This window comes from Ranitomeya variabilis, chromosome 5 (assembly GCF_051348905.1).
Source record: "Ranitomeya variabilis isolate aRanVar5 chromosome 5, aRanVar5.hap1, whole genome shotgun sequence".
Taxonomy (NCBI): Eukaryota; Metazoa; Chordata; class Amphibia; order Anura; family Dendrobatidae; genus Ranitomeya; species Ranitomeya variabilis.
In genome coordinates, this window is record NC_135236.1 from 682,134,561 (window position 1) to 682,422,918 (window position 288,358).

At 47.3% G+C, this 288,358-nt stretch overlaps 4 protein-coding genes and 2 long non-coding RNA genes across 14 annotated transcripts; 3 read left to right on the forward strand and 3 right to left on the reverse strand.

Annotated features, from left to right (window-relative positions):
• Positions 1-28,478: 28,478 nt before the first annotated feature.
• On the reverse strand, positions 28,479-58,967 carry ETV6 (ETS variant transcription factor 6). Of its 4 annotated transcripts, none has more exons than XM_077267162.1 (8): positions 58,529-58,967; positions 44,692-44,827; positions 33,153-33,317; positions 32,762-32,896; positions 32,086-32,661; positions 31,763-31,905; positions 31,583-31,683; positions 28,479-29,312 (listed from the first exon to the last, which is right to left on the reverse strand). In XM_077267162.1, exons 1-8 carry the CDS (start codon positions 58,553-58,555, stop codon positions 29,204-29,206), a joined length of 1,392 nt encoding a protein of 463 aa, XP_077123277.1. In that variant the 5' UTR covers positions 58,556-58,967; the 3' UTR covers positions 28,479-29,203. The 4 variants fall into 4 exon arrangements, with proteins under 4 accessions (XP_077123277.1, XP_077123276.1, XP_077123275.1 ...); XM_077267161.1 differs by lacking the exon at positions 58,529-58,967 and adding an exon at positions 51,249-51,414; XM_077267160.1 differs by lacking the exon at positions 58,529-58,967 and adding an exon at positions 49,090-49,217.
• LOC143777120 (uncharacterized) lies at positions 51,541-58,114 on the forward strand. The gene is made up of 3 exons (XR_013215972.1): positions 51,541-51,721; positions 52,384-52,492; positions 57,497-58,114. It is a non-coding gene; the product is annotated as an uncharacterized LOC143777120 (long non-coding RNA).
• Positions 58,968-66,429: 7,462 nt separating the features above from the next.
• On the reverse strand, positions 66,430-177,685 carry LOC143777112 (zinc finger CCCH-type antiviral protein 1-like). Of its 4 annotated transcripts, none has more exons than XM_077267145.1 (14): positions 177,322-177,680; positions 85,424-85,559; positions 82,607-82,958; positions 81,100-81,402; positions 80,183-81,013; positions 79,678-79,740; positions 77,822-77,945; positions 77,134-77,296; positions 76,808-76,928; positions 76,535-76,631; positions 76,317-76,428; positions 76,106-76,236; positions 73,756-73,907; positions 66,430-68,750 (listed from the first exon to the last, which is right to left on the reverse strand). In XM_077267145.1, exons 1-14 carry the CDS (start codon positions 177,594-177,596, stop codon positions 68,461-68,463), a joined length of 3,150 nt encoding a protein of 1,049 aa, XP_077123260.1. In that variant the 5' UTR covers positions 177,597-177,680; the 3' UTR covers positions 66,430-68,460. The 4 variants fall into 4 exon arrangements, with proteins under 4 accessions (XP_077123260.1, XP_077123259.1, XP_077123261.1 ...); XM_077267144.1 differs by lacking the exon at positions 177,322-177,680 and adding an exon at positions 89,839-90,254; XM_077267146.1 differs by lacking the exons at positions 66,430-68,750; positions 73,756-73,907; positions 76,106-76,236; ... (8 more) ...; positions 82,607-82,958; positions 85,424-85,559 and adding exons at positions 148,915-154,379; positions 155,182-155,333; positions 155,520-155,650; ... (8 more) ...; positions 160,692-161,076; positions 167,495-167,630 and having other exon boundaries at positions 177,322-177,685.
• On the forward strand, positions 167,999-173,341 carry LOC143777119 (uncharacterized). Its single transcript, XR_013215971.1, has 2 exons — positions 167,999-168,260; positions 168,293-173,341. It is a non-coding gene; the product is annotated as an uncharacterized LOC143777119 (long non-coding RNA).
• Positions 177,686-223,635: 45,950 nt separating the features above from the next.
• On the forward strand, positions 223,636-231,912 carry LOC143777114 (protein mono-ADP-ribosyltransferase PARP12-like). The gene is made up of 13 exons (XM_077267152.1): positions 223,636-224,357; positions 224,406-224,766; positions 224,840-224,975; positions 225,616-225,907; positions 226,051-226,137; positions 226,209-226,329; positions 226,401-226,563; positions 227,953-228,076; positions 229,174-229,270; positions 229,543-229,624; positions 230,588-230,718; positions 230,791-230,942; positions 231,030-231,912. Exons 2-13 carry the CDS (start codon positions 224,483-224,485, stop codon positions 231,332-231,334), a joined length of 1,974 nt encoding a protein of 657 aa, XP_077123267.1. The 5' UTR covers positions 223,636-224,357; positions 224,406-224,482; the 3' UTR covers positions 231,335-231,912.
• Positions 231,913-265,523: 33,611 nt separating this feature from the next.
• On the reverse strand, positions 265,524-276,682 carry LOC143777116 (uncharacterized). Of its 3 annotated transcripts, none has more exons than XM_077267157.1 (3): positions 276,397-276,682; positions 271,116-271,214; positions 265,524-267,495 (listed from the first exon to the last, which is right to left on the reverse strand). In XM_077267157.1, the coding sequence occupies exons 2-3, from the start codon at positions 271,123-271,125 to the stop codon at positions 265,991-265,993; spliced, it is 1,515 nt and encodes a 504-aa protein (XP_077123272.1). In that variant the 5' UTR covers positions 271,126-271,214; positions 276,397-276,682; the 3' UTR covers positions 265,524-265,990. The 3 variants fall into 3 exon arrangements, with proteins under 3 accessions (XP_077123272.1, XP_077123274.1, XP_077123273.1); XM_077267159.1 differs by having other exon boundaries at positions 271,083-271,214; XM_077267158.1 differs by lacking the exon at positions 276,397-276,682 and having other exon boundaries at positions 271,116-271,441.
• Between the last annotated feature and the right edge of the window lie 11,676 nt (positions 276,683-288,358).

Sequence of the window (288,358 nt, forward strand, 5' to 3'; positions counted from 1 at the left end):
ACAGCCGTCCGAGCAGTGCCCCCGATGGCGTAGGGGATTTCTTCTCCCTCCAGCTCCTCATCTCGGTTAGTTCTTGGGGGGTTCTTCCGCAGACGAGATAACGCGTCAGCATGAACATTCTCCGCTCCTCGCTTGTAGAGGATACGGTATCTGTACTTGGCCATCCGGGCTACCCAGCGCTGTTCCAGGGCACCCAATTTCGCATTTTCCAGATGTGCCAATGGGTTGTTATCCGTGCGTATCAGCACCTCGGAACCGGCCAGGTACTCAGCGAACCGCTCCGTCATAGCCCACACCACGGCCAGCAGCTCCACCTTGAAAGAACTATAATTGTCCGGGTTCAACTCAGAGTCATGAAGAGACCGACTCGCATAGGCGATCACTCTCTCCCGCCCATCCTGAACCTGAGACAACACAGCCCCCAATCCCTGAGAGCTGCCGTCGGTGTGTAGGATGAACGGTTGCGAAAAGTCCGCATATGCCAACACCGGCGGCTCCATGAGAGCTGTCTTCAAGTCCCGGAACGCTGCTTCTTGTGGCTCCTGCCATTGTATCTTCTTTCCCCGTTCCTTGGGGGAGCTTCCTTTCAGCAGGACTTGTAGATTGTGAGAACGGCGAGCAAAGTCCTTCACGAAGCGCCGGTAGTACCCAGCGAGGCCCAAGAACGCCCGTACATCCTTGGCGGTCTCCGGTGTGGGCCACTCCTGGATTGCGGCAATCTTCTCCTGCGATGGCCGGACTCCTTCGGCGGACACCACATGCCCCAGGTACTCGATCTGTTCCCGGAACAAGTGACACTTCTGGGGCTTCACCTTAAGCCCGTATTTCAGCAACCGGTCTAGTACCTGCTCCAGTCGGCACAGATGTTCCTCGAATGTTGGAGCATAGATGATGATGTCATCCAGATAAATGAGAGTGGCCTCAAAGTTCAAATCCCCCAGACACCGCTCCATTAATCGTTGGAAGGTGCCTGGAGCGTTGGCCAGCCCAAACGGCATTCGATTGAACTCGAATAGTCCCATGGGAAGGATAAACGCTGTCTTAGGATGATCTGCTTCTGTCATCGGGACCTGCCAGTATCCGCTGGCTAGGTCTAAGGTGGAAAAATATTTGGCCCGACCCAGCACGGAGAGAGACTCCTCGATACGGGGAAGTGGATAAGAGTCTCGGACGGTGCATGCATTTAGCTTACGATAGTCCACACAGAACCGGAGCGTGCCGTCCTTTTTCCGCACCAGCACGATCGGGGCAGCCCACGGGCTCTGACTCTCGCGGATCACTCCCTTTTGTAGCATCTGGCCTAACAACGTCTTTACTTCCTGGTACATCTGCGGGGGAATCTGTCTGTACCGCTCCCTGATGGGCACTGTATCTCCGGTCGGAATTCCATGTTCGATGGCCGTGGTACAGCCAAAATCATCTTCATGTTGTGCGAACACTTTAGCATAATGTCCAAGGAGTCGCTGCACTTGTGAGATCTGTGATGGATCCAGGCCCGACAATTCCGTCCGCATGTGCTCCAGAATAGTTTGACCCTTTCGAAACGCTATTGGCTCAGGATCCTGCGTAGACCAGACACTGACCATCCAGGGATCAGGGGAATCCACCGTTAACTGCAAAGTATCTGGAGGGGGCATCACTTCTAAAGGTCGTAACACTTTGGCCATCTCACTTCGGACCCGTAGCACGACATCGTGTTCGTCCACATTCACACATCGCACTGGTACGGCCCCATTTTTAACAGTAGCCAGGGATCGGGCCACCAGCAGTCCTGTGGGCAAAGGGGATGTAAAGGTGGGCTCAATCTGTACTTGTACTCCTTCTAGAGGGATGCGAGCTCGTATGGGCAGGGATATAACAGTCTGTCCTGGGGGGAACGTCACCTTTGCTGTCGGGGAAGTAATTACTCTCCCTAGTATGTCTCCCTCCTGACAGGTCTCTTGTACTCGGACTTCCCTCACTAACTGTCTGAACACGGAGCCCTGAGGTGTACTGGTCCCCCACTGATTGAGTGTCTCTTGCGTAGTCTCCCCTAACAGAAAACTGCCAAAATCTTTCAATACGTTCATCCCCAAGGTCACAGTATGTTGTGGGCCGGGATCTACCCGTGTTAACACAACCCCCCGGCGGCCCAGGTCCTTCCCACATAAAGATATTTGCATCCAGGTGACCCCTTCCACTGGGATGGGCAGCTGATTGGCGGCCTGTAACCGAATTACGGGACCCCATTGGGGTCTGACTGTCAAAGGAAAGTGTTTTCTAAAATAAGCCTCGGGCATAGTCGTGACTTGGGACCCGGTGTCCACCAGACAACGGACAGCCCGCCCTTCAAACTCTGCCCAAACCAGGGGGCAGCTGGCAACCAAATTTCCGGGACTTTCACCACCCATCCGCGGGGACTCTGGCTCCGAGCGTTGTCCCCTTAGCTCGGAGCCCTCTAGTTTAACGCCTGACGGGACGAGGCCCTCCCTCTCCGGGGGCACTCCCGTGCGAAATGTCCTGCCTCCCCGCAACCATAGCAAGCACCGGGGACCGGATAATATCCTGGACGAGCGCCACGAGCTGGACTCCCAGACCCTTGCCCCCGGGGTAGCTCCCTTGGGCTTCGCGCATTCTTTTTAACTTCAGCCAGTTCGTCCCTGATTTGTTTGAGCTCCTGCCGCATCTCCTGAACCCACGACGGCTCACCCCCTCCTGGTGCAGCGGTCTGGATAACCCGAGTCTCTCCTGTCAGGACCGTCACCCCCCTCTCTTGCTCCCGGGTGCGGGCCTCATTGCCTATGTCGGAGAAAGTCAGGCGCGGGTCGACCCGCACTCGTTCACGTAGAGCCTGTTTGGTCAACTCATCTCGCAGTCCCGTCACCAGTTGGTCGCGCAGGGTCACGTCAACATGTCCCATCCCCATACCATCTTTCCGCACGATTGCAATGTTTAGCTCTTGCAGAGCATTCATGTACTGAGTGACAGTCTCGCCTTCTTTTTGTCGCCGTCCAAACAACCGGGCCCGCAGCTCTCCCACGTCGGTGGGATCCCCGTGCGTCCCCTCTAACACATTTAACACCCCGGTAAAAGTATTCCGCTCTGTGGGGGGTCTCAACATCACTGAATCTCGGGCCTCTCCGTCTAAGGCCATAATGGCCACCTCTGCTTCCAGGGCCGGGGTCATAGGATGCATTCTCAGCAGCCCCCGCATCCTTTCAGTCCAACTCCACAACAACATGTTGCTCCCATTAAACTTGGGCAGGTTATTCAACATGGCCCCCAATGAGAGAGACGCTCTCGGGCCAGCCCCATCCTCCGTATCTTCTGGCTCCCTCTTTGGATCCTGCATCCTGCCGACTACGCCAAATGTAGAGACCGCAGATAAAGAAGGATGCAGGGACAAAGAGGAGTCAGAAAGCAAATAACGTTTTTTTAACTTTCCTTTAACTTCCAACCCAACAAAGAAATAACAACAGTTTTCCACGCAGGGAACTTAGGTACACGATCACAATTTCACAGTAAATCCTATCTACTATATAGGCGCCCTGAACTAAACCCGCGAAACACGACAGCGCCTCACTAGTGACCCACTAACAAGAACAAGTCAACCAAGTTCACTTATCAGCGTTGTTTCAACGATGCAGTCCTGATGGTGAGGCTCCGTCAGCGGCGTAGTCCTGATGGTGAAGCTCCGTCAGCGACGTAGTCCCGGTGGTGAGGCTCCGTCAGCGATGTAGTCCTGATGGTGAAGCTCCGTCAGCGACGTAGTCCTGATGGCGGGGGAAGGAGGTGTCCTCCGTTGACGGGCCCAGGTGTAGATTCGAGTCCAGAATGTCTTTTGCGGTGCTGCGTTACCTCCCACAGGCGGACGTTGATCCGGGGTAACAGTTTCCACGTCCAGAGAGGGGTCTTTTTGAGAAGAATTAGCAGAATAATCGGTATCAGTCACAGCTAAGAAAAACCCAGGAGGGCCCGGAGCACTCTGTGGCAAGATGCTCCCGGGGAGCACGGTAATATTGTCCCTGAGCTGATCAGCGCTACCCCTCTGCCTGGGGGGTCGCTGACGACGAGTGCGCCTCTTTTTGGGGGCTCTGGTAATTGCCCGCAGTGTCTGTTGCACGTTCTCCCCCTGCTTCCAGCAAGTCTCACTGCGGCCTGCACACACACAACAACTGCGCTGCAGTTTCCTCTCCTCAGAGATTTCCCGCGCTTCTCTGTCCCTGCTTTCGCGCGTTTTGCTTTTTATCCTCTCCTCTCCCTGCGTCACTCTGCCTCCTGTCACATGAGCCTGGCTTACCATGCGCCCCTCAAATCCGTCCCCCGGAACCCCGACTCCCGGCAACAATGGTTCCACCCGTCTGCACAGCTCACCAGGTCCCTGTCCCCTACACGTACATACAGCGAAATCGAGAGATCGGCTCTGCATTTTGTTCTCTGCTCAGTCCAGACCACCACAACCACTTCTCCCATCCATATAACACAGACACAAGCCACATAGTGCTGTACCCAGTGCCCCACACAGTAACAGAGCCCCCCGAGGCTGTACACAGAAGCGGTGCCCACTGGTGGTGCCCCCCATAGCATGAGCGCCCCTCCATATAGTAATAGTTCCCCTCTGACCCTCCGCAGGGTGATAGCGCACCCCCTGGGCCACTACACGGTGACAACTGCCCCTCTGACCCTCCACAGGGTGATAGTGCACCCCCTGGGCCACTACACGGTGACAGCTGCCCCTCTGACCCTCCACAGGGTGATAGCGCACCCCCTGGGCCACGACATGGTGACAGCTGCCCCTCTGACCCTCCGCAGGGTGATAGTGCACCCCCTGGGCCACTACACGGTGACAACTGCCCCTCTGACCCTCCACAGGGTGATAGCGCACCCCCTGGGCCACAACGCGGTGACAGCTGCCCCTCTGACCCTCCGCAGGGTGATAGTGCACCCCCTGGGCCACTACACGGTGACAGCTGCCCCTCTGACCCTCCGCAGGGTGATAGTGCACCCCCTGGGCCACGACATGGTGACAGCTGCCCCTCTGACCCTCCACAGGGTGATAGTGCACCCCCTGGGCCACGACATGGTGACAGCTGCCCCTCTGACCCTCCACAGGGTGATAGCGCACCCCCTGGGCCACGACATAGAGACAGCTGCCCCTCTGACCCTCCACAGGGTGATAGTGCACCCCCTGGGATGCCGCTCTGTGCCAACACAAAGCTATATTGCCTCCCCTCCCCCGTGTGACACGTCGCCGGGTAATAAACATTTTTTCCTAACCTCAAAGAAATCCTCAGAAAATATCAGTCATGGAGGCGACCAAAGCCGAAGGTACAATCCCAGAGATCTGCCCAAAGAAAAAATAAACATCCGGGGTGCATGACTATGAGGTTCTGCAGCAGCTGAGGTCAGGGTTGTACATAGAAATCATGGGACCCCATAGCAGAAAGCCCCCCCCCCGCCACCACACACACACACACACACACACACACACACACACACACACACACACACACACACACACACACACACACACACACACACACACACACACACACATAACAGTAATATTCTGTAGGGTCACAGAAGAGCTGATCCCACAACTTTGCAGCCTATACTGAGTGATTTTACTTCTGCTGAAGCCCCTTAGGGTATGTGTCCACGTTCAGGATTGCATCAGGATTTGGTCAGGATTTTTCATCAGTATTTGTAAGCCAAAACCAGGAGTGGAACAATCAGAGGAAAAGTATAATAGAAACATATGCACCACTTCTGCATTTATCACCCACTGCTGGTTTTGGCTACCAATACTGATGTAAAATACTGACCAAATCCTGATGCAATCCTGAGCGTGGACACATACCCTTAGTGTTCACACACATTAAGAATCCCCTCTCATGGCCCCCATACAGCATGAGGCCCACACACAGCCCCCATACAGCATGAGGCCCACACACAGCTCTCCATACAGTATGAGGCCCACACACAGCTCTCCATACAGTATGAGGCCCACACACAGCCCTCCATACAGTATGAGGCCCACACACAGCCCCCATACAGCATGAGGCCCACACACAGCTCTCCACACAGCATGAGGCCCACACACAGCCCTCCATACAGTATGAGGCCCACACACAGCTCTCCATACAGTATGAGGCCCACACACAGCCCTCCATACAGTATGAGGCCCACACACAGCCCTCCATACAGCATGAGGCCCACACACAGCCCTCCATACAGTATGAGGCCCACACACAGCTCTCCACACAGTATGAGGCCCACACACAGCCCTCCATACAGCATGAGGCCCACACACAGCCCTCCATACAGCATGAGGCCCACACACAGCTCTCCACACAGTATGAGGCCCACACACAGCCCTCCACACAGTATGAGGCCCACACACAGCTCTCCACACAGTATGAGGCCCACACACAGCCCTCCATACAGTATGAGGCCCACACACAGCTCTCCATACAGTATGAGGCCTACACACAGCCCTCCATACAGTATGAGGCCTACACACAGCCCTCCATACAGTATGAGGCCCAGACACAGCCCTCCATACAGAATGAGGCCTACACACAGCCCTCCATACAGTATGAGGCCCAGACACAGCCCTCCATACAGTATGAGGCCCAGACACAGCCCTCCATACAGAATGAGGCCTACACACAGCCCTCCATACAGTATGAGGCCCAGACACAGCCCTCCATACAGAATGAGGCCTACACACAGCCCTCCATACAGTATGAGGCCCACACACAGCCCTCCATATAGTATGAGGCCCACACACAGCTCTCCATACAGTATGAGGCCTACACACAGCCCTCCATACAGTATGAGGCCCAGACACAGCCCTCCATACAGTATGAGGCCCAGACACAGCCCTCCATACAGTATGAGGCCTACACACAGCCCTCCATACAGTATGAGGCCCAGACACAGCCCTCCATACAGTATGAGGCCCAGACACAGCCCTCCATACAGTATGAGGCTCACACACAGCTGTTGTGAATCTGCTTTTGGGCTCCTTCTGGTGGTGGCTAGTGGTACTGGTGACTCGGGTCTGTTTTCTTTCTCAGTTCACCTGTTTTCATCAGTAGTGGGGAGTTCCTATTTATTCCTGCTCTTCAGTCATTGCCTTGCCGGCCATCAATGTAACCAGAGCCTTTCTGTTGCATGTTCCTGCTCCTAGACTACTGATCAGCTAAGTTGGACTCTTAGTCCTAAGTTTGTTTGCATTTTTGTTCCAGTTTACAGTTAAGTCTTTCTCTGTAGCTGGAAGCTCTTGTGGGCTGAAATTACCACTCCGGTGTCATGAGTTGACACATGAGTCTTAAAGTAATTTCAGGATGGTATTTTAAAAGGGTTTTCAGCTGACCGTGCAGTTCCCTTTTGTATCTTTCTACTATCTAGTAAGCGGACCTCGCTTTGCTGAACCTACCTTCATACTGCGTATGTCTTTTCCTCTGAACTCACCGTCAATATATGTGGGGGGCTTCTGTCTCCTTTTCGGGGGAATTTCCCTAGAGGTAAGCCAGGTCTGTTTTTTCCTCTACTAGGGTTAGTTAGTCCTCCAGCTGGCGAGAGACGTCTAGGGATAAAACGTAGGCACGCCCCCCGGCCACTATTAGTTGTGTGGTAGGTTTAGCTCACGGTCAGCTCGAGATTCCATCACCCAAGAGCTCGTCCGTTATTTATGTGTCCTGACGTTCCCCTGCCATTGGGAACCATGACAGTATGGCCGGCCACGTGTTAAAACTGTTGGCAGTTTTTTTTTTTCCCTTGGTGCTTGCTCTATAGTTGAATCAGTTGCATTTCAGCTCTAATTGCAGTCTTTGTCTCCCTCTCCTTCTAACCCTTGAATGGCTCTGATCTCACCTGCTTAAAATGGATCCTCAGAGTTTGGCTATAGGTTTGAATAATCTTGCCACAAAAGTTCAAGATTTACAGGATTTTGTTATACATGCTCCTATATCTGAACCTAGAATTCCTATACCAGAATTTTTCTCCGGGAATAGATCTCGTTTTTTGAATTTCAAATATAATTGTAAATTATTTCTTTCTCTGAGACCTCGCTCCGCTGGAGATCCCGCACAGCAGGTTAAGATTGTAATTTCCTTGTTGCGAGGTGACCCTCAAGATTGGGCTTTTGCATTGGCACCAGGGGATCCTGCGTTGCTCAATGTGGATGCGTTTTTTCTGGCTTTGGGGTTGCTTTATGAGGAACCTAATTTAGAGATTCAGGCTGAAAAGGCCTTGATGGCCCTGTCTCAAGGGCAAGATGAAGCTGAAATATACTGCCAAAAATTTCGTAAATGGTCTGTGCTTACTCAGTGGAATGAGTGCGCTTTGGCGGCGAATTTCAGAGAGGGTCTCTCTGATGCCATTAAAGATGTTATGGTGGGGTTCCCTGCGCCTACAGGTCTGAATGAGTCCATGACAATGGCTATTCAGATTGATCGGCGTTTGCGGGAGCGTAAACCTGTGCACCATTTGGCGGTGTCTTCTGAGAAGGCGCCAGAGAATATGCAATGTGATAGAATTCTGTCCAGAAGCGAACGGCAGAATTTTAGGCGAAAAAATGGGTTGTGCTTCTATTGTGGTGATTCAACTCATGTTATATCAGCATGCTCTAAACGTACTAAGAAGGTTGATAAGTCTGTTTCAATTGGCACTTTACAGTCTAAGTTTATTCTGTCTGTGACCTTGATTTGTTCATTATCGTCAATTACCGCGGACGCCTATGTCGACTCTGGCGCCGCTTTGAGTCTTATGGATTGGTCCTTTGCCAGGCGCTGTGGGTTTAATCTAGAGCCTCTGGAAGTCCCTATACCTCTGAAGGGTATTGATTCTACGCCATTGGCTAGTAATAAACCACAATACTGGACACAAGTGACTATGCGTATGAATCCAGACCATCAGGAGATGATTCGCTTCCTTGTGTTGTACAATCTACATGACGTTTTGGTGCTCGGATTACCATGGTTACAATCTCATAACCCAGTCCTTGACTGGAAAGCAATGTCTGTGTTAAGCTGGGGATGTCAGGGGGCTCATGGGGACGTACCTTTGGTTTCCATTTCATCATCTATTCCCTCTGAGATTCCGGCATTTTTGTCTGATTATCATGATGTTTTTGAGGAGCCTAAGCTTGGTTCACTACCTCCTCACAGGGATTGTGATTGCGCCATAGATCTGATTCCTGGCAGTAAATTTCCAAAGGGTCGTTTGTTTAATTTATCCGTACCTGAACATGTTGCTATGCGAGAATATATTAAGGAGTCCCTGGAAAAGGGACATATTCGTCCTTCTTCATCTCCCTTAGGAGCCGGTTTTTTCTTTGTGTCTAAAAAAGATGGCTCTTTGAGGCCGTGTATTGATTATCGACTCTTGAATAAAATTACAGTCAAATATCAGTATCCTTTGCCACTGCTGACTGATTTGTTTGCTCGAATAAAGGGGGCTAAGTGGTTCTCTAAGATTTATACGCCCCACGAAGATCATTTGGTGCGAATTAAGCAGGGGGATGAGTGGAAAACCGCATTTAATACGCCTGAGGGCCATTTTGAGTATTTGGTAATGCCTTTTGGTCTTTCAAATGCCCCTTCAGTCTTTCAGTCCTTTATGCATGATATTTTCCGTGAATATTTGGATAAATTTATGATTGTGTATCTGGATGATATTTTGATTTTTTCAGATGACTGGGACTCTCATGTCCAACAAGTCAGGAGGGTTTTTCAGGTTTTGCGGGCTAATTCCTTGTGTGTGAAGGGTTCTAAGTGTATTTTTGGGGTTCAAAAGATTTCTTTTTTGGGGTACATTTTTTCCCCTTCTTCCATTGAGATGGATCCTGTCAAGGTTCGGGCTATTTGTGATTGGACGCAACCTACTTCTCTTAAGAGCCTTCAGAAATTCTTGGGCTTTGCTAGTTTTTATCGTCGATTTATAACTGGTTTTTCGGATTTTGCTAAACCTTTGACTGATTTGACTAAAAGGGTGCTGATGTTGCTGATTGGTCCCCTGCTGCTGTGGAGGCCTTTCGGGAGCTTAAGCGCCGCTTTTCTTCTGCCCCTGTGTTGCGCCAGCCTGATGTTGCTCTTCCTTTTCAGGTTGAGGTCGACGCTTCCGAGATCGGAGCTGGGGCGGTTTTGTCGCAGAAAAGTTCCGACTGCTCCGTGATGAGACCTTGTGCGTTCTTTTCTCGAAAATTTTCGCCCGCCGAGCGAAACTATGATATTGGTAATCGGGAGCTTTTGGCTATGAAGTGGGCTTTTGAGGAGTGGCGTCATTGGCTTGAGGGGGCTAGACATCAGGTGGTGGTATTGACCGATCACAAGAATCTGATTTATCTTGAGTCTGCCAAGCGCCTGAATCCTAGACAGGCGCGCTGGTCGTTGTTTTTCTCTCGGTTTAATTTTGTGGTCTCATACCTACCAGGTTCTAAAAATGTGAAGGCGGATGCCCTTTCTAGGAGTTTTGAGCCTGATTCCCCTGGTGATTCTGAACCTACAGGTATCCTTAAGGATGGGGTGATATTATCTGCTGTTTCCCCAGACCTGCGACGGGCTTTGCAGGAGTTTCAGGCGGATAGACCTGATCGTTGCCCGCCTGGTAGACTGTTTGTTCCTGATGATTGGACCAGTAGAGTCATCTCGGAGGTTCATTCTTCTGCGTTGGCAGGTCATCCTGGAATCTTTGGCACTAGGGATTTGGTGGCTAGGTCCTTCTGGTGGCCTTCCCTGTCTCGAGACGTACGAGTTTTTGTGCAGTCTTGTGATGTTTGTGCTCGGGCCAAGCCTTGTTGTTCTCGGGCTAGCGGATTGTTGTTATCTTTGCCTATTCCGAAGAGACCTTGGACTCACATCTCTATGGATTTTATTTTTGATCTCCCTGCTTCTCAGAAAATGTCTGTCATCTGGGTGGTGTGTGACCGTTTTTCAAAGATGGTTCATTTGGTACCTTTGCCTAAGTTGCCTTCCTCATCCGAATTGGTCCCTCTGTTTTTTCAAAATGTGGTTCGCTTGCATGGTATTCCGGAAAATATCGTTTCTGACAGGGGGACCCAGTTCGTGTCTAGATTTTGGCGGGCATTCTGTGCTAGGATGGGCATTGATTTGTCTTTTTCGTCTGCGTTCCATCCTCAGACTAATGGCCAGACGGAGCGAACTAATCAGACCTTGGAGACTTATTTGAGGTGTTTTGTGTCTGCGGATCAGGATGACTGGGTTGCCTTTTTGCCGTTGGCAGAGTTTGCCCTCAATAATCGGGCTAGTTCTGCCACTTTGGTTTCTCCTTTCTTTTGCAATTCGGGGTTTCACCCTCGTTTTTCTTCCGGTCAGGTGGAGTCTTCGGATTGTCCTGGAGTGGATACTATGGTGGATAGGTTGCATCGGATTTGGGGACAGGTGGTGGACAATTTGAAGTTGTCCCAGGAGAAGACTCAGCATTTTGCCAACCGCCGTCGTCGTGTTGGTCCTCGTCTTCGTGTTGGGGACTTGGTGTGGTTGTCTTCCCGTTTTGTCCCTATGAGGGTTTCTTCTCCTAAGTTTAAGCCTCGGTTCATCGGTCCTTATAGGATTTTGGAGATTCTTAACCCTGTATCCTTTCGTTTAGACCTTCCGGCATCTTTCGCTATCCATAATGTCTTCCATCGGTCGTTGTTGCGGAGGTATGAGGTGCCGGTTGTTCCTTCTACCGAGCCTCCTGCTCCTGTGCTGGTTGAGGGTGAATTGGAGTATGTTGTGGAGAAAATCTTGGACTCCCGTATTTCCAGACGGAGACTACAATATCTGGTTAAGTGGAAGGGTTATGGTCAAGAAGATAATTCTTGGGTAACTGCTTCTGATGTTCACGCCTCTGATTTGGTTCGTGCCTTTCATAGGGCTCATCCGGATCGCCCTGGTGGTTCTTGTGAGGGTTCGGTGCCCCCTCCTTGAGGGGGGGGTACTGTTGTGAATCTGCTTTTGGGCTCCTTCTGGTGGTGGCTAGTGGTACTGGTGACTCGGGTGTGTTTTCTTTCTCAGTTCACCTGTTTTCATCAGTAGTGGGGAGTTCCTATTTATTCCTGCTCTTCAGTCATTGCCTTGCCGGCCATCAATGTAACCAGAGCCTTTCTTTTGCATGTTCCTGCTCCTAGACTACTGATCAGCTAAGTTGGACTCTTAGTCCTAAGTTTGTTTGCATTTTTTGTTCCAGTTTACAGTTATATCATTCTCTGTAGCTGGAAGCTCTTGTGGGCTGAAATTACCACTCCGGTGTCATGAGTTGACACATGAGTCTTAAAGTAATTTCAGGATGGTATTTTAAAAGGGTTTTCAGCTGACCGTGCAGTTCCCTTTTGTATCTTTCTACTATCTAGTAAGCGGACCTCGCTTTGCTGAACCTACCTTCATACTGCGTATGTCTTTTCCTCTGAACTCACCGTCAATATATGTGGGGGGCTTCTGTCTCCTTTTCGGGGGAATTTCCCTAGAGGTAAGCCAGGTCTGTTTTTTCCTCTACTAGGGTTAGTTAGTCCTCCGGCTGGCGAGAGACGTCTAGGGATAAAACGTAGGCACGCCCCCCGGCCACTATTAGTTGTGTGGTAGGTTTAGCTCACGGTCAGCTCGAGATTCCATCACCCAAGAGCTCGTCCGTTATTTATGTGTCCTGACTTTCCCCTGCCATTGGGAACCATGACACACAGCTCTCCATACAGTATGAGGCCCACACACAGCCCTCCATACAGTATGAGGCCCACACACAGCCCCCATACAGTATGAGGCCCACACACAGCTCTCCATACAGTATGAGGCCCACACACAGCTCTCCACACAGCATGAGGCCCACACACAGCCCTCCATACAGTATGAGGCCCACACACAGCCCTCCATACAGTATGAGGCCCACACACAGCCCTCCATACAGTATGAGGCCCACACACAGCTCTCAATACAGTATGAGGCCCACACACAGCTCTCCACACAGCATGAGGCCCACACACAGCCCTCCATACAGTATGAGGCCCACACACAGCCCTCCATACAGTATGAGGCCCACACACAGCCCTCCATACAGTATGAGGCCCACACGCAGCTCTCCACACAGCATGAGGCCCACACGCAGCTCTCCACACAGTATGAGGCCCACACACAGCCCTCCATACAGTATGAGGCCCACACACAGCTCTCCACACAGTATGAGGCCCACACACAGCCCTCCACACAGTATGAGGCCCACACACGGCTCTCCACACAGCATGAGGCCCACACACAGCTCTCCACACAGCATGAGGCCCACACACAGCCCTCCATACAGTATGAGGCCCAGACACAGCCCTCCATACAGAATGAGGCCTACACACAGCCCTCCATACAGTATGAGGCCCAGACACAGCCCTCCATACAGTATGAGGCCTACACACAGCCCTCCATACAGTATGAGGCCCAGGCACAGCCCTCCATACAGAATGAGGCCTACACACAGCCCTCCATACAGTATGAGGCCCAGACACAGCCCTCCATACAGAATGAGGCCTACACACAGCCCTCCACACAGTATGAGGCCCACACACAGCTCTCCATACAGTATGAGGCCCACACACAGCTCTCCATACAGTATGAGGCCTACACACAGCCCTCCATACAGTATGAGGCCCAGACACAGCCCTCCATACAGAATGAGGCCTACACACAGCCCTCCATACAGTATGAGGCCCAGACACAGCCCTCCATACAGTATGAGGCCTACACACAGCCCTCCATACAGTATGAGGCCCAGACACAGCCCTCCATACAGAATGAGGCCTACACACAGCCCTCCATACAGTATGAGGCCCAGACATAGCCCTCCATACAGTATGAGGCCTACACACAGCCCTCCATACAGTATGAGGCCCACACACAGCTCTCCACACAGTATGAGGCCCACACACAGCTCTCCATACAGAATGAGGCCTACACACAGCCCTCCATACAGTATGAGGCCTACACACAGCTCTCCATACAGTATGAGGCCCACACACAGCCCTCCATACAGTATGAGGCCTACACACAGCCCTCCATACAGTATGAGGCCCACACACAGCTCTCCATACAGTATGAGGCCCACACACAGCCCTCCATACAGTATGAGGCCCACACACAGCTCTCCATACAGTATGAGGCCTACACACAGCCCTCCATACAGTATGAGGCCCACACACAGCTCTCCATACAGTATGAGGCCCACACACAGCCCTCCATACAGTATGAGGCCCAGACACAGCCCTCCATACAGTATGAGGCCCACACACAGCTCTCCATACAGAATGAGGCCTACACACAGCCCTCCATACAGTATGAGGCCCAGACACAGCTCTCCATACAGAATGAGGCCCACACACAGCCCTCCATACAGAATGAGGCCCACACACAGCTCTCCATACAGTATGAGGCCCACACACAGCCCTCCATACAGTATGAGGCCCACACACAGCTCTCCATACAGTATGAGGCCCACACACAGCTCTCCATACAGTATGAGGCCCACAACCAGCTCTCCATACAGTATGAGGCCCACACACAGCTCTCCATACAGAATGAGGCCCAGACACAGCTCTCCATACAGAATGAGGCCCAGACACAGCCCTCCATACAGTATGAGGCCCACACACAGCCCTCCATACAGTATGAGGCCCACACACAGCTCTCCATACAGTATGAGGCCCACACACAGCTCTCCATACAGTATGAGGCCCACAACCAGCTCTCCATACAGTATGAGGCCCACACACAGCTCTCCATACAGAATGAGGCCCAGACACAGCTCTCCATACAGAATGAGGCCCAGACACAGCCCTCCATACAGTATGAGGCCCACACACAGCCCTCCATACAGTATGAGGCCTACACACAGCCCTCCATACAGTATGAGGCCCACACACAGCCCTCCATACAGTATGAGGCCCACACACAGCCCTCCATACAGTATGAGGCCCACACACAGCCCTCCATACAGTATGAGGCCCACACACAGCTCTCCATACAGTATGAGGCCCACACACAGCCCTCCATACAGTATGAGGCCCACACACAGCCCTCCATACAGTATGAGGCCTACACACAGCCCTCCATACAGTATGAGGCCCACACACAGCCCTCCATACAGTATGAGGCCGAGACACAGCCCTCCATACAGTATGAGGCCGAGACACAGCCCTCCATACAGTATGAGGCCGAGACACAGCCCTCCATACAGTATGAGGCCGAGACACAGCCCTCCATACAGTATGAGGCCCACACACAGCTCTCCATACAGTATGAGGCCCACACACAGCCCTCCATACAGTATGAGGCCTACACACAGCCCTCCATACAGTATGAGGCCCACACACAGCCCTCCATACAGTATGAGGCCCACACACAGCTCTCCATACAGTATGAGGCCGAGACACAGCCCTCCATACAGTATGAGGCCCACACACAGCCCTCCACACAGTATGAGGCCCACACACAGCCCTCCATACAGTATGAGGCCCACACACAGCACTCCATACAGTATGAGGCCCACACACAGCTCTCCATACAGTATGAGGCCGAGACACAGCCCTCCATACAGTATGAGGCCCACACACAGCCCTCCACACAGTATGAGGCCCACACACAGCCCTCCATACAGTATGAGGCCCACACACAGCTCTCCATACAGTATGAGGCCCACACACAGCTCTCCATACAGTATGAGGCCCACACACAGCTCTCCATACAGTATGAGGCCTACACACAGCCCTCCATACAGTATGAGGCCTACACACAGCCCTCCATACAGTATGAGGCCCACACACAGCTCTCCATACAGCAGCTGTGTTTGATGAGGTTCTGCAGCATATGAGGTTATTAGGTTCTGCAGCAGCTGAGTTGTATAATGAGGTTCTGTAGCAGCTGAAGTGTTTGATGAGGTTCTGCAGCAGCTGACGTGTATGATGAGGATTTGCAGCAGCTGTGGTATATGATGAGGTTCTGCAGCAGCTGAGGTATATTATGACGTTCTGCAGCAGCTGAGGAGTATAATGAGATTCTGCAGCAGCTGAGGTGTATGATGAGGTTCTGCAGCAGCTGAGGTGTATGATGAGGCTCTGCAGCAGCTGAGGTATATGATGAGGCTCTGCAGCAGCTGAGGTATATGATGAGGTTCTGCAGCAGCTGAGATGTATATTATGAGGTTGTGCAGCAGCTGAGGTGTAATATGAAGTTCTGCAGCAGGTGAGGTGTATGATGAGGTTCTGCAGCAGCTGAGATGTATATTATGAGGTTCTGCAGCAGCTGAGGTGTAATATGAAGTTCTGCAGCAGGTGAGGTGTATAATGAGGTTCTGCAGCAGCTGAGGTGTATGATGAGATTCTGCAGCAGCTGAGGTGTATTGCGAGGTTCTGCAGCAGCTGAGGTGTATGAGGAGGTTCTGCAGTAGCCATGGTGTATGATGAGGTTCTGCAGCAGTTGAGGTGTATTATGGTGTTCTGCAGAAACTGAGGTGCATTGCGAGGTTCTGCAGCAGCTGAGGTGCATACTATTTTTCAGGATTTTAGAAAGATCAATGATTTGTTCTGGTCATCTGGTGCCACCTTGTGGTTATATGTATGAAGTACATGCTGGATTCAGTGAATGGATTTCTTATTTCTCGACTCGCTGCTTTATAAGTATACACTACCTGTACAAAAGTATGTGCCCCCTCCACATCCACTTCCAGGGGCTTTTCTGATCGATAACATATTGATCAGTAGGGGTTCGACCACTTGGACTCCCAGCGATCCAGCAGAGCTCTGTCTGCATGGAGTGCTATCCTCACCTGTGAATGGAGCGGAGGTGCACATGCCCAACCGCTTCACCACTCAAGGTCTCCATGGACCCCCAGTCGGACAGTTCCTAAGGATGAGATGGATCTGCTCATCCGACCAGAAATTTCAGAACCAAGCCGTAGATTTATATCCTACAGAAAAAAACCGGAGTATAAATAAACCCAAATAAGGCATAATAAGCTAAAAAGCATAACAACTTTTATTGATTATATTCATATCACAGGAATTATAAAACAGAAAACGTCACATACAAAGTACACGTATAGTTCATGTGCGGCAGACACCCACTGCAAATAACACCTAGGGCACAAGAAAGGCAGGAGCCTGAAAGCAGTACGGGACTTGCTAATCGATCCTTTGATCCTGAATTGAACATTAAAGTGCATAGTGCAGAGGGAACGTACATGTACCCAGTACCGCCATATCAGTCATTGCTTATACGGTCAGAGGTAGATGAAAAAAATCATAAGGCTCTGCCATTCTTACCCAGAATTATTGGTGCCAGTGTGTGTCCGGTAGGCCCCGACGCGCGTTTCGCGTGGGCTTCCTCGGGGGGTCCTATTTGTGTGTTTATCTGGGGTTGTATATAAAGGCATATTTGCAGCTGCGGTGGCCATAACGCCTCCTAATTGGCGCATGCGCACCGCCGTAACTAGAATGAGTATCAGTATCAGTATCGGGTACTTAACAAGTACACCTAAGTGTAGCATAATTTCAGTTTTGTCAGATGTACTCTCCGCACTACTTTTTTTCATTTTTTTCACTTTTTCTTTTGCCTTTTTTCTTTTTCCTTTTTTCTTTTTTATGGCAATTGGCATATACTCTCCATCTTGTAGCATTGATGGAGTCTGAGTGTGGTATTTAGAATATCACTGTTATGTATTTGGTATATGCCCCTCACTATGTTTTATGTGAGTGTTTCTCACCCCTATTGCTCTTACAACATTCTATATAAAAAAAATAGGTGTTATCGAATGCGTATTTTTACGCTAAAGTGGGGCGTGCTGACCATTATATTTATTTTTATTTATTTATTTATTATTTATATTTTATTTATTTATTTATTTATATATTTTTTTATTTATTTTTATTTATTTATTTATATATTTTTTTATTTATGTATTTATTTATAGTTTTTCATTTTTATTTGTATTTTTATTTTTATTCGTATAGTATTATATTAGTATTTTCATTTATTGTCTAGTGTCTTACCAGTATAATGAGTGTACACTATTATATTTTACTAACGCTTCTATAATGCACTTTTTCACTTTATAGGCACTTAGTGATAATTGGCACATATCCTCTGCCTTGTGCTTCACAGGGAATAAGGGCATGCAGCGAGTATATCTTAATATTATGGTCACTTACTTAATATCCTCACTGGATTACATTGTATATGATCGCTGACCGTTCCTGCTGCCCAGAGTCTTTCCCTCAGTAAAAATGGCCGCTATCGCACGCGCGCATGCGCACCACAGTGGGGTTCACTGACCATCATCCCTGGCGTCCAATAGCGGCGGAGCAGGATATGACGTCTAGAGGGTTTTTCCTCTGCCTGCTCTGCACGCTGGTAAAGCCGGATATGATGTGTGCGGCGTCCCTAGTTACGGCGGTGCGCATGCGCCAATTAGGAGGCGTTATGGCCACCGCAGCTGCAAATATGCCTTTATATACAACCCCAGATAAACACACAAATAGGACCCCCCGAGGAAGCCCACGCGAAACGCGCGTCGGGGCCTACCGGACACACACTGGCACCAATAATTCTGGGTAAGAATGGCAGAGCCTTATGATTTTTTTCATCTACCTCTGACCGTATAAGCAATGACTGATATGGCGGTACTGGGTACATGTACGTTCCCTCTGCACTATGCACTTTAATGTTCAATTCAGGATCAAAGGATCGATTAGCAAGTCCCGTACTGCTTTCAGGCTCCTGCCTTTCTTGTGCCCTAGGTGTTATTTGCAGTGGGTGTCTGCCGCACAGGAACTATACGTGTACTTTGTATGTGACGTTTTCTGTTTTATAATTCCTGTGATATGAATATAATCAATAAAAGTTGTTATGCTTTTTAGCTTATTATGCCTTATTTGGGTTTATTTATACTCCGGTTTTTTTCTGTAGGATATATATATTATTGGAGTCTGACCCTGTAATCCTTTGTCCATTATAGGGTGTGTCCCTATTAGTAGTTTGCATTGACATGCATCAGTGGTATCTGTATCTACCAAGCCGTAGATTTGCAGTCCCGCTTTCTAGCACGCGGCTATAGCCGCAGGAGTGTTAAGCGTGGCTTAGACAGGGCTAGAAAAACTCGGCGTAGTGACCTACTATATACAACTAAGAGAAAAAAGACAAATACCAGTGATGATACTGTTAGATTCATTGGTACATATAATCACGAATGGCAAACCCTGAAGAAACACTGGTCTATATTGAAGACAGAGCCCACCCTGGGGGCTAGCTTGGGAGATTCTCCCGCTATGACCGCCAGGAGGGCACCCAATTTAGGTAACCTCCTGGTTAGGAGTCATTATGTCCCACCAATTGAGAATATTTCTGGCACTCGGGGTCCCCTCCTTGGGTGTTTTCAGTGTGGCCAGTGCCTGAATGTCGAACGCACCTCTACTTTTGATACATCAGATGGCCACAAACAATTTCAGATCAGACAGCACATCACGTGTGGCACAAGTAATGTTGTATATTACGCCACATGTTCCTGTCCCCGTATATATATATAGGCCTAACATCTAGGGAGCTCAGAATTAGGGTGCATGAGCACGTTCGAGACATTTGCGCGGCTAGGACGGTGGTCGATCCCTCTGAGCTGAAGACTACCCCGCGTCACTTTAGGACTTTTCACAATTGTGACGCGGGGTCTCTTCGGGTCAGGGGGATCGAGAGTCTTCACCTTGGGGTGAGGGATGGAAATTACAAAAAATTCTTAGCCCAACGTGAGGCGAACTGGATAGTTTGCCTCAATACTATGGTGCCTAATGGGTTTAATGAGGCACTAAGCTTTTCGTCTTTTTTAGAATATAGTGACCGTATTCTGGGGCTCATTTGTTCTCCCCCCTTTTTCACATCATTTTGCACCTCCTGGATCATACAATCGGATCCGTTTATTGCTCTTTATGTTTTTAACTCCTTCTTTTTCACTATTTCTTTAGTTTTTATGGATTTATGCATGGATCAACATATCCCAGACACATCCTCACGTGCCTCCACTTGGACCCCAAAGTCTCCAACATATGCGCCTGATACAAAGGCACTTCTATATCCATTAAGATATATACACCATCCGATGAAAAGAGGAGCTTCCATGACTACAAACAGAATAATAACGATGGACGTTTTGTTTTTTATTATAAGCGTTTATATGTACATACTTTGTATCGGTGGTTAAATGCTGTGTGGGTTAATCTTACCCAGCTGTGCGCATGCGCGCTCCTTCCCCGGCCTCGGCGTCTCTAGGCTTTCTGCAGCTGCACAGTGAATCAATATTCCTGCGCATGCGCAGTTATGCCTGACGCCGATGGCCGGTGCAGGACCTGCGGCTCACAGTGCGCACACGCTGCTTACCCTGGAGTGATTGGCCGGTTCACAACATGTGACCGGCCCCACAATCACCACCAATGGGATATAAAAGGTCCTTGCAGGGGTATAGAGCTATCCCCTTGATAAAGCTGGTATACTGAAAAGCGAAACGTACATTGGGGCGCTCTTGGATGCGACCTAGTGCCACCGTCCCCATCTATCTTTTGGTGAGTGTTGTTCCTGCTGCATATTTGCACATTCTGACCACTTGGTCTGGACATAGGTATTTTGTATTCGGAACACACTTTTCTCTTTACCTCTCACTATGTATTATATACTATTGGGGCATAGGTGGCGCTATTGATCTGGCACATCATCCGGTTTTAGTATTACTTTTTTGGAATATATTTATATTACTTTATATGTTTTTGTAATAAAGCTTACTACTTTTTAACCCTAAATACTCCTGTTTCCTCCGATCTTTCATGTTTATATGGAGTGGGGTAACCTTGTTCCCTATGGCGTAACTGTACGCAACATTTGAAACATAATGTGGTTGTCTGGTACTTTGTTTATGCATTGCGAGGTTCTGCAGCAGCTGAGGTGCATATTATTTTTCAGGATTTTAGAAAGATCAATGATTTGTTCTGGTCATCTGGTGCCACCTTGTGGTTATATGTATGAAGTACATGCTGGATTCAGTGAATGGATTTCTTATTTCTCGACTCGCTGCTTATAAGTATACACTACCTGTACAAAAGTATGTGCCCCCTCCACATCCACTTCCAGGGGCTTTTCTGATCGATAACATATTGATCAGTAGGGGTTCGACCACTTGGACTCCCAGCGATCCAGCAGAGCTCTGTCTGCATGGAGTGCTATCCTCACCTGTGAATGGAGCGGAGGTGCACATGCCCAACCGCTTCACCACTCAAGGTCTCCATGGACCCCCGTTCTGTGGATAAGTGGGGACCAGTTGGACCCAAAATATCAGTAAATTATCCTTGATCCTATTGATGTGGGATAATGATGCTTAGTACAAATCCTTTAACATTACATGGTTGTCACTCTCACCTGCGGTTGTCATCCGGCCATCAAGGTCCTCCTTGCCACATTCCCTGACGGCCACTATTGCCTCCTGCCCAGGACAAGTATTACTGTCTCTATATATAGAATATAGGAGCACAAGAATATAATTACTATAATACTGCCCCCTATATACAAGAATATAACTACTATAATACTGTCCCCTATGTACAAGAATATAACTACTATAATACTGCTCCTATGTACAAGAATATAACTACTATAATACTGCTCCTATGTACAAGAATATAACTACTATAATACTGCCCCTATGTACAAGAATATAACTACTATAATACTGCCCCCTATGTACAAGAATATAACTACTATAATACTGCTCCTATATACAAGAATATAACTACTATAATACTGCTCCTATGTACAAGAATATAACTACTATAATACTGCTCCTATGTACAAGAATATAACTACTATAATACTGCTCCTATGTACAAGAATATAACTACTATAATACTGCTCCTATGTACAAGAATATAACTACTATAATACTGCTCCTATGTACAAGAATATAACTACTATAATACTGCGCCTCTGTACAAGAATATAACTACTATAATACTGCCCCTATGTACAAGAATATAACTACTATAATACTGCCCCTATGTACAAGAATATAAGTACTATAATACTGCCCCTATGTACAAGAATATAACTACTATAATACTGCCCCTATGTACAAGAATATAACTACTATAATACTGCCCCTATGTACAAGAATATAACTACTATAATACTGCTCCTATGTACAAGAATATAACTACTATAATACTACCCCTATGTACAAGAATATAACTACTATAATACTGCTCCTATGTACAAGAATATAACTACTATAATACTGCGCTATGTACAAGAATATAACTACTATAATACTGCCCCTATGTACAATAATATAACTACTATAATACTGACCCTATGTACAAGAATATAACTACTATAATACTGACCCTATGTACAAGAATATAACTACTATAATACTGCCCCCTATATACAAGAATATAACTACTATAATACTGCCCCCTATATACAAGAATATAACTACTATAATACTGACCCTATGTACAATAATATAACTACTATAATACTGACCCTATGTACAAGAATATAACTACTATAATACTGACCCTATGTACAAGAATATAACTACTATAATACTGCTCCTATGTACAAGAATATAACTACTATAATACTGCTCCTATGTAGAAGAATATAACTACTATAATACTGCTCCTATGTACAAGAATATAACTACTATAATACTGCTCCTATGTAGAAGAATATAACTACTATAATACTGCTCCTATGTACAAGAGTATAACTACTATAATACTGCCCCTGTGTACAAGAATATAACTACTATAATACTGCTCCTATGTACAAGAATATAACTACTATAATACTGCTCCTATGTACAAGAATATAACTACTATAATACTGCTCCTATGTACAAGAATATAACTACTATAATACTGCTCCTATGTACAAGAATATAACTACTATAATACTGCCCCCCATGTACAAGAATATAACTACTATAATACTGCTCCTATGTACAAGAATATAACTACTATAATACTGCCCCTATGTACAAGAATATAACTACTATAATACTGCCCCTATGTACAAGAATATAACTACTATAATACTGCTCCTATGTACAATAATATAACTACTATAATACTGCCCCTATGTACAAGAATATAACTACTATAATACTGCTCCTATGTACAAGAATGTAACTACTATAATACTGCCCCTATGTACAAGAATATAACTACTATAATACTGCTCCTATGTACAAGAATATAACTACTATAATACTGCCCCCTATGTACAAGAATATAACTGCTATAATACTGCTCCTATGTACAAGAGTATAACTACTATAATACTGCTCCTATGTACAAGAGTATAACTACTATAATACTGCCCCTGTGTACAAGAATATAACTACTATAATACTACTCCTATGTACAAGAATATAACTACTATAATACTGCCCCCTATGTACAAGAATATAACTGCTATAATACTGCTCCTATCTACAAGAGTATAACTACTATAATACTGCTCCTATGTACAAGAGTATAACTACTATAATACTGCCCCTGTGTACAAGAATATAACTACTATAATACTACTCCTATGTACAAGAATATAACTACTATAATACTGCCCCCTATGTACAAGAATATAACTGCTATAATACTGCTCCTATCTACAAGAGTATAACTACTATAATACTGCCCCTATGTACAAGAGTATAACTACTATAATACTGCTCCTATGTACAAGAGTATAACTACTATAATACTGCTCCTATGTACAAGAATATAACTACTATAATACTGCTCCTATGTACAAGAGTATAACTACTATAATACTGCTCCTATGTACAAGAGTATAACTACTATAATACTGCCCCTGTGTACAAGAATATAACTACTATAATACTGCTCCTATGTACAAGAATATAACTGCTATAATACTGCTCCTATGTACAAGAATATAACTGCTATAATACTGCTCCTATGTACAAGAGTATAACTACTATAATACTGCTCCTATGTACAAGAGTATAACTACTATAATACTGCCCCTGTGTACAAGAATATAACTACTATAATACTACTCCTATGTACAAGAATATAACTACTATAATACTGCCCCCTATGTACAAGAATATAACTACTATAATACTGCCCCCTATGTACAAGAATATAACTGCTATAATACTGCTCCTATGTACAAGAGTATAACTACTATAATACTGCTCCTATGTACAAGAATATAACTACTATAATACTGCTCCTATGTACAAGAATATAACTACTATAATACTGCTCCTATGTACAAGAATATAACTACTATAATACTGCCCCTATGTACAAGAATATAACTACTATAATACTGCTCCTATGTACAAGAATATAACTACTATAATACTGCTCCTATATACAGGAATATAACTACTATAATACTGCCCCTATGTACAAGAGTATAACTACTATAATACTGCAGCTATGTACAGGAATATAACTACTATAATACTGCGCCTATGTACAAGAGTATAACTACTATAATACTGCGCCTATGTACAAGAGTATAACTACTATAATACTGCTCCTATGTACAAGAATATAACTACTATAATACTGCTCCTATGTACAAGAATATAACTACTATAATACTGCCCCTATGTACAAGAATATAACTACTATAATACTGCTCCTATGTACAAGAATATAACTACTATAATACTGCTCCTATATACAGGAATATAACTACTATAATACTGCCCCTATGTACAAGAGTATAACTACTATAATACTGCAGCTATGTACAGGAATATAACTACTATAATACTGCGCCTATGTACAAGAGTATAACTACTATAATACTGCCCCTATGTACAAGAATATAACTACTATAATACTGCTCCTATGTACAAGAATATAACTACTATAATACTGCTCCTATATACAGGAATATAACTACTATAATACTGCCCCTATGTACAAGAGTATAACTACTATAATACTGCAGCTATGTACAGGAATATAACTACTATAATACTGCGCCTATGTACAAGAGTATAACTACTATAATACTGTATATGTGATATGTGTATCGCCGAATTCAGAATCGCCCGATCTATCAATAAAAAAAAAGGATTAACCTGATCGCTAAACGGCGTAGCGAGAAAATTAAAAACGCCAGAATTAAATTTTTTTGATCGCCACAACATTGCATTAAAATGCAATAACGGATGATCAAAAGATCGTATCTGCACCAATATGGTATCAATAAAAACGTCAGCTCGGCACGCAAAAAATAAGCCCTCACCCGACCCGAGATCACAAAAAATGGAGATGCTATGGGTATCGCAAAATGGCAATTTGTAATCTGTCCCCCTTCTTGAAAGATAAGTCTGTTTCTGTCCGAGACTCATAATCATAGAGGGCTACAAAGGTGGTGATGCCCCCTGATCCAATTCTTTGGGGTGCAGTAATGGAGTCTGAAAAGTTGACCCCTGACAGCAGAGACAGAGCTGTACGTGCTTGCTCAGAGCAGTGTCTTGTGGTGAACTCCTTTCACATCACTGAGCTGTTGTTGCGCTCGTGGTGCCACCAGAAAGCTCCTGAGACTTCACAGCCAATGAACTCAATTCAACTCACGTCAGCGCGAGCGCGGTGGGAATAGTTGTAACGGCGCTTGCGCTGACATGAGTTGAACGGAGTTCATTGGCGTGTGAACTTTCTCATGCTCGTGGTGACGTTCGTCAGTTGAAAGGAGTTCACCGTGAAGCGCCGAGCAAGCACGCATACCTCAGTGCCCTGCAGGATGGTAGGCTGTATAGTTGCATCATGCAACAATGCAGCCTGCCATCTAGATGTAGCAGAGCTAGACCCATCATGGGACACATGGATTATTGTCTTCACGTCGGGGATAGGTGAGGAATATTGTTGATTATTATTTTCATTCTGTTACAGGAGACATTGGCTTCAGTGGACTGAGTGATGGCGGAAGTAAGGTTTAATTTAGATTCATTAAAAGGAGTCTGTGTCATTCTATAAATTAAAGGACTTTATTATAGGGGTGTGGTTTTATATATGACCATGGGGTTACTAATGGGGACGTCTTATAGACCTCTCTCCATTACTTACCTCTGGGCTTGATGTCACCTGACAATACAAAGGTGACATCATCCCCCCAAACTATCACCCCACTTGCCACCACAACAGGGCAAGTGGTAAGAGCAAAGCCAAGTGCCAGATTTGTGCCTAGTCTGGGGCGGCTGAGAGCTGATGGTTTTTAGTCTAGGAGGGGTCCTATATCCTTGCCCCCTTCCTAGGCTATTAATATCAGCCTGCAGCCGTCTGCCTAGCCTTTGCTGGTTATTAATTATAGGAGGACCCTACATCTTTTTTTTTAGGGGGGTCCCCATTTTAATAGCCAGTATACAGCTATCAGCTGATATTAATAGCCTGGGAAGCTCCATTGATATTACCCCCTTCCCAGGCTATAAACATCTGCCTCCAGCTGTCCGCTTTCCCTCTGCTGGTTAATACAATTTTGGGGGATCGCATGCCAGAGTTAACAGAAATTAATTTATTCAGTAATAAAATACATGTACCGTAAGATACACAAGCAATGTACTAATTATACATGTGACTAATATCCTGCCCATGATTCCTCACAACTACACAAATCACACTGAGATGTAACCACCATTGTGACCTACATATTAATAATTGCCATACTGCTGCCTCACTCAGTAACAGTGCCCCCATATAGTAAACTATTATTACTATTATATGGTGGCACAATTGGGGACATGATTACTATATGGAGGCACAATGAGTGCATTTTTTACTCCATAAAAAAATAATGCCCCCATCTTGCACAATTTAGTAATGGTGCCCCTATTATGCTTCCATATAGTAATATTGCCCATTATGTGCTTCTATATATTAAGTGCCCACATACAATAAGCGTGCACCCTCTGTACCTCCATACAGTAATATGGCGCCCCGTGGCTCTATATAGTACTAGGGTCTCCCTGTGCCTCACTATAGTATTAGTGCATTCATATGGTAATCTTCTCCTCAATTGTGGCTGTACAGAGTAATAGTGAAGTGTCACATTGCGGGATATTACTTCTCAGTGATGTCACCGCTGATCTCTGGTGATGGATAGGAGACATTCTCAGTGAGGTCACCGCTGATCTCTGGTGATGGATAGGAGACATTCTCAGTGAGGTCACCGCTGATCTCTGGTGATGGATAGGAGGCATTCTCAGTGATGTCACCGCTGATCTCTGGTGATGGATAGGAGACATTCTCAGTGAGGTCACCGCTGATCTCTGGTGATGGATAGGAGACATTCTCAGTGAGGTCACCGCTGATCTCTGGTGATGGATAGGAGGCATTCTCAGTGAGGTCACCGCTGATCTCTGGTGATGGATAGGAGGCATTCTCAGTGATGTCACCGCTGATCTCTGGTGATGGATAGGAGGCATTCTCAGTGATGTCACCTCTGATCTCTGGTGATGGATAGGAGACATTCTCAGTGATGTCACCTCTGATCTCTGGTGATGGATAGGAGGCATTCTCAGTGATGTCACCGCTGATCTCTGGTGATGGATAGGAGGCATTCTCAGTGATGTCACCGCTGATCTCTGGTGATGGATAGGAGGCATTCTCAGTGATGTCACCTCTGATCTCTGGTGATGGATAGGAGGCATTCTCAGTGATGTCACCGCTGATCTCTGGTGATGGATAGGAGGCATTCTCAGTGAGGTCACCGCTGATCTCTGGTGATGGATAGGAGGTATTCTCAGTGATGTCACCGCTGATCTCTGGTGATGGATAGGAGGCATTCTCAGTGATGTCACCGCTGATCTCTGGTGATGGATAGGAGGCATTCTCAGTGATGTCACCGCTGATCTCTGGTGATGGATAGGAGACATTCTCAGTGAGGTCACCGCTGATCTCTGGTGATGGATAGGAGGCATTCTCAGTGATGTCACCGCTGATCTCTGGTGATTGATAGGAGACATTCTCAGTGATGTCACCGCTGATCTCTGGTGATGGATAGGAGGCATTCTCAGTGATGTCACCGCTGATCTCTGGTGATGGATAGGAGGCATTCTCAGTGATGTCACCTCTGATCTCTGGTGATGGATAGGAGACATTCTCAGTGATGTCACCTCTGATCTCTGGTGATGGATAGGAGACATTCTCAGTGATGTCACCGCTGATCTCTGGTGATGGATAGGAGGCATTCTCAGTGATGTCACCTCTGATCTCTGGTGATGGATAGGAGACATTCTCAGTGATGTCACCGCTGATCTCTAGTGATGGATAGGAGGCATTCTCAGTGATGTCACCGCTGATCTCTGGTGATGGATAGGAGACATTCTCAGTGATGTCACCGCTGATCTCTGGTGATGGATAGGAGACATTCTCAGTGATGTCACCGCTGATCCCCGGTGATGGATAGGTGATGTCACAAACCACACTCACACAATGGTGGATTTTGCACTTTTGATTTAGTGGCCCCAGGAATCAGGTCTCATATTTTTCTATAAACCACAAATCAACTGCTTAAAAAAAAAAAAAAAAAAAATCAAAGAAAATTAAAAAATATAGAAAACAACAAAAATAAAAAAAAATAAACCCCTTCATTGCCAATCATCCACCCGCACTTCTGATGCTTTAACAAACGCCATTGGAGACCAAACTGCTGACAGGAAGTGACCGAGTGTAAACAGGAAGTAATGCTGCGTGTGCGGACGTGGAGGGATGATGTCATCATCCAGTGACATCATCAGTACAGAGAGTGACGTAAAACCCGAGCGTAGATAAAATGTCATTAGTGCAATTTACAAATTTTACAAAAGATTGAAGAAAGTTTTGTCCCAGAGCCGCGAGGACGGTGAGAGTCCCCGTCACAGTGCACCGTCCGCGGCGTCTTTCTCCAGTGCAAATACTTCTAAAAAGACGAGTCCTGCATTAATAAACAACATAAAAAATCATTCACTAGTCTTGGCGAAGGCGCCGCACACAATGCCACCGCACAGTACCGGTACACGGCCGTATTACGCCAAATCGCTCCCATCGTTAAAAATGAACGTCCATGATAAGAGGTGCGGGCAAAGTGCCGGGTCCAGCGCCTGCCGCAAGAAGACACGACTCCAGTCCATGCGATACCCGAGCCAAACACATCGCAACCCGCAGAAACCGCGAGAGCTCAGCTCAGCAATCGTCCTCCTGAAACATCTGCTCATCCAGCTCCTGAGACTCCAGATGTTCCAGGCGGTCCGTCCTACTGCCGCTCATTATCTCCTCCGGCGTCTTCATGAACCTAAGAATGAGGAGAAGATTATACACAGATGATGTAGAAGGATACAACGCAGCATTATAGCACTATTATAGTACATAGGGGCAGTATTATAGCAGTATTATAGTACATAGGGGGCAGTATTATAGTAGTATTGTAGTATATAGGGGGCAGTATTATAGTAGTATTATAGTACATAGGGGCAGTATTATAGTAGTATTGTAGTACATAGGGGGCAGTATTATAGTAGTATTGTAGTACATAGGGGGCAGTATTATAGCAGTATTATAGTACAGAGGAGCAGTATTATAGTAGTTATATTCTCATACACGGGAGCAGTATTATAGTAGTTATATTCTTGTACATAGGGGCAGTATTATAGTAGTTATATTCTTGTACATAGGAGCAGTATTATAGTAGTTATATTCTTGTACATAGGAGCAGTATTATAGTAGTTATATTCCTGTACATAGTGGTAGTATTATAGTAGTTATATTCTTGTACATAGGGGCAGTATTATAGTAGTTATATTCTTATACATAGGAGCAGTATTATAGTAGTTATATTCTTGTACATAGGAGCAGTATTATAGTAGTTATATTCTTGTACATAGGAGCAGTATTATAGTAGTTATATTCCTGTACATAGTGGTAGTATTATAGTAGTTATATTCTTGTACATAGGGGCAGTATTATAGTAGTTATATTCTTATACATAGGGGCAGTATTATAGTAGTTATATTCTTGTACATAGGAGCAGTATTATAGTAGTTATATTCTTGTACATAGGAGCAGTATTATAGTAGTTATATTCTTATACATAGGGTGCAGTATTATAGTAGTTATATTCTTGTATATAGGAGCAGTATTATAGCAGTTATATTCTTGTACATAGGGGCAGTATTATAGTAGTTATATTCTTGTACATAGGGGCAGTATTATAGTAGTTATATTCTTGTATATAGGAGCAGTATTATAGTAGTTATATTCTTGTACATAGGAGCAGTATTATAGTAGTTATATTCTTGTACATAGGAGCAGTATTATAGTAGTTATATTCTTGTACATAGGAGCAGTATTATAGTAGTTATATTCTTGTACATAGGGGCAGTATTATAGTAGTTATATTCTTGTACATAGGAGCAGTATTATAGTAGTTATATTCTTGTACATAGGGGCAGTATTATAGTAGTTATATTCTTGTGTATAGGGGCAGTATTATAGTAGTTATATTCTTGTGTATAGGGGCAGTATTATAGTAGTTATATTCTTGTACATAGGGGCAGTATTATAGTAGTTATATTCTTGTACATAGGGGCAGTATTAGTTATATTCTTATACATAGGGGCAGTATTATAGTAGTTATATTCTTGTATATAGGAGCAGTATTATAGTAGTTATATTCTTGTACATAGGGGCAGCATTATAGTAGTTATATTCTTATACATAGGGGCAGTATTATAGTAGTTATATTCTTGTACATAGGGGCAGTATTATAGTAGTTATATTCTTGTACATAGGGGGCAGTATTATAGTAGTTATATTCTTGTACATAGGGGGCAGTATTATAGTAGTTATATTCTTGTACATATGGGCAGTATTATAGTAGTTATATTCTTGTACATAGGAGCAGTATTATAGTAGTTATATTCTTGTACATAGGAGCAGTATTATAGTAGTTATATTCTTGTACATAGGAGCAGTATTATAGTAGTTATATTCTTGTACATAGGGGCAGTATTATAGTAGTTATATTCTTGTACATAGGAGCAGTATTATAGTAGTTATATTCTTGTATATAGGGGCAGTATTATAGTAGTTATATTCTTGTTCATAGGGGGCAGTATTATAGTAGTTATATTCTTGTACATAGGGGCAGTATTATAGTAGTTATATTCTTATACATAGGAGCAGTATTATATTAGTTATATTCTTATACATAGGGGCAGTATTATAGTAGTTATATTCTTGTACATAGGAGCAGTATTATAGTAGTTATATTCTTGTATATAGGAGAAGTATTATAGTAGTTATATTCTTGTACATAGGAGCAGTATTATAGTAGTTATAATCTTGTACATAGGGGCAGTATTATAGTAGTTATATTCTTGTACATAGGGGCAGTATTATAGTGGTTTTATTCTTATATATGGGGTATATATCACAGTAATCCACTACAATTAATAACCGCCATATGTGTCTCGCTGATTGCAGACCGTATATTACCCTGATGTCTGACGCCCCTGTACCTGTACTTGGGCCTTTGTACCTCTGCACGGTCACCCTCATCGTTACCTGAAGAGTAGTCTTTGTCCGGGTTCCTTGCGGATGATGTTGAGCTTGTAGTAATGGCGGAGCGCACGTGACATCTTCTCGTAGGTCATGTTCGTTCTGTTCTGTATATGGAGGTGATAGAAGAATTAGTGCGTGGAGGGGGATGTGAGAATTCGGCAGGAGAAGATATGAGAGACTCACTTTGTGGTTGCCCCAGAGTCGCGCCAAGCCATTGGGGTCCATGATTCGGAAGACCATCGACTCCTTATCTTCCCAGCGGATGAAGTTCTCGTATCGGATGTCGGACAGGAGCTGATACACGTAATCCCAGAGCAGCCGGCAGTCTGGAGGGCGAGAAATACCGAATCAGATGTGCCCCTTATAGTGGGGTCATCTATACCCAGCGTGCACCCCACACATGGCCGAGCGGCCACGTAACCCCTTTATGCCAGTCACTATGGATGATGACAGGACAGTTTATCACTGTAGCCCCGTAAGTGTGTATATAGATGCCGCCATCTCACCCGCTATCCTCCCCATGGGCATGGTTTGCTCCTCGGGGGGCGAGATGGACACCATGACGTGGTTCATGTACGCCATCTCCTCGCGGTGAGATAAGTTCATGGGTTTGGTCTCGCGCTGCTGCCCGTCGTCGGCTCCCAACCTCGGCTGCTTGAATTCCACGGGATGCCGCGTGTTGAGCAGCAGCGGGTGCATGATGGGGCTGGGCATGAGCTGGATGACTCGCGGGTTCTCCTGCCGCGGGTTCTCCTGCCGCGGGTTCTCCTGCCGCGGGCTGCTGGCTTTGGGCAGGGTATCGTTGGGGCAGTGGTTGGTTTCGGCTGGAGACACAGACAGCGGGTAGGCGTCCTGATTGTGGTGGTTGCTTTCACTTTGCAGTCGGTGGAGGCGATCGGCGGGGGACGGGCGGCGGAGGCTGCTGTCGAGTGGCGAGCGCAGCGGGCGAGGCTCAGGATCCGGAGACGGGTGATGGTTGGAAGTGAGGGGTGAGAAGGATCGGTGGCGCAGCTCTATTGTGGGGGTGTTCTGCGGGTGGATGTCAGAGGGCGTTCTGGGGGGAGGTCGGTGATGAATTTGATCTGAAGTAAAAAGAAGAAAAAAAGTCAAAAATCAATAAAAAATGACTCTACTCATCCTGAGCCTCCTGGTTCATGAACGGAAAGCTAGAACTGCACTTACCGTCATGGTGGTTCTGGGGGAGAATGATATCGGGGTGACTGTGGAGAGAATTTCCAGTGTGAAACACAGACGGGGGCAGCGGCCGGGGTTTCCTCTGTCGCAGGATGTGCTGCAGAACCTCGTACAAGACGTCACCTGAGGAACAGAAATGCGTTGGAGCAGTTCTGCCCGACACCTCTAGAGGGCGCCACTGCCCAAAAGGAAACCTACAGTAAATACAGGGCCCTGCATCGTGCTCGCTTCTGGAAAAGCTGGGTGACCACGAATACTGCCATCATTACAGCTCACATATGCCAGCTTTCCTGCTTTCCAGAGTCTAAGAGAGCTGGGGATGTCCACGCTGGCAGGGTGTGCTCCCCCTTTTTAACCTTTAGGATAAACGTCCACTCACCTGAGTGGGGGCAGCGGTAGCGGAAGTCCTCCTTGGTGAGGAGCAGGAGGGCTTTACCGTTCATCTCGAATGTATTACTCTCTATGGGATGCAGAGAGAATTCGCCTTCAGCCCAGCGCAGCCACTGAGACACGTCCTCCCGGGACCAGTAAGATGGCGGTAGACCTGGAGAAGAGAGAGCAGCGCTATTACAGCGTCCCAGATACTGCACATTGGTTCATCATAGTCACATGACCACTAGATGGCGGCAAGGGGACCCATGGCCAGTAGAGGGCACCGAGGGGACACATGACCACTAGAGAACCAAGGGGACACATGACCACTAGAGAACCAAGGGGACACATGACCACTAGAGAGCACCGAGGGGACACATGACCACTAGAGAGAACCAAGGGAACACATGACTACTAGAGAGAACCAAGGGGACACATGACCACTAGAGGGCACCGAGGAGACACATGACCACTAGAGAGCACCGAGGGGACACATGACCACTAGAGAGAACCAAGGGATCACATGACCACTAGAGGGAACCAAGGGAACACATGACCACTAGAGGGCACCAAGGGGACACATGACCACTAGAGAGAACCAAGGGCACACATGACCACTAGAGGGCACACATGACCACTAGAGGGCACACATGACCACTAGAGGGCACACATGACCACTAGAGGGCACACATGACCACTAGAGGGCACACATGACCACTAGAGGGCACACATGACCACTAGAGGGCACACATGACCACTAGAGGGCACACATGACCACTAGAGGGCACACATGACCACTAGAGGGCACACATGACCACTAGAGGGCACACATGACCACTAGAGGGCACCGAGGGGACACATGACCACTAGAGGGCGGCAAGGGGACACATGACCACTAGAGGGCACCGAAGGGACACATGACCGCAGAGGGCACCGAGGGGACACATGACTACTAGAGGGCACTGAGGGGACACGACCACTAGAGGGCATCGAGGGGACACATGACTACTACAGGCCACAGAAGGGACATATGACCACTAGAGGGCACCGAGGGGACACAACCAATGGAGGGCACTGAGGGGACACATGACTACTAGAGGGCACAGAAGGGACATATGACCACTAGAGAGAACCATGGCCACAAGATGGCAGTGAAGGGGACAAATTATCACAAGATGGCACAGAGGGAACACATGAACATTAAAAGGCACCGAGAGGACACATGAGTCATGACCACTACAGGGCACAGAGGGGGCGCATGACCACTAGATGACTGGGCAAGATCCAAAAAAATATGGTAGCAATTGTAAAAAGAAAAAAAATAAAGTAAAAATTTGAAAGAAGTACAAAAATTGGAAAGATCTGTATTCTTAAATAGAACTGGTGCATTTAAATATTTTAATCCCCCCGTCCCCATCATCCACCCTGATGTTCGCCCTCTTGTATTTGGGAAGGAAATTTCTGCGGTCAAAACATACAAGTCCCGACGGTCATTATCAGACCCAGGGCAGAGCGGATGTCACTGTGGAAATCACAACCAACTCCAAACTTCAGGTGGACGGACGGCAGTAGATGACAGCAGCAGTGAGCGGCGGAGGAACAACAACGGAATCTCAGATTAAAGTTTTAGGCCAAAAATGTAAAGAAAAAAAAATAATCAGGTTTCTGTGCACTGACGGCAATCAGGGATCTGGAAAATGGTAAAAACATTAAGCAAAAGTCTGAATTTATGAAGACCGGCTCTGAACACTGGGAATAAAGCCGTCAGGTCTCCTGCACCAGAAATGAAGTCAGATATGTTACAATAACCCTGACACTTTCACCACCTTCTGCCCACTTTGAATGAAGCAGCTGACGACTTTGGAACTTTTTTCCTACAGCAAAATCAGCCTCACCATCCTAGTTCCAGTTAGACTTAAAAATTAGCAGCACTTTTCCTAATTGAAATAAAGCCTAATTATCGTAGGAGGCTGGACGCCGGCCCGTCACGATAAAATGAAGAAAATTAAAAACCACAACTGTAACAACTGATAACTTTTCTACATAACAACCTGCATGGTCCCTCTCCTCCATAACAAGCTGGATGGTCCCTCTCCTCCATAACAAGCTGGATGGTTCCTCTCCTCCATAGAACGCTGCATGGTCCCTCTCCACCATAACAAGCTGCATGGTCCCTCTCCTCCATAACAAGCTGCATGGTCCCTCTCCTCCATAACAAGCTGCATGGTCCCTCTCCTCCATAACAAGCTGCATGGTCCCTCTCCTCCATAACAAGCTGCATGGTCCCTCTCCTCCATAATAAGCTGCATGGTCCCTCTCCTCCATAATAAGCTGCATGGTCCCTCTCCTCCATAACAAGCTGCATGGTCCCTCTCCTCCATAATAAGCTGCATGGTCCCTCTCCTCCATAACAAGCTGCATGGTCCCTCTCCTCCATAATAAGCTGCATGGTCCCTCTCCTCCATAACAAGCTGCATGGTCCCTCTCCTCCATAACAAGCTGCATGGTCCCTCTCCTCCATAATAAGCTGCATGGTCCCTCTCCTCCATAACAAGCTGCATGGTCCCTCTCCTCCATAACAAGCTGCATGGTCCCTCTCCTCCATAACAAGCTGCATGGTCCCTCTCCTTCATAACAAGCTGGATGGTCCCTCTCCTTCATAACAAGCTGCATGGTCCCTCTCCATCATAACAAGCTGCATGGTCCCTCTCCTGGATAACAAGCTGCATGGTCCCTCTCCTGGATAACAAGCTGCATGGTCCCTTTCCTCCATAACAAGCTGCATGGTCCCTTTCCTCCATAACAAGCTGCATGGTCCCTCTCCTGGATAACAAGCTGCATGGTCCCTCTCCTGGATAACAAGCTGGATGGTCCCTTTCCTCTATAACAAGCTGGATGGTCCCTTTCCTCCATAACAAGCTGGATGATCCCTTTCCTCCATAACAAGCTGCATGGTCCCTCTCCTCCATAACAAGCTGGATGGTCCCTTTCCTCCATAACAAGCTGCATGGTCCCTCTCCTCAATAACAAGCTGCATGGTCCCTCTCCTGGATAACAAGCTGGATGGTCCCTTTCCTCCATAACAAGCTGGATGGTCCCTCTCCTCCATAACAAGTTGCATGGTCCCTCTTCTCCTGAGTCCGGAGGATACGGTTTCTGAGGTTTCCATGAAGAATTTTCCATTTTGCCCCCATCCAGAGGCTGCGGCCCAGGGAAGACGGCAGCGTTTCCGGATTGTGTGGATATAGGACTTCTTTAGCTTTCACTTGCATTTGTATTTGTACAGAGACTGATCACAGACTGATTTCTGGATTATTCTTTAGCTCGTGCAGAGATTCCTGCCTGTACATAGCGCAGTGTGTTATGATCTGGTGGCCTAGGAGCAGCATGAGACGTACTCTGGAGAAGGTGGTACCTGTACTGACCGCAGACCCTGAACTTAACACCGCAACTAGAAGTAGCCGTGGAATGTACCTATCACTCCCTAGACATCTCGACACAGCCGGAGGACTAATTACCCCTAGAGATAGAAAAGGGAAAACTATCTTGTCTCAGAGAAAATTCCCAAAGGATAGACAGCCCCCCACAAATATTGACTGTGAGAGGAGAGGGAAAAAACATACACAGACTGAAATCAGAATTTAGCAAAGGAGGCCACTTCTAGCTAAACAGAAAGGATAGGACAGAGTACTATGCGGTCAGTATTAAAACACTAGAAAATATCCACCACAGAGAATACAAAAACTCCACATCTAACTAAAGGCATGGAGGGTATATCTGCATCTCCAGAGATACCAGCTTGGCTAAACAAATCCTTATACAGACCAAGCTGGACAAGACAAAAAACATGGAAAAGAACTGAACAATAAGGCCCACAGCATGTGGACTGCAAAAATAAAGGCCAGAACTTATCTTTGTTGAAATGAACTGCAAAGCAGGAGAGACCAGGCAGGGATGTGAATCCTCCAGGAACAATGGACAACTGGCACTGACTAAAGGGTCAAGCAAGACTAAATAGCCCAGTCAGAATTGCAAAAAGTGGACACACCTGATGAATGCTGCGATCCAGAGACAGCAGCGCTACCACTTATAACCACCGGAGGGAGCCCAAGAGCAGAATTCACAACAGCAGTGCCACCTGAGGGCATGGAAATCACGAGCATCCAATACTGACTGTGGCCGCGTTCCCTTGTTCCTTATACACATGGAATTTCCCAGAATGTCTGATGATATTATGTACTATAACTGGTGAATAATCAAAGTCTTTGCAATTTTATATTGAGGAACATTTTTCTGACATTTTTACACCATTTTTAGCCGCGGTTTGGTGACCTCTGACCACCTTTGCTGCTTATACACAGTCATGTGACTTAGATGATAATTGATCCTCCGAATGTTTTTAATTAATACTTAACTGTCGATCCTTTTGTTGACCCCGTCCTGACAATTCTGCGCCACTGACATTTATTTCTAAATGAAATCATTTTTTTTTCAAATAAAGTGAAGAAATGTCCAATGTTCACCTTCTGATCTGTGTGATAGACTATGTAGGAGATTTCCAAGTAATTCCAGTTTTGTTTTCTTTACGACTTTCTCAGTGGTCGAACTTTTTAGGAACCGGGGGTTGTTCGTGGTAACAAACCCTCAGAACGACTGCCACAAAATTGTGTAGACTGGATGCAGCTGTAACAGACCCTCAGCTGTGACAAGTATTCACTCAGACTCAGCCTCGGACATGACTGAAGGGGTTAAGCTGCCGCAGGGTTCACAGGGGTCCCTGGAGGTGAAGCTCATTCGTCATCCGCCATTAGGAAACACGGGTCCCATCCAAGAAGTTGGATGCAGGAAACCTCATCGTCCCACGCAGTAAATTCCTTCCACTTCACGTTCCCAAATAGGAAATTTCCCTCCTGGAGCAAGAAGAAGCCGCAGGAAGAGGGGAGAGGAGCGGCACCCACAATAATAGGAGGGGGTGGCGGTAGAAACGAGTGAGAATACACACTGTATACAGTATCAGCTCACCTACAGACCACATTAATACCGCCACATAGTGCACAGGGGTCCAACAGTGCCGAAAATAATAGTGGGAAAAGTAATTCCATAAAAATACACCTGCAATAACTACCCAAGTAATAGTGACATGCACTGCTCTAAATAATACAATCCCATACAGTCACCAAATAACATTATCGAAAGTAGCCAAACGCTGCCGCAGCGCACCCAAACAAGGCTCAGTTCACACTATCATCTCTGTTCTCCAGAACCTGACAGGTGATAAACCCAAACTACACCGCCATCACTGCCGCGGACCATGGCGCACGTCGGAGACTCCAGAAGTGATGGTCACACACCTAATGCCACAGCAGCGGCTCCTCATCTGACAACCTGCCTGTATGAAGAGTGAGCGGTTGTCAGCCCCGCTACCTACTCCTGACACCCAGTCCGTATGACCTGAGACTTATGGAGGCAGTAGTCGGTGTTTCCTAACTTCTCGCCAGCTCTGTGTACGGTTCTCTCTGCTGCACAATAAAGAGTTAAATAAACTCGGCTACTTCCTAGTAAGAACACCATGTAATTGTGCAACGTCTCTGACCGGAGAATTCCCCTTATTCTGTGAGAGGTTCCCGATACAACGCTGGATTATTTCTGCATGACTGTACAGAGTAGTGTGTGACGGTATGTGGGGGCAACATGGCGGGTCCGGCCGACACCTGGGCAACAGCGGGAATCCTGGAGCCCATCATCAATATGTGGTGACCGCCCGTCACCTCCACCATCAATATCTGGTGACCGCCCGTCACCTCCATCATCAATATCTGGTGACCGCCCGTCACCTCCATCATCAATATCTGGTGACCGCCCGTCACCTCCATCATCAATATCTGGTGACCGCCCGTCACCTCCATCATCAGTATCTGGTGACCGCCCGTCACCTCCATCATCAGTATCTGGTGACCGCCTGTCACCTCCATCATCAGTATCTGGTGACCACCCGCAGCCTCCAACACTTCTTCTAGTCACTTGTACATACAGTTGTGCTCAAAAGTTTACATACCCCGGGAGAATTTTTGCTTTCTTGGCCTTTTGTCAGAGAATATGAATGATAACACCAAAACTTTTCCTCCACTCATGGTTAGTAGTTGGGTGAAGCCATTTATTGTCATCTACTGTGTTTTCTCTTTTTAAATCCTAATGACAACCCAAAACATCCAAATGACCCTGATCTAAAGTTCACATACCCCATTTCTTAATACCGTGTATTGCCCCCTCTAACATCAATGACAGCCTGAAGTCTTTTGTGGTAGTTGTGGATGAGGGTCTTTATTTCCTCAGATGGTAAAGCTGCCCACTCTTCTTGGCATAAAGCCTCCAGTTCCTGTAAACTCCTGGGCTGTCTAGCATGAACTGCACGCTTGAGATCTCCCCAGAGTGGCTCAATGATACTGAGGTCAGGAGACTGAGATGGCCACTCCACAACCTTCACTTTGTTCTGCTGTAGCCAATGACAGGTCAATTTGGCCTTGTGTTTTGGATCATTGTCATGTTGGAACATCCAAGTACGTTCCATGTGCAGCTTCTGGGCTGATGAGTGCAAATTTGCCTCCAGTATGGCTGATAACGTGCTGCATTCATCTTTCCTTCAACTTTAACCAAGTTACTTGTACCTTTGTAGCTCACGCATCCCCAAAGTATCAGCGATCCACCTCCGTGCTTTACAGTAGGAATGGCGTTCCTTTCATCATAGGTCTTGTTAACCTCTCTCCAAATGTAACGTTTATGGTTGTGCCGAAAAAGTTCAATTCTGGTCTCATCACTCCATATTACCTTGTTCCAGAAGTTTTGAGGCTTGTCTCTGTGCTGTTTTGCGTATTGTAGGTGAGATACTTTGTGGCATTTGTGCAGTAATGGCTTTCTTCTGGCGACTCGACCATGCAGCCCATTTTTCTTCAAGTGCCTCCTCATTGTGCATCTTGGAACAGCAACACCACTAGTTTTCAGAGAGTCCTGCATTTCTGCTGATGTTATTTGTGGGTTTTTCTTTCCATCCCGAACAATTTTCCTGGCAGTTGTGGATGACATTCTTGTCGGTCTACCTGACCGTGGTTTTGTTGTTACAGAGCCCCTGATTTTCCATTTGTTAATCACAGTGTGAACGCTGCTAACTGGCATTATCAACTCCTTGGATATCTTTTTGTATCCCTTTCCTGTTTTATACAGTTCAACTACCTTTTCCTGTAGATCCGTTGACAATTCTTTTGCTTTCCCCATGACTCACAATCCAGAAAAGTCAGTGGCTGGATGAAAGATGCAAGAGTCTGTCTGGACCCCAGAAACTCACTCAGCTTTTATGCACACACTGATTACAAGCAAACAGGTCACAGGTGAGGATGTTACCTTTAGTATCCATTCAAACCCATTTGTGTCAAATTCTGTGCATGTTATCAGGCCAAAATCACCAGGGGATGAGAACTTTATAGCACAACTGTATGTTATGGAGGAACTTGGGATGAGGTTGTTCCAAGGATCTCAGAGAACTGACCCCAGATCTGTACAAGCCTCATACACAGAAGATGAGAGAGAAGTTCTCCAAGAGGTTTGATATATTCTTTCATAAATTGTGTACAAGTAAAGAAAAGAAGTGATGAAGGAGACAGGTGGTGAACAGAATCTGATGATGGAGATTACCATTGTATCTCCAGAGATTCCCCATAATGGATTCCATCCTAGCAGTATTATAGTAGTTATATTCTTGTACATTGGGGCAGTATTATAGTAGTTATATTCTTGTACATAGGGGCAGTATTATAGTAGTTATATTCTTGTACATAGGAGCAGTATTATAGTAGTTATATTCTTGTACATTGGGGCAGTATTATAGTAGTTATATTCTTGTACATAGGGGCAGTATTATAGTAGTTATATTCTTGTACATAGGGGCAGTATTATAGTAGTTATATTCTTGTACATAGGGGCAGTATTATAGTAGTTATATTCTTGTACATAGGAGCAGTATTATAGTAGTTATATTCTTGTACATAGGAGCAGTATTATAGTAGTTATATTCTTGTACATAGGGGCAGTATTATAGTAGTTATATTCTTGTACATAGGGGCAGTATTATAGTAGTTATATTCTTGTACATAGGAGCAGTATTATAGTAGTTATATTCTTGTATATAGGAGCAGTATTATAGTAGTTATATTCTTGTACATAGGAGCAGTATTATAGTAGTTATATTCTTATACATAGGAGCAGTATTATAGTAGTTATATTCTTGTATATAGGAGCAGTATTATAGTAGTTACATTCTTGTACATAGGAGCAGTATTATAGTAGTTATATTCTTGTACATAGGGGTAGTATTATAGTAGTTATATTCTTGTATATAGGGGCAGTATTATAGTAGTTATAGTCTTGTACATAGGAGCAGTATTATAGTAGTTATAGTCTTGTACATAGGGGCAGTATTATAGTAGTTATATTCTTGTACATAGGGTCATTATTATAGTAGTTATATTCTTGTACATAGGAACAGTATTATAGTACTTATATTCTGTACATAGGGGCAGTATTATAGTAGTTATATTCTTGTACATAGGGGCAGTATTATAGTAGTTATATTCTTGTACATAGGGGCAGTATTATAGTAGTTATATTCTTGTACATAGGGGCAGTATTATAGTAGTTATATTCTTGTATATAGGGGCAGTATTATAGTAGTTATATTCTTGTATATAGGGGCAGTATTATAGTAGTTATATTCCTGTACATAGGAGCAGTATTATAGTAGTTATATTCTTGTACATAGGGGCAGTATTAGAGTAGTTATATTCTTGTACATAGGAGCAGTATTATAGTAGTTATATTCTTGTACATAGGGGCAGTATTATAGTAGTTATATTCTTGTACATAGAAGCAGTATTATAGTAGTTATATTCTTGTACATAGGAGCAGTATTATAGTAGTTATATTCTTGTACATAGGGGTAGTATTATAGTAGTTATATTCTTGTACATAGGGGTAGTATTATAGTAGTTATATTCTTGTACATAGGGGCAGTATTATAGTAGTTATAGTCTTGTACATAGGAGCAGTATTATAGTAGTTATAGTCTTGTACATAGGGGCAGTATTATAGTAGTTATATTCTTGTACATAGGAGCAGTATTATAGTACTTATATTCTGTACATAGGGGACAGTATTATAGTAGTTATATTCTTGTACATAGGGGACAGTATTATAGTAGTTATATTCTTGTACATAGGGGCAGTATTATAGTAGTTATATTCCTGTACATAGGGGCAGTATTATAGTAGTTATATTCTTGTACATATGAGCAGTATTATAGTAGTTATATTACTGTACATAGGGGCAGTATTATAGTAGTTATATTCTTGTACATAGGAGCAGTATTATAGTACTTATATTCTGTACATAGGGGCAGTATTATAGTAGTTATATTCTGTACATAGGGGCAGTATTATAGTAGTTATATTCTTGTACATAGGGGCAGTATTATAGTACTTATATTCTTGTACATAGGAGCAGTATTATAGTACTTATATTCTGTACATAGGGGCAGTATTATAGTAGTTATATTCTGTACATAGGGGGCAGTATTATAGTAGTTATATTCTTGTACATACGGGGCAGTATTATAGTAGTTATATTCTTGTACATAGGAGCAGTATTATAGTACTTATATTCTGTACATAGGGGACAGTATTATAGTAGTTATATTCTTGTACATAGGGGCAGTATTATAGTAGTTATATTCTTGTACATAGGGGCAGTATTATAGTAGTTATATTCCTGTACATAGGGGCAGTATTATAGTAGTTATATTCTTGTACATATGAGCAGTATTATAGTAGTTATATTACTGTACATAGGGGCAGTATTATAGTAGTTATATTCTTGTACATAGGAGCAGTATTATAGTACTTATATTCTGTACATAGGGGCAGTATTATAGTAGTTATATTCTGTACATAGGGGCAGTATTATAGTAGTTATATTCTTGTACATAGGGGCAGTATTATAGTACTTATATTCTTGTACATAGGAGCAGTATTATAGTACTTATATTCTGTACATAGGGGCAGTATTATAGTAGTTATATTCTGTACATAGGGGGCAGTATTATAGTAGTTATATTCTTGTACATACGGGGCAGTATTATAGTAGTTATATTCTTGTACATAGGAGCAGTATTATAGTACCTATATTCTGTACATAGGGGCAGTATTATAGTACTTATATTCTGTACATAGGGGCAGTATTATAGTAGTTATATTCTTGTACATAGGGGCAGTATTATAGTACTTATATTCTTGTACATAGGAGCAGTATTATAGTACTTATATTCTGTACATAGGGGCAGTATTATAGTAGTTATATTCTGTACATAGGGGGCAGTATTATAGTAGTTATATTCTTGTACATACGGGGCAGTATTATAGTAGTTATATTCTTGTACATAGGGGCAGTATTATAGTAGTTATATTCTTGTACATACGGGACAGTATTATAGTAGTTATATTCCTGTACATAGGGGCAGTATTATAGTAGATATATTCTTGTACATAGGGGCAGTATTATAGTAGTTATATTCTTGTACATACGGGACAGTATTATAGTAGTTATATTCCTGTACATAGGGGCAGTATTATAGTAGATATATTCTTGTACATAGGGGCAGTATTATAGTAGTTATATTCTTGTACATACGGGACAGTATTATAGTAGTTATATTCCTGTACATAGGGGCAGTATTATAGTAGATATATTCTTGTACATAGGGGCAGTATTATAGTAGTTATATTCTTGTACATAGGGGCAGTATTATAGTACTTATATTCTTGTACATAGGAGCAGTATTATAGTACTTATATTCTGTACATAGGGGCAGTATTATAGTAGTTATATTCTGTACATAGGGGGCAGTATTATAGTAGTTATATTCTTGTACATACGGGGCAGTATTATAGTAGTTATATTCTTGTACATAGGGGCAGTATTATAGTAGTTATATTCTTGTACATACGGGACAGTATTATAGTAGTTATATTCCTGTACATAGGGGCAGTATTATAGTAGTTATATTCTTGTACATAGGGGCAGTATTATAGTAGTTATATTCTTGTATATAGGAGCAGTATTATAGTAGTTATATTCTTGTACATAGGAGCAGTATTATAGTAGTTATATTATTGTACATAGGGGCAGTATTATAGTAGTTATATTCTTGTACATAGGAGCAGTATTATAGTAGTTATATTCTTGTACATAGGAGCAGTATTATAGTAGTTATATTCTTGTACATGGGGGCAGTATTATAGTAGTTATATTCTTATACATAGGGGCAGTATTATAGTAGTTATATTCTTGTACATACGGGACAGTATTATAGTAGTTATATTCCTGTACACAGTGGCGGTATTATAGCAGGTACGTCTTCTCTACATTTGACAGAGAGACATTTGCTGACTGCAGTTGTCACTTCCCCTCCTCCGCTCTTTTACATATATAACATAGGTACTTACGTAGGTGCGCCGGCAGTCTGACAGGATCTTCTTCCATCCTGTAGGTACGTGGCCCGGAGACATGGAGAGATGAGGGGGATGGTGTGACACAGTTTTGCCCTGGGCTTTCTGGAGGGGAGTATGAAATGTGTTCTTGCTGTAATAATAATGAAGAGAACAGATGTAAATCTTCGCTGCTGTCGAGTTGCTGTTGACAACGGCAGATATTTTGGATAATACATGTATATAAGTAATGTTATCTATAACAACCAATCAGAACCCAGGTTTCATCCTATAATTGAAGAGACAAACATGAGAGCAGCAATTTTATTGGCTGTCATGGGCAACTCAGCAGAAAAAGGAGCTTCCTACAGCAACCTATCAGCTCACAAGTTTCGTTTTAAAAACAGAAAAGCTGTAATGAAAGCTTGAATCTGAATGGTTGCTATGGGCCCAGTACAACCAATCAGATCACGGTTTACATCTTTCGCCCCGGCACTGGAAAATGAAAATTAGAATCCAATTGGTTGGTTTGGATGGTCAGTCATTAGTGGCTGCCAACATCTGGTAACACAATGACACAAGGCTGCAGCTGCGGTCGGACCGTTGCTATGGGTAACAGCGTTATATTTCCGCAAAATTACTGTACGTGCTGTTTGGTATTCAGAATCCCCCCGGCCCCTCATACCTCACACTGTGAAGAGCAGGAGCCTCACATGTAAATACTGGGGGCGACGGCCATCGGGAGGACGAGGCATCGAATAGGAGGTTATAATAATAGGAACATATCCCAGTATTCAAATAGAAGCGGCAGCGATCCAGAAACATGGAAATAACCCCGGAGCCGGGACAACCGAGACTGGTATCTAATCCAGACATGTGTGATACTGACAACCGAGCCGGGTATCTAATCCTCTCCTGTGTGATACTGACAACCGAGCCGGGTATCTAATCCTCTCCTGTGTGATACTGACAACCGAGCCGGGTATCTAATCCTCTCCTGTGTGATACTGACAACCGACCTGGGTATCTAATCCTATCCTGTGTGATACTGTCTGCTGAGCCGTGTATCTAATCCAGACATGTGTGATACTGACAACCGAGCCGGGTATCTAATCCTCTCCTGTGTGATACTGACTGCTGAGCCATGTACCTAATCCTCTCCTGTGTGATACTGTCTGCTGAGCCGTGTATCTAATCCTCTCCTGTGTGATACTGACTGCTGAGCTGTGTATCTAATCCTGTCCTGTGTGATACTGACTGCTGAGCTGTGTATCTAATCCTGTCCTGTGTGATACTGACTGCTGAGCCGTGTATCTAATCCAGACATGTGTGATACTGACTGCTGAGCTGTGTATCTAATCCTATCCTGTGTGATACTGACTGCTGAGCCGTGTATCTAATCCAGACATGTGTGATACTGACTGCTGAGCCGTGTATCTAATCCTATCCTGTGTGATACTGACTGCTGAGCCGTGTATCTAATCCCATCCTGTGTGATACTGTCTGCTGAGCCGTGTATCTAATCCAGACATGTGTGATACTGACTGCTGAGCTGTGTATCTAATCCTATCCTGTGTGATACTGACTGCTGAGCCGTGTATCTAATCCAGACATGTGTGATACTGACTGCTGAGCCTTGTATCTAATCCTCTCCTGTGTGATACTGACTGCTGAGCCGTGTATCTAATCCTCTCCTGTGTGATACTGTCTGCTGAGCCGTGTATCTAATCCAGACATGTGTGATACTGTCTGCTGAGCCGTGTATCTAATCCTGTCCTGTGTGATACTGACTGCTGAGCCGTGTATCTAATCCAGACATGTGTGATACTGCTGAGCCGTGTATCTAATCCTTTCCTGTGTGATACTGACTGCTGAGCCGTGTATCTAATCCTCTCCTGTGTGATACTGACTGCTGAGCCGTGTATCTAATCCAGACATGTGTGATACTGACTGCTGAGCTGTGTATCTAATCCTATCCTGTGTGATACTGACTGCTGAGCCGTGTATCTAATCCAGACATGTGTGATACTGACTGCTGAGCTGTGTATCTAATCCTCCTGTGTGATACTGTCTGCTGAGCCGTGTATCTAATCCTCTCCTGTGTGATACTGTCTGCTGAGCCGTGTATCTAATCCTATCCTGTGTGATACTGACTGCTGAGCCGTGTATCTAATCCTCTCCTGTGTGATACTGACAACCGAGCCGGATATCTAATCCTCTCCTGTGTGATACTGCTGAGCCGTGTATCTAATCCTTTCCTGTGTGATACTGACTGCTGAGCCGTGTATCTAATCCTCTCCTGTGTGATACTGACTGCTGAGCTGTGTATCTAATCCTATTTTGTGTGATACTGACTGCTGAGCCGTGTATCTAATGCTCTCCTGTGTGATACTGACTGCTGAGCTGTGTATCTAATCCTCTCCTGTGTGATACTGTCTGCTGAGCTGTGTATCTAATCCTCTACTGTGTGATACTGACTGCTGAGCCGTGTATCTAATCCTCTCCTGTGTGATACTGACTGCTGAGCCGTGTATCTAATCCTCTCCTGTGTGATACTGACAACCGAGCCGGATATCTAATCCTCTCCTGTGTGATACTGCTGAGCCGTGTATCTAATCCTTTCCTGTGTGATACTGACTGCTGAGCCGTGTATCTAATCCTCTCCTGTGTGATACTGACTGCTGAGCTGTGTATCTAATCCTCTCCTGTGTGATACTGACTGCTGAGCTGTGTATCTAATCCTATTTTGTGTGATACTGACTGCTGAGCCGTGTATCTAATCCTCTACTGTGTGATACTGACTGCTGAGCCGTGTATCTAATCCTATCCTGTGTGATACTGTCTGCTGAGCCGTGTATCTAATCCTGTCCTGTGTGATACTGACTGCTGAGCTGTGTATCTAATCCTGTCCTGTGTGATACTGACTGCTGAGCCGTGTATCTAATCCAGACATGTGTGATACTGACTGCTGAGCTGTGTATCTAATCCTATCCTGTGTGATACTGACTGCTGAGCCGTGTATCTAATCCAGACATGTGTGATACTGACTGCTGAGCCGTGTATCTAATCCTATCCTGTGTGATACTGACTGCTGAGCCGTGTATCTAATCCTCTCCTGTGTGATACTGTCTGCTGAGCCGTGTATCTAATCCAGACATGTGTGATACTGTCTGCTGAGCCGTGTATCTAATCCTGTCCTGTGTGATACTGACTGCTGAGCCGTGTATCTAATCCAGACATGTGTGATACTGACTGCTGAGCTGTGTATCTAATCCTATCCTGTGTGATACTGACTGCTGAGCTGTGTATCTAATCCTCTCCTGTGTGATACTGTCTGCTGAGCCGTGTATCTAATCCTCTCCTGTGTGATACTGTCTGCTGAGCTGTGTATCTAATCCTCTCCTGTGTGATACTGACTGCTGAGCTGTGTATCTAATCCTATTTTGTGTGATACTGACTGCTGAGCCGTGTATCTAATCCTCTCCTGTGTGATACTGTCTGCTGAGCTGTGTATCTAATCCTCTACTGTGTGATACTGACTGCTGAGCCGTGTATCTAATCCTCTCCTGTGTGATACTGACTGCTGAGCCGTGTATCTAATCCTCTCCTGTGTGATACTGACTGCTGAGCCGTGTATCTAATCCTCTCCTGTGTGATACTGACAACCGAGCCGGATATCTAATCCTCTCCTGTGTGATACTGCTGAGCCGTGTATCTAATCCTCTCCTGTGTGATACTGACTGCTGAGCCGTGTATCTAATGCTCTCCTGTGTGATACTGACTGCTGAGCTGTGTATCTAATCCTATCCTGTGTGATACTGACTGCTGAGCCGTGTATCTAATCCTCTCCTGTGTGATACTGACAACCGAGCCGGATATCTAATCCTCTCCTGTGTGATACTGCTGAGCCGTGTATCTAATCCTTTCCTGTGTGATACTGACTGCTGAGCCGTGTATCTAATGCTCTCCTGTGTGATACTGACTGCTGAGCCGTGTATCTAATGCTCTCCTGTGTGATACTGACTGCTGAGCCGTGTATCTAATCCTCTACTGTGTGATACTGACTGCTGAGCCGTGTATCTAATCCTCTCCTGTGTGATACTGACTGCTGAGCCGTGTATCTAATCCTATCCTGTGTGATACTGACTGCTGAGCTGTGTATCTAATCCTCTACTGTGTGATACTGACTGCTGAGCCGTGTATCTAATCCTCTCCTGTGTGATACTGACTGCTGAGCCGTGTATCTAATCCTCTCCTGTTTGATACTGACTGCTGAGCAGCTCCATTATATACATTGATGTCTGTTATTATACAGGACACAGACAAAAATCTGAAAGGAAAAAAAGAAAACGAGTGGGAAAACGTGACACTGCCCATTGGCTGCACAACACCCTGGCAGCACCTGCTGTCACCCACCTGGCACAGGAGTGCAGGGGCCCCTGGGTGGGACATGTGGATACAGCACAGTCTTGACCTTAGATTCCCAGGAATTCTCTAAACTGCAGCTCCGTACACCCCCTCTCCCCTCAAAAAGAAAACAAAGAAGCAACAAAAAAAAACTTTGCTCATAACCATCTCCTCCTCCTGAATTTTGTGCGGAGTTCAGTTGGGGCTGTTTACCCAACGTGCCCTGCCTGGCTCCAATCTGCCTACGCTGCTACCGCTGCCCAGATCCGCTCTCCCTGCCCCGGTCCCCAATCTCTTCTCCCTGCCCCGCTCCCCCTTACTGCTCTCTGCCCCGCTCCCCCACTTTCCCTGCCCTATTCTGCTCCCTCTCGCTGTCACTTCCACCGTCTTTTGCCATTTCAATTTATTTCTCGGATTCGCAGTCATTTTATTTCAAGCCCTGACATTTCCATATTCTAGAATCTGCCCAGCTTTCTCTATATAGCCCGCTCTCCTCTGCCCTGCTCCCCCTGCCCCACTTCCCCATTCTGCTCCTTCTGCCCCACTCTCCCTGCTCCATTCTGCTCCCCCTGCCCCATTCCCCCCATTCTGCTTTCCCTGCCCTGCTCCCCCTGCCCTGCTCCCACTGCTTTGCTTCCCCTGCCCCATTCCCCTATTCTGCCCCATTCCCCCCATTCTGCTCCCCCTGCCCCATTCCCCCCCATTCTGCTCCCCCTGCTCTGCTCCCCCTGCCCCATTCCCCCCATTCTGCTCCCCCTGCCCTGCTCTGCTCCCCCTGCTTTGCTCCCCCTGCCCCATTCCCCCATTCTGCTCCCCCTGCCCCCTCAATTCTGCTCCCCCTGACCCATTCCCCCCCATTCTGCTCCTCCTGCCCTATTCTGCTTCCACAATTCTGCTCCCCCTGCCCCATTCTGTTCCCCCTATTCTGCTCCCCCTGCCCCATTCCCCCCATTCTGCTCCCCCTGCCCCCCCATTCTGATCCCCCTGTCCTGCTCCCCGTGCCCCATTCCCCCCATTCTGCTCCCCCTGCCCCATTCCCCCCATTCTGCTGTCACTTCCACCTTCTTTTGCCCTCTCGATCTATTTTATTTCAAGCCCTGACATTTCCATATTCTAGAATCTGCCCAGCTTTCTCTATATAGCCCACTCTCCTCTGCCCTGCCCCACTTCCCCATTCTGCTCCTTCTGCCCCACTCTCCCTGCTCCATTCTGCTCCCCCTGCCCTGCTCTGCTCCCCCTGCCCTGCTCCCACTGCTTTGCTTCCCCTGCCCCATTCCCCCATTCTGCTCCCCCTGCCCCATCCCCCCCCCCATTCTGCTCCCCCTGCCCCATTCCCCCCATTCTGCTCCCCCTGCCCTGCTCTGCTCCCCCTGCTTTGCTCCCCCTCCCCCATTCTGCTCCCCCTGCCCCCTCAATTCTGCTCCCCCTGCCCCCCCCCCTATTCTGCTCCCCCTGACCCATTCCCCCCATTCTGCTCCTCCTGCTCTGCTCCCCCTGCCCTATTCTGCTTCCACAATTCTGCTCCCCCTATTCTGCTCCCCCTGCCCCATTCTGTTCCCCCTGCCCCATTCACCCCATTCTGCTCCCCCTATTCTGTTCCCCCTGCCTCCCCCATTCTGCTCCCCCTATTCTGCTCCCCCTGCCCCCCCCCCATTCTGATCCCCCTATTCTGCTCCCCCTGCCCCCCCCATTCTGATCCCCCTGCCCTGCTCCCCCTGACCCATTCCCCCCCATTCTGCTCCTCCTGCTCTGCTCCCCCTGCCCTATTCTGCTCCCCCTGCCCCATTCTGTTCTCCCTATTCTGCTCCCCCTGCCCCATTCCCCCCATTCTGCTCCCCCTATTCTGCTCCCCCTGAACTGCCCTGCTCCCCCTGCCCCATTCCCCCCATTCTGCTGTCACTTCCACCTTGTTTTGCGCTCTCGACCTATTTTATTTCTAGCCCTGGCGTTTCCATATTGCCCAGCCCTCTCTATACTGCCCGGTCTGGTGCCCCCTCGGCTATCAGCTGACATGTTTAACCCTTTCAGGGCCAGTTCGGCGATGGAGGAAGTGTCGGTGGAAGTTGTGCTGTGCACCTCACTCACATCCATACCCCCCTCCCTGCAACAAGCACTTTCCACCCCACACTCCGCAGGGTGCAGGCCCTCCTAGAATCAGCCGCTCTTACCCATTTTCTCCACTCTCCTCCGAGTCTCCTCATGTCCCTTTTTCTGGGTTTTTTCCTCCTCCGGTTCCTTCCTGTCACCGGCCGCCTCTCTCCTCCTTGTGACCCTCCCACCTCTGTCTCACCCTGTCTCTGGAGAATTTCCCTTCCCGGTTTCTCTTTCTGTGTCCTTCTTCCTCATGACTCCTTCCCCCGGTCACTAGACGCGTTTTGGGTTCCCCTTCTCTACGTCGTCGTCGTCGTCACACAGCGGTTCCTCCGAAAGGCGCAGACTGCAGCATACGACCTCCTGGCGGTGGAGGGGTTAAGAGTTTTCCATACATTTGGGAGAGTCTGCGATCCTCTCCTAGACTTTGGATCCGGCCCAATGGAGAAAGGAAGTCAACAAACCGACCAAACTGGTCAGACCGTCCACGGATCAACGTGGAAGAGTGCCGGCACCTCCGCGCCCGCAGGATCTCCCCCATCACACTCAGGTGCAAGGGAGTCCTGAAGAATAAGGCGACATTCACACCCCAGCGTGCAATGTCAGCGAGCGGGAGGGTGGTTATCGGGCCCTTGGAGGTTCATGAACTGGTTGGGTCCTCAAAGGGGTATCGGCCCACCTCCCCAACCCAACAGAGCTGTGACCTACAAGTACAGTGGCTACCCACTTCCCATCTGATGGGAGGAAACGTGGCACCGAACCGTATGGAAAGTAATCGCCAAAAAACAAAACTGCACGTTAAATTTTCACCTTTTATAGGGGGGTCCCTAATGGACGACGGCCTTTATTGAGCAAGTAACAAATTATCCAGCTGCATTTGTTGGTCCGCCATCCACGATACCAACCGCTATAAGCAGCCGGTCATTTCTTTCGGTTACTCGGGGCTCTCGGTCAAATCTTCACGGATGGCAGATTGCAGATACCTGAAGCTAAAATTAGTCAGATAGTTCACAAATCTGAGAATTGAAAAAAAAAATTATATATTTTAGCGCAATGGTCGCTCCTCGCGGAGACGCTCTTACACTGAGCGCACAGACAGTCGACAGGAACAGATCTCTGGCATCAACCATGTAAACCTGCTACAGGCAACATGGGGAAATTCCCAAACAAACAGGATTTTTTTCTTCTTTTTTTTTTTTCTTTAAAAAACAGACCAATAAATATCACGAATGGAGATCCTCCCATGGCCGAAAACGAGGTGAAGTAGGTTCAGGAAATTCCCCCAGAGAAGAAAATCTCCGAAGGCAAAACTGCAAGAGTGGTAATGGAGCTTACAGGCCAATGGGTGGGATCAATCAGCAAGAGTATCATACTACTATAATACTGCCCCTATATACAAGAATATAACTACTATAATACTGCCCCTATGTACAAGAATATAACTACTATAATACTGCCCCTATGTACAAGAATATAACTACTATAATACTGCCCCTATGTACAAGAATATAACTACTATAATACTGCCCCTATGTACAAGAATATAACTACTATAATACTGCTCCTATGTACAAGAATATAACTACTATAATACTGCCCCTATGTACAAGAATATAACTACTATAATACTGCCCCTATGTACAAGAATATAACTACTATAATACTGCCCCTATGTACAAGAATATAACTACTATAATACTGCTCCTATGTACAAGAATATAACTACTATAATACTGCTCCTATGTACAAGAATATAACTACTATAATACTGCCTCTATGTACAAGAATATAATTACTATAATACTGCCTCTATGTACAAGAATATAATTACTATAATACTGCCCCTATGTACAAGAATATAACTACTATAATACTGCTCCTATGTACAAGAATATATCTACTATAATACTGCTCCTATGTACAAGAATATAACTACTATAATACTGCCCCCTATGTACAAGAATATAATTACTATAATACTGCCCCTATGTACAAGAATATAACTACTATAATACTGCCCCCTATGTACAAGAATATAACTACTATAATACTGCTCCTATGTACAAGAATATAACTACTATAATACTGCCCCGTATGTACAAGAATATAACTACTATAATACTGCCCCTATGTACAAGAATATAATTACTATAATACTGCCCCTATGTACAAGAATATAACTACTATAATACTGCCCCCTATGTACAAGAATATAATTACTATAATACTGCTCCTATGTACAAGAATATAACTACTATAATACTGCCCCTATGTACAAGAATATAACTACTATAATACTGCTCCCATGTACAAGAATATAACTACTATAATACTGCCCCTATGTACAAGAATATAACTACTATAATACTGCCCCTATGTACAAGAATATAACTACTATAATACTGCTCCCATGTACAAGAATATAACTACTATAATACTGCCCCTATGTACAAGAATATAACTACTATAATACTGCCCCCTATGTACAAGAATATAACTACTATAATACTGCTTCTATGTACAAGAATATAACTACTATAATACTGCCCCTATGTACAAGAATATAACTACTATAATACTGCCGCTATGTACAAGAATATAACTACTATAATACTGCTCCTATATACAAGAATATAACTGCTATAATACTGCCCTATGTACAAGAATATAACTACTATAATACTGCCCCTATATACAAGAATATAACTACTATAATACTGCCCTATGTACAAGAATATAACTACTATAATACTGCCCCTATGTACAAGAATATAACTACTATAATACTGCTCCTATGTATTAGACTGTGTGTTTTGGACACTGGATCTCTGTGCAGCTGCTGACTGAGGCAGACATGTTTTCTTACATGTCTTTGGAGGAGGAGCTTTATTAATATCAGATAATTGGGGAGCCATCTGATAGCCGCCAGTCGTCATGTGACCCTAATGGCGCGGTGCACTACAATCTCCCTAGGACACATAAGATACGTTCCCAGTATCAGGATCAGGGCAGACTCGCTCTGTAATGTGGGGTTAAAGTGTAGGATCGGCAGCTCGTATCTCTGGCAGCAACGTCAGCACACGGCTTTATAACAAGTCCTGTGTAACGATTAACACGGGAGAACGAACTAGACTAGAGGCAAGAATACGGGTGTAATATGTGTGGAGGACCCGGGTGTAGTGCGCGTGGAGGATCCAGGTGTAATACGCGTGGAGGACTTGGGTGTAATATGCGTGGAGGACCTGGGTGTAGTGCATGCGGAGGACCCGGGGTGTAATATGTATGGAGGATCCGGGTGTAGTGCCCGCCGAGGACCCAGGTGTAATATGCGTGGAGGACCCAGGTGTAATATGCGTGGAGGACCTGGGTGTAGTGCGCGTGGAAGACCCAGGGTGTTATATGCGTGGTGGACCCGGGTGTAATATGTGTGGAGGACCCAGGTGTAATACGCGTGGAGGACCCGGGTGTAATACCTGTGGAGGACCTGAGTGTTATATGCGTGGAGGACCCGGGTGTAGTGTATACGGAGGACCCGGGTGTAATATATGTGGAGGACCCGGGTGTAATATATGTGGAGGACCCGGGTGTAATATGTGTGGAGGACCCGGGTGTAATATATGTGGAGGACCCGGGTGTAATATGTGTGGAGGACCCGGGTGTAATATATGTGGAGGACCCGGGTGTAATATATGTGGAGGACCCAGGTGTAATATGTGTGGAGGACCCGGGTGTAATACATATGGTCGGTGACATACAATCCAGCTAATAATACAGCCATATTTTACAGTATAAACAAAATTACAGTCTCTGCAGAATCTGCAGTAAACCCAATATTGCCGCCATTGTGGCGCCTCCAGGACTGGTTGATGGTTTCCAGGAAGCCTAATGTCGCCTACTATGTGGTGTGACACGACCGGGCACCGAGGAAAGGCAGAGTCCCGGCATGGCGGCCAACGCTGGGCATTCTGGCAGAGGCCACTGAGCCACGGAGGGGATCAGGTCCTGCAGGACTTTGAGCAGAATGCTCCGCAGCTACAAGCCACAAGCCGCAGAGCCACAAGCCGCAGAGCCACAAGCCACAAGCCGCAGAGCCACAAGCCGCAGAGCCACAAGCCGCAGAGCATGGCGCCTTCCATGACAGTTAGGCTGCCGTCACACTATCAGTATTTGGTCAGGATTTTACATCATATTTGTAACCAGGAGTGGGTGATAAATACAGAAGTGGTGCAGATGTTTCTATTATACTTTTCCTCTAATTGTTCCCCTCCTGGTTTTGGCTACAAATACTGATGTAAAATACTGACCAAATACTGCTAGTGTGACGGCTGCCTGACAGCGGGGATATGTCAGCGCGGCTCTGCATACAGCGCCGCTCCGGCTGTGATGCCACCGATTCTATACACAGTTATTGCTTTAACGCTTTTTACCTGCAAGCTACAGACAAGTTGCTGTCGATGGATCTTCTATGTCATGCGCCATAAGAAATGAGAGACAATTACAAGACTCTCCCTGCACGCTGACGGTTTCCAGTCCTGCAAACTTCACTATGAGACTACATTGTTTGCAATATGGCGCAGTTCAGATTATAGTCACCTCCACCATCGCACCGCAGAGCAGCAGTGTGGCTCAGTGGTTAGTATTGTACAGTAGCTCAGCGGTTAGCACTGCACGGTGGATCAGTGGTTAGTATTGCACGGTGGATCAGCAGCTAGCACTGCACGGTGGATTAGAGGTTACTATTGCATGGTGGATCAGCAGTTAGTATTGCACGGTGGATCAGAAGTTAGCACTGCAAGACGGCTCAGCAGTTAGTATTGTACAGTAGCTCAGCGGTTAGCACTGCACGGTGGATCAGCGGTTACTATTGCATGGTGGATCAGTGGTTAGTATTGCACAGTGGATCAGAAATTAGCACTGCACAACGGCTCAGCAGTTAGTATTGTACAGTAGCTCAGCGGTTAGCACTGCATGGTAGATAACTGGTTAGCACTGCATGGTGAATCAGCGGTTAGCACTGCACGACGGCTCAGCGGTTAGTATTGTACAGTAGCTCAGCGGTTAGCACTGCATGGTAGATAACTGGTTAGCACTGCATGGTGAATCAGTGGTTAGCACTGCACGACGGCTCAGCGGTTGGTATTACACCGTGGATCAGTGGTTATTACTGAATGGTAGCTCAGTGGTTAGCACTGCATGGTGGATCAGCGGTTAGTATTGCATGGTGGATCAGCGGTTAGCACTGCACAACAGCTCAGCGGTTAGTATTGTACATTAGCTCATTGGTTAGCACTGCACTTTGGATCAGCGGTTAGTATTGCAAGGTGGATCAGTGGTTAGCACTGCACAGTGGATCAGAAGTTAGCACTGCACAGTGGATCAGAAGTTAGTATTGTATGGTAGCTCAGCAGTTAGCACTGCACAGTAGATAACTGGTTAGCACTGCATCGTGAATCAGCGGTTACGACTGCACAGCGGTTAGTATTGCATGGTGGATCAGTGGTTAGTACTGTACGGTAGCTCAGTGGTTAGCACTGCATAGTGGATCAGCAGTTAGTATTGCACAGTGGATGAGCGATTAGCACTGCACGGTGGATCAGCTGTTAGTATTGCACGGTGGATCAGTGGTTAGCACTGCATGGTGGATCAGCAGTTAGCACTGGACGACGGCTCAGCGGTTAGTATTGTACGGTAGCTCAGTGGTTAGCACTGCACGGCAGATAACTGGTTAGTACTACACGGTGGATCGGCGGTTAGCACTGGTCCATGTAGCGCTGGGGTCGTGGGTTTGAATCCCACCAAGGACAACGATTGCACAGTTTGTATGTTCTCCCCGGGTTTCCTCCAAAGATGTAATGATAGGGAATGTAAATTGTGATCCCCAATGTGTGACGCGATGTCAGTAATGCAGCTGGTCAGATGTGACCTCAGTCAGATGTTTCATCTTTTAAGTGTAAGAAATATACCAGAATGGAAACCCATGGTATATCCTCCTTCATGCTGTCATATCCTGATTAGTGATGAGCGAGTATACTCGTTGCTCGGGTGATCTCCGAGTATTTGTTAGTGCTCAGAGATTTAGTTTTCATCATAGCAGCTGAATGATTTACAGCTACTAGCCAGCCTGAGTACATGTGGGGGTTGCCTGGTTGCTAGGGAATCCTCACATGTAATCAAACTGTCTAACAGTCACAAATCATCCAACTGCTGCAAGGAAAACTAAATCTCTGAGCAGTCATAAATACTCGGAGGTCACCCGAGCGTGTTCGAGAAAACCCGAGCAACGAGTATACTCGCTTACTACTAATCCATCTACTTTCATCCACAGGTACGTCTGAACGATCTCTTAATCCAGAATACCCACTGCACCCCAGAAACCCATGTACTCCTCTTTCACTGCTTTAACTGAGCGGCTGCCTCACCACCACCCAAGCTGCCGCCTCACCACCACCAGAGCTGCCGCCTCACCACCACCAGAGCTGCCGCCTCACCACCATCGGAGCTGCCGCCTCACCACCACCCGAGCTGCCGCCTCACCACCACCCGAGCTGCCGCCTCACCAACCACCCGAGCTGCCGCCTCACCAACCACCCGAGTTGCCGCCTCACCAACCACCCGAGCTGCCGCCTCACCACCACCACCAGAGCTGCCGCCTCACCACCACCAGAGCTGCCGCCTCACCACCACCAGAGCTGCAGCCTCACCACCACCGGAGCTGCCGCCTCACCACCACCGGAGCTGCCGCCTCACCACCACCGGAGCTGCCGCCTCACCACCATCGGAGCTGCCGCCTCACCAACCACCCGAGCTGCTGTACCCCCGACCTTCTGTCTCTTCCCCATTATCCTGTAGAATGTAAGTCCACAAGGACACGGTCCTCTCCCCCCCCGTACCAGTCTGTCACTGTAAATTTGTTTACTGTAAACGATATGTATAACCCTGTACGTAACCCCTTCTCATGTACAGCACCATGGAATTAATGGTTCTATATAAATAAATAATAAGAATACTACAATGCCGCGGAATATGATGGCGCTATATAAGCAACACATAATAAAGAGCAAGGGGAGACGAAATATGGCGAAACAACAGCCACTTACACTAATAACATCTACAGCTCTGTCCTGAGAGAGTTTAGGAGAGACAGGTGATACCAGCCACTGAGGAGGCAGGTTACAGCAGCAGACACCTGTCACATCACACCAAAGGGGAGGCACAAAATATAGGATTAACCCTGAGTATGCCACTTCTGGGTCACCTGACCCCTCACTGCACATCGCGTCCCATATCACAGAGAGGACGGCAGTGAGTGTCCCCCAGAGTGAGCAGACCCCCAACCTGACACCCAGGGGGCTCTTACCTTAATACAGAACTGTGCAGAAGACATGGCCAGGACCGAGCAGCCCCTGGGACTCCCAGAAGTTAGCACATTGCTGCAGGAGTTGGGGGTCAGGCACCCAGTAGGCAGGAGTTGGGGGGCAGGCACCCAGCAGGCAGGAGTTGGGGGTCAGGCACCCAGCAGGCAGGAGTTGGGGGTCAGGCACCCAGCAGGCAGGAGTTGGGGGGCAGGCACCCAGCAGGCAGGAGTTGGGGGGCAGGCACCCAGCAGGCAGGAGTTGGGGGGCAGGCACCCAGCAGGCAGGAGTTGGGGGGCAGGATCCTGGGGAGGTTTCTGCTTCTGTTTCTGGATTTTCTCGCTTTTTTCTGTTTTCCTTCCTGGAAGAGAGAAGTGAAGGCAGAAGTGAGAGCCCCCTCCTTCCTCCCTCATTGATCTCAGTGCAAGTCCTGAAACTGACGTGTATTCCCAGCAAGCAGCTCTGCCTCTTAAAGGGCCAGGAGCACCAGGAAACACAGACAGGGAAGTGCCAGACACAGGCTGAGCAAAGGGGAGGGGGAGGGGAAGCAAAGGAGTGAGGGGGAGGGGAACCTGGAGAAATGTGGGCCAGTCTGAGCCAAGGAGGGAAGGAAGATGGAAGCACATGGGAAGTGAATGTCCAGAGGGGGAGGGGGATATAATACCATTAAGGAAGTAGGATGCATGAGCAGTGATGGGGGGCAGCCAGCACCAGGGGCTGCATGGTGGGCTCCTCTGCTCCTGACGTGTTACATTGTAACAAGCAGCACAGATCTAGATACAAGGTCCTGGAGGAAGTGTCGTTAACCCCTTAGGGGAAGGAACAATACAGCGGAGGGGGGCGCTGCTGTCACTGCAGAAGGACAGGAGGGTCCAAGGAGGAGGACAATAGAGGCCACATCAGGGTGCCCTATAGAAGACCTACCTGGAAATATTACAGAAAGGAACATGGGGAAAGAGGAAGAAGGAAGAGAGTGGGGGAAGGGAGGATCAGAGAATGGATGAGGGAATCAGGGAATAGATGGGGGGTCAGAATAGATGGGGGATCAGAGAATAGATGGGGGATCAGGGAATAGATGGGGGATCAGGGAATAGATGGGGGATCAGAATAGATGGAGGGATCAGAATAGATGGAGGGACCAGAGAATAGATGGGGGATCAGAGATTAGATGGGGGATCAGAGATTAGATGGGGGATCAGGGAATAGATGGGGACCAGAGAATAGATGGGGGATCAGAGAATAGATGGGGGGATCAGAATAGATGGGGGGATCAGAATAGATAGGGGGATCAGACAATAGATAGGGGGAACAGAGAATAGATGGGGGGATCAGAGAATAGATGGAGGGATCAGAGAATAGATGGGGGATCAGAGAATAGATGGGGGATCAGAGAATAGATGGAGGGATCAGAGAATAGATGGGGATCAGAGATTAGATGGGGGATCAGGGAATAGATGGGGGATCAGAGAATAGATGGGGATCAGAGATTAGATGGGGGATCAGGGAATAGATGGGGGATCAGAGAATAGATGGGGGATCAGAGAATAGATGGGGGATCAGAGAATAGATGGGGGATCAGAGAATAGATGGGGATCAGAGAATAGATGGGGATCAGAGATTAGATGGGGGATCAGGGAATAGATGGGGGATCAGACAATAGATGGGGACCAGAGAATAGATGGGGGATCAGAGAATAGATGGGGGGATAAGAATAGATGGGGGGATCAGAGAATAGATGAGGGATCATAGAATAGATGGGGGGATTAGAGAATAGATGGGGATCAGAGAATAGATGGGGGATCAGAGAATAGATGGGGGATCAGAGAATAGATGGGGGATCAGAGAATAGATGGAGGGATCAGAGAATAGATGGGGATCAGAGAATAGATGGGGGGATCAGAGAATAGATGGGGGATCAGAGAATAGATGGGATCAGAGAATAGATGGGATCAGAGAATAGATGGGGGATCAGAGAATAGATGGGGGATCAGAGAATAGATGGGGGATCAGAGAATAGATGGAGGGATCAGAGAATAGATGGGGATCAGAGAATAGATGGGGGGATCAGAGAATAGATGGGGGATCAGAGAATAGATGGGATCAGAGAATAGATGGGATCAGACAATAGATAGGGGGATCAGAGAATAGATGGGGGATCAGAGAATAGATGGGGGGATCAGAGAATAGATGGGGGATCAGAGAATAGATGGGATCAGAGAATAGATGGGATCAGACAATAGATAGGGGGATCAGAGAATAGATGGGGGGATCAGAGAATAGATGGGAGATCAGAGAATAGATGGGGAATAAGAGAATAGATGGATCAGAGAATAGATGGGGGATCAGAGAATAGATGAGAATCAGAGAATAGATGGGGGATCAGAGAATAGATGGGATCAGAGAATAGATGGGGGATCAGAGAATAGATGGGGATCAGAGAATAGATGGGGGATCAGAGAATAGATGGGGGATCAGAGAATAGATGGGGGAATCAGAGAATAGATAGGGGAATCAGAGAATAGATGGGGATCAGAGAATAGATGAGAATCAGAATAGATGGGGGATCAGAGAAATGGTTCGGGATCAGAGAATAGATGGGGGATCCGAGAATAGATGGGGGATCAGAGAATAGATGGGGATCCGAGAATAGATGGGGGAATCAGAGAATAGATGGGGGATCAGAGAATAGATGTGGAGATCAGAGAATAGATGGGGGATCAGAGAATAGATGGGGATCAGAGAATAGATGGGGATCAGAGACTAGAAGGGGGATCAGAGAATAGATGGGGGATCAGAGAATAGATGGGGGGTCAGAGAATAGATGGGGGATCCGAGAATAGATGGGGGGATCAGAGAATAGATGGGGGATTAGAGAATAGATGGGGATCCGAGAATAGATGGGGGATCAGAGAATAGATGGGGGATCTGAGAATAGATAGGGGGATCAGAGAATAGATGGGTGGGATCAGAGAATAGATGGGGGATCAGAGAATAGATGGTGAGATCAGAGATTAGAAGGGGGATCAGAGAATAGATGGGGATCAGAGAATAGATGGTGAGATCAGAGAATAGATGGGGGATCAGAGAATAGATGGGGGATCAGAGAATACATGGGGGATCAGAGAATAGATGGAGGGATCAGAGAATAGATGGGGGATCAGACAATAGATGGGTGGGATCAGAGAATAGATGGAGGGATCAGAGAATAGATGGGAGATCAGAGAATAGATGGGGATCAGAGAATAGATGGTGAGATCAGAGAATAGATGGGGATCAGAGAATAGATGGGGGATCAGAGAATAGATGGGGGATCAGAGAATAGATGGGGGGTCAGAGAATAGATGGGGGATCTGAGAATAGATAGGGGGATCAGAGAATAGATGGGTGGGATCAGAGAATAGATGGGGGATCAGAGAATAGATGGTGAGATCAGAGATTAGAAGGGGGATCAGAGAATAGATGGGGGATCAGAGAATAGATGGGGGATCAGAGAATAGATGGGGGGTCAGAGAATAGATGGGGGGATCAGAGAATAGATGGGGGGATCAGAGAATAGATGGGGGGATTAGAGAATAGATGGGAGATCAGAGAATAGATGGGGGATCAGAGAATAGATGGAGGGATCAGAGAATAGATGGGGGATCAGACAATAGATGGGTGGGATCAGAGAATAGATGGAGGGATCAGACAATATATGGGTGGGATCAGAGAATAGATGGAGGGATCAGAGAATAGATGGGGATCAGAGAATAGATGGTGAGATCAGAGAATAGATGGGGGATCAGAGAATAGATGGGGGATCAGAGAATAGATGGGGATCAGAGAATAGATGGGGGGTCAGAGAATAGATGGGGGATCTGAGAATAGATAGGGGGATCAGAGAATAGATGGGTGGGATCAGAGAATAGATGGGGGATCAGAGAATAGATGGTGAGATCAGAGATTAGAAGGGGGATCAGAGAATAGATGGGGGATCAGAGAATAGATGGGGGGTCAGAGAATAAATGGGGGATCCGAGAATAGATGGGGGGATCAGAGAATAGATGGGGGATCAGAGAATAGATGGGGATCAGAGAATAGATGGGTGGGATCAGAGAATAGATGGGTGGGATCAGAGAATAGATGGGGGATCAGAGAATAGATGGTGAGATCAGAGATTAGAAGGGGGATCCGAGAATAGATGGGGGATCAGAGAATAGATGGGTATTATTATTATTATTTATCATTTTAGCACCATTTATTCCATGGCGCTTTACTTGTGAGGAAGGGTTTACATAACAAAAAACAAGTACAATAATCTTAAACAATACAAGTACAAGTCACAACTGGTACAGGAGGAGAGAGGACCCTGCCCACGAGGGCTAACAATCTACAAGGGATGGGTGAGGATACAGTAGGTGAGGATAGAGCTGGTCATGCAGCGGTTTGGTCGATCGGTGGTTACTGCAGGTTGTAGGCTTGTCGGAAGAGGTCGGTCTTCAGGTTCTTTTTGAAGGTTTCAATGGTAGGTGAGAGTCTGATATGTTGCGGTAGAGAGTTCCAGAGTAGGGGTGATACGCGAGAGAAATCTTGTATACGATTGTGGGAAGAGGAGATAAGAGGGGAGTAGAGAAGGAGATCTTGTGAGGATCAGAGGTTGCGTGCAGGTAAGTACCGGGAAATGAGGTCACAGATGTATGGAGGAGACAGGTTGTGGATGGCTTTGTATGTCTTTCAGGACTCTGAACATTTTTATTTTCTTTTATGCATTACTGCCCTTTTCCAAGATGGCGTCTTTGGTCTCATGTGCACTGTGTCTTCCTGCTATAAAACTCCACCCCAGCCTTCAGTCTGTGCTAGAGTATTCTGCCTTGCATCCAGCTCCTGACCTCTGATTACTCCCTGGCTATACACCTGCTCCTGTGAACCTGTGTGGTTATCCTGCTACTCTGCTCTGAGTTCCTGCTGCATACACAAGTTTCCAGTAATCCTCCTTAATCTGCTGCTCGTGTTTACTTCATCTGCATTTCCTGGACATGTAAGCTGTTGCTGCTCTGCAAGAACCTGAGACTATTAACCAGGCCTTCCTGGTTGAGCTAAAGATATGATTTGAACTGCCTTATAAGCTTATCTATCTGTGTTTGGACTAAGACAAGAATTTATTCATGTCAAGTTTCCTCAAGAATAACTGTGCTTCATAGACTTTCTGCTTGATTGCATATTCCTCTGAAGTTCCCTATAGACTGTTAAGCTGCGTTTATTATTTGCACCAAGTGTTGTGGACTTGAATTTCTCTCTGCACCTGTTTGAATCACCGTGTGATAATATAGACTTTACCACTTGTAAAACTGTGTCCTGTAGTTGTCTTGTTCCACGCAAAGAGTGCGTTATGAGTTATGCGTTATTAAGACTGAGTTATTCCCTATAATTATTACAATGTCATGGTAGGGTTTTGTACTGGAGTCTTTGGTTAATGGGGAGCCAGTGCAGGGATTGACAGAGGGGAGAGGCCGGGGAATAGCGGGGGGACAGGTGGATTAGTCGGGCAGCAGAGTTTAGAATAGATTGGAGGGGTGCGAGAGTGTTAGAGGGGAGGTCACAGAGCAGGAGGTTGCAGTAGTTAAGGCAGGAGATGATGAGGGTATGCACTAGGGTTTTTGCAGATTCTTGGTTGAGGAATGTGCTGATTCAGGAAATATGTTTGAGTTGAAGTCGGCAGGAAGTAGAAAGAGCTTGGATATGTGGTTTGAAGGAGAGGTCAGTGTCAAGGATTACCCCGAGGCAGCGAGCTTGTGGTACTGGGGAGAGTGGGCAGCCGTTTACTGTAATGGATAGGTCCGTTGGGGGGGTCACGTGAGATGGGGGAAGGACGATGAATTCTGTTTTGTCCATGTTAATTTTTAGAAATCTGGTGGAGAAGGATGAAATAGCGGACAGACATTGAGGGATTCTGGTTAGTAGGGAAGTGATATCTGGTCCAGAGATGTAGATCTGTGTGTCATCAGCATAGAGGTGATACTGGAAGCCATGAGATTCTATGAGTTGTCCCAGGACAAAGGTGTAGATGGAGAAGAGCAGGGGCCCTAGGACTGAACCTTGCGGGACTCCGACAGATAGGAGGCGAGGTGAGGAGGTGGTGTGACAGAGTAGTGTCGCTTGATTTTGGCAGTCAGTAGGTCATTGGTGACTTTAGTTAGGGCAGGTATCAGAGAATAGATGGGGGGATTAGAGAATAGATAAGTGGGGGATCAGATAATATATGATCAAAGAATAGATGGGGCAGGATCAGAGAATGTATGGGGGATCAAATAATATATGAGGATCAGAGAATAGATGGGGGTTTGCAATCATTTATAATTGTGATGACACTGGCACAGGAGGAGGAAGATAGTGAGACATCATTGGAAGGAGGGAAGAGAGGAAACAATGGTGTCATACTGGACGACGGAACAGATGGAGAGGAAAACGGGAAGGAAGAAAGGATGGAGGAGAACAGGAAGGGATGGAAAGAAACAATTTGTTATACAGCGGGAAGAAAGAAGGGATGGGGAGAAGAGAAAGGGATGGGAAGAAACAAAGGTGTTATACAGAGAGGAGAAAGATGGGAGGGAAGAAATGACAAATGAGTGGGGGATGAGAAATGGGAGGAAACAAAGGTGTCATAATGGTGGGAAGAAGAGATGGGAAGGAAGAAGGAATGGAGAGAAAAGTGTTACACTGAGGGGAGAAAGATGGGAAGGAAGAAGAGAGGAGAAGAAAGGAGGTCTGGGGTGGCGGAGATTGGAAGGAAGGATGGGAGAAAACAAAGGTGTAATTAAGGAGTGGGAATAGAGATGGGAAAAAGAAGGGATGGGAAGAAGAGAAAGGGACTTGAAGAAACAAAGGTGTTATACTGGGGGGAAGATGGGAAGGAAAAGGAAGGTGACATCCAGTATGGAGGAATAGGTATGAAGAGGAATGGGGAGAAGGTAAGGTGACTCTTTGGGGGTAGGAATAGTTGGAAAGGAAGGTGAGGGAGGGGGAGATAGGAAGGAAGGAGAGAAGAGATAGTAATAAAGAAAAATCTTGGGAGGAAGATGGAGTTGTGAGGAGAGGGGATGAGAAGATAAGAGGTGACATCCTGGGAAATGGTGAGAGGAAAGGAAGGTAATAAGAAGGGAACAAAATCTAAGGGAAAGGAAGCAATGGGAATCGGAGGAAAAGAAAGGTGACATTCACACACGGGAATCTGTTGGGAAGGAAGGAGACGTCCTGGAGGAGGAAGGAAAAGAGAAGCGAGTGGGGAATGAAGGCTGAAGGGAACATGGCTTCCAGGACAGGGAGACTGAAAGCAAGCTGATATAGGAGGAGGTAAGGCCCCCCAGGGAGGAGGATCTGAGAATGAAGGGAGAAAAAAGGCAGGTGGCATCCTGGGGTAGGAAACAATGGCGGAATAGAAGCGATGGCGGAAAGGCCGGGACATCTGGAGGCTGAGAGCTATAAAGTGGTAATGGAAGTAAAGGAAGCCGACATCCACAGGACGAGGGAAAGAGGGTGATATTCTGGGGGAAAACGGAAAGCAGGAACTCAGGGGGTGAGAAAGTGGAGCTAGAAGCGTAGGCGCTATGTAAGAGTATCGGGGTGAGATGTAATGTCTGTACTGTCACCCGCAGATGTCAATGCACGGGCACGGCTCAATATATTATATATATACTGCAAATCAACCGGGGTGTCCCCAGTGATCAAACCCCAGAATCCCCTGATAGGTGCGTGCATGTATACAGGCTGATTAGGGGGGTATGGTGCTGTATATAGGGGTGAGGTCTCATGTGTGATCAGTGATGGGGCTGACAACCTCTCACACATGTACACAGCAGGTTGTCAGTAGTGTTGTATATAGTGGTGGGGGTCTCCTGTCTGACCACAATGACGACACTGTACAAGTAGCCCCCAGTAATCAGGGTGGACCCCCTTTATTTATCAGCTTATACAGAAATACAATGACTCAGCAATAATCTCTTTATAGAAGATCGTGGGCATAAAAGGGTTAACCTCAGCTGCAGGGTCTGTAAGAGCCATTAGCAGGTTCTCCATGGTGGTCACTCCCAGTCATGGGGGTACATGGTGAGGAGGGTCAGAGGTCGTCTCCCCTGTGGAGAATCCCTTTAAGATTTCTCTAGTTTCTCATTTGTTTAGAACCTTCAGTGAATTTTATTATTATTATTATTATTATTATTTATTATTATAGCTCCATTTATTCCATGGCGCTTTACATGTGAGGAGGGGTATACATAATAAAAACAAGTACAATAATCTTAGACAATACAAGTCACGACTGCTCCAGGAGGAGAGAGGACCCTGCCCGCGAGGGATCACAATCTACAAGAATTTTCATAATAATCCTCTGATTTATTGAACATATTCAGCGGTTTGCCCCCCGTCCTGTCTGGGATCGGGGGGCTATAATCACACGAGCCGGACCGGAGTCCAGACATACGAGAGCCGGACTGGAAATCCTCCAGAATACTGGAAGCACCAGAGCTGTGCAGGGTGAGCAGGGGCCGCCCGGTGCCCACAGGGCCCGACTACCCACTGACCACGACTACCCCCAGCTCATCCCAAAGAATGATGTCACCACGCCTGCATGATGACCTCACTAATCCTCACCCAGGGGCTCAGACGCCCCCAGGACGCCCTCGGGTGAACCCCGGGACTAAAGTATTCCCCTCACCCAGGAATCAGTTCAGGGTAAGGACATGATGCTCCTCCAAAGCCAGATCTCCACTAGGAAACCTTTATGTTAGAGGCGGCACACTCATACATCACTTTATGACTTATTCTCTAGTCACACATAGAGCTGCAGTCATCTTTCTGCAGATACCTAATTCCCACATTAATGTGTTTTCTTTGCTGCCCTCTTGTGGTCAGTGCTTGCGTAGCACGTTCTGATGTGATACATTTTGGGAGATGTGATGTTTTCACCAGGCACAAAAAACTATAATTCTCCCAAGATGCAAAGAAGCAAAGAAGCAAGTTTCCTACCTTATTGGTCAGGATCAAAATGTACCAACTTTTTATCATGATTCTACATGTTGTGTATTCATGTCCCATATGGAAACAATTGAATTGTTCTGATTTTTGTTACAATGGCAGATATTCTGGGGGACATTCCCTCCTTATATTGTAGTTGGTGTCTCCTTGTATTCAGATTGTCTCCTCCTTGTATGGGGTTGGATCCTCAGCGATCAGCGTTGTCCCCTCCTGGGGTTGGGCTTTGCTCCTGGTTGTGCGAGTATTGAGGGTCGCTCCTCCTTATATTAGGGTTGGTTCCTTCTTGTTTTTGGGTTGGCACTTCATTGTATTAAGGGTTGCTTCTCTTGTACAGTGGGGAAAAAAAGTATTTAGTCAGCGACCAATTGTGCAAGTTCTCCCACATAAAAGATGAGAGAGGCTTGTAATTGACATCATAGGTAGACCAAATGAGCGGAGGACAGAGGAGCCTCTTAAAGAAGAAGTTACAGGTCTGTGAGATCCAGAAATCTTCCATGTTTTTAGGTGACCAAATACTTATTTTCCACCATAATTTGCTAAATAAATCTTCCCAAATCAGACAAGGTGATTTTCTGGATTTGTTTTCTCATTGTGACTCTCATAGTTGTGGTCGACCTGTGATGTCAATTACAGGCCTCTCTCATCTTTATAAGTGGGAGAACTTGCACAATTGGTCGCTGACTACATACTTTTTTTCCCCACTGTAAGTCAGTTAATTTTTTTCTTAATAAGGGTTACCCCTCCTGCTCTTTATATTGCGGTCAATCCTTTTTGTTTTGAGGGGTTCATTTCTCTTTATATTGAGGTGGCTCCTTCTTGTTTTGAAAGTCACTCCTTATACTGAGGTTCATTTCTCTTTATATTGGGTTATTAAAGAAGATATTGGGGTCAACCTTCCTTGAATCAGGGTTCCCTCTCCGTTTGGTGCTCAGCCGACGATGCAGGATTTTTTCTGCTCTTCTTCATATTCCAGGAGATATTCCGGGTAGATCTGTTGCTTCTCAAACACCACAAAGATGGAGGGATCAGTGGTGTTGTCCACACAGGAGTCATAGTACTGCGAGCTGCTGCCAGGTCTCAATGGTGGCAGCTTCATTTGGGGGTTTCCCGTTACGTAGTCTCCCACCAGCACCCGAGCTACGAACATCGCCCGCGTCCCACTAGGCGTCGGTGTGGAGTAGTTATGGGAGTACGAGGCGTCTCGGGCAAAGTAGCTTCCTATGGAGAGAATGACGACAGGTTACAAGAAACTCCTGAGTGATGACGTCAGTAATATATCACACATGATGGAAAGCAGAGGCTGCCAGGACATGCTGGGAGTTATGGTTGAACAAGGCTGGAGAGCCACAGCCACTGGTGTAACCAGAGTCTGATGGGCCCTGGTGCAAAATGTATCCTTGGGTCCCACTTTCCACATGTTGGTAAGAAGTATGAACCCTTGTAGTGTTCTACATCCTACGAGGACAAAATTATCCCCCCTCCCCTCATTATGTAGCATGGTCCGTCATCCTGGAGCCATCCTGGTATATATAACCCCATCCTGGTATATATGCCCCCCATAAATGGCCAATCCTGATATATATGCCCCCTATACTTAGCCCATCCTGATGTATATGCCCTCCATGCTTGGCCCATCCTGATATATATGCTCACGATACTTGGCCAATCCTGATTTATATGCCCCCCATACTTGGCCCATCCTGATATATATGCTCACGATACTTGGCCAATCCTGATTTATATGCTCCCCATACTTGGCCCATCCTGATATATATGTCCCCCCATACTTGGCCCATCCTGATGTATATACTCCCTATACTTGGCCCATCCTGGAATATATGTCACCCATCCTGTCACATTTTTCCTCATTTTGTTATGTATGTTTCCCATCCTTTGACAGTGGCATGTGAAAGTTTGGGCACCCCTGGTCAAGAAAAAAGATGAAATGATCTAAAAGGCCTAAAGGTACAGATGACACATTGCCTTTGTAATTAACACACACAGAAAAATTGTCACTTTTTAAAATTAAAATTACAAAAAAGGAAAATGAGCAGATGGAAAAGTTTGTGCACACTTTCAGATTTGTGTACTCCGATAACTTTGACCAAGGTTTCATCCCTTAATTATCCTGTTAGGGTTATGACTTGTTCACTATCATCGTTAGGAAAGGCCAGGAGATGCTAAGTTCCCAGCTTTATAATAACCAAGCCTTCTCTAACCTTGTGCCAAAAAACAGCAGCCATGGGGTCTTCTAAGCAGCTGCCTAGCACCCTGAAAATAGGGGAGGCCCACAAAGCAGAAGAAGGCTATAAGAAGATAGCAAAGTGTTTACATATTGCCCTTTCCTCAGTTTGAAATGTAATTAAGAAATGGCCGTTACCAGGAACAGTGGAGGTCAAGATAAGGTCTGGAAGACCAAGCTAAATTTCAGTGAGAGCTGCTCGTAGGATTGCTAGAGAGGCAAATCAGAACCCCTGCTTGACTGCAGAAGACCTTCAGAAAGAGTTAGCAGACTCTGGAGTTGTGGTACATTGCTCTACTGTTCAGACACACCTGTACAAGTATGGCCTTCATGGAAGAGTCATCAGAAGAAAACCTCTCCTGCGTCAGAAGTCAGAAGTTTGCAAAATAAAATCTAAACAAGTCTGATGTATTTTGGAAACAAGTCCTGTGGATTGATAAGGATAAAATAGATCTCTGTGGCCACAATGATCAGAGGTATGTGTGAAGAAAAAGGGCACAGAATTTCAGGAAAGAACATCACGCCAACCATTAAGCATTTCGGTGGATCAATGACGCTTTGAGGTTGTGCTGCAGCCAATGATACAAGGAATATTTCATGGGTAGAGGGAAGAATGGATTCAATGAAATGTCAACAAATTCTTGATGCAAACATAGCACAATCTGTAAAAAGCTGAAGGTGAAAAGATAGAGGAAGAGGAAGAGGATGGCTTCTACAAATGGAGAATGATCCTAAACACACGTCACAATCCACAATACACGACCTGAAAAGGCGCAGGATGAAGGTTTTACAATGGTCCTCACAGTCCCCTGAGCTAACATCATTGAAAATCTGTGGTGAGACCTCAAAATAGCAGAGGAAGCAAGAACGGCCAGGAATCTCACAGAACTGGAGGAATTCTCAAAGGAAAAAAGGAGGAAAATCCCTCAGAGAAGAATAGGAAGACTCTTGTCTGGCTACAAAAGGCGTTTACATGCTGTGATACGTACAAAAGGGGTGGTACTAGATACTAACCATGCAGGGTGCACAAACTTTTGCATCTTCCTTATTGTAATTTTTAAAATGTAAAAGAATATATATATATATATATATATATATATATATATATATATATATATATATACTGTATATATTACATATTCATATAAAACTCAAAATCTGTAGTAGTCCGCTCTATAGAAATCCACAGTTCTCGCCCGATTTGGGTAAAATTAGGCACACCCCCTCTCCGCCCACAGGAGCAGAATACTGCGCATGTTAAATCTCGCTAGCGTCCCCCCGTCATGAGATTGGGGCCCCTGAAGTTAGGCCCTGTACATATATTGGAGAAATGTGAAGATGAAAGTAAAAGTGCTGAGGGGAAAACAACAGTTGTGACTGACAGGGACGGACTATAGGACGGCGCCAAAGATTCGCTGCTAAAGGGGCCGCACCACTGCACACAACACACAAACATTTCACAAACACCATACAAACATCACACAGACAGCACACAAACACCCCAACCCACAAGCACAACACCACACAAATGCCACAACACACCACACAAACACCACCTCACAAATACCACAACAAAATCCCATAAATACCACATGCACACCACACACAACACACACACACGCAAGGCAAACCCACTCAGATGGATGCACCCTACGCACACGGACGAACATTACTGACCAGCAATATTGATCAGGCGAACAATGCCTCACAGTAAGTTGTCATTATTGCTTACTATACAGGGAGCTCTCATCACTGAAGCTGCTGAGGTAAAGTGAAAGCTGAGGTCTGATTGGTTGCTATGGGCAACTAGAGAAGTCTGCCTGTGAGGCGGATTTCATTACTGAGATGTGAGCTCCTTCAGGTGACACTGAACATTTTACTTTAGCTACCGTAACCGACAATTTAATTTATTTTCTGCGAGCGAAGCCACTGGTATTCCACTAATATATATATATATATATATATATATATATATATATATATATATATATATATATACATATATATATATTGTCCTAAAATAAAAAGGGAATGTGTCATCTGTAACTTTGGCCCTCTTAAAGATCATTTAATCTTCAACTTGCTTAACTGTTCACAGTAACAGTAATTTTGATAAGTGGTGCTCAAATTTTTACACGCTACTGTATATATGTCCCCCATCCTGGTATATTTTTCCACATCTTTGTATATCCCACATCCTGTCTCCCATCCCAGACCCATCCTGGTGTTTATATTCCCCAACCAGGTATATATGTCTCTCACTCTAGTATAGATATGTCCCCCATCCTGGTATATATGTTTCTCGCCCTGGTATATGGGTACACGTCTCCCATCCAGGTATACATGTCTCCCATTCTGAGCCCATCCAGGTATACATGTCTCCCATTCTGGGCCCATCCAGGTATACATGTCTCCCATTCTGGGCCCATCCAGGTATACATATCTCCCATTCTGGGCCCATCCAGGTATACATGTCTCCCTTTCTGGGCCCATCCAGGTATGCATGTCTCCCATTCTGGGCCCATCCAGGTATACATGTCTCCCTTTCTGGGCCCATCCAGGTATACATGTCTCCTATTCTGGGCCCATCCAGGTATACATGTCTCCTATTCTGGCCCATCCAGGTATACATGTCTCCCATTCTGGCCCATCCAGGTATACATATCTCCCATTCTGGGCCCATCCAGGTATACATGTCTCTCATTCTGAGCCCATCCAGGTATACATGTCTCCCATTCTGGGCCCATCCAGGTATACATGTCTCTCATTCTGAGCCCATCCAGGTATACATGTCTCCCATTCTGGGCCCATCCAGGTATACATGTCTCCCATTCTGGGCCCATCCAGGTATACATGTCTCCTATTCTGGGCCCATCCAGGTATACATGTCTCCCATTCTGGGCCCATCCAGGTATGCATGTCTCCCATTCTGGGCCCATCCAGGTATGCATGTCTCCCATTCTGGGCCCATCCAGGTATACATGTCTCCTATTCTGGGCCCATCCAGGTATACATGTCTCTCATTCTGAGCCCATCCAGGTATACATGTCTCCAATTCTGAGCCCATCCAGGTATACATGTCTCCAATTCTGAGCCCATCCAGGTATACATGTCTCCCATTCTGAGCCCATCCAGGTATACATGTCTCCCATTCTGGGCCCATCCAGGTATACATGTCTCCCATTCTGGCCCATCCAGGTATACATGTCTCCCATTCTGGGCTCATCCAGGTATACATGTCTCCCATTCTGGGCCCATCCAGGTATACATGTCTCTCATTCTGAGCCCATCCAGGTATACATGTCTCCCATTCTGGGCCCATCCAGGTATACATGTCTCCCATTCTGGGCCCATCCAGGTATACATGTCTCCCATTCTGAGCCCATCCAGGTATACATGTCTCCCATTCTGGGCTCATCCAGGTATACATGTCTCCCATTCTGGGCCCATGCAGGTATACATGTCTCTCATTCTGAGCCCATCCTGGTATACATGTCTCCCATTCTGGGCCCATCCTGGTATATATGTCTTCTGTAGCTGGCCAGTGACTTCAGAGTGCAAGCAGCAGGCAGTGTATGACATTACTGCCATGAGACCCCAGTCATATGCACGCTGACGTCAGCTGCCGGCCTCTGTTTGGCCAGCAACTTGTACTGCAGCGCAGAGACCTGCATTTGCACTGAACGTGCGGCCCCGGCACCCCTCCCATGTGGGCCCTGTCATGGTTGTACCCTCTGCAACCGCAATCATTACACCCCTGACCACAGCTTGTACATTTCTGGTATTTGTCACAACTGCAAACATAATAAGTAACATGAAAAGTGTCCCCTGCACTGATACATCCCAATACTGTGTCCATATTCTTAAAGAGACCTGTCTCCATTTAGTTGGGGGTACCTATATGATGTGATCTGCCTTACGACCACTTTTAAGGCACTGTCTGTGGGAGAACAAACAGCTCTCCTTGTATCTGGACTCTACCTTGTCCATACACGGTGCCATGGGTGCCACAGATGCGCCAGTCAAAATTCTGATTGCAGATTGCATCGATGTGCGTTCTCTCCGTGCCATGAAACAACCGGATTTCCTTCACATCTCGTCCCCGATTGACTTTCTTCATCTGTTCCTTTTGCCTTAAGAACAAAAAAACAACATTACAAAACAGGCAACCACACCATAGTGAAGTATTAGAAAGAGCAGGTACATCCTCTATCTGTAAGGTCCTGCCACCCATAGTGAAGGGATGGGGCCACAGAGAGCGCAGACATCCTCTATCTGTAATGTCCTGCCACCCATAGTGAAAGAATGGGGCCATGGAGAGCAAGGACATCCTCTATCTGTAAGGTCCTGCCACCCATAGTGAAGGGATGGGGCCACAGAGATCAGGGACATCCTCTATCTGTAATGTCCTGCCACCCATAGTAAAAGAATGGGGCCATGGAGAGCAGGGACATCCTCTATCTGTAAGGTCCTGCCACCTATAGTGAAGGGATGGAGCCACGGAGAGCAGGGACATCCTCTATCTGTAAGGTCCTGCCACCCATAGTGAAGGAATGGGGCCATGGAGATCAGGGACATCCTCTATCTGTAAGGTCCTGCCACCCATAGTGAAGGGATGGGGCCACAGAGAGCAGGGACATCCTCTATCTGTAAGGCCCTCCACCCATAGTGAAGGAATGGGGCCATGGAGATCAGGGACATCCTCTATCTGTAAGGTCCTGCCACCCATAGTGAAGGGATGGGGCCATGGAGAGCAGGGGCATCCTCTATCTGTAAGGTCCTCCACCCATAGTGAAGGGATGGGGCCACAGAGAGCGCAGACATCCTCTATCTGTAAGGCCCTCCACCCATAGTGAAGGGATGGGGCCACTGAGAGCAGGGACATCCTCTATCTGTAAGGTCCTGCCACCCCTAGTGAAGGGATGGGGCCATGGAGAGCAGGGACATCCTCTATCTGTAAGGTCCTGCCACCCATAGTGAAGGGATGGGGCCACAGAGAGCGCAGACATCCTCTATCTGTAAGGCCCTGCCACCCATAGTGAAGGGATGGGGCCACAGAGAGCGCAGACATCCTCTATCTGTAAGGCCCTCTACCCATAGTGAAGGGATGGGGCCACTGAGAGCAGGGACATCCTCTATCTGTAAGGCCCTCCACCCATAGTGAAGGGATGGGGCCATGGAGAGCAGGGACATCCTCTATCTGTAAGGTCCTGCCACCCATAGTGAAGGGATGGGGCCATGGAGAGCAGGGACATCCTCTATCTGTAAGGTCCTGCCACCCCTAGTGAAGGGATGGGGCCATGGAGAGCAGGGACATCCTCTATCTGTAAGGTCCTGCCACCCATAGTGAAGGGATGGGCCATGGAGAGCAGGGACCTCCTCTATCTGTAAGGTCCTGCCACCCATAGTGAAGGGATGGGGCCACTGAGAGCAGGGACATCCTCTATCTGTAAGGTCCTGCCACCCCTAGTGAAGGGATGGGGCCATGGAGAGCAGGGACATCCTCTATCTGTAAGGTCCTGCCACCCATAGTGAAGGGATGGGGCCACAGAGAGCGCAGACATCCTCTATCTGTAAGGCCCTCTACCCATAGTGAAGGGATGGGGCCACTGAGAGCAGGGACATCCTCTATCTGTAAGGCCCTCCACCCATAGTGAAGGGATGGGGCCATGGAGAGCAGGGACATCCTCTATCTGTAAGGTCCTGCCACCCATAGTGAAGGGATGGGGCCACCGAGAGCAGGGACATCCTCTATCTGTAAGGTCCTGCCACCCATAGTGAAGGGATGGGGCCATGGAGAGCAGGGACATCCTCTATCTGTAAGGTCCTGCCACCCCTAGTGAAGGGATGGGGCCATGGAGAGCAGGGACATCCTCTATCTGTAAGGTCCTGCCACCCATAGTGAAGGGATGGGCCATGGAGAGCAGGGACATCCTTTATCTATAAGGTGTTGTTGCCACCCCTAGTGAAGGGATGGGGCCATGGATAGCAGAGACATCTTCTATCTGTAAGGTGACGGCTCCCATAGTGAAGGGATGGGGCCATGGAGAGCAGGGACATCCTCTATCTGTAAGGCCCTCCACCCATATTGAAGGGATGGGGCCACTGATAGCAGAGACATCCTCTATCTGTAAGGTCCTCCACCCATAGTGAAAGGATGGAGCCACCGAGAGCAGGGACATCCTCTATCTGTAAGCTTCTGCCACTGATAGTGAAGGTATGGGGTAACGGAGAGCTGAGGCTTCCTGGTTCAATGCTGGCTCATGCACTCATCCCTTCCTGGGGCCCATATTAACTCCCCTCCCGATGTGAGGGTGAAGAGCGGACGTACCACTGGAACACCTGCCACAGAGATGGGTTCTGGAGACGCCATATCTTCTTCACCTCATGCCTCCTGACCGTCTTGGAGAAGCTGCTGACGATTTCTACGAACTCGATGGATGTGTCTGAGACAAGAACTTTCTACAGAGGATAGAAGAAGATACGTGACCTCTCCTGTCCCTTGTCCTCCATTCACACTTCATAGGGGCTCCGCACATTACCTTACAGCCGACCTCCGGCATGGCCTCAGGGTCCCAGATCTTGGGGTAGACATCAGTGTTCATGGGGGACGTTCCTGATCTGAGGGGGGATTTAGCTGCTGCCGATCTTGTGCTGAAAGTACAAAGGATAAAAGAAAGTTTAATACTGAATTGCTGACAAAGCATCTAATGACACATCCAGGAACAACGAGGAAACCCTCTATCTGTGAGGCGTTTACCTTCCTCGCAGTAATTTCACATCGTCAAAGCTCAGAAATTTTGGTCTCCTGCGCACGTCTTTCTCCGTCTTATATATAATGTTCTTCTGCTTCATTTCTGAGACAGTAAAAAAAAGGTCATTCATCCTCCTGTATCACTGTCAGAGTCATCGACGCTTGGAGAAACCTCCAGCAGATGTGGTTGGATCCTCAGTCAGTGACTGTAATCTCAGGATACACGTGTGTCTATCCAGAGCCGCAAATTAGTACCGCTGCCATTTATCGCACCCGTACCTCGGAACTTGATCTCATAGATCTGGTTGCCGGCCATGAAAGGTATAACAGCGACTGGATCAGGGAGATACACGTTCTCCAGGTCTGACGACAATATGTTGGAGCTCATGTCTTTCTTATTCTAAAAGGAGGAAAATAATGTGAAAAATACAATTCCTTGAAGTTCTGCTCTCCAGCACTACCCCTGCCCCATCTGTCACATGTGTGACCGGGAGACCTCTTGGGCGTTTCCAGGATCCAGACCCTGGGTGCTATAACTCTCTCGGCCCATCCTACAGGTCCACCCCTGAGGATCACCCAATATTATGTGCCCAGTGCCTACTTACAGATTGGCCATATTGTATCCAGCTGCCATATTCATCCCTCCAGTACCACAGCCACTCAGTGGTCAGGACATATTCAGACGGCTTCACGACCGATGATACGGTGGAGAGACGACGAGCGCGGTGCCCGCCAGATCTCATGGTCAGAAAGTCAATCAGAGGAACCCTGTGGAGGAAAAGTGGGAAGAAGTCACCTGGTGATTCTACATTGAGAACGTGACCCACAGCAAGAAGATGACCAATGTCAGTGGCCATCATGTCTGGTCACTTATGTGGAGTTCGTTCCCCTTTAGTTGTCACATAGGCTACTTTCACATTTCCGTCGGGCACTCCCCGTCACAATGCGTCGTTTTGGTAAAAAAACGCATCCTGCAAATTTGCCCGCAAGATGCGTTTTTTTCCCATAGACTTGTATTGCCGACGGATTGCTACATATGGCCACACGTTGCGTCCGTCATGGACTAGTTGCGTCGGGTTTTGGCAGTCCATCGTCTGGGAAACTGTATCCAGTTTTTCCGTCTGCGCATGCCAGGCCAGAAATGTCTCTTTCCTGGCCGGGACTGCAGACGGAAATGTGAAAGGACACACTTCCGTCGGTACGTCGCGCTTTGTGACGGGTGACTACCGACGGAAATGTGAAAGTAGCCATACACACAATATAATCTGACACTCGGTTCTGGACGACCCGTACCTGTCAACCTTTGGGTCACAGTAACTTTTCTCAACCTCCTCCATGTTTTTAACGTCTTCCCAGTCGGTTCCTTTGTGAATCTGCCAGCGGTACGGCAGGTAATAATGCATGTCCGGGCAATCCTCTGGGAATACAGAAGAACCGAGCGTTACCTGCATATTAGACAATATCCAAACCTAATAGTGACAAACATAGGAAAAGTCCAGGGTTGCAGAGATGATCCCGCAAGACGTAATGAGTGAATGAACTACAATTTTTTGCCAATTCTATCAAAACTGAAAGTTATTTGTGTTCAGTCCTGTAAACAATGTGCACATAAGTGGCCTCCACACTACCGCTCAGTCCGTCGGATACCTCTCTGACACTTCTGCACTTTGTTACTGTGCACTGGGAGTACGGACACTGGCCGTGGATGGGGCAGCACCTTTTTCTCCCTGTGGCTGCCCTTCTGGTGACCTGACGTGATTTAGACGCTGCTTCCGCCATTGGATAGCTTGCTTGCAGGTGACGGGTTACCCATCCCTTCTATAACGGGTATTTCTACAGGTTTTCAAAGTGTCCGGATGCCGCTATAAATTATTCCTTGATACGTCCCATGATACTGGTGGCTGTATACTTTGGATCCCCACTAAAGTGCCATTCATCCATCTCTATATCTGCTCTCCTCAACACTGAGCCTACGACTCCAAGGATAAGCCATACGGTTATGCAAATCAAGGAACTCTTCGAATCAATCTCTAATTTTAGGGATGTGAGAGGGGCAAAAATATTATTCACATGAGACTTCAAAAATTGGATAAAGTCTTGTAGCGCTGCCTCTGGTCCTTCAGTGCACCAGTTATTGCCACTTTGCAAACCGAGAGAGGCAGGATCCTTGAACTCAAAGACCTTAGTTTATCACTCCTGAAGTTCGGAGTGCGCCCAGGCCGAGATGTCCAAACTGTTCAATGTTGCAAGTTGCAAGTCTCAAAGGGGAATGAAAGCCAGAAATCCACAGATGGATCGTCAGATTAGAAGAATTGCACGCAGTGATCCATCCTGTACCGCAAATGAAATTGGACATCACCAAGAAAAAGGAGTCAATCAGCGTCTACACAACTATAAGAAACACGACATCCACCTAATGGTGCTCCACTGAGCTTACATCACATCTTCCCAAGGTTATCAGGGTACAGAGCAAGAAAGCAATGGAGGATTGCATGCAGTGACATTCAGAGATTGGTCAGGAGACCATGTGTGTAATGCCATGAAGAGACCTTCACAAGAGAACATCACACTGGTCCTACTCCCAGATTATGGTGTAGTGAACCATAATGTCCTAGCCAATTCACTACTTTAATCCTTTAAATCAGGGACTTCATGTGATAAACTAGTGATGTGGAATATATTGGAGACATCAGACAGCAGATGTTGGAGTTTGCAGCATCATTCTTGTCTGATACAATTCTGCATTCATTTCTAGACTTCGTGATCTATACCGCTATATCCCAGTTTTTCCCTCTCACTGACTTATCAGATCACGTGAAATTCTGGTGAGAGCGGAGGGAGGTCGTCTGATCTCCCATAAATTACCATAAGAAGGTTGCGAGGGACAGAAACCTGGACTTGGCCATGAATAAGCCGTAACCTGCCAAGACACGTTAGCCAGTTCATAGGCTGCTGTATTTTTGACACCATCATGGAATAAAAGTTAACTCTTTTGAGATCATCTCCGCATTGTTGGGCTTTTTCTATATTTGCTACTGAAAAGTCTGTGGATGCAGACAGATGTCGTGAAGAGTCCGCAACACACCAACGGTGAATTGATCTTCTGTACATGTTCATATATTTAATAATGTCCACAAGGGGTCACTTACTTCCTAGACTACAATATTTCCAAAGTTTAGAGAGACAAATCTCCGGGACTTTGTTGGGATCCACTGAAATAAAATAAGAAAAACATCATAATGTTATAAACCAGATGATATCATGGGTATTTTATATCCTGGACACGCACATACCACTGATGTCCCGTCTAGAGAGTGGTAGACCCTAGCAGTAAAAACGAGTAGGTCGACTTTAAATATTTTAAAGACTTATCCATGTTCGACCAACTAAGTAAAATACTCATAAAATACTCAACAACACGGACCTAACTTCTAAATGTGACCTTCAGACTTTGAATGTGACAGAAGAAGCAACAGGTTGATATGGTTTCTTCACTTTTTATGTTAATTTAACCCATCAAAACAATGATTGAAGATGGTGCTAAGGAAACCAGTCATACCAGGGATCGATCACTATGTACCCAGATGGAGTTCATTTGAGCATTTTCGAAGATTAGCTACAACTAGATGAATCTTTCACCACTCATGTACTTACCCCTCTTTGGAGACATCTGAGGATCGGAAAATGTAGGTTCAGCAGTCACTAAATCTTCTGGAACACCTGCCCTCAATATCTGCTTATCATCAGGTACAGGCTGGTACTGGACACTGGACTGGACTGGTTTTACATGAAGAACAGGTAGACCTTCTGTAGGAGAGTTTACCAGTCTGGGATAAGATGGAGGTGGGGCAGTGGAAGGACCAGCTGTTGGGGTGGTTACTGATTTGATGGTAACAGCTGCTTGAGTGATGGAAGGGTTTCCATTTGAGGCTGTCACTAGTTTCTCCTGAGGAATAGATGGAACTTTGATATAAGAATCAACCGATTTTGGATAAGATATTGATGGAGAAATAGAAGCACTTTTTGTGGCGGAAGTTTCTGTTCTGATGGTGGTAACACCAAAGTGAGGGTTGTTCTGGTTGACAGTTGAAGTGGTTACTGGCTTCTCCAGAGGAGCAAATGAACCTTTCATAGGAGAATTAACTAAGCTGGGATGCGTCTCTGGGGAGGACCATGGTTTGGTGGTATCAACTGATTGAAAGATGGATGACTTTGTAATAGGAGCCATCATTGGTTTCTCTGGACGAACAGATGGACCTTCTATTGGAGAATCATCGATTTTGCTTGGTCTTGTTGGTGGCACTGGTGTAACATTGGGTGGTTTCACCAATGAGGGGGACACTGGCTTTTTAGAGTCCATAACTGATGGACCTTGTGTAGGAAAATTACTTGGTTTTGGTGGAGCATTAACTGAACCTGCTGGTGTAATGGCCGGCTGAGGGGCAGATGGGCTAGAACTTGGAGTAAAGAGTCCGACTGGGATTCCTGTGGATAAAATTATGGATTAATTATGAAATTCAAAACACTTTTTTCAGCAGTATATTCTTGGGGAGACCCCACAGGGGACGTACCTTGCTGAAAAAAAGATACTTGAGGTGAGGCTGGTGGTATGGTGGTTACAGTTGGTGTTGGGTGTTGCATTCCTGATGACATTGATGGCTGGAAAATGGGATAGGTTCTGGTTGGTGTGTGCAGAAATGAAGCCCCTCTGTCGTCGGACTGGGACGGGGATGAATTAAACCATTTTTTCTTTATAATATCTTGCTGAGTTTTTAGAAATTCATTCCATTCATCATCATTGTCTCCAAACCAAATAGGACTCTCCCCATTCTCAGATGTTGGCCGGCTCCTTGATCTCTCCCAGACATCGCACCCTGAAATACATTTCAAAATATTAAATACCGTATTTTCCGGCGTATAAGACGACTGGGCGTATAAGACGACCCCCCAACTTTACCAGTTAAAATATAAAATCTTCTTAAAAGTTGGGGGTCTTCTTATACACCCTATGTCGTCTTATAGGGCCGGTGAATATGTGCCTTTTGGGGGGGGGGGGGGGGAGTGATCCTGATGACGAGGGGGCGTCTCACAGGAAAGTGAGTATCCCCCATTACCTTATCGTAGCGGTGCAGCGTGGGGGTCTCAGTGCTGGGAGTGGCGGCGGCGGCTGCTGTGCTCTGGTGCGGCGGCTGCTGTGCTCTGGTGCGGCGGCTCCTCTTCTGTGTGGGGCCTCTGTGCTGTGCGGTGGCGGTGGCGGTGGCGGCGGCATATCTTTATCCAGTTGGGGCTCCTCCGGCATCTCCTTAGCCCTGGAGGCCCCGCCGCAACTCCATGAGTGCAATGCAGCGGCCATTTTCCCGGAGGCAGCTCAATAGGTGCGATGCGGTGGCCTCCGGGAAAATGGCCGCTGCTCAGATTCAGATCTCGTCCCGAAATCTCGGGACACGAGATCTGAATCTGAGCAGCGGCCATTTTCCCGGAGGCCACCACATTGCACCGATGGAGTTGCGGCGGGGCCTCCAGGGCTAAGGAGATGCCGGAGGAGCCCCAACTGGATAAAGATACGCCGCTGCCGCCGCCACCTCACAGCACAGAGGCCCCACACAGAAGAGGAGCCGCCGCACCAGAACACAGCAGCCGCCGCCGCTCCCAGCACTGACACCCCCACGCTGCACCGCTAGGATAAGGTAATGGGGATTACTCACTTTCCTGTGAGACGCCCCCTCGTCATCAGGATCACTCCCCCTCCCCACCCACCATATACACCGGCGTACAAGTCGATTCCCGGCGTATAAGACGACCCCCGACTTTTAAGAAGATTTTCGGGGGTTAAAAAGTCGTCTTATACGCCGGAAAATACGGTATATGTCAAGGCTGCTGACTGTATAAGATAGCCTAAAGAGCTGAGTCTTCCTCCATCGAGTGGCCCAGGGGAACGAGGAGTTTTCCAGCTCATTTTATTGAACAGTGGAGGTCCTACTCACAGAGCCCCCAGTGATCATCTATCCCAGGAAAAAAAACAAACTGAATCCATTAAAAACAGTCTATGAGACCTCCCACCTAAAATATGGATTGTACCTGCTCCTTCTTGTCGTCCTCGACTCTTGTTTCTCAGGAAGTCCTGGTAATCCCCTTTTTTTGTGGGCCTTCCTCTGCTTCTCTGGACTGCAGGGTTCCCATTCTCAACATCCTTCTTTTCCACTTTGTTCAGTGACTGGAGACGTTCATTGTGTTTTAACTCAGAAAGTATCTGAAAGTTTTTTAGAGAAACCTCAGGCATCTGACAGCGATTAGCAGCAGCGTCCAGGAGATTGTGAGAACGTTTACAGAAGCGTCGATTACATTCTCCTCGTGTGAAGAAATCACAAATGTGAAGACGGACACAATCCTGGCCGAGGTCACAAGAGTCACGCTGATACTTCCAACAGATCTGCAGAAAACAAAGTAAAAGTAAATATTATAGAAAGGGGGCAGTATTATAGTAGTTATATTCTTGTACATAGGGGGCAGTATTATAGTAGTTATATTCTTGTACATAGGGGCAGTATTATAGTAGTTATATTCTTGTACATAGGGGCAGTATTATAGTAGTTATATTCTTGTACATAGGGGCAGTATTATAGTAGTTATATTCTTGTACATAGGGGCAGTATTATAGTAGTTATATTGTTGTACATAGGGGGCGGAATTATAGTAGTTATATTGTTGTACATAGGGGGCAGTATTATAGTAGTTATATTCCTGTACATAGGGGCAGTATTATAGTAGTTATAGTCTTGTACATAGGAGGCAGTATTATAGTAGTTATATTCTTGTACATAGGGGCAGTATTATAGTAGTTATATTCTTGTACATAGGGGCAGTATTATAGTAGTTATATTGTTGTACATAGGGGGCGGAATTATAGTAGTTATATTGTTGTACATAGGGGGCAGTATTATAGTAGTTATATTCTTGTACATAGGGGCAGTATTATAGTAGTTATATTCTTGTACATAGGGGCAGTATTATAGTAGTTATATTCTTGTACATAGGGGCAGTATTATAGTAGTTATATTCTTGTACATAGGGAGCAGTATTATAGTAGTTATATTCTTGTACGTAGGGGCAGTATTATAGTAGTTATATTCTTGTACATAGGGGGCAGTATTATAGTAGTTATATTCTTGTACATAGGAGCAGTATTATAGTAGTTATATTCTTGTACATAGGAGCAGTATTATAGTAGTTATATTCTTGTACATAGGGGCAGTATTATAGTAGTTATATTCTTGTACATAGGAGCAGTATTATAGTAGTTATATTCTTGAACATAGGGAGCAGTATTATAGTAGTTATTATTCTTGTACATAGGGGCAGTATTATAGTAGTTATATTCTTGTACATAGGAGCAGTATTATAGTAGATATATTCTTGTACATAGGAGCAGTATTATAGTAGTTATATTCTTGTACATAGGGGACAGTATTATAGTAGTTATATTCTTGTACATAGGAGCAGTATTATAGTAGTTATATTCTTGTACATAGGAGCAGTATTATAGTAGTTATATTCTTGTACATAGGAGACAGTATTATAGTAGTTATATTCTTGTACATAGGAGCAGTATTATAGTAGTTATATTCCTGTACATAGGGGACAGTATTATAGTAGTTATATTCTTGTACATAGGAGCAATATTATAGTAGTTATATTCTTGTACATAGGAGCAGTATTATAGTAGTTATATTCTGTACATAGTGGCAGTATTATAGTAGTTATATTCTTGTACATAGGGAGCAGTATTATAGTAGTTATATTCTTGTACATAGGAGCAGTATTATAGTAGTTATATTCTTGTACATAGGAGCAGTATTATAGTAGTTATATTCTTGTACATAGGGGGCAGTATTATAGTAGTTATATTCTTGTACATAGGGGGCAGGGTCATAGTAGTTATATTCTTGTACATAGGAGGCAGTATTATAGTAATTATATTCTTGTACATAGGGAGCAGTATTATAGTAGTTATATTCTTGTACATAGGAGCAGTATTATAGTAGTTATATTCTTGTACATAGGAGCAGTATTATAGTAGTTATATTCTTGTACATAGGAGCAGTATTATAGTAGTTATATTCTTGTACATAGGAGCATTATTATAGTAGTTATATTCTTGTACATAGGGGCAGTATTATAGTAGTTATATTCTGTACATAGTGGCAGTATTATAGTAGTTATATTCTTGTACATAGGGAGCAGTATTATAGTAGTTATATTCTTGTACATAGGAGCAGTATTATAGTAGTTATATTCTTGTACATAGGAGGCAGTATTATAGTAGTTATATTCTTGTACAAAGGGGGCAGTATTATAGTAGTTATATTCTTGTACATGGTGGCTGTATTATAGTAGTTATATTCTTGTACAATGGGGGCAGTATTATAGAAGTTATATTCTTGTTTATAGGGGCAGTATTATAGTAGTTATATTCTTGTACATAGGGGCAGTATTATAGTAGTAATATTCTTGTACATAGGGCAGTATTATAGTAGTTATATTCCTGTACATAGGGGCAGTATTATAGTAGTTATATTCTTGTATATAGAGGCAGTATTATAGTAGTTATATTCTTGTTTATAGGGGCAGTATTATAGTAGTTATATTCTTGTTTATAGGGGCAGTATTACAGTAGTTATATTCTTGTACATAGGGGCAGAATTATAGTAGTTATATTCTTGTTCATGCTGGCAATTTTGAGCGTTAATTGTGGTGATAGATATGAATGAGATGGAAGAGTGGTATTTCTGTTGTTACACTGAAATGCGAGACTAAAGACAGTACATTTTTGTATTAGTTATTTGCGTTATGTTTTGCTCAGAAGTAACTTTATTATCTGTGCTGTGTTGCACTGACCTCCGGCAGAATCTGGCTGTCATTCTGGAGCAGGAGAACTTTTAATTCTTCTACATTCAGTCGACAAATTTCTTTGTTTTTCAAAATCGACCGGTTATGATCTGTTGTAATATCATGAGAAAACTTGCAGTGTTTTCTGAAACATAAAGAATGTGTGATACTGTCTGCTAAGATGTTATATAAATAATCCTTTTATATATCATATTTCAGAGCTCTCAGTGAGAACCCAAAATAATAAATATATATATATACGTATAATTATATTTATATAACCCACCTCCCGTCCTGTACATTACTCCCCGGTCACCACCTCCCGTCCTGTACATTACTCCCCGGTCACCACCTCCCGTCCTGTACATTACTCCCCGGTCACCACCTCCTGTCCTGTACATTACTCCCCGGTCACCACCTCCTGTCCTGTACATTACTCCCCGGTCACCACCTCCCGTCCTGTACATTACTCCCCAGTCACCACCTCCCGTCCTGTACATTACTACCCGGTCACCACCTCCTGTCCTGTACATTACTCCCCGGTCACCACCTCCTGTCCTGTACATTACTCCCCGGTCACCACCTCCTGTCCTGTACATTACTCCCCGGTCACCACCTCCTGTCCTGTACATTACTCCCCAGTCACCACCTCCTGTCCTGTACATTACTCCCCGGTCACCACCTCCTGTCCTGTACATTACTCCCCGGTCACCACCTCCTGTCCTGTACATTACTCCCCGGTCACCACCTCCTGTCCTGTACATTACTCCCCGGTCACCACCTCCTGTCCTGTACATTACTCCCCGGTCACCACCTCCTGTCCTGTACATTACTCCCCGATCACCACCTCCTGTCCTGTACATTACTCCCCGGTCACCACCTCCTGTCCTGTACATTACTCCCCGGTCACCACCTCCCGTCCTGTACATTACTCCCCGATCACCACCTCCCGTCCTGTACATTACTCCCCGGTCACCACCTCCTGTCCTGTACATTACTCCCCGGTCACCACCTCCGTTCCTGTACATTACTCCCCGATCACCACCTCCTGTCCTGTACATTACTCCCCGGTCACCACCTCCTGTCCTGTACCTTACTCCCCGGTCACCACCTCCTGTCCTGTACATTACTCCCCGGTCACCACCTCCTGTCCTGTACATTACTCCCCGGTCACCACCTCCCGTCCTGTACATTACTCCCCGATCACCACCTCCCGTCCTGTACATTACTCCCCGGTCACCACCTCCTGTCCTGTACATTACTCCCCGGTCACCACCTCCTGTCCTGTACATTACTCCCCGATCACCACCTCCTGTCCTGTACATTACTCCCGGTCACCACCTCCTGTCCTGTACATTACTCCCCGATCACCACCTCCTGTCCTGTACATTACTCCCCGATCACCACCTCCTGTCCTGTACATTACTCCCCGGTCACCACCTCCTGTCCTGTACATTACTCCCCGGTCACCACCTCCTGTCCTGTACATTACTCCCCGGTCACCACCTCCTGTCCTGTACATTACTCCCCGGTCACCACCTCCTGTCCTGTACATTACTCCCCGATCACCACCTCCCGTCCTGTACATTACTCCCCGGTCACCACCTCCTGTCCTGTACATTACTCCCCGGTCACCACCTCCTGTCCTGTACATTACTCCCCGGTCACCACCTCCTGTCCTGTACATTACTTCCCGGTCGCCACCTCCTATCCTGTACATTACTCCCCGGTCGCCACCTCCTGTCCTGTACATTACTCCCTGGTCACCACCTCCCGTCCTGTACAATACTCCCCGGTCACCACCTCCTGTCCTGTACATTACTCCCCGGTCACCACCTCCTGCCCTGTACATTACTCCCCGGTCACCACCTCCTGTCCTGTACATTACTCCCCGGTCACTACCTCCTGTCCTGTACATTACTCCCGGTCACCACCTCCTGTCCTGTACATTACTCCCCGGTCACCACCTCCTGTCCTGTACATTACTCCCGGTCACCACCTCCTGTCCTGTACATTACTCCCGGTCACCACCTCCTGTCCTGTACATTACTCCCCGGTCACCACCTCCTGTCCTGTACATTACTCCTCGGTCACCACCTCCTGTCCTGTACATTACTCCCCGGTCACCACCTCCTGTCCTGTACATTACTCCCCGGTCACCACCTCCCGTCTTGTACATTACTCCCCGGTCACTACCTCCTGTCCTGTACATTACTCCCCGGTCACCACCTCCTGTCCTGTACATTACTCCCGGTCACCACCTCCTGTCCTGTACATTACTCCCGGTCACCACCTCCTGTCCTGTACATTACTCCCGGTCACCACCTCCTGTCCTGTACATTACTCCCCGGTCACCACCTCCTGTCCTGTACATTACTCCTCGGTCACCACCTCCTGTCCTGTACATTACTCCCCGGTCACCACCTCCTTTCCTGTACATTACTCCCCGGTCACCACCTCCCGTCTTGTACATTACTCCCCGGTCACTACCTCCTGTCCTGTACATTACTCCCCGGTCACCACCTCCTGTCCTGTACATTACTCCCCGATCACCACCTCCTGCCCTGTACATTACTCCCCGGTCACCACCTCCTGTCCTGTACATTACTCCCGGTCACCACCTCCTGTCCTGTACATTACTCCCGGTCACCACCTCCTGTCCTGTACATTACTCCCCGGTCACCACCTCCTGTCCTGTACATTACTCCTCGGTCACCACCTCCTGTCCTGTACATTACTCCCCGGTCACCACCTCCTGTCCTGTACATTACTCCCCGGTCACCACCTCCTGTCCTGTACATTACTCCCCGGTCACCACCTCCTGTCCTGTACATTACTCCTCGGTCACCACCTCCTGTCCTGTACATTACTCCCCGGTCACCACCTCCTGTCCTGTACATTACTCCCGGTCACCACCTCCTGTCCTGTACATTACTCCCCGGTCACCACCTCCTGTCCTGTACATTACTCCCGGTCACCACCTCCTGTCCTGTACATTACTCCCGGTCACCACCTCCTGTCCTGTACATTACTCCCGGTCACCACCTCCTGTCCTGTACATTACTCCCCGGTCACCACCTCCTGTCCTGTACATTACTCCTCGGTCACCACCTCCTGTCCTGTACATTACTCCCCGGTCACCACCTCCTTTCCTGTACATTACTCCCCGGTCACCACCTCCCATCTTGTACATTACTCCCCGGTCACTACCTCCTGTCCTGTACATTACTCCCCGGTCACCACCTCCTGTCCTGTACATTACTCCCCGATCACCACCTCCTGCCCTGTACATTACTCCCGGTCACCACCTCCTGTCCTGTACATTACTCCCGGTCACCACCTCCTGTCCTGTACATTACTCCCCGGTCACCACCTCCTGTCCTGTACATTACTCCTCGGTCACCACCTCCTGTCCTGTACATTACTCCCCGGTCACCACCTCCTGTCCTGTACATTACTCCCCGGTCACCACCTCCTGTCCTGTACATTACTCCCCGGTCACCACCTCCTGTCCTGTACATTACTCCTCGGTCACCACCTCCTGTCCTGTACATTACTCCCCGGTCACCACCTCCTGTCCTGTACATTACTCCCGGTCACCACCTCCTGTCCTGTACATTACTCCCCGGTCACCACCTCCTGTCCTGTACATTACTCCCCGGTCACCACCTCCTGTCCTGTACATTACTCCCCGGTCACCACCTCCTGTCCTGTACATTACTCCCCGGTCACCACCTCCTGTCCTGTACATTACTCCCCGGTCACCACCTCCTGTCCTGTACATTACTCCCCGGTCACCACCTCCTGTCCTGTACATTACTCCCCGGTCACCACCTCCTGCCCTGTACATTACTCCCCGGTCACCACCTCCTGTCCTGTACATTACTCCCGGTCACCACCTCCTGTCCTGTACATTACTCCCCGGTCACCACCTCCTGCCCTGTACATTACTCCCCGGTCACCACCTCCTGCCCTGTACATTACTCCCCGGTCACCACCTCCTGCCCTGTACATTACTCCCCGGTCACCACCTCCTGCCCTGTACATTACTCCCCGGTCACCACCTCCTGCCCTGTACATTACTCCCCGGTCACCACCTCCTGTCCTGTACATTACTTCCCGGTCACCACCTCCTGTCCTGTACATTACTCCCCGGTCACCACCTCCTGTCCTGTACATTACTCCCTGGTCACCACCTCCTGTCCTGTACATTACTCCCCGGTCACCACCTCCTGTCCTGTACATTACTCCCGGTCACCACCTCCTGTCCTGTACATTACTCCCGGTCACCACCTCCCGTCCTGTACATTACTCCCCGGTCACCACCTCCTGCCCTGTACATTACTCCCCGGTCACCACCTCCTGTCCTGTACATTACTCCCGGTCACCACCTCCTGTCCTGTACATTACTCCCGGTCACCCACCTCTTGCACTTGCCCTGCAGGTAGTATCGGCACATGTGCAGCTTGTCGCACTCCTCTTCTGTTTCATCCTTCAGATATTTGGTGCAGATTCTCACAGGGTTTCGGGCCAGAACAAGATCCCCAACCAACGAGAACTTCTGGGGTTCATCAAGCAGAATTTGCTCAATCTGCTCTGGAGGAAGCTCCAAGTATCCAGACAACTGATCTCTACGCAGCCGACCCCCATGTGAGCAAAGCAGCTGGGTCAGATATGAGGTGACAGTAGGATCAGACATGGATCCTATGGAATTTGTGAACCTGGTAATACACAGGAGCTGCCTCGAGGCTGAGAGCTGACTGATCTTCTGAAGAGGGAGGATCCTGCACAAGGCCGAGGAGAATCGAAACTGGAAAGCAAGACTCCAACTGGAGAGAGCAAGAATCTGTTTACATACACGTGAGCAAGCCGGACAGGAGGAGTGGTACTGTGCAGTGTATATATACAGGAGGAGTGGTACTGTGCAGTGTATATATACAGGAGGAGTGGTACTGTGCAGTGTATATATACAGGAGGAGTGGTACTGTGCAGTGTATATATACAGGAGGAGTGGTACTGTGCAGTGTATATATACAGGAGGAGTGGTACTGTGCAGTGTATATATACAGGAGGAGTGGTACTGTGCAGTGTATATATACAGGAGGAGGGTACTGTGCAGTGTATATATACAGGAGGAGTGGTACTGTGCAGTGTATATATACAGGAGGAGTGGTACTGTGCAGTGTATATATACAGGAGGAGGGTACTGTGCAGTGTATATATACAGGAGGAGTGGTACTGTGCAGTGTATATATACAGGAGGAGTGGTACTGTGCAGGGTATATATACAGGAGGAGTGGTACTGTGCAGTGTATATATACAGGAGGAGTGGTACTGTGCAGGGTATATATACAGGAGGAGTGGTACTGTGCAGTGTATATATACAGGAGGAGTGGTACTGTGCAGTGTATATATACAGGAGGAGTGGTACTGTGCAGTGTATATATACAGGAGGAGTGGTACTGTGCGGTGTATATATACAGGAGGAGTGGTACTGTGCAGTGTATATATACAGGAGGAGTGGTACTGTGCAGTGTATATATACAGGAGGAGTGGTACTGTGCAGTATATATATACAGGAGGAGTGGTACTGTGCAGTGTATATATACAGGAGGAGTGGTACTGTGCAGTGTATATATACAGGAGGAGTGGTACTGTGCAGTGTATATATACAGGAGGAGTGGTACTGTGCAGTGTATATATACAGGAGGAGTGGTACTGTGCAGTGTATATATACAGGAGGAGTGGTACTGTGCAGTGTATATATACAGGAGGAGTGGGACTGTGCAGTGTATATATACAGGAGGAGAGGTACTGTGCAGTGTATATATACAGGAGGAGTGGTACTGTGCAGTGTATATATACAGGAGGAGTGGTACTGTGCAGTGTATATATACAAGAGGAGTGGTACTGTGCAGTATATATATACAGGAGGAGTGGTACTGTGCAGTGTATATATACAGGAGGAGTGGTACTGTGCAGTGTATATATACAGGACAGGAGGAGTGGTACTGTGCAGTGTATATATACAGGAGGAGTGGTACTGTGCAGTGTATATATACAGGAGGAGTGGTACTGTGCAGTGTATATATACAAGAGGAGTGGTACTGTGCAGTATATATATACAGGAGGAGTGGTACTGTGCAGTGTATATATACAGGAGGAGTGGTACTGTGCAGTGTATATATACAGGACAGGAGGAGAGGTACTGTGCAGTGTATACGGTATATACAGGAGGACTGGTACTGTGCAGTGTATATATATACAGGAGGAGTGGTACTGTGCAGTGTATATATACAGGAGGAGTGGTACTGTGCAGTGTATATATACAGGAGGAGTGGTACTGTGCGGTGTATATATACAGGAGGAGCGGTACTGTGCAGTGTATATATACAGGAGGAGTGGTACTGTGCAGTGTATATATACAGGAGGAGTGGTACTGTGCAGTGTATATATACAGGAGGAGTGGTACTGTGCAGTGTATATATACAGGAGGAGTGGTACTGTGCAGTGTATATATACAGGAGGAGTGGGACTGTGCAGTGTATATATACAGGAGGAGAGGTACTGTGCAGTGTATATATACAGGAGGAGTGGTACTGTGCAGTGTATATATACAGGAGTGGTACTGTGCAGTGTATATATACAGGAGGAGTGGTACTGTGCAGTGTATATATACAGGAGGAGTGGTACTGTGCAGTGTATATATACAGGAGGAGCGGTACTGTGCAGTGTATATATATACAGGAAGAGTGGTACTGTGCAGTGTATATACACAGGAGGAGTGGTACTGTGCAGTGTATATATACAGGAGGAGTGGTACTGTGCAGTGTATATATACAGGACAGGAGGAGTGGTACTGTGCAGTGTATATATACAGGAGGAGTGGTACTGTGCAGTGTATATATACAGGAGGAGTGGTACTGTGCAGTGTATATATACAGGAGGAGTGGTACTGTGCAGTGTATATATACAGGAGGAGTGGTACTGTGCAGTGTATATATACAGGAGGAGTGGTACTGTGCAGTGTATATATACAGGAGGAGTGGTACTGTGCAGTGTATATATACAGGAGGAGTGGGACTGTGCAGTGTATATATACAGGAGGAGAGGTACTGTGCAGTGTATATATACAGGAGGAGTGGTACTGTGCAGTGTATATATACAGGAGGAGTGGTACTGTGCAGTGTATATATACAGGAGGAGTGGTACTGAGCAGTGTATATATACAGGAGGAGTGGTACTGTGCAGTGTATATATACAGGAGGAATGGTACTGTGCAGTGTATATATACAGGAGGAGTGGTACTGTGCAGTGTATATATACAGGAGGAGTAGTACTGTGCAGTGTATATATACAGAAGGAGTGGTACTGTGCAGTGTATACTGTATATACAGGAGGAGTGGTACTGTGCAGTGTATGTATATAGGAGGAGTGATACTGTGCAGGGTATATATACAGGAGGAGTGGTACTGTGCAGTGTATATATACAGGACAGGAGGAGTGGTACTGTGCAGTGTATATATACAGGAGGAGTGGTACTGTGCAGTGTATATATACAGGACAGGAAGAGTGGTACTGTGCAGTGTATATATACAGGAGGAGTTGTACTGTGCAGTATATATATATACAGGAGGAGTGGTACTGTGCAGTGTATATATACAGGAGGAGTGGTAGTGTGCATTGTATATATACAGGAGGAGTGGTACTGTGCAGTGTATATATACAGGAGGAGTGGTACTGTGCAGTGTATATATACAGGAGGAGTGGTACTGTGCAGTGTATATATACAGGAGGAGTGGTACTGTGCAGTGTATATATACAGGAGGAGTGGTACTGTGCAGTGTATATATACAGGAGGAGTTGTACTGTGCAGTATATATATATACAGGAGGAGTGGTACTGTGCAGTGTATATATACAGGAGGAGTGGTACTGTGCAGTGTATATATACAGGAGGAGTGGTACTGTGCAGTGTATATATACAGGACAGGAGGAGTGGTACTGTGCAGTGTATATATACAGGAGGAGTGGTACTGTGCAGTGTATATATACAGGACAGGAGGAGTGGTACTGTGCAGTGTATATATACAGGAGGAGTTGTACTGTGCAGTATATATATATACAGGAGGAGTGGTACTGTGCAGTGTATATATACAGGAGGAGTGGTAGTGTGCATTGTATATATACAGGAGGAGTGATACTGTGCAGTGTATATATACAGGACAGGAGGAGTGGTACTGTGCAGTGTATATATACAGGAGGAGTGGTACTGTGCAGTGTGTATATACAGGAGGAGTGGTACTGTGCAGTCTATATACAGGACAGGAGGCGTGGCACTGTGCAGTGTATATATACAGGACAGGAGGCGTGGTTCTGTGCAGTGTATATATACAGGACAGGAGGAGTGGTACTGTGCAGTGTATATATACAGAGTGGTACTGTGCAGTGTATATATACAGGAGGAGTGGTACTGTGCAGTGTATATATACAGGAGGAGTGGTACTGTGCGGTGTATATATACAGGAGGAGTGGTACTGTGCAGTGTATATATACAGGAGGAGTGGTACTGTGCGGTGTATATATACAGGAGGAGTGGTACTGTGCAGTGTATATATACAGAGTGGTACTGTGCAGTGTATATATACAGGACATCACACATTCAACTTATCAGCATCACAGATGACCATACAATTGAAAGCAGTGATGGAGGAGAGAGCGTCAGATGACACTACCTCTCCCATCATTCTGTGTCTGACTCAGTGTGTGCCAACCATGGAGCTAATGAGATACTCTGCAGAAGCCAGAGCAGTGGGGAACATGGAGGAGAGTAAAGTATTGTGTGTGTGTGGTGTGGGGGGGCTGCATTATACTGTGTGGGGGGGCAGCACTATACTGTGTGTGAGATGCATTATACTGTGTGGGGGGGGGGCTACATTATACTGCGTGTGTATGTGTTTGCTGCATTATACTGTGTGTGGGGGCTGCACTCTGCTGTGTATGTGGGGGCTGCATTATACTGCATGTGGGAGCTGCATTATACTGCGTATGAGGGGCTGCACTATACTGTGTTTGGGGGGCTGCATTATACTGTGAGTGGGGGCTACACTACACTCTGTGTGGAGGGACTGCACTATACTGTGTGCGGGAGGACTGCATTATACTGTGTGTGGGGCGACTGCACTATACTGTTTATGTTTGGGGACTGCATTATACTGTGTGGAGGGGCTGCATTTTACTGTGTGGAAGGCTGATTTATACTGTGTGAAAGGACTGCATTATACTGTGTGTGTGGGGTGACTGCACTATACTGTGTATGTGGGAGGGCTGCATTATACTGTGGGGGGGCTACATTATACTGTGGGGGGGCTGCATTATACTCTGAGGGGGCTGCATTATGCTCTATGAAGGGGGCTGCAATATACTCTATGAGGGGAGCTGTATTATTCTCTCTGAGGAGGGCTGCAGTATACTCTGAGAGGGGCTGCATTATAGTCTGAAGGAGGCTGCAGTATACTATAGGAGGGGGTGCATTATACTCTGAGGGGGTTGCATTATTCTCTGAGGGGGGCTGCAGTATACTCTATGAGGGGGCTGCAGTATACTTTATGTGGGGGGCTTCATTATACTCTGAGGGAGCTGCATTATGCTATGAGGGGACTACATTATACTCTATGAGGGGGTCTACATTATATTGTGTGTGGGGGGCTGCATTATACTCTATGAGGGGGGCTGCAGTATACTCTATGAGGGGGGTTGCAGCATACCCTGAGGAGAGCTGCAATATATTCTGAGGGCGGCTGCAGTATACTCTATGAGGGTGGCTGCAGCATACCCTGAGGAGGGCTGCAATATATTCTGAGGGGGGCTGCATTATACTATGAGGGGGCTACATTATACTCTATCAATGACCATGGTCAGTGCATTATACAATATGTACTATATGGGACCTGCATTATACTGTATCGAGGACTATCTGTACCCATCATTCTTCCTCATCTAGAGTAAAGAGGCCGGGAAACAAGTGTCGAACGACTTCAAGATTGTCGATCACGATCATTTAGCGGCCTGAACTCAGCGCATATGACTACAACTGAAATGTTTCTGTGTGATGCTGCAATATATGAGCATTTCGGGCCCCACTTTGCCTAAAACCAGCCCTGCCTATACGGAGAAGTATCTGGAGCCATATCGATCTCTAAGCAGAGGATTGTGACTCTCATCTCACATTGTTTGAGGATTTCGTCAATATCCATAGTTTGTCCTCTGTTCTGCAGATCAACAAGCCACATGGTCCCACACAATGGTCAATCAACATATTATCAGATGTCGATTGTTCAATGATCTTGTGTCCCTGTCTTGCAAAGATAGCAGACAATATAGGAGCTGATATAAGTGGCAAACAGCAGCCATTCAAAAATATCAAGAGTAACCTTTTACAACTCATATGACAACAATCTATGGTTCTTCACCTACTGAAAATAGACGTCTGGATGATTAACATTAAATGCTGATACAGAGCAACAAGAGAACACTCCTGAAATAAGCAAAACTATTGGCATAGACAGAATGATACCCCACACACCATATCACACCATCACGAGGAAGCAAATTAAAGGGAACCTGTCACCAGTTTTGTCCGATATGTGATACGGCCATCACCTTTCGGGCTGATATACATCATTCTATAATGCTGCAGATAAGCCCCCAATGCGACCTGCAAGAGAAGAAAAATAAGTTTTATTATACTCATCCGGGGGGCGTTCCGGTCTGATGGGTGTCACAGTTCTTGGTCCGATGCCTCCCATCTTCTTGCCGACCTCCTGCTTCCTTCATGACTCCTCGGCCTCTCTGACCTTTCCTAGCCCCTGCGCACTGCAGTACTTAGCTTTGCCCTCATCAGGGCAGATAAGTGCGCCTGCGCAGTAGCCATGAAGCAAGCAGGAGGGCGGCATCACAAGAAGATGGGAGGCGTCAGTAATCAGACCTGGTAACAATATGGGCTACTCGGTTATCGTTGCACAGCAGCTTTGTATTGGCTCATGTGTGTGTGCCAGGCTGCCCAGAGGCAACGACAAGCTGTCTTCGGTGGGAGGTGCATGGTCTGGGTCTTCTGTGTTCCCCAGACACGCTCCAGTGATGCCCATGAGCAGATTAAAGTGCAACCCTGTTGGAAACACTGCTCCTCAACGTCTTTCTCCAAAACTGTGCCCCTTGGCTGCACCCTTACGTACCAGGTCGCTGTGGGTACAGGAATCCACTCTCTGAGCCATGTGTGGATGACAGGCCTGATAAAGGTGTGACTGTTGCCTGGTCCTCCTGCTCCTCTTCCTCCTGTGTCACCACCTCATCCATCATCGCCTGACGGACTTTTTCCAGCAGGCATATAAGTGGTATAGTAATGCTGGTGATGGCGTCATTATCATTGGCCATGTTGGTGGAATATTTAAAGCAGCGCAACACGGCACACGTCCTGCATGGAGGCCCACTGCAGCTGAAAGTCCACTATTGCCTACTGTTGCTCGCAGTCTCTCCAGCATATGCAAGATGGAGTTCCATCATATATCAGCCGGTGAGCGGGAAGGCAGAAGCGACGCTGCAGCGCAGACAGGCGAGCAGCAGGGTGAAAACGCAGAAAGCGTGCACACACTTCCTGCACTTTTAGGGTCTGAGGTATGAAAAGCTGAAAACTTCCATGGGACCTTGTAGACATGGTGGGTCGCACTGCTGCTGATCCATCCTCTCTTTGCAAAGAGGCAGGTAACCCTGTTGAACGTGACCAAGAGCAAGAGGTCAAGAGCACAGCAAAAGAGGGAGCAGGAGGAGGGTCATATTTGTTATGCTTTTTAAGATGTGTACACCACTGCACTTCCGGCTTGAATTTGAGATGCTTGATCATTCAGGTGGTGCTCAGGTTTAGAAAATGTACACCTCACTTGAGGCTCTGATGGCACAGGGTGCAAACAACCTGCCGTTTGTCTTCACTACATTGTGTGAAGAAGTCCTACGCCAGGGAACTCCTTTGGGCTGGGTTTTGGGGACTCTTTTCCTTGGTGTGGGGGGCAGTAGCAGACCATATACTTGCTGTGGGCCGGCCGCTGTGCTTTTCAACGCTGTTCCCTCTTTTGCTGTGTTGATGTGGAATCGTGACCGCCTCCTCTTCCTCAGAACAACACACGTCACTATGAGGCCTTTTGATCCATGGGGGACCTAGGACCTCATCATCCCCCACATTATCTTCCACCCAGTCCTGACCCTTGCCGGTCTGTACACTGCAGAAAGCCGCAGCAGTTGGCACATAAGTTTCCTAATCCCCAGAGATGTGCTGCAGTGGTCTGCTTACCGTGTGCACTGGCCCTCCCACGTGCTCATCCTCCGACAGAACAAGTGGTTGGGCATCTGGGCACTCAGTCTCTTCCATTTCTGGGGCAGGTGGATGGGCCATGGAACCACAGCTGGCGGACTCATCAGAAGAGACTGCTGCATGACTTGGGAATCAGACTGCTTGAATGATTTGCAAGGGGGAGAGGTGGAAGAACGATGACTAAGATCCTCAGGTGCCAAGTGAATGCTTTCTGCAGGGTATGGGGTGGAAGATAATGCAAAGGAACAGGAGGCTGTCATTCACAGTGTGGGAAGACTAAGTGCAACACGAGGGGAAGAGAGGAAGGGAGCCCTAACACTAGGGAAAAGGGGAGTGGAGACACCTTAGGCAGAGCTAATAGCACCCTGCCTGCCCTACCATCCCTATATTGGTTCCACACCAATCGCTGAGCAGGAACCTAAGTCCTGTATATCCCTAGAGCTAGGCCCTGAAAAGCGAAGGTTGGGGGATGAGCACTGGTCAGTCCCCACTGTACACTAAAGGGAAGAAGGGAGACAAACAAGAGGAAGCAACTTAGGCCCCTTTCACAGATCAGTTTTTTGCCATCAGTCACAATCCGTCGAATGTTGAAAAAAACGGATCCATCGCAGATTGTGAAAAACTGATGCGATGGATCTGTTTTTTCACTGGATCTGACTAGCTGATCCAGCTAAATGAATCCTAAAAAAATCGGAGCATGCTCAGTTAAGAAAAACGGAATCCATTGCTGGATTCCGTCATTTGACAGATCCGGCGCAATAGGCTTTCAATCCAGCAAACGACAGACAGCAAGGGATCCGTTGGCATCCATTTTTTCGACGGACACAAAAAACGTTACTTTGTCCATTGTCTCATGCCGCCGGATAAGCAATTTTTGACGGATCCAGCGAATGACGGATGAAACGTGAGGCCATCTGTCGCAATCCGTCGCTAATACAAGTCTATAAAAAAAACGGATCTGGCGGCAACATTGGCCGGATCGTTTTTTTTTTCAAAATTCGCCGGATTGAGACTGACGGCAAAAAACTGATGTGTGGAAGCAGCCTTAGATTGAGCAGACTCAGGTAACACCAAACGTCCTCCAACAGCACCAGAGAGGAAGTTAGCCGACTGTTATAGCTCCAAGCCTTCACTCCTGAAGCAGACTGGGAGTCTATAAACACACAGGTCCAGGTGTGTCAATTAGAGCAGGAGGGAGGTTGTCACTGAGTCTAAAAGTCAGAAGGATTAAGAAGGCATCTGCAATGCCAAACGCAGAGACCTTCTGCAGCCAGATGCAGAGCGACTATCTGCAGCATCTGACACACCCGTGACAAAGGCACTCTCAGCCGTCCAATCTAACACGGCCTCCACATGTTCTGGCCTCACCATTCGTTCTGCGGTACTCAGGCCTGCTAAATAACTCTGAACATGCTGTTGCCTGCGTTCACCTGAGGAAGGTTGTGCAGTTGGACACATAACAGGCACAGATAGACAACGTCCTCTTCCTGCAGCAGCTACACCATCAAAGTCAGCAGCACTACGACCATATCCATGTCCCCTATTTGCTGCTCTCCTCATGTTATTCCCCTTTAAAAAAATAACTTGTAGGCAAGAGGCTGGATTCGGGCATGGTACTCAAGGCTATTATGCCACAGAGCAATAGGTTTTTATGACAAGGTGTAGAAGCTTTTTATGCAACAGAGCTATAGGATTTTATGCCTCAGAGTAGAACGTTTATATGGCACAGAGCAATAGGATTTTTTGCTACAGAGCAACAGACTCTTAGGACAGTCTGCACAACGCAGCTAGGGCACACAGCGACAATCTTTTCAGGCACAGATCACAAAGCTTATATGGCAGAGAGAACCCCACTGACAGCACACAAGAAACAGAATGGTGGCACAATCTGTGACCCGGCTTTTATACAGGCAGGGTCACATGGTACGCCTGCCAATCATAGCCATGCCAGAACTTGGCATGGCTCTGATGGCTCCAGAAGTATCCACAGCCTAAACGCTTGTTGATTGGCTGTGCAGCAGCCTTTCAACAAGCTTTATTTGGCTGGCTAACCCAAACATTATGGCAGACTTCCCGGAAAAAGTCTGTGTTCGGAGTCCGTGCAAGGATGCTAGGAGTCCAGTACAAACCTCGGACTTTGCAGTTTGGGTTCGCTCATCACTAGCATCAGGTTTGTTTAAATGTTCTTTTGCATAATTCTCATGTTGAATTTTATGGTGAGGACACAGGAGAGGTTTTCTTCTGAAGACTTCCATGAAGGCCATATTTGTACAGGTGTCTCTGAACAGTAGAACAACGTATCAAAACCCCAGAGTCTGGTAAATCTCTCTAGCAATCCTACGAGCAGCTCTCACTGAAATTCTGCTCTGTCCTCCAGATGTTATCTTGACCTCCACTGTTCCTGGTAACTGCCATTTCTTAATTACATTTCGAACTGAGGAAAGGTGTCAGTATTCCGAGTTTTCCTAATCACCTTGTGAATGATCTTGCCCTTTGTTAAGATGCTGTTTGCTGTTTTTGTCTGCCCTACTTCCTGTTTGTTTGTTTAAAACCCGGTTCAGGTGTCAGCTTCCTTGCTGGAGTATTCTGCTTCTGTTCCCCTTCAGCTCAGCTGCTTGTTCTGAGTGTGCCTCTACCCTGGCTCTGGACATTCTCTGCATATGTAAGCTACACTCTCTATGTTATCATTAGTCTGTTGACTTTGGAACTTAACCCTTGGTTCACTCCTCCGGGAAAGAACTGTGTTTTTTAACTATGTTTCTGGACTGTGTTTCTGGACTGCGTATTGCTACTTAATCCTTCGTTTACTCCCCCCGGTGGGAGCTGTTGGAAACAACACCAGTATAATACTTTAATGTGAACCTGTTTGTGGACTTACCCCTGTTTATGCCACATCTGGGATCAACTTGTGAACTAGTTTCTGGACTTACCCATGTTCATGCCATACCTTGGATTAACCTGTGGACTTGTTCTGGACTTCCCTGTGTTTACTTCATACCTGGATTTGACCTTTTCTGCACCAACAGTGTTTTGGATCTGCACCACGTCACCTGTCACACTCACCTTTTGATCACCTTGCTGAGGACTCTGTCTTAAGAACTCTGCCGATTTGCTGTATATGTTTCAAGGACTTGTTTCATTGCAGGTCACTGCAGGTTATCAGTATATTGCTTTGGGTGTTATTGCTGTTGTACAAATACACTATTTGCACTGAAGAAACCCATCTCTCTCTGTCTGTTCATTGCCTCTCGCTATCAGAATCCTCGAGTTCCTACAATAGTATTACAAAAGGGCAACTTATAAACACCTATAGCCTTCTCCTGCTTTGTGGGCCTCCACTATTTTCAAAGTGCTCGGCAGCTGCTTAGAAGACCCCATGGCTTCTGTTTTTTGGCACAAGGTTAGAGGAGGCTGGGTTTTTATAAAGCTGGAAAATTTCCATCATCTCGCTTTTCCTAACAATGATAGTGAACGAGCCATAACCCTAACAGGCTAATTAAGGGCTGAAACCTTGGTCAAAGTTATCTGCGCACACAAATCTACAAGGGTGCACAAACTTTAGAGATCATTTCATCTTCAACTTGCTTAACTCTTCACAATAACACAGTAACTTTGACAAGGGGTGCCCCAACTTTTACATGCCACTGTAAAGGTAAAATCACAGCAAGAAACATAACGACAATATCTACCGCTTGGGACCTCCAGGTGTGACGGTATCCTATAAAATGGGAATCTCTCAAATTCTAACAGTGCCAACGCATCCCACAATCGACCCCCACATGAGCTCATGAAGGGGAGGTGTTTGGGTGTAACCTTGATCTAGTAAAAAGTATAATTTTGTTTTGGGTTATTTTTCAGTCCTGGATGGTACAGCCGGCTGTAGCTCTATCCGTTTTTGTAAAAAGGAGTACCTCCCTCCACAAAGCGGAGAAATTTTCATGACCCAGGTTTAGTACTTCTCTTTCGTTATTCCCTTTTATTTTTATTTTATATGATTGTATATACTGTATTGTTATGTTCCCATTTTGTATCATCTTTGTATATTTTTATATGCACTGCCTATCTTTCTGGATTATATATATAAAATGTAATAATTTTGTTCCTCTTGTTCTGTAAACCGCACCTCTGAAGCCATACTAACTGTAACGGGCGTCCAATCCGCCTGTGTAAATGATTGTTGGTGACAGTTAGTTGCTCTTTTTGTTATTGTGGAGCTCGCACTGACCATACGGAGTATATATATAGTCCTTGTGTTGGAATCGTAGGTGTATGTATATACCATACATTCACTGCTAATTCAATAATAACCAGCCTAGTAGTGGAAGCAGCCATGGCCTCGTCCATCACTCATCAGCCAATTGTGTAATTGTCCTGACGATTGGTGGCAGCGGAGTTAGGTTTCCTTGACAACTGGTAACAGTGGGGGATCTGCACGACCCTCCACCCCAACCTCAGCTGTTATCTTTGGTTATCTTTGATAGTGGCCAGCACTAGCCACCTGAGATGTAGGATGATGATGGTGCAGGAGGCTGCCATGTCAACCTGCTGCATAGAGAGCCGGCAGCTTCTTTTGGGAATTGAGGTGAAACCAGGAAAGGTGCAAAATAAGTTTGATTTGGACTTCTTGAAGGTGAAGATGAATCTCTGGATTAATATTTTGCTCAGAAGTGTCTTTGGCAAAATAAAAGTAAAGTTATACCCTTAGGTCGGGGTCACACTAGCGTATGACATGGACGAGTGCTATGCGGGAAAACCTCACATTGCACTTGGACCAGTGTTAATCTATGGGGCAGCTCACATCACCATTTTTTTTTTTTCCCGGGCATATTCAGCATGCTGCGATTTTGCACGTATATCGCCCGAGTCTCGCCAATGCAAGTCTATGGGTGCGAGAAAAAATGGGACACCACAGAGACCACCAGTGTAGCTCGCGAGAAATACGCAAACATTTTCCAGGTGACAGGAAATTGCCTCATCCATTATCAACTTAAGCATGCAAATTTCCCTGGCAACCTCTCAAAAAAGCCCGGAACATGCCTCCACGGATACCAGCAACATGGCCAGACAAATTAATGTGGATATGTTGATAGTTCTGGTGCAGGAGAGGCCGGAAATATGGGACCAACGTGACGCACATTATGCAGACCGCCATCAAAAGGATGCAGCTTGGAGATGCATATGCTGCCAGATGTTCCCCCATTACCATGAAAGCGCACATGAGGTGTAGCAGGAAATTAGTAAGTAAATTAAAAAATACACATTTTTTTATAAAGTAATAAGGCAGCAACAAATTAACATAACATCATCACACGTGATGTTCTTTGTAATATCCTGCCTGTTTCTCACTTTACACTTGGCAAGTAGCTGCCACTTTACGCGCTGAACTATGTTTTAAAATGACAAAATGAGAAACAAATTTATAAATATTTATTGTGTTACTTTGTAGTGTGTGATGTCAAATATTTATTGTGTTACTTTGCAGTGTGTGATGTCACTAGACGGTGGCGCAGCTGCCGTGATCAGTACCGCCGTGAGCGCCAGCAGCGGACCCGGAGTGGTGCAGCGGCCACAAAAAAGCGCAAATATATCTATTATGACAGAATGAATTTTCTTGCTCCTATTATGGAGCAAGAACCCACATTTTACACATGGCCTTAAGGTCCAAGATTAATTTTTGTCTGTTTTAACTTTATGAAAAAAAAAAACAGGACTCCAACCTTACAGAACGAGAACAGCATCTAATTCCGAGGTCAACTTGGACCCTGTTGGCGAAGTTGAAGTGGTGGCTGGACCTTCTTCTGCAGCATCATCAACAATCCAACCACCACCACCAGCACGTCCTTCTGCTGGACGTGATACCAATCAAGAAGAAGATGAATGTGGACGTAGTAGTAGTCCTACGCTACCCCTGGATACTTCACCACAGGTTGTGCCCATCCCACACGGAGTCCGACACAGGAGGGAGCTTCCCACCACCGGTAACAGGCGCCAAGTAGACTTTGGTGTTTTGGACTATCTTTCTTCTGTAGCATAATCAACAATCTAACCACCACCACCAGCACGTCCTTCTGCTGGACATGATACCAATCAAGAAGAAGATGAACGTGGACATAGTAGCAGTCCTGCGTACCCCTGGATACTCCACCTCAGGCTGCAGCCATCCCACGCGGGGGCTGACGCAGAAGGGAGCTTCTCACCACCGGTAACAGGCGCCAAGTAGAACCACCTCCACCACATATCCCATCACCGCAGCCACATCAAAACCCATACCAACACCACCCACAACATGTGCGTTTTACAACTCCAGCTGCACCTGCCCAATATGGCCACTTGAACATACTCACTGTAGGAGAGTGGACACAACATGGGTATGCTCAACATGGCCATTCTGGGGGGGTTTTCACAAATGTCCAACGCTAATCAATGAATATGTGAATCCTTACCCAAGTGGGCAGTACCATGTTCCACAACAGTGCCCTTCCTTTGGTCCGTAATCCATCCTCATCCACCTATCAGGGGCCCAATCTGTTAGGGCCACAAAATACCCAAACCACTCATGCTGGCCTCCCGCCATCACCTCCACCTACATATCAAAGTTTGTAAAAAAAAAAAAAAAAAAATGGCTCATAATGAGTAAACTGTTGTGTTTTAAGTTGATGTTTGCCCTGTAATAGTTGCCATATGATTGCAATATGTTTTTTAGTGCAACAAACAAGTTATGAGTAAAAAATGTTACTTAAAAGTGTTGTTTGTGCAATAAAAACAATGTTGATGATATGTTTCCTTACACTTCTTAAAACTTATTAGGCTAAATCATCACACACTTCATTAATTAACATAAGTTTAGTTTAACAAAAATAACAATCATAACATAGAGATCGCATTGTCTTGCCATGGAGTAGATCCCTCTGGTGAAACAGAATAATTAGTAAACACATCCCGCACTTTAATGCCAGAGGGCTGATGACGTGGATGATGTACATGTGTAGTAGCCATGCCATTATTTCCACCTGCACCATCATTATCATAATTTGCAGTACAGTCATGGATTCTAGTGAAGGATGACACAGGCTTTAATTACCACATTCACATTCCCTTCACTCAGTTGAATGGCTGACTGCAGAACCTGCCATTTGGCACAGAGTATTCCAAACGCACACTCCATCAATGGTCATGCGCGGGATAGGCGATAATTAAATATTCTGCGCCGGTGGTCCAGGGCTTTACGTGGATAAGGCCTCATGACGTTGCGGTTCAATTGAAAGGCCTCATCAGCAACCATCACATAAGGCACCGCTTCCATAGTAGACCCTGGTAGCTGACGTGGGGGTGGGAGGTCCAAGTCATTAGTTCGCAGCCGCCGACCCATTATGGAAGTATTGAAGACTCTGGAGTCTCCAGTTCTTCCATGGGGCCCAATATCTACAATTATAAACTTGTATGCACTGTCGACCACGGCCAACAGCACTACAGAAAAATACTGTTTATAATTATAATATTGGGACCCTGATGTCACGGCGTCCGTGTATTACTGCTGCGGGGAGGGCAGCGCGCCGCAGCAAGGGAGCTGAGAGCAGAGCGGCGGGTACTCAACGGGTAGCAAACAGGACCTTAACCATGTGACAGGGAAGGAGGTGGTCGAGGGCGGCGCCAGACATCGGGGTGAAGAGGAGACGATATACACTGGAGAGTAGTTAAATGTGCCAAGATCAAAACCATTAGATAACGAGGTAACCAAGGGGTGAGATGGAGGGATAGTCAGAAAGGGAGCAAAGGTCAGAAAGCCAACAGTACAAACAAGCAGAGCAAAGCAAGCAAATGCAAACCGAGCACACACTCAAGGGGTCAGACTCACAGTCTAAACGAAAGTATAGCTGACAGGGAATCCTAGTCTGGAGGGTGTATAAATACCCCTCCCAGATCCAAAGAGAGGCCAGCAATATTAACCCTGAGAGAGCAGGACAGGAATCATGTCCTATACCATGACACCTGAGTTGGGCGGCTTACGAACACGGATGTGCTTCCCATCCAGGGATCCAATGCAGTTGGGAAACTAGCACGTCTCCTCAGAGTCACGGGCTATCCGCAGCCAATCTTCTTTTTTGGGCTCAGGCATTACAGAATTATGCAGGCGGTACAAATAGAACGGACAGTGCCTTAGATGGTGGATTTCCCAATCAAGAACTCCAGATGAAGTACCGCATAGGAAAGACCAGTGGATAGGAAGCTGCAAATAAGAAGAAAAAAAATCTGAAAAATACATACCCATGCCTCATCTATAACAGTTTAGGAAATCATAAAAGTAATGGACATAGCAAACTAAGCACTGCCAATCAAGACACTACACAATGCAATGCCTAAGGAAAAGATCGAAATGACAAACAGCAGGGAATGGAAAAGGAAAAATTCGATGAAGCAATCTAAATTTACAAAAGGAAAAATACAAAACAAATAAAACAAAAGGAAGGGAACAGTGTAAAAGGCACTCCTCTGCAGAAATATATTTACGCATCACGATGTCCTTGAAGGTGATCTCGGGGCGCACAGTCTCCAGAAGAATGTCAAATGTTGGCACGCTCGTCTGACAATACCGGTAGAACTTGTCAGGATAGCTGCGTAGTGAAGCATACAGACGGTGGAAGTGTCCTTTAGTCAACCGTCACCTCAAAAGCGGATGTACCCACATTCTTCTCCGTCTCCTCCGATCCACAATCACTGGGTAAGGCTCCCCAAAACGTCGGGACAAAACCCAGTGTAAAAGAACCCGCTCAGTTGTGTTGAAGGTCGGCCTGTCTGACCTGTTTGACGCAAAGCAACAATATCCAAGCACCAGCACGCACTCTAATGCAAAGATTGGAGGAGGGAACTTGTTTTTGACCCAATAAATGTGCTGCTTGATTAGGTTTTTATTCATTTCAGGCCATTTTGGTTAATTTTGAAAGTCTGTGAGAAATGTAAAGGCATACGCGTCACACACGGATGCCATACGGATACATACTGTAGATGTGAGAAAATCGCACATTGTAAACGCATTACACACTGATGACCATACGGAGAACATTTGTGCGACTCTCGGCACGGAGACTTGGACCGATCTTTCATACAGTAAGTGTGACCCCGGCCTTAGGACGTAATCTGATATTGGCCCTTACAGAAAGAGGCTGCAGCGCCGTCTCTGCTGCCAAGCAAATAGCCACTAAAAATAGAGTCTTCAGAGATCAGAATTACAGGTTAATTTTAGCAATCACCCCGAAGAAAGACTCCATGAGAAACCAACAGAGCGGTCCCAGGAAGGAACCATGGAATTTATTGTAGGTGATGACACATTGTTAATATTAGAGGCTTTACCACTGAGAAATAAACTCACAAAGGTTTTGTTGGCTGCTAAAACATTTCCAACTCTTCTAAGAGAGTGAAGAACTTCTGGAAGGGAATGATTCTAACAATTTTTATTTCTATAGCGCCAATATATTCCGCAGCACTGTACATTTTAGAGGGACTTAGTAATAGAGGTAGTTACATAAGTGATGTTAGGCCAGTCTGAAGAAATGTGTTTTTAGGCCTCGCTTAAAACTCTGGGTATTGGGAATTAATGGAAGTGTCCTGGGTATGGCATGCCAAAGAATTTGTGCAACTCGTGAGAAGTCTTGGAGATGGGAGTCGGAGGTTCGGATTATTGAGGTCATTAGCAGAACGGAGAGCACGGGTAGGGTGGTAGGCTGAGACGAGAGAGGAAATGTAGGGAGATGCTAAACCGTGGAGCGCTTTGTGGGTGAGAGTGATAAGTTTATATTGGATTCTGGAGTGGATGGGTAACCAGTGTAATGACTGGCACAAGGTAGAGGCATCGGTGTAATGGTTGGTGAGGAATATGATCCTGGCTGCAGCATTCAGGACGGATTGGAGAGGGGAGAGTTTAGTAAGAAGGAGGGCGAACAGTAGAGAGTTACAATAGTCCAGACAAGAATAAATAAGAGGGACAGTAAGAGTTTTTGCCAAATCAAAGGTGAAGAAAGGTTGAGTTCTAGAGATGTTTTTGAGATGTAGGTGACATGGACGAGCCAGTGACTGAATGTGGGGGGTGAAGGAAAGATCTGAGTCAAGTATGACCCCGAGACAGCGGCCATGTTACTAGGGAGTAAAGGTAGAACCACACACAGAAATGGCAATGTTAGCCATAGGTCGGATAGTGGAGGGAGGAAACACAATGAGGTCAGTTTTTGACAGGTTCAGTTTAAGATAGAGGGAGGACGTGATGTTAGAGACAGCGGTAAGACAATCACTGGTGTTTTGTATTAAGGTAGGGATGATGTAGGGAAAGGAAACGCTACTAGAACAATAGTCTTATTTTCTCGAGGACGGACACATCTTGTCGGTATGTGGCCTGAAGTATAGTATGCATATTGCATAATTCTGGGCACAAGACCACTTGGTCTCACCAGCCCCGGAATCCTCATAGCACATTTCGGTGATAACCCCTTTAAATAATAAGAAAAACAATTTCATGTTGTTTCTTCTTCACAATACAAGTTACAAGTTTATCCAGTTTTACTTGGAGACATGTGACTGGGACTGGGACTGAAACTCAGCGCTGTCATTTGAAGGCATGCAGGTCCGTGCTGCCCCACTTTCCTGAAATGAGGGTCTCAATTACTAATATTACCCTGCCTGGAGGAACTCAAGATTTACTACGAGACCTAGATGTCCAATAATACGGCTGTATAAGATTTAATAATAACCTTAATGATATTACAATATAATATACAAATACCACCAGACCATAACAACGCATTACGTAAATATTCTCTGGGCGTGGAGAGAGGTGAATATTCATTTCTGTTAAGTAGCGGCACAAGTGACCGCCGGCAGCTGCAGGAAGGCTTCGGCTGACACTGTGCACGCTACTGAAGAGCAATGAATACTCACTACCCTCTGCGCGCACAGTCCTGACGTGCAGAACAGTGAGTATTCTGGCAGCTGCCCTTCGGCTTGTGAGCAGTGCATGACATCCCTGCCATGCGCTGCTTACAAACATAAAGCTGCTGCTGGCAACGGAGCAGGACGCTGCGAGGGAGCGCTGGGTAGGTAAGTGTAATGTGGTTTTTTTTCTCAATTTTTTCTGATGGGGCCATACATACCACGACCTGGGTTGGGGGTCAATCATGGGCATGGAATGCACTGAATATTAATTTCTCTTTAGCAGCAGGCACAGGAGTTAGCCTGCCTCTGTGACCCGCTACTGAACCGATGCCGTTCCCCCACCTCCCCACCACTGCCAGAGCTGGTACATCTGGACTATAAGACCCCCCCCATTTCCTCCCCATTTTTGGAGGAAAAGAGTGCATCTTATAGTCCGAAAAATATGGTATGTTACTCCCATATAGTGATCACATGTAACTACTGTACAGGTTCTCACCAGTGACTACCATGTCATTGACCGTGACCACTGCTTCCATCCATTACTTGTTTCTGAAAAATGTAACAGAGAAACATCTTTGACTTTCTGCTTTTCAGTCCCCTCTGTGTCCCTACACAGTAATAATACCCCCTCTGTGCCCCTACAAGTAGTAATGTTCCCTCTGTGCCCCTAAACAGTAACAATGCCCCCTAGGTGCCCCCGCACAGTAATATTGCCCTCTCTGTGCCCCTACACATTAATAATAGCCCCTAAACAGTAATAATGTTCCCTCTATGCCCTTATTCAGTAATAATTCCCCCTCTATGCCCTTATTCAGTAATAATTCCCCCTCTTTGTCCTTACACAGTAATAATAATGTTCCCTTTGTGCTCCTACAAAATAATAATTCCTCCTTTGTGGCTCTACACAGTAATAATGCCCCATCTGTGCCCCTACTTAGTAATAATACCCTGCTTGTGCCGCTACATAGTAATAATTCCCCATCTGTACCCCTACCCACTAATAATGTTCCCTCTTTGCCCTTACACAATTATAATGTCCCCTTGTGTCGTTATAATAATAATAATCCTCATGTACTTCCTTTAATAATACTCCCCTTGGCCCCTTATAATAATGACCCCATATTTCCCTATAATAATATAATATACAATAATGCCTCCTGTGCTTTTCCAATAAAGATAACGATCCCCCCCATTATGCCTCCTTACAATAATAACCCTCAGTGCCTCTTTAGTGTAATAATGCCCTTGAGTAGGGGCATGTATAGAAATCACAGGACCCCATAGTAAAAGTTCTGTAAGAGCACATAGGCTCAGTCACAGAAGGACACACTTCTCAACTTATCTTGATAAGGGATGTAAATGCCCTCAGTATAATGTCCCCATGTTAATAACACCATGTGATTGCACCACAAACCCAATGCACCACAGCACCCAGCACAGTAAGATGGTCACCACAGCCCCCAGCACACCCACACAGTATGATGTCCACCAAAGCTCCCAATATAGTGTGATGCCCACCATAGCTCCATATAGGGTATGCTGGTCCTCGAACCGGCCTCTGCATAATGTATGATGGTCCCCACACAGCCCCCATTATGTATGATGGTCCCCAACAGAGCCCCCAATGAGTATGTGTCAAGGGTTTACCATGACAGAGAGGAGCCAGAAGACTGCAGCACCTGATTTCTCCTACTCCTGCACTGATTAGAAGCACTTCACCTTCATATTAAACCGTGGGATATAACCTAAACAGAGGTCTAATTATACTACTATTACTGAGTATATAGAATGAGCACGGCCAGTCAGGAATGATGGAATACCAAAAAACAATAGCAGTCAATTTAGAAAACATATTAGTTATTTTTATTGAACAATGCTAATGTACATAGACAATAATAAAGTGAGAAGTGTGAAGAGAGGAGAGAAGGACGTCTGATAACAGATCTGGGAAATGATGGAACAAGTCACCTGTCATGATCCAGGCCGGGGTTTACTTTCTACCTTCCCTTCTCCAGTCTGGTCATGGCGAGGCTACCTTTCTGGCCTCTTTGATTTTTGGGTGGCTATTTATTGGTGCTGTTGTTGCTGGCAGCCTTTGTCAGCGATAGTTCTGGTCCTCGGCTTGAGCAGCTGACCCGTTATTCCCTCATGATCCTTCTGCCTCTGACTTCACTTCCTGTATTTGTGTCTGTGTTCCGTATCCCTGACTTTGCTCGTGTTGTGTTTTCCCTATAGTGTATGACTCGGCTTGAACTTTGAACCCCACCTCTTGTTTGCCGTTTTTGATACTACGCTCTCTGACCGGCTTTAGACTTACTGGCTCATAATCTGACTCCGCCTCCCGTGTCTCTTTTTGGATACCGCGTTCCTCATCCGGCTTTGACTCTCTGGCTTGAACCCTGACTCCGCTTTTCGTCTCCTGTCTCTGGCACCGTGCTGTCGGCTGTTAACAGCCTGGTTACTTCGACTTCTCTCCGGCCGTCTCGTGGTGGCGCCCGTCACTGCACCTCTACACCTCTGGAGGTGAGCTACGGTCGTCCTCCAGTGTTTGCCCGTGGTACTGCACCATATCAGAAGGAGAGATACAGTACATTGCTTCTGAGACATTATATGATACATACCCTGCAGCGGTATCACACATAGCATGTCACATAACAGCACCATTCTAGGTGAATATATGGCTGACCTGGCACTAGGTCAAACAAAACAGGCTCCACCAGAGGCGTAGCTAGGGTTTCAGCTTAGGGGGGGGGGTTGCGAAAAATCTGAGTGGGCCCCTAACCAGGTACCCTGACTACAGCTACGTGGTGCACCCTAAATGTGAGCATAGGGGAATATCAGCAGATGACCGCACTGTGACTGAAAATACATCTATATACAAAAACGAACACTGATATTCCTATATGGAGACCATATATTGGTAGATACCAGTCCTGCAGACCATATAAGAGATCACAGCACAGTTATAGATAATGACATACCGCTGACGTTCTTTCTGATGGAATCGTTCACTTTTCTCGTCTTTTCCATCTGGCCCAGACCGACATGACAACTTCTCCACCCAGGACTCGTCTGCAGAAATTATGATGACACATCAGACTTCTCACATTTCCAGCCCCGTCCCCATCTATCCCCAACCTGCACAAACTCCTCATCCTGCTGATACCCCAATACTGAGCACCTGCTGGGTGGTACCATCATGGTTCCGCCCCACATAGTAATGCCACCCCTGTGCCCCTTACATAGTAATAGTGACTCCTTTGTGCTCTCTAGATAATAAAATTCACCCCTAGAAAACATCAATAATAATAATAATAATAATCTTTATTTATATAGCGCCAACATATTCCGCAGCGCTTTACAGTTTAACAGTTTCAAACACAACAGTCATAAGTAACAACGATAACAATACAATAATTAGAGCACAATAATCCGCCCCTGCTCGTGAGAGCTTACAATCTACAATGAGGTGGGGAGATACAAAGTACAGGTGTGTATTTACAGTGATGTATTTACAATGATGGTCCAGCCATCTTCAGGGGTTGGGGGATAGATGGAGATAGCGAATGGGCTACACACAAACATAAAATGACTTTGATTAGGGAACGTGATAGGCCGCTCTGAACAAAGCGCCTAAAACTATGCAAGTTGTGGATGGTCCTAATGTCTTGGGGTAGAGCATTCCAGAAGATTGGCGCAGCACGGGAGAAGTCTTGGAGTTGGGAGTGGGAGGTACGGATTAGTGCAGAGATTAGTCGAAAGTCGTTTGCAAAGCGCAGCGGTCGGCTAGGCCGATAGAAAGAAATGAGGGAGGAGATGTAAGGAGATGCCGCACTGTGGAGAGCTTTGTGGGTGAGAACAAGTACTTTGAATTGTATCCTGTAATGAGTGGGCAGCCAGTGTAACGACTGGCGAAGAGCGGACACGTCCGAGTAACGATTAGCCAGATGGACGACCCTGGCTGCTGCATTAAGGATAGACTGGAGAGGGGAAAGTCGCGTGAGGGGGAGGCCAATTAGTAGTGTTACAGTAGTCCAGACGGGAGTGGATTAGGGCGACAGTGAGAGTTTTTGTTGTCTCCATGGTGAGAAAAGGGCGGATTCTAGAGAAGTTCTTTAGATGTAAGCGGCACGAGCGGGCAAGAGATTGTATGTGGGAGGTGAAGGAGAGATCGGAGTCAAACATAACACCCAGACAGCGCGCCTGCTGCCGGGGTGTTATTATGGTGCCACCCACAGAGAGGGAAATGTCAGATTTAGGGAGGCTAGTAGAAGGCGGGAGCAGAAGAAGTTCAGTTTTGGAGAGGTTGAGCTTCAGATAGAGAGCGGACATGATGTTAGAGACTGCAGACAGTCAGTGGCGTTCTGTAGTACAGCGGGGTAAGGTCAGGGGATGACGTGTATAGTTGTGTGTCATCAGCATAAAGATGGTACTGAAAGCCAAATCTGCTGATGGTCTGTCCAATTGGGGCCGTGTAGAGGGAGAAGAGAAGGGGGCCAAGGACTGAGCCCTGAGGTACCCCGACAGTGAGAGGAAGAGGAGATGAAGTGGAGCCGGAGAACAGAACACTGAAGGAGCGTTCAGAACGATAGGAAGAGAACCAGGAGAGAGCAGTGTCCTTAATGCCTAGTGACTGGAGCCTAGAGAGTAGGAGACGGTGGTCAACAGTGTCGAAAGCTGCAGAAAGATCGAGGAGAATGAGCAGAGAGTGGTCACCGTTACATTTTGCTGTCAGAAGGTCATTGGTCACCTTGATGAGTGCAGATTCTGTTGAATGTAGGGGGCGGAACCCGGACTGTGAAGGGTCTAGGAGGGAATGAGTGGAGAGGTAACGGGTAAGGCGGGAGTAGATCAGGCGCTCCAAGAGTTTAGAGATGAATGGGAGATTGGAGACCGGTCTGTAGTTGTTTGCACATGATGGGTCAAGGGTGGGTTTTTTTTAGTAATGGAGTAATGATAGAGTGTTTGAAGGAGCTGTGCTAGTGCCCTCCCTTCACATTTTGTCCCTAAAAAGTAATAATACCACATATGAAATTTTGATGGTCTCAGTACTCTGAGTGCCCTTATAACAGTAATGTTTAAGTGCCCACTTAACATTTAATAATGTCCCCTAAGTAGCCTCCATGTATAGCTTGACTATACACAGTATGGTGGGCCCACAGCTTTCCTATACACAGTATAATGCCCGCACAGCTCCCCTATACACAATATGATGATCCCACAGCTCCCCTATACATAGTATGATGTCCCCACTGCTCCCCTATACACAGTATGATGAGCCCACAGCTACCCTATACACAGTTTTATGCCAACAGAGCTCCACTATAGAAAGTATAATGCCCCCCAGAGCTCCCCTATATACAGTATAATGGGCCAACAGCTCACCTATGCACAGTATAATGCCTTCATAGCTCCCCTACAGTATACATAGTATGACGGGCCCACAGCTCCCGCATCTACAGTATGATGTCCCCACAATTCCCCTGTACACAGTATAATGGGCCAACCGCTCCCTTATAAACAGTATGATGTCACCACTGCTCCCCTATACACAGTATGATGAGCCCACAGCTCCCGTACATACAGTATGATGTCCATTAGAGTTCCCCTATACATAGAATGATGTCCCTATTGGTCCCCCAAAACACAGTATAACAGTAGCGTTCTGACACCGTGCATCGCCTGCACTGAAAGTCACACTGCCAGGAGGAAATTAACTTTATTCCTCACTGCAGCCTCGGGGGCAGTGCCGGCAAGGTTTCAGTCACCGCTCTGTGTATAGAGAGTGGCAGCTGCAACTGCGCCTCTTAGGGTATGTGCACACGTTGCGGATTCCAACTGTGGATTTTTCCTTGCGGATTCAGAAAAATCTGCAGGTAAAGCGCCCTGCATTTTACCTCCGGATTCCCTGCGGATTTTGTGCAGTTTTTGTGCGTATTTCGCTTGCATTTTTACACCTGTGGATTCCTATTAAGGAACTGGTGTAAAACGCTGCAGAATCCGCACAAAGAATTGACATACTACGGAAAATAAACCGCTGCGTTTCCACGCAGAATTTTCCGCAGCATGTGCACAGCGCATTTGGTTTTCCATAGGTTAACATGCTACTGTATAACGCATGGAAAACTGCTGCAGATCTGCTGCCATTTCCACAACGTGTGCACATAGCCTTGCTGCGACTGACAGCCAGCTCAGCAGCCTCTACCACCCAGTAGATGCACACTGATGCCCCTATAAATAATAATGCTTCTTAAGTGCCCACTTGACATTTAATAATGTCCTGAGTCCCCCCATGTACAGTAACAATGGCCCCAGTATCATAGTATTAGGGTTGAACAATTAATATAAATGTTCAATTCTCTAGTTGCCTACTCCTGGCCTAATGGATATTGATCATGTGCACTAAAGAAATACACCAGACACAGTCAGCTGTAACTCTCCTTGATCAATGTGTGGCTCAGCTCCAAGAAGGGAAGTTTATTAGTCAAACACAATGTTATATATCTCCTGTAAGGGGGCTCGGTTAGCTCTAAAATGGGAGTGATCGGATGTATTCCATTGGTTAGTGGGTTGGGCATGAGCAAGTCCATGGGCGGATCCATGAGGTCATCAGGGTGGGTTGGTCCGTGAGGTCATCAGAGTGGGCGTCGCTGTGGGTGGATCCATGAGGTCATCAGTGTGGGCGTCGTCTTGGATACCAGACCACACGGTCTGGTGAAACAGGAAATGGCGGCCATCTTCAGTGTCTTACTTTGTCTGAGGAAAACTTATGTAAGGTTAAACAATACATGTTATAGGTTGCCTCTCTCAATTACCTTATGTGTTGAGGTTAATTAAGTATTTGATCTTATGGCTCTCCTCAACAGTCCCCCCTAAATACTTTATTAACCTTTTCTTTTATCTTGATCCCACCGTGGTTCCCTAACCCACCGGTGTTAAGTGTTATTATGACATCAGAAGCTTCATGACAATATGGATGCTACTGACACCAGATAATGTGTGACCAGGGCCGGACTGGCCATAGGGCACTTCTGGCAAATGCCAGAAGGGCCGGTGCCAGTGGTGGGCCGCTCAATCCGCCGCCCCCGCCGTCGCATTCAACTATACCGGCGTATAGACGCCGGTACAGTTGAATGCAATGATGGAGGAGAGAGCGTCTACAGACGCTCCTCTCCCATCATTCCCCGCTCTGCCTCTGACACTGCGGGTGCGCGATGACGTCATATCATCGCGCACCTGCTGTGTCCCGGGCAGACTGCAGCTGCTGAGACAGGAGCAGGAACCAGGAAGCAACGCTGGGCACGAGGAGAGGTGAGGAGAGTTTTTTTTTTTTTCTGGACTGTGGGGCCATTCTCGGAGGAGGTGAGGGGAGGAAGAGAAGAGATGTGGGCTGTATATAGTTCCCTGTGGGCTGTGCTCTGTGCTGTATACTGCTGTGGGCTGTATATAGTACTCTGTGGGCTGTGCTCTGTGCTGTATACTGCTGTGGGCTGTATATAGTTCTCTGTGGGCTGTGCTCTGTGCTGTATACTACTGTGGGCTGTATATAGTTCTCTGTGGGCTGTGCTCTGTGCTGTATACTGCTGTGGGCTGTATATAGCTCTCTGTGGGCTGTGCTCTGTGCTGTATACTACTGTGGGCTGTATATAGTTCTCTGTGGGCTGTGCTCTGTGCTGTATACTGCTGTGGGCTGTATATAGTTCTCTGTGGGCTGTGCTCTGTGCTGTATACTACTGTGGGCTGTATATAGTTCTCTGTGGGCTGTGCTCTGTGCTGTATACTACTGTGGGCTGTATATAGTTCTCTGTGGGCTGTGCTCTGTGCTGTATATAGTTCTCTGTGGGCTGTATATAGCTCTCTGTGGGCTGTGCTCTGTGCTGTATACTGCTGTGGGCTGTATATAGTTCTCTGTGGGCTGTGCTCTGTGCTGTATACTACTGTGGGCTGTATATAGTTCTCTGTGGGCTGTGCTCTGTGCTGTATACTACTGTGGGCTGTATATAGCTCTCTGTGGGCTGTGCTCTGTGCTGTATACTGCTGTGGGCTGTATATAGTACTCTGTGGGCTGTGCTCTGTGCTGTATACTGCTGTGGGCTGTATATAGTACTCTGTGGGCTGTGCTCTGTGCTGTATACTGCTGTGGGCTGTATATAGTTCTCTGTGGGCTGTGCTCTGTGCTGTATACTACTGTGGGCTGTATATAGTTCTCTGTGGGCTGTGCTCTGTGCTGTATACTGCTGTGGGCTGTATATAGTTCTCTGTGGGCTGTGCTCTGTGCTGTATACTGCTGTGGGCTGTATATAGTACTCTGTGGGCTGTGCTCTGTGCTGTATACTGCTGTGGGCTGTATATAGTTCTCTGTGGGCTGTGCTCTGTGCTGTATACTACTGTGGGCTGTATATAGTTCTCTGTGGGCTGTGCTCTGTGCTGTATACTGCTGTGGGCTGTATATAGTTCTCTGTGGGCTGTGCTCTGTGCTGTATACTACTGTGGGCTGTATATAGTACTCTGTGGGCTGTGCTCTGTGCTATATATAGTACTCTGTGGGCTGTATATAGTTCTCTGTGGGCTGTGCTCTGTGCTGTATACTACTGTGGGCTGTATATAGTTCTCTGTGGGCTGTGCTCTGTGCTGTATATAGTTCTCTGTGGGCTGTATATAGCTCTCTGTGGGCTGTGCTCTGTGCTGTATACTGCTGTGGGCTGTATATAGTTCTCTGTGGGCTGTGCTCTGTGCTGTATACTACTGTGGGCTGTATATAGTTCTCTGTGGGCTGTGCTCTGTGCTGTATACTACTGTGGGCTGTATATAGCTCTCTGTGGGCTGTGCTCTGTGCTGTATACTGCTGTGGGCTGTATATAGTACTCTGTGGGCTGTGCTCTGTGCTGTATACTGCTGTGGGCTGTATATAGTTCTCTGTGGGCTGTGCTCTGTGCTGTATACTACTGTGGGCTGTATATAGTTCTCTGTGGGCTGTGCTCTGTGCTGTATACTGCTGTGGGCTGTATATAGTTCTCTGTGGGCTGTGCTCTGTGCTGTATACTACTGTGGGCTGTATATAGTTCTCTGTGGGCTGTGCTCTGTGCTGTATATAGTTCTCTGTGGGCTGTATATAGCTCTCTGTGGGCTGTGCTCTGTGCTGTATACTGCTGTGGGCTGTATATAGTTCTCTGTGGGCTGTGCTCTGTGCTGTATACTACTGTGGGCTGTATATAGTTCTCTGTGGGCTGTGCTCTGTGCTGTATACTACTGTGGGCTGTATATAGTTCTCTGTGGGCTGTGCTCTGTGCTGTATACTGCTGTGGGCTGTATATAGTTCTCTGTGGGCTGTGCTCTGTGCTGTATGCTACTGTGGGCTGTATATAGTACTCTGTGGGCTGTGCTCTGTGCTATATATAGTACTCTGTGGGCTGTATATAGTTCTCTGTGGGCTGTGCTCTGTGCTGTATACTACTGTGGGCTGTATATAGTTCTCTGTGGGCTGTGCTCTGTGCTGTATACTGCTGTGGGCTGTATATAGTTCTCTGTGGGCTGTGCTCTGTGCTGTATGCTACTGTGGGCTGTATATAGTACTCTGTGGGCTGTGCTCTGTGCTATATATAGTACTCTGTGGGCTGTATATAGTTCTCTGTGGCTGTGCTCTGTGCTGTATACTACTGTGGGCTGTATATAGTACTCTGTGGGCTGTGCTCTGTGCTATATATAGTACTCTGTGGGCTGTATATAGTTCTCTGTGGGCTGTGCTCTGTGCTGTATACTACTGTGGGCTGTATATAGTTCTCTGTGGGCTGTGCTCTGTGCTGTATATAGTTCTCTGTGGGCTGTATATAGCTCTCTGTGGGCTGTGCTCTGTGCTGTATACTGCTGTGGGCTGTATATAGTTCTCTGTGGGCTGTGCTCTGTGCTGTATACTACTGTGGGCTGTATATAGTTCTCTGTGGGCTGTGCTCTGTGCTGTATACTGCTGTGGGCTGTATATAGTTCTCTGTGGGCTGTGCTCTGTGCTGTATACTGCTGTGGGCTGTATATAGTTCTCTGTGGGCTGTGCTCTGTGCTGTATACTGCTGTGGGCTGTATATAGTTCTCTGTGGGCTGTGCTCTGTGCTGTATACTACTGTGGGCTGTATATAGTTCTCTGTGGGCTGTGCTCTGTGCTGTATACTGCTGTGTGCTCTGTGCTATATATAGTACTCTGTGGGCTGTGCTCTGTGCTGTATACTACTGTGTGCTATATATAGTTCTCTGGGCTGTGCTCTGTGCTGTATACTACTGTGTGCTCTGTGCTATATATAGTACTCTGTGGGCTGTGCTCTGTGCTGTATACTACTGTGTGCTATATATAGTTCTCTGGGCTGTGCTCTGTGCTGTATACTACTGTGGGCTGTATATATTACTCTGTGGGCTGTGCTGTATACTACTGTGTGGACTGTGCTGTATACTTCTACGTGGGCTGTGCTGTATACTACTGTGTGGTCTGTGCTGAATACTGCTGTGTGGGCTGTGTTATCTACTACGCGAGCTGTGCTATAGTATGCAGGCTGTGCTGTATACTATGCGGTTTGTGCTATATAATATGCGGGCTTTGCTATATACTATGGGGAGTATATTATATTCTATGGGGGAGGCCATGTTATGTACTATGTGGCTGTGTTATATACTATTGTGGGGGTATATTATATTCTATGGGGGAGGCTGCGTTATATACTATGGGGGGCTGCATTATATTCTATGGGGGGCTACATTATATATTATGGGGAGGTGGGCTGTATTATATTCTATGGGGGTTACATACTCTGGGGTGGCTGCATTATACTCTGTGGGGTGGCTGCATTATACTCTGGGGTGGCTGCATTATACTCTGGGGTGGCTGCATTATACTCGGGTGGCTGCATTATACTCTGGGGTGGCTGCATTATACTATATGTGGGCTGCATTATACTGTATCGAGGACTATGGGGAATACGTTATACTATATGAAGAACTATGGGGTGCATTATACTATGGGAAGTGAATTGTACTACATGGATGACTGTGGCGGTGCATTATACTATATGGAGCACTATGAGGATTGTATTATGCTATATGGAGGACTATGAGGATTGTATTATGCTATATGGAGGACTATGAGGAGTGTATTATACTATATGGAGGACTATGGAGCACATTATAATATATGGAGGACTATGGGGTGTATTTTACTAAACAAGTAAAATGCTGCATATTCGGGTTGTTTTTGCTGGAACAAAAAGCCTTGTTGTCAGCAGCACATTGCCAGTGTAAACTGTAGATGTGCTGCTGAAAACATGATACTGTATGGTGATCTATTAGTGATCGTTCTGTCTCATCATTATTCCTCAGCTGGTGGAAAGAGGCCGGGAAACAAGCGTTGAACAACTTCAGTATTGTCGATCAAACTCGTTTAGCGGCCTGAACTCAGCGCACGTAAATACAACAGAAAGGCTTCTGTGTGATGTGCAATATGTTAGCTTTTGGGGCCCCATTTTAAACTTTGCCTAGGGCCCCACTTTGCCTAAAACCGGCCCTGCCTACAAGTGTACAAAGATATTATACAGTCACCATGTGACAAGTGGGCCTGTGTAACTTCAAATGCCAGGGCTGAATTTTAGTCCCAGTCCGGCCCTGTGTGTGACCAATTATGGGTATACTGCGGAGGTATATTGGTGCGCGTTACCCATGTCCTCGGGACTTCCCTACCTGTTGGATCTATTACTCTCCAATCTCCCATCTCCATGGTTACTTACAGTAAAATACACATGTGACTCACCCTGAAATACACATCCTAGATCTGACCGTCTTGCCCGGGAGGGGAAATTGGAGTTTTCACCAGTTTGAGACAAGTTTTCCCTTGTGGAAAACCTCCCTTTGTAGCTGGACTTTGACAAGCAGGTCAGATCCTACTCTGTCCCTAACTGTCTAACACGTTTATAATGTGAGAGATGGATCCAGGAGGCGCTCAGCAACCCTGACCGAAGTAGGAGTAGTCAGGAGCACTTGGTAGGGACCCTTAAATCTCGACTCCAGGAATGTCTTTTCTGATGAACTTCTTTACAAGCACGTAGTCACCAGGTTAGAAAGTATGGGTACCTTCACTGGAATCTGGACCTGGAATGGATGATAAAACTTGTACATGTGTTACTGACAGTTCTTTAGTAACAACAATTGCATAATTTACAAGAGTATCACTTCCTAAGGCTAGCTGTTGTGGAAAATATTGACCCAATCTTGGAGGCCCCCCAAAAAGAATCTCGTATGGTGTGAGTTTAGTGGGACCCCTTGGAGTGTTTCTGACTGAGTATAAGGCAACGTACAAAATGTCTGTCCAAGTCTGACCTCCTAACTGGCTTTCAGTATTTTATTTTTGAAGGTGCCATTCAGTCTTCCTACTTTCCCACTGCTCTGGGGGTGATATGGCGTATGTAAACCCAAATCCGCTCCCACCAATGTCCATAGTTCCTTAGACAGTGCTGCAGTGAACGCAGGTCCTTGGTCACTCTCAATTACCTCTGGGACCCCATATCTGCAGACTACTTCAGTCATCAGTCTCTTAACAGTCACTCTGGCAGTCATGTTGGTTACTGGATAGGCTTCGGGCCATCCTGAGAACATGTCAGTCACTACCAGTACATACTCGTACTTCCCTACTTTTGGCATTTGAATGTGATCAATCTGAATCCTCTGAAAGGGATAGAGTGGTTTAGCCAAATGTTTCTGAGTAACTTTCTGAGGCGGTGCTGGATTGCATGTTGCACACACAAGGCAGGACTTGAAATATTTTTGGGTAACAGTAGAGATTCCAGGTGCCATATAAGTCTTCCAAATTAGGTCATTCATCTGATTCTTGCCTCTGTGGGTGATACCGTGTGCCCATTCTGTCACTGAAGGGTACAGATTACGGGGTAGACAGACCTTTGTGTTCACCCTCCAGACTCCATCTTCATCCTTTTTTAGCTCCTCCTTCTTGCCATGACTTCTTTTCATCATCTGATGTCTTGTCTTGATGTAGATGGATAATCCTCATAAGAGAGGCTTTAGTCCCTTCTTCAGTGTCTTGTGACACGTACACCGCTGCTTTCTCTTTCCTAAATGGATCCACAGCATAGGTTTTTGCTGTTTTGTCAGCAAAGAAGTTCCCCCTTGCTTCTGGAGAATCCAGTCTCCGGTGAGCTTTGATCTTGATCACTGCAACCTTTGAAGGTAGATCCAGAGGGACCACAAGTTCTTGCATGGTAGCAGCATGTTTTACAGGAGTTCCACTGGACGTTAGGTATCCTCTGGCTGCCCAGATACTGCCGAAGTCATGAGCCACTGCAAAAGCGTATCTTGAATCCGTGTAGATGTTGACCACCTACTCCGTCGCTTCTTGACAAGCCAACGTCAAAGCTTTAAGTTCCGCTTCTTGTACAGACGTGCGATGGTAGGGATCCGGCTGAGATGACCTGGTCATGTGTAACCATGGCATACCCCGTATGGAACCTTCCTGTTTCATCTGCAAATCTGGAACCATCAGTGAAGAACGTCAGGTCAGCATGTGGGAATGGGTCTTCAGACACGTTTTTCTTTGAGGCTGCTTTCTTCCTGCATTTGTTCGAGACAGTCATGATCCTCTGAGTGTGTAGAGGCATCTTCTCCGAGAGCATCAGTATCATCATCCACATCCCCCCTGGAAAGAGGAAGCAGCGTGGACAGTTTGAAGATGCTGCAGCGGACAAGAGTGACATTATCCGGAACCAAGAGCGAACATTGGAGTCTCATATGATGCTGCACCAACAGATGTTTAGGTTCCAACAATAGCAATTATGTCGTGTGGAGCCATTAAGAGAACTGGATGTCCTCAGATGATATCAGGATTTGGGATTCAAAGAGCTGGTGCAGACTGTATGGCCTGTTTAAGAGCGTAGAAAGCTTCCACGGATTTAGTACATAGTGGAAACGCTGACGTCTTGAGGTCATCGTACAATGGCTGCATCAACTTGGAGGCATCTGGAATAGATTGGCGACAGTAAGTAGTAGGTCAGCCAGCTCATCCGAGGCCCATGTCTTAGGTTCTTGGCAGAACTCAACACCAGAGTTCCATGTCTCGTCATGCTCCTGTAGAAAGGCATCGGCTGTTTTTCTGGATCTAGAACTTGGTTCAACAGAGTAGCAGCTTGCTGGGGTGTAAACTTGACATAGATGGTGGGCTCTTCAGACATGAGCATTGGCACTGTTGGTGGTGGCACCTGAGGCGGGAGTAGAGATGGCACCAGGAGTGCAGATGTAGTCCCTTGTTTATGAGGAGCAGGAGGAGGTAACAGTCCTGGAATGAGGGGCCCTATTTGGGCAGCTCCAGTATCATGGTGTGGGGTCCAGGTGATGCAGGCAGTCTTAAAAGCTTTAACAGTCTTGTCCTCATTACTAATTAACCTGATTTCAGAGAGGCAGCAAATGCTTGGGGGGCTACACTTGTTTATTATAATTTCAACAATTTCCCTTGTACACGCATAAACAGGGAAACCGAAAATGCCAACACCAATGGCGGGAATTGTCAAGGTCTCAATGTGCTCACTAATATTTGCATACTCTAAAATGCGAGTTATTGCTGCACGAAGTTGTTGAGCACTAACGTCTGGATGAATAGGGTCATGTTGTGATTTTGCTTTTTGCTCCCTCTAGTGGTCATTAGTGATTTGACTCTGGAGCTTCTGTCTTTTCCTATATCCTCACCTGGGCCGTTAGTTCAGGGGCGTTGCTATATAAGCTCCCTGGACCTTCAGTTCAATGCCTGGCATCGTTGAAATCAGAGCTAATCTGTTGTGCTCTTGTCCTATGATCCGGGTTCCTGTATTTCAAGCTAAGTCTGCTTCCTTGCTTTTTGCTTTTGTTTTGTTTGGTATTTTTGTCCAGCTTGTTCCAATCTGTATCCTGACCTTTGCTGGAAGCTCTAGGGGGCTGGTGTTCTCCCCCCGGACCGTTAGACGGTTCGGGGGTTCTTGAATCTCCAGCGTGGATTTTTATAGGGTTTTTGTTGACCAGATAAGTTATCTTGCTATATTCTGCTATTAGTAAGCTGGCCTCTCTTTGCTGAACCTGGTTCATTTCTGTGTTTGTCATTTCCTCTTACCTCACCGTTATTATTTGTGGGGGGCTTGTATCTTGCTTTGGGGTCCCTTTCTCTGGAGGCAAGAGAGGTCTTTGTTTTCTTCTCCTAGGGGTAGTTAGATTCTCCGGCTGGCGCGAGTCATCTAGCGATCACCGTAGGCATGATCCCCGGCTACTTCTAGTGTTGGCGTTAGGAGTAGCTATTTGGTCAACCCAGTTACCACAGCCCTATGAGCTGGATTTTTGAATCTCGCAGACTTACACGTTCCTCTGAGACCCTGTCCACTGGGGTCATAACAGTATGCCAGGCCAGTATTAAATGTTTAATGCATTGCAGAAGTGGGATTATAAGAAAGAAAATTTTGAGTTTTTTTTTCCCTCTCTCATTTTTTTTTTTTTTTTTTTCTTTTCCCCTTTACCTCAGAGTGGCTTAAGCTTGCTGCAGACATGAATGTCCAGACCTTGATTACAAGTGTGGACCAGCTTGCCGCTCGTGTGCAGGGTATACAAGATTATGTTACCAGAAATCCTAGGTCTGAACCCAAGATTCCGATTCCTGAACTGTTTTCAGGAGACCGATTTAAGTTTAGGAATTTCAGGAATAATTGTAAATTGTTTTTGTCCCTGAAACCTTGTTCGTCTGGAGACTCTGCTCAACAAGTTAAAATTGTTATTTCATTCTTACGGGGTGACCCGCAAGATTGGGCTTTTTCGTTGGCGCCAGGAGATCCGGCATTGGCTGATATTGATGCGTTTTTTCTGGCGCTCGGTTTACTTTATGAGGAACCCAATCTTGAGATTCAGGCAGAGAAAGCCTTGCTGGCTATGTCTCAGGGCCAGGACGAGGCTGAGGTGTATTGCCAAAAATTTCGGAAACGGTCCGTGCTGACACATTGGAACGAGTGTGCACTGGCCGCTAATTTTAGAGATGGCCTTTCTGAGGCCGTTAAGAATGTGATGGTGGGTTTTCCCATTCCCACAGGTCTGAATGATACCATGTCCCTGGCTATTCAAATTGACCGGCGGTTGCGGGAGCGCAAAACCGCAAATTCCCTCATGTTGTTGTCTGAACGGACACCTGATTTGATGCAATGTGATAGAATCCTGACTAGAAATGAGAGGAAAATTCATAGACGCCGGAATGGCTTGTGCTACTACTGTGGTGATTCTACACATGTTATCTCAGCATGCTCTAAACGTATATCTAAGGTTGTTAGTCCTGTCACCGTTGGTAATTTGCATCCTAAGTTTATTCTGTCTGTAACTTTGATTTGCTCACTGTCATCTTATCCTGTCATGGCGTTTGTAGATTCAGGTGCTGCCCTGAGTCTTATGGATCTCTCATTTGCTAAGCGCTGTGGTTTTATTCTTGAACCATTAGAAAATCCTATCCCTCTTAGGGGTATTGATGCTACGCCATTAGCAGAAAATAAACCGCAGTATTGGACACAGGTTACCATGTGCATGACTCCTGAACACCGCGAGGTGATACGTTTTCTCGTTCTACATAAAATGCATGATTTGGTTGTTTTGGGGCTGCCATGGTTACAGACCCATAATCCAGTCCTTGACTGGAAGGCTATGTCAGTGTCTAGTTGGGGCTGTCGTGGTATTCATGAGGATTCCCTGCCTGTGTCTATATGCTTCTTCTACGCCTTCGGAAGTTCCGGAGTACTTGTCTGATTATCAGGATGTCTTTAGCGAGTCCAGGTCCAGTGCATTGCCTCCTCATAGGGAATGTGACTGTGCAATAGATTTGATTCCAGGCAGTAAATTTCCTAAGGGAAGACTGTTTAATCTGTCGATACCTGAACATACCGCTATGCGTTCATATATCAAGGAGTCTCTGGAGAAAGGACACATCCGTCCGTCTTCTTCCCCTCTTGGTGCGGGATTCTTTTTTGTGGCTAAAAAGGACGGATCTTTGAGGCCTTGTATTGACTATCGGCTTTTAAATAAGATCACTGTCAAATTTCAGTATCCTTTGCCGCTGTTGTCTGACTTGTTTGCCCGGATTAAAGGTGCCAAGTGGTTTACCAAGATAGACCTTCGCGGTGCGTACAACCTTGTGCGCATTAAGCAAGGAGATGAATGGAAAACCGCATTCAATACGCCCGAAGGTCATTTTGAGTACTTGGTGATGCCTTTTGGGCTCTCTAATGCCCCTTCAGTTTTTCAGTCCTTTATGCATGACATTTTCCGGAACTATCTGGATACATTTTTGATCGTTTATCTGGATGATATTCTGTTTTTTTCTGATAATTGGGACTCGCATGTGGAGCAGGTCAGGATGGTCTTTAAAATTTTGCGTGAAAATTCTTTGTTTGTCAAGGGCTCAAAGTGTCTTTTTGGTGTACAGAAGGTTCCCTTTTTGGGGTTCATTTTTTCCCCTTCTGCTGTGGAGATGGACCCAGTCAAGGTCCGAGCTATTCTTGATTGGACTCAGCCCTCGTCAGTTAAGAGTCTTCAGAAGTTCTTGGGTTTCGCTAACTTCTACCGTCGTTTTATCGCTAACTTTTCTAGCATTGTGAAACCTTTGACGGATATGACCAAGAAGGGCTCCGATGTAGCTAACTGGGCTCCTGCTGCCGTGGAGGCTTTCCAGGAGTTGAAACGTCGGTTTACTTCGGCGCCTGTTTTGTGCCAGCCTGATGTCTCGCTTCCCTTTCAGGTTGAGGTGGATGCTTCAGAGATTGGAGCAGGGGCCGTTTTGTCGCAGAGAGGCCCTGGTTGCTCTGTTAGGAGACCTTGCGCCTTTTTCTCTAGGAAGTTTTCGCCTGCGGAGCGAAATTATGATGTGGGCAATCGGGAGTTGTTGGCCATGAAATGGGCATTTGAGGAGTGGCGTCATTGGCTCGAGGGTGCTAAGCATCGTGTGGTGGTCTTGACTGATCACAAAAATCTGATGTATCTCGAGTCTGCTAAACGCCTGAATCCTAGACAGGCCCGCTGGTCATTGTTTTTCTCCCGTTTTGACTTTGTTGTCTCGTATTTACCAGGTTCAAAAAATGTGAAGGCCGATGCTCTTTCCAGGAGCTTTGTGCCTGATGCTCCTGGAGTCGCTGAACCTGTTGGTATTCTTAAGGATGGTATTATCTTGTCAGCTATTTCTCCAGATCTGCGACGTGTGTTGCAGAGATTTCAGGCTGATAGGCCTGATTCTTGTCCACCTGACAGACTGTTTGTGCCTGATAAGTGGACCAGCAGAGTCATTTCCGAGGTTCATTCCTCGGTGTTGGCAGGTCACCCAGGAATTTTTGGCACCAGAGATCTGGTGGCCAGATCCTTTTGGTGGCCTTCCTTGTCTAGGGATGTGCGGTCATTTGTACAGTCCTGTGGGACTTGTGCTCGAGCTAAGCCTTGCTGTTCTCGTGCCAGCGGGTTGCTCTTGCCCTTGCCTGTCCCTAAGAGACCTTGGACACATATCTCCATGGATTTCATTTCTGATCTTCCGGTGTCTCAAGGCATGTCTGTTATCTGGGTGATATGTGATCGCTTCTCCAAGATGGTCCATTTGGTTCCTTTGCCTAAGCTGCCTTCCTCTTCCGATCTGGTTCCTGTGTTTTTCCAGAACGTGGTTCGTTTGCACGGCATCCCTGAGAATATTGTGTCAGACAGAGGATCCCAGTTCGTTTCCAGATTCTGGCGATCCTTTTGTAGTAGGATGTAGTAGGACATTGACTTGTCGTTTTCGTCTGCTTTCCATCCTCAGACTAATGGACAGACGGAGCGAACTAATCAGACTTTGGAGGCTTATTTGAGGTGTTTTGTCTCTGCTGATCAGGACGATTGGGTGACCTTCTTGCCGTTGGCTGAGTTTGCCCTTAATAATCGGGCTAGTTCCGCCACCTTGGTTTCGCCGTTTTTCTGCAACTCTGGTTTCCACCCTCGTTTTTCTTCGGGTCATGTGGAACCTTCTGACTGCCCTGGGGTGGATTCTGTGGTGGATAGGTTGCAGCGGATCTGGAATCTTGTGGTGGACAACTTGAAGTTGTCACAGGAGAGGGCTCAGCGCTTTGCCAACCGCCGCCGCGGTGTGGGTCCCCGACTACGTGTTGGGGATTTGGTGTGGCTTTCTTCCCGCTTTGTTCCTATGAAGGTTTCCTCTCCCAAATTTAAACCTCGTTTTATTGGTCCTTACAAGATATTGGAAATCCTTAATCCTGTATCCTTTCGCCTGGATCTTCCTGTGTCGTTTGCTATCCACAACGTGTTTCATAGGTCCTTGTTGCGGCGGTACGTTGTGCCTGTGGTTCCTTCTGCTGAGCCTCCTGCTCCGGTGTTGGTTGAGGGCGAGTTGGAGTACGTGGTGGAGAAGATCTTGGATTCTCGTCTCTCCAGGCGGAGGCTTCAGTACCTGGTCAAGTGGAAGGGCTATGGTCAGGAAGATAATTCCTGGGTGGTCGCCTCTGATGTTCATGCGGCCGATTTAGTTTGTGCCTTTCACGCCGCTCGTCCTGATCGCCCTGGTGGTCGTGGTGAGGGTTCGGTGACCCCTCACTAAGGGGGGGTACTGTTGTGATTTTGCTTTTTGCTCCCTCTAGTGGTCATTAGTGATTTGACTCTGGAGCTTCTGTCTTTTCCTATATCCTCACCTGGGCCGTTAGTTCAAGGGCGTTGCTATATAAGCTCCCTGGACCTTCAGTTCAATGCCTGGCATCGTTGAAATCAGAGCTAATCTGTTGTGCTCTTGTCCTATGATCCGGGTTCCTGTATTTCAAGCTAAGTCTGCTTCCTTGCTTTTTGCTTTTGTTTTGTTTGGTATTTTTGTCCAGCTTGTTCCAATCTGTATCCTGACCTTTGCTGGAAGCTCTAGGGGGCTGGTGTTCTCCCCCCGGACCGTTAGACGGTTCGGGGGTTCTTGAATCTCCAGCGTGGATTTTTATAGGGTTTTTGTTGACCAGATAAGTTATCTTGCTATATTCTGCTATTAGTAAGCTGGCCTCTCTTTGCTGAACCTGGTTCATTTCTGTGTTTGTCATTTCCTCTTACCTCACCGTTATTATTTGTGGGGGGCTTGTATCTTGCTTTGGGGTCCCTTTCTCTGGAGGCAAGAGAGGTCTTTGTTTTCTTCTCCTAGGGGTAGTTAGATTCTCCGGCTGGCGCGAGTCATCTAGCGATCACCGTAGGCATGATCCCCGGCTACTTCTAGTGTTGGCGTTAGGAGTAGCTATTTGGTCAACCCAGTTACCACAGCCCTATGAGCTGGATTTTTGAATCTCACAGACTTACACGTTCCTCTGAGACCCTGTCCACTGGGGTCATAACAGGGTCATAAGTAGGGGTCACAGTGTATATGATCATTCTACACAGGAGATTGCCAGCTTTAGTCACCGCTAAGTCCCCAACAGCTATCTGACCACGTGACTCAACAATGATTTGACTGTCAGCTTGAATAGTCGCCCCTCCTGCTTCCACTATAGCTCTAGCTACACCTCTATTGTGCTCTAACCGAGAATTGGCAGCATTAACAATAGCGTCTGTCTCCATTGTTGTTATGTCACCCTTTCCCACCACTAACAAGGGTCCCTCAGGAAGTTCCTTTTCAAAAATAGGTTGCCAACATTCCCTCCCCTTTGTGCTTCCTGTGCTATTGGTATCCCCCTCCCACATTGAGCCCCCCCTTGATACAGTCGCCACCGTCCCATACAGGTGTGCGCTTGGCTGCGAGACAGCCTGTGAGGTACTGGGCATAGGGTTATGTAGACTGCGTGAGAGTGCTGTTGTGGAAGCATTGGGAGGAGAGGCCGCTGGCTGCTTGGAGCATCTCATGTGGGTGTGCGGCTAAATTGGCAGTGGAAGTGACAGTAGAAAGGGTAGGTGCTGGGGACGATCCAGGTGGGAGGACTGCTGGATTCACAACAGGAGTGATAGAGGAAAGGGTTGGTGCCCCATTGGAAACAACTGAGATAGGAAACATGGGTAAAGCCTGTTCACTTCCCGAAGGAATATAGTATTGGCCGTTAGTGGTCATTACTGGGTAACAAGGATTTGGTGATGTGGTGTGTAGCCTTAATCTGAGATGTTCACCACCAGGAGCAGCACATTCGCCATCCACAACATGGCTGCCATCAGAATTACATTTGCCATCCACAACATGGCCGCCGTCAGAATTATATTTACCACCAACAAGATGGCCGCCGTCAGAATTATATTTACCACCAACAAGATGGCCGCCGTCAGAATTATATTTACCACCAACAAGATGGCCACCGTCAGAATTATATTTACCACCAACAAGATGGCCGCCGTCAGAATTATATTTACCACCAACAAGATGGCCGCCGTCAGAATTATATTTACCACCAACAAGATGGCCGCCGTCAGAATTATATTTACCACCAACAAGATGGCCGCCGTCAGAATTATATTTACCACCAACAAGATGGCCGCCATCAGAATTATATTTACCACCAACAAGATGGCCGCCATTACATTTAGCACCTGGCTCTGGGCCACCATTTTGGCTGCTATTACATCTAACACATTCGCCATTAACAAAATGGCCACCATTACATTTACCACATGGCTCTGGGCCACCATTATACGGTGGTGGCCGCTCACAGGATATATTTTTGTATTACACATAGGTCAAAACTATTCTATTCCTTTTCTCTTCTACCCAATTTCCATTTTTTTTTTTTTTTTTTATACAGACTTTCAGAGACTCTTTCTCCTGCCCTAGCAATAGACAACAATCCATTATCTTCTAGGATACCTTTTCTTTCTTTCAAGACAAGCTTACACTCCAGGGGCTGTAACCATCCCCCTTCTGGCATTCCACACAATTTCCACTAATTTGCATGAGTCTAACTTGCCATCTGAATTTGGCTTAGTACCCATACGGCAGAACTGCATTAATTTCTCCATCTTTCTATAGATATACAATATATCTATCTATCAAGATAACAAACACCAAACAAACAATAAGACGGGGGAGATGACTCAAACCTGAGATTCTAAAGGGAACTGAGTCTGCAGTACTCAGTTCCTATTGCTTCTTGTCACGTGGTCCCTGTCTGACTTCCGTGCTCCGTACTTTACAAACCAATTATTCCCTACTTTGTCAAATTGCTCCCTAACTTACCGGTCCCCGTGCAGAGTCAATTACTCGATGTCACGGGGCAAAAAAAGAAAAACTATAAATTTAATTGGCTCAAACTGAGCCAATTGCTCCAAGTTTCAATGAGCCGCTACACAATTTATTATGCCCGAACTGAGCCAATTGCTCCAAGATTTACCGGGCCCCCCTAGGCCGAGTCAATTACTCCAGGTCCTAGTCTCTCTTGTACAGAACTGAAAATCTTATCACAGGCGACAACCGTATACCACAGACAAATTATTTTATTTTTTCTACACTTGCTTGCTTTCCTTCTCTATAAAAAAAAAAAAACCTGCTTAATCCCGTTCTCCACATGCTTTTCCTTCTCATCCTGTTCCAAACACAATGCTTTTCCTTCTGTAAACACTTGCTTATTCTTTCTTTCCTAGAAACCTGTTTTTCCTGCTCCAAACACAATGCTTTTCCTAACTACCAGTCATCTCCCTCTGTAAAAACCTGGTTTTCCTGTTTTATCACTTGCCTCTAGCCCTCTGTAGAGAAAAAAACTCGCATCTTTTAACCTACTAGTCATCTCCCCTCTCCACAACATGTAACAGGCAGTAGGCAACTAAAACATGTGACGGTTCTTGCAATTAAATGACCAGCAGCGGAGAGACCCTTCTGCCGTCTTACAGATACCAAGGAAACCGGACATGGTCAGGCAATCTGCACAGGATACCCCGAAGGACACAGGTAAAGACTACAGATTATAAAAAATCAGCAGACTTACCGTGTTCTGTTAAGGAGTTGATCAGTCTCCAGGTTCGGGGTACTCAGTGCATCCAGCCGTTCCAGTCGCCGGTTTTCAGGGTTCAGGGCTCTCCTCTGCTGGCCCCAGGTTGGGCGGCCAAATATTAGGGTTGAACAATTAATATAAATGTTCAATTCTCTAGTTGCCTACTCCTGGCCTAATGGATATTGATCATGTGCACTAAAGAAATACACCAGACACAGTCAGCTGTAACTCTCCTTGATCAATGTGTGGCTCAGCTCCAAGAAGGGAAGTTTATTAGTCAAACACAATGTTATATATCTCCTGTAAGGGGGCTCGGTTAGCTCTAAAATGGGAGTGATCGGATGTATTCCATTGGTTAGTGGGTTGGGCATGAGCAAGTCCATGGGCGGATCCATGAGGTCATCAGGGTGGGTTGGTCCGTGAGGTCATCAGAGTGGGCGTCGCTGTGGGTGGATCCATGAGGTCATCAGTGTGGGCGTCGTCTTGGATACCAGACCACACGGTCTGGTGAAACAGGAAATGGCGGCCATCTTCAGTGTCTTACTTTGTCTGAGGAAAACTTATGTAAGGTTAAACAATACATGTTATAGGTTGCCTCTCTCAATTACCTTATGTGTTGAGGTTAATTAAGTATTTGATCTTATGGCTCTCCTCAACAATAGATTCGAGCAGGCTGTCATGTCATGACTCTTTCGGTTTCTCTCAATTCTCTGCTATTGAAAGAAACCAAACCTTTCTAGTCGACACAAGAACATAGTAAACATGGTCGCATGACCGTCTGATGACGCCAGTGATATTGGGAGCTCATGACAGCAGGCGCTCCATGTCATGATTTGGCAGTCTGCTTATTATTAAATTATTAAAGCACCACTCTATCAGGGTTTTTTTCACTGCTGAAGTGGTGCTTTAAGCACAAGTCCCCTGCCTGTGGCACAGACTGCAATAACGTAAGATCAATGCAGCACAGTAAAAGTTAAACAATTGCATAGTGTGCCCTGTCTGCCTATTTTCGGTGAGCCCTGGCTGCACAGTACGGAGGTGGGGAGTTTATCTGCACTGTTGGAACACGTGTCTCATTAAGAGAGGGATTGAGGGTGGAGGCCCTAGAGGAGGTGGAGGAGGTAGAAGCTGTGGAGGAAATGTTAGATACAGAGGTATGTCCCACAAGCCTTGGGGATTCCAAGACTTGCTGTCTAGAGGTTTAGTTCTCCATCCTCTGGTGTGTAGTGGTTTAGTTCTCCAACCCCTGTTGTCTAGTAGTTTAGTTCTTCATTTTCTGTTGTGTGGTGATTTAGTTCTCCATCCCTAAGCGCCCTGCAAACCTTGTGGTTTCCATGACTTGTGGAGCAGTCCCTTCCCTGCCTGCCCCCACAGCCAGCAGTCACCCAGTGCCTCGTCAACGAGATGTAATGCCCTTGCCCATGTTTGCTCATCCAGGTGTCAGTGGTGAAATGCACCCTGGCAGATATACATTTTTTCAAGGAACAGGTGGTGTTGTCCGCAACGTACTGGTGTAGTGCATGCACATTTTTCTTAGGGAAGTAATGGCAACTGGGCATTGGTACTGTGCGAATGCGAGGGCCATCAACTTTCTGAAATCGTCTGTATACATCAGTCAGAAAGGCAGCATTTCTATGTCCAACCAATTGGAGATGGAGGAGTTCAAGCTCTTATCTTTGGCATGTGTAGGAGGAAACAATCTTTTACGTGACCACAACTGCGGGACCGAAGGCTGGCTGCAGTGCTGAGAGAGGGCGGAGTACAGTGGACTGGACAAACTGCTGGATCATGAGAGAGGTGCAGGCGGAGATGTTATGGTGGATTGAGAAAGATGTGATGTGTCTGAGATTGGTCACAAACAGCAGGCATGTCCACTTTGTAACAGCTGATTGGCTTTCACTCACCTCAACTGTAGGAGGTAAACAAGTGGAGGTTCTGTGGCCGGATACCTGTGTGAGAATGCATGTTGATCGCGTACATGCCAGTTCATGCATATAGTAGTCAAATTATTAGAATTTTTGCCTCTAGTGTTTTTTGCAAAGTTGCCAGATAACATGAGTTGGGTCATCCTTTTCGGTCTCAATCAAGGACCAAGCTAGGCAACCCATGCCGCTTATGCAAACTGCAGACCTGCGACCGCTGCTGGCCACAGCCAGAGTTGGGGCTGAGGATGCAGTGCTTGTCATGGTTGCATCACTCCATGTCTGTGCGGCAAGCCACGACGTAACCTCCTCGTCTTCCTCCTTCACCTCCTCTGATGAACTACTCAGCTGCGTACCTCTGGGTTCACACCAAGTGGGTTCTACAATCTCATGTGTAGATCAATTGCGAACATTACCAAAACACTTCAAGTTACACCACCAATGTGACCCAAAAGGTCTTCTCAGAGTTAGGGGTATTGATAGACTCGTTCTGGACAATAGAGGAGGGGAAGTTAGTCGCCCCCTCGCACGGATAGAGACTAAATGGATTTGGACTCTAAAGACCATGTGTCCATATGGATTAAATCAAACCTGCAGTTTTGCTCCATTTCTTTGACATATCTGAGTTGATTTTTATCTCACCATGTTTTTAATTGTACTGATTTCATTTGCTTAATTTATAGAGTATCTTTGTGTCCTTCATCATTGTGAAAGCCACCACCAGCAGATTAGAAAAGCAGAAGAACCCAAGGTTAATAATTATAATTGGACATGGAAACGCCAACTCTTTTTGCTTGTAAACATGTGTATAGATAAGAGATGCAAATTTCCTTCTCTTTTTATAGCTAAGGACATGTTATTATTACGGCCTAGTATGAAGCTCCATGTGGGGTAAATTTTGTTGTTCTGATGGACTATTGCAGCCAATCATCTACCATTTTTTGTTTTTCTTCTTAATGATAAATGTAATTCATAATATGTACCACCTATGGTGCGATATGATTGCCTGTAGGGTTTCCACCATGTGATCTATACTACCTGGGTGGGTTATATTCTCTTAGGTGAAGACGAACGACTGAATATAGTCTCCCAGTGTGGGACTATGTCCAACCTTGGCTGTCTGAGGTCTCCGCTGTGCACAAGCGCCTGCCGGGCTGTTCTTGGGGCATCATTGGATGTGACTGTCCGTGTCGCGTCCCGGTCATGTGACTCAGTCTCGCCCACGTCAGACGTGGGCGGGGCTTGACTCGCGGCCGAGGGCGAGTCGAGTCGTGCGACTCCCCGGGAATGTGCCTGTTGGAGTGGGGTGCGCCGTGATAGCGCGACACCTTCTGGCCCCCCTTCCTTTTGGTTTTAAGCATAGATATTTGTTTTGCTCCACGTGGGGATTAGGTGTTTACAACAGAGGAAGGGGAGGAGTGAGTGTCATAAGAAATAGGTGATTGGTGGTGTAAGGAGGTTGCTTTCTCTGCTCCTTGCCTGGAACCACTTAGTCAGACAGCTGGGTTGTTGGGGGGAAGACTTTCTGCCCTGGACAGAGGGGATGTGGTGACTGCTGGGAAAAGAGAGGGGAGTGGTCAGAAAAGTGCAGGAGAGCGCGCCAGAGAGGGGACAGCGTGCCAGAGAGAAAGCAGGCTGCAGCGCCGTGCTCCCCATGACAGAGTGCTCCCCGTGAGGGCACTAAGGCTGGAGTGAGAGTGGGGACTTGGAAGCCTCCATAATCTGAGAAGACTCTTCCCCTAACAGTGCAGAGCCAGTGACTCAGTGCAGCCCTGGTGACCGCAGTGACAAGCAAAGATCCCTGTGTGTGATAAGTAACTGCCCAGTGTGTGTGTGACATCGTTACTACCTAGAAGCTGCCAGGCTTAGGGAGACTCCTGCAGCAGTGACGGAGAGACTGTGCTATTTCCTGGCTCCAGTTTCACTTTGAGAAGAACAGGCTGCAGAGGCTTAACCCCGGAGTCTCCAGGAGTCTCCAGTTCTCAGAAGACAGGAAAGACTTCAGGCTCTTCAAGTGCTGCTGGTGACTGCATCCACGTTGGAAAAAGGACCCTCCAGTCAGGACCTCCCTGGGCTGATAAGTTACAAGAACACTCGTTAACCCTTTCGATTCCGCTTAACTGTTTACTGTTTTACTCTATTAACCCCCTGTTTACTCCCTGCGAGGAGAATTTTTCCCCTGTTAACCCCTTCACCCCCAAGGGTGGTTTGCACGTTAGTGTTATGACCCCAATGGCAGAGGGTCTCAGAAATAATTACTAAGTCTGCAAACACAAAAACCAGCTCATAGGGCAGTGGTAACTGGGCTGACCATATATCTAATCCTAGCACCACAAATAGCAGCAGCCGGGGAACGTGCCTACGTTGATTCTAGACGTCTCGCGCCAGCCGGAGAACTAACTAACCCTAGAAGGGAAAAGAAAGACCTTTCTTGCCTCCAGAGAAAAGACCCCAAAAGTTGGATACAAGCCCCAACAAATAATAACGGTGAGGTAAGAGGAAAAGACAAACGTAGGAATGAGCTAGGTATTTAGCAAAGAGAGGCCCACTGACTAATAGCAGAATATAGGAAGATGACTTATATGGTCAGCAAAAAATCCTATCAAAAATATCCACGCTGGAAATTCAAGAACCCCCGAACCGTCTAACGGCCCGGGGGGAGAACACCAGCCCCCTAGAGCTTCCAGCAAGGTCAGGAATCACATTTAGTACAAGCTGGACAAAAATGAGAGCAAGCAAATAACCCAAAAAACAAAGAAGCAGGACTTAGCTTAATTTTGCACGAACCAGGACCAGCAGATAGGAGCAAACAGAAAGGATCTGATTACAACGATGCCAGGCACTGGACTAAGGATCCAGAAGGTTTATATAGCAACACCCCTGGACTAACGACCCAGGTGGGTGCAAACTGAGGGAAGAAAATCCCAGAGTCATATCACTAGTAACCACAAGAGGGAGCCAAAAAGTCTAATTCACAACAGTACCCCCCCCTTAAGGAGGGGTCACCGAACCCTCACCAAGACCACCAGGGCGATCAGGATGATCAGCGTGAAAGGCACGAACTAAATCGGCCGCATGCACATCAGAGGCAACCACCCAGGGATTATCCTCCTGACCATAGCCCTTCCACTTGACCAGATACTGAAGCCTCCGTCTGGAGAGACGAGAATCCAAGATCTTCTCCACCACGTACTCCAACTCGCCCTCAACCAACACCGGAGCAGGAGGCTCAGCAGAAGGAACCACAGGCACAACGTAGCGTCGCAACAAAGACCTATGGAACACGTTGTGAATGGCAAATGACACCGGAAGATCCAAGCGAAAGGACACTGGATTAAGGATTTCCAATATCTTGTAAGGACCGATTAAGCGAGGCTTAAATTTAGGAGAGGAGACCTTCATAGGAACAAATCGAGAAGACAGCCACACCAAATCCCCAACACGAAGTCGGGGACCCACACCGCGGCGACGGTTGGCAAAACGCTGAGCCTTCTCCTGTGACAATTTTAAGTTGTCCACCACATGATTCCAAATCTGCTGCAACCTATCCACCACAGAATCTACCCCAGGACAGTCAGAAGGCTCCACATGTCCCGAGGAAAAACGAGGATGGAAACCAGAGTTGCAGAAAAATGGTGAAACCAAAGTAGCGGAACTAGCCCGATTATTAAGGGCAAACTCAGCCAACGGCAAGAAGGTCACCCAATCATCCTGATCTGCCGAAACAAAACACCTCAAATAAGCCTCCAGAGTCTGATTAGTTCGCTCCATTAGTCCATTAGTCTGAGGATGAAAGGCAGACAAGAATGACAAATCAATGCCCATCCTAGCACAAAAGGATCGCCAGAACCTGGAAACAAACTGGGATCCTCTGTCAGACACAATATTCTCAGGAATGCCGTGTAAACGAACCACATTCTAAAAGAACACAGGAACCAGATCGGAAGAGGAAGGCAGCTTAGGCAAAGGCACCAAATGGACCATTTTCGAAAAGCGATCACATACCACCCAGATGACAGACATACCCTGAGACACCGGGAGATCAGAAATGAAATCCATGGAAATGTGTGTCCAAGGCCTCTTCGGGACAGGCAAGGGCAAGAGCAACCCGCTGGCACGAGAACAGCAAGGCTTAGCTCGAGCACAAGTCCCACAGGACTGCACAAATGACCGCACATCCCGTGACAAGGAAGGCCACCAAAAGGACCTAGCCACCAGATCTCTGGTGCCAAAAATTCCCGGATGACCTGCCAACACCGAGGAATGAACCTCGGAAATGACTCTGCTGGTCCACTTATCAGGAACAAACAGTCTGTCAGGTGGACAAGAGTCAGGTCTACCAGCCTGAAATCTCTGTAACACGCGTCGCAAATCAGGAGAAATGGCTGACAAGATTACTCCCTCTTTAAGAATACCAACTGGTTCTGCGACTCCCGGAGAGTCAGGCACAAAGCTCCTTGAAAGAGCATCAGCTTTCACATTCTTTGAACCTGGTAAATACGAGACCACAAAGTCAAAACGGGAGAAAAACAATGACCAGCGGGCCTGTCTAGGATTCAGGCGTTTAGCAGACTCGAGATACATCAAATTTTTGTGATCAGTCAAGACCACCACACGATGTTTAGCACCCTCGAGCCAATGACGCCACTCCTCAAATGCCCACTTCATGGCCAGCAACTCCCGATTGCCAACATCATAATTCCGCTCAGCAGGCGAAAACTTCCTAGAGAAGAAAGCACATGGTCTCATTACCGAACAACCAGGGCCTCTCTGTGACAAAACGGCCCCTGCCCCAATCTCAGAAGCATCCACTTCGACCTGAAAGGGAAGTGAGACATCAGGCTGGCACAAAACAGGCGCCGAAGTAAACCGGCGTTTCAACTCCTGGAACGCCTCCACGGCTGAAGGAGCCCAGTTAGCAACATCAGAACCTTTCTTGGTCATATCCGTCAAAGGTTTAACAACGCTAGAAAAATTAGCGATAAAACGACGGTAGAAGTTAGCAAAACCCAAGAACTTCTGAAGACTCTTAACTGACGTGGGTTGAGTCCACTCATGAATAGCTCGGACCTTGACTGGGTCCATCTCCACAGCAGAAGGGGAAAAAATAAACCCCAAAAGGGAACCTTCTGTACTCCAAAGAGACACTTTGAGCCCTTAACAAACAAAGCATTCTCACGCAAAACCTGAAAAACCATCCTGACCTGCTCCACATGTGAGTCCCAATCTTCAGAGAAAACCAGAATATCATCCAGATAAACAATCATAAATTTATCCAGATACTTCCGGAAAATATCATGCATAAAGGACTGAAACACTGAGGGAGCATTAGAGAGCCCAAAAGGCATCACCAAGTACTCAAAATGACCTTCGGGCGTATTAAATGCAGTCTTCCATTCATCTCCTTGCTTAATGCGCACAAGGTTGTACGCACCACGAAGATCTATCTTGGTGAACCACTTGGCACCTTTAATCCGGGCAAACAAGTCTGACAACAGAGGCAAAGGATACTGAAATTTAACAGTGATTTTATTCAGAAGCCGATAGTCAATACAAGGTCTCAAAGATCCGTCCTTCTTGGCCACAAAAAAGAATCCCGCACCAAGAGGGGAAGAGGATGGACGAATATGTCCCTTCTCCAGAGACTCCTTGATATACGAACGCATTGCGGCATGCTCAGGTACAGACAGATTAAATAATCTTCCCTTAGGAAATTTACTACCTGGAATCAAATCTATAGCGCAGTCACAGTCCCTATGAGGAGGCAGAGCACTGGATCTGGACTCGCTGAATACATCCTGATAATCAGACAAATACTCAGGAACTTCCGAAGGAGTGGAGGAAGCAATAGACACCGACAGGGAATCGCAATGAATTCCCTGACAGCCCCAACTTGACACAGATATTGCCTTCCAATCCAGGACTGGATTGTGGGTCTGTAACCATGGCAGACCCAAAACGACCAAATCATGCATTTTATGCAGAACAAGAAAACGAATCACCTCCCGATGTTCAGGAGTCATGCACATGGTTACCTGCGTCCAAAACTGCGGTTTATTTTCCGCCAATGGCGTAGCATCAATACCTCTAAGAGGAATAGGATTTACCAACGGTTCAAGAACAAAACCACAGCGCTTGGCAAATGACAGATCCATAAGACTCAGGGCAGCACCTGAATCCACAAAAGCCATAACAGGGTAAGAAGACAATGAGCAAATTAAAGTCACAGACAAAATAAATTTAGGTTGCAAATTACCAATGGCGACAGGACTAACAACCCTTGTAAGGCGTTTAGAGCATGCTGATATAACATGTGTAGAATCTCCACAGTAAAAACACAACCCATTCTGACGTCTTTGATTTTTCCGCTCATTTCTAGTCTGAATTCTATCACATTGCATTAAATCAGGTGTTTGTTCAGACAACACCACCAGAGGATTAGCGGTTTTGCGCTCCCACAAACGCCGGTCAATTTGAATAGCCAGCGCCATGGAATCATTCAGACTTGTAGGAATGGGGAAACCCACCATCACATTCTTAATGGCTTCAGAAAGGCCATTTCTGAAATTTGCGGCCAGAGCACACTCATTCCACTGAGTAAGCACGGACCATTTCCGAAATTTTTGGCAATACACTTCAGCTTCATCCTGGCCCTGAGAAATAGCCAGCAAGGCTTTTTCTGCCTGAACTTCAAGATTGGGTTCCTCGTAAAGCAATCCGAGCGCCAGAAAAAACGCATCAATATTTGCCAATGCCGGATCTCCTGGCGCTAGCGAGAAAGCCCAATCCTGAGGGTCGCCCCGTAAAAAAAAAATAACAATTTTAACTTGCTGAGCTGAATCTCCAGATGAACGGGGTCTCAGAGAAAGAAACAATTTACAATTATTCTTGAAATTCCTAAACCTAAATCGGTCTCCAGAAAACAGTTTAGGAATAGGTATTTTAGGTTCAGACATAGGACTACTGGTAACAAAATCTTGTATGCCCTGCACACGAGCAGCAAGCTGGTCTACACTTGTAATCAAGGTCTGGACATTCATGTCTGCAGCAAGCACAAGCCACTCAAAGGTAAAGGGGAGGAAGAGAGGAAGAAAAAAAAAAAAAACTCAGAATTTCCTTTCTTATTATCCCACTTCTGCAATGCATTAAACATTCAATGTGGGCCTGGCATACTGTTATGACCCCAATGGCAGAGGGTCTCAGAAATAATTACTAAGTCTGCAAACACAAAAACCAGCTCATAGGGCAGTGGTAACTAGGCTGACCATATATCTAATCCTAGCACCACAAATAACAGCAGCCGGGGAACGTGCCTACGTTGATTCTAGACGTCTCGCGCCAGCCGGAGAACTAACTAACCCTAGAAGGGAAAAGAAAGACCTTTCTTGCCTCCAGAGAAAATACCCCAAAAGTTGGATACAAGCCCCCAACAAATAATAACGGTGAGGTAAGAGGAAAAGACAAACGTAAGAATGAGCTAGGTATTTAGCAAAGAGAGGCCCACTAGCTAATAGCAGAATATAGTAAGATAACTTATAAGGTCAGCAAAAACCCTATCAAAAAAGATCCACGCTGGAAATTCAAGAACCCCCGAACCGTCTAACAGCCCGGGGGGAGAACACCAGCCCCCTAGAGCTTCCAGCAAGGTTAGGAATCACATTTAGTACAAGCTGGACAAAAATGAGAGCAAGCAAATAACCCAAAAAACAAAGAAGCAGGACTTTTGCACGAACCAGGACCAGCAGATAGGAGCAAACAGAAAGGATCTGATTACAACGATGCCAGGCACTGGACTAAGGATCCAGAAGGTTTATATAGCAACACCCCTGGACTAACGACCCAGGTGGGTGCAAACTGAGGGAAGAAAATCCCAGAGTCATATCACTAGTAACCACAAGAGGGAGCCAAAAAGTCTAATTCACAACAGTTAATGACCGGGCCAATTTTTACAATTCTGACCACTGTCCCTTTATGAGGTTATAACTCTGGAACGCTTCAACGGATCTTGGCGATTCTGACATTGTTTTCTCATGACATATTGTACTTCATGTTAGTGGTAACATTTATTCGATATAACTTGCGATTATTTGTGAAAAAAACAGAAATTTGGCGAAAATTTTGAAAATTTCGCAATTTTTCAACTTTGAATTTTTATGCCCTTAAATCACAGACATATGTCATGCAAAATACTTAATAAGTAACATTTCCCACATGTCCACTTTACATCAGCACAATTTTGGAACCCACATTTTTTTTTTATAGGGAGTTACAAGGGTTAAAATTTGACCAGAAATTTCTCATTTTTACAACACCATTTTTTTTTAGGGACCACATCTCATTTGAAGTCATTTTGAGGGGTCTATATGATAGAAAATACCCAAGTGTGACACCATTCTAAAAACTGCACCCCTCAAGGTGCTCAAAACCACATTCAAGAAGTTTATTAACCCTTCAGGTGTTTCACAGGAATTTTTGGAATGTTTAAATAAAAATTAACATTTAATTTCACACAAAATTTATTTCAGCTCCAATTTGTTTTATTTTACCAAGGGTAACAGGAGAAAATGGACCCCCCAAAGTTGTTGTACAATTTGTCCTGAGTACACTGATACCCCATATGTGTGGGTAAACCACTGTTTGGGCGCATGGCAGAGCTCGGAAGGGAAGGAGCGCCATTTGACTTTTCAATGCAAAATTGACTGGAATTGAGATGGGACGCCATGTTGCGTTTGGAGAGCCCCTGATGTGCCTAAACATTGAAACCCCCTACAAGTGACACCATTTTGGAAAGTAGACCCCCTAAGGAACTTATCTAGATGTGTGGTGAGCACTTTGACCCACCAAGTGCTTCACAGAAGTTTATAATGTAGAGCCGTAAAAATAAAAAATAATATTTTTCACAAAAATGATCTTTTCGCCCCAAATGTTTTATTTTCCCAAGGGTAAGAGAAGAAATTGGACCCCAAAAAATGTTGTGCAATTTGTCCTGAGTACGCTGATACCCCATATGTGGGTGTAAACCATTGTTTGGGCGCATGGCAGAGCTTGGAAGGGAAGGAGCGCCATTTGACTTTTCAATGCAAAATTGACTGGAATTGAGATGTGTTGTGAGAACTTTGAACCCCCAAGTGTTTCACTACAGTTTATAACGCAGAGCCGTGAAAATAAAAATTCTTTTTTTTTTCACAAAAATGATTTTTTAGCCCCCAGCTTTACATTTTTACAAGGGTTACAGAATAAATTGGACCCTAAAAGTTGTTGTTCAATTTGTCCTGAGTACGCTGATACCCCATATGTGGGGGGGAACCACTGTTTGGGCGCATGACAGAGCTCGGAAGCGAAGGAGCGCCATTTGGAATGCAGACTTAAATGGATTGGTCTGCAGGCGTCACGTTGCATTTGCAGAGCCCCTGATGTACCCAAACAGTACAAACCCCACACAAGTGACCCCATATTGGAAACTAGACCTCCCAAGGAACTTATCTAGATGTGTTGTGAGAACTTTGAACCCCCAAGTGTTTCACTACAGTTTACAACGCAGAGCCGTGAAAATAAAACATATTTTTTTTCCCACAAAAATGATTTTTAGCCCCCCAAATTTTTATTTTTCCAAGGATAACAAGAGAACTTGGACCCCAGAAGTTGTTGTTCAATTTGTCCCTAGTACGCCGATACCCCATATGTTGGGGTAAACCCCTTTTTGGACGCACGGGAGAGCTCGGAAGGGAAGGAGCACTGTTTTACTTTTTCAACGCAGAATTGGCTGGAATTGAGATTGGACGCCATGTCGCGTTTGGAGAGCCCCTGATGTGCCTGAACAGTGGAAACTCCCCAATTCTACCTGAAACCCTAACCCAAACACACCCCTAACCCTAATCCCAACGGTAACCCTCACCACACCCCTAACCCTGACACACCCCTAACTCTAATCCCAACCGTAAATGTAATCCAAACCCTAACCCTAACTTTACCTCCAACCCTAACCCTAGCCCTAACCCTAACTTTAGCCCAAACCCTAACCCTAGCCCTAACCCTAGCCCTATTGGGAAAATGGAAATAAATACATTTTTTTAATTTTATTATTTTTCCCTAACTAACGGGGTGATGAAGGGGGGGTTTGATTTACTTTTATAGCGTTTTTTATATCGGATTTTTATGATTGGCAGCCGTCACACACTGAAAGACGCTTTTTATAGCAAAAAAGTTTTTGCATCTCCACATTTTGAGACCTATAATTTTTCCGTATTTTGGTCCACAGAGTCATGTGAGGTCTTGTTTTTTGCGGGACGAGTTGACGTTTTTATTGGTAACATGTTCGGACACGTGACCGTTTTTTATCACTTTTTATTCCGATTTTTGTGAGGCAGAATGACCAAAAACCAGCTATTCATGAATTTCTTTTGGGAGAGGCGTTTATACCGTTCTGCGTTTGGTAAAATTGATAAAGCAGTTTTATTCGTCGGGTCAGTACGATTACAGCGATATCTCATTTATATCATTTTTTTATGTTTTGGCGCTTTTATACGATAAAAACTATTTTATAGAAAAAATAATTATTTTGGTATCGCTTTATTCTCAGGACTGTAACTTTTTTATTTTTTTGCTGATGATGCTGTGTTTTCGCGACGTGTTTTTTGCGGGACAAGATGACGTTTTCAGCGGTACCATGATTATTTATATCCGTCTTTTTGATCGCGTGTTATTCCACTTTTTGTTCGGCGGTATGGTAATAAAGCGTTGTTTTTTGCCTCGTTTTTTTTTTTTTTTTCTTACGGTGTTTACTGAAGGGGATAACTAGTGGGGCAGTTTTATAGGTTGGGTCGTTACGGACGCGGCGATACTAAATATGTGTACTTTTATTGTTTTTTTTTTTTATTTAGATAAAGAAATGTATTTATGGGAATAATATTTTTTTTTTATTATTATTTATTTAGGAATTATTATTTTATTTTTTTTACACATGTGGAATTTTTTTTTTTTACTTTTTTACTTTGTCCCAGGGGGGGACATTACAGATCGATGATCTGATAGTGTGCACAGCACTCTATCAGATCACCGATCTCACATCGGTGCAGGCTTACCAGCGTCTGCTCTGAGCAGGCACTCGGTAAGCCACCTTTCTCCCTGCAGGACCTGGATGCTGCGGCCATCTTGGATCCGGGACCTGCGGCGAGGAAGGAGGTAGGAGACCCTCGGAGCAACGCGATCACATCGCGTTGCTCCGGGGGTCTCAGGGAAGCCCGCAGGGAGCCCCCTCCCTGCGCGATGCTTCCCTATACCGCCGGTACACTGCGATCATGTTTGATCGCGGTGTGCCGGGGGTTAATGTGCCGGGGGCGGTCCGTGACCGCTCCTGGCACATAGTGCCGGATGTCAGCTGCGATATGCAGCCGACACCCGGCCGCGATCGGCTGCGCTCCCCCCGTGAGCGCGGCCGATCGCGTATGACGTACTATCCCGTCGGTGGTCCTACGGGCCCACCCCACCTCGACGGGATAGTACGTCAGATGTCAGGAAGGGGTTAATAAATCCCTTTCAACAGTTGGTCTGGCTGTTCCGTGGTGACATACGCAACCCTGCACCCTATTGCACTGGTACTAGGTAAAAGGAACGCCCAATATTTAAATCTCACATGTGCCTGTTGGCAAACGATTGGTCCTTTGATGTATGGGTGGAGAATAAGGTTAAAAAACATGATCAGCCACACAACCAACCAGTAACAACGTTAGAAAGTGGGATTTATTATGTGATTTGTGATTGGGGCAGCTTGAACATAAAGCTGTGCTCTTGCTGGTGTGATACCAACCCCCGGAAGAAGGCTGAACGCCAAAACGTGCGTCGGGGCTGGCACCATCACCCACAGGAGGTAAATTCTATCTTTGCACTACATATACTATCCATATAGGATTGTTAGTTATTATTGTATACCTCGTGTCTTAGAGATATCCTCTTACAGCTTTATAGTCTGTCTGAGGGACAATCATTGGGGATCTTAGACATGCGCAGCCTCCTGTGGTTATAAATGTGTGTGGTGGAGCCATTTGGGTTTCCCACTCTTTTAATCTTTTGTGTGTATTTTTTCAATGTATATTTTTTTATATGTAATAAAGATTTATACTTTTCTAAATTTATGTTTGGGTTCATATGTGCTTATCGGATTAATTTAATCTATTGAACCTATTGATGGGTCCATTACCTAGTGGAGGCATATATGTATTTCTATAGAGATAAATATATATTTTGTTATAATGCCCCAAATAGTGACTTCAACACTTCTGCTAACTGTATTTTTATATGTATAGTGATATCATTAAAAATTACTCCAGTAATAAGATTTCAAATTACGTTTAAGCCATTACATATATATGTATAAGATATTTCAATTGTTTTGTTTCTGTATGAATTTGATATTTAATCTCATCTTTTATTTTTCTTTAGAATTTTCATTTCAAAGCAGAATTTGATCAAGAACCTCTTACATGGATTTATGTCTTCATTTACACAGGAAGTTGTATTAAATGCATGGTTTTATATATTTAACACTTAAAAAATAATATATAACTAAATCGTTTTATATGTGCGTAACACCCACGTCGTGTTTTTTGTGTGATGTTAATATTTCCTAATATTTTGCAGAATTATTTATTTGCAGCATGACATGTTTCATTACAGTCGCAGCATGTGACATTTGGACTTTGGGCTAATAATTAGGATACCGTAACCCTATTTTCAGTTTGTGTAATTTAAAGCGCTTGTAACCTCAGTGAAAAGAAATTCTGAGAGACCTCAACCCTTGTAGTCAAAGAAATTGTTTAGGCCTCTTAAGTTCCAGGGTTTGGGTACAATTGTAACCCCTGCACCAAGTGTAGCTGCAACTCATGCCCACTTAGGCTATGTTCACATTTGCGTTGTGCGCCGCAGCGCACAACGCAAACAAAAACGCGGTAAAACGCATGCACAACGCTGCGTTTTGCGCCGCATGCGTCTTTTTTTCATTGATTTTGGACGCAGCAAAAATGCAACTTGCTGCGTCCTCTGCGCCCCGACGCGGGCGCCGCAGGGACGCATGCGGCGCCAAACGCAAGTGCACCGCATGTGCATGCGCCCCCATGTTAAATATAGGGGCGCATGATGCATGCGGCGCCGCTGCGGCGCCCGACGCTGCGGCGAGGACCGCAAATGTGAACGTAGCCTTATCTTATGTGTCCTTCTATCTATAAAATGCTTTATAAAGTTATGTTCTGTGTATTTGGGAAATATTCAAATCAATATTAAGATATTAAATGTAACAGTTTACAATGTGCATTGATAATTAGGATGCAATAATTTGGGTTAATATATACAGTGGAGAAAAAAAGCATTTACTCAGCCACCAATTGTGCAAGTTCTCCCACTTATAAAGATGAGAGAGGCCTGTAATTGACATCATAGGTGACCACAACTATCAGAGTCACAATGAGAAAACAAATCCAGAAAATCACCTTGTCTGATCTGTCATGATTTATTTTGCAAATTAAGGTGGAAAATAAGTATTTGGTTACCTAAAAACATGCAAGATTTCTGGCTCTCACAGACCTGTAACTTCTTCTTTAAGAGTCTCCTCTGTCCTCCCCTCATTACCTGTAGTAATGGCTCCTGTTTAAACTTGTTATCAGTATAAAAAGACACCTGTGCACACCCTCAAACAGTCTGACTCCAAACTCCACTATGGTGAAGACCAAAGAGCTGTCAAAGGACACCAGAAACAAAATTGTAGCCCTGCACCAGGCTGGGAAGACTGAATCTGCAATAGCCAACCAGCTTGGAGTGAAGAAAGCAACAGTGGGAGCAATAATTAGAAAATGGAAGACATACAAGACCACTGATAATCTCCCTCGATCTGGGGCTCCACGCAAAATCCCACCTCGTGGGGTCAGAATGATCACAAGAACGGTGAGCAAAAATCCCAGAACCACGCGGGGGGACCTAGTGAATGAACTGCAGAGAGCTGGGACCAATGTAACAAGGCCTACCATAAGTAACACACTACGCCACCATGGACTCAGATCCTGCAGTGCCAGACGTGTCCCACTGCTTAAGCCAGTACATGTCCGGGCCCGTCTGAAGTTTGCTAGAGAGCATTTGGATTAACCAGAAGAGTATTGGGAGAATGTCCTATGGTCTGATGAAACCAAAGTAGAAACAAAACTTGTTGTGTTTGAAGGAGACAGAATGCTGCGTTGCATCCAAAGAACACCATACCTACTATGAAGCATGGGGGTAGCAACATCATGCTTTGGGGTTGTTTCTCTACAAAGGGACCAGGACGACTGATCCGTGTACATGAAAGAATGAATGGGGCCATGTATCATGAGATTTTGAGTGCAAACCTCCTTCCATCAGCAAGGGCATTGAAGATGAAACATGGATGGGTCTTTCAGCACGATAATGATCCCAAGCACACCACCAGGGCAATGAAGGAGTGGATTGGTAAGAAGCATATGAAGGTCTCCAGATCTCAACGCCACAGAAAACGTTTCTCCTCTGTCATTGCCATCAAAGGATATATAACAAAATATGGAGATGAACTTTTGTTAATGACCAAATACTTATTTTCCACCATAATTTTCAAATAAATCTTTCCAAATCAGACAAGGTGATTTTCTGGATTTGTTTTCTCGTTGTGACTCTCATAGTTGTGGTCAACCTATGATGTCAATCACAGGCCTCGCTCATCTTTATAAGTGGGAGAACGTGCACCATTGGTGGCTGACTAAATACTTTTTTCCCCCACTGTATACATGTATTCATACCTTCCTATATATTTCACAGTCTGAGTGATATGTGACAGATGAGCGCAAGAGCAGCAGCTAAGAGAGAATATATCATAAGAATTACATGGGATGTGTGATGTATGAGAGGCCTGGGAAATAATACAAATCAGTATAATTATTAGAATATTAAGATACATAATGAAACATTATCTACTCAACATATATTTCTATATAGTAATTATTTCTTGATTTAGTTAATTTTGGATAAGTGTAATCTCATCAAAATTGTTGATAATGAAAATCAAATTTTTTCCAAATGATAATTTTATAGTATTCAATGTTATTTTATAAGGATGGGTACACATCTTCTGGCAAATATATGATACAAATTGATATGAAATTTATTTAGATTATTTATAAAATATTTTTTTATTTTGGTTTTGATAAAGTATCATAAAATAATATTTTTGGGGTATTGGGGAAATGTTTTTTTTTTATCCTGATTCATCACAATTGATTAGTACCTATTTTTAACACATTTTAATAAAGAAGAAATACAAATAAGGAACAATGGTATAACTATTGGGTATAATAAGTTGAAGTATAAGAGTCATTTATTTACACTAATTAGGTATTACATGCAAGGTTGCATAATTTAAATATTTTGGTGATACAAGTTTATAACAAATATGGAATCATCCAGATAATGGAAATATTAAGGGTATGTGTTCCTGAGAACATAATTACTCTGCAACTGTCATCAGCATATAAAGGCCTTATTTTTATTTTTTATTCTTAATTTTTATTCTTACTTTATTTTTAATTCTTATTTTTTATTTTGTATCCCAATCAAGAAAAACATCAATATTTAATAAAGTAATATCTAGTACAAAAATATTTCTTTATTAAATATAGTGATGATATGGTTTATTTTTGTTTATGGCTATACATTCTTACGTATTATTGGTCTAATAAATTTATTCAATTAATAAAATTTGGGTAATAAAGATGGAAATATCTTTTACACATTGACACCTATGGGTTGAAAAGGTAATTACACCTATGACATAAAAATGTTCTATCACATGAAGAATATGGTTAATAATGTATTATGATATATTATTGTTTTATTATTCTAAACATGAATTCCATATTAATATTCTGATAATAATTATATGGATATTCTTGATTGTTATGGTACGCTGTGATATTATAGGTCAGGAGAATTACCAGCTTTGGTATAAATTAGGGAATGAAGACTTCAAGCAAAATACTAGAATTAAGTTAATAAAGACTTTTCATATTTCTAAATTCAAAAGATTCTCAAAAGTTGCAAGAAAAAAGCCGCTATCCAGAAGTCCCAGAAGGTAACAATGTTATTTGATTTCTGAGTAATAATAGACTGTGTCAATTACAATTCATTCCACCACTGACAACCACGACTGCAGTGGATGATGATCTAAACTGACAACCATGACTGCAGAGGAAGATGAACCTATGATGCTAAAATGAACTGTGTTATCACGTTTTTATCAAGTTCCAGAGGTTTCCTATCACCTATAAAGCTTCAATGTAAGCTGGTGAACAATATGGCAACTGGAAGCTACAACCCTGACATGTGTCCTCTGCATTAGGACTAAGGACTGGTTATGGTGCTATGTTTAGCAAGGAAGAGTCATTTTAACCCTTGCTGTGCTGACAAAAGACATCACACCTTTTCCAAGACCAGTGTGGATGACATGGAGCATTCCAGAAATATCCAAGGTGATCCCATGTAAGTCCAGGTGACACGGCACAGATATTAAAGCTACATTTCATCTATGGACTTTGTTTTCTTATCAACATTTGACTTTATGGACTTTGACACATGACACACAGACGCTACAACATCTACATGCTATGCATGCATTTATTACTTTTATTATTTATTTATTTATAAATGTTTTTTATTTATTACATTTATTAATTATTACCATGCCGAGCATTTATTACAAAGGAATTATCATTAGTGATGAGCGAGCATACTCGCTCAAGGCTGTGTTTTAAAAAAGAACCAAGAAGAAGATGGGAAAACATCAAGATGAAGACCAGATGACATCAGATGATGATGATCGGACCTGAGTTGCTTCCATTTAGATTTCGGGAAGTATAATTATACATTTTATATGAATATTAGTCACGGCGACCAGAACATCAATTCATATCATTATGTTATGGAGTACGTACAACAATAATCTGTTATTATTATTATTATTATTAACATTACATTATTTTGCCAAAGAAGAAAGATGATCATATTATGATGAATGTATCTACTTTGAGGTTCCAATTAATGTCCGTCACCTGCATAGGGGGGAATTGTGAAATATTAATGATTGGTTATAGATTCTTATTCTCAGTTGTGTTCTGAGCACAATGCCCCGTGGAAGGTTCAGCTGACATTACCTGTGTTACTCCTGGGTAGATGGTAACGCCATATAGAGAACACGTGCTATGTGGGACGTATATAACCACATGACCCACAGGACGGGGGGCACATACTTTACACTGACACCAGATGGGTACCAGGTTGTACGGACAGCGGGCATGTTAGTTAACCACGTGCTTTTTCATTCAGCCGTGCTATTGACGCAGCCAGATACAATCTACCATTCAGGATCCCAGGAAAGATGGGGAACAAACTTTGATATGGATAAATGGACGATCACTTTGTAACTATTTCATCTATTTTATGGTTTGCTGTAATTATGACAATCCAATAAACCACTACATTTTTTATAAGAAACATTGGGACTTTTTCTTTAGAGTATCGCATCTGGTAAGAAGTCCTGAATAAATAAATATACAAAATAAGTATATTTTACAGGTCTCCTGTCTGACCACAATGACGACACTGTACAAGTAGCCCCCAGTAATCTGGGAGGACCCCCTTATGTATCAGATTATACAGAGATACAATGACTCAGCAATAATCTCTTTATAGAAGGTCGTGGGCATAAAAAGGTTAATGTCGGCTGCAGGGTCTGTAAGACTCGGCGGAGCCATTATTACGTTCTCCATGGTGGTCACTCCCAGTCATGGGGGTACACGGTGAGGAGGGTCAGAGGTCGTCTCCCCTGTAGAGAATCCCTTTAAGATTTCTCTAGTTTCTGATTTGTGTCGAATCTTCAGTGAAGTTTCAGAATAATCCTCTGATTTATTGAACATATTCAGCGGTTTGCCCCCCGTCCTGTCTGGGATCGGGGGGCTATAATCACACGAGCCGGACCGGAGTCCAGACATACGAGAGCCGGACTGGAAATCCTCCAGAATACTGGAAGCACCAGAGCTGTGCAGGGTGAGCAGGGGCCGCCCGGTGCCCACTGGTCCCGACTACCCCCATGTACATAAAGGGGCACGTCAGCTCATCCCAAAGAATGATGTCACCACGCCTGCATGATGACCTCACTAATCCTCACCCAGGGGCTCAGACGCCCCCAGGATGCCCTCGGGTGAACCCCGGGACTATAGTATTCCCTCACCCAGGAGTCAGTTCAGGGTAAGGACATTATGCTCCTCCAAAGCCAGATCTCCACTAGGAAACCTTTATGTTAGAGGCGGCACACTCATAGATCACTTTATGACTTCTACTCTAGTCACACATAGAGCTGCAGTCATCTTTATTAATATTTTTCTTTGCTGCCCACTGGTGGTCAGTGGTTGTATGTTACGTTCTGATATAAAACGTTCATTAAATGAAACGAGGGGGCATCGCTAAAGAAGAATATAATGCTGCCTGCAAGGAATGCAGGGCAAGAGTTAGAAGAGCTAAAGCCAGTAATGAAGTGAGGCTTGCAAGGGAGACCAAAAGCAGTAAAAAAGGATTTGGGGGTATGTCAAAAGAAAAGTCAAAAATGCTATAGGATTTTTACAAGATGAAAAGGGTGAAGTGGTCAATAATGATGTCGAGAAGCCAAACTTTTAAATTCCTATTTTGCATCTGTGTTATCTAAAAAAGCAAATGTAACATCAACTGATCTTCACGGGGCCATCAAAGAAATAATCCACACTATCTATAAACAGAAAGATAGTGAGGGAACACTGAGCTAATTTACATGAATTTTCATCTCCTGACCCAGATGATTTACCTCCTAGGGAACTGAAAGAGCTAGCAGAGGAAATTGCAGAACCACTAGCCAGAATCTGTGAAAAATCCTGCAGAACAGGAGAAGTCCCAGAAGATTTGAGAAGGGCAAATGTTGTCCCTATCTTCAAAAAAGGAAAGATGGAGCCAGGAAATTACAGGCCAGTTAGACTTACTTCTATACCAAGAAAGATCTGTGAACAAATTATTAAACAGCATGCATGTAATTACTTGGATAAAAATACAGTAATTTACCACAGCCAGAATGGGTTTGTACCAAACAAGTCATGCCAGATTAATCTAATGTCCTTCTATGATGGGATAACTGACTGGGTGGATCAGGGAAATGCGGTAGATATAGTAAATCTCTACTTCGGCAAAGCATTTCATAAAGTATCTCATACAATCCTTATTGAAAAAATGACCAAGCACGATTGACAAGGCTGCGGTTAGGTGCATTCATAACTGGCTTAGTGATCGTACTCAAAGAGTGGTAATAAATGGGTGCACATCCATTTGGAAGAGTGTTACAAGTAGGGTACCACAAGACTCTGTCCTGGCACCAGTGTTACAAGTGGGGTACCACAAGACTCTGTCCTATCCCCAGTGTTGTTCAACATTTTTATAAATGATCTAGATAAGGGAACTGAATGTAAACTAATCAGATTTTCAGACGATGCAAAGCTAGGAGGGATAGCTGACACTAGAGAAGACAGAGAAAGGATTCAGAAGGCTCTAGATAACCTTGAACAATGAGCAGCGAATAATAGAATAGTATTTAACAGAGAGAAATGCAAGATTCTACATCTGGGCAAGAAAAACAAAAATTACATCTACAGAATGGGAGGAATAGAAATAAGCAACAGCACGTGTGAAAAAGACTTGGGTATACTAATAGATCACAGACTGCACATGAGTCCACAGTGCGATGCAGCAGCAAAAAGGCAAACACAGTTCTAGGATGTATTAAAAGAAGCATAGAGTCTAGATCACATGAAGTATTTATCCCCCTCTAATCCTCCTTGGTCAGGCCTCATCTGGAATACTGGGTCCAGTTCTGGGCACCACATTATAAGAAAGACATTGAAAAACTGGAGCAAGTTCAGAGAAGAGCGACCAGGATGGTGAGCGGACTGCACAGTATGTCCTACGAGGAAGGATTACAGGATCTGGGAATGTTTAGCTTACAAAAAAGAAGGATAAAGAGGAGACTTAATAGCTGTTTACAAATATCTGAAGGGCTGTCACAGTGTAGAGGTATCATCATTATTCTCATTTACACATGGAAACACGAGAAGCAATGGGATGAAACTGAAAGGGAGAAGATACAGATTAGATAATAGAAAAAACTTTTTGACAGTGAGGGTGATCAAGGAGTGGAACAGGCTGCCATTAGAGGTGGTGAGTTCTCCTTCAATGGAAGTCTTCAGAGGCTGGACAGACATCTGGATGGTTTAGTGACTCCTGCATTGAGCAGGGGGTTGGAAACGAGGACCCTGGAGGTCCCTTCCAACTCTAACATTGTAGGATTCTATGATGTGATGCATTGTGGGAGATGCAATGTTTTTACCAATCATATAAAACCTCTCCATCTCCTAGATGCAATGCACACTATTGTATTGGGGTTCGCCCCTACTGTGGGTTCACTGTTTGGTGCTCAGCAGACGATGCAGGATTTTTTCTGCTCTTCCTCATATTCCAGGAGATATTCCGGGTAGATCTGATGCTTCTCGAACACCACAAAGATGGAGGGGCTGATGATGTTGTCCACACAGGAGTCATAGCACTGCGAGATGCTGCCGGGTCTCAGTGGTGGGCGCTTCATTTGGGGGTTTCCCGTTACGTAGTCTCCCACCAGCACCCGAGCTATGAACATCGCCCTCGTCCCGCTAGACGTCGGTGTGGAGTAGTTATGGGAGTACGAGGCGTCTCGGGCAAAGTAGCTTCCTATGGGGAGAACGACGACAGGTTACAAGAAACTCCTGAGTGATGACGTCAGTAATATATCACACATGATGGAAAGCCGAGGCTGTCAGGACATGCTGGGAGTTTTGGTTGTACAAGGCTGGAGAGCCACAGCTTGTACTTTACTGAGACGTGTTACAACTGGAAACATAATGGTACTCACCTGTTCCAGCACCAGACCTTGCTCCCTTTGACCGTGCCGAGTTATTCTGCATGGCATAGCTGATGTCATCACCCAAGATCTTATAAGGCCGGCTCAGGCGCCCATGTGTTGCCTGAGTATTCAGGATGGCATAGCACCCAGCTACCCTGAGCTTCTGCAGATTTGCCTCACCTTCTGTAGACTCTAACGAGCCGGCTAATTATCCTCCCGGCCACTCCTGGCTGCCTTCCTGCAACAACTACTTCCTGCTGCACAACACCTGATTACATACACGTCTCTGCTCTACCCTCCAGCGTCATCTACACCTTGCATCTTCACCAGCCCATCTGCCGTCCTGCAGACCCTGCTGTCCGAGTCCTCTCTGATCCATGTCATGCTGCATCATCGCCTTGGGTCCGTGCTTCTTACACTGCCTCAGCTTCACCAGTACAGCCCATAACACAAAGTAACTAACCGGAAAAACCGATACATTATGATACTATGTAACAACATTCGTAAAAGGGACCTGCCGACATTTACATGCAGGGGGCATGTGACTGGCTACAAAAGTCAAGGTCGCTCTGGGTAATCGGCACCCCCCCACAGAAAAAACAAGCAGCCCCTCTAGGAACTGTGGCCCACCTTGCCCATACACGGTGCCATGGGTGCCACAGATGCGCCAGTCAAAATTCTGACTGCAGATGGTTTCGATGTGCGTTCTCTCCGTGCCATGAAATGATCGGATCTCCTTCACGTCTCGTCCCTGATTGAGTTTTTTCATCTGTTCCTTTTGCCTTAAAAGTAAAAAGCAAAATTACAAAACAGGGTCCCCCACCATACTGAAGAAGCGGGACCACTATCTAAGGTCCTGCCACCCAAAATGAAAGGGGCATCCTGGTACAGCGCCAGCTCTTATCTACCTCCCTTTCAAGGGCACATGATAATTCCCCTCCAGATGTGAGGGTGAAGAGCGGACGTACCACTGGAACACCTGCCACAGAGTTGGGTTCTGGAGACGCCACATCCTTTTTACCTCGTGCCCGCTGACCGTCTTGGAGAAGCTGGTGACAATTTCCGAAAACTCGCTGGATGTGTGTGAGACAAGAACTTTCTACAGAGGATAGAAGAAGATACGTGACCCCTCCTGTCCCTTCTCCTCCAGTTATAGGAGCCCCGCACATTACCTTACAGCCGATCTCCGGCATGGCCTCAGGGTCCCAGATCTTGGGGAAGATGTCAGTGTTCATGGGGGACGTTCCTGATCTCAGGGGGGACTTAGCTGCTGCCGATCTTGTGCTGAAAGAAAAAAAAAGGGAATAAAATGTTAACGGGGTCTCCACACCACAGTTGAGTTTCTATTTTAGTTTATCTATTATCTATCTATCTATCTATCTATCTATCTATCTATCTATCTATCTATCTATCTATTATCTATCTATCATCTAAGGCACCAAGAGAGTAACCAGATAGGAAAGCTGCTGAGTGGATCCCAGAAGGACAGTACAGTGGGTACGGACCCGGGAGCTCAGGGAGGTACAGCTGTGAGTTAGTGGGAACCCTGAGACAGCACAGGAGACGGTGGGAGTCTGAGGCGACGTGTGAGCCGGACCTGGAATTATTAGTGAAGGAATAACAGACATGACCAGGCCAGGGCACGGGCGATGCACAGAGGTCGGCCGTAGTCAGCAGGAAGAATAACTTGCAAGCATGTGGTGTCTCACAAGGAAAGTGCCACCATTAGAAAACCATATAACGCTGTATACAACACGATTCTGTATACCTATGTATTCATACATTCATGAGGAGTTTACCTTCCTCTCAACAATTTCACATCTTCAAAGCTCAGAAATTTCGGTCTCCTGCGCACATCTTTCTCCGTCTTGTACTGAATATTCTTCTGCTTCATTACTGAAAAGGTTAAAAAATTGTTAAAGGGAGACGTCACATTGTAACGTGGTGTTCCACAGTATCTCTGTCATCCTCATTAATGACTGTCAGAGTCATCGACGCTTGGAGAAACCTCCAGCAGATGTGGTAGATCCTCAGTCAGTGACTGTAATCTCAGGATACACGCATATTAGTACTGCTGCCATTTATCGCACCCGTACCTCGGAAGTTGATCTCATATTTCTGGTTTCCAGCATTGAAAGGTATAACAGCGACTGGATCGGGGAGATACACGTTCTCCAGGTCTGACGACAATATGTTGGAGCTCACTTGTTTCAAATTCTAAGAGGAGGAAAAAATGTGAAAATATATTCCTTGAGGTTCTGCTCTCTAGCACTACCCCTGCCCCCATCTATCACATGTGTGACCGGGAGACCTCTCGCGCCCTTTCAAGATCCAGACCCTGGGTGCTGTAACTCTTTCGGCCCATCCTACAGCTCCACCCCTGAGGATCGCCCATTATTAATTGCCCACTTACAGATTGGCCATATTGTATCCAGCTGCCATATTCATCCCTCCAGTACCACAGCCACTCAGTGGTCAGGACATATTCAGATGGCTTCATGACCGATGATACAGTGGAGAGACGACGAACGTGGTGCCCACCAGATCTCATGGTCAGAAAGTCAATCAGAGGAACCCTGCAGAGGATAAGTGGGAAGAAGTTACCTGCTGATTCTACATCGAGAATGTGACCCACAGCAAGAAGATGACCAATGTCAGTGGCCATCATGTCTGGTGACTTATGTGGAGTTCCTCTTTAGTTCTTGTACATACATTATAATCTGACGCTCGGTTCTTGATGACCCGTACCTGTCAACCATTGGGTCACAGTAACATTTCTCAACCTGCTCCATGTTGGGAACATCTTCCCAGTCAGTTCCTTTGTTAATCTGCCAGCGGTACGGCAAATAGTAATGCATTTCCGGGCAACGACCTGGGAATATAGGAGAACCGAGTGTTACCTGCACATCCAATTATCTAAGCCTAACTCTAGTTATTCCCCCCGGGAGTCAAATACCTCCTAATCTGCAGTATTTCCAAAGATTTGGGATACAGATCTCCGGAACTTTGTCGGACTCCACTGAACAAGACAAGAAAAACATCATAAATTGATGAACATGATGATATCATCAGTATTTCATGTCCTGGAGACTATCACCAAAGTCATAACCAATCAAATAATATTTCAAGATGGCGCAATGGACACCAGTTATGCCAGAGACCCAGGTAGGACCACTATGTGCGGTTTCGGAGACTCCACCCTGCACACTCCATGTACTTACCCCTCTTTGGTGACGTCTGAAGGTCAGAATATGTAGGCTTTGTAGTCAGTAAATCTTCTCGAACACTTGCCCCCGATATCGGCTTATCATCAAGCGCAGGCTGGTACCAGGGACGGGACAGGACTGGTTTTACATGAAGAACAGGTGGACCTTCTGTGGTAGCATTTTCCAGTTTGGGATATGATGGAGGTGGGGCAGATGGGACAAGGTAAGGACTTACTACTGGGGGAGTCACTGATTTAATGGTAGATACTGGTTGAGGGATTAATGGACTTGAGGTGATCACTGGTTTCTTCAAAGGCACAGGAGGATATATCGTAGGAGGATTAACTAATTTTAGTTGAGATGATGTCGGAGCAGTGGCGTTACTTTCTGAAGTGGTTACTGGTCTGATGGTTGTCAAATCATGAGTGATTAATGGGTTGGTAAAAGATGGACTTTCCATAGAAGAATCAACTATTCTGTTTGGTCTCGAAGGTGGCACTGGTGTAACACTGGGTGGTTTAACCGTTGAGGGGGGCACTGGATTATTATAATCCACAACTGATGGACCTTTTTTAGGAAGATTAACTGGTTTTCCAGGAGTATTAAATGGACGTGTGGTGGTCATTGGTGTAATGGCTGGCTTCAGCTGAGGGACAGATGGGGTGGAAGCTTGAGTCAAGAGACCAGCTGGGACTCCTGTGGACGAAATGATGGATTAATTGTGAAATTAGAAACATTTTTCTCAGCAGTATATACTTAGGGAGACCCGACAGGGGACATACCTGGCTGAGAAGACACATGAGGTGAAGCTGGTGATATGGTGGTTACGGTTGAGGTTGGGTGGTGGATGCCTATTGACATCAATGGCGGAATAATGGGGGAGGCTCTGACCCCTGTGTGCAGCAATGAAGCCCCTCTATCATCTGACCGGGCAGGTGTAGGACTAAACCAATCTTCCATTATCTTATCAGCCTGACTTTTTGCAGATGCAGCCTCCTCCTCCTCATCTCCAGACCAGCTGAGATACTGCTCTCCATTCTCTGACATTGCTCGGCTGCTTGATCTTCCCCGGAAATTGGACCCTGAAATTTATTGCAATATTATAAATATCTGAAAAATCATTCAGCCTCGTAATCGGGCTGTAACACAAGCAAATGTGATCCAACATGGAGTATCGAGAAGGGGCGAAGGTTCGTGGAGAAGTTTTAATTAACCACTGGGGCTCCAAAGGGATCAAATACATACAGTGGGTACGGAAAGTATTCAGACCCTTTAACATTTTTCACTCTTTGTTTCATTGCAGCCATTTTGAAAATTCAAAAAAGTTCATTTTTTTCTCATTAATGTACACTCTGCACCACATCTTGACTGAAAAAAAAAACAGAAATGTAGACATTTTTGCAAATTTATTAAAAACGAAAAACTGAAATATCACATGGTTATAAGTCTTCAGCCCCTTTGCTCAGACACTCATATGTATGTCCCTTGCTGTCCATTTCCTTGTGATCCTCCTTGAGATGGTTCTCCTCCTTCACTGGAGTCCAGCTGTGTGTAATTAACCTGATAGGACTTGATTTGGAAAGGCGCACACCTGTCTATATAAGACCTCACAGCTCACAGTGCATGTCAGACCCAATGAGAATCATGAGGTCAAAGGAACCGGCCAAGGAGCTCAGAGACAGAATTGTGGCAAGGCACAGATCTGGCCAAGGTTACAACAGAATGTCTGCAGTTCTCAAGGGTCCTAAGAGCACAGTGGCCTCCATAATCCATAAATGGTAGAAGTTTGGGACCACCAGAAGTCTTCCTAGACCTGGCCGTCCAGCCAAACTGAGCAATCGTGGGAGAAGAGCCTTGGTGAGAGAGGTAAAGAAGAACCCCAAGATCACCATGGCTGAGCTCCAGAGATGCAGTAGGGAGATGGGAGAAAGTTCCACAAAGTCAACTATCACTGCAGCCTCCACCAGTCGGACCTTTATGGCATAGTGGCCCGACGGAATCCTCTCCTCAGTGCAAGACATATGAAAGCCTGATAGAGTTTGCTAAAAAACACATGAAGGTCTCCCAGACTAAAAAATAAGATTCTCTGGTCTGATGAGATGAAGATAGACCTTTTTGGTGATAATTCTAAGCGGTATGTGTGGAGAAAACCAGGGACTGCTCATCTCCTGCCCAATACAATCCCAACAGTGAAGCATGGTGGAGGCAGCATCATACTATGGGGGTGTTTTCAGCTGCAGGGACAGGACGACTGGTTGTCATTGAAGGAAACATGAATGCGGCCAAGTACAGAGATATCCTGGATAAAAACCTCTTCCAGAGTGCTCTGGACCCCAGACTTGGCCGAAGGTTCACCTTCCAACAAGACAATGACCCTAAGCTCACAGCTAAAATAACAAAGGAGCGGCTTCAGAACAACTCTGTGACCATTCCTGACCGGCCCAGCCAGAGCCCGGACCTAAACCCAATGGAGCATCTCTGGAGAGACCTGAAAATGGCGTCCACCAACGTTCACCATCCAGCCTGACGGAACTGGAGAGGATCTGCAAGGAAGAATGGCCGAGGATCCCCAAATCCAGGGGGGGGGAAACTTGTTACATCATTCCCAAGAAGACTCATGGCTGCACTAGCTCAAAAGGGGCTTCTACCCAATACTGAGAAAAGGGTCTGAAGACTTATGACCATATCACATTTCAATTTTTCTTTAATAAATTTGCAAAAATTTCTACATTTCTGTTTTTTCAGTGAAGATGTGGTGCAGAGTGTACAGTAATGAGGAAAAATGAACTTTTTTGAATTTACCAAATGGCTGCAATGAAACAAAGAGAGAAAAATGTAACGGGGTGTGAATACTTTCCGTACCCACTGTATAACCTCCTGCAAACTATAATATCAGTATATATAAAGCTTCCACCAGAAATACGTAGGGGGCACCTGCTCTATCTCCTTGTCGGCCTCGGCTCTTGCTTCGTGTTTCATTCTGAGAATCGCCTTTCTTATTATTCCTGTGTCTTCCTCTTCCTTTCCCTCGGCCTCTCCGTGCTGCAGGGTTTCCCTTCTCCTCACTCTTCTTTCCCGATTCACTCAGTGACTGGAAGCGTTCATTGTGCTTCACCGCACAAAGCATCTGAAAGTTCTCTACCGAAACCTGAGACATACGAGAGCGGGCGAGTAACAGGTCAGCGCTGGACTCCAGGAGGTGATGAGAGCGAATACACTGCCGCCGATTACATTCTCCTCGTGTGAAAAAACCGCAAACGTGAAGTCGCGAACAAGCCTGACCGAGGTCACAAGTATCATGTAGATACTTCACACAAATCTGCAGGAGAAGAGGAAGATACATTGGTATAGGTAAACCACAGTAATATAGCACTTATACTCCTGTACATAGTGGCAGTATTATAGTACTTATATTCTGTACATAGGGGCAGTATTATAGTAGTTATATTCTGTACATAGGGGGCAGTATTATAGTAGTTATATTCTTGTACATAGGGGGCAGTATTATAGTAGTTATATTCTGTACATAGGGGCAGTATTATAGTAGTTATATTCTTGTACATAGGAGCAGAATTATAGTAGTTATATTCTGTACATAGGGGCAGTATTATAGTAGTTATATTCTGTACATAGGAGCAGTATTATAGTAGTTATATTCTTATACATAGGAGCAGTATTATAGTAGTTATATTCTTGTATATAGGAGCAGTATTATAGTAGTTATATTCTTGTACATAGGAGCAGTATTATAGTAGTTATATTCTGTACATAGGGGCAGTATTATAGTAGTTATATTCTTGTACATAGGGGCAGTATTATAGTAGTTATATTCTTGTACATAGGAGCAGTATTATAGTAGTTATATTCTTGTACATAGGAGCAGTATTATAGAAGTTATATTCTTGTACATAGGAGCAGTATTATAGTAGTTATATTCTTGTACATAGGAGCAGAATTATAGTAGTTATATTCTGTACATAGGGGCAGTATTATAGTAGTTATATTCTGTACATAGGAGCAGTATTATAGTAGTTATATTCTTATACATAGGAGCAGTATTATAGTAGTTATATTCTTGTATATAGGAGCAGTATTATAGTAGTTATATTCTTGTACATAGGAGCAGTATTATAGTAGTTATATTCTGTACATAGGGGCAGTATTATAGTAGTTATATTCTTGTACATAGGGGCAGTATTATAGTAGTTATATTCTTGTACATAGGAGCAGTATTATAGTAGTTATATTCTTGTACATAGGAGCAGTATTATAGTAGTTATATTCTTGTACATAGGGGCAGTATTATAGTAGTTATATTCTTGTACATAGGAGCAGTATTATAGAAGTTATATTCTTGTACATAGGAGCAGTATTATAGTAGTTATATTCTTGTACATAGGAGCAGTATTATAGTAGTTATACTCCTGTACATAGTGGCAGTATTATAGTAGTTATATTCTTGTACATAGGGGCAGTATTATAGTAGTTATATTCTTGTACATAGGAGCAGTATTATAGTAGTTATATTCTTGTACATAGGGGCAGTATTATAGTAGTTATATTCTTGTACATAGGAGCAGTATTATAGTAGTTATATTCTTGTACATAGGGGACAGTATTATAGTAGTTATATTCTTGTACATAGGAGCAGTATTATAGTAGTTATATTCCTGTACATAAGGGCAGTATTATAGCAGTTATACTCCTGTACATAGGGGCAGTATTATAGTAGTTATATTCTTGTACATAGGGGGCAGTATTATAGTAGTTATATTCTTGTACATAGGGGCAGTATTATAGTAGTTATATTCTTGTACATAGGGGCAGTATTATAGTAGTTATATTCTTGTACATAGGGGGCAGTATTATAGTAGTTATATTCTTGTACATAGGAGCAGTATTATAGTAGTTATATTCTGTACATAGGAGCAGTATTATAGTAGTTATATTCTTGTACATAGGGGTAGTATTATAGTAGTTATATTCTTGTACATAGGGGCAGTATTATAGTAGTTATATTCTTGTACATAGGGGTAGTATTATAGTAGTTATATTCTTGTACATAGGAGCAGTATTATAGTAGTTATATTCTTGTACATAGGAGCAGTATTATAGTAGTTATATTCTTGTACATAGGGGCAGTATTATAGTAGTTATATTCTTGTACATAGGAGCAGTATTATAGTAGTTATATTCTTGTACATAGGGGACAGTATTATAGTAGTTATATTCTTGTACATAGGAGCAGTATTATAGTAGTTATATTCCTGTACATAAGGGCAGTATTATAGCAGTTATACTCCTGTACATAGGGGCAGTATTATAGTAGTTATATTCTTGTACATAGGGGGCAGTATTATAGTAGTTATATTCTTGTACATAGGAGCAGTATTATAGTAGTTATATTCTTGTACATAGGAGCAGTGTTATAGTAGTTATATTCATGTGCATAGGGGGCAGTATTATAGTAGTTATATTCTTGTACATGGGGCAGTATTATAGTAGTTATATTCATGTGCATAGGGTGCAATATTATAGTAGTTATATTCTTGTACATAGGAGCAGTATTATAGTAGTTATATTCTTGTACATAGGAGCAGTATTATAGTAGTTATATTCCTGTACATAAGGGCAGTATTATAGCAGTTATACTCCTGTACATAGGGGCAGTATTATAGTAGTTATATTCTTGTACATAGGGGGCAGTATTATAGTAGTTATATTCTTGTACATAGGGGCAGTATTATAGTAGTTATATTCTTGTACATAGGGGGCAGTATTATAGTAGTTATATTCTTGTACATAGGGGCAGTATTATAGTAGTTATATTCTTGTACATAGGAGCAGTATTATAGTAGTTATATTCTTGTACATAGGGGACAGTATTATAGTAGTTATATTCTTGTACATAGGAGCAGTATTATAGTAGTTATATTCCTGTACATAAGGGCAGTATTATAGCAGTTATACTCCTGTACATAGGGGCAGTATTATAGTAGTTATATTCTTGTACATAGGGGCAGTATTATAGTAGTTATATTCTTGTACATAGGAGCAGTATTATAGTAGTTATATTGTTGTACATAGGAGCAGTATTATAGTAGTTATATTCTTGTACATAGGGGCAGTATTATAGTAGTTATATTCTTGTACATAGGAGCAGTATTATAGTAGTTATATTCTTGTACATAGGAGCAGTGTTATAGTAGTTATATTCATGTGCATAGGGGGCAGTATTATAGTAGTTATATTCTTGTACATGGGGCAGTATTATAGTAGTTATATTCATGTGCATAGGGTGCAATATTATAGTAGTTATATTCTTGTACATAGGAGCAGTATTATAGTAGTTATATTCTTGTACATAGGGGCAGTATTATAGTAGTTATATTCATGTGCATAGGGGGCAGTATTATAGTAGTTATATTCTTGTACATAGGGACAGTATTATAGTAATTATATTCTTGTACATAGGGGCAGTATTATAGTAGTTATATTCTTGCACATAGGGGGCAGTATTATAGTTGTTATATTCTTCTACATAGGGGCAGTATTATAGTAGTTATATTCTTGTACATAGGGACAGTATTATAGTAGTTATATTCTTGTACATAGGGGGCAGTATTATAGTAGTTATATTATTGTACATAGGAGGAGTATTATAGTAGTTATATTCTTGTACATAGGGGCAGTATTATAGTAGTTATATTCTTGTACATAGGGGGCAGTATTATAGTAGTTATATTCTTGTACATAGGAGCAGTATTATAGTAATTATATTCTTGTACGTAGGGGCAGTATTATAGTAGTTATATTCTTGTAAATAGGAGCAGTATTATAGTAGTTATATTCTTGTACATAGGGGACAGTATTATAGTAGTTATATTCTTGTACATAGGAGCAGTATTATAGTACTTATATTCCTGTACATAAGGGCAGTATTATAGCAGTTATACTCCTGTACATAGGGGCAGTATTATAGTAGTTATATTCTTGTACATAGGGGCAGTATTATAGTAGTTATATTCTTGTACATAGGAGCAGTATTATAGTAGTTATATTGTTGTACATAGGAGCAGTATTATAGTAGTTATATTCTTGTACATAGGGGCAGTATTATAGTAGTTATATTCTTGTACATAGGAGCAGTATTATAGTAGTTATATTCTTGTACATAGGAGCAGTGTTATAGTAGTTATATTCATGTGCATAGGGGGCAGTATTATAGTAGTTATATTCTTGTACATAGGGGCAGTATTATAGTAGTTATATTCATGTGCATAGGGTGCAATATTATAGTAGTTATATTCTTGTACATAGGAGCAGTATTATAGTAGTTATATTCTTGTACATAGGGGCAGTATTATAGTAGTTATATTCATGTGCATAGGGGGCAGTATTATAGTACTTATATTCTTGTACATAGGGACAGTATTATAGTAATTATATTCTTGTACATAGGGGCAGTATTATAGTAGTTATATTCTTGCACATAGGGGGCAGTATTATAGTAGTTATATTCTTCTACATAGGGGCAGTATTATAGTAGTTATATTCTTGTACATAGGGACAGTATTATAGTAGTTATATTCTTGTACATAGGGGGCAGTATTATAGTAGTTATATTATTGTACATAGGAGGAGTATTATAGTAGTTATATTCTTGTACATAGGGGCAGTATTATAGTAGTTATATTCTTGTACATAGGGGGCAGTATTATAGTAGTTATATTCTTGTACATAGGAGCAGTATTATAGTAGTTATATTCTTGTACATAGGAGCAGTATTATAGTAGTTATATTCTTGTATATAGGAGCAGTATTATAGTAGTTATATTCTTTTACATAGGGTCAGTATTATAGTAGTTATTCTTGTACATAGGAGCAGTATTATAGTAGTTATATTCTTGTACATAGGAGCAGTATTATAGTAGTTATATTCTTGTACATAGGGGCAGTATTATAGTAGTTATATTCTTGTACATAGGGGCAGTATTGTAGTAGTTATATTCTTGTACATAGGGGCAGTATTATAGTAGTTATATTCTTGTACATAGGGAGCAGTATTATAGTAGTTATATTCTTGTACATAGGAGCAGTATTATAGTAGTTATATTCTTGTACATAGGAGCAGTATTATAGTAGTTATATTCTTGTATATAGGAGCAGTATTATAGTAGTTATATTCTTGTACATAGGGGCAGTATTATAGTAGTTATATTCTTGTACATAGGGGCAGTATTATAGTAGTTATATTCTTGTATATAGGAGCAGTATTATAGTAGTTATATTCTTGTATATGGGAGCAGTATTATAGTAGTTATATTCCTGTATATAGGAGCAGTATTGTAGTAGTAATATTCTTGCACATAGGAGCAGTATTATAGTAGTTATATTCTTGTATATAGGAGCAGTATTATAGTAGTTATATTCCTGTACATAGGAGCAGTATTATAGTAGTTATATTCTTGTACATAGGAGCAGTATTATAGTAGTTATATTCTTGTACATAGGAGCAGTATTATAGTAGTTATATTCTTGTATATAGGAGCAGTATTATAGTAGTTATATTCCTGTATATAGGGGCAGTATTGTAGTAGTAATATTCTTGTACATAGGAGCAGTATTATAGTAGTTATATTCTTGTACATAGGAGCAGTATTATAGTAGTTATATTCTTGTACATAGGAGCAGTATTATAGTAGTTATATTCTTGTACATAGGAGCAGTATTATAGTAGTTATATTCTTGTACATAGGGGCAGTATTATAGTAGTTATATTCTTGTATATAGGTATTATAGTAGTTATATTCTTGTATATAGGGGCAGTATTATAATAGATTTTGTGGGTAAGGATATTGAGGTTGGATATTTAAGTTAATGATTAAAATTACAATTTACCCATCCCTTATCTTGTTGTCAGTTTCCTTCCGATTCTCTTTTTAGAAGCTGATTAATGCATGTTGTTCTTTCACCTGACACATTGTATGAATCATATGCAGAATGATTATTATTGTCATGGGGACACCGCAACAGAGAATGGCCAGAAGATTACGGCATCTGGTTTCACTAATTCCTGCACTGGTTGAGAGTTCTTCACCATCTTATTAAACAATGCAGTTTTTTTACTTGCTGGCAGAGCAATGGTTAATCTGTTCTATAGAAGCTCTCCACCCAGGATTGTCTCAGCTGTTCAGTGTTGGCCACTACTCTATGATATATATGCTCGCCTCCAGCACTTAGGGATTGCCAGTGTTAGTTCTTACTGCTTGGTTCTGGGGTTGGAGGTGAAGTTTGTGGTGTGACTGGGTGTTTGGATTATTTTGCAGGAGATAGTTCCTTTGAGTTTATGTGCACATTCTCATCCTCTCTTATTTGTTTTCTCCTTTCTATACCTCCCCTGTGTTCCACTCTGTTTGGTGAGTGTATTTTGTATGATTGTAATTTTTATTCATCCCAGTACATCTTCACTTGTTTGTCTGGTTAGTGTTATCCTATACACTTTGATCTTACAGCTCCTTGGGTGGGGAAGGGGACAGATAAATTTTAACATAACAGGACAGCAAGGTACGCGACTCCTGCATCTACCCCTTTAGGAGTAATCTGGGAGACAGGGATAGACTAGAGCTCCCCTACTTTACTTTAAAGGATTGGGTAGGCGCCCACAGTCCCTAGTCACTCTCTGACACTTATACTTTGCTCACAGATTTGTATTATCTCTGCTGTGTTGCACTGACCTCCGGCAGCATCTGGTTGTCATTCTGGTACAGGAGAACCTTTAGCTCATCTTCATTCAGTCCGCTGACCCCTTGGGCTTTTAAGATGGACTGGTTATGACTTGATAAAATGTCATGTGAGAATTTGCACTGAAAGCTGGAACAGAATTAAGACATAAAACTTCATGCTGAGATGCTTTATCTAAACTAATGTATGATAATGACAGCGCACTTCTCATTTTTAAACACTTTCTCACATGTAACAATATATTCAAAATAAAATAAATTCTACTTTACTTGTTATAAACCCTCTATGCCAATCACATAAGAGTGGGATACTCACTGGTCACCGACAATAATCACCAGTCACCGATAATAATCACCAGTCACCACCTCCTGTCCTGTACATTACTCCCCGGTCACCACCTCCTGTCCAGTAACCCCCGGATGAGGCACGGAGGGTCGGAAGGAGGGGGGCATGACCGAGCAGGTTGCCAGTGACCAGGTGATTGGGTTTATGCCTTGGATTACTACCTGATTATTCAAAGCAGGATATATATACACATACTGCCATAGGGTATGCATGGGACTGGGGTTATTTATAGATACGGTAGCATGTTGGTGTATGCCGATGAGATATACATATGGAAAATGAGTGCATGGCGAATATATGGGATGCTTCAATATAGTGCATGGCATGTATGTATATGCTGCAATTGAGGCCAGGGGTATATATTGATACCACAGTACAGTGCATGGCGCTTGTATGCATACTTTTACTGGTAAGGTGGCGCTTGTATGCATACTTTTACTGGTAAGGGTGATAGCAGGCGTATCACAAGTGCTAATAGGAAAAATATCCGAAATATGGGTTCTGGATTATATATTTCGATATTAGATGATATATATGCCGCCATTAATTTTATGGGCAAAGGGGTTACATCAATATCACTCTCTATTAATAGCTGCATGCATTAGTGTTATTATATATCATAGACACTGGGTTAATACATGATGGTATATACATATTGCTGTAGGACTCATGGCGGATATATCGATATTACATTATCCAGATATTACAAGGCCTATTGTGGGACACGGGATGTATGGGTATATATACGTGGGCGTATATACATATAAATATATGAGTGTGGGTTTATGCGGGTATGTATATGTATATATACGTGGGGCGGATCTACAGATATTTTGCATGATTCATTGCTAATATATCAGATAATTCAGTATAGTGTAGGGCATAAAGCCATGTATATACTACAACCATCTTAGCACCTTTACTGAAGAGACGCTATTACCTTGTGTCCCAACCGGTACTTCCAGTTTTATGATCCCCATTACACCAGGCTGTATGCTGGGGGAGGGGTGAGGCCCTGAGGGGAATTGCACACACACTCCCAAGGGAAGGGGGAAGCCGGCCCTGTGCTATATGCTTGACGTATGGTCTATATGGAGGCTATCTATCCATGCCAGTTCTGCTGGGAATATATTCGCTTCACCTTTATATGTTGTACCCCTGAGAATAGCTGCACATCAGTGTGGGTGTGAATGTATGTATGTATATATATATATATATATGTATGTATACGGCTGGACCTCGGCATATATTATTATTATTATTGGTTTATATAGCACCATTAATTCCAGGGTGCTGTACATGAGAAGGGGTTACATACAGGATTATAGATACAGTAAACAAATTTACAATGGCAGACTGATACAGAAGGGATAGGACCCTGTCCTTGCGGACTTACATACTGGAAATATTCCTACATTATATAGATAAATATAGCAGTCTCCCTATCTGTTGTACCTCCTGAGCTATAATATATGCAGGTGTCCCCCGGTACGTTCGGCTCTATATATGTATACTTTTACCCCAGACTTATGGCTGGCCCACAGGATATGGGTGGACTTAATAATAATAATAATAATAATAATAATAATGAAAAATGGTCTTTGTGTCACGCTGGCATGTCCGCGGCGCGTTGCAGTGGGGACACATTGTCATTGCTGTCCACATTGGGGCGCACAATCTAAATAGTTTATATGGCACTTCCTCTATATGTATAATTGGACCCTGAAAGTATAGTGCTACCCGGGGATGTACATTATATATCCATACTCCAGAAGCCCAGTATATATGGCCAAGAGGCAGAGCCAAAAGGGTCCGTGTTTAATGGGTATAGCCTCTGCTGCAACCAAGAAGCAGGGCCAAAAAACACACATGCCAGCATTACCGAGGGCAGGCAGAAACCTAAGCAGCACGGTAGCCCAGTGGTTAAGACTGCTGCTTGCAGCATGGGAGATCACGGTTCTAGTCCCACCACGGGAAGTAGCAAATGGAAGTGCAAAAATTTAAGGACATAACACTGCTGGCCATTACTAAGGGCTAGCAGACAAACAACAAGTTTTATTTAACACCCTGGGAAATTAGGCAATTGCTTCAATTGCTAGGACAGGAAAAGTCATGAGCGGTGCCTTTATCCTATATGGTTGACCGTAATATAGATGAATTACCGTAAAGTAGGTAATATAGTGGATGAGGAATTAGTCAACGCAGGACGCAGGGGTCTAATGCGTATAGTCTGATGTTATGGACTGTTATACTGACCAAGTCTTGTTTCTTTAAGGCTGTCTTCTGCACAAGTAGTAATCCAGTGCAATAAACTGAAGAGCGGTATACCTAATCGGGGGACCTTCAGTCCGGAGGAGTGGCAAAAGGAAAAAGGGATCATGTGCATTAACACAAAGGACAATAGGCCTATTCCCAGTGCCCTCCAGCCACGGGAAGCAGCTAGGATGAGGGCGGTTTCAGACATTGGGCCCCGGAAGCAGAAGAAACGGGCCTACCCTGCCCTCCCGGACTCTGGAGGGGGGCATCAGGGCTGCCAAGCCACTGATCAATTCATCCTTAGCAAGTAGCGCGTGAACGGCTTATCTTTGCACATGGCAGCTGGGGTAATACTGGTTGGGACAAGGGAGGGAGGACTTAACAGACAGGGATTTTTTATTGATGGGAATTAGGCAGGCCACGGTTGGTAAGTGGTCTACAGCTTAGAAAAAATCAATTAATTTCACGGTTAGTGTTCGGGCTTCAACTGGGGAACAGATCGGACTTAAAAAAGAATTGTTTAGTAAGACAGGCCATTAAGGGTGTCCGGAAAGGAGAAAGCCAGGAAGGATAACAGGCGGCCTGTGCCGTTTGGTTTATTGGAGAACCTGGATTACATTTAGAAGCGGGGTGCATGTCACGTTTTGAGGTGGGCCTGTTTAGCCTGGCATTCACATCAGCATTTTTCGGAGCAATGAGGATAGGGGAACTAGAAGCACCAGACGGAGCGAAGAGGTGGGGGCAATCTAGCTAAAGACATCATGGCTAGGCAGAAATTATTACAGTTATATATCAGAAAAAAAAAAAAAAAAAAAAAAAAAAAGGAAAAGGGTGCTATTGGAAAAGGTCAGCGGTTCTATCAGGTGTCCTTGGAAGTGTTTTATGATAGTCTTGGCCGCCAAGCCTCAACGGGATGAACCGCTGCTATGTCACGAGGAGAGGTCCTTCTTGTCCAAGTAGCAATTTATTAAAGTATTCTGGAAATGCCTGGTGGGGACAGGCACGGATCCTGGCAAATACACGGGAAATCCTTTTGGATTGGGGGCGGCAACAGAGGCCGTGGTGGGGGACTGAGCCCGTGACCAACTATGTTTAATGGCCAGGGGAGTGCCAACGGAGTCTTACGTACGACATCAGGTTATGAGGCAGCAATCTGTCCTGGATATGGTGCCCCGCAATAATTTCTTTTTGGTTTGTTACAGGACAAGGCCCGATCGTGATTTGGATTTTAGGACATTCATACGTTTTCTGAGGAGCACAGTGGGCTGACAGACGGACGGGTGGGAGACAGTTGGTTTTTGCAAGAGTAAGGGCAGTGATTAGGTGGCTGGGCAACAAGGGTTTAACATGGGGCCGGGTACTATACAAGTAGCTCGGGCGGTGTACCTTTAAGGGACCACAGATATATATTAGTAGTACGTGCAGGGGGTAATGACCTGGGACCCAGCTTGAAAAAATGACTGAGTTCCAACATTAGAAGGGATGTACGTCAGCTGGAATTAGCGTATCCAAGTATGAGGCTAGTGTGGTCTGACATGGTACCTAGAAGGAAATGGGAAGAGGGGCTGGCAATATGTCACGCAGGCTTAGATTCTACGGAAAGAGATTGCTGGTTAGGGGATAGAGTGCATTTGAACACTATAGGGATGGATTTGTGGATTGACGGCTTGTGAGAGGGGATACGGAGGGCCACAGCAGGGCGGTCTGGTGGGGTCTCGAGCACTGAAAGGGGGGTCAGGTGCTCTCGGTGTGGCGCTGGTGGGTCCTCGAAGCAGGCAAAAAAGTTCGGTATGGGGGGGTCTTGCATTGCGGGCCCCCCCTACAGTGGATGGTTACTGGTCTGGTGAGACTTGGGTGATACCTGACGAGGCAAGTCGGGGTCACATTATCATGGGACCCGGAGGGCCACCCGATGTTGGAGGTCGGGTGCGCGGTACCGATGGGTGGGTACCCGACGATGGAAGTCGGGTACAGGTTTAACGGTGTGGAGGCAACCTCTTCCCTCAAGTCATGGTGCTCCCGAGCCGGGAGGAAAACGCGGCGGGAAGTAAGGCTGGGGAAGAGGCAATGCCGACGGTTTAATAACCAGACCAGGATCGGGTTAGCTTCGAGGGCCCCACCAAGTGTTATAATTAATATTAATATTATTATTATGATTAATAATAATAAATTGGCTGCTGTGGCCGTTATTATCCATAAGTACTGGTGTGGCGTGTTTATTCAAGGGGAGAAAAGGGAGAAGGTCACGGAAAGTCAACCTTGCCAAGGTCAAGTAACCCCCGGATGAGGCACGGAGGGTCGGAAGGAGGGGGGCATGACCGAGCAGGTTGCCAGTGACCAGGTGATTGGGTTTTTGGGAAAAGGCAGGGAGAATGACAAAGAAGGAGGAGGGGAGGAAGTAAAAGGATTGACAAAGGGGGAAATGACATAGGGGAAGTGACCTAGGCATGGGGGGGGGAAGGGGGGTCAAGGGGATAAAAGGACGCAGGGATTAGCCATAACCCTCTTTTCACTCCCAGGACGGCAGGACAACGAAGCCCCACCCACCCATCCCAGAGGAGGAGAAGAACAGCTGAGTCGCAGTAGCCGGACCAACTATTCGAATAATGATATGAAGGATAATTATGCAAACGTGTTTAATTTGGCAGTTACCTCTAAGCCCAGGGGAAGGGCAATCCAACGCCATGGTTCCCTGGAGGTTTCCCCCACAGGGGGTTTTTCCTCTCCTGACTGGTGGCGGATGGCTCTTCGTGAGCCTGAGGTTCTGTTAGAATCAACGAAAAGTGATTTGAGCGCTGGTGGGTCCTCGAAGCAGGCAAAAAAGTTCGGTATGGGGGGGTCTTGCATTGCGGGCCCCCCCTACAGTGGATGGTTACTGGTCTGGTGAGACTTGGGTGATACCTGACGAGGCAAGTCGGGGTCACATTATCATGGGACCCGGAGGGCCACCCGATGTTGGAGGTCGGGTGCGCGGTACCGATGGGTGGGTACCCGACGATGGAAGTCGGGTACAGGTTTAACGGTGTGGAGGCAACCTCTTCCCTCAAGTCATGGTGCTCCCGAGCCGGGAGGAAAACGCGGCGGGAAGTAAGGCTGGGGAAGAGGCAATGCCGACGGTTTAATAACCAGACCAGGATCGGGTTAGCTTCGAGGGCCCCACCAAGTGTTATAATTAATATTAATATTATTATTATGATTAATAATAATAAATTGGCTGCTGTGGCCGTTATTATCCATAAGTACTGGTGTGGCGTGTTTATTCAAGGGGAGAAAAGGGAGAAGGTCACGGAAAGTCAACCTTGCCAAGGTCATGTACATTACTCCCCGGTCACCACCTCCTGTCCTGTACATTACTCCCCGATCACCACCTCCTGTCCTGTACATTACTCCCCGGTCACCACCTCCTGTCCTGTACATTACTCCCCGGTCACCACCTCCTGTCCTGTACATTACTCCCCGGTCACCACCTCCTGCCCTGTACATTACTCCCCGGTCACCACCTCCTGTCCTGTACATTACTCCCCGGTCACCACCTCCTGCCCTGTACATTACTCCCCGGTCACCACCTCCTGTCCTGTACATTACTCCCCGGTCACCACCTCCTGTCCTGTACATTACTCCCCGGTCACCACCTCCTGCCCTGTACATTACTCCCCGGTCACCACCTCCTGCCCTGTACATTACTCCCCGGTCACCACCTCCTGTCCAGTACATTACTCCTTGGTCACCTCCTCCTGTCCTGTACATTACTCCCCGGTCACCACCTCCTGTCCTGTACATTACTCCCCGGTCACCACCTCCTGTCCTGTACATTACTCCCCGGTCACCACCTCCTGTCCTGTACATTACTCCCCGGTCACCACCTCCTGTCCTGTACATTACTCCCCGGTCACCACCTCCCGTCCTGTACATTACTCCCCGGTCACCACCTCCTGCCCTGTACATTACTCCCCGGTCACCACCTCCCGTCCTGTACATTACTCCCCGGTCACCACCTCCCGTCCTGTACATTACCCCCCGGTCACCACCTCCTGTCCTGTACATTACTCCCCGGTCACCACCTCCTGTCCTGTACATTACTTCCCGGTCACCACCTCCTGTCCTGTACATTACTCCCAGGTCACCACCTCCTGTCCTGTACATTACTCCCCGGTCACCACCTCCTGTCCTGTACATTACTCCCCGGTCACCACCTCCTGTCCTGTACATTACTCCCCGGTCACCACCTCCTGTCCTGTACATTACTCCCCGGTCACCACCTCCTGTCCTGTACATTACTCCCCGGTCACCACCTCCTGTCCTGTACATTACTCCCCGGTCACCACCTCCTGTCCTGTACATTACTCCCCGGTCACCACCTCCTGTCCTGTACATTACTCCCCGGTCACCACCTCCTGTCCTGTACATTACTCCCCGGTCACCACCTCCTGTCCTGTACATTACTCCCCGGTCACCACCTCCTGTCCTGTACATTACTCCCCGGTCACCACCTCCTGTCCTGTACATTACTCCCCGGTCACCACCTCCTGTCCTGTACATTACTCCCCGGTCACCACCTCCTGTCCTGTACATTACTCCCCGGTCACCACCTCCTGTCCTGTACATTACTCCCCGGTCACCACCTCCTGTCCTGTACATTACTCCCCGGTCACCACCTCCTGTCCTGTACATTACTCCCCGGTCACCACCTCCTGTCCTGTACATTACTCCCCGGTCACCACCTCCTGTCCTGTACATTACTTCCCGGTCACCACCTCCTGTCCTGTACATTACTCCCAGGTCATCACCTCCTGTCCTGTACATTACTCCCCGGTCACCACCTCCTGTCCTGTACATTACTCCCCGGTCACCACCTCCTGTCCTGTACATTACTCCACGGTCACCACCTCCTGTCCTGTACATTACTCCCCGGTCACCACCTCCTGTCCTGTACATTACTCCCCGGTCACCACCTCCTGTCCTGTACATTAGTCCCCAGTCACCACCTCCTGTCCTGTACATTACTCCCCGGTCACCACCTCCTGTCCTGTACATTACTCCCAGGTCACCACCTCCTGCCCTGTACATTACTCCCCGGTCACCACCTCCTGTCCTGTACATTACTCCCCGGTCACCACCTCCTGTCCTGTACATTACTCTCCGTTCACCACCTCCTGTCCTGTACATTACTCTCCGTTCACCACCTCCTGTCCTGTACATTACTCCCCTGTCACCACCTCCTGTCCTGTACATTACTCCCCGGTCACCACCTCCTGCCCTGTACATTACTCCCCGGTCACCACCTCCTGCCCTGTACATTACTCCCGGTCACCACCTCCTGCCCTGTACATTACTCCCGGTCACCACCTCCTGCCCTGTACATTACTCCCGGTCACCACCTCCCGCCCTGTACATTACTCCCCGGTCACCACCTCCCGTCCTGTACATTACTACCCGGTCACCACCTCCCGTCCTGTACATTACTACCCGGTCACCACCTCCCGTCCTGTACATTACTCCCCGGTCACCACCTCCCGTCCTGTACATTACTCCCCGGTCACCACCTCCCGTCCTGTACATTACTCCCCGGTCACCACCTCCCGTCCTGTACATTACTCCCCGGTCACCACCTCCCGTCCTGTACATTACTCCCCGGTCACCACCTCCCGTCCTGTACATTACTCCCCGGTCACCACCTCCTGTCCTGTACATTACTCCCCGGTCACCACCTCCTGTCCTGCACATTACTCTCCGGTCACCACCTCCTGTCCTGTACATTACTCCCCGGTCACCACCTCCTGTCCTGTACATTACTCCTCGGTCACCACCTCCTGTCCTGTACATTACTCCCCGGTCACCACCTCCTGTCCTGTACATTACTCCCCGGTCACCACCTCCTGTCCTGTACATTACTCCCCGGTCACCACCTCCTGTCCTGTACATTACTCCCCGGTCACCACCTCCCGTCCTGTACATTACTCCCGGTCACCACCTCCTGTCCTGTACATTACTCCCGGTCACCACCTCCTGCCCTGTACATTACTCCCCGGTCACCACCTCCTGTCCTGTACATTACTCCCGGTCACCACCTCCTGTCCTGTACATTACTCCCCGGTCACCACCTCCTGTCCTGTACATTACTCCCCGGTCACCCTCCTCCTGTCCTGTACATTACTCCCCGGTCACCACCTCCCGCACTGTACATTACTCCCCGGTCACCATCTCCCGTCCTGTACATTACTCCCCGGTCACCACCTCCCGTCCTGTACATTACTCCCAGGTCACCACCTCCTGCCCTGTACATTACTCCCCGGTCACCACCTCCTGTCCTGTACATTACTCCCCGGTCACCACCTCCTGTCCTGTACATTACTCCCCGGTCACCACCTCCTGCCCTGTACATTACTCCCCGGTCACCACCTCCTGTCCTGTACATTACTCCCGGTCACCCACCTCCTGTCCTGTACATTACTCCCCGGTCACCACCTCCTGTCCTGTACATTACTCCCCGGTCACCACCTCCTGTCCTGTACATTACTCCCGGTCACCACCTCCTGCCCTGTACATTACTCCCCGGTCACCACCTCCTGTCCTGTACATTACTCCCTGGTCACCACCTCCTGTCCTGTACATTACTCCCCGGTCACCACCTCCTGTCCTGTACATTACTCCCGGTCACCACCTCCTGTCCTGTACATTACTCCCCGGTCACCACCTCCTGTCCTGTACATTACTCCCTGGTCACCACCTCCTGCCCTGTACATTACTCTCCGGTCACCACCTCCTGTCCTGTACATTACTCCCCGGTCACCACCTCCTGTCCTGTACATTACTCCCCGATCACCACCTCCTGTCCTGTACATTACTCCCCGGTCACCACCTCCTGTCCTGTACATTACTCCCGGTCACCACCTCCTGTCCTGTACATTACTCCCCGGTCACCACCTCCTGTCCTGTACATTACTCCCCGGTCACCACCTCCTGTCCTGTACATTACTCCCGGTCACCACCTCCTGTCCTGTACATTACTCCCCGGTCACCACCTCCTGTCCTGTACATTACTCCCGGTCACCACCTCCTGTCCTGTACATTACTCCCGGTCACCACCTCCTGCCCTGTACATTACTCCCCGGTCACCACCTCCTGTCCTGTACATTACTCCCAGGTCACCACCTCCTGTCCTGTACATTACTCCCCGGTCACCACCTCCTGCCCTGTACATTACTCCCCGGTCACCCACCTCTTGCACTTGTCCTGCAGGTAGTATCGGCACAGGTGCAGCTTGTCGCACTCCTCTTCTGTTTCATCCTTCAGATATTTAGGGCAGATTCTCACAGGGTTTCGGGCCAGAACAATATCCCCAACCAACGAGAACCTTTGGGGTTCATCCTGCAAAATTTGCTCAATCTGCTCTGGAGGAAGCTTCAAGAATCCAGACAACTGATCTCTGGGAATCCGACCACCTTGTGAGCAAAGCAGCTTGGTCAGAAATGCGGTGACTGTGGGGTCCGACATTGCACCAGGGCCTTTATATTTGGCCCTTATAGAATAAGACCTTCTTTAGCTGTGTGTCTGGAGAGACTGTGTCCTGCTGGCTGAGATGCTTATTCATCCTGAAGAGGGAGGATCCTGCACAGGTCAGCCGAGAAACGAAACTGGAACACAGGGCTCCCAGGATCCGTCACCATACAGCATCAGCTGAGGAGTGGTACTGTGCAGTGTATATATACAGGAGGAGTGGTACTGTGCAGTGTATATATACATGAGGAGTGGTACTGTGCAGTGTATATATACAGGAGGAGTGGTACTGTGCAGTGTATATATACAGGACAGGAGGAGTGGTACTGTGCAGTGTATATATACAGGAGGAGTGGTACTGTGCAGTGTATATATACAGGAGGAGTGGTACTGTGCAGTGTATATATACAGGAGGAGTGGTACTGTGCAGTGTATATATACAGGAGGAGTGGTACTGTGCAGTGTATATATACAGGAGGAGTGGTACTGTGCAGTGTATATATACAGGAGGAGTGGTACTGTGCAGTGTATATATACAGGAGGAGTGGTACTGTGCAGTGTATATATACAGGAGGAGTGGTACTGTGCAGTGTATATATACAGGAGGAGTGGTACTGTGCAGTGTATATATACAGGAGGAGTGGTACTGTGCAGTGTATATACACAGGAGGAGTGGTACTGTGCAGTGTATATATACAGGGGGAGTGGTACTGTGCAGTGTATATATACAGGAGGAGTGGTACTGTGCAGTGTATATATACAGGAGGAGTGGTACTGTGCAGTGTATATACACAGGAGGAGTGGTACTGTGCAGTGTATATACACAGGAGGAGTGGTACTGTGCAGTGTATATATACAGGAGGAGTGGTACTGTGCAGTGTATATATACAGGAGGAGTGGTACTGTGCAGTGTATATATACAGGAGGAGTGGTACTGTGCAGTGTATATATACAGGAGGAGTGGTACTGTGCAGTGTATATATACAGGAGGAGTGGTACTGTGCAGTGTATATATACAGGAGGAGAGGTACTGTGCAGTGTATATATACAGGAGGAGAGGTACTGTGCAGTGTATATATACAGGAGGAGTGGTAGTGTGCAGTGTATATATACAGGAGGAGTGGTACTGTGCAGTGTATATATACAGGAGGAGTGGTACTGTGCAGTGTATATATACAGGAGGAGTGGTACTGTGCAGTGTATATATACAGGAGGAGTGGTACTGTGCAGTGTATATATACAGGAGGAGTGGTACTGTGCAGTGTATATATACAGGAGGAGTGGTACTGTGCAGTGTATATATACAGGAGGACTGGTACTGTGCAGTGTATATATACAGGAGGACTGGTACTGTGCAGTGTATATATACAGGAGGACTGGTACTGTGCAGTGTATATATACAGGAGGAGTGATACTGTGCAGTGTATATATACAGGAGGAGTGGTACTGTGCAGTGTATATATACAGGAGGAGTGGTACTGTGCAGTGTATATATACAGGAGGAGTGGTACTGTGCAGTGTATATATACAGGAGGAGTGGTACTGTGCAGTGTATATATACAGGAGGAGTGGTACTGTGCAGTGTATATATACAGGAGGAGTGGTACTGTGCAGTGTATATACAGGAGGAGTGGTACTGTGCAGTGTATATATACAGGAGGAGTGGTACTGTGCAGTGTATATATACAGGAGGAGCGGTACTGTGCAGTGTGTATATATACAGGAGGAGTGGTACTGTGCAGTGTATATATACAGGAGGAGTGGTACTGTGCAGTGTATATATACAGGAGGAGTGGTACTGTGCAGTGTATATATACAGGAGGAGTGGTACTGTGCAGTGTATATATACAGGAGGAGTGGTACTGTGCAGTGTGTATATATACAGGAGGAGTGGTACTGTGCAGTGTATATATACAGGAGGAGTGGTACTGTGCAGTGTATATATACAGGAGGAGTGGTACTGTGCAGTGTGTATATATACAGGAGGAGTGGTACTGTGCAGTGTATATATACAGGAGGACTGGTACTGTGCAGTGTATATATACAGGAGGACTGGTACTGTGCAGTGTATATATACAGGAGGAGTGGTACTGTGCAGTGTGTATATACAGGAGGACTGGTACTGTGCAGTGTATATATACAGGAGGAGTGATACTGTGCAGTGTATATATACAGGAGGAGTGGTACTGTGCAGTGTGTATATATACAGGAGGAGTGGTACTGTGCAGTGTATATATACAGGAGGAGTGGCACTGTGCAGTGTATATATACAGGAGGAGTGGCACTGTGCAGTGTATATATACAGGAGGAGTGGTACTGTGCAGTGTATATATACAGGAGGAGTGGTACTGTGCAGTGTATATATACAGGAGGAGTGGTACTGTGCAGTGTATATATACAGGAGGAGTGGTACTGTGCAGTGTATATATACAGGAGGAGTGGTACTGTGCAATGTATATATACAGGAGGACTGGTACTGTGCAGTGTATATATACAGGAGGACTGGTACTGTGCAGTGTATATATACAGGAGGAGTGATACTGTGCAGTGTATATATACAGGAGGAGTGGTACTGTGCAGGGTATATATACAGGGGGAGTGGTACTGTGCAGTGTATATATACAGGAGGAGTGGTACTGTGCAGTGTATATACAGGAGGAGTGGTACTGTGCAGTGTATATATACAGGAGGAGTGGTACTGTGCAGTGTATATATACAGGAGGAGTGGTACTGTGCAGTGTATATATACAGGAGGAGTGGTACTGTGCAGTGTATATATACAGGAGGAGTGATACTGTGCAGTGTATATATACAGGAGGAGTGATACTGTGCAGTGTATATATACAGGAGGAGTGGTACTGTGCAGTGTATATATACAGGAGGACTGGTACTGTGCAGTGTATATATACAGGAGGAGTGGTACTGTGCAGTGTATATATACAGGAGGAGTGGTACTGTGCAGTGTATATATACAGGAGGAGTGGTACTGTGCAGTGTATATATACAGGAGGAGTGGTACTGTGCAGTGTATATATACAGGAGGAGTGGTACTGTGCAGTGTATATATACAGGAGGAGTGGTACTGTGCAGTGTATATATACAGGAGGAGTGGTACTGTGCAGTGTATATATACAGGAGGAGTGGTACTGTGCAGTGTATATATACAGGAGGAGTGGTACTGTGCAGTGTATATATACAGGAGGAGTGGTACTGTGCAGTGTATATATACAGGAGGAGTGATACTGTGCAGTGTATATATACAGGAGGAGTGGTACTGTGCAGTGTATATATACAGGAGGAGTGGTACTGTGCAGTGTATATATACAGGAGGAGTGGTACTGAGCAGTGTATATACATACCTCCCAACTTTTGAAGATGGGAAAGAGGGACAAAGTTAGCGGCGTGCGAAGCGCGCTGCGGCAAATTTTAGGCCACGCCTCTGACCACACCCATTCATAATTAGTCACACCCATATCCACGTCCCAACCACACCCATTTAGCACTGCTGATCACACTGTTTCATATACAATAATTATAAACAAAAAAATATGGCCACACAGTGCTCCATACTGTATAATGACCACACATGATGCCCCATACTGTATAATGGCCACACATGACGCTCCATACTGTATAATGACCGCATGCATACTGTATAATGGCCGCACATGATGCTCCATACTGTATAATGACCACACATGATGCTCCATACTGTATAATGACCACACATGATGCCCCATACTGTATAATGGCCACACATGATGCTCCATACTGTATAATGACCGCATGCATTCTGTATAATGGGCGCACATGATGCTCCATACTGTATAATGACCGCACATGAGGCTGCATACTGTATAATGACCGCATATGATGCTCCATACTGTATAATGGCTCCACATGATTCTCCATACTGTATAATGACCACACATGATGCTCCATACTGTATAATGACCGCACATGATGCTCCATACTGTATAATGACCACACATGATGCCCCATACTGTATAATGGCCACACATGACGCTCCATACTGTATAATGACCGCATGCATACTGTATAATGACCGCACATGATGCTCCATACTGTATAATGGCCGCACATGATGCTCCATACTGTATAATGACCGCACATGATGCTCCATACTGTATAATGACCGCACATGAGGCTGCATACTGTATAATGACCACACATGATGCTCCATACTGTATAATGGCCCCACATGATTCTCCATACTGTATAATGACCACACATGATTCTCCATACTGTATAATGACCACACATGATGCTCTATACTGTCTAATGACCGCACATGATGCTCAATACTGTATAATGACCGCACATGATGCTCCATACTGTATAATGACCGCATGCATACTGTATAATGGCCGCACATGATGCTCCATACTGTATAATGACCACACATGATGCTCCATACTGTATAATGACCACACATGATGCCCCATACTGTATAATGGCCACACATGATGCTCCATACTGTATAATGACCGCATGCATTCTGTATAATGGGCGCACATGATGCTCCATACTGTATAATGACCGCACATGAGGCTGCATACTGTATAATGACCGCATATGATGCTCCATACTGTATAATGGCTCCACATGATTCTCCATACTGTATAATGACCACACATGATGCTCCACACTGTATAATGACCGCACATGATGCTCCATACTGTATAATGACCACACATGATGCCCCATACTGTATAATGGCCACACATGACGCTCCATACTGTATAATGACCGCATGCATACTGTATAATGACCGCACATGATGCTCCATACTGTATAATGGCCGCACATGATGCTCCATACTGTATAATGACCGCACATGATGCTCCATACTGTATAATGACCGCACATGAGGCTGCATACTGTATAATGACCGCATATGATGCTCCATACTGTATAATGGCCCCACATGATTCTCCATACTGTATAATGACCACACATGATTCTCCATACTGTATAATGACCACACATGATGCTCTATACTGTCTAATGACCGCACATGATGCTCAATACTGTATAATGACCGCACATGATGCTCCATACTGTATAATGGCCTCACATGATTTTCCATACTGTCTAATGACCGCACATGATGCTCCATACTGTATAATGACCGCACACGATGCTCCATACTGTATACTGGCCGCACATGATGCTCCATACTGTATAATGACCGCACATGATGCTGCATACTGTATAATGACAGCACATGATGCTGCATACTGTATACTGGCTGCACATGATGCTCCATACTGTATAATGACCGCCCATGATGCTGCATACTGTATACTGGCTGCACATGATGCTCCATACTGTATAATGACTGCACATGATGCTCCATACTGTATAATGGCTGCACATGATGCTCCATACTGTATAATGACTGCACATGATGCTGCATACTGTATAATGGCCGCACATGATGCTGCATACTGTATAATGACTGCACATGATGCTCCATGCTGTATAATGGCCACAGTTCTCCATACTGTATAATGACATACAGGCAAGCAGCTCACACACAAGCTCACACACACGCACACAGCTCACACACACGGCTCACACACACCTCACACACATGCAGCATCATACACACACACACAGCATCACACACACACACGCAGTATCACACATACACACGCAGCATCACAAACGCAGCTCACAAACACATGCAGCTTTGACACAAATGCATTACACACGCAGCCATCACACACACACACGCAGCCATCACACACACATGCAGCCATCACACACACATGCAGCCATCACACACACACACGCAGCCATCACACACACACACGCACCCATCACACACACGCACCCATCACACACACACACGCACCCATCACACACACGCACCCATCACACACACGCACCCATCACATACACACCAGATACCTCATACACACATGACACACACACACACATGCAGCATCTCACACACACACACACACATGCAGCAAAAGACACACACAGAGCATCAGACACACACACGCATGCAGCATCACACACATCACACACACACATGCAGCATCACACACATCACACACATCACACACACACACTCCTCTGTGTTGCAGGGGCGGCTGATCTGTCCATGTGCACTGCAGCTCTTCAGTTTCTCCGGATGCTCACAGCTCTGCACTGTCCCGGCACCTCCCCCTTCTCTCCTCTGCTGGGATACCAGATAAGAGCAGGAGAAGCCGGAGCTCCCTGCACACACAGGAGGTAGTGAGTCGCTGACCTCTCATCTTGATCGCTGCTGGCTCTCAGCCTCTCTCCCTCAGCGTGGCAAGCAGCGCAGCGCCGCACAGGGGGCGGGGTCGGTGGGGAGGTGACCCAGCTTTTATAAAAAAAAAAAAACAGCCACAAACCTAAGTTACTCAGGTGCCGCCCCCTGCATTGTCCCCGCCCTAGGCACGTAGTGCGGGACAAGTAATGTCCCGCCCGGGATCGTCAAAATCAGGACAGTCCCGCGGGATCCGGGACGGTTGGGAGGTATGTATATATACAGGGGGAGTGGTACTGTGCAGTGTATATATACAGGAGGAGTGGTACTGTGCAGTGTATATATACAGGAGGAGTGGTACTGTGCAGTGTATATATACAGGAGGAGTGGTACTGTGCAGTGTATATATACAGGAGGAGTGGTACTGTGCAGTGTATATATACAGGAGGAGTGGTACTGTGCAGTGTATATATACAGGAGGAGTGGTACTGTGCAGTGTATATATACAGGAGGAGTGGTACTGTGCAGTGTATATATACAGGGGGAGTGGTACTGTGCAGTGTATATATACAGGAGGACTGGTACTGTGCAGTGTATATATACAGGAGGAGTGATACTGTGCAGTGTATATATACAGGAGGAGTGATACTGTGCAGTGTATATATACAGGAGGAGTGATACTGTGCAGTATATATATACAGGAGGAGTGGTACTGTGCAATGTATATATACAGGAGGACTGGTACTGTGCAGTGTATATATACAGGAGGAGTGGTACTGTGCAGTGTATATATACAGGAGGAGTGATACTGTGCAGTGTATATATACAGGAGGAGTGGTACTGTGCAGTGTATATATACAGGGGGAGTGGTACTGTGCAGTGTATATATACAGGGGGAGTGGTACTGTGCAGTGTATATATACAGGAGGAGTGGTACTGTGCAGTGTATATATACAGGAGGAGTGGTCCTGTGCAGTGTATATATACAGGACAGGAGGAGTGGTACTGTGCAGTGTATATATACAGGAGGAGCGGTCCTGTGCAGTGTATATATACAGGAGGAGTGGTTCTGTGCAGTGTATATATACAGGAGGAGTGGTACTGTGCAGTGTATATATACAGGAGGAGTGGTACTGTGCAGTGTATATATACAGGAGGAGTGGTCCTGTGCAGTGTATATATACAGGAGGAGTGGTACTGTGCAGTGTATATATACAGGAGGAGTGGTCCTGTGCAGTGTATATATACAGGAGGAGTGGTCCTGTGCAGTGTATATATACAGGACAGGAGGAGTGGTACTGTGCAGTGTATATATACAGGAGGAGTGGTCCTGTGCAGTGTATATATACAGGAGGAGTGGTACTGTGCAGTGTATATATACAGGAGGAGTGGTCCTGTGCAGTGTATATATACAGGAGGAGTGGTACTGTGCAGTGTATATATACAGGAGGACTGGTACTGTGCAGTGTATATATACAGGAGGAGTGGTCCTGTGCAGTGTATATATACAGGAGGAGTGGTCCTGTGCAGTGTATATATACAGGACAGGAGGAGTGGTACTGTGTAGTGTATATATACAGGAGGAGTGGTGCTGTGCAGTGTATATATACAGGAGGAGTGGTACTGTGCAGTGTATATATACAGGAGGAGCGGTACTGTGCAGTGTATATATACAGGAGGAGTGGTTCTGTGCAGTGTATATATACAGGAGGAGTGGTACTGTGCAGTGTATATATACAGGAGGAGTGGTCCTGTGCAGTGTATATATACAGGAGGAGTGGTCCTGTGCAGTGTATATATACAGGAGGAGTGGTCCTGTGCAGTGTATATATACAGGAGGAGTGGTCCTGTGCAGTGTATATATACAGGAGGAGTGGTACTGTGCAGTGTATATATACAGGACAGGAGGAGTGGTACTGTGTAGTGTATATATACAGGAGGAGTGGTCCTGTGCAGTGTATATATACAGGAGGAGTGGTACTGTGCAGTGTATGTATACAGGAGGAGTGGTACTGTGCAGTGTATATATACAGGAGGAGTGGTACTGTGCAGTGTATATATACAGGAGGACTGGTACTGTGTAGTGTATATATACAGGAGGAGTGGTGCTGTGCAGTGTATATATACAGGAGGAGTGGTCCTGTGCAGTGTATATATACAGGAGGAGTGGTCCTGTGCAGTGTATATATACAGGACAGGAGGAGTGGTACTGTGTAGTGTATATATACAGGAGGAGTGGTGCTGTGCAGTGTATATATACAGGAGGAGTGGTACTGTGCAGTATGTATATACAGGAGGAGCGGTACTGTGCAGTGTATATATACAGGAGGAGCGGTACTGTGCAGTGTATATATACAAGAGGAGCGGTACTGTGCAGTGTATATATACAGGAGGAGTGGTTCTGTGCAGTGTATATATACAGGAGGAGTGGTACTGTGCAGTGTATATATACAGGAGGAGTGGTACTGTGCAGTGTATATATACAGGAGGAGTGGTACTGTGCAGTGTATATATACAGGAGGAGTGGTACTGTGCAGTGTATATATACAGGAGGAGTGGTGCTGTGCAGTGTATATATACAGGAGGAGTGGTACTGTGCAGTGTGTATATACAGGAGGAGTGGTACTGTGCAGTGTATATATACAGGAGGAGCGGTACTGTGCAGTGTATATATACAAGAGGAGCGGTACTGTGCAGTGTATATATACAGGAGGAGTGGTACTGTGCAGTGTATATATACAGGAGGAGTGGTACTGTGCAGTGTATATATACAGGAGGAGTGGTACTGTGCAGTGTGTATATACAGGAGGACTGGTACTGTGCAGTGTATATATACAGGACAGGAGGAGTGGTACTGTGCAGTGTGTATATACAGGAGTGGTACTGTGCAGTGTATATATACAGGAGGAGTGGTACTGTGCAGTGTATATATACAGGAGGAATGGTACTGTGCAGGGTATATATACAGGAGGAGGGGTGCTGTGCAGTGTATATATACAGGAGGAGTGGTACTGTGCAGTGTATACTGGAGGAGTGGTACTGTGCAGTGTATATATACAGGAGGAGTGGTACTGTGCAGTGTATATATACAGGAGGAGTGGTACTGTGCAGTGTATATATACAGGAGGAGTGGTACTGGGCAGTGTATATATACAGGAGGAGTGGTACTGTGCAGTGTATACTGGAGGAGTGGTACTGTGCAGTGTATATATACAGGAGGAGTGGTACTGTGCAGTGTATATATACAGGAGGAGTGGTACTGTGCAGTGTATATATACAGGAGGAGTGGTACTGGGCAGTGTATATATACAGGAGGAGTGGTACTGTGCAGTGTATATATAGAGGAGGAGTGGTACTGTGCAGTGTATATATACAGGAGGAGTGGTACTGTGTAGGGTATATATACAGGACAGGAGGAGGGGTGCTGTGCAGGGTATATATACAGGAGGAGGGGTGCTGTGCAGTGTATATATATATCTTTTGGAGTGAGTCTCCGCTCCCATTTGATTATTGGGTTGATCTTTTGGGCTTTCTCAGATATTTTGGTGTAGTGAGTTCTGTTATTCCCTTAGGACCGACCCTCAGACTTTTAAGCCTAATATCAGAAAGGATTACCGTCATTACTGTGAACCTGACAGCGCGGTTTACCCCTATTAACTAATGACGGTGCTGCTTTTATCATGTATCGCTGATTTCTTGCCATATCGATGTTAAAGGGCACCTGTCACCACGTTTTTGGAAGATGGGATAAAAATAGCGTTAAATAGGGGCAGAGGTGGGCGTTACATTAGTGTGTGTGTTATGCGTTTATTACCCACCTAAGTTGCCGAAATAACTTTGCAAAGTCTCCGTTTTCGCCTGTCAATCAGGCTGGTCAGGTCGCATGGGCGTTGTCTTCCCCCAGATTTGGCGTAGTTTTCCGTTGGTGGCGTAGTGGTGTGCGCATGCCCAAAGTCCTGAATCCTCTGCCAGGGGATTTAAAATAGCGCGGTGTTCGTTATTGCATTGGTGATCGGTGGGCGCGGCCATCTTCCTTTGGCCGCGCGTGCGCAGAAGCGGCGCTCTGCTGGCCGCGGCTTCAGGAAAATGGCCGCCGCGATATCCATCTGCGCACGCGCGGCATCCCGCGGCCATTTTCCTGAAGCCGCGGCCAGCAGAGCGCCGCTTCTGCGCACGCGCGGCCAAAGGAAGATGGCCGCGCCCACCGATCACCAATGCAATAACGAACACCGCGCTATTTTAAATCCCCTGGAAGAGGATTCCGGACTTTGGGCATGCGCACACCACTACGCCACCAACGGAAAACTACGCCAAATCTGGGTGAAGACACCACGCCCATGTGACCTGACCAGCCTGATTGACAGGCGAAAACGGAGACTTTGCAAAGTTATTTCGGCAACTTAGGTGGGTAATAAACGCATAACACACACACTAATGTAACGCCCACCTCTGCCCCTATTTAACGCTATTTTTATCCCATCTTCCAAAAACGTGGTGACAGGTTCCCTTTAAGGGGAAAGTTGCCAGCGTAGGTGTACAATCCATGTTGTAATTGTGTGTTGTCCTATTAGTGTCACGACTCTGTTGTTGGGTGTCCCAGGACCAGGGGCTGCTTCCCTGTCCCTAACGCCAGGGAGGCCCTAGCTCACCCTGTTCCCCGGATTCCTTCTGATGGTGAAGATGCCAGGGCCAGTAGTGTACCATAATACACCAACCAGATTATCAAGGTAATACAAACAGGGGTAACGGAAAATACCAAACATACAAATATACACACATAAACAACAGAGGAAGACACCGGGGAGTGGAGGATGGGGTCAAACCAAAGTAGGAGAAGAAAGGGAATTATCACACACTCAAAACCTAGCAATAGTCATAGATTTATCCAGCAAATGCCTTCTCCAATAATAACCTACAACCTCCCACCATGCAGCAAAAGCAACTCTGACAATGAGTGGCAGCCAGGGCCCAGATTATATAGGAGATGTGAGTGTCTAACAGTGAACAGCTGAGAGCCTTAATGCAGGAAAGCTTCCAGTAGCTCTCACCTGAGCAGATTAACCCCTGCACTGCTAAAAGAAATTTACACTGTTTAATAAGAAGGTGAAGTGCTTCTAATCAGTGCAGGAGTAGGGGAAGGCTGCGGTCTTCTGGCTCCTTTCCCTCATGGTAAACAAACTATTAGTTTGTGTGGTCGGGCAGACGTGCACTTATTGCTGAGCAGCTGATAACATCGGCTCATAGCCATTGTCTCTGCAGCACTTCTGCACCTTCTCTTGCTACCTCAGTTGCTCAAACACCCTGCGGCCTCCGTGATTTTGGGTTTGCACCATCATCTGCTATGTGACATCACACTGAGCAGTCCTGGAGTCTGGTCAAGTGCTTCCCTCTGCCGTCTCCTAGCACATAGTGCCGACGGTAGTAATTAGTTAATAGGGGTAGACCCTGCGGTCAGACTCCCTATGAATACAATGGATACAGATTATTTTCCCCTAATGTTGCACGTGTCTGCTCTGCTACATGCTGCCTGCATTACATCGCAGCATGACTGGAGTCGGGGGACTCTGGCTCCATTATGCCTTAAAGGGAACCTGCCTGCTGAATAATGCTGCCCGAATCACGTGTCTGCCCGGATCCTGCATGCTATCAGTGATTCACACTTTAAGCACTGCGCTGTTTCTGGGAAAAGTATAATGGAAAGTGCTGCCGAGGCAATTAGTCACAGCGGGATGTCTGTGCTTCTACCATCGCAGAGCCGTCATGTGCCCCCCAGGTATCGATGGAGTTATGGATTTTGTGCATGAACATCTAATATCTCCAGACACCCGGCCTCTGTTCTCAGTGAAGAGAAGCTGAATTTGATCCAGTCCCCAGAAATATCCATAATTGGGGAACATATCGACATCTGTGGATAAAATCACAGAAGTGTTGGCAGGTGGCGACCATGAGGAGCTCAATATGGATGAACTCTTATTACTACAGATAGCTCAGTTCTCAAAAAAGTACGACATAGAGATCATGGGAGATTTCACCATCAAAGGAATAAAAGACTCCACACTATCCATAAACAGAGAGTTGGTGAGGAAACACTGAGATAATTTACATCTCCTGGTCCAGATGAATTACATACTAGGGTACTGAAAGAGTTAGCAGAGTAAATTGCAAAACCACTAGCCAGAATCTTTGAAAAATCCTGGAGAACAGGAGAAGTCCCAGAAGATTGAAGAAGGGCAAATGTTGTCCCTATCTTCAAAAAAGGAAAGACGACGGAGCCAGGAAATTACAGGCCAGTGAGCCTTACTTCTATACCAGGAAATTACAGGCCGGTGAGCCTTGCTTCTATACCAGGAAAGACCTGAGAACAAATTATTACACAGCATGTATGTAAGTACTTGGATAGGAATACTACGGTCCATGTACTGGGCACAAAGCTGGCAGCTTTGCAGTCCATGTACCGAGCACAAAGCTGGCAGCTCTGCATTCTATGTACCGGGCACAAAGCTGACGGCTCTGCAGTCCATGTACCGGGCACAAAGCTGGCGGCTCTGCAGTCCATGTACCGGGCACAAAGCTGGCGGCTCTGCAGTCCATGTGCCGGGCACAAAGCTGGCGGCTCTGCAGTCCATGTACCGAGCACAAAACTGGCAGCTCTGCATTCTATGTACCGGGCACAAAGCTGACGGCTTTGCAGTCCATGTACCAGGCACAAAGCTGGCGGCTCTGCATTCCATGTACCGGGCACAAAGCTGACGGCTTTGCAGTCCATGTACTGGGCACCTGTCAGCTGCTGTCGTTATCAGTTTTTACTGCCCTTGTATAAAGTACAAAGGTTTCTTATCATATTTACAAGGAAGTGAAACTGCATCTGACATATGTAGGGATATGGTGTGCAGGAAACTGACTGTCACCACACTAGACCACCAGGGAGAATAACAATTATTTACTCCACCAGATCACCAAGGATATTAAACTACGGTATTTACTATCCAAGACCACCAGGGATAATAACCTATTTACTACACCAGACCACCAGGGATAATAACCTATTTAGTACACCAGACCATCAGGGATATTAACCTCTTCACTACACCAGACCGCCAGGGATATTACTATATGTCCCAAAATAAGGCATTGCTCATCAATGCCATATGAAAAACCATAAATTCTGGAGCTTCATCCTCGTCTACCCTTCTTCTATCTGAAACCCAAGATACACCGAAATCCCCAAGACCCTCCAGGATGCCCAATAGTATCCAGCATAGGGGGATTACCAGGAAGCCCCTGATGTCCACCGTTCCATCCTTTACCAAGGATACTGCGGCAGATTACAGAGATTAGATTCCTTACAACTTGCCACAGCCATGATCATGGTCACCATGGCCGTAGAGTCATATACGCCTCACTTGGCCAACGGGCCACCATCAGGGCATTACTGCCCTTACTGTCATGTGAGGCCCTGAAATCCCTAGTGGCCGTGATTGGCCATGACGATGGTTCTCACAGTCCAGTGACTTAGATCCAACATTGGTAACATGACTCTTCACCCTCCTGGGATTACTCTGAGACACAATGTATCCATGTTTGATAATACAGTGCATCTTCAATTACAAGGAGCTGTTAAGGGGACGTTGTAATGAAAACACACACACGAGAGGACCGGGGTGATATGGATATCACCCCATCACCAATCTGTGGCAGAGCTTACACATTCACACCTCTCTGGCGCCCCCCTTACCCTCAGGTCAGTCAGGGAACTGCACCTAGGATAAGTAGTCGCCGGAGAGGCTCCCCTGTCACGTACTGGTTATCGGAGCACTCTGCAGTGAGGGTGGTATATACATCACCAGCCCCAGGCTGTGAATATATATATAAACCTCCGATCCATTACTGGCAGGATCCCCCAATAACACCAGGATAGTACGCTGCCACCAGTTCCTCGTTAGATATAAGCCCGCTACGTTAACAAGCCTATATCGGGTCAGAAACCAACCCCAGGTAGCGTGTAAGTACTAGCCGGACTCACGGACGTGGGAAATCGGGTTTCGAGATAAAAGAGCAGCCCAAAATTAATTGATATTTTAATTGCCGAAATTAAATACAGTAATATACAGAGATTACAGCCAGAGGTACAGATAAAAGTAGGGTACAGGTCGGGGATAGCAGTTAGTTGTATGTGTCAGGTTACCGTGTCTTATAGCATGTGGGCCCCAGGGAAGCTCTCGTATCCACAGGTACCGGTACTTCCTTAGTTAGAGTGGGGAGAATAGGAGACAAGTCACACGGGGTAACAAGAGAGCGAGACAGTAGGAGACAAGTCAGATGGGGTAACAAGAGACCGGGGACAGTAGGAGACAAGTAAGACGGGGTAACAAGAGAGCAGAGACAGTAGGAGACAAGTCAGACGGGGTAACAAGAGAGTGGGGACAGTAGGAGACAAGTCAGACGGGGTAACAAGAGAGCGGAGACAAGTCACACGGGGTAACAAGAGACCGGGGACAGTAGGAGACAAGTAAGACGGGGTAACAAGAGAGCGGAGACAGTAGGAGACAAGTCAAACGGGGTAACAAGAGAGTGGGGACAGTAGGAGACAAGTCAGATGGGGTAACAAGAGAGCGGAGACAAGTCACACGGGGTAACAAGAGAGCGGAGACAGTAGGAGACAAGTCAGACGGTAACAAGAGAGTGGGGACAGTAGGAGACAAGTAAGACGGGATTACAAGTGAGCGGAGACAGTAGTAGACAAGTAAGACGGGGTAAGAAGAGAGCGGAGACAGTAGGAGACAAGTCAGATGGGGTAACAAGAGACCAGGGACAGTAGGAGACAAGTCAGACGGGGTAACAAAAGCGCAGAGACAGTAGGAGACAAGTCAGACGGGGTAACAAGAGAGCGGGGACAGTAGGAGACAAGTCAGACGGGTTAACGAGAGAACGGTGACAGCAGGAGACAAGTCAGACAGGATAACAAGAGAGCGGGGACAGTAGGAGACAAGTCAGATGGTGTAAGAAGAGAGCGGGGACAGTAGGAGACAAGTCAGATGGGGTAACAAGAGAGTGGTGACAGTAGGAGACAAGTCAGACAGGGTAACAAGCAGGGCCGTATTTGCCACTAGGCACTCGAGGGCACGTACCTAGGGCGGCGACATTGCGGGGGGCGGCACCTGAGCAAGGTTTTTTCCTTTTTTTAGTCCCGGGTCACAAATGCGACCGGGGGGGTGAATATGAGCCATGCATACAGGGGGGGGGGGGAGTATGAGCCATGCATACAGGGGGGGGAATATGAGCCATGCATACGGGGGGGAATATGAGCCATGCATACAGGGGGGAATATGAGCCATGCATACAGGGAGGGAGTATGAGCCATGCATACAGGGGGGGGGGGAATATGAGCCATGCATACAGGGGGGGGAATATGAGCCATGCATACAGGGGGGAATATGAGCCATGCATACAGGGGCGAATATGAGCCATGCATACAGGAGGGGGGGTCATTATACAGTATGGAGCACTGTGTGGCCATTATACAGTATGGAGCATCATGTGTGGTCATTATACAGTATGGAGCATCATGTGTGGCCATTATACAGTATGGAGCATCATGTGTGGCCGTTATACAGTATTGAGCATCATGTGTGGCCGTTATACAGTATGGAGCATCATGTGTGGCCGTTATACAGTATGGAGCATCATGTGTGGTCATTATACAGTATGGAGCATCATGTGTGGCCATTATACAGTATGGAGCATCATGTGTGGCCGTTATACAGTATTGAGCATCATGTGTGGCCGTTATACAGTATGGAGCATCATGTGTGGCCATTATACAGTATTGAGCATCATGTGTGGCCGTTATACAGTATGGAGCATCATGTGTGGCCGTTATACAGTATGGAGCATCACGTGTGGCCATTATACAGTATTGAGCATCATTTGTGGCCATTATACAGTATGGAGCATTGTGTGGTCATTATACAGAATGGAGCATCATGTATGGCCATTATACAGTATGGAGCGCTTGTGGCCATATTGTTTCGTTTATAATTATTGTATATAAAACAGTGTGATCAGCAGTGCTAAATGGCTGTGGTTGGGATGTGGATATGGGTGTGACTAGTTGTGAAATGGGTGTGGTCAGAGGCGTGGCCTAAAATTTGCCTTTATACCTCCTTCCCTTCTTCAAAAGTTGGGAGGTATGGTACCGCATTTGCCAGATCATGGCAAGTGCCACAAATCCCATAGGGAATGAATGAGGCCGAATGCAGTGTTGCTGTAAGTGATCCGTTACACGGCAGATGCAGAAAAACTGACGGATCTGCTGCAAAAGGCGACTTTCACATCAGCGATTCTTGCTAAAGTCACTGCCGATAGTGTCATACTCACCAAAGGGGGAGGCAGCACTAAAAGTGCCTAGGGCAGCAGAAACTCTAAATACGGCCCTGGTAACAAGAGAGCGGGGACAGTAGGAGACAAGTCAGACGGGGTAACAAGAGAGCGGGGACAGTAGGAAACAAGTCAGACGGGGTAACAAGAGAGCGGGGACAGTAGGAGACAAGTCAGACGGGGCAACAAGAGAGCGGTGACAGTAGGAGACAAGTCAGACGGGGTAACAAGAGAGCGGGGACAGTAGGAGACAAGTCAGACGGGGTAACTAGACCCGGGGACAGTAGGAGACAAGTCAGACAGGGTAACAAGAGAGCGGGGACAGTAGGAAACAAGTCAGACGGGGTAACAAGAGAGCGGGGACAGTAGGAGACAAGTCAGACGGGGTAACAAGAGAGCGGGGACAGTAGGAGACAAGTCAGACGGGGTAACAAGAGAGCGGGGACAGTAGGAGACAAGTCAGACAGGGTAACAAGAGAGCGGGGACAGTAGGAGACAAGTCAGACTTGATAACAAGAGAGCAGGGACAGTAGGAGACAAGTCAGACAGGGTAACTAGAGACCGGGGACAGTAGGAGACAAGTCAGATGGGGTAACAAGAGAGCGGGGGACAGTAGGAAACAAGTCAGACGGGGTAATAAGAGAGCGGGGACAGTAGGAAACAAGTCAGACGGGGTAACTAGAGACCGGGGACAGTAGGAGACAAGTCAGATGGGGTAACTAGAGACCGGGGACAGTAGGAAACAAGTCAGACGGGGTAACAAGAGAGCGGGGACAGTAGGAGACAAGTCAGACGGGGCAACAAGAGAGCGGGGACAGTAGGAGACAAGTCAGATGGGGTAACAAGAGAGCGGGGACAGTAGGAGACAAGTCAGACGGGGTAACAAGAGAGCGGGGACAGTAGGAGACAAGTCAGACGGGGTAAGAAGAGAGCGGTGACAGTAGGAGACAAGTCAGACGGGGTAACAAGAGAGCGGGGACAGTAGGAGACAAGTCAGACTTGATAACAAGAGAGCAGGGACAGTAGGAGACAAGTCAGACGGGGTAACAAGAGAGCGGGGATAGTAGGAGACAAGTCAGACGGGGTAACTAGAGAGCGGGGACAGTAGGAGACAAGTCAGACGGGGTAACAAGAGAGCGGGGACAGTAGGAGACAAGTCAGACGGGGTAACAAGAGAGCGGAGACAGTAGGAGACCAGTCAGACGGGGTAACAAGAGAGCGGGGACAGTAGGAGACAAGTCAGACGGGGTAACAAGAGAGCGGGGACAGTAGGAGACAAGTCAGACAGGGTAACAAGAGAGCGGGGACAGTAGGAGACAAGTCAGACTTGATAACAAGAGAGCAGGGACAGTAGGAGACAAGTCAGACGGGGTAACTAGAGACCGGGGACAGTAGGAGACAAGTCAGACGGGGTAACAAGAGAGCGGGGATAGTAGGAGACAAGTCAGACGGGGTAACTAGAGAGCGGGGACAGTAGGAGACAAGTCAGACTTGATAACAAGAGAGCGGAGACAGTAGGAGACAAGTCAGACGGGGTAACAAGAGAGCGGGGACAGTAGGAGACAAGTCAGACTTGATAACAAGAGAGCGGAGACAGTAGGAGACAAGTCAGACGGGGTAACAAGAGAGCGGGGACAGTAGGAGACAAGTCAGACTTGATAACAAGAGAGCGGAGACAGTAGGAGACAAGTCAGACGGGGTAACAAGAGAGCGGGGACAGTAGGAGACAAGTCAGACTTGATAACAAGAGAGCGGAGACAGTAGGAGACAAGTCAGACGGGGTAACAAGAGAGCGGGGACAGTAGGAGACAAGTCAGACTTGATAACAAGAGAGCGGAGACAGTAGGAGACAAGTCAGACGGGGTAACAAGAGAGCGGGGACAGTAGGAGACAAGTCAGACTTGATAACAAGAGAGCGGAGACAGTAGGAGACAAGTCAGACGGGTTAACAAGAGAGCGGGGACAGTAGGAGACAAGTCAGACTTGATAACAAGAGAGCGGGGACAGTAGGAGACAAGTCAGACTTGATAACAAGAGAGCGGAGACAGTAGGAGACAAGTCAGACGGGGTAACAAGAGAGCGGGGACAGTAGGAGACAAGTCAGACTTGATAACAAGAGAGCGGAGACAGTAGGAGACAAGTCAGACGGGTTAACAAGAGAGCGGGGACAGTAGGAGACAAGTCAGACTTGATAACAAGAGAGCGGGGACAGTAGGAGACAAGTCAGACTTGATAACAAGAGAGCGGAGACAGTAGGAGACAAGTCAGACGGGGTAACAAGAGAGCGGGGACAGTAGGAGACAAGTCAGACTTGATAACAAGAGAGCGGAGACAGTAGGAGACAAGTCAGATGGGTTAACAAGAGAGCGGGGACACAAGAGGCAAATTACTGCACAATCCCAAACGTGATGTGAAGTTCAACACAAACAATGAGGAAAGATTTGGATTTCGTTTTGCAGGAAACTGATGGAATACAGGAGCGCAATAGAAGAAGTATAAAGGTAGATATGTGGGTGATATATACGTGCTCCCCTGGAAGCGAAGTGCGGTAGGCACAACACTAGATTGCAGTTAGCGCATGGATGGGATCCTCCACTGCTGTATGCTGCCAATCTGTAGTGCGTAGATCTGTGCTGGTCCTGGGGGGCCACAGGTCCAAGTAGTAGTAGGCTACTTTCGCACTAGCGTTTTTCTGCAGACGTCCAAATGCGTCGTTTTGTGTAAAAAATGGATGCGTCAAAAGTAGTGAAAGACGTATGCAACGTATACAGCATTTCAACGGATCCGTCGCAAATCCGCTAAACGGTTCCGTCGAAATACGGATCCGTTTTTAAAATGGGAGGCTCCCAAATTTGATTGGCTACTGGAAAATATGGAAAACTATATAGTTACTGTTTTTACAGCCCATCTTTGAGGGTTTTAGTTTTGTGGCAGAGATGGAAGGTGTTCTTGTGAGGATTGCGAGTGTGGTAACTGGTGTGATATTTGAGGCGAATCGCCTGGATATCATAGTGCGGGAGAAGGAGACGGCAGCGGAAAGACGGAGGATGCTTCTGCAGGAACGGAGACGGAGACGACTCTGGATACATCCGATAAATGAACTGCGGATGACCCGGGACGTCCAGTCCACTCTCTACCTGGAGTTGCAGTACAACCCAGACAAATTTTTCAATTATGTGCGGATGAGGAAGGAGCATTTTGATTATTTGCTGGAAAAACTTGGGGATGTCATCCAAAGGCAGGACACGCGGATGAGGCTTGCCATCACACCGGCGGAGCGGCTGATGGTGACCCTGCGGAGCGGCTGATGGTGACCCTGCGGAGCGGCTGATGGTGACCCTGCGGTAAGCCTCTTTTTTTTATGTCATTGCTCATATGTAATGTGATATTACATACTGCAGACAATACTGCGCTGACACATTGCGTAGCATTTTCTGCAGCATGTTATTTTTTTTTATTGTTTTTGGTCATTCCACTGTTTTACACCTGTTTCATGCAGGTTTTATTGTGCGTCCTGTCATAACAAAAATTAACACAGTGCCATTTATTGAAACTTTACCATGAAACCCCAAAATTTACAATGCTGTTGGTCTGTGCAATTTTTTCTAACATATTTTTTTTCAGCTTCCTTGCTACGGGTGAATCCTTGACTTCACTCCATTATCAGTTCCGGCTTGGCATTTCTACAATTTCCGGAATAGTGAAGGAGACCTGTCGGGCTATCTGGGACACTTTACAGCAGGAGTATATCCCCCAACCAACAATGGACATCTGGCTGACAAGTGCAGAACTGTTTGAGGAACTGTGCCATTTCCCAAATTGTGTTGGTGCCGTCGATGGGAAACACATCAGGATTGCTAAACTGGCAGGAACAGGCTCTGAGTACTACAACTACAAGAAATACTTCTCCATTGTACTCATGGCTATAGCAGACGCCAACTGCAAATTCCTGGCTGTGGACCTAGGAGCCTATGGCCGGTCCAACGGCTCACAAGTATTCAAAACCTCTCCAATGGGCCGGTGCTTGTATGGAGATACATATGATTTCCCGCCAGCCAGACCACTCCCGGGAACAAGTGGACCACCCATGCCATATGTATGTGTAGGTGATGAGGCTTTTCAGCTATCACCGCACCTACTTAAACCATATGGTAGCCAAGACTTAAACCGTACAAAACGGTTATTTCATTACCGCCTTACTCGAGCCAGAAGAGTCGTCGAGTGTGCTTTTGGCATACTGACGGCAAAGTGGAGAGTTCTGCTGACGGCAATAAGACTGCAAACCCAAACAGTAGACGAGGTTAAGGCCTGTGTGGTGCTCCATAACGTTATACTGTCCAAGGAGCCTGTTCCAGTCGATGACGAAGAATTGGAGACCACCGTGTGGGATTACCGCAGCAGCTCTGTTCGCTCCGCAGGTTCTGTTACCAGAATGAGGGACCACTTTGCGGATTATTTTGTGTCACCTGTTGGGCGGGTTCCATGGCAAGACACCATTGTGTGACATGTTTAAGACACCATTGTGTGACATGTTTTTCATGTTTCATGGATTTATGTTTATGTAAAAATTGTGTTTCTCCCCCCCCAAAAAAAAAAAAGGTTCCAAAAGTGTGGTTTTCTTGGTAATAAACCCAATATGTTTTACCTTACAAACGTGTGGTGTTTATTTTTACCTTTTTTTAAGTTACCACATTACCACAATGAATGCACAGACACAAAGAGTAGAATTTAACTCAAACTTAATTTTATTGTTTTTTTTTTCTGGTAAAAAAAATGTCCTTTTTTTGGTTATTTTCAACTTTTTTTTTCTTTGTCAAAAAGTATTTTTCAATAAATAAACCTTTTTTCAAAACAGAATGTTTTTAAAAATCCTCAAAATGTGGGGTGGAGATACGAGCGGAGGAGGGGCTGGAAAATTGGACCACGTCGATAGGTGGGGAAAGCCTACTTGGTTGGGGTGCAGTGGAAGGGGGGTAAAAGCAGGAGGCTGACCAGAGGGGGGTGGTGTTGGGGTAGGTGGGATACTTACTGGGGAAGCAAAGCTGGGCAAGGAAGAAAACAGTGGGGAAGGCATTTGGTTTGGGGGCCGGGATGGGAATGGGGACTGGGTTTGGTATTGGGACTGGGTTGGGTATTGGGATTGCCTTGGGTATTGGGACTGGGTTTGGTAATGGGGGGCCTGGTGTGGAAATGGGCACTGGGATGGGGCCTAGTGTGGAAATGGGGCGTGGGGTGGAAATGTTGTGGCTGTGTGGGGAGGTGTGGGGGTAGTTTGGGGTTCGTGGAGGACCTTGAGTAGAGCATCATGGCAGCTATTCATTACCCGCATCTGTTGCTGAAGAGAAAGCTTTTCCATGCTCCTGAGCATGGATTGGAAAAATAGGTTGGCTGGAGATTGACTTACCTCTGAATGCAGCCTATCCAAGCGACTGCTGGTTTCACGGCTGGTTTCACTGATGCGGGATTGCACCATGCTGAAACCAGCAGTCACTTGCTCTCCCAAAATGTTGAAAGAGCTTTGGAAGGCTGCATTCAGATGTAAGAACTCAGGAGCATAGCTCCTTTCCTGACCCCTCTGTCGCTGCCGCCAAGAACCTAATGGTGGTGTCGAGGTGGCAGGATCAGAGGGGTGGGGTAAAGGGAACGCTATCTGTTCAGCATCAGATGCGAGCAATGAAGGCTGCAATAATGCTCCAGTGCTTGGGGCGGATGAAGTGGAGGGGGCAGAGGGGTCAGAGGAGGGGTCAGAGGGGTGGGGCCTACCGACGTGGCCCTCGGTGGCGGACTCAGGAGGGATCGCTCCAGAGGGCGCCGAGGAAGATGCAGGCGCCCGGTGGCTGGAGAAGGTGCTGTGAAAGAAAAAAAAAAAACAATTAATATATTGATAGGAAAAAGCCCTGACTGAAAGCAAACTAAGTTAGACAGGTTAACATGGTTATTAGTGGGCTGTAGAATACTTACGCTCTGCTCAGCATGGTTTCCCTGAAGAAGAACAGGGCCGGGCCATACTAGTATTTAGTCCTTCTTCTTCCTGCTGAGCCACTCGGGGCCTGCATCTCCTCGTTAAATTCCATCTTAAAGCGATCCCTCAGTGACCGCCACCGCTTCCTAACCTTTGCACCTGTGAAGACGAGAATGAAAAGAAAAAAAAATTGGTACATAAAATACATTACGTTCAGCTCAAAACATCACTGAAAAGTGAATACTTACATTCTCTGCTCTGCTGCTGTGGATGAAGGTCCTCCCACCTCGGCAATACGTTCTGGCACACTTCCTCCCAGAGCCGACGGGTGACACTGGTATCAGCATGCCTGCGGTCAGCCATGTTCCACAGCGGCTCCCGCTCGCGAACCTCCTCAATGAGGCGGTCCCCATCTATGGTGTTCATCAAGGTCTTCGGCGGGAGCACGCTGTGAAGACTGTGGAAAAAAGAAGAATAAAAACAAAAAAAATTAGTACAATGAAACACAAAACTACCAATAGAATCCAAAAAAATAACAATTCACTGATGGCCGACCGCGGCGACGATTACGCCGACTCTGGGAGCGGCTGGGAGAACCTTCACCGTGTTGTGGATGTGCAGCAGCAGCAGGAGACTGAAAAAAAGGAAACAAATTCTCAGTAATGTAGGCATGTTTTCTGTGTTTAGTTATGTATGAAGATCTGTTTTGTGTTTGGTGCAGTGTGATGTGTGAAGCAACTGTTTCACCACTACTTACACTTGGTTCATCCACAACTTGCATCTCTCCACCCGTCTCGCCCCCTTCTGACAGCTCCTCATCTGATTCAGCTTCCTGTTTAAACATAATTAATGCATGTAGTGATTAACAAAAATGTAAAATGAAAAAAAAACCATTTCACAATTTTTGGTTAAATTACTGATACACGCTGTTGCTGTGGAGGAGGGCTGTCAGAAGAGGACATTGTGGCTGTGGGATGGCTGGTGGCTGTGGTCCTGGTGGGATGGCCGGTGGCTGTGGTCCTGGTGGGATGGCCGGTGGCTGTGGTCCTGGTGGGATGGCCAGTGGCTGTGGTCCTGGTGGCTCTGTAAGTTAAAAGACACTTGCAATCTGCTCTACACAGCAGATTTGGGGTCTTCAAAACTTACTTTTAAAGATTTACAGATGTGGTCCTGGTGGGATGGCTGGTGGCTGTGGTCCTGGTGGCTGTGGTCCTGGTGGGATGGCTGGTGGCTGTGGTCCCTGGTGGGATGGCCGGTGGCTGTGGTCCCTGGTGTATCTGTAAGTATAATGGATTTATAGTTAGACCACCCCCCGAACTAGGTAATGTTTAACGATAACCACCCTGCTAAAATGATGTGATAAATGTTCATGAAGGTGAACACCAAAACCCCAAAACAGGTGCACCTAACTATTTCAATGTACCAAAAAAAAAAAAAAATTGAAATTGAAATGTGAACCCACCATGTAAAAATATATTTACCACATTTTATTTTCAAAAATCACCTCCCCAAAAAAACCTTTAAAGTATTACCTTTATTAAAAAATAAGCCCTCAACCAACTCTGTATTGCATGTGTGGCCATTTGTACATACACCAGTTTTAAATTTACCTTTCTGAAATGATACTACGGAAAAATTTTTTAAAAACATTTTATTACAATTTTTTTTCTTTTTCTTTTTTTTTTTACAATCACAATTAGGAGGTAAAATGCTCTTTATTTTAAATAAAAGTACATCAACTGGGAATGGATTCAACAGTAACAAAAAAATCAACAATTTTAAATAGAGAAAAAAAAAAATACACACGCTCACACATTGAAACCACGTGCTGCACAGACCACAATACTTAGTAAATACATCAGAAAAAGGCAATTAACCAAAAGCCATGGACGAATGCACATGCAATCACCAAGACGCACACAAACATGCCTGAAAGCACACAGGCGCAGGCATAACACAAGCATAACACATGAACAGGCATAAGATTGGCGAAGGCATAAGGTGCAGGCAGGTGAAGACATACATACAAAAGCACACAGCCGTACGAAAATACACACACACACACACGAGCACATAGGCTTTATGCAAACACACACAGATGCACAAAGACACACAGGCGGACCCAAACACAAGACGCATACACACACGCACACGTAAAAAAGGCTGTCAGTCCTCTGAATGTCATCACAGTGGCAGGCCTCAGGGTGGATCTGGACTCTAGCATGGCACTGGCTGGTGCAGGACGATGGCAGGCCTCTGGTTATATTCAGGTTTTAAGCTCTTGCTGTAGTCAGTACCTCATACACACACAAATGCGCAGGCACACAGACGCACACAAAAATGGCAATACTCACACTGGCTCTATGGTGGCTGGAGTCTTGTGGCAGGCTTGCTGGAGTCTTGTGGCTGGCTCCTGTGGCTGGCTGGGGTCTTGTGGCTGGCTAGGGTCTTCTGGCTGGCTGGCTCTTGCTGGCAGTCTTCTCTCTTGGTCTTCTTGCTGGCATATGTGGGGTTGAAGGCCCAGGCAAGGTTTATATAGATTTGGGGGTGTCTGGCCAATTGGCTATAAAATCCTGCTTCTGAGCATGCTCAGTGTAAAAAAACGTATTGCAGCGCTGTATTGCGTCGCACGACGTGTCCCGACGCATCCTGCGTCCATAGGCTTCCATTGTAGCCAACAATGCATGCCGCAGGATGCGCCGAGACACGTTTTTTAGGCGGCGACAAAAAACGTTACAATCAACGTTTTTTTCCGTCGACGTGTCACCAATTTTCGACGCATACATCGTACTACGTACATGACGTATGACAATCCGTCGCCAATACAAGTCTATGGGAAAAAAACGCATCCTGCGGGACATTTTGCAGGATGCGTTTTTTTCACAAAACGACGCTTTTCGACGTCTACAGAAAAACGCTAGTGTGAAAGTAGCCGTAGTATATGGATTACATTTCCGGAGGCGCTTCTGTTTGAAGGTTTAATCCCAGTGTGTGCTCCAATCTGGTCTCCGACTGAATAACCCAACTGGTGGGAACACTTTGCTATTCCGAAAGGTTTGGTTTATTCACAAAGGATACAAGTGAAAAAAAAACAAAAAACCTACATGTCCATTAAAAATGATTGCTAAAAATGACGTGTCATAAAAAGTGGGAACACAACACGTTTCTGCTCACAAAGAGCCTTCATCGGGTGTATAGAGCTGCAGGCGCTTCTACTTCTTACTGAGATAATGACTTTTGGGTTTTCATTGGCTGTAAGCCATAATCATCGACATTAACACAAATAAACACATGAAATAGATCACTGTGTGTAATGACTCTATAGAATAGAGGAGATTCACTTTTTGTATTGAAGAACTGAAATAAATTCACTTTTTGATGATATTCTAATATTGTGAGAAGCTCCTGTATATACACACACACATACATATATATATTCCGTATATGTTATACATCTGCGGTGACATTGCAGCACTGTACGGTACTGAGGACAAGGGGCCATACCACTGTACACTGTAGACTTTTGTTGGGTATTTGGCACCGTACTTTACAGTGCAGGTCGTTTCCCTGCAGCTCTTTGTATGGCACTGGCGATAACACAGGACAACCTCCAAAATACAGCGGAGACAGGTCAGAAATGAATAAAAACTAATGGGCGTGGCTACTGGAGGGGGAGGAGCCTATTGTGACACATGGTTGATAAACGTGACGATCTGAACTAGGAACGAAACCGTGGAAACGATACAATGTAACCGTAAACAAAGCACTAAACTAAAAGTAACAACGTGGAAACCGCCAGCAACAACGTAACCATCAGAGACGCTGCAAACACTGGCATCTAATGTACAGCAAGTGTATCTAAGCCAAGCAAGCATAATACTGACAGCTAAACTGTATCTAATCCTCTCCTGTGTGATACTGTCTGCTGAGCCATGTATCTAATCCTCTCCTGTGTGATACTGACTGCTGAGACGAGTATCTAATCCTCTCCTGTGTGATACTGACTGCTGAGCCGTGTATCTAATCCTCTCCTGTGTGATACTGACTGCTGAGCCGTGTATCTAATCCTCTCCTGTGTGATACTGACTGCTGAGCCGTGTATCTAATCCTCTCCTGTGTGATACTGACTGATGAGCCATGTATCTAATCCTCTCCTGTGTGATACTGACTGCTGAGTCGTGTATCTAATCCTCTCCTGTGTGATACTGACTGCTGAGTCGTGTATCTAATCCTCTCCTGTGTGATACTGTCTGCTGAGCCGTGTATCTAATCCTCTCCTGTGTGATACTGACTGCTGAGCCGTGTATCTAATCCTCCTGTGTGATACTGACTGCTCAGCCGTGTATCTAATCCTCTCCTGTGTGATACTGACTGCTGAGCCGTGTATCTAATCCTCTCCTGTGTGATACTGTCTGCTGAGCCGTGTATCTAATCCTATACTGTGTGATACTGACTGCGGAGCCGTGTATCTAATCCTCTCCTGTATGATACTGTCTGCTGAGCTGTGTATCTAATCCTCTCCTGTGTGATACTGACTGCTGAGCCGTGTATCTAATCCTCTCCTGTGGGATACTGACTGCTGAGCCATATATCTAATCCTATCCTGTGTGATACTGACTGCTGAGCCGTGTATCTAATCCTCTCCTGTGTGATACTCTCTGCTGAGCTGTGTATCTAATCCTCTCCTGTGTGATACTGACAGCTAAACTGTATCTAATCCTGTCCTGTGTGATACTGTCTGCTGAGCTGTGTATCTAATCCTCTCCTGTGTGATACTGTCTGCTGAGCCGTGTATCTAATCCTCTCCTGTGTGATACTGACTGCTGAGCTGTGTATCTAATCCTCTCCTGTGTGATACTGACTGCTGAGACGAGTATCTAATCCTCTCCTGTGTGATACTGACTGCTCAGCTGTGTATCTAATACTCTCCTGTGTGATACTGACTGCTGAGACGAGTATCTAATCCTATCCTGTGTGATACTGACTGCTGAGCTGTGTATCTAATCCTATCCTGTGTGATACTGACTGCTGAGCCGTGTATCTAATCCTATCCTGTGTGACACTGACTGCTGAGACGAGTATCTAATCCTCTCCTGTGTGATACTGACTGCTGAGCTGTGTATCTAATCCTCTCCTGTGTGATACTGTCTGCTGAGCCGTGTATCTAATCCTCTCCTGTGTGATACTGACTGCTGAGCAGTGTATCTAATCCTCTCCTGTGTGATACTGACTGCTGAGCCGTGTATCTAATCCTATCCTGTCATACTGTCTGCTGAGCCGTGTATCTAATCCTATCCTGTGTGATACTGACTGCTGAGCCGTGTATCTAATCCTATCCTCTGTGATACTGACTGCTGAGCCGTGTATCTAATCCTCTCCTGTGTGATACTGACTGCTGAGACGAGTATCTAATCCTATCCTGTGTGATACTGACTGCTGAGCCATGTATCTAATCCTATCCTGTGTGATACTGACTGCTGAGCCGTGTATCTAATCCTCTCCTGTGTGATACTGACTGCTGAGCAGTGTATCTAATCCTCTCCTGTGTGATACTGACTGCTGAGCCGTGTATCTAATCCTATCCTGTCATACTGTCTGCTGAGTCGTGTATCTAATCCTATCCTGTGTGATACTGACTGCTGAGCCGTGTATCTAATCCTATCCTCTGTGATACTGACTGCTGAGCCGTGTATCTAATCCTCTCCTGTGTGATACTGACTGCTGAGACGAGTATCTAATCCTCTCCTGTGTGATACTGACTGCTGAGCCATGTATCTAATCCTATCCTCTGTGATACTGACTGCTGAGCCGTGTATCTAATCCTCTCCTGTGTGATACTGGCTGCTGAGCCGTGTATCTAATCCTATCCTGTGTGATACTGACTGCTGAGCCATGTATCTAATCCTATCCTGTGTGATACTGACTGCTGAGCCGTGTATCTAATCCTATCTTCTGTGATACTGACTGCTGAGCCGTGTATCTAATCCTCTCCTGTGTGATACTGTCTGCTGAGCCGTGTATCTAATCCTATCCTGTGTGATACTGTCTGCTGAGTCGTGTATCTAATCCTCTCCTGTGTGATACTGACTGCTGAGCCGTGTATCTAGTCCTATCCTGTGTGATACTGACTGCTGAGCCGTGTATCTAATCCTATCTTCTGTGATACTGACTGCTGAGCCGTGTATCTAATCCTCTCCTGTGTGATACTGGCTGCTGAGCCGTGTATCTAATCCTATCCTGTGTGATACTGACTGCTGAGCTGTATCTAATCCTCTCCTGTGTGATACTGACTGCTGAGCCGTGTATCTAATCCTCTCCTGTGTGATACTGACTGCTGAGCTGTATCTAATCCTATCCTGTGTGATACTGACTGCTGAGCTGTATCTAATCCTCTCCTGTGTGATACTGACTGCTGAGCCGCGTATCTAATACTGTCATGTGTGATATTGACTGCTGAGCCGTGTATCTAATCCTATCCTGTGTGATACTGTCAGCTGAGCCGTGTATCTAATCCTATCCTGTGTGATACTGACTGCTGAGCCGTGTATCTAATCCTCTCCTGTGTGATACTGACTGCTGAGCCGTGTATCTAATCCTCTCCTGTGTGATACTGTCTGCTGAGCCGTGTATCTAATCCTATCCTGTGTGATACTGACTGCTGAGCTGTGTATCTAATCCTATCCTGTGTGATACTGACTGCTGAGCCGTGTATCTAATCCTATCCTGTGTGATACTGACTGCTGAGCCATGTATCTAATCCTATCCTGTGTGATACTGACTGCTGAGCCATGTATCTAATCTCCTCCTGTGTGATACTGTCTGCTGAGCCATGTATCTAATCCTATCCTGTGTGATACTGACTGCTGAGCCCTGTATCTAATCCTATCCTGTGTGATACTGGCTGCTGAGCCGTGTGTCTAATCCTATCCTGTGTGATACTGACTGCTGAGCCATGTATCTAATCCTATCCTGTGTGATACTGACTGCTGAGCCGTGTATCTAATCCTCTCCTGTGTGATACTGGCTGCTGAGCCGTGTGTCTAATCCTATCCTGTGTGATACTGACTGCTGAGCCATGTATCTAATCCTATCCTGTGTGATACTGACTGCTGAGCCGTGTATCTAATCCTCTCCTGTGTGATACTGTCTGCTGAGCCGTGTATCTAATCCTATCCTGTGTGATACTGTCTGCTGAGTCGTGTATCTAATCCTCTCCTGTGTGATACTGACTGCTGAGCCGTGTATCTAATCCTCTCCTGTGTGATACTGACTGCTGAGCCGTGTATCTAATCCTCTCCTGTGTGATACTGACTGCTGAGCCGTGTATCTAATCCTATCTTCTGTGATACTGTCTGCTGAGCCGTGTATCTAATCCTCTCCTGTGTGATACTGACTGCTGAGCCGTGTATCTAATCCTATCTTCTGTGATACTGACTGCTGAGCCGTGTATCTAATCCTCTCCTGTGTGATACTGACTGCTGAGCCGTGTATCTAATTCTCTCCTATGTGATACTGACTGCTGAGCCGTGTATCTAATCCTCTCCTGTGTGATACTGACTGCTGAGCCGTGTATCTAATCCTCTCCTGTGTGATACTGTCTGCTGAGCCGTGTATCTAATCCTCTCCTGTGTGATACTGTCTGCTGAGCTGTGTATCTAATCCTCTCCTGTGTGATACTGACTGCTGAGCCGTGTATCTAATACTCTCCTGTGTGATACTGTCTGCTGAGCCATGTATCTAATCCTCTCCTGTGTGATACTGTCTGCTGAGCCGTGTATCTAATCCTCTCCTGTGTGATACTGTCTGCTGAGCCGTGTATCTAATCCTCTCCTGTGTGATACTGTCTGCTGAGCCGTGTATCTAATCCTCTCCTGTGTGATACTGACTGCTGAGCCGTGTATCTAATCCTCTCCTGTGTGATACTGACTGCTGAGCCGTGTATCTAATCATATCCTGTGTGATACTGACTGCTGAGCTGTATCTAATCCTCTCCTGTGTGATACTGACTGCTGAGCCGTGTATCTAATCCTCTCCTGTGTGATACTGACTGCTGAGCCGTGTATCTAATCCTCTCCTGTGTGATACTGTCTGCTGAGCTGTGTATCTAATCCTCTCCTGTGTGATACTGACTGCTGAGCTGTATCTAATCCTCTCCTGTGTGATACTGACTGCTGAGCCGTGTATCTAATCCTCTCCTGTGTGATACTGACTGCTGAGCTGTGTATCTAATCCTCTCCTGTGTGATACTGACTGCTGAGCCGTGTATCTAATCCTCTCCTGTGTGATACTGACTGCTGAGCCGTGTATCTAATCCTCTCCTATGTGATACTGACTGCTGAGCCGTGTATCTAATCCTATCTTCTGTGATACTGACTGCTGAGCCGTGTATCTAATCCTCTCCTGTGTGATACTGACTGCTGAGCTGTGTATCTAATCCTCTCCTGTGTGATACTGACTGCTGAGCCGTGTATCTAATCCTCTCCTGTGTGATACTGTCTGCTGAGCCGTGTATCTAATCCTATCCTGTGTGATACTGACTGCTGAGCCGTGTATCTAATCCTGTCCTGTGTAATACTGTCTGCTGAGCCGTGTATCTAATCCTATCCTGTGTGATACTGACTGCTGAGCCGTGTATCTAATCCTCTCCTGTGTGATACTGACTGCTGAGCCGTGTATCTAATCCTATCCTGTGTGATACTGACTGCTGAGCCGTGTATCTAATCCTATCCTGTGTGATACTGACTGCTGAGCCGTGTATCTAATCCTCTCCTGTGTGATACTGACTGCTGAGCCGTGTATCTAATCCTCTCCTGTGTGATACTGTCTGCTGAGCCGTGTATCTAATCCTCTCCTGTGTGATACTGACTGCTGAGCCGTGTATCTAATCCTCTCCTGTGTGATACTGACTGCTGAGCCGTGTATCTAATCATATCCTGTGTGATACTGACTGCTGAGCTGTATCTAATCCTCTCCTGTGTGATACTGACTGCTGAGCCGTGTATCTAATCCTCTCCTGTGTGATACTGACTGCTGAGCCGTGTATCTAATCCTCTCCTGTGTGATACTGTCTGCTGAGCTGTGTATCTAATCCTCTCCTGTGTGATACTGACTGCTGAGCTGTATCTAATCCTCTCCTGTGTGATACTGACTGCTGAGCCGTGTATCTAATCCTCTCCTGTGTGATACTGACTGCTGAGCTGTGTATCTAATCCTCTCCTGTGTGATACTGACTGCTGAGCCGTGTATCTAATCCTCTCCTGTGTGATACTGACTGCTGAGCCGTGTATCTAATCCTCTCCTATGTGATACTGACTGCTGAGCCGTGTATCTAATCCTATCTTCTGTGATACTGACTGCTGAGCCGTGTATCTAATCCTCTCCTGTGTGATACTGACTGCTGAGCTGTGTATCTAATCCTCTCCTGTGTGATACTGACTGCTGAGCCGTGTATCTAATCCTCTCCTGTGTGATACTGTCTGCTGAGCCGTGTATCTAATCCTATCCTGTGTGATACTGACTGCTGAGCCGTGTATCTAATCCTGTCCTGTGTAATACTGTCTGCTGAGCCGTGTATCTAATCCTATCCTGTGTGATACTGACTGCTGAGCCGTGTATCTAATCCTCTCCTGTGTGATACTGACTGCTGAGCCGTGTATCTAATCCTATCCTGTGTGATACTGACTGCTGAGCCGTGTATCTAATCCTATCCTGTGTGATACTGACTGCTGAGCCGTGTATCTAATCCTCTCCTGTGTGATACTGACTGCTGAGCCGTGTATCTAATCCTCTCCTGTGTGATACTGTCTGCTGAGCCGTGTATCTAATCCTCTCCTGTGTGATACTGACTGCTGAGCCGTGTATCTAATCCTCTCCTGTGTGATACTGACTGCTGAGCCGTGTATCTAATCATATCCTGTGTGATACTGACTGCTGAGCTGTATCTAATCCTCTCCTGTGTGATACTGACTGCTGAGCCGTGTATCTAATCCTCTCCTGTGTGATACTGACTGCTGAGCCGTGTATCTAATCCTCTCCTGTGTGATACTGTCTGCTGAGCTGTGTATCTAATCCTCTCCTGTGTGATACTGACTGCTGAGCTGTATCTAATCCTCTCCTGTGTGATACTGACTGCTGAGCCGTGTATCTAATCCTCTCCTGTGTGATACTGACTGCTGAGCTGTGTATCTAATCCTCTCCTGTGTGATACTGACTGCTGAGCCGTGTATCTAATCCTCTCCTGTGTGATACTGACTGCTGAGCCGTGTATCTAATCCTCTCCTATGTGATACTGACTGCTGAGCCGTGTATCTAATCCTATCTTCTGTGATACTGACTGCTGAGCCGTGTATCTAATCCTCTCCTGTGTGATACTGACTGCTGAGCTGTGTATCTAATCCTCTCCTGTGTGATACTGACTGCTGAGCCGTGTATCTAATCCTCTCCTGTGTGATACTGTCTGCTGAGCCGTGTATCTAATCCTATCCTGTGTGATACTGACTGCTGAGCCGTGTATCTAATCCTGTCCTGTGTAATACTGTCTGCTGAGCCGTGTATCTAATCCTATCCTGTGTGATACTGACTGCTGAGCCGTGTATCTAATCCTCTCCTGTGTGATACTGACTGCTGAGCCGTGTATCTAATCCTATCCTGTGTGATACTGACTGCTGAGCCGTGTATCTAATCCTATCCTGTGTGATACTGACTGCTGAGCCGTGTATCTAATCCTCTCCTGTGTGATACTGACTGCTGAGCCGTGTATCTAATCCTCTCCTGTGTGATACTGTCTGCTGCACGTGCACTTTCCCCTGTGTGGAGATAATTTCCACATAAGTAACCATAACAGGGCGGTCACAGTGCCCAGATATCTCCAGGGGCCACAGTACGCATTTGACGGCAAGGCTTACAATAGTCCTCCTCCCCAGTAACCGCACTCCTCCTCACCTGGCACCTGCTCTGCCCCCTCTACAATCAGCTCATATGTTCTTCGCTGTCGCTGATTTTGTTATGGGGTCCCCTGTGGTTGGGGTATTATGGGGTCCCCTGTGGTTGGGGATATTATGGGCCCCTGTGGTTGGGGATATTATGGGGTCCCTGTGGTTAGAGATATTATGGGGTCCCCTGTGGTTGGGGATATTATGGGGCCCCCTGTGGTTGGGGATATTATGGGGCCCCTGTGGTTGGGGATATTATGGGGTCCCTCTGTGGTTGGGGATATTATGGGGTCCCTGTGGTTGGGGATATTATGGGGCCCCTGTGGTTGGGGATATTATGGACCCCTGTGGTTGGGGATATTATGGGTCCCCTGTGGTTGGGGATATTATGGGGTCCCCTGTGGTTGGGGATATTATGGGGTCCCTCTGTGGTTGGGGATATTATGGGCCCCCCTGTGGTTGGGGATATTATGGGGCCCCTGTGGTTGGGGATATTATGGGCCCCTGTGGTTGGGGATATTATGGGGCCCCTGTGGTTGGGGATATTATGGGGCCCCTGTGGTTGGGGATATTATGGGCCCCCTGTGGTTGGGGATATTATGGGTCCCCTGTGGTTGGGGATATTATGGGCCCCCTGTGGTTGGGGATATTATGGGTCCCCTGTGGTTGGAGATATTATGGGCCCCCTGTGGTTGGGGATATTATGGGCCCCTGTGGTTGGGGATATTATGGGCCCCCTGTGGTTGGGGATATTATGGGCCCCCTGTGGTTGGGGATATTATGGGCCCCTGTGGTTGGGGATATTATGGGCCCCCTGTGGTTGGGGATATTATGGGCCCCTGTGGTTGGGGATATTATGGGCCCCCTGTGGTTGGGGATATTATGGGGTCCCTGTGGTTGGGGATATTATGGGGTCCCTGTGGTTGGGGATATTATGGGGTCCCTGTGGTTGGGGATATTATGGGCCCCCCTGTGGTTGGGGATATTATGGGGCCTCTGTGGTTGGGGATATTATGGGGTCCCTGTGGTTGGGGATATTATGGGCCCCTGTGGTTGGGGATATTATGGGGCTCCTGTGGTTGGGGATATTATGGGGCCCCTGTGGTTGGGGATATTATGGGCCCCCTGTGGTTGGGGATATTATGGGGTCCCTGTGGTTGGGGATATTATGGGGTCCCTGTGGTTGGGGATATTATGGACCCCTGTGGTTGGGGATATTATGGGGCCCCTGTGGTTGGGGATATTATGGGTCCCTGTGGTTGGGGATATTATGGGGTCCCTGTGGTTGGGGATATTATGGGCCCCTGTGGTTGGGGATATTATGGGGCCCCTGTGGTTGGGGATATTATGGACCCCTGTGGTTGGGGATATTATGGGGCCCTGTGGTTGGGGATATTATGGGGCCCCTGTGGTTGGGGATATTATGGGGCCCCTGTGGTTGGGGATATTATGGGGTCCTGTGGTTGGGGATATTATGGGTCCCCTGTGGTTGGGGATATGGGGCCCCCTGTGGTTAGAGATATTATGGGGCCCCTGTGGTTGGGGATATTATGGGGTCCCCTGTGGTTGAGGATATTATGGGGTCCCTGCGGTTGGGGATATTATGGGGCCCCTGTGGTTGGGGATATTATGGGGTCCCTGTGGTTGGGGATATTATGGGCCCCCCTGTGGTTGGGGATATTATGGGGCCCCTGTGGTTGGGGATATTATGGGCCCCTGTGGTTGGGGATATTATGGGGTCCCTGTGGTTAGAGATATTATGGGGTCCCCTGTGGTTGGGGATATTATGGGGCCCCCTGTGGTTGGGGATATTATGGGGTCCCCTGTGGTTGGGGATATTATGGGGTCCCTCTGTGGTTGGGGATATTATGGGGTCCCTGTGGTTGGGGATATTATGGGGCCCCTGTGGTTGGGGATATTATGGGCCCCCTGTGGTTGGGGATATTATGGGTCCCCTGTGGTTGGGGATATTATGGGGTCCCCTGTGGTTGGGGATATTATGGGGTCCCTCTGTGGTTGGGGATATTATGGGCCCCCCTGTGGTTGGGGATATTATGGGGCCCCTGTGGTTGGGGATATTATGGGCCCCTGTGGTTGGGGATATTATGGGGCCCCTGTGGTTGGGGATATTATGGGGCCCCTGTGGTTGGGGATATTATGGGTCCCCTGTGGTTGGGGATATTATGGGTCCCCTGTGGTTGGGGATATTATGGGTCCCCTGTGGTTGGGGATATTATGGGCCCCCTGTGGTTGGGGATATTATGGGCCCCTGTGGTTGGGGATATTATGGGCCCCCTGTGGTTGGGGATATTATGGGGTCCCTGTGGTTGGGGATATTATGGGGTCCCTGTGGTTGGGGATATTATGGGGTCCCTGTGGTTGGGGATATTATGGGCCCCCTGTGGTTGGGGATATTATGGGGCCTCTGTGGTTGGGGATATTATGGGGTCCCTGTGGTTGGGGATATTATGGGCCCCTGTGGTTGGGGATATTATGGGGCCCCTGTGGTTGGGGATATTATGGGGTCCCTGTGGTTGGGGATATTATGGGCCCCCTGTGGTTGGGGATATTATGGGCCCCCTGTGGTTGGGGATATTATGGGGTCCCTGTGGTTGGGGATATTATGGGGTCCCTGTGGTTGGGGATATTATGGACCCCTGTGGTTGGGGATATTATGGGGTCCCTGTGGTTGGGGATATTATGGGCCCCTGTGGTTGGGGATATTATGGGGCCCCTGTGGTTGGGGATATTATGGACCCCTGTGGTTGGGGATATTATGGGGCCCTGTGGTTGGGGATATTATGGGGCCCCTGTGGTTGGGGATATTATGGGGCCCCTGTGGTTGGGGATATTATGGGGTCCCTGTGGTTGGGGATATTATGGGGCCCCTGTGGTTGGGGATATTATGGGGTCCCTGTGGTTGGGGATATTATGGGCCCCTGTGGTTGGGGATATTATGGGTCCCTGTGGTTGGGGATATTATGGGGCCCCTGTGGTTGGGGATATTATGGGGTCCCTGTGGTTGGGGATATTATGGGCCCCTGTGGTTGGGGATATTATGGGTCCCTGTGGTTGGGGATATTATGGGCCCCTGTGGTTGGGGATATTATGGGTCCCTGTGGTTGGGGATATTATGGGGCCTCTGTGGTTGGGGATATTATGGGGCCCTGTGGTTGGGGATATTATGGGGTCCCTGTGGTTGGGGATATTATGGGGCCCCTGTGGTTGGGGATATTATGGGCCCCTGTGGTTGGGGATATTATGGGGCCCCTGTGGTTGGGGATATTATGGGCCCCTGTGGTTGGGGATATTATGGGGCCCCTGTGGTTGGGGATATTATGGGGCCCCTGTGGTTGGGGATATTATGGACCCCTGTGGTTGGGGATATTATGGGGCCCTGTGGTTGGGGATATTATGGGCCCCTGTGGTTGGGGATATTATGGGGCCCCTGTGGTTGGGGATATTATGGGCCCCTGTGGTTGGGGATATTATGGGGCCCCTGTGGTTGGGGATATTATGGGGCCCCTGTGGTTGGGGATATTATGGGCCCCCTGTGGTTGGGGATATTATGGGCCCCCTGTGGTTGGGGATATTATGGGGTCCCTGTGGTTGGGGATATTATGGGGTCCCTGTGGTTGGGGATATTATGGGCCCCTGTGGTTGGGGATATTATGGGGTCCCTGTGGTTGGGGATATTATGGTCCCCTGTGGTTGGGGATATTATGGGGTCCCTGTGGTTGGGGATATTATGGGGTCCTGTGGTTGGGGATATTATGGGGCCCCTGTGGTTGGGGATATTATGGGGTCCCTGTGGTTGGGGATATTATGGGGTCCCTGTGGTTGGGGATATTATGGGCCCCTGTGGTTGGGGATATTATGGGGTCCCTGTGGTTGGGGATATTATGGGGTCCCTGTGGTTGGGGATATTATGGGCCCCCTGTGGTTGGGGATATTATGGGGTCCCTGTGGTTGGGGATATTATGGGGCCCCTGTGGTTGGGGATATTATGGGGTCCCTGTGGTTGGGGATATTATGGTCCCCTGTGGTTGGGGATATTATGGGGCCCCTGTGGTTGGGGATATTATGGGCCCCTGTGGTTGGGGATATTATGGGGCCTCTGTGGTTGGGGATATTATGGGGTCCCCTGTGGTTGGGGATATTATGGGGCCCCTGTGGTTGGGGATATTATGGGGCCCCTGTGGTTGGGGATATTATGGGGTCCCTGTGGTTGGGGATATTATGGGCCCCTGTGGTTGGGGATATATAATGGGTCCCTGAGGTTGGGGATATTATGGGGCTCCTGTGGTTGGGGATATTATGGGGTCCTGTGGTTGGGGATATTATGGGGCCCCTGTGGTTGGGGATATTATGGGGTCCCTGTGGTTGGGGATATTATGGGGTCCCTGTGGTTGGGGATATTATGGGCCCCTGTGGTTGGGGATATTATGGGGTCCCTGTGGTTGGGGATATTATGGGGTCCCTGTGGTTGGGGATATTATGGGCCCCTGTGGTTGGGGATATTATGGGCCCTCTGTGGTTGGGGATATTATGGGGTCCCTGTGGTTGGGGATATTATGGACCCCTGTGGTTGGGGATATTATGGGGCCCTGTGGTTGGGGATATTATGGACCCCTGTGGTTGGGGATATTATGGGGTCCCTGTGGTTGGGGATATTATGGGCCCCTGTGGTTGGGGATATTATGGGGCCCCTGTGGTTGGGGATATTATGGACCCCTGTGGTTGGGGATATTATGGGGCCCTGTGGTTGGGGATATTATGGGACCCCTGTGGTTGGGGATATTATGGGGCTCCTGTGGTTGGGGATATTATGGGGTCCTGTGGTTGGGGATATTATGGGTCCCCTGTGGTTGGGGATATGGGGCCCCCTGTGGTTAGAGATATTATGGGGCCCCTGTGGTTGGGGATATTATGGGGCCCCTGTGGTTGGGGATATTATGGGGTCCCCTGTGGTTGAGGATATTATGGGGTCCCTGCGGTTGGGGATATTATGGGGCCCCTGTGGTTGGGGATATTATGGGGTCCCTGTGGTTGGGGATATTATGGGCCCCCCTGTGGTTGGGGATATTATGGGGCCCCTGTGGTTGGGGATATTATGGGCCCCTGTGGTTGGGGATATTATGGGGTCCCTGTGGTTAGAGATATTATGGGGTCCCCTGTGGTTGGGGATATTATGGGGCCCCCTGTGGTTGGGGATATTATGGGGTCCCTCTGTGGTTGGGGATATTATGGGGTCCCTCTGTGGTTGGGGATATTATGGGGTCCCTGTGGTTGGGGATATTATGGGCCCCTGTGGTTGGGGATATTATGGGCCCCTGTGGTTGGGGATATTATGGTCCCCTGTGGTTGGGGATATTATGGGGCCCCTGTGGTTGGGGATATTATGGGCCCCCTGTGGTTGGGGATATTATGGGTCCCCTGTGGTTGGGGATATTATGGGGTCCCCTGTGGTTGGGGATATTATGGGGTCCCTCTGTGGTTGGGGATATTATGGGCCCCCCTGTGGTTGGGGATATTATGGGGCCCCTGTGGTTGGGGATATTATGGGCCCCTGTGGTTGGGGATATTATGGGGCCCCTGTGGTTGGGGATATTATGGGGCCCCTGTGGTTGGGGATATTATGGGCCCCCTGTGGTTGGGGATATTATGGGTCCCCTGTGGTTGGGGATATTATGGGCCCCCTGTGGTTGGGGATATTATGGGTCCCCTGTGGTTGGGGATATTATGGGCCCCCTGTGGTTGGGGATATTATGGGCCCCTGTGGTTGGGGATATTATGGGCCCCCTGTGGTTGGGGATATTATGGGGTCCCTGTGGTTGGGGATATTATGGGGTCCCTGTGGTTGGGGATATTATGGGGTCCCTGTGGTTGGGGATATTATGGGCCCCCTGTGGTTGGGGATATTATGGGGCCTCTGTGGTTGGGGATATTATGGGGTCCCTGTGGTTGGGGATATTATGGGCCCCTGTGGTTGGGGATATTATGGGGCCCCTGTGGTTGGGGATATTATGGGGTCCCTGTGGTTGGGGATATTATGGGCCCCCTGTGGTTGGGGATATTATGGGCCCCCTGTGGTTGGGGATATTATGGGCCCCCTGTGGTTGGGGATATTATGGGGTCCCTGTGGTTGGGGATATTATGGTCCCCTGTGGTTGGGGATATTATGGGGTCCCTGTGGTTGGGGATATTATGGGGTCCTGTGGTTGGGGATATTATGGGGCCCCTGTGGTTGGGGATATTATGGGGTCCCTGTGGTTGGGGATATTATGGGGTCCCTGTGGTTGGGGATATTATGGGCCCCTGTGGTTGGGGATATTATGGGGTCCCTGTGGTTGGGGATATTATGGGGTCCCTGTGGTTGGGGATATTATGGGCCCCCTGTGGTTGGGGATATTATGGGGTCCCTGTGGTTGGGGATATTATGGGGCCCCTGTGGTTGGGGATATTATGGGGTCCCTGTGGTTGGGGATATTATGGTCCCCTGTGGTTGGGGATATTATGGGGCCCCTGTGGTTGGGGATATTATGGGCCCCTGTGGTTGGGGATATTATGGGGCCTCTGTGGTTGGGGATATTATGGGGTCCCCTGTGGTTGGGGATATTATGGGGCCCCTGTGGTTGGGGATATTATGGGGCCCCTGTGGTTGGGGATATTATGGGGTCCCTGTGGTTGGGGATATTATGGGCCCCTGTGGTTGGGGATATTATGGGTCCCTGAGGTTGGGGATATTATGGGGTCCCTCTGTGGTTGGGGATATTATGGGGTCCCTGTGGTTGGGGATATTATGGACCCCTGTGGTTGGGGATATTATGGGGCCCTGTGGTTGGGGATATTATGGACCCCTGTGGTTGGGGATATTATGGGGTCCCTGTGGTTGGGGATATTATGGGCCCCTGTGGTTGGGGATATTATGGGGCCCCTGTGGTTGGGGATATTATGGACCCCTGTGGTTGGGGATATTATGGGGCCCTGTGGTTGGGGATATTATGGGACCCCTGTGGTTGGGGATATTATGGGGCTCCTGTGGTTGGGGATATTATGGGGTCCTGTGGTTGGGGATATTATGGGTCCCCTGTGGTTGGGGATATGGGGCCCCCTGTGGTTAGAGATATTATGGGGCCCCTGTGGTTGGGGATATTATGGGGTCCCCTGTGGTTGAGGATATTATGGGGTCCCTGCGGTTGGGGATATTATGGGGCCCCTGTGGTTGGGGATATTATGGGGTCCCTGTGGTTGGGGATATTATGGGCCCCCCTGTGGTTGGGGATATTATGGGGCCCCTGTGGTTGGGGATATTATGGGCCCCTGTGGTTGGGGATATTATGGGGTCCCTGTGGTTAGAGATATTATGGGGTCCCCTGTGGTTGGGGATATTATGGGGCCCCCTGTGGTTGGGGATATTATGGGGTCCCTCTGTGGTTGGGGATATTATGGGGTCCCTCTGTGGTTGGGGATATTATGGGGTCCCTGTGGTTGGGGATATTATGGGCCCCTGTGGTTGGGGATATTATGGGCCCCTGTGGTTGGGGATATTATGGTCCCCTGTGGTTGGGGATATTATGGGGCCCCTGTGGTTGGGGATATTATGGGCCCCCTGTGGTTGGGGATATTATGGGTCCCCTGTGGTTGGGGATATTATGGGGTCCCCTGTGGTTGGGGATATTATGGGGTCCCTCTGTGGTTGGGGATATTATGGGCCCCCCTGTGGTTGGGGATATTATGGGGCCCCTGTGGTTGGGGATATTATGGGCCCCTGTGGTTGGGGATATTATGGGGCCCCTGTGGTTGGGGATATTATGGGGCCCCTGTGGTTGGGGATATTATGGGCCCCCTGTGGTTGGGGATATTATGGGTCCCCTGTGGTTGGGGATATTATGGGCCCCCTGTGGTTGGGGATATTATGGGTCCCCTGTGGTTGGGGATATTATGGGCCCCCTGTGGTTGGGGATATTATGGGCCCCTGTGGTTGGGGATATTATGGGCCCCCTGTGGTTGGGGATATTATGGGGTCCCTGTGGTTGGGGATATTATGGGGTCCCTGTGGTTGGGGATATTATGGGGTCCCTGTGGTTGGGGATATTATGGGCCCCCTGTGGTTGGGGATATTATGGGGCCTCTGTGGTTGGGGATATTATGGGGTCCCTGTGGTTGGGGATATTATGGGCCCCTGTGGTTGGGGATATTATGGGGCCCCTGTGGTTGGGGATATTATGGGGTCCCTGTGGTTGGGGATATTATGGGCCCCCTGTGGTTGGGGATATTATGGGCCCCCTGTGGTTGGGGATATTATGGGCCCCCTGTGGTTGGGGATATTATGGGGTCCCTGTGGTTGGGGATATTATGGTCCCCTGTGGTTGGGGATATTATGGGGTCCCTGTGGTTGGGGATATTATGGGGTCCTGTGGTTGGGGATATTATGGGGCCCCTGTGGTTGGGGATATTATGGGGTCCCTGTGGTTGGGGATATTATGGGGTCCCTGTGGTTGGGGATATTATGGGCCCCTGTGGTTGGGGATATTATGGGGTCCCTGTGGTTGGGGATATTATGGGGTCCCTGTGGTTGGGGATATTATGGGCCCCCTGTGGTTGGGGATATTATGGGGTCCCTGTGGTTGGGGATATTATGGGGCCCCTGTGGTTGGGGATATTATGGGGTCCCTGTGGTTGGGGATATTATGGTCCCCTGTGGTTGGGGATATTATGGGGCCCCTGTGGTTGGGGATATTATGGGCCCCTGTGGTTGGGGATATTATGGGGCCTCTGTGGTTGGGGATATTATGGGGTCCCCTGTGGTTGGGGATATTATGGGGCCCCTGTGGTTGGGGATATTATGGGGCCCCTGTGGTTGGGGATATTATGGGGTCCCTGTGGTTGGGGATATTATGGGCCCCTGTGGTTGGGGATATTATGGGTCCCTGAGGTTGGGGATATTATGGGGTCCCTCTGTGGTTGGGGATATTATGGGGTCCCTGTGGTTGGGGATATTATGGACCCCTGTGGTTGGGGATATTATGGGGCCCTGTGGTTGGGGATATTATGGACCCCTGTGGTTGGGGATATTATGGGGTCCCTGTGGTTGGGGATATTATGGGCCCCTGTGGTTGGGGATATTATGGGGCCCCTGTGGTTGGGGATATTATGGACCCCTGTGGTTGGGGATATTATGGGGCCCTGTGGTTGGGGATATTATGGGACCCCTGTGGTTGGGGATATTATGGGGCTCCTGTGGTTGGGGATATTATGGGGTCCTGTGGTTGGGGATATTATGGGTCCCCTGTGGTTGGGGATATGGGGCCCCCTGTGGTTAGAGATATTATGGGGCCCCTGTGGTTGGGGATATTATGGGGTCCCCTGTGGTTGAGGATATTATGGGGTCCCTGCGGTTGGGGATATTATGGGGCCCCTGTGGTTGGGGATATTATGGGGTCCCTGTGGTTGGGGATATTATGGGCCCCCCTGTGGTTGGGGATATTATGGGGCCCCTGTGGTTGGGGATATTATGGGCCCCTGTGGTTGGGGATATTATTGGGTCCCTGTGGTTAGAGATATTATGGGGTCCCCTGTGGTTGGGGATATTATGGGGCCCCCTGTGGTTGGGGATATTATGGGGTCCCTCTGTGGTTGGGGATATTATGGGGTCCCTCTGTGGTTGGGGATATTATGGGGTCCCTGTGGTTGGGGATATTATGGGCCCCTGTGGTTGGGGATATTATGGGCCCCTGTGGTTGGGGATATTATGGTCCCCTGTGGTTGGGGATATTATGGGGCCCCTGTGGTTGGGGATATTATGGGCCCCCTGTGGTTGGGGATATTATGGGTCCCCTGTGGTTGGGGATATTATGGGGTCCCCTGTGGTTGGGGATATTATGGGGTCCCTCTGTGGTTGGGGATATTATGGGCCCCCCTGTGGTTGGGGATATTATGGGGCCCCTGTGGTTGGGGATATTATGGGCCCCTGTGGTTGGGGATATTATGGGGCCCCTGTGGTTGGGGATATTATGGGGCCCCTGTGGTTGGGGATATTATGGGCCCCCTGTGGTTGGGGATATTATGGGTCCCCTGTGGTTGGGGATATTATGGGCCCCCTGTGGTTGGGGATATTATGGGTCCCCTGTGGTTGGGGATATTATGGGCCCCCTGTGGTTGGGGATATTATGGGCCCCTGTGGTTGGGGATATTATGGGCCCCCTGTGGTTGGGGATATTATGGGGTCCCTGTGGTTGGGGATATTATGGGGTCCCTGTGGTTGGGGATATTATGGGGTCCCTGTGGTTGGGGATATTATGGGCCCCCTGTGGTTGGGGATATTATGGGGCCTCTGTGGTTGGGGATATTATGGGGTCCCTGTGGTTGGGGATATTATGGGCCCCTGTGGTTGGGGATATTATGGGGCCCCTGTGGTTGGGGATATTATGGGGTCCCTGTGGTTGGGGATATTATGGGCCCCCTGTGGTTGGGGATATTATGGGCCCCCTGTGGTTGGGGATATTATGGGGTCCCTGTGGTTGGGGATATTATGGACCCCTGTGGTTGGGGATATTATGGGGTCCCTGTGGTTGGGGATATTATGGGCCCCTGTGGTTGGGGATATTATGGGGTCCCTGTGGTTGGGGATATTATGGGGTCCCTGTGGTTGGGGATATTATGGGGTCCCTGTGGTTGGGGATATTATGGACCCCTGTGGTTGGGGATATTATGGGGTCCCTGTGGTTGGGGATATTATGGGCCCCTGTGGTTGGGGATATTATGGGGCCCCTGTGGTTGGGGATATTATGGACCCCTGTGGTTGGGGATATTATGGGGCCCCTGTGGTTGGGGATATTATGGGGCCCCTGTGGTTGGGGATATTATGGGGTCCCTGTGGTTGGGGATATTATGGGGCCCCTGTGGTTGGGGATATTATGGGGTCCCTGTGGTTGGGGATATTATGGGGCCTCTGTGGTTGGGGATATTATGGACCCCTGTGGTTGGGGATATTATGGGCCCCTGTGGTTGGGGATATTATGTGGTCCCTGTGGTTGGGGATATTATGGACCCCTGTGGTTGGGGATATTATGGGGCCCCTGTGGTTGGGGATATTATGGGGCCCCTGTGGTTGGGGATATTATGGGGTCCTGTGGTTGGGGATATTATGGGCCCCTGTGGTTGGGGATATTATGGGGCCCCTGTGGTTGGGGATATTATGGGGCCCCTGTGGTTGGGGATATTATGGGGCCCCTGTGGTTGGGGATATTATGGGCCCCCTGTGGTTGGGGATATTATGGGGTCCCTGTGGTTGGGGATATTATGGGGTCCCTGTGGTTGGGGATATTATGGGCCCCTGTGGTTGGGGATATTATGGGGTCCCTGTGGTTGGGGATATTATGGTCCCCTGTGGTTGGGGATATTATGGGGTCCCTGTGGTTGGGGATATTATGGGGTCCTGTGGTTGGGGATATTATGGGGTCCCTGTGGTTGGGGATATTATGGGGCCCCTGTGGTTGGGGATATTATGGGCCCCCTGTGGTTGGGGATATTATGGGGTCCCTGTGGTTGGGGATATTATGGGGTCCCTGTGGTTGGGGATATTATGGGCCCCTGTGGTTGGGGATATTATGGGGTCCCTGTGGTTGGGGATATTATGGGGTCCCTGTGGTTGGGGATATTATGGGGTCCCTGTGGTTGGGGATATTATGGGCCCCCTGTGGTTGGGGATATTATGGGGTCCCTGTGGTTGGGGATATTATGGGGTCCCTGTGGTTGGGGATATTATGGGGCCCCTGTGGTTGGGGATATTATGGGGTCCCTGTGGTTGGGGATATTATGGTCCCCTGTGGTTGGGGATATTATGGGGCCCCTGTGGTTGGGGATATTATGGGGCCTCTGTGGTTGGGGATATTATGGTCCCCTGTGGTTGGGGATATTATGGGGCCTCTGTGGTTGGGGATATTATGGGGCCTCTGTGGTTGGGGATATTATGGGGTCCCCTGTGGTTGGGGATATTATGGGGTCCCCTGTGGTTGGGGATATTATGGGGTCCCCTGTGGTTGGGGATATTATGGGGCCCCTGTGGTTGGGGATATTATGGGCCCCTGTGGTTGGGGATATTATGGGCCCCCCTGTGGTTGGGGATATTATGGGGTCCCTGTGGTTGGGGATATTATGGGCCCCTGTGGTTGGGGATATTATGGGGCCCCTGTGGTTGGGGATATTATGGGGTCCCTGTGGTTGGGGATATTATGGGGTCCCTCTGTGGTTGGGGATATTATGGGGTCCCTCTGTGGTTGGGGATATTATGGGGTCCCTCTGTGGTTGGGGATATTATGGGCCCCTGTGGTTGGAGATATTATGGGGTCCCCTGTGGTTGGGGATATTATGGGGCCCCTGTGGTTGGGGATATTATGGGGCCCCTGTGGTTGGGGATATTATGGGCCCCTGTGGTTGGGGATATTATGGGCCCCTGTGACCGTCGGTTCCAGCACACAAGGGGTTTCCTGCGCACATGACCTGTAGTCGGGGCCGCGCCTTTGTGTAACGCATGCGCAGTGGAGGCCGGCCGGGGCCGCGCAGTATTTCCGGAAGTTTCGGTTTCGTTTCTCCAGATTTCTCCGTCCCCGGATACTGGAGGGAGCGGCTCTGGGGCCACAGACGCCGGGGGCCACAGCAGGGGCCACTGTATCTGCCGATCGTGCTTATATCGCAGCCTCCGGTCAGGGAGGATTTCTCGGGGCTCGGATTGGTGATTGCACGGTCCGGAGTGCCGCATTACTGGGGTGAGGGACCAGACTGGATGTTTTAGGGTGGGGGGTGAGTTTTAGACATTGGGGTCTCAGGATCTGGATTTTTAGATTTTGGGGTGAGTTTTAGTCTCAGGGGGCGATATTTAGGGTCCCGGTGTCAGGCGTAGAGCCGGGTGTGGAGATCGGGGGTCTTACCGGGGGCTGATATTACAGGTAAGGGGCCACAGGCCTCTCAGGGGCCCATGTGTTAGAGGTCAGGGGTCTTATAGTACAGATTGCTGCTCTCTGGTCCCATCGGGGTCTTATATTGCAGGTCCGCAGTACCAGAGTCCTATCGGGGGCCGCATAGTACAGGTCGGGGGTCCGTGGTACCAGAGTCCTATCAGGGGGCCGCATATAACTTGTCGGGGGTCCTATCAAGGCTGTTCATTACAGGTCAGGGGTCCGCGGTACCAGAGTCCTATCGGGGGCCATACATTGCAGGTCGGGGGTCCGTGGTACCAGAGTCCTATCAGGGGCCACACATTGCAGGTTGGGGGTCCACATAGTACAGGTCGGGGGCAGACAGTCAGAGTAGGGGTGCCCTATTAACCTTGCAGGACCCCACCATGGCAGACCCCCTCTCCCTGAAGCTGTGCCAGGCATTGTGCTCCAGCGGGGGCAGTATGGAGCTCGGCCGCTTGGGCCGGACCCTCAGGTTGGGCCCCGAGCAGATGGCGCGGCTCCTGGAGGTGGAGGAGGGGCGCAGTCTGGTGATCCAGACCCGGGACGGAGGGCGAGTGGCGGTGTACAGCAGCTCCCTGAGACTCTGCGCCAGCCGCAACCAGGAATGTCCCGGGAACTGCGGCCATCTCCACATCTGCCGCTTCTTCATCTTAGGCGGCTGCAGCAGGTGAGAGGCGTCCGATAATCCGGAGCGTCTGCTGATCCGGCGGCGTCACCACTGACTCCTCTCTACATTCCAGGCCACGATGTAAGTTCAGTCACTCCATCGACAGCGAACAGACGGCGCGAATCCTGCAGAAGTATCACCTGAGCGGCGTGGCCATCCTGGAGCTGCGGCGCCTCCTGCTGCAGAACGACCCAAACCTGCTGCCGGACGTGAGTACCGTCATGTGGCCGCCACCGCGGGGCGCTGTGCGGTGAAAGCGACTTGTTTTGGGTTGACGTGAACGTTTGATCTCAGGTTTCTTGGGAGCATGAAGATGGCGGCAATGGGGGACTTTACTAGGCACATAGTTGCCATGGGGCATGATGGGCACCCTAATAAATAACCCTTTAACTGCTGCAGGCAGTCACTGTGGGGAGCTGCTGTTAACCCTGCTGTGCCCCACAGTGATTACCTGCAGTAGTTAAAGGGCTAACAGCAGCGCCCCACAGTTATTGCCTGCAGTAGTTAAAGGGTTAACAGCAGAACCCCACAATGATTACCTGCAGTAGTTAAAGGGCTAACAGCAGCGCCCCACACTTATTGCCTGCAGTAGTTAAAGGGTTAACAGCAGTACCCCACAATGATTGCCTGCAGTAGTTAAAGGGTTAACGGTATACCCCACAATGATTGCGTGCAGTAGTTTAAGGGTTAACACCATGTTAGCACCATGATCTCGGCTTGCTGTCAGTGAATGGACTCTGGCTCTGACCTGCTTTCACGGAGCTGTAGTGTATTAGTCCGGGCGTCCTCTTTCCTCCACACTATGGCGTATGTCAGTGATATACCTGTGTTTCGCCTCTCCCGTCACAGGTCTGCTCGCATTATAACCGCGGCGAGGGTTCGCACGGCTCCTGCACCTTTCAGACCAGCTGCAACAAGCTGCACGTCTGCCAGCATCTCCTGCAGGGCGACTGCAGGTTCGGGAGCGAATGCAAGAGGTCACATGACCTGACGTCGGAGGAGACGAAGCGGAAGCTGCTGAAGTGGGGTCTGGCTGCCAGCCTCGCCCCCTCCATCCTGGAGATCTACCTGAACGCCAGCGCCATAAAGAACGGCAGCTCCGCCGCACCACCGCCGGAACCCAGGTCTCCAGCCGCCAAAGGTACAATCACACGGCCGTGGACCCCCCCACGAGCACACAGAGGCTGCTGCCTTGTGATTGGCCTAGAGGGTCCCATTAGATTGTCAGCTCTGTGGTTCCGGTCCGTCTGTCCAGACCAAAGTAATCAACTCCCTGCTCCGCAGATAAACCCGGTGCCCAGAAATCTGAAGCCCCCCAACCCATCGATGAGATCTGCCTGTACTTTTTATTAAACAACTGCAGCTTCAAAGGTAAGAGACCCCCGTGTCCCCCCACACCCTGCCCATGGTGGGCGCTCTGTTACACCGCTCTCTCATTGCAGAGCGCTGCGTGCGGGATCACTACCAGCTTCCGTATCGGTGGCAGCTCTGTATGAACGGTGTCTGGAAGGACTTGTCAAACATGGAGGCCATCGAGCAGGCGTACTGCGACCCCAACACCAGGTACCGGACGCTGGGGATCACCCCTCCCCCGCAGCGTAATCCAGACTTACCTGCCGGCCCTTCTCTCCTAGAAAACCTCCCCTGGACTTTGACACCATGACCCATAAGTCGCACCAGGTGAAGCGTCTGTCCACGCCGTCCTCGGCCTCCAAACCTCCGCACTTCATCCTCACCACGGACTGGCTCTGGTACTGGAGGGACGAGTACAGCACCTGGGTGGAGTACGGCCGGGAGGTGAGTGCCGCCATCCGCCACAGTACCGTGAGGGTGCAGCTCCTTATTACAGCCTGATGGTGGCGCTGCAGAGCAGACGGGTCATAATTGCCTTTGTATGGGTATAAACAGCATATAATATATGGTCTTACAAGGTACCAAACCCACAATATAATACACAATAAGGGCACAGGGAATGCAGCACTATACAATGACCTCTAGGTACAATATCTCACAAGGTTCTTATATGAAATATAGGGGTGACCTCAATAACCCAAGAGATAACATGAAACCGAATGTAGGCGTCCCCACAAATGGCGAACTGACCCGAATAAGACCAGTCCTATAAAAACTCACTATAAAAAAAGGCGAGTGCGAAGCCCTGAGGTGTCACTTGGTTGGGGCAGACCTGTAAGAAGGATCCAGGCTGTGCTTGTCAACGGAATACGAATGGTACCATAAACCAGGGGTGCAGGAAGAGCCCCACGGGTATCGCCGCAAGTGCAGCTTCGTCAGGGGGAGGCGCACTCGGACACTTGCCTGTTCCTCCTCAGTTATCATTATACTTCTTCATTGGCTCCTACCACATGTGGTCCAAGTGTCAGGTATTCACAGCAGTGTCTCCTGTGCTTATCGTCACATATTTTGGTGTTCTCGTCCTATATACATTCTTTTTTTTTTTTTTATCTTCCTCTTTTCCACTAAATGTACTCTCTGCATCCGCAGCACCCGTACGTCTCACATTATCATATGCATTCCGTTGTGCTCCCTTTCTTGCTTTCTGTCATAATTGCCTTTGTCGTCATTTTCTGAGACGTGTGACTCCTTCATTTTTCGTGATCTGGGGCTGGATGAGGACTTAGTTTCTGCCCCTTAACTGACATTTATTGCAATGTTTCACGTTCTTCAAAAAAAAAATTTTTTTTTCGGAACCCCTTTTCTTTTTTTGATCAGACTTTTACGAACACAGCGATACCAAATACGTGTTTTTTAATAGGGCAAAAAGGGTCGATTTGAACTTTCACTAAATGTCTAAAAAGAAAATTCCACTTTCCTTTTATTATCCAAGTTAAAATGGTATTGTACTCATTCACTTTGAGCGGGTCCATGAACTGCTGCAAAAGATCTTCTCCACCTTGCTGTATGAGGAAAATATCATCTATATATCACAGCCAACATTGTGCATGGTACTAGTCTCCTGGCCAGTTAGGGAGAGGTTGGTGAATGAAGGCGTACATTCCGTACCCATTGCGGTCCCTCGCTTCTTCAAGTATTTTTCAAAGAGGGGAAAAAAAAACCAAACCTGCACACTATATCTTGTCTGCGGAAGTTTGAGAATCAAGTACCACGTTCCTTGTAATGAGGTCATACTCCACATGTGCAGGTCTAATCCTTGTTGTTTCCTTCCAGACAGACATCCACATGTCCTCATCCACAATAACAAGCAATGACCTCGAAAATGTTTTCCTGTCCGATGCCAACTCCAACATTCAGTTCAAGGCTGGGAAATACAACTATGTGCTGAGCTTTCGAGGTGGGTGCAGCGGGCATCAGATGTGTGGGGGAGGGGAGGTGTTATCTACCCACATCAGATACTGGCTGCTGTAGGACCTGCTGGGGTCTGTAGTCATATCCCATAACGTGATGTTTGTAGGGAGGATGAGGCGGCACTTTATAATTGGCACTACGACAAGCCGGATCCTGGGAAAGAACTCTCCTGGTGAGGGTACCAAGGGTCGGCCCCTCCAATCATAACATGGTGGCGAGTAACATGACTGCATTATGTTGGAATAAACTGTCACGTTATTAAAGGGCATGTCCAAGCCTGTTAAATTGATGGTTTATCATTTAGGTCCTCAGTGTCTGATCGGGGGGTACGAAATACCTCGCCCCACCAGTCAGAGCTGTACAGCTTTGTCATCTGTATAGGGGCCACAGCTGGGTGCTGCACCAGTGAGCACTGTCGGTCCCGGAAACAGCTGATCCCCCCACTGAGCAGATATTGACGACCTATCATAAGGATAAACCATCAGTCTTGTAGTCCCAGACTTCCCCTTTAATGATCCAGTGAAAGCAAGCAGATATTGTCTCCTCCCACTTCTCGTTGCCCTGCCCTCTTCCTCTATGCTCCGCCTCTTCACAGTTCGTTGTTTCCTTTTTTTTCCGTTAATATAATTAATGAAATGCGCCTTTTTTGCCACTCGCTCTTCCACTATCCTCCTCCCTTTTTACTCTTTGTCCCACACTTTTTAATTTTTGGCTCCTTTTTCTATTTTTGCCCTTCTTTCTCTGCGCCTCTCTAATTATTTGCCCTTCCCTATTTTTCTCTTCCCTCTTCTCCTATTTTGCCCCCCTCATTCTTTTCGCCTCCCACTCCCCATTGTTGTCCTTCCCTCTTCTCCTAGTTTGCCCCTCCCACTCCCCATTGTTGCCCTTCCCTCTTCTATTTTTGCTCCTCCCTCATTATTTGCCCCTCCCACTCCCCATTGTTGCCCTTCCCTCTTCTATTTTTACTCCTCCCTCAGTCCTTGCCCCTCTTTTCCAATTGTTTTCCCACCCCTTTCTTTCCCTATCTCGGTTTTCCCCTTCCTTTCTTTCCTTCTTACTGACGGTCTCCATCCTGTCTCCTAGAAATGATGCAGAGGAACACGCAGTACGGCACGGAGCGGCGGGTGTGCCGGAGGCCGAGGTTTGTGTCGGCCGAGGATGTGAAGAAGAGGAAACTGAGGTAAAAGCGGAGCAGACAGTTCCCCCATGATGACATCTGCAGCGCATACCGCTGGGGACTCAGTAGCGCCTCCTGGCTGAGCGTCATTGCTCTGTTTCTCTGAGGAGCGGCTCTGCACTGCATTGTGTGACATATAGTGTACACAGCACCCGCTGCTCAGGAATGTAGTTTTCTCCACGACATCTCCCACAACGCGGTGCAGCCGAGCTCGTGTACCTTCACCTGCGGGCACAGCCATGCGCCTTTAACAAGAAGAGTATTGTGTTTTATAGGAAGTCAGAGCCAACAAAGGCAAATGACAAGTCCACCCCGGAGCACTGGGACAAGGGGCAGCTGCCCGAGGTGGGCTACAAGGTGAGGAGACCCCGGCCGGGACCCTGCCGTGTGTGGGGGAGATCACAGGATGCAGAAGTGACTGCAGCTCTGGAGGTGACTGCAGGATAAGACACGATGTAACAGCAGAATAGTGAGTGCAGCTCTGGAGGTGACTGGAGGATAAGACACGATGTAACAGCAGAATAGCGAGTGCAGCTCTGGAGGTGACTGGAGGATAAGACACGATGTAACAGCAGAATAGCGAGTGCAGCTCTGGAGGTGACTGGAGGATAAGACATGATGTAACAGCAGAATAGTGAGTGCAGCTCTCGAGGTGACTGCAGGATAAGACACGATGTGACAGCAGAATAGTGAGTGCAGCTCTGGAGGTGACTGCAGGATAATACACGCTGTAACAGCAGAATAGTTATCGCAGCTCTGGAGGTGACTGGAGGATAAGACACGATGTAAGCAGAATAGCGAGTTCAGCTCTGGAGGTGACTGGAGGATAAGACACGATGTAACAGCAGAATAGCGAGTGCAGCTCTGGAGGTGACTGGAGGATAAGACATGATGTAACAGCAGAATAGTGAGTGCAGCTCTGGAGAATAAGATGCAATGTCTATAGGGATTTAACAGGATCCTGCAGCTGATTATCGCCGGGTGATTGCAGTTCTGTAGGACATTATTTGATAGTTTCGAGCTTCGGCCTGGACCACAGATAGATGGGACTAGTCCAGTGTTACCCCGCTCGGCTCCTCCCTGCTCCTGGTGATTGACAGGTCCGTCCTGATAGATTTTGGACAGATTAAATGGCACCCGGCTGCTCTCCCGGTGAGGGACTGGTTCCTGCTGCCTGTGGATCAGAGTCCGCTGCCTGGTTCCATTTAAAGTGTAGACGTCTTGGTGTTGTATGTGCTCCAGGCCTCTGGGGGCGCTGTGGTGCCTCAGATTTGCAGTGCTCCTTACACTCTGTCCCCTCCCCCGCTTGCCGTTCTGCAGCTCGTCCGCCTGTCTCCATCTTCGGAGGAGTATAAGAAGATCGACGCCATGTTCAGCCGCACGCTGCCGGACAAGCAGATCCAGAGCCTGGATCGGATCCAGAACCCGGCGCTGTGGGAGGTGTACCAGTGGTGAGTTTGAGCGCAGCCGAGGCCCCGACGCGCGCTGGTGAGCCGGGACAGTGACTGAACCTTATGATACAGGCAGAAGGAGCAGATGAAGAAGCTGAGCGGCGGCCGGGAGGTGGAAGAGCGGCAGGTTTTCCATGGCACCCGCGGTGACCTCACGGACGCCATCTGCCAGCAGAACTTCGACTGGCGAATCTGCGGAACGAACGGGACGTCGTACGGGAAAGGTAGAGACCGTGCGGAGCGGCGGACATTCATCTGCTGTGTACAGAGGTTGTCGGCCCCGGTGATCACATCGCTCTTCTCTCCTGCAGGCAGTTACTTTGCTCGGGACGCCTCGTACTCGCACCATTACTGCGGCAGCGTGGACTCCCAGTCCGTGATGTTCGTGGCCCGGGTGCTGGTCGGGGACTTCGTCCGTGGTTCGTCGCTGTACCTGCGCCCGCCCTCCAAATCCTCGTCCACCTTCTACGACAGCTGCGTGGACAAGGAGAGCGATCCCTCCATATTTGTCGTGTTTGAGAAACATCAGATCTACCCCGAATATCTGATCAGGTACACGGACCGGGCCTACAACATGGCCGACCTGCGCCTCGGCCACCGCAGGGCGCCCATCTGACCGGGCTCCAATAAAGGGCCGGCGTCCGGCTGTGTCAGTGATCAGTAATACGAAACGTTCTGAAACTTTCCAATAATCTTTCTGATTGATCTCTCACCATTTCCTAGCTCTGCTGCCTGTCAGTGAGCGGTAACCAAACCCGTCGCACAATCCTCTGAGCGTCCCGCAAGTTGTCAGGTTGTCAGACCCCTGCTGACGCGCTGCGGTCCGACAACCTGGTGTATGGCTGTAAAGCAAGAATGTCCTATTCACTGACAGCAAGCAGAGCGATGGCGGTGGGAGAAGAGACCCCAATGTGATAGATGCAGGGACGCGTCATTCAGTCCTCTGCAGTGGGGGGAACTGATAACATTGGGGGGCACAAATATCCAAAGCCCAGGGCTGAGCATGATGGGACTTGTAGTGTCGGCTGGAAATTACAATGGTTATCTGCTGTTTGTTACCAGAGGCGGCTGAGAGGGCGATGCTTGAGCCGCCATTACCACCCCAGTAGGGGGCGCCGCACCGATCAGTGCTCGACACAGAGCCTGGAGCTCCTCGTAGATCTCTATAGTGCAATAAAACCTGTTTTCCACGTCTTTCTCAATGACTCAGTTTTTCCTTGTGCCGCCCCCCCACATACATCGTGTGAGCGAGCGCTGCTGTGAATAAAGCTTCTGCTGCGAACGCCAGAGGAGCCGCCTGATTACAGATGGCGAGAGTGAGTGAGTGAGTGCGCCACCTGTAGGTCCTGAGGAAGCACAACATCCTGTCCGCCTCTGTCCTCATCATCCTATGATATGTAGAGATCACGGCATCATCCCGAAACCCTATACTGCACCTGCCGGAGCGGGATCCAGCTGTAAGGTCCGGAAATGCTTCCTCTAGCCCTGGGAAAGTGCTGCGTCACACATCCACCACCAGGGGGAGCTGCCTGCACAACTCTATACTACATGTACTCCCCCCTAGCGGTGGCTGCAGACAAGATGTTATCATGTATCTCTGTATACAGGGAGCTCCCCCTAGTGGTGGCTGCAGACAGGATCTTATCATGTATCTCTGTATACAGGGAGCTCCCCCTAGTGGTGGCTGCAGACAGGATCTTATCATGTATCTCTGTATACAGGGAGCTCCCCCTAGTGGTGGCTGCAGACAGGATATTATCATGTATCTCTGTATACAGGGAGCTCCCCCTAGTGGTGACTGCAGACAGGATCTTATCATTTATCTCTGTATACAGGGAGCTCCCCCTAGTGGTGGCTGCAGACAGGATCTTATCATGTATCTCTGTATACAGGGAGCTCCCCCTAGTGGTGTCTGCAGACAGGATCTTATCATGTATCTCTGTATACAGGGAGCTCCCCCTAGTGGTGGCTGCAGACAGGATCTTATCATGTATCTCTGTATACAGGGAGCTCCCCCTAGTGGTGACTGCAGACAGGATCTTATGTATCTCTGTATACAGGGAGCTCCCCCTAGTGGTGGCTGCAGACAGGATCTTATCATGTATCTCTGTGTACAGGGAGCTCCCCCTAGTGGTGGCTGCAGACAGGATCTTATCATGTATCTCTGTATATAGGGAGCTCCCCCTAGTGGTGACTGCAGACAGGATCTTATCATGTATCTCTGTATACAGGGAGCTCCCCCTAGTGGTGACTGCAGACAGGATCTTATGTATCTCTGTATACAGGGAGCTCCACCTAGTGGTGACTGCAGACAGGATCTTATCATGTACTCTGTATACAGGGAGCTCCTCCTAGTGGTGACTGCAGACAGGATCTTATCATGTATCTCTGTATACAGGGAGCTCCCCCTAGTGGTGACTGCAGACAGGATCTTATGTATCTCTGTATACAGGGAGCTCCCCCTAGTGGTGACTGCAGACAGGATCTTATCATGTACTCTGTATACAGGGAGCTCCTCCTAGTGGTGGCTGCAGACAGGATCTTATGTATCTCTGTATACAGGGAGCTCCCCCTAGTGGTGGCTGCAGGCAGCATCTTATCATGTATCTCTGTATACAGGGAGCTCCCCCTAGTGGTGGCTGCAGACAGGATCTTATCATGTATCTCTGTATACAGTGAGCTCCCCCTAGTGGTGGCTGCAGACAGGATCTTATCATGTATCTCTGTATACAGGGAGCTCCCCCTAGTGGTGACTGCAGACAGGATCTTATCATGTATCTGTGTATACAGGGAGCTCCCCCTAGTGGTGGCTGCAGACAGGATCTTATCATGCATCTCTGTATACAGGGAGCTCCCCCTAGTGGTGACTGCAGACAGGATCTTATCATGCATCTCTGTATACAGGGAGCTCCTCCTAGTGGTGGCTGCAGACAGGATCTTATCATGTATCTCTGTATACAGGGAGCTCCCCCTAGTGGTGACTGCAGACAGGATCTTATCATGTATCTCTGTATACAGGGAGCTCCCCCTAGTGGTGACTGCAGACAGGATCTTATCATGTATCTCTGTATACGGGGAACTCCCCCTAGTGGTGGCTGCAGACAGGATCTTATCATGTATCTCTGTATACGGGGAGCTCCCCCTAGTGGTGGCTGCAGACAGGATCTTATCATGTATCTCTGTATACAGGGAGCTCCCCCTAGTGGTGGCTGCAGACAGGATCTTATCATGTATCTCTGTATACAGGGAGCTCCACCCTAGTGGTGACTGCAGACAGGATCTTATCACGTATCTGTGTATACAGGGAGCTCCCCCCTAGTGGTGGCTGCAGACAGGATCTTATCACGTATCTCTGTATACAGGGAGCTCCCCCCTAGTGGTGGCTGCAGACAGGATCTTATCACGTATCTCTGTATACAGGGAGCTCCCCCTAGTGGTGGCTGCAGACAGGATCTTATCATGTATCTGTGTATACAGGGAGCTCCCCCTAGTGGTGGCTGCAGGCAGGATCTTATCATGTATCTCTGTATACAGGGAGCTCCCCCTAGTGGTGGCTGCAGACAGGATCTTATCATGTATCTCTGTATACAGGGAGCTCCCCCTAGTGGTGGCTGCAGACAGGATCTTATCATGTATCTCTGTATACGGGGAGCTCCCCCTAGTGGTGACTGCAAACAGGATCTTATCATGTATCTCTGTATACGGGGAGCTCCCCCTAGTGGTGACTGCAGACAGGATCTTATCATGTATCTCTGTATACAGGGAGCTCCCCCTAGTGGTGACTGCAGACAGGATCTTATCATGTATCTCTGTATACAGGGAGCTCCCCCTAGTGGTGGCTGCAGACAGGATCTTATCATGTATCTCTGTATACAGGGAGCTCCCCCTAGTGGTGACTGCAGACAGGATCTAATCATGTATCTGTATACAGGGAGCTCCCCCCTAGTGGTGGCTGCAGACAGGATCTTATCATGTATCTCTGTATACAGGGAGCTCCCCCTAGTGGTGGCTGCAGACAGGATCTTATCATGTATCTCTGTATACGGGGAGCTCCCCCTAGTGGTGACTGCAAACAGGATCTTATCATGTATCTCTGTATACGGGGAGCTCCCCCTAGTGGTGGCTGCAGACAGGATCTTATCATGTATCTCTGTATACAGGGAGCTCCCCCTAGTGGTGACTGCAGACAGGATCTTATCATGTATCTCTGTATACAGGGAGCTCCCCCTAGTGGTGGCTGCAGACAGGATCTTATCATGTATCTCTGTATACAGGGAGCTCCCCCTAGTGGTGACTGCAGACAGGATCTAATCATGTATCTGTATACAGGGAGCTCCCCCTAGTGGTGGCTGCAGACAGGATCTTATCATGTATCTCTGTATACAGGGAGCTCCCCCTAGTGGTGGCTGCAGACAGGATCTTATCATGTATCTCTGTATACAGGGAGCTCCACCCTAGTGGTGACTGCAGACAGGATCTTATCACGTATCTGTGTATACAGGGAGCTCCCCCCTAGTGGTGGCTGCAGACAGGATCTTATCATGTATCTCTGTATACAGTGAGCTCCCCCTAGTGGTGGCTGCAGACAGGATCTTATCATGTATCTCTGTATACAGGGAGCTCCCCCTAGTGGTGGCTGCAGACAGGATCTTATGTATCTCTGTATACAGGGAGCTCCCCCTAGTGGTGGCTGCAGGCAGCATCTTATCATGTATCTCTGTATACAGGGAGCTCCCCCTAGTGGTGGCTGCAGACAGGATCTTATCGTGTATCTCTGTATGCAGGGAGCTCCCCCTAGTGGTGGCTGCAGACAGGATCTTATCATGTATCTCTGTATACAGGGAGCTCCCCCTAGTGGTGGCTGCAGACAGGATCTTATCATGTATCTCTGTATACAGGGAGCTCCCCCTAGTGGTGGCTGCAGACATGATCTTATCATGTATCTGTGTATACAGGGAGCTCCCCCTAGTGGTGGCTGCAGACAGGATCTTATCATGTATCTCTGTATACAGGGAGCTCCCCCTAGTGGTGGCTGCAGACAGGATGTTATCATGTATCTCTGTATACAGTGAGCTCCCCCTAGTGGTGGCTGCAGACAGGATCTTATCATGTATCTCTGTATACAGTGAGCTCCCCCTAGTGGTGGCTGCAGACAGGATCTTATCATGTATCTCTGTATACAGGGAGCTCCCCCTAGTGGTGGCTGCAGACAGGATCTTATCATGTATCTCTGTATACAGGGAGCTCCCCCTAGTGGTGGCTGCAGACAGGATCTTATCATGTATCTCTGTATACAGGGAGCTCCCCCTAGTGGTGACTGCAGACAGGATCTTATCATGTATCTCTGTATACAGGGAGCTCCCCCTAGTGGTGGCTGCAGACAGAATCTTATCATGTATCTCTGTATACAGGGAGCTCCCTGTAGTGGTGACTGCAGACAGGATCTTATCATGTATCTCTGTATACAGGGAGCTCCCCCTAGTGGTGACTGCAGACAGGATCTTATCATGTATCTCTGTATACAGGGAGCTCCCCCTAGTGGTGGCTGCAGACAGGATCTTATCATGCATCTCTGTATACAGGGAGCTCCTCCTAGTGGTGGCTGCAGACAGGATCTTATCATGTATCTCTGTATACAGGGAGATCCCCCTAGTGGTGGCTGCAGACAGGATCTTATCATGTATCTCTGTATACAGGGAGCTCCCCCTAGTGGTGACTGCAGACAGGATCTTATCATGTATCTCTGTATACAGGGAGCTCCCCCTAGTGGTGACTGCAGGCAGGATCTTATCATGTATCTCTGTATACAGGGAGCTCCCCCTAGTGGTGGCTGCAGACAGGATCTTATCATGTATCTCTGTATACAGGGAGCTCCCCCTAGTGGTGGCTGCAGACAGGATCTTATCATGTATCTCTGTATACAGGGAGCTCCCCCTAGTGGTGACTGCAAACAGGATCTTATCATGTATCTCTGTATACGGGGAGCTCCACCCTAGTGGTGACTGCAGACAGGATCTTATCATGTATCTGTGTATACAGGGAGCTCCCCCCTAGTGGTGGCTGCAGACAGGATCTTATCATGTATCTCTGTATACAGTGAGCTCCCCCTAGTGGTGGCTGCAGACAGGATCTTATCATGTATCTCTGTATACAGGGAGCTCCCCCTAGTGGTGGCTGCAGACAGGATCTTATGTATCTGTGTTTACAGGGAGCTCCCCCTAGTGGTGGCTGCAGGCAGCATCTTATCATGTATCTCTGTATACAGGGAGCTCCCCCTAGTGGTGGCTGCAGACAGGATCTTATCGTGTATCTCTGTATGCAGGGAGCTCCCCCTAGTGGTGGCTGCAGACAGGATCTTATCATGTATCTCTGTATACAGGGAGCTCCCCCTAGTGGTGGCTGCAGACAGGATCTTATCATGTATCTGTGTATACAGGGAGCTCCCCCTAGTGGTGGCTGCAGACAGGATCTTATCATGTATCTCTGTATACAGGGAGCTCCCCCTAGTGGTGGCTGCAGACAGGATGTTATCATGTATCTCTGTATACAGTGAGCTCCCCCTAGTGGTGGCTGCAGACAGGATCTTATCATGTATCTCTGTATACAGTGAGCTCCCCCTAGTGGTGGCTGCAGACAGGATCTTATCATGTATCTCTGTATACAGGGAGCTCCCCCTAGTGGTGGCTGCAGACAGGATCTTATCATGTATCTCTGTATACAGGGAGCTCCCCCTAGTGGTGGCTGCAGACAGGATCTTATCATGTATCTCTGTATACAGGGAGCTCCCCCTAGTGGTGACTGCAGACAGGATCTTATCATGTATCTCTGTATACAGGGAGCTCCCCCTAGTGGTGGCTGCAGACAGAATCTTATCATGTATCTCTGTATACAGGGAGCTCCCCCTAGTGGTGACTGCAGACAGGATCTTATCATGTATCTCTGTATACAGGGAGCTCCCCCTAGTGGTGACTGCAGACAGGATCTTATCATGTATCTCTGTATACAGGGAGCTCCCCCTAGTGGTGGCTGCAGACAGGATCTTATCATGCATCTCTGTATACAGGGAGCTCCTCCTAGTGGTGGCTGCAGACAGGATCTTATCATGTATCTCTGTATACAGGGAGATCCCCCTAGTGGTGGCTGCAGACAGGATCTTATCATGTATCTCTGTATACAGGGAGCTCCCCCTAGTGGTGACTGCAGACACGATCTTATCATGTATCTCTGTATACAGGGAGCTCCCCCTAGTGGTGACTGCAGGCAGGATCTTATCATGTATCTCTGTATACAGGGAGCTCCCCCTAGTGGTGGCTGCAGACAGGATCTTATCATGTATCTCTGTATACAGGGAGCTCCCCCTAGTGGTGGCTGCAGACAGGATCTTATCATGTATCTCTGTATACGGGGAGCTCCCCCTAGTGGTGGCTGCAGACAGGATCTTATCATGTATCTCTGTATACGGGGAGCTCCCCCTAGTGGTGACTGCAAACAGGATCTTATCATGTATCTCTGTATACGGGGAGCTCCCCCTAGTGGTGGCTGCAGACAGGATCTTATCATGTATCTCTGTATACAGGGAGCTCCCCCTAGTGGTGGCTGCAGACAGGATCTTATCATGTATCTCTGTATACAGGGAGCTCCCCCTAGTGGTGGCTGTAGACAGGATCTTATCATGTATCTCTGTATACAGGGAGCTCCCCCTAGTGGTGGCTGCAGACAGAATCTTATCATGTATCTCTGTATACAGGGAGCTCCCCATGGTGGTGACTGCAGACAGGATCTTATCATGTATCTCTGTATACAGGGAGCTCCACCCTAGTGGTGACTGCAGACAGGATCTTATCACGTATCTGTGTATACAGGGAGCTCCCCCCTAGTGGTGGCTGCAGACAGGATCTTATCACGTATCTCTGTATACAGGGAGCTCCCCCTAGTGGTGGCTGCAGACAGGATCTTATCATGTATCTGTGTATACAGGGAGCTCCCCCTAGTGGTGGCTGCAGACAGGATCTTATCACGTATCTCTGTATACAGGGAGCTCCCCCTAGTGGTGGCTGCAGACAGGATCTTATCATGTATCTGTGTATACAGGGAGCTCCCCCTAGTGGTGGCTGCAGACAGGATCTTATCATGTATCTCTGTATACAGGGAGCTCCCCCTAGTGGTGGCTGCAGACAGGATCTTATCATGTATCTCTGTATACAGGGAGCTCCCCCCTAGTGGTGGCTGCAGACAGGATCTTATCATGTATCTGTGTATCCAGGGAGCTCCCCCTAGTGGTGGCTGCAGACAGGATCTTATCATGTATCTCTGTATACAGGGAGCTCCCCCTAGTGGTGGCTGCAGACAGGATCTTATCATGTATCTCTGTATACAGGGAGCTCCCCCTAGTGGTGGCTGCAGACAGGATCTTATCATGTATCTCTGTATACAGGGAGCTCCCCCTACTGGTGGCTGCAGACAAGATCTTATCATGTATCTCTGTATACAGGGAGCTCCCCCTAGTGGTGGCTGCAGGCAGGATCTTATCATGTATCTCTGTATACAGGGAGCTCCCCCTAGTGGTGACTGCAGACAGAATCTTATCATGTATCTCTGTATACAGGGAGCTCCCCCCTAGTGGTGGCTGCAGACAGGATCTTATCATGTATCTCTGTATACAGGGAGCTCCCCCTAGTGGTGGCTGCAGACAGGATCTTATCATGTATCTCTGTATACAGGGAGCTCCCCCTAGTGGTGGCTGCAGACAGGATCTTATCATGTATCTCTGTATACAGGGAGCTCCCCCTAGTGGTGGCTGCAGACAGGATCTTATCATGTATCTCTGTATACAGGGAGCTCCCCCTAGTGGTGACTGCAGACAGAATGTTATCATGTATCTCTGTATACAGGGAGCTCCCCCCTAGTGGTGGCTGCAGACAGGATCTTATCATGTATCTGTATACAGGGAGCTCCCCCTAGTGGTGGCTGCAGACAGAATCTTATCATGTATCTCTGTATACAGGGAGCTCCCCCTAGTGGTGGCTGCAGACAGGATCTTATCATGTATCTCTGTATACAGGGAGCTCCCCCTAGTGGTGGCTGCAGACAGGATCTTATCATGTATCTCTATACAGGGAGCTCCCCCTAGTGGTGGCTGCAGACAGGATCTTATCATGTATCTCTGTATACAGGGAGCTCCCTCTAGTGGTGACTGCAGACAGGATCTTATCATGTATTTCTGTATACAGGGAGCTCCCCCCTAGTGGTGACTGCAGACAGGATCTTATCACGTATCTGTGTATACAGGGAGCTCCCCCTAGTGGTGGCTGCAGACAGAATCTTATCATGTATCTCTGTATACAGGGAGCTCCCCCCTAGTGGTGGCTGCAGACAGGATCTTATCATGTATCTCTGTATACAGGGAGCTCCCCCTAGTGGTGGCTGCAGACAGGATCTTATCATGTATCTCTGTATACAGGGAGCTCCCCCTAGTGGTGGCTGCAGACAGGATATTATCATGTATCTCTGTATACAGGGAGCTCCCCCTAGTGGTGGCTGCAGACAGGATCTTATCATGTATCTCTGTATACAGGGAGCTCCCCCTAGTGGTGGCTACAGACAGGATCTTATCATGTATCTCTGTATACAGGGAGCTCCCCCTAGTGGTGGCTGCAGACAGGATCTTATCATGTATCTGTATACAGGGAGCTCCCCCTAGTGGTGGCTGCAGACAGAATCTTATCATGTATCTCTGTATACAGGGAGCTCCCCCCTAGTGGTGGCTGCAGACAGGATCTTATCATGTATCTGTGTATACAGGGAGCTCCCCCTAGTGGTGGCTGCAGACAGGATCTTATCATGTATCTCTGTATACAGGGAGCTCCCCCTAGTGGTGGCTGCAGACAGGATCTTATCATGTATCTCTGTATACAGGGAGCTCCCCCCTAGTGGTGGCTGCAGACAGGATCTTATCATGTATCTGTGTATACTGGGAGCTCCCCCTAGTGGTGACTGCAGACAGGATCTTATCATGTATCTCTGTATACAGGGAGCTCCCCCTAGTGGTGGCCGCAGACAGGATCTTATCATATATCTCTGTATACAGGGAGCTCCCCCTAGTGGTGGCTGCAGACAGGATCTTATCATGTATCTCTGTATACAGGGAGCTCCACCCTAGTGGTGACTGCAGACAGGATCTTATCACGTATCTGTGTATACAGGGAGCTCCCCCCTAGTGGTGGCTGCAGACAGGATCTTATCACGTATCTCTGTATACAGGGAGCTCCCCCCTAGTGGTGGCTGCAGACAGGATCTTATCATGTATCTCTGTATACAGTGAGCTCCCCCTAGCGGTGGCTGCAGACAGGATCTTATCATGTATCTCTGTATACAGGGAGCTCCCCCTAGCGGTGGCTGCAGACAGGATCTTATGTATCTCTGTATACAGGGAGCTCCCCCTAGTGGTGGCTGCAGGCAGCATCTTATCGTGTATCTCTGTATACAGGGAGCTCCCCCTAGTGGTGGCTGCAGACAGGATCTTATCGTGTATCTCTGTATGCAGGGAGCTCCCCCTAGTGGTGGCTGCAGACAGGATCTTATCATGTATCTCTGTATACAGGGAGCTCCCCCTAGTGGTGGCTGCAGACAGGATCTTCATCATGTATCTCTGTATACAGGGAGCTCCCCCTAGTGGTGGCTGCAGACAGGATCTTATCATGTATCTGTGTATACAGGGAGCTCCCCCTAGTGGTGGCTGCAGACAGGATCTTATCATGTATCTCTGTATACAGGGAGCTCCCCCTAGTGGTGACTGCAGACAGGATCTTATCATGTATCTCTGTATACAGGGAGCTCCCCCTAGTGGTGGCTGCAGACTGGATCTTATCATGTATCTCTGTATACAGGGAGCTCCCCCTAGTGGTGACTGCAGACAGGATATTATCATGTATCTCTGTATACAGGGAGCTCCCCCTAGTGGTGGCTGCAGACAGGATCTTATCATGTATCTCTGTATACAGGGAGCTCCCCCTAGTGGTGACTGCAGACAGGATCTTATCATGTATCTCTGTATACAGGGAGCTCCCCCTAGTGGTGACTGCAGACAGGATCTTATCATGTATCTCTGTATACAAGGAGCTCCCCCTAGTGGTGGCTGCAGACAGGATCTTATCATGCATCTCTGTATACAGGGAGCTCCTCCTAGTGGTGGCTGCAGACAGGATCTTATCATGCATCTCTGTATACAGGGAGCTCCCCCTAGTGGTGGCTGCAGACAGGATCTTATCATGTATCTCTGTATACAGGGAGCTCCCCCTACTGGTGGCTGCAGACAGGATCTTATCATGTATCTGTGTATACAGGGAGCTCCCCCTAGTGGTGGCTGCAGACAGGATCTTATCATGTATCTCTGTATACAGGGAGCTCCCCCTAGTGGTGGCTGCAGACAGGATCTTATCATGTATCTCTGTATACAGGGAGCTCCCCCCTAGTGGTGGCTGCAGACAGGATCTTATCATGTATCTGTGTATCCAGGGAGCTCCCCCTAGTGGTGGCTGCAGACAGGATCTTATCATGTATCTCTGTATACAGGGAGCTCCCCCTAGTGGTGGCTGCAGACAGGATCTTATCATGTATCTCTGTATACAGGGAGCTCCCCCTAGTGGTGGCTGCAGACAGGATCTTATCATGTATCTCTGTATACAGGGAGCTCCCCCTACTGGTGGCTGCAGACAAGATCTTATCATGTATCTCTGTATACAGGGAGCTCCCCCTAGTGGTGACTGCAGACAGGATCTTATCATGTATCTCTGTATACAGGGAGCTCCCCCTAGTGGTGGCTGCAGACAGGATCTTATCATGTATCTCTGTATACAGGGAGCTCCCCCTAGTGGTGGCTGCAGGCAGGATCTTATCATGTATCTCTGTATACAGGGAGCTCCCCCTAGTGGTGACTGCAGACAGAATCTTATCATGTATCTCTGTATACAGGGAGCTCCCCCCTAGTGGTGGCTGCAGACAGGATCTTATCATGTATCTCTGTATACAGGGAGCTCCCCCTAGTGGTGGCTGCAGACAGGATCTTATCATGTATCTCTGTATACAGGGAGCTCCCCCTAGTGGTGGCTGCAGACAGGATCTTATCATGTATCTCTGTATACAGGGAGCTCCCCCTAGTGGTGACTGCAGACAGAATGTTATCATGTATCTCTGTATACAGGGAGCTCCCCCCTAGTGGTGGCTGCAGACAGGATCTTATCATGTATCTGTATACAGGGAGCTCCCCCTAGTGGTGGCTGCAGACAGAATCTTATCATGTATCTCTGTATACAGGGAGCTCCCCCTAGTGGTGGCTGCAGACAGGATCTTATCATGTATCTCTGTATACAGGGAGCTCCCCCTAGTGGTGGCTGCAGACAGGATCTTATCATGTATCTCTATACAGGGAGCTCCCCCTAGTGGTGGCTGCAGACAGGATCTTATCATGTATCTCTGTATACAGGGAGCTCCCTCTAGTGGTGACTGCAGACAGGATCTTATCATGTATTTCTGTATACAGGGAGCTCCCCCCTAGTGGTGACTGCAGACAGGATCTTATCACGTATCTGTGTATACAGGGAGCTCCCCCTAGTGGTGGCTGCAGACAGAATCTTATCATGTATCTCTGTATACAGGGAGCTCCCCCCTAGTGGTGGCTGCAGACAGGATCTTATCATGTATCTCTGTATACAGGGAGCTCCCCCTAGTGGTGGCTGCAGACAGGATCTTATCATGTATCTCTGTATACAGGGAGCTCCCCCTAGTGGTGGCTGCAGACAGGATCTTATCATGTATCTCTGTATACAGGGAGCTCCCCCTAGTGGTGGCTGCAGACAGGATCTTATCATGTATCTCTGTATACAGGGAGCTCCCCCTAGTGGTGGCTACAGACAGGATCTTATCATGTATCTCTGTATACAGGGAGCTCCCCCTAGTGGTGGCTGCAGACAGGATCTTATCATGTATCTGTATACAGGGAGCTCCCCCTAGTGGTGGCTGCAGACAGAATCTTATCATGTATCTCTGTATACAGGGAGCTCCCCCCTAGTGGTGGCTGCAGACAGGATCTTATCATGTATCTGTGTATACAGGGAGCTCCCCCTAGTGGTGGCTGCAGACAGGATCTTATCATGTATCTCTGTATACAGGGAGCTCCCCCTAGTGGTGGCTGCAGACAGGATCTTATCATGTATCTCTGTATACAGGGAGCTCCCCCCTAGTGGTGGCTGCAGACAGGATCTTATCATGTATCTGTGTATACAGGGAGCTCCCCCTAGTGGTGACTGCAGACAGGATCTTATCATGTATCTCTGTATACAGGGAGCTCCCCCTAGTGGTGACTGCAGACAGGATCTTATCATGTATCTCTGTATACAGGGAGCTCCCCCTAGTGGTGGCCGCAGACAGGATCTTATCATATATCTCTGTATACAGGGAGCTCCCCCTAGTGGTGGCTGCAGACAGGATCTTATCATGTATCTCTGTATACAGGGAGCTCCACCCTAGTGGTGACTGCAGACAGGATCTTATCACGTATCTGTGTATACAGGGAGCTCCCCCCTAGTGGTGGCTGCAGACAGGATCTTATCACGTATCTCTGTATACAGGGAGCTCCCCCCTAGTGGTGGCTGCAGACAGGATCTTATCATGTATCTCTGTATACAGTGAGCTCCCCCTAGCGGTGGCTGCAGACAGGATCTTATCATGTATCTCTGTATACAGGGAGCTCCCCCTAGTGGTGGCTGCAGACAGGATCTTATGTATCTCTGTATACAGGGAGCTCCCCCTAGTGGTGGCTGCAGGCAGCATCTTATCGTGTATCTCTGTATACAGGGAGCTCCCCCTAGTGGTGGCTGCAGACAGGATCTTATCGTGTATCTCTGTATGCAGGGAGCTCCCCCTAGTGGTGGCTGCAGACAGGATCTTATCATGTATCTCTGTATACAGGGAGCTCCCCCTAGTGGTGGCTGCAGACAGGATCTTCATCATGTATCTCTGTATACAGGGAGCTCCCCCTAGTGGTGGCTGCAGACAGGATCTTATCATGTATCTGTGTATACAGGGAGCTCCCCCTAGTGGTGGCTGCAGACAGGATCTTATCATGTATCTCTGTATACAGGGAGCTCCCCCTAGTGGTGACTGCAGACAGGATCTTATCATGTATCTCTGTATACAGGGAGCTCCCCCTAGTGGTGACTGCAGACAGGATCTTATCATGTATCTCTGTATACAGGGAGCTCCCCCTAGTGGTGACTGCAGACAGGATCTTATCATGTATCTCTGTATACAAGGAGCTCCCCCTAGTGGTGGCTGCAGACAGGATCTTATCATGCATCTCTGTATACAGGGAGCTCCTCCTAGTGGTGGCTGCAGACAGGATCTTATCATGTATCTCTGTATACAGGGAGCTCCCCCTAGTGGTGGCTGCAGACAGGATCTTATCATGTATCTCTGTATACAGGGAGCTCCCCCTACTGGTGGCTGCAGGCAGGATCTTATCATGTATCTCTGTATACAGGGAGCTCCCCCTAGTGGTGGCTGCAGACAGGATCTTATCATGTATCTCTGTATACAGGGAGCTCCCCCTAGTGGTGGCTGCAGACAGGATCTTATCATGTATCTCTGTATACAGGGAGCTCCCCCTAGTGGTGACTGCAGACAGAATGTTATCATGTATCTCTGTATACAGGGAGCTCCCCCCTAGTGGTGGCTGCAGACAGGATCTTATCATGTATCTCTGTATACAGGGAGCTCCCCCTAGTGGTGGCTGCAGACAGGATCTTATCATGTATCTCTGTATACAGGGAGCTCCCTCTAGTGGTGACTGCAGACAGGATCTTATCATGTATTTCTGTATACAGGGAGCTCCCCCCTAGTGGTGACTGCAGACAGGATCTTATCACGTATCTGTGTATACAGGGAGCTCCCCCTAGTGGTGGCTGCAGACAGAATCTTATCATGTATCTCTGTATACAGGGAGCTCCCCCCTAGTGGTGGCTGCAGACAGGATCTTATCATGTATCTCTGTATACAGGGAGCTCCCCCTAGTGGTGGCTGCAGACAGGATCTTATCATGTATCTCTGTATACAGGGAGCTCCCCCTAGTGGTGGCTGCAGACAGGATCTTATCATGTATCTCTGTATACAGGGAGCTCCCCCTAGTGGTGGCTACAGACAGGATCTTATCATGTATCTCTGTATACAGGGAGCTCCCCCTAGTGGTGGCTGCAGACAGGATCTTATCATGTATCTGTATACAGGGAGCTCCCCCTAGTGGTGGCTGCAGACAGAATCTTATCATGTATCTCTGTATACAGGGAGCTCCCCCCTAGTGGTGGCTGCAGACAGGATCTTATCATGTATCTGTGTATACAGGGAGCTCCCCCTAGTGGTGGCTGCAGACAGGATCTTATCATGTATCTCTGTATACAGGGAGCTCCCCCTAGTGGTGGCTGCAGACAGGATCTTATCATGTATCTCTGTATACAGGGAGCTCCCCCCTAGTGGTGGCTGCAGACAGGATCTTATCATGTATCTGTGTATACAGGGAGCTCCCCCTAGTGGTGGCTGCAGACAGGATCTTATCATGTATCTCTGTATACAGGGAGCTCCCCCCTAGTGGTGACTGCAGACAGGATCTTATCACGTATCTGTGTATACAGGGAGCTCCCCCCTAGTGGTGGCTGCAGACAGGATCTTATCACGTATCTCTGTATACAGGGAGCTCCCCCCTAGTGGTGGCTGCAGACAGGATCTTATCATGTATCTCTGTATACAGTGAGCTCCCCCTAGCGGTGGCTGCAGACAGGATCTTATCATGTATCTCTGTATACAGGGAGCTCCCCCTAGTGGTGGCTGCAGACAGGATCTTATGTATCTCTGTATACAGGGAGCTCCCCCTAGTGGTGGCTGCAGGCAGCATCTTATCATGTATCTCTGTATACAGGGAGCTCCCCCTAGTGGTGGCTGCAGACAGGATCTTATCGTGTATCTCTGTATGCAGGGAGCTCCCCCTAGTGGTGGCTGCAGACAGGATCTTATCATGTATCTCTGTATACAGGGAGCTCCCCCTAGTGGTGGCTGCAGACAGGATCTTATCATGTATCTCTGTATACAGGGAGCTCCCCCTAGTGGTGACTGCAGACAGGATCTTATCATGTATCTGTGTATACAGGGAGCTCCCCCTAGTGGTGGCTGCAGACAGGATCTTATCATGTATCTCTGTATACAGGGAGCTCCCCCTAGTGGTGACTGCAGACAGGATCTTATCATGTATCTCTGTATACAGGGAGCTCCCCCTAGTGGTGACTGCAGACAGGATCTTATCATGTATCTCTGTATACAAGGAGCTCCCCCTAGTGGTGGCTGCAGACAGGATCTTATCATGCATCTCTGTATACAGGGAGCTCCTCCTAGTGGTGGCTGCAGACAGGATCTTATCATGTATCTCTGTATACAGGGAGCTCCCCCTAGTGGTGGCTGCAGACAGGATCTTATCATGTATCTCTGTATACAGGGAGCTCCCCCTAGTGGTGACTGCAGACAGGATCTTATCATGTATCTCTGTATACAGGGAGCTCCCCCTAGTGGTGACTGCAGACAGGATCTTATCATGTATCTCTGTATACAGGGAGCTCCCCCTAGTGGTGACTGCAGGCAGGATCTTATCATGTATCTCTGTATACAGGGAGCTCCCCCTAGTGGTGGCTGCAGACAGGATCTTATCATGTATCTCTATATACAGAGAGCTCCCCCTAGTGGTGGCTGCAGACAGGAGCTTATCATGTATCTCTGTATACAGGGAGCTCCCCCTAGTGGTGGCTGCAGACAGGATCTTATCATGTATCTCTGTATACAGGGAGCTCCCCCTAGTGGTGGCTGCAGACAGGATCTTATCATGTATCTCTGTATACGGGGAGCTCCCCCTAGTGGTGACTGCAAACAGGATCTTATCATGTATCTCTGTATACGGGGAGCTCCCCCTAGTGGTGACTGCAGACAGAATCTTATCATGTATCTCTGTATACAGGGAGCTCCCCATGGTGGTGACTGCAGACAGGATCTTATCATGTATCTCTGTATACAGGGAGCTCCCCCTAGTGGTGGCTGCAGACAGGATCTTATCATGTATCTCTGTATACAGGGAGCTCCACCCTAGTGGTGACTGCAGACAGGATCTTATCACGTATCTGTGTATACAGGGAGCTCCCCCCTAGTGGTGGCTGCAGACAGGATCTTATCACGTATCTCTGTATACAGGGAGCTCCCCCTAGTGGTGGCTGCAGACAGGATCTTATCATGTATCTCTGTATACAGGGAGCTCCCCCTAGTGGTGACTGCAGACAGGATCTTATCATGTATCTGTGTATACAGGGAGCTCCCCCTAGTGGTGGCTGCAGACAGGATCTTATCATGTATCTCTGTATACAGGGAGCTCCCCCTAGTGGTGGCTGCAGACAGGATCTTATCATGTATCTCTGTATACAGGGAGCTCCCCCCTAGTGGTGGCTGCAGACAGGATCTTATCATGTATCTGTGTATCCAGGGAGCTCCCCCTAGTGGTGGCTGCAGACAGGATCTTATCATGTATCTCTGTATACAGGGAGCTCCCCCTAGTGGTGGCTGCAGACAGGATCTTATCATGTATCTCTGTATACAGGGAGCTCCCCCTAGTGGTGGCTGCAGACAGGATCTTATCATGTATCTCTGTATACAGGGAGCTCCCCCTAGTGGTGGCTGCAGACAGTATCTTATCATGTATCTCTGTACACAGGGAGCTCCCCCTACTGGTGGCTGCAGACAAGATCTTATCATGTATCTCTGTATACAGGGAGCTCCCCCTAGTGGTGGCTGCAGACAGTATCTTATCATGTATCTCTGTACACAGGGAGCTCCCCCTACTGGTGGCTGCAGACAGGATCTTATCATGTATCTCTGTATACAGGGAGCTCCCCCTAGTGGTGGCTGCAGACAGGATCTTATCATGTATCTCTGTATACAGGGAGCTCCCCCTAGTGGTGGCTGCAGACAGGATCTTATCATGTATCTCTGTATACAGGGAGCTCCCCCTAGTGGTGGCTGCAGACAGAATGTTATCATGTATCTCTGTATACAGGGAGCTCCCCCTAGTGGTGGCTGCAGACAGAATCTTATCATGTATCTCTGTATACAGGGAGCTCCCCCCTAGTGGTGGCTGCAGACAGGATCTTATCACGTATCTGTGTATACAGGGAGCTCCCCCTAGTGGTGGCTGCAGACAGGATCTTATCATGTATCTGTGTATACAGGGAGCTCCCCCCTAGTGGTGACTGCAGACAGGATCTTATCACGTATCTGTGTATACAGGGAGCTCCCCCTAGTGGTGGCTGCAGACAGGATCTTATCATGTATCTCTGTATACAGGGAGCTCCCCCTAGTGGTGGCTGCAGACAGGATCTTATCATGTATCTCTGTATACAGGGAGCTCCCCCTAGTGGTGGCTACAGACAGGATCTTATCATGTATCTCTGTATACAGGGAGCTCCCCCTAGTGGTGGCTGCAGACAGGATCTTATCATGTATCTGTATACAGGGAGCTCCCCCTAGTGGTGGCTGCAGACAGGATCTTATCATGTATCTCTGTATACAGGGAGCTCCCCCCTAGTGGTGGCTGCAGACAGGATCTTATCATGTATCTGTGTATACAGGGAGCTCCCCCTAGTGGTGGCTGCAGACAGGATCTTATCATGTATCTCTGTATACAGGGAGCTCCCCCTAGTGGTGGCTGCAGACAGGATCTTATCATGTATCTCTGTATACAGGGAGCTCCCCCTAGTGGTGACTGCAGACAGGATCTTATCATGTATCTCTGTATACAGGGAGCTCCCCCTAGTGGTGGCCGCAGACAGGATCTTATCATATATCTCTGTATACAGGGAGCTCCCCCTAGTGGTGGCTGCAGACAGGATCTTATCACGTATCTGTGTATACAGGGAGCTCCCCCTAGTGGTGGCTGCAGACAGGATCTTATCATGTATCTCTGTATACAGGGAGCTCCCCCCTAGTGGTGGCTGCAGACAGGATCTTATCATGTATCTGTGTATACAGGGAGCTCCCCCTAGTGGTGGCTGCAGACAGGATCTTATCATGTATCTCTGTATACAGGGAGCTCCCCCCTAGTGGTGACTGCAGACAGGATCTTATCACGTATCTGTGTATACAGGGAGCTCCCCCTAGTGGTGGCTGCAGACAGGATCTTATCACGTATCTCTGTATACAGGGAGCTCCCCCCTAGTGGTGGCTGCAGACAGGATCTTATCATGTATCTCTGTATACAGGGAGCTCCCCCTAGTGGTGGCTGCAGACAGGATCTTATCATGTATCTCTGTATACAGGGAGCTCCCCCTAGTGGTGGCTGCAGACAGGATCTTATCATGTATCTCTGTATACAGGGAGCTCCCCCTAGTGGTGACTGCAGACAGGATCTTATCATGTATCTCTGTATACAGGGAGCTCCCCCTAGTGATGGCTGCAGACAGGATCTTATCATTTACCTCTGTATACAAGGAGCTCCCCCTAGTGGTGGCTGCAGACAGGATCTTATCATGTATCTCTGTATACAGGGAGCTCCCCCTAGTGGTGGCTGCAGACAGGATCTTATCATGTATCTCTGTATACAGGGAGCTCCCCCTAGTGGTGGCTGCAGACAGGATCTTATCATGTATCTCTGTATACAGGGAGCTCCCCCTAGTGGTGGCTGCAGACAGGATCTTATCATGTATCTCTGTATACAGGGAGCTCCCCCTAGTGGTGGCTGCAGACAGGATGTTATCATGTATCTCTGTATACAGGGAGCTCCCCCTAGTGGTGGCTGCAGACAGGATCTTATCCTGTATCTCTGTATACAGGGAGCTCCCCCTAGTGGTGGCTGCAGACAGGATCTTATCATGTATCTCTGTATACAGGGAGCTCCCCCTAGTGGTGACTGCAGACAGGATCTTATCATGTATCTCTGTATACAGGGAGCTCCCCCTAGTGGTTACTGCAGACAGGACCTTATCATGCATCTCTGTACACAGGGAGCTCCCCCTAGTGGTGGCTGCAGACAGAATCTTATCATGTATCTGTATACAAGGAGCTCCCCCTAGTGGTGGCTGCAGACAGGATCTTATCATGTATCTGTATACAAGGAGCTCCCCCTAGTGGTGGCTGCAGACAGGATCTTATCATGTATCTCTGTATACAGGGAGCTCCCCCTAGTGGTGACTGCAGACAGAATCTTATCATGTATCTGTATACAAGGAGCTCCCCCTAGTGGTGACTGCAGACAGGATCTTATCATGTATCTCTGTATACAGGGAGCTCCCCCTAGTGGTGGCTGCAGACAGGATCTTATGTATCTCTGTATACAGGGAGCTCCCCCTAGTGGTGGCTGCAGGCAGCATCTTATCATGTATCTCTGTATACAGGGAGCTCCCCCTAGTGGTGGCTGCAGACAGGATCTTATCGTGTATCTCTGTATGCAGGGAGCTCCCCCTAGTGGTGGCTGCAGACAGGATCTTATCATGTATCTCTGTATACAGGGAGCTCCCCCTAGTGGTGGCTGCAGACAGGATCTTATCATGTATCTCTGTATACAGGGAGCTCCCCCTAGTGGTGGCTGCAGACATGATCTTATCATGTATCTGTGTATACAGGGAGCTCCCCCTAGTGGTGGCTGCAGACAGGATCTTATCATGTATCTCTGTATACAGGGAGCTCCCCCTAGTGGTGGCTGCAGACAGGATGTTATCATGTATCTCTGTATACAGTGAGCTCCCCCTAGTGGTGGCTGCAGACAGGATCTTATCATGTATCTCTGTATACAGTGAGCTCCCCCTAGTGGTGGCTGCAGACAGGATCTTATCATGTATCTCTGTATACAGGGAGCTCCCCCTAGTGGTGGCTGCAGACAGGATCTTATCATGTATCTCTGTATACAGGGAGCTCCCCCTAGTGGTGGCTGCAGACAGGATCTTATCATGTATCTCTGTATACAGGGAGCTCCCCCTAGTGGTGACTGCAGACAGGATCTTATCATGTATCTCTGTATACAGGGAGCTCCCCCTAGTGGTGGCTGCAGACAGAATCTTATCATGTATCTCTGTATACAGGGAGCTCCCTGTAGTGGTGACTGCAGACAGGATCTTATCATGTATCTCTGTATACAGGGAGCTCCCCCTAGTGGTGACTGCAGACAGGATCTTATCATGTATCTCTGTATACAGGGAGCTCCCCCTAGTGGTGGCTGCAGACAGGATCTTATCATGCATCTCTGTATACAGGGAGCTCCTCCTAGTGGTGGCTGCAGACAGGATCTTATCATGTATCTCTGTATACAGGGAGATCCCCCTAGTGGTGGCTGCAGACAGGATCTTATCATGTATCTCTGTATACAGGGAGCTCCCCCTAGTGGTGACTGCAGACAGGATCTTATCATGTATCTCTGTATACAGGGAGCTCCCCCTAGTGGTGACTGCAGGCAGGATCTTATCATGTATCTCTGTATACAGGGAGCTCCCCCTAGTGGTGGCTGCAGACAGGATCTTATCATGTATCTCTGTATACAGGGAGCTCCCCCTAGTGGTGGCTGCAGACAGGATCTTATCATGTATCTCTGTATACAGGGAGCTCCCCCTAGTGGTGACTGCAAACAGGATCTTATCATGTATCTCTGTATACGGGGAGCTCCACCCTAGTGGTGACTGCAGACAGGATCTTATCATGTATCTGTGTATACAGGGAGCTCCCCCCTAGTGGTGGCTGCAGACAGGATCTTATCATGTATCTCTGTATACAGTGAGCTCCCCCTAGTGGTGGCTGCAGACAGGATCTTATCATGTATCTCTGTATACAGGGAGCTCCCCCTAGTGGTGGCTGCAGACAGGATCTTATGTATCTGTGTTTACAGGGAGCTCCCCCTAGTGGTGGCTGCAGGCAGCATCTTATCATGTATCTCTGTATACAGGGAGCTCCCCCTAGTGGTGGCTGCAGACAGGATCTTATCGTGTATCTCTGTATGCAGGGAGCTCCCCCTAGTGGTGGCTGCAGACAGGATCTTATCATGTATCTCTGTATACAGGGAGCTCCCCCTAGTGGTGGCTGCAGACAGGATCTTATCATGTATCTGTGTATACAGGGAGCTCCCCCTAGTGGTGGCTGCAGACAGGATCTTATCATGTATCTCTGTATACAGGGAGCTCCCCCTAGTGGTGGCTGCAGACAGGATGTTATCATGTATCTCTGTATACAGTGAGCTCCCCCTAGTGGTGGCTGCAGACAGGATCTTATCATGTATCTCTGTATACAGTGAGCTCCCCCTAGTGGTGGCTGCAGACAGGATCTTATCATGTATCTCTGTATACAGGGAGCTCCCCCTAGTGGTGGCTGCAGACAGGATCTTATCATGTATCTCTGTATACAGGGAGCTCCCCCTAGTGGTGGCTGCAGACAGGATCTTATCATGTATCTCTGTATACAGGGAGCTCCCCCTAGTGGTGACTGCAGACAGGATCTTATCATGTATCTCTGTATACAGGGAGCTCCCCCTAGTGGTGGCTGCAGACAGAATCTTATCATGTATCTCTGTATACAGGGAGCTCCCCCTAGTGGTGACTGCAGACAGGATCTTATCATGTATCTCTGTATACAGGGAGCTCCCCCTAGTGGTGACTGCAGACAGGATCTTATCATGTATCTCTGTATACAGGGAGCTCCCCCTAGTGGTGGCTGCAGACAGGATCTTATCATGCATCTCTGTATACAGGGAGCTCCTCCTAGTGGTGGCTGCAGACAGGATCTTATCATGTATCTCTGTATACAGGGAGATCCCCCTAGTGGTGGCTGCAGACAGGATCTTATCATGTATCTCTGTATACAGGGAGCTCCCCCTAGTGGTGACTGCAGACACGATCTTATCATGTATCTCTGTATACAGGGAGCTCCCCCTAGTGGTGACTGCAGGCAGGATCTTATCATGTATCTCTGTATACAGGGAGCTCCCCCTAGTGGTGGCTGCAGACAGGATCTTATCATGTATCTCTGTATACAGGGAGCTCCCCCTAGTGGTGGCTGCAGACAGGATCTTATCATGTATCTCTGTATACGGGGAGCTCCCCCTAGTGGTGGCTGCAGACAGGATCTTATCATGTATCTCTGTATACGGGGAGCTCCCCCTAGTGGTGACTGCAAACAGGATCTTATCATGTATCTCTGTATACGGGGAGCTCCCCCTAGTGGTGGCTGCAGACAGGATCTTATCATGTATCTCTGTATACAGGGAGCTCCCCCTAGTGGTGGCTGCAGACAGGATCTTATCATGTATCTCTGTATACAGGGAGCTCCCCCTAGTGGTGGCTGTAGACAGGATCTTATCATGTATCTCTGTATACAGGGAGCTCCCCCTAGTGGTGGCTGCAGACAGAATCTTATCATGTATCTCTGTATACAGGGAGCTCCCCATGGTGGTGACTGCAGACAGGATCTTATCATGTATCTCTGTATACAGGGAGCTCCACCCTAGTGGTGACTGCAGACAGGATCTTATCACGTATCTGTGTATACAGGGAGCTCCCCCCTAGTGGTGGCTGCAGACAGGATCTTATCACGTATCTCTGTATACAGGGAGCTCCCCCTAGTGGTGGCTGCAGACAGGATCTTATCATGTATCTGTGTATACAGGGAGCTCCCCCTAGTGGTGGCTGCAGACAGGATCTTATCACGTATCTCTGTATACAGGGAGCTCCCCCTAGTGGTGGCTGCAGACAGGATCTTATCATGTATCTGTGTATACAGGGAGCTCCCCCTAGTGGTGGCTGCAGACAGGATCTTATCATGTATCTCTGTATACAGGGAGCTCCCCCTAGTGGTGGCTGCAGACAGGATCTTATCATGTATCTCTGTATACAGGGAGCTCCCCCCTAGTGGTGGCTGCAGACAGGATCTTATCATGTATCTGTGTATCCAGGGAGCTCCCCCTAGTGGTGGCTGCAGACAGGATCTTATCATGTATCTCTGTATACAGGGAGCTCCCCCTAGTGGTGGCTGCAGACAGGATCTTATCATGTATCTCTGTATACAGGGAGCTCCCCCTAGTGGTGGCTGCAGACAGGATCTTATCATGTATCTCTGTATACAGGGAGCTCCCCCTACTGGTGGCTGCAGACAAGATCTTATCATGTATCTCTGTATACAGGGAGCTCCCCCTAGTGGTGGCTGCAGGCAGGATCTTATCATGTATCTCTGTATACAGGGAGCTCCCCCTAGTGGTGACTGCAGACAGAATCTTATCATGTATCTCTGTATACAGGGAGCTCCCCCCTAGTGGTGGCTGCAGACAGGATCTTATCATGTATCTCTGTATACAGGGAGCTCCCCCTAGTGGTGGCTGCAGACAGGATCTTATCATGTATCTCTGTATACAGGGAGCTCCCCCTAGTGGTGGCTGCAGACAGGATCTTATCATGTATCTCTGTATACAGGGAGCTCCCCCTAGTGGTGGCTGCAGACAGGATCTTATCATGTATCTCTGTATACAGGGAGCTCCCCCTAGTGGTGACTGCAGACAGAATGTTATCATGTATCTCTGTATACAGGGAGCTCCCCCCTAGTGGTGGCTGCAGACAGGATCTTATCATGTATCTGTATACAGGGAGCTCCCCCTAGTGGTGGCTGCAGACAGAATCTTATCATGTATCTCTGTATACAGGGAGCTCCCCCTAGTGGTGGCTGCAGACAGGATCTTATCATGTATCTCTGTATACAGGGAGCTCCCCCTAGTGGTGGCTGCAGACAGGATCTTATCATGTATCTCTATACAGGGAGCTCCCCCTAGTGGTGGCTGCAGACAGGATCTTATCATGTATCTCTGTATACAGGGAGCTCCCTCTAGTGGTGACTGCAGACAGGATCTTATCATGTATTTCTGTATACAGGGAGCTCCCCCCTAGTGGTGACTGCAGACAGGATCTTATCACGTATCTGTGTATACAGGGAGCTCCCCCTAGTGGTGGCTGCAGACAGAATCTTATCATGTATCTCTGTATACAGGGAGCTCCCCCCTAGTGGTGGCTGCAGACAGGATCTTATCATGTATCTCTGTATACAGGGAGCTCCCCCTAGTGGTGGCTGCAGACAGGATCTTATCATGTATCTCTGTATACAGGGAGCTCCCCCTAGTGGTGGCTGCAGACAGGATATTATCATGTATCTCTGTATACAGGGAGCTCCCCCTAGTGGTGGCTGCAGACAGGATCTTATCATGTATCTCTGTATACAGGGAGCTCCCCCTAGTGGTGGCTACAGACAGGATCTTATCATGTATCTCTGTATACAGGGAGCTCCCCCTAGTGGTGGCTGCAGACAGGATCTTATCATGTATCTGTATACAGGGAGCTCCCCCTAGTGGTGGCTGCAGACAGAATCTTATCATGTATCTCTGTATACAGGGAGCTCCCCCCTAGTGGTGGCTGCAGACAGGATCTTATCATGTATCTGTGTGTACAGGGAGCTCCCCCTAGTGGTGGCTGCAGACAGGATCTTATCATGTATCTCTGTATACAGGGAGCTCCCCCTAGTGGTGGCTGCAGACAGGATCTTATCATGTATCTCTGTATACAGGGAGCTCCCCCCTAGTGGTGGCTGCAGACAGGATCTTATCATGTATCTGTGTATACTGGGAGCTCCCCCTAGTGGTGACTGCAGACAGGATCTTATCATGTATCTCTGTATACAGGGAGCTCCCCCTAGTGGTGGCCGCAGACAGGATCTTATCATATATCTCTGTATACAGGGAGCTCCCCCTAGTGGTGGCTGCAGACAGGATCTTATCATGTATCTCTGTATACAGGGAGCTCCACCCTAGTGGTGACTGCAGACAGGATCTTATCACGTATCTGTGTATACAGGGAGCTCCCCCCTAGTGGTGGCTGCAGACAGGATCTTATCACGTATCTCTGTATACAGGGAGCTCCCCCCTAGTGGTGGCTGCAGACAGGATCTTATCATGTATCTCTGTATACAGTGAGCTCCCCCTAGCGGTGGCTGCAGACAGGATCTTATCATGTATCTCTGTATACAGGGAGCTCCCCCTAGCGGTGGCTGCAGACAGGATCTTATGTATCTCTGTATACAGGGAGCTCCCCCTAGTGGTGGCTGCAGGCAGCATCTTATCGTGTATCTCTGTATACAGGGAGCTCCCCCTAGTGGTGGCTGCAGACAGGATCTTATCGTGTATCTCTGTATGCAGGGAGCTCCCCCTAGTGGTGGCTGCAGACAGGATCTTATCATGTATCTCTGTATACAGGGAGCTCCCCCTAGTGGTGGCTGCAGACAGGATCTTCATCATGTATCTCTGTATACAGGGAGCTCCCCCTAGTGGTGGCTGCAGACAGGATCTTATCATGTATCTGTGTATACAGGGAGCTCCCCCTAGTGGTGGCTGCAGACAGGATCTTATCATGTATCTCTGTATACAGGGAGCTCCCCCTAGTGGTGACTGCAGACAGGATCTTATCATGTATCTCTGTATACAGGGAGCTCCCCCTAGTGGTGGCTGCAGACTGGATCTTATCATGTATCTCTGTATACAGGGAGCTCCCCCTAGTGGTGACTGCAGACAGGATATTATCATGTATCTCTGTATACAGGGAGCTCCCCCTAGTGGTGGCTGCAGACAGGATCTTATCATGTATCTCTGTATACAGGGAGCTCCCCCTAGTGGTGACTGCAGACAGGATCTTATCATGTATCTCTGTATACAGGGAGCTCCCCCTAGTGGTGACTGCAGACAGGATCTTATCATGTATCTCTGTATACAAGGAGCTCCCCCTAGTGGTGGCTGCAGACAGGATCTTATCATGCATCTCTGTATACAGGGAGCTCCTCCTAGTGGTGGCTGCAGACAGGATCTTATCATGCATCTCTGTATACAGGGAGCTCCCCCTAGTGGTGGCTGCAGACAGGATCTTATCATGTATCTCTGTATACAGGGAGCTCCCCCTACTGGTGGCTGCAGACAGGATCTTATCATGTATCTGTGTATACAGGGAGCTCCCCCTAGTGGTGGCTGCAGACAGGATCTTATCATGTATCTCTGTATACAGGGAGCTCCCCCTAGTGGTGGCTGCAGACAGGATCTTATCATGTATCTCTGTATACAGGGAGCTCCCCCCTAGTGGTGGCTGCAGACAGGATCTTATCATGTATCTGTGTATCCAGGGAGCTCCCCCTAGTGGTGGCTGCAGACAGGATCTTATCATGTATCTCTGTATACAGGGAGCTCCCCCTAGTGGTGGCTGCAGACAGGATCTTATCATGTATCTCTGTATACAGGGAGCTCCCCCTAGTGGTGGCTGCAGACAGGATCTTATCATGTATCTCTGTATACAGGGAGCTCCCCCTACTGGTGGCTGCAGACAAGATCTTATCATGTATCTCTGTATACAGGGAGCTCCCCCTAGTGGTGACTGCAGACAGGATCTTATCATGTATCTCTGTATACAGGGAGCTCCCCCTAGTGGTGGCTGCAGACAGGATCTTATCATGTATCTCTGTATACAGGGAGCTCCCCCTAGTGGTGGCTGCAGGCAGGATCTTATCATGTATCTCTGTATACAGGGAGCTCCCCCTAGTGGTGACTGCAGACAGAATCTTATCATGTATCTCTGTATACAGGGAGCTCCCCCCTAGTGGTGGCTGCAGACAGGATCTTATCATGTATCTCTGTATACAGGGAGCTCCCCCTAGTGGTGGCTGCAGACAGGATCTTATCATGTATCTCTGTATACAGGGAGCTCCCCCTAGTGGTGGCTGCAGACAGGATCTTATCATGTATCTCTGTATACAGGGAGCTCCCCCTAGTGGTGACTGCAGACAGAATGTTATCATGTATCTCTGTATACAGGGAGCTCCCCCCTAGTGGTGGCTGCAGACAGGATCTTATCATGTATCTGTATACAGGGAGCTCCCCCTAGTGGTGGCTGCAGACAGAATCTTATCATGTATCTCTGTATACAGGGAGCTCCCCCTAGTGGTGGCTGCAGACAGGATCTTATCATGTATCTCTGTATACAGGGAGCTCCCCCTAGTGGTGGCTGCAGACAGGATCTTATCATGTATCTCTATACAGGGAGCTCCCCCTAGTGGTGGCTGCAGACAGGATCTTATCATGTATCTCTGTATACAGGGAGCTCCCTCTAGTGGTGACTGCAGACAGGATCTTATCATGTATTTCTGTATACAGGGAGCTCCCCCCTAGTGGTGACTGCAGACAGGATCTTATCACGTATCTGTGTATACAGGGAGCTCCCCCTAGTGGTGGCTGCAGACAGAATCTTATCATGTATCTCTGTATACAGGGAGCTCCCCCCTAGTGGTGGCTGCAGACAGGATCTTATCATGTATCTCTGTATACAGGGAGCTCCCCCTAGTGGTGGCTGCAGACAGGATCTTATCATGTATCTCTGTATACAGGGAGCTCCCCCTAGTGGTGGCTGCAGACAGGATCTTATCATGTATCTCTGTATACAGGGAGCTCCCCCTAGTGGTGGCTGCAGACAGGATCTTATCATGTATCTCTGTATACAGGGAGCTCCCCCTAGTGGTGGCTACAGACAGGATCTTATCATGTATCTCTGTATACAGGGAGCTCCCCCTAGTGGTGGCTGCAGACAGGATCTTATCATGTATCTGTATACAGGGAGCTCCCCCTAGTGGTGGCTGCAGACAGAATCTTATCATGTATCTCTGTATACAGGGAGCTCCCCCCTAGTGGTGGCTGCAGACAGGATCTTATCATGTATCTGTGTATACAGGGAGCTCCCCCTAGTGGTGGCTGCAGACAGGATCTTATCATGTATCTCTGTATACAGGGAGCTCCCCCTAGTGGTGGCTGCAGACAGGATCTTATCATGTATCTCTGTATACAGGGAGCTCCCCCCTAGTGGTGGCTGCAGACAGGATCTTATCATGTATCTGTGTATACAGGGAGCTCCCCCTAGTGGTGACTGCAGACAGGATCTTATCATGTATCTCTGTATACAGGGAGCTCCCCCTAGTGGTGACTGCAGACAGGATCTTATCATGTATCTCTGTATACAGGGAGCTCCCCCTAGTGGTGGCCGCAGACAGGATCTTATCATATATCTCTGTATACAGGGAGCTCCCCCTAGTGGTGGCTGCAGACAGGATCTTATCATGTATCTCTGTATACAGGGAGCTCCACCCTAGTGGTGACTGCAGACAGGATCTTATCACGTATCTGTGTATACAGGGAGCTCCCCCCTAGTGGTGGCTGCAGACAGGATCTTATCACGTATCTCTGTATACAGGGAGCTCCCCCCTAGTGGTGGCTGCAGACAGGATCTTATCATGTATCTCTGTATACAGTGAGCTCCCCCTAGCGGTGGCTGCAGACAGGATCTTATCATGTATCTCTGTATACAGGGAGCTCCCCCTAGTGGTGGCTGCAGACAGGATCTTATGTATCTCTGTATACAGGGAGCTCCCCCTAGTGGTGGCTGCAGGCAGCATCTTATCGTGTATCTCTGTATACAGGGAGCTCCCCCTAGTGGTGGCTGCAGACAGGATCTTATCGTGTATCTCTGTATGCAGGGAGCTCCCCCTAGTGGTGGCTGCAGACAGGATCTTATCATGTATCTCTGTATACAGGGAGCTCCCCCTAGTGGTGGCTGCAGACAGGATCTTCATCATGTATCTCTGTATACAGGGAGCTCCCCCTAGTGGTGGCTGCAGACAGGATCTTATCATGTATCTGTGTATACAGGGAGCTCCCCCTAGTGGTGGCTGCAGACAGGATCTTATCATGTATCTCTGTATACAGGGAGCTCCCCCTAGTGGTGACTGCAGACAGGATCTTATCATGTATCTCTGTATACAGGGAGCTCCCCCTAGTGGTGACTGCAGACAGGATCTTATCATGTATCTCTGTATACAGGGAGCTCCCCCTAGTGGTGACTGCAGACAGGATCTTATCATGTATCTCTGTATACAAGGAGCTCCCCCTAGTGGTGGCTGCAGACAGGATCTTATCATGCATCTCTGTATACAGGGAGCTCCTCCTAGTGGTGGCTGCAGACAGGATCTTATCATGTATCTCTGTATACAGGGAGCTCCCCCTAGTGGTGGCTGCAGACAGGATCTTATCATGTATCTCTGTATACAGGGAGCTCCCCCTACTGGTGGCTGCAGGCAGGATCTTATCATGTATCTCTGTATACAGGGAGCTCCCCCTAGTGGTGGCTGCAGACAGGATCTTATCATGTATCTCTGTATACAGGGAGCTCCCCCTAGTGGTGGCTGCAGACAGGATCTTATCATGTATCTCTGTATACAGGGAGCTCCCCCTAGTGGTGACTGCAGACAGAATGTTATCATGTATCTCTGTATACAGGGAGCTCCCCCCTAGTGGTGGCTGCAGACAGGATCTTATCATGTATCTCTGTATACAGGGAGCTCCCCCTAGTGGTGGCTGCAGACAGGATCTTATCATGTATCTCTGTATACAGGGAGCTCCCTCTAGTGGTGACTGCAGACAGGATCTTATCATGTATTTCTGTATACAGGGAGCTCCCCCCTAGTGGTGACTGCAGACAGGATCTTATCACGTATCTGTGTATACAGGGAGCTCCCCCTAGTGGTGGCTGCAGACAGAATCTTATCATGTATCTCTGTATACAGGGAGCTCCCCCCTAGTGGTGGCTGCAGACAGGATCTTATCATGTATCTCTGTATACAGGGAGCTCCCCCTAGTGGTGGCTGCAGACAGGATCTTATCATGTATCTCTGTATACAGGGAGCTCCCCCTAGTGGTGGCTGCAGACAGGATCTTATCATGTATCTCTGTATACAGGGAGCTCCCCCTAGTGGTGGCTACAGACAGGATCTTATCATGTATCTCTGTATACAGGGAGCTCCCCCTAGTGGTGGCTGCAGACAGGATCTTATCATGTATCTGTATACAGGGAGCTCCCCCTAGTGGTGGCTGCAGACAGAATCTTATCATGTATCTCTGTATACAGGGAGCTCCCCCCTAGTGGTGGCTGCAGACAGGATCTTATCATGTATCTGTGTATACAGGGAGCTCCCCCTAGTGGTGGCTGCAGACAGGATCTTATCATGTATCTCTGTATACAGGGAGCTCCCCCTAGTGGTGGCTGCAGACAGGATCTTATCATGTATCTCTGTATACAGGGAGCTCCCCCCTAGTGGTGGCTGCAGACAGGATCTTATCATGTATCTGTGTATACAGGGAGCTCCCCCTAGTGGTGGCTGCAGACAGGATCTTATCATGTATCTCTGTATACAGGGAGCTCCCCCCTAGTGGTGACTGCAGACAGGATCTTATCACGTATCTGTGTATACAGGGAGCTCCCCCCTAGTGGTGGCTGCAGACAGGATCTTATCACGTATCTCTGTATACAGGGAGCTCCCCCCTAGTGGTGGCTGCAGACAGGATCTTATCATGTATCTCTGTATACAGTGAGCTCCCCCTAGCGGTGGCTGCAGACAGGATCTTATCATGTATCTCTGTATACAGGGAGCTCCCCCTAGTGGTGGCTGCAGACAGGATCTTATGTATCTCTGTATACAGGGAGCTCCCCCTAGTGGTGGCTGCAGGCAGCATCTTATCATGTATCTCTGTATACAGGGAGCTCCCCCTAGTGGTGGCTGCAGACAGGATCTTATCGTGTATCTCTGTATGCAGGGAGCTCCCCCTAGTGGTGGCTGCAGACAGGATCTTATCATGTATCTCTGTATACAGGGAGCTCCCCCTAGTGGTGGCTGCAGACAGGATCTTATCATGTATCTCTGTATACAGGGAGCTCCCCCTAGTGGTGACTGCAGACAGGATCTTATCATGTATCTGTGTATACAGGGAGCTCCCCCTAGTGGTGGCTGCAGACAGGATCTTATCATGTATCTCTGTATACAGGGAGCTCCCCCTAGTGGTGACTGCAGACAGGATCTTATCATGTATCTCTGTATACAGGGAGCTCCCCCTAGTGGTGACTGCAGACAGGATCTTATCATGTATCTCTGTATACAAGGAGCTCCCCCTAGTGGTGGCTGCAGACAGGATCTTATCATGCATCTCTGTATACAGGGAGCTCCTCCTAGTGGTGGCTGCAGACAGGATCTTATCATGTATCTCTGTATACAGGGAGCTCCCCCTAGTGGTGGCTGCAGACAGGATCTTATCATGTATCTCTGTATACAGGGAGCTCCCCCTAGTGGTGACTGCAGACAGGATCTTATCATGTATCTCTGTATACAGGGAGCTCCCCCTAGTGGTGACTGCAGACAGGATCTTATCATGTATCTCTGTATACAGGGAGCTCCCCCTAGTGGTGACTGCAGGCAGGATCTTATCATGTATCTCTGTATACAGGGAGCTCCCCCTAGTGGTGGCTGCAGACAGGATCTTATCATGTATCTCTATATACAGAGAGCTCCCCCTAGTGGTGGCTGCAGACAGGAGCTTATCATGTATCTCTGTATACAGGGAGCTCCCCCTAGTGGTGGCTGCAGACAGGATCTTATCATGTATCTCTGTATACAGGGAGCTCCCCCTAGTGGTGGCTGCAGACAGGATCTTATCATGTATCTCTGTATACGGGGAGCTCCCCCTAGTGGTGACTGCAAACAGGATCTTATCATGTATCTCTGTATACGGGGAGCTCCCCCTAGTGGTGACTGCAGACAGAATCTTATCATGTATCTCTGTATACAGGGAGCTCCCCATGGTGGTGACTGCAGACAGGATCTTATCATGTATCTCTGTATACAGGGAGCTCCCCCTAGTGGTGGCTGCAGACAGGATCTTATCATGTATCTCTGTATACAGGGAGCTCCACCCTAGTGGTGACTGCAGACAGGATCTTATCACGTATCTGTGTATACAGGGAGCTCCCCCCTAGTGGTGGCTGCAGACAGGATCTTATCACGTATCTCTGTATACAGGGAGCTCCCCCTAGTGGTGGCTGCAGACAGGATCTTATCATGTATCTCTGTATACAGGGAGCTCCCCCTAGTGGTGACTGCAGACAGGATCTTATCATGTATCTGTGTATACAGGGAGCTCCCCCTAGTGGTGGCTGCAGACAGGATCTTATCATGTATCTCTGTATACAGGGAGCTCCCCCTAGTGGTGGCTGCAGACAGGATCTTATCATGTATCTCTGTATACAGGGAGCTCCCCCCTAGTGGTGGCTGCAGACAGGATCTTATCATGTATCTGTGTATCCAGGGAGCTCCCCCTAGTGGTGGCTGCAGACAGGATCTTATCATGTATCTCTGTATACAGGGAGCTCCCCCTAGTGGTGGCTGCAGACAGGATCTTATCATGTATCTCTGTATACAGGGAGCTCCCCCTAGTGGTGGCTGCAGACAGGATCTTATCATGTATCTCTGTATACAGGGAGCTCCCCCTAGTGGTGGCTGCAGACAGTATCTTATCATGTATCTCTGTACACAGGGAGCTCCCCCTACTGGTGGCTGCAGACAAGATCTTATCATGTATCTCTGTATACAGGGAGCTCCCCCTAGTGGTGGCTGCAGACAGTATCTTATCATGTATCTCTGTACACAGGGAGCTCCCCCTACTGGTGGCTGCAGACAGGATCTTATCATGTATCTCTGTATACAGGGAGCTCCCCCTAGTGGTGGCTGCAGACAGGATCTTATCATGTATCTCTGTATACAGGGAGCTCCCCCTAGTGGTGGCTGCAGACAGGATCTTATCATGTATCTCTGTATACAGGGAGCTCCCCCTAGTGGTGGCTGCAGACAGAATGTTATCATGTATCTCTGTATACAGGGAGCTCCCCCTAGTGGTGGCTGCAGACAGAATCTTATCATGTATCTCTGTATACAGGGAGCTCCCCCCTAGTGGTGGCTGCAGACAGGATCTTATCACGTATCTGTGTATACAGGGAGCTCCCCCTAGTGGTGGCTGCAGACAGGATCTTATCATGTATCTGTGTATACAGGGAGCTCCCCCCTAGTGGTGACTGCAGACAGGATCTTATCACGTATCTGTGTATACAGGGAGCTCCCCCTAGTGGTGGCTGCAGACAGGATCTTATCATGTATCTCTGTATACAGGGAGCTCCCCCTAGTGGTGACTGCAGACAGGATCTTATCATGTATCTCTGTATACAGGGAGCTCCCCCTAGTGGTGGCCGCAGACAGGATCTTATCATATATCTCTGTATACAGGGAGCTCCCCCTAGTGGTGGCTGCAGACAGGATCTTATCACGTATCTGTGTATACAGGGAGCTCCCCCTAGTGGTGGCTGCAGACAGGATCTTATCATGTATCTCTGTATACAGGGAGCTCCCCCCTAGTGGTGGCTGCAGACAGGATCTTATCATGTATCTGTGTATACAGGGAGCTCCCCCTAGTGGTGGCTGCAGACAGGATCTTATCATGTATCTCTGTATACAGGGAGCTCCCCCCTAGTGGTGACTGCAGACAGGATCTTATCACGTATCTCTGTATACAGGGAGCTCCCCCTAGTGGTGGCTGCAGACAGGATCTTATCATGTATCTCTGTATACAGGGAGCTCCCCCTAGTGGTGGCTGCAGACAGGACCTTATCATGCATCTCTGTACACAGGGAGCTCCCCCTAGTGGTGGCTGAAGGTTGATTCTTGACCGTATCTCCTGTCTTATGTAGATTACGGTCAGGACACAGATGCGATGTTGTACTATGTCTTTAATGTACAATCAGACAGAACATCATGTCCACATTTGATATTGGCCCCTTTGTGCTCTCCTGGGCCCCGTTGGTGCTTACTGTGGTCCAGCTGCTCCTCAGCTTCTCTCTTCGGGGGTGTTACTGATGAGTATCACTCATGTGAAGGTGTGCGCTGAGCCGGACATGTTTGTGAATGAGTTTCTCTCCTTGTTGGTCACCATTCTGCCCCCTCTCTACAGACTGTGATGCGCCCCCTACTGGCCGGACAGTAAATATGGGCGCCTTTCTCTCCGGTGTGCAGAGGGAGCTGCGGGCGCTGTGACAGTAGGACGAGTGCCTGCTCCGCCGGGTTCCCACTCCCTGCCATCTCCCTGGTCTGTTGCTCCCTGTTTTGGCAGAAGTGCAGGTAGTGGTGCCGATGTCTCCAGGGCCCGTGTATATACGTATGTCAGTGGCCACCGCTCTGGGTATCCGGGGATCTCCAGCTCTACATGGACGTTCTCTGCTCGCAATTTCCCTCATTTTTCGTAGCTCCGGATCCGCACCCAACAGCTCTTATCACACTCTCTGTCCCACACGTAGATTGCGGCATGTAGCAGCTCCGTGAAGGTGGCGAGAAAAGTATGTAGGTGCTTGATGGGGTCACTCATCTCATAGAAGGAGAGACGCCCGGCCCCATAATCCAGGTAGATCCCAAACCTCTGAGAGGAGATCTTGTCATGGATCGGGGTGGTTTTCCAGTTATGTATGACGGCGTATTCCAGGCCGTTAATCCACCGGCACAGAGCCCAGGACTGCTCATTGTTCCCTACAGAGCCCTGCCGACCCTTTCTGGCCACGTTAGCGTAGCTCATGCCCACCCTCCAGGCCCCCGTGCCGCTGGTCTCCACCTCCCAGTAACCCTGGTCTGTGGCAACCCCACTGCTGCTGAGCACCTGCGAGTGGTCGAACCGCTCCTCAGACTCCGGACGCTGCAGGTCTCTTTGTGACCAGGTTGCGGTTTTCAGATCTTCGGATATATGGACATGGTTTTCGGCCGTGTTTACGTCTAGTAGTAGGTCGGTAATTTCCTGAGCGTAGATTCCTCTCTTTATACCGGTGATCATGTCTGATAGACCGGAGTGTAACATTGTGGAGATCAAACCCACGTCCACATCATGAATAGCACAAAGGCTCCTCTCTGTTCCTCGATCTGTATAAGCCTTATATTCCGTCTCCTGCAGTGCCATCAGTGGTCCGTTGGAGGTACGCAGCTCCTTGATGTGACAAATATCTCTGAACAGCTCCTCCTTTTTGACCTTCAGCTTCTGGATTAGATCAGAGATTGACCTGGACGTCTGCTCCTTTTGTCTGGAGATCTCATTCAGGATTCGCTTCTCCAGAAGGTCCATCTGTCTTCTGCTGTTTATGAACAGGACGTTCATTCTCCTGCTGATGTCCTCAGCTTTGGCTTTTTCCGCCTTCATTTCTTCTTGGAGTTCCTGAACTCTTTGCTGAATCTGACCATTTTGGGAAGTCAGTTCCTCCAGGACTTGGTGTATGTTGCCTTTCTCCTCTGTCTGCAGGTGGTGGCCTCTGTCTGCAGTGCAGTCATCTCTCGGGGTTCTCTCATGGAGGAACCATTCTTCTAAACCAGTCAAGACCTCCTCTTTAATCTCTGCTCCTAGATTGTGGTCCACACTTGATTGGACATATTCCTTCCTACGGACTGAGTGATTGGAGTCGGCCATAGGAGCTTTATGATCCGAGCAACTATGGATGGACTGCAGACTCCTCTCCACGTTGGTCACCACCAGTAGATTATTGTTCTTCAGACATTTGTAGACTGTTGTTTTTTCAGCGTGGCCCCAGTTCTTGACATGTCGGTAAAGTTCCCTCATCTGCTCTTGGGTGGTGCCGTTATTCTTCACAAGGTCATACTGCTCATCCGTCAGGAGCTTCATCTGTCTCAGGTCATCCATGGCTGGCACTACCATAGAGATGGTCTGGATGAGACGACTCATGCTCTGGTCCAGGACGTGTCCTGTCGGGGATGACACATTAAATGACCAGTCAATGAAACGGCAGACTGAGGTTGGCCTTTCTGATGTCCCCCATCGTGAACAGAGGAAGGGTCTTTCTCCTGCTATAAAAATTTACAAAATGTCTGCTGTTTCCATTAAACCAATGAAACGAGAACAATATAAATGTCTGATACAATGGGTTTGTTCTCCAAATTTACCAAAAAATGCCATTTATTACTGACTCCTGCCCTCTTGGGATTATTTACTTCTACATGACCAGCATATTTAGTACTTAGACCTTTCTGGCTGATATAACCTGCTTCAGATGTGATTCATAGCCATACTCCAGCTTCTGGCAGCGTTCTTCATGGGCAATGGGCAGTGGCCACCACCATGCTTCACTGTAGACACCGACCCCCGAAGTTGATTCACACTGTAGGCATGACTGAGCCCTCGCTGTGCTTGACTGTAAAAATCACCAAGCCACCACCATGCTTCACTGTTGATACCACCGAGCCCCTGCCATGCTTCACTGTAGACACCAAGCACACACTTTGCTTGACTGTAGAAATCACAAAGCCCTGACGCACTTCACTGTAGACATCACCGAGCTCCTGTTGTGCTTCACTATAGGCATCACAGATCCCCCACTATGCTTTACTGAAGAAATCACCGATTCCCCCCTCCGTGCTTCACTCTAGATGCTTTACTGTCAGCAGGGTGCGCTTTTCAATGATCACTTATGTTTTCCTCCTCCAGAAAAACCGCTGATCCATTTTGCGTTAGTAGAGGTGACACTTTGGAGTTTGGGCAGAAGACCTTTAATAGTTATGTTTCTAGCTGTATACATGGATTCCTTAGCACTGCTTCCACTATGTCGCACTGCTGGTCTTCTGGAGGGTTTTTGAACACCGGCCTCCTCAGGAACCTGGTGGCAGCCTCCACTTACTGCCACTTCCGGTGCCTCTCTGCTCCCCTTTTCTCTTAGACCTCTATATTTTATCCTTGTTTATACATTCATCTCTTCTCTTCACTTTTTGGATCATTCTCAAAGCAATTCCAGAATATTAGTGACCTGTAGGCCTTTGCCTTTGTTCTCAGGAACACTGCAAGAAGCCGTTGTCTAAACATGCATCGTGTCAGTAACAGGTTATAACAGCCAGACAGATCAACCCAATACTAAAGACACCGGTCATGAACGGATGAATAATCCTGAGACTTTGTGATTCATGTAAGTGGCATTTGGTGGTAAATTTGGAGGAACCACTGGTTATATTTCATGTGCTTAGATATCGACTTTGTTCTTGATTCATTGACTTACTGTGGACGGGATCTGTCGCTGAGTGGGCACAGTATAGCCATATGTGACGGGATTGGTCGCCGTGTGGGCACAGTGTGGCCATATGTGGATGGAATCTGTTGCCGTGTGGCGGTATGTGGACGGGATCTGGCCCCGGTAGGCACAGTACGACCGTATGTGGATGGGATCATTCGCCGTGTGTGCTCAGTGTGGCCATATGTGGACGGGATCTGGCCCTGGTGGGCACAGTATGGCTGTATTTGGACGGGATCTGTCGCCGTGTGGGAACAGTGTGGTTGTATGTGGACGAGATCTGTCGCCTTGTGGCCGTATGTGGAAGGGATGTGTCGCTGTGTGGCCGTATGTGGAACGGGATCTGGCTCCGGTGGGCAGTCAGGCCGTTTGTGGATGGGATCTGCCCCAGTGGGCACAGTATGGCTGTATGTGGATGGGATCTGGCCCCGGTGGGCACAGTATGGCCGTATGTGGATGGGATCTGGCCTCAGTGGGCACAGTACGGCTGTATGTGGATGGAATTTGGCCTCGGTGGGCACAGTACGGCTGTATGTGGATGGGATCTGGCCTCGGTGGGCACAGTACGGCTGTATGTGGATGGAATCTGGCCTCGGTGGGCACAGTACGGCTGTATGTGGATGGGATCTGGCCCCGGTGGGCACAGTACGGCTGTATGTGGATGGAATCTGGCCTCGGTGGGCACAGTACGGCTGTATGTGGATGGGATCTGGCCCCGGTGGGCACAGTATGGCCGCATGTGGATGGGATCTGGCCTCTGTGGGCACAGTATGGCTGTATGTGGATGGGATCTGGCCACGGTGGGCACAGTCAGGCCGTATGTGGATGGAATCTGGCCTCGGTGGGCACAGTCAGGCCGTATGTGGATGGAATCTAGCCCCGGTGGGCACAGTACGGCTGTATGTGGATGGGATCTGGCCCCGGTGGGCACAGTTAGGCCGTATGTGGATGGAATCTGGCCTCGGTGGGCACAGTCAGGCCGTATGTGGATGGAATCTGGCCTCGGTGGGCACAGTCAGGCCGTATGTGGATGGAATCTGGCCTCGGTGTGCACAGTCAGGCCCTATGTGGATGGAATCTGGCCTCGGGCACAGTCAGGCCGTATGTGGAAGGAATCTGGCCCCGGTGGGCACAGTACGGCTGTATGTGGATGGGATCTGTGTTATGATCCTGGTGGTTAGGATCACAAAACTGACCTGATAAGTATACCAGAATATAGGACTAGCTCTGGGGATGTGGGAACTTTACTGACCGCAACCCTGATCCTATCAACACACACTATAGGCAGCCGTGGAACGTTCCTAAAAACCTAGACGCCTCTTCACAGCCTGAGAAACTAGCTACCCCTAGAGAGAAAGCAAAGCCTCACTTGCCTCAGAGAAATACCCCAAAGTTTAGACAGCCCCCCACAAATAACGGTGAGTGAAGGGGAAAACACAAACATAGAAATGAAAACAGGTTTTACCAAATGAGGCCCGCTAATACTAAATAGTCAGAAGATAGCAAGGAATCTGTGCGGTCAGTATAAAATGCTATCAAAAATTATCCACGCAGAGAATACAAGAACCCCCACACCGACTCACGATGTGAGGGGCGCAACTCTGCACCCCAGAGCTTCCAGCAAGCGAGAAAATCACATATTAACAAGCTGGACTGAACTTATCATATAGTGAGAAACATTTTCAAGGGAACAATGAGCAACATGAACTAGCAAGACTTAGCTTCTCCAGGAGGAGACAGGTCACAAGGGAAGTCGAAGAGAGATCAGAACAGCAATGAATACAAAGACAGCAGGCAACAAGTAAAGGTCCAGGTGGAGTTAAATAGGCAGCCAGAATAGCAGAAAACCAGGCAGCTGGAACCCAGCTACAGACCAGCCGTATCGCTAAAGGCCACCAGAGGGAGCCCAAGAACAGAACTCACACAGTACCACTCATGACCACAGGAGGGAGCCCGGAAACGGAATTCACAACAGATCTTGCCCCGGTGGGCACAGTATCGTCGTATGTGGATGGGATCTGGCCCCGGTGGGCACAGTGCGGCTGTATGTGGATGGGATCTGGCCCCGGTGAGCACAGTACGGCTGTATGTGGACGGGATCTGGTCTCGGGCACAGTATGGCCTTATATGAATGGGATCTGGCCCCGGTGGGCACAGTATGGCCGTATGTGGATGGAATCTGGCCCCGGTGGGCACAGTACGGCTGTATGTGGGAGTATATGGCAGTTCGAGAGGTCATATGAAACATTATAAATGCCCGTTGTACTCACGTACATGAGACCCGATGGATAAGATGTCACTTCTCACCTTCCGCCATGGTCTGCAGCTATTCCTCATTCTCTGTCCTTCCTGTGCGTTCGTCAGTCGCTCGTTCCTCAGAGTGGAGGAGGATGGGGTGGTAGTGCCCTGAGAACACGAGTGTTTGTGAGAGGCTGATAAGGCTTCTGCCGGCAGATACATAGTGTAACCGTCCTATAGCGTCACCAGGACTACTGGAGTCCTGCATATGTCAGGCACTGTATACGGGGGCACTCTGTGGCAGACACTGTATACAGAAAATATAAACCTTTATTAGTTACACTTAGGGTATGTTTCCACGGTCAGTATTGGCAGCGCTTTGGATGCAGCATATGTCTGCTCCGTCCAAAGCACTGCTGGCTTTTCTATGTAAGAGGAGGGACCGGGCCGGGCCGGGGGTACCTTTCTTGCGCCGGGTCCGGAACTGTTGGGACTGTCACCTTTGTTGTCTGGGGGAAAGCTTAGAAACCCGGACCGACCATTGCACTTGACAGCAGGGGGCTTAGCTAGACTAAAAAGGGTAGAGCGCGCAAAAAGAGTGTTAGGCTTGGCGGGAGCACGCAGCAGGGAAATTTTGGTGCTCCGTCCTCTGACCACCGTGACAGCGCAGGTCTGCGCTATCGAATCCCTGTGGCCACTTACAGAGACTGTGACCGGAGTCTCTGTGCCTATTACCCGTTGGCTCCCGCCGCTCAAGACACCCAACGCTGTGGGTCAGTAAATATCGCGTGCGTGCCGCCTAAGAAATACCGGGTGACTCTCACCGAGAACTGTTCCCTCTCTCACCCGCATACTTCTGCCAAGCTTTGGAAAGCTCTGGCAGTATTGGAGGCTGCTCTCCACTCTGCACCCCGAATCCCGGACCCAGGGCCCCGTGCAAGACGTCGAGGACTTATCATCACTGCCAGGAACCGGATCATCTGCAGGACGACACCGGATTCAACACGTGCCAACTGCGTTGGCACCACCGTCTGAACTCTGCAGTCAGGAAGCTGTCAGACTGATAAGTTGATCTTAATGAACAGATGTTATACTATTTGCCCCTTTACCTCCCTCAGCATACCTTTTCTGCTCATACCACCTGCCTCTCCTTCCCCCTTCCTGCCTGGAGTACTCCCAGTACAAGTAAAAATTAACTTTAACCCTTGCTCTGCCTCCTGTCCGTAACTGCATCCTGCAACCTGCTCACACTTGGCGTAGTCGGTAGGATGCAGTCTAACTGCACTGAAGTGGCAGACCAAGAAGTGTTGGGGGGCCCAAGGTCCAGTATAGCCCTGTGCGCAATGTTAAGTAACCTGAAGTTTACTGGGAACAACACTATGCTATGGAGCTGGACTGAGCAGAACTGGGAGATGATAAGGATGCACCCCATGACTCCTGCATTAGAGGCGGAGGTTGCCATGATGGCTATAGATGGAGAGGCAAGGGATCCTGTTATGCTATGCCCCCCTCGAGAACGGGACACTTGTAATAAGGTATTACAGATACTGGAAGAGACACACATAAACCCCATGGACGTTGGGGAGTTACGCATGCGTTTATTTTGACGGGTGCAAAGGGAGGGGGAGACGGTGACCCAGTATATGAACGCACTACAGGAGATCCACACTGCTATTACTAGAAAAGACGGCATGGGTATAGGGCCTACTGACATAGTACCGCAAGATCAGTTAGTGATAGGCTTGCGAGAAGTACTGCTGAAACAGGCCTCGCGCGAGCGCTTGTGGGTAATCCACGCATTACCTTTTCTGAAATGGCGAGCGAAACACAGGAGCAGGGGGTGACAGTCCAGGTGGGGAAGGTCCAGAATGAAGAGGTGTCCGTGACAATGGCCACCAAACAGAGATGGGTAGAAGAGTGGCGGAAAGAAATCTAGGGAATACGTGATGAATTGTTTGATTCAAAGAAGAAACCAGCCACATCAAATTCGCAGGCAGAACTGGTCCTGAGCCTCGTGAAGTGAGAACGTCCCGTAGAGAAGAATTCCCTACTTGCTACAACGGTGGTGAGCTTGGACATTTTGCTCGGGGTTGTATACGACGAAGCCACCCCCTACAGCGCCGCCCGTTAAACTAGGAGGCTCCGAGGCTGGGGTGACGCTGCCCGGAGCCTGAACAGTCAAGAAGGAGAAGCTGAAGTCCCACTAGTCTAGTTTCCGTGTGCCCTCTCGCCTGGGTCGAAAGGGAATGGTGCTGATCGCCGGAAATGCAGGTAACACATGCTGTCACTCTAGGGATGAACATATTGAAGGAATTCAGAAGTCTTCTCATCGAGTCCCCAGATGTGTTCCTAAAACAGTGGAGCCCTCACACCCCCAGAGGAGGGTGTTCCAGCGGCTAATCCGTACGGCTCAAGAAATCTAGTGACCGGAAGATGTTGGGGAAAGTGATCGTTCCAGCTGCAGCCAACCTGGTTGTACCGCCAGGGCAGACCATGCTCACTCTGCTCATCTGAGCTTGTACCCCTCTGGAAGGAGTCGAGATACAGATAGAGCCAGCTTGTATGGAGCAGCGCTGGGTGGCTCGGATGGCGAAGTTTTGATATAAGATCATCTACAAGAGGGGAGATGAAAATACGCCGATGCCTTATCCAGAGTGACGCATGAAAAACCTGGGCCCAACCGTGACGAAAAGCTGGAAGTCTAAGAGGTTACTGAGTTCGGGGATTCTGCCAGGACGTTGGCAGCTACGCAGGACCAGGTACAGGCAGTTACTCGGGAATGCTTACTGGGACGGTCCCGTGATGAGTGGGTCCGGTTACAACAAGAAGATGGGGTACTTGCTCAAATGAGACAGTGGGTAACTCTGAAACAACTACCCAGTCAAAGATAGAAAGACGCCTTGTCTTCGGGGACTCTGCAGATCCTTCGGCGGTGGGAAAGACTCCAACTGAAGAATGGGCTATTGTACCGAAAGATTCAGTTACAACGGGAACTGGATGTCACCTGGCAGATGGTGATCCCCGAGGCGCTGCTGCCTAAGGTAGCTACAGAAGCACACAAAAGAGGAGCTTACTTCGGTCAAGAGAAGACCGTTCAGTGGCTGCAAAAGCTAGTTTACCATCCTCACCTGAAAGCCGTGGTGGAAGAGGCCTGTCGGCAATGTATAAGTTACGAATTAGCTAAGCTCCCGGAGCAAAGAGCTCCCACACAGACCATCGTGACTTCTGCACCTCTGGAAGTATTGATGATAGATTATCTGACAATAGGTCCAGCCCACCAGCAATATGAGCATTGTCTAGTAAAAGACTACTAAGTTCACCGTTGTGTCTCAGACACGTTACCAAACTACCGAGTCCGCAGCACATGCCATCTGCAAGAATTTCATTCAAGTGTATGGCTGTCCAAAGAGAATCCACTCTGATCAAGGTGCCTGTTTCCTAGGGTGAGTGATGGAAGAACTGCACCACCTGTACCAGATCAAAAAATCTCAGATGACGCCTTACCACCCTCAGGGAAATGGAGCCTGTGAACTGTTGAATCAGACTCTTATCTAGATGTTAAGGACACTAAAGGAAGACCGAAAGGCCCGGTGGCCTGAATTTGTAGCTGAGGTAGTGTGGGTGTATAACAACCGAGTACACTGCACCACCTGATACACGCCATATACCCTGCTGTTCGGCCGGCCTAGAAGAGAGATTACCGAGCTGGAGTTGGATCCAGAGGAGGACTACCCATGGACGGGGGTGTCCACCTGGGTTCAAGGTCATCGTCTGCGTACCCTACATCATCTGGTGCAGACCAGGTTTTGGGAACTTGAGCATCCAGAGACAGCTCCTCTGTGAGGGACAGCTCTCCAAGCCGGGGACCGAGTGTTGGTTCGAGATAATCGTCCTAGAGACAAACTGGAGTACCGGTGGGAAAAAACCCTGTATCGAGTAAAGCGGAGAATCAGCTTGGAAGTGCCGATCTATGAAATCCAACCTGAAAGGGAAGAAAATGCCCCCACTCGAATAGTTCACTGGAGTATGTTACATCCCTGTTTGGCGAGAGATCCTTTCCAAATTGAAGAGGCGAAAAGTGCTCCTGAAACGTTCCATCCGGCCGTTGCTGTTTGCGAAGAAGAAGTCGCCTGTAAATGCGGAAGTGGGACAAGTTCCTGAAGGGGTTGCTCTGTTAGAAATGGGCGCGTCCCCATCCTCATCTGTTCAGCCCAACTCGACTACTCAACCTAATTCGACTACTCCTTCTGACTTAAGGCGCTCTGAACGGGCCACAGCCGGAATACCCCCCAACAGGTACGATCAGGACCAATTTGTTTGGCAATAAATCATTCAAGGACTAGTAGAATCTCAACACAAACTACAAGAACTGTCGCCTGTGGAATGGCGAGCAAAAGGAGAGGGGGGGTGTAAGAAGAGGGGCCGGGGGTACCTTTCTTGCGCCGGGTTCGGGACTGTCACCTTTGTTGTCTGGGGGAAAGCTTAGAGACCCGGACTGACCTTTGCACTCAACAGCAGGGGGCGCAGCTAGGCTAAAAAGGGCACGAAAAGAGGGTCAGACTTGGCGGGAGCACACAGCAGGGAAAGTTTGGTTCTCCGTCCTCCGAGCACCTTGACAGCGCATGTCTGCGCTATTGAATCCCTGTGGTAACTTACAGAGACTGTGACCGGAGAACTGCCTATTACCCGTTGGCTTCCGCCGCTCAAGACACCCAACGCTGTGGGTCAGTAAATATCGCGTGCGTGCCACCTAAGAAATACCGGGTGACTCGCTGAGAACTGTTCCCTCTCTCACCCGCATACTTCTGCCGAGCTTCGTTAAGCCCCAGCGGTATTGGAGGCTGCTCTCCACTCTGCAACCTGGACCCAGGACCCCGTGCAAGACGTCGAGGACTTATCATCACCGCCAGGAACCGGATCATCAATGCCTGCAGGACGATACTGGATTCAACACTTGCCAACCACGTTGGCACCATCATTTGCCAGTTTCCTGACTGCAGAGTCTTAGATTCAGACTGATAAGTTGATCTTAATGAACAGATGTTATACTATTTGCCCCCCGTTACCTCCCTCAGCATACCTTTTCTGCTCATACCCCTGCCTCTCCTTCCCCCTTCCTGCCTGGAGTACTCTCTGTACAAGTAAAAATTAACTTTAACCCTTGCTCTGCCTCCTGTCCGTTACTGCACCCCGCAACTTGCTCACATGTACGCGCTGTGATTCTGCACGTGTTCATCATCGTCACGGCCGGCCGTAGCTGACATGCACAGCAGGTTATGTGCGACCGTTCAGTCCCGGCGTCCGTTTCCCTCCAGAGTTCCCCCAGCCGACAGAAGTCCGGGAAGGTTACCTGCGTGACAGGTTCAGGGTCAGTGAGGTCTGTGGCCCCAGCGGTCACCACTCTCCGTCTCTGCGCCTCACTCTTGGCTTCCTGTTCGGGGTGGTGGTCTGTGCCTCTCTGGTGCCCCCTCCTCAGCCTCTGCTCACAGTGTTCACAGGCCCGTTATCTCTGCGCTGAGGCCCCGGGGCGTGTTGTGTATTAAGGTCCGCTGCCCCCATAGGACGGACCCAGCCAGGTGAATTTAAACCTTCATTTAAAGAGACGGCTGAAGAAATATAATAAATCCTGCAGGGCATCTCCGTCTCTTCATCAGGACCTCACAGCCAGGGCTCAGCGCAGGTCTTGGGCTGACATTCAACAGCGCACAGGCCCGTACCCACCCTGCCTCCTCCCTACACATGAATAATACCGCCAGATCATGACAAGATATTGCAACCGCAAAGTCATCAAGTAACACCGCCATACTGATCATTAACAAAACGTGTGCCAAATATTTCCATATACTGCAATATAGAGGGCAAATAATACCATAGCCACAGCGGGACAGAGTAGTGACCAAATAATGCTGCAATATTATTATTAATGGTGGATAGCAGTTATACTCCGGGAGCAGATACAGTTAGGTCCATATATATTTGGACAGAGACAACATTTTTCTAATTTTGGTTATAGACATTACCACAATGAATTTTAAACAAAACGATTCAGATGCAGTTGAAGTTCAGACTTTCAGCTTTCATTTGAGGGGATCCACATTAAAATTGGATGAAGGGTTTAGGAGTTTCAGCTCCTTAACATGTGCCACCCTGTTTTTAAAGGGACCAAAAGTAATTGGACAGATTCAATAATTAAAAATAAAATGTTCATTTCTAGTACTTGGTTGAAAACCCTTTGTTGGCAATGACGGCCTGAAGTCTTGACCTCATGGACATCACCAGACGCTGTGTTTCCTCCTTTTTGATGCTCTGCCTTCACTGCGGTGGTTTTCAGTTGCTGTTTGTTTGTGGCCTTTCTGTCTGAAGTTTAGTCTTTAACAAGTGAAATGCTGCTCAGTTGGGTTGAGATCAGGTGACTGACTTGGCCATTCCAGAATATTCCACTTCTTTGCTTTAATAAACTCCTGGGTTGCTTTGGCTTTATGTTTTGGGTCATTGTCCATCTGCAGTATGAAACGACGACCAATCAGTTTGGCTGCATTTGGCTGGATCTGAGCACACAGTATGGCGGCTCTGAAGACCTCAGAATTCATTCCTGTGTCACATCATCAATAACCACTAGTGACCCAGTGCCACTGGCAGCCATGCATGCCCAAGCCATCACACTGCCTCCGCCGTGGTTTACAGATGATGTGGTATGCTTTGGATCATGAGCTGTACCACGCCTTCACCATACTTTTCTCTTTCCATCATTCTGGTAGAGGTTGATCTTGGTTTCATCTGTCCACAGAATGTTCTTCCAGAACTGTGCTGGCTTTTTTAGATGTTTTTTAGCCTTTTTATTCTTGATGCTTATGAGTGGCTGCACCGTGCAGTGAACCCTCTGTAGTTACTTTCATGCAGTTTTCTCTTTATGGTAGATTTGGATATTGATGCGCCGACCTCCTGGAGAGTGTTGGTCACTTGGTTGGCTGTTGTGAAGGGGTTTCTCTCCACCATGGAGATTATTCTGCGATCATCCACCACTGTTGTCTTCCGTGGGCGCCCAGGTCTTTTTGCATTGATGAGTTCACCAGTGCTTTCTTTCTTTCTCAGGATGTACCAAACTGTAGATTGTCCCACTCCTAATATTGTAGCAATTTCTCGGATGGGTTTTTTCTGTTTTCGCAGCTTAAGGATGGCTTGTTTCACCTGCATGGAGAGCTCCTTTACCGCATGTTTACTTCACAGCAAAACCTTCCAAATGCAGCACCACACCTCAAATCAACTCCAGGCCTTTTATCTGCTTAGTTGAGAATGACATAATGAAGGGATTGCCCACACCTGTCCATGAAATAGCCTTGGAGTCAATTGTCCAATTACTTTTGGTCCCTTTAAAAACAGAGTGGCACATGTTAAGGAGCTGAAACTCCTAAACCCTTCATCCAATTTTAATGTGGATCTCCTCAAATGAAAGATGAAAGTCTGAACTTCAACTGCATCTGAATTGTTTTGTTTAAAATTCATTGTGGTAATGTCTATAACCAAAATTAGAAAAATGTTGTCTCTGTCCAAATATATATGGACCTAACTGTATGTGTATACAGTAGAGAGATCCAGTGATCACCGCTAACGTCGCCCATCATTGGGTTCATGTTCTCGTTTCTCCTCTATTCGGTCATGACCATCATAGCTTCTGACCACGACATCTCGGATTCCTCACTTCTCCTGTATCCTCCCTCCTTTATCTCCACTCTGCAGTATATAACAACAGTGCCCCCCGTGCCATAGTACCAGTGCCCCCTCATTGTAATAATGCTCCCCCTATGCCTCCATATAGTAATAGTGCCCCCTCATTGTAATAATGCTCCCCCTATGCCTCCATATAGTAATAGTGCCCCCTCATTGTAATAATGCTCCCCCTGTTCCTCCATATAGTAATAGTGCCCCCTCATTGTAATAATGCTCCCCCTGTTCCTCCATATAGTAATAGTGCCCCCTCATTGTAATAATGCTCCCCCTGTGCCTCCATATAGTATTAGTGCCCCCCTCATTGTAATAATGCTCCCCCTGTGCCTCCATATAGTAATAGTGCCCCCCTCATTGTAATAATGCTCCCCCTGTGCCTCCATATAGTAATAGTGCCCCCTCATTGTAATAATGCTCCCCCTGTGCCTCCATATAGTATTAGTGCCCCCCTCATTGTAATAATGCTCCCCCTGTTCCTCCATATAGTAATAGTGCCCCCCTCATTGTAATAATGCTCCCCCTGTGCCTCCATATAGTAATAGTGCCCCCCTCATTGTAATAATGCTCCCCCTGTGCCTCCATATAGTAATAGTGCCCCCTCATTGTAATAATGCTCCCCCTGTTCCTCCATATAGTAATAGTGCCCCCTCATTGTAATAATGCTCCCCCTATGCCTCCATATAGTAATAGTGCCCCTCATTGTAATAATGCTCCCCCTGTGCCTCCATATAGTAATAGTGCCCCCTCATTGTAATAATGCTCCCCCTGTGCCTCCATATAGTAATAGTGCCCCCCTCATTGTAATAATGCTCCCCCTGTGCCTCCATATAGTAATAGTGCCCCCTCATTGTAATAATGCTCCCCCTGTGCCTCCATATAGTAATAGTGCCCCCCTCATTGTAATAATGCTCCCCCTGTGCCTCCATATAGTAATAGTGCCCCCTCATTGTAATAATGCTCCCCCTGTGCCTCCATATAGTATTAGTGCCCCCCTCATTGTAATAATGCTCCCCCTGTGCCTCCATATAGTAATAGTGCCCCCTCATTGTAATAATGCTCCCCCTGTGCCTCCATATAGTAATAGTGCCCCCTCATTGTAATAAAGCTCCCCCTGTTCCTCTATATAGTAATAGTGCCCCCTCATTGTAATAATGCTCCCCCTGTGCCTCCATATAGTAATAATGCTCCGCCTGTGCCTCCATATAGTAATAGTGCCCCCTCATTGTAATAATGCTCCCCCTGTGCCTCCATATAGTATTAGTGCCCCCCTCATTGTAATAATGCTCCCCCTGTGCCTCCATATAGTAATAGTGCCCCCTCATTGTAATAATGCTCCCCCTGTGCCTCCATATAGTAATAGTGCCCCCTCATTGTAATAATGCTCCCCCTGTGCCTCTATATAGTAATAGTGCCCCCTCATTGTAATAATGCTCCCCCTGTTCCTCCATATAGTATTAGTGCCCCCTCATTGTAATAATGCTCCCCCTGTGCCTCCATATAGTATTAGTGCCCCCTCATTGTAATAATGCTCCCCCTGTGCCTCCATATAGTATTAGTGCCCCCTCATTGTAATAATGCTCCCCCTGTTCCTCTATGTAGTATTAGTGCCCCCTCATCGTAATAATGCTCCCCCTGTTCCTCTATGTAGTATTAGTGCCCCCTCATTGTAATAATGCTCCCCCTGTTCCTTCATATAGTAATAGTGCCCCCCTCATTGTAATAATGCTCCCCCTGTGCCTCCATATAGTAATAGTGCCCCCTCATTGTAATAATGCTCCCCCTGTGCCTCCATATAGTAAGTGCCCCCTCATTGTAATAATGCTCCCCCTGTTCCTCTATGTAGTATTAGTGCCCCCTCATTGTAATAATGCTCCCCCTGTGCCTCCATATAGTAATAGTGTCCCCTCATTGTAATAATGCTCCCCCTGTTCCTCCATATAGTAATAGTGCCCCCCTCATTGTAATAATGCTCCCCCTGTTCCTCTATATAGTATTAGTGCCCCCTCATTGTAATAATGCTCCCCCTGTTCCTCCATATAGTATTAGTGCCCCCTCATTGTAATAATGCTCCTCCTGTTCCTCCATATAGTAATAGTGCCCCCCTCATTGTAATAATACTCCCCCTATGCCTCCATATAGTAATAGTGCCCCCTCATTGTAATAATGCTCCCCCTGTGCCTCCATATAGTAATAGTGCCTCCTCATTGTAATAATGCTCCCCCTGTTCCTCCATATAGTAATAGTGCCCCCTCATTGTAATAATGCTCCCCCTGTGCCTCCATATAGTATTAGTGCCCCCTCATTGTAATAATGCTCCCCCTGTGCCTCCATATAGTAATAGTGCCCCCTCATTGTAATAATGCTCCCCCTATGCCTCCATATAGTAATAGTGCCCCCTCATTGTAATAATGCTCCCCCTGTGCCTCCATATAGTAAGTGCCCCCTCATTGTAATAATGCTCCCCCTGTGCCTGCCTCCATATAGTAATAGTGCCCCCTCATTGTAATAATGCTCCCCCTGTGCCTCCATATAGTAATAGTGCCCCCTCATTGTAATAATGCTCCCCCTGTGCCTCCATATAGATAGTGCCCTCTCATTGTAATAATGCTCCCCCTGTGCCTCCATATAGTAATAGTGCCCCCTCATTGTAATAATGCTCCCCCTATGCCTCCATATAGTAATAGTGCCCCCTCATTGTAATAATGCTCCCCCTGTGCCTCCATATAGTAATAGTGCCCCCTCATTGTAATAATGCTCCCCCTGTGCCTCCATATAGTAATAGTGCCCTCTCATTGTAATAATGCTCCCCCTGTGCCTCCATATAGTAATAGTGCCCCCTCATTGTAATAATGCTCCCCCTGTGCCTCCATATAGTATTAGTGCCCCCCTCATTGTAATAATGCTCCCCCTGTGCCTCCATGTAGTAATAGTGCCCCCCTCATTGTAATAATGCTCCCCCTGTGCCTCCATATAGTAATAGTGCCCCCTCATTGTAATAATGCTCCCCCTGTGCCTCCATATAGTAATAGTGCCCCCTCATTGTAATAATGCTCCCCCTGTGCCTCCATATAGTAATAGTGCCCCCTCATTGTAATAATGCTCCCCTTATGCCTCCATATAGTAATAGTGCCCCCTCATTGTAATAATGCTCCCCCTGTGCCTCCATATAGTAATAGTGCCCCCCCATTGTAATAATGCTCCCCCTGTGCCTCCATATAGTAATAGTGCCCCCTCATTGTAATAATGCTCCCCCTGTGCCTCCATATAGTAATAGTGCCCCCTCATTGTAATAATGCTCCCCCTGTGCCTCCATATAGTAATAGTGCCCCCTCATTGTAATAATGCTCTCCCTGTTCCTCCATATAGTATTAGTGCCCCCTCATTGTAATAATGCTCCCCCTGTTCCTCCATATAGTAATAGTGCCCCCCTCATTGTAATAATGCTCCCCCTGTGCCTCCATATAGTAATAGTGCCCCCTCATTGTAATAATGCTCCCCCTGTGCCTCCATATAGTATTAGTGCCCCCCTCATTGTAATAATGCTCCCCCTGTGCCTCCATATAGTAATAGTGCCCCTCATTGTAATAATGCTCCCCCTGTGCCTCCATATAGTAATAGTGCCCCCTCATTGTAATAATGCTCCCCCTGTTCCTCTATATAGTATTAGTGCCCCCTCATTGTAATAATGCTCCCCCTGTTCCTCCATATAGTATTAGTGCCCCCCTCATTGTAATAATGCTCCCCCTGTTCCTCTATATATAGTATTAGTGCCCCCTCATTGTAATAATACTCCCCCTGTTCCTCCATATAGTATTAGTGCCCCCCTCATTGTAATAATGCTCCCCCTGTTCCTCTATATAGTATTAGTGCCCCCTCATTGTAATAATACTCCCCCTGTTCCTCCATATAGTATTAGTGCCCCCCTCATTGTAATAATGCTCCCCCTGTTCCTCTATATAGTATTAGTGCCCCCTCATTGTAATAATGCTCCCCCTGTTCCTCCATATAGTAATAGTGCCCCCCTCATTGTAATAATACTCCCCCTATGCCTCCATATAGTAATAGTGCCCCCCTCATTGTAATAATGCTCCCTCTGTGCCTCCATATAGTAAGTGCCCCCTCATTGTAATAATGCTCCCCCTGTTCCTCTATGTAGTATTAGTGCCCCCTCATTGTAATAATGCTCCCCCTGTGCCTCCATATAGTAATAGTGTCCCCTCATTGTAATAATGCTCCCCCTGTGCCTCCATATAGTAATAGTGCCCCCTCATTGTAATAATGCTCCCCCTGTGCCTCCATATAGTAATAGTGCCCCCCTCATTGTAATAATGCTCCCCCTGTTCCTCCATATAGTAATAGTGCCCCCCTCATTGTAATAATGCTCCCCCTGTTCCTCTATATAGTATTAGTGCCCCCCTCATTGTAATAATGCTCCCCCTGTTCCTCCATAGAGTATTAGTGCCCCCTCATTGTAATAATGCTCCCCCTGTTCCTCTATGTAGTATTAGTGCCCCCTCATTGTAATAATGCTCCCCCTGTGCCTCCATACAGTAATAGTGTCCCCTCATTGTAATAATGCTCCCCCTGTTCCTCCATATAGTAATAGTGCCCCCATCATTGTAATAATGCTCCCCCTGTTCCTCTATATAGTATTAGTGCCCCCCTCATTGTAATAATGCTCCCCCTGTGCCTCCATATAGTAATAGTGCCCCCCTCATTGTAATAATGCTCCCCCTGTTCCTCCATATAGTAATAGTGCCCCCCTCATTGTAATAATACTCCCCCTATGCCTCCATATAGTAATAGTGCCCCCTCATTGTAATAATGCTCCCCCTGTTCCTCTATGTAGTATTAGTGCCCCCTCATTGTAATAATGCTCCCCCTGTGCCTCCATATAGTAATAGTGTCCCCTCATTGTAATAATGCTCCCCCTTTTCCTCCATATAGTAATAGTGCCCCCTCATTGTAATAATGCTCCCCCTGTTCCTCTATATAGTATTAGTGCCCCCTCATTGTAATAATGCTCCCCCTGTTCCTCCATATAGTATTAGTGCCCCCTCATTGTAATAATGCTCCCCCTGTTCCTCTATATAGTATTAGTGCCCCCTCATTGTAATAATGCTCCCCCTGTTCCTCCATATAGTAATAGTGCCCCCCTCATTGTAATAATACTCCCCCTATGCCTCCATATAGTAATAGTGCCCCCTCATTGTAATAATGCTCCCCCTGTGCCTCCATATAGTAAGTGCCCCCTCATTGTAATAATGCTCCCCCTGTGCCTCCATATAGTAATAGTGCCCCCTCATTGTAATAATGCTCCCCCTGTGCCTCCATATAGTAAGTGCCCCCTCATTGTAATAATGCTCCCCCTGTTCCTCCATATAGTAATAGTGCCCTCTCATTGTAATAATGCTCCCCCTGTGCCTCCATATAGTAAGTGCCCCCTCATTGTAATAATGCTCCCCCTGTGCCTCCATATAGTAATAGTGCCCCCTCATTGTAATAATGCTCCCCCTGTTCCTCCATATAGTAATAGTGCCCCCTCATTGTAATAATGCTCCCCCTGTGCCTCCATATAGTAATAGTGCCCCCTCATTGTAATAATGCTCCCCCTATGCCTCCATATAGTAATAGTGCCCCCTCATTGTAATAATGCTCCCCCTGTTCCTCCATATAGTATTAGTGCCCCCCTCATGGTAATAATGCTCCCCCTGTTCCTCCATATAGTATTAGTGCCCCCCTCATTGTAATAATGCTCCCCCTGTTCCTCCATATAGTAATAGTGCCCCCTCATTGTAATAATGCTCCCCCTGTGACTCCATATAGTAATAGTGCCCCCTCATTGTAATAATGCTCCCCCTGTGCCTCCATATAGTAATAGTGCCCTCTCATTGTAATAATGCTCCCCCTATGCCTCCATATAGTAATAGTGCCCCCTCATTGTAATAATGCTCCCCCTGTGTAGTGCCCCCTCATTGTAATAATGCTCCCCCTGTGCCTCCATATAGTAATAGTGCCCCCTCATTGTAATAATGTTCCCCCTGTGCCTCCATATAGTAATAGTGCCCCCTCATTGTAATAATGCTCCCCCTGTGCCTCCATATAGTAATAGTGCCCCCTCATTGTAATAATGCTCCCCCTGTGCCTCCATATAGTAATAGTGCCCCCTCATTGTAATAATGCTCCCCCTGTGCCTCCATATAGTAATAGTGCCCCCCTCATTGTAATAATGCTCCCCCTGTGCCTCCATATAGTAATAGTGCCCCCCTCATTGTAATAATGCTCCCCCTGTGCCTCCATATAGTAATAGTGCCCCCTCATTGTAATAATGCTCCCCCTGTGCCTCCATATAGTAATAGTGCCCCCTCATTGTAATAATGCTCCCCCTGTGCCTCCATATAGTAATAGTGCCCCCTCATTGTAATAATGATCCCCCTGTGCCTCCATATAGTAATAGTGCCCCCTCATTGTAATAATGCTCCCCCTGTTCCTCCATATAGTAATAGTGCCCCCTCATTGTAATAATGCTCCCCCTGTTCCTCCATATAGTATTAGTGCCCCCCTCATTGTAATAAAGCTCCCCCTGTTCCTCTATATAGTATTAGTGCCCCCCTCATTGTAATAATGCTCCCCCTGTGCCTCCATATAGTAATAGTGCCCCCTCATTGTAATAATGCTCCCCCTGGTCCTCCATATAGTAATAGTGCCCCCTCATTGTAATAATGCTCCCCCTGTTCCTTCATATAGTAATAGTGCCCCCTCATTGTAATAATGCTCCCCCTGTGCCTCCATATAGTAATAGTGCCCCCTCATTGTAATAATGCTCCCCCTGTGCCTCCATATAGTAAGTGCCCCCTCATTGTAATAATGCTCTCCCTGTTCCTCCATATAGTAATAGTGCCCCCTCATTGTAATAATGCTCCCCCTGTGCCTCCATATAGTAATAGTGCCCCCTCATTGTAATAATGCTCCCCCTGTTCCTCCATATAGTAATAGTGCCCCCTCATTGTAATAATGCTCCCCCTGTGCCTCCATATAGTAATAGTGCCCCCTCATTGTAATAATGCTCCCCCTGTGCCTCCATATAGTAATAGTGCCCCCTCATTGTAATAATGCTCCCCCTGTTCCTCCATATAGTAATAGTGCCCCCTCATTGTAATAATGCTCCCCCTATGCCTCCATATAGTAATAGTGCCCCCTCATTGTAATAATGCTCCCCCTATGCCTCCATAAAGTAATAGTGCCCCCTCATTGTAATAATGCTCCCCCTGTTCCTCTATATACAGTAGTATTAGTGCCCCCCTCATTGTAATAATGCTCCCCCTGTTCCTCCATATAGTAATAGTGCCCCCTCATTGTAATAATGCTCCCCCTGTGCCTCCATATAGTAATAGTGCCCCCTCATTGTAATAATGCTCCCCCTATGCCTCCATAAAGTAATAGTGCCCCCTCATTGTAATAATGCTCCCCCTGTTCCTCTATATACAGTAGTATTAGTGCCCCCCTCATTGTAATAATGCTCCCCCTGTTCCTCCATATAGTAATAGTGCCCCCTCATTGTAATAATGCTCCCCCTGTGCCTCCATATAGTAATAGTGCCCCCTCATTGTAATAATGCTCCCCCTATGCCTCCATATAGTAATAGTGCCCCCTCATTGTAATAATGCTCCCCCTATGCCTCCATATAGTAATAGTGCCCCCTCATTGTAATAAAGCTCCCCCTGTTCCTCTATATAGTATTCGTGCCTCCTCATTGTAATAATGCTCCCCCTGTTCCTCCATATAGTATTAGTGCCCCCTCATTGTAATAATGCTCCCCCTGTTCCTCCATATAGTAATAGTGCCCCCTCATTGTAATAATGCTCCCCCTGTGCCTCCATATAGTAATAGTGCCCCCTCATTGTAATAAAGCTCCCCCTGTTCCTCTATATAGTATTCGTGCCTCCTCATTGTAATAATGCTCCCCCTATGCCTCCATATAGTTTTAGTGCCCCCTCATTGTAATAATGCTCCCCCTGTGCCTCCATATAGTAAGTGCCCCCTCATTGTAATAATGCTCCCCCTGTTCCTCTATATAGTATTAGTGCCCCCCTCATTGTAATAATGCTCCCCCTGTTCCTCCATATAGTAATAGTGCCCCCTCATTGTAATAATGCTCCCCCTATGCCTCCATATAGTAATAGTGCCCCCTCATTGTAATAATGCTCCCTCTGTGCCTCCATATAGTAATAGTGCCCCCCTCATTGTAATAATGCTCCCCCTGTGCCTCCATATAGTAATAGTGCCCCCTCATTGTAATAATGCTCCCCCTATGCCTCCATATAGTAATAGTGCCCCCTCATTGTAATAATGCTCCCCCTGTGCCTCCATATAGTAATAGTGCCCCCTCATTGTAATAATGCTCCCCCTGTTCCTCTATATAGTATTAGTGCCCCCCTCATTGTAATAATGCTCCCTCTGTGCCTCCATATAGTAATAGTGCCCCCTCATTGTAATAATGCTCCCCCTGTGCCTCCATATAGTAATAGTGCCCCCTCATTGTAATAATGCTCCCCCTATGCCTCCATATAGTAATAGTGCCCCCCTCATTGTAATAATGCTCCCCCTGTGCCTCCATATAGTAATAGTGCCCCCTCATTGTAATAATGTTCCCCCTGTGCCTCCATATAGTAATTGTGCCCCCTCATTGTAATAATGCTCCCCCTGTGCCTCCATATAGTAATAGTGCCCCCTCATTGTAATAAAGCTCCCCCTGTTCCTCTATATAGTATTAGTGCCCCCCTCATTGTAATAATGCTCCCCCTGTGCCTCCATATAGTAATAGTGCCCCCTCATTGTAATAATGCTCCCCCTGTTCCTCCATATAGTAATAGTGCCCCCTCATTGTAATAATGCTCCCCCTGTTCCTTCATATAGTAATAGTGCCCCCTCATTGTAATAATGCTCCCCCTGTTCCTCCATATAGTAATAGTGCCCCCTCATTGTAATAATGCTCCCCCTGTGCCTCCATATAGTAATAGTGCCCCCTCATTGTAATAATGCTCCCCCTGTGCCTCCATATAGTAATAGTGCCCCCTCATTGTAATAATGCTCGCCCTGTGCCTCCATATAGTAAGTGCCCCCTCATTGTAATAATGCTCTCCCTGTTCCTCCATATAGTAATAGTGCCCCTCATTGTAATAATGCTCCCCCTGTTCCTCCATATAGTAATAGTGCCCCCTCATTGTAATAATGCTCCCCCTGTGCCTCCATATAGTAATAGTGCCCCCTCATTGTAATAATGCTCCCCCTGTGCCTCCATATAGTAATAGTGCCCCCTCATTGTAATAATGCTCGCCCTGTGCCTCCATATAGTAAGTGCCCCCTCATTGTAATAATGCTCTCCCTGTTCCTCCATATAGTAATAGTGCCCCTCATTGTAATAATGCTCCCCCTGTTCCTCCATATAGTAATAGTGCCCCCTCATTGTAATAATGCTCCCCCTGTGCCTCCATATAGTAATAGTGCCCCCTCATTGTAATAATGCTCCCCCTGTGCCTCCATATAGTAATAGTGCCCCCTCATTGTAATAATGCTCGCCCTGTGCC

Bases quoted from the DNA above. Each gene is read 5' to 3' on its own strand.
- LOC143777114 (XM_077267152.1), top strand. From the start codon at position 224,483: ATGGCAGACCCCCTCTCCCTGAAGCTGTGCCAGGCATTGTGCTCCAGC. The intron at 224,767-224,839 runs GTGAGAGGCGTC...TCTACATTCCAG, and splicing joins ATCTTAGGCGGCTGCAGCAG to GCCACGATGTAAGTTCAGTC. The intron at 226,138-226,208 runs GTAAGAGACCCC...CTCTCATTGCAG, and splicing joins AAACAACTGCAGCTTCAAAG to AGCGCTGCGTGCGGGATCAC.
- ETV6 (XM_077267160.1), bottom strand. From the start codon at position 49,125: ATGTCCCACCCAGGGGCCCCTGCACTCCTGTGCCAG. The intron at 44,828-49,089 runs GTGGGTGACAGC...TTATTATTACAG, and splicing joins CCCCTGCACTCCTGTGCCAG to CAAGAACACATTTCATACTC. The intron at 31,684-31,762 runs GTGAGTCTCTCA...CTCCATATACAG, and splicing joins GACTCTGGGGCAACCACAAA to AACAGAACGAACATGACCTA.
- LOC143777112 (XM_077267145.1), bottom strand. From the start codon at position 177,596: ATGTCGGACCCCACAGTCACCGCATTTCTGACCAAGCTGCTTTGCTCA. The intron at 85,560-177,321 runs GTGGGTGACCGG...TTTATGTTTCAG, and splicing joins CTGCAGGACAAGTGCAAGAG to AAAACACTGCAAGTTTTCTC. The intron at 77,297-77,821 runs GTACGGGTCGTC...TTTCCTCCACAG, and splicing joins TGTGACCCAAAGGTTGACAG to GGTTCCTCTGATTGACTTTC.